This window comes from Heterodontus francisci, chromosome 16, assembly GCF_036365525.1.
Source record: "Heterodontus francisci isolate sHetFra1 chromosome 16, sHetFra1.hap1, whole genome shotgun sequence".
In the NCBI taxonomy this organism is placed as follows: Eukaryota; Metazoa; Chordata; class Chondrichthyes; order Heterodontiformes; family Heterodontidae; genus Heterodontus; species Heterodontus francisci.
Window position 1 is genome coordinate 62,614,338 of NC_090386.1, and position 243,706 is coordinate 62,858,043.

Genomic DNA, 243,706 nt, shown 5'->3' on the forward strand with positions numbered 1-243,706 from the left:
CACTGCCCGGATTGGAGGTGGAGGCAGAAACCCACCTCATTTAAAATGTACCTGGACCTACACCTGAAGTGCTGTAACCTGCAAGGCTACAGATCAGGTGCTGGAAGGTAGGATTAGATTGGGTGGCTAGTTTTTTCAGCTGGTGCAGACACGATGGGCTGAGTGGCCTCTTTCTGTTCCTTGACTTTTCTATGGTTCTATGGTAGCTGACAATGTTTCCTTACTCCTCCAGTGTTGAGACATTTCTTGTAGTCTTTTGACTATGCAAACACCACAGCCTTGAATTTCTTCAGAGCTTGTGATGGACTTCCATTGTATTTTAGGTGACCAAGGACAGGTGTGGGTGTAAAATGGTGTAAAATAAGATCAGGTCTGCACTTTGTTGAAACCGACACCAGGATTCTGTTCAGGGTGGCTGCAAGTGATCCTTTTGCCCACCTCTTGCAGCCTGACATAAAAAAATGGTGGAACTGGTGGGATGATATCATTTGCTGGAATTTCCAATCAATCTGCCTCCTATTTCCCAATGTACTGTACACTGCCATTCAAGCAGACAGTACATTTGTACAGCAGAGATGGAACACACTCGAGTGATTCAGGTAGAGTTCATGACTTGGAATACTCCAAGACTATACTTTCGGCCATGGTGAAATTTGTCCTCTTATAAAGGGGCTGATTTCAAAAGTTTGTTGCAGCTTATAGCAGCAGCTACCACAAGCACTTACAAGCAACTGATCAGTACCACATTTTGCTGATCCCCGCCCATCTGGAGGACAGACAAAATAAGCTGATACTTGCATGGGTATTCTCGGCAATTATGTTAATAATGGGAACCCCAACAATGTCAGGCTTTTGGATTGCCAGCAAGCCATATTCCTTCTCCATAGTGGCAACACAGGATCGTGTGTTTTTCATTTGAGGAATAAAATGGTCTCTAGACAGAACAACATGTGGATTTTCTTGTGCAAATGCATAGTGCAAGGGTGAGGGCTTGCCCCGGTACCCAAAAACGCCTCGAGAGTCAGAAGTCTCATACAAACAAGCGATCTTTATTTACGAGCATGCAAGGAGAAGTCTTACTCTCATGAATGATTGTAAGAGTTTTGCAAACAATGTTTGAGCATTCATTTTACACAGTTTACTGGAGGTTTATTTGATAAGCTGTTTCTTCAATTACCTCATCTCCCACCTACTGTCTTCCCTAATCTCATCCTGCCTTGGTTATATTATTCATCTCGTCAACCTTTTGATTAGGTTATTCATATGATTCGGGTGTCTCCTGTTACCTTCTTACCTCGTTACCTTCTGATTCAGTACTCATATAATTCGGGTGTGTCCCTCCTAGCCTTGTTACCTTCTGATTAGGTATTCATATAATTTGTGTGTCGAGCAGGAAAGCTTTTTCAAGTTACAGGGACCTAAGTTACGCCAAGTATCTCATGGTTCCCAATGCCAGTATCCCTTACAGACCACCTCTCCCCCCTTTTTGGCCCTTGGCCAGTGCCTGGCCCAAAGAAGCCATTACCCTAGAATCCTCTGCCCATTGAATAATCCGGGGATCCTACCGGTTTTGATGAGTTTAGCATCCTTCCCTAGCATCCTCTTATGACCTCACCGGTGTCCTAGTGACCAGGCTTAGTCTGGGATTGATACTTTGTATTATTTTACATAAATAACAGCAATTTTAGTCAAGCCTGCAGTACTCCCGGGATACACCACTTCAGTCCCCCCTTTTGGCCCTAGGCTACTAGCAAGATGGCCAACTAATGCTAAGTGCTCCTTGCTCCATCACTGTTGGCCAGACAGGTGCTTAGATTTGCACAGTTCCATTTTCTAAATTATGTCTAACATCTAGATGCCAGGGTACAACATTCAACCATAAGTCCGATAGCAATTAGCAACTGCACCGCCACCAGTACATGGGAAGCAATTCTAATCTAGTGCTGAATGTCCACCCTAATAACCCCAGTCCCAAACCGTCTCCCACCACAATGCATCCTCCAGTTCGGCTTCCACATCCTCTTCCAGTTGTTTGACCTCCTGTTGGATTCGGTTATACTGCTTCATTGCTGTCCGGGCCACTTCCCTCACCTTCAGTAGATGTTCCAGCAGTTTAGAGATTTGTTTCCCCTCAGGAAGCAGGTATCTCAACAAGTCCTCTGTTAGAGTGTCGGTTATGCTCACTCACTCCCTAAGGGGAGGCCAGATATGAGTTATCGCTGAATGTCCGATTGTCGTTGGGGGCCCGGCGGTGGAAGCAGAAACTCGAGTTGATCACTGGGCAGTGGATGTTATTGTACTGGTGTTGAGGTTCGCTGGTGCTCACGCAGTATTCCCCTTCAGCACGATGTGCCACCTATGTCAGTTCATGGCAGGCGCTGGAAATTTCAAGGGTATAGTTTAGGGTGATATTAAAACCAAGCGTGGCTCTCGTCCCTATCTCTATGGGATGTGGACAGACAACATTATTCCCTACACCCAGCCAGCGAGATCCCGCAAGGAGGGAATCTCTCTGGGTCGCGTATTTGGGTGTGAGGTAGTACTTTGGCCAATTGCTATCTTCCGTGCATTCTCTACCCCGAGAAGGATTTGGATGCCCCGGTTCTTTAGTGTTTTGTTAGCATGTTGTTTAAATTCAAATCTAACTTAAAATTCCATTTAAACATTGCTTTGTTCAATATGATTTCGAAGTCCAAGCTCATTTTAGCTAACAGTCGTAATTCATTAATAAATACTGACTGGCTCTACACAATTATTCTAGCAATTCAATTTTTTTAAATTAAGCGTAACAATTGAATCAGTAAATCTGGCTGTGCAGTTCAGCCACGAAGCTAGCCAATGTGTTCACGTACACTTAATGGAGTCTAACAACCTCTCTCGTTCAGGATACAAATAATGAACAGATTACCCAAAATGGGACCCTGCAGTCAACATTCACGTTGGTTAGACAATTTAATAACAAATATCTTGAATAGAATTTAATCCAACAGGTAACTGCATACAGATAGAATAGGGGTTATAAAGTTAGAACTACAGTGGATGATACTAACGCCAGATTTATGCATGACTGCTTTAAGTATAAAGGGAACCTTCATTGCCACACTTTACAACTTTGGGCTCTGCTGTTCCCCATTCCCCGTAGCCCTGAGCTACTCCTTAGGTATACTAGTTGGTTAACCGTGACATTTAATGTTCCACGCGCCCGATCGTAATTGGCATTGCTCGAGTTCTTACAGAACAGGCCATGTTGGGTCCCCCACTTGGTTCCTTCTGCGCTTGAGGTTGCCAGACATATCAGCAGTACTGCAGTTTTCCTGCTCCTGTAAAGAGAGAACATAGCGGGCGTAGTCGTCACCGTTTAGTCCTTATTATTCTTTGCATTTCAATACTCCTTGATCTGTGTCCAGTGTTTCCGGCCTTTCTCTTCCACATCCACACATACAAGTGTTGCTGGTCATTGGGACCTCGCAAGGTCCTTGCCAGCGAGATGCTAAGCCTGGTTTTGCAAGTAGGACCCTAACAATTACTTGATCCCCTCCTCCTGACAACTTTTCCCTGCTCTTTAGAAGAACTTCCATGTTCTCATGTTCCCTCCTTAACCACATTTGAATTGCGTCTTTTTTTAACTTGCTGCAAAAGCTTGAAAGGTTAAAACTGGGTTTCTGTCCGACTTTTACAAGGCTCCGGACTTTTTTTTTGAGAGATACAGCACTGAAACAGGCCCTTTGGCCCACCAAGTCTGTGCCGACCATCAACCACCCATTTATACTAATCCTACATTAATCCCATATTCCTACCACATTCCCACACCACCTACCTATACTAGGGGCAATTTATAACAGCCAATCTACCTATTAACCTGCAAGTCTTTGGCTGTGGGTGGAAACCGGAGCACCCAGCGAAAACCCACGCGGTCACAGGGAGAACTTGCAAACTCCGCACAGGCAGTACCCAGAATCGAACCCGGGTCGCTGGAGCTGTGAGGCTGCGGTGCTAACCACTGCGCCACTGTGCCATCCTTATATATTTGGAAAACAAACTGGAGTTTCATCCCCAGTTGCCAGTAGTTTGTGCCAGTATGTCTCAGTTTTAAAATCGCACTGAAAATCACAAATTCAAGCACACAAACATCATGCGCCCAAATAAAATAAATCCACACACACCCACTGATAGAAAAGAGTAGCACATACGTTTAAAGGAAGGGAAACAGAAATAGATCAATTTCTTCAAATATCTTGGTCCAACTATAATTAGAAACTAAAGAAAAAAGATAAACTCTCACAAAAAAGATAAACTCAGACAAAGTTCAAGAGGTGATGCAGCAGCCTTCCACAGTCATTCTTTGATGAGTATTTTGAACCAGCTGATATGCATCCCCTTTTCTGAGGCCCATAGCCCTAGCTACCCAAGTCTTCATTTCATTCCAGGTGCCTCTGGTAGGGCTGAGTAAATCCCTGAACTTAATGCATGGTCTATCCTGGTCTCGCACTCTGACTGCAAAACCCGGTAGGCAGCCTGAACATTGTCTCGCTCCAGCTCAGCTTCACTAGACCTCTGCTTCAACAATCTCTCATCTGCCTCCCTCTTTTCCCTTTCCCTTGATATATCTGCACAATATGCCTTCAGGAACTTCACTTTCCTGGCCCATCGAACTGTCTCTTCAAATGTCTGGGCCGTTCCTCCTCTTGTTTATCCCTTTCTTTCTGTAATTGACTCTTTGTCCTGTCAACTATGGCACACCTATCTTCCTTCTCTCTCCTTAATTTACTCAATTCTAAATCCGACTGTCTAATCCTCCTGCTTACACTTAGCCTGATCCACCAACAGCCAGACTGCTTTAATTTATCTGTCTTTACATGTGGACTCCGCATCTACTGTTCTGTCTCACCGACAGGGTGTTCCGAAATCTATACAACCCGGACCCACTACTTTCCAATAACTTAAACACTCACCTTTATTATAGCTTCTTCTTTTAACTTACACCAATTTAATACAACTTCACTCAGACGCTTCACACACATTCACATTTACCATTCAACAACTTCTGAACACACAGAGAGACCAAACACCAACAGAGACTCAGACACACAAGTTGTCCTTCTTTTGTCCTTTCAGCAGTATTCTAGACGACACTGGTATTTGCAATGTAATTTCTACCAATTGTTTCCTGAAACTTGTTTCTATCTTTGGACTTGTTTCTGGACTGGCTGTTAATTTGTTTCTGCCTTTTGGAATATTTGTGGACTCGCTGGCAGAGTCCATCTAAGAATTGATTATGATCATAATTGCCTTATTCTTCTGATCTTTCTTTTGGCCCTTCCACCATGCTCTTTGTGTTTCTAGCGGCGGGGGGTGGAGGGTCATTAGATTTCCACCCACCTCTTTTTAATTTTACTGGTCAAATTATCATCTGCTAGAAACCTGGTAAGGGACCCCCCCTACACCCAGTCCCCAATTTAGGCCTACTGCCCTATTGGTCATTCTGTCAGTGTGGTCTGCCCGAAGGGTATTGACCTATGGGAGACCTTTTAAATTCTCTGAGTGGTATTGACCTGCGGGATGCCCTTTAAATCCCTATTTGGTATAGGGACCTACAGGATACCTTTTAAATCCCCTGTGCAGCTCGACCTCTTGTAAAAGTCTGCTTTGCGGTCTCTCTCAGCACGGTCTCTCGCGCAGTAATGGCCTTCGGGATACCTCTAAATCCTGAGCGGCTTCACCAACTATGTGGCTCTACATTGCGGCTATCTCAGCGTGGCTCTCTGCCCGGTTCTCTCAATACGACACCGACCACCCTGGTGCGTGCTTTGATCGCTTGGCACTTGAGTCTCCAGGCGTTGGTTCTTTGATAACCACTTAAAGCACCAGTCCCACGACTGTGAGGTTGACCTTTCCTAAAAATGGGTGGTTAAAAGGTACTTTTTTTACCCCTTGATTGATCTCCTCACTGTCCCAGTTCCAATGTGATGTATCCTGCCAACTAGGCCAAACGTAAAAGTGAGGGCTTGCCCCGGTACCCAAAAAACGCCTCGAGAGTCAGATGTCTTGCACAAACGAGCGATCTTTATTTACAAGCATGCAAGGAGAAGTCCTACTCTCACGAATGATTGTAAGGGTTTTGCTGGAACAATGTTTGAGCCGTCATTTTATATAGTTTACTGGAGGTTTATTTGATAAGCTGTTTCTTCAATTATCTCATCTCCCACAGACTGTCTTCCCTAATCTCATCTTGCCTTGGTTATATTATTCACCTCGTCAACCTTTTGATTAGGTTATTCATATGATTCAGGTGTCTCCCTCCTAGCCTTGTTACCTTCTGATTAGGTATTCATATAATTCGTGTGTCTAGCAGGAAAGCTTTCTCAAGTTAAAGGGACCTAAATTATGTTAAGTATCCCATGGTTCCCTATGCCAGTCTCCCATACACATAGCCTGCAAGAAGTCATATTACTGTCTCATGCAATTAGATAATTGGGAAATAAAACAGCTATGAAAAACCTATAATGCCTGTCTTGTAAGAGATCCTATAATTGATATGTTGCAGGAATATTAGACAGGAAATAAGGAAATTAATATACAGATAATGTATGTTAGGAGATTCCATAGGCATAAGCAAAAGAAAACAACTGTTTTGAAAAGTTTCAAGTTGCACATTTGAATCTGCTGAAATAATTTTTATAAGATGTTGGTGTTAAAATTTTCGTATTACTGGTTCTAGTGCAAAACAAACAGAGCTCTGTAAAGTTTCATCAGGAAAAAATACCCATCTCATACATTCTTTTACATAGGAACACAGGAGCAGGAGTAGGCCATTCAGCCCATTGAGCCTGCCCCGCCATTCAATACGATCATGGCTGATCATCCACGTCAATGCCTTTTTCCCACATTACCCTCATATATCAGTGGTATTTAGAAATCTGTCAATCTCTGCTCTAAACATACTCAATGACTGAGCTTCTACAGCCCTCTGGGGTAGAGAATTCCAAAGATTCACAACCCTCTGAGTCAAGAAATTTCTCCTCATCTCTGTCCTAAGTGGCTTCCCCCTTATTTTGAAATTGTGTCTGTTGGTTCAAGACTCCCCAACCAGGGGAAACATCTTACTTGCATCTACCCTGTCTATCCCTTTAAGTGTTTTGTAGGTTTCAACGAGATCACCTCTCATTCTTCAAAACTCTGGAGAATATAGGCCCAGTTCCCCCAATCTCTCTTCATTGGTCAGTCCAGCCATTCTGGGAACAAGTTTGGTGAACCTCTATGCACTTCCTCTATAGCAATAATATCCTTCCTAAGGTAAGGGGACCAAAACTGCACACAGTACTCCAGGTGCGGTCTAACCAAGGTTCTATAGAATTGAAGCAAGACTTCACTACTTCTGTACTCAAATCCTTTTGCGATATAGGCTAACATACCATGAGACTTCTTAATTGCTTGCTGCACCTGCATGTTGGCTTTCAGTGACTTATTGACATGGACACCCAGGTCCCTTTGTACATCTACACTTTCTAATCTCTTTAATTTAAGAAGTACTCTGCACATTTATTCCTCCCACCAAAGTGGATAACCTCACGTTTTTCCTCATTATACTCCACCTGCTACATTCTTGCCCACTCACTAAGTCTGTTCAAATCCCCTTGAAGCCACTTTGCATCTTCCTCACAATACACATTCCCACCTAGTTTTGTGTCATCTGTGAACTTGGTCCCCGCATCCAAATCACTGATATAGATTGTGAACAGCTGGGGCCCAAGTACTGATCCTTGCAATACCCAACTAGTCACAGCCTGCCAATGCGAGAATGACCTGTTTATTTCTCCTCTCAGTTTTCTGCCTGTTAACCAATCCTTAATCCATACCATTATATTACCTCCTATCCCATGAGCTTTAATTTTGCGAACCAACTTCCTGTGGGGGACTTTATCAAAAGTCTTCTGAAAATCCAAGTCCTAAATTGGGGGAAGGTTAATTTCGATGGCATCAGACAGGAACTCTCAAAAGTTGAATGGGAGAGGCTGTTTACAGGTAAAGGGACGTCTGGCAAGTGGGAGGCTTTTAAAAGTGAGATAGGAAGAGTTCAGGGCTGGCATGTTCCTGTTAGATGGAAGGGCAAGGCTGGCAAGTTTAGGGAACCTTGGTTGACGAGGGATATTGAGGGTCTGGTCAGGACAAAGAAGGAGGCATATGTCAGGTATAGGCGAGTGAGTCCCTCCAGGAGCATAGGGGATATAGGACTACACTTAAGAATGAAATTAGGACGGCGAAAAGGGGCCATGAGATTTCCCTGGCAGATAAGATAAAGGAAAATCCTAAATGATTCTCTCAGTATATTAAGAGTAAAAGGGTAGCTAGGGAGAGAGTAGGTCCCCTTAAGGATCAGTGTGGCAATCTATGTGTGGAGCCACGGGAAATGGGCGAGGTCTTAAATGAATATTTCTCGTCCATATTTACCGTGGAGAAGGTCATGGAAGCTTGTGAGTTCAAGGGAGGGAACACCGATATCCTGGAGCATATCAACATTACAAAGGAGGAGGTTTTGGAGGTTTTCAAGTGCATTAAGGTGGATAAATCCCCAGGGCCTGACCAGGTGTATCCTAGGATGCTATGGGAAGCAAGGGAGGAGATTGCTGGGGCCCTGGCAGAGATTTTTGTACCATCGTTAGCCGCAGGTGAGGTACTGGAAGATTAGAGGACAGCTAATGTTGTGCCTTTATTTAAAAAGGGCAGCGGGGATAAGCCAGGGAACTACAGGTTAGTGAGCCTTACATCAGTGGTGGGAAAGTTATTGGAAGGGATTCTGAGAGACAGGATTTATATGCATCTGGAAAGGCATGGTCTGATTAAGGATAGTCAGCATAGCTTTGTGCGTGGGAAATCATGTCTCACGAATTTGATTGAGTTTTTTGAGGAGGTGACCAAGAGGATTGATGAGGGCAGGGCGATGGACGTTGTCTACATGGACTTTAGCAAGGCCTTTGACAAGGTCCCTCATGGCAGGCTGGTCCAGAAGGTTCGAACACATGGGATCCAGGGTGAGCTAGCAAATTGGATACAAAATTGGCTTGGTGATAGGAGGCAGAGGGTGGTAGTGGAGGGTTGTTTTTCAGATTGGAGGCCGGTGACCGGTGGTGTGCCGCAGGGATCGGTGCTGGGCCCTCTGTTGTTTGTCATATATATTATGACTTGGATGTGAATGTAGGGCACATAATTAGTAAGTTTGCAGATGACACCAAAATTGGTGGTATAGTGGACAGTGAAGAAGTTGTCTAAGGTTACAACAGGATATAGATCAACTGGGAAAGTGGGCAAGGGAGTGGCAAATGGAATTTAACGCAGACAAGTGTGAAGTGATGCATTTTGGGAAGTTAAACCAGGGCAGGACATATACAGTGAATGGCAGGGTCCTGGGGAGTGTTGTTGAGCAGAGAGACCTTGGGGTGCAAGTACATAGTTCCCTGAAAGTGGCAACACAGGTAGACAGGGTGGTGAAGAAGGCGTATGGCATGCCTGCCTTCATCGGCCAAGGCATTGAGTACAAGAGTTGGGACGTCATGTTTCAGTTGTACATAACTTTGGTTCGGCCGCATTTGGAATACTGCATGCAGTTCTGGTCGCCGCACTACAGGAAAGATGTGAGTAAGCTAGAGAAGGTGCAGAAAAGATTCACCAGGATACTGCCTGGTTTGGAGGGCTTGAGTTATAAAGAGAGATTGGATAGGCTGGGTCTGTTTTCCCCAGAGCGAAGGTGGCTGAGAGGGGACATGATAGAGGTATATAAAATTATGAGAGGCATAGATAGGGTAGATAGCCAGAGCCTGTTTCCCATGGTAGGGAAGACTAAAACTAGAGGGCATAGATTTACGGTGAGAGGGAGGAGGTTTAAAGGGGATCAAAAGGGTAAATTTTTCATACAAAGAATAGTGGGTATCTGGAATGAACTGCCTGAGGAGGTGGTGGAGACAGGAACAGTAGCAACATTTAAGAGGCATCTGGACAGGTACTTGAATGAGCAAGGCATAGAGGGATATGGAATTAATGCAGGCAAATGGGATTAGTATTGGTAGGCATTATGGTCGGCATGGACATGGTGGGCCGAAGGGTCTGTTTCTATGCTGTATGACTCGATGACTATGTCCACCAACTCCCCTTTATCAATTCTGTTCGTAACATCCTCAAAAAACTCCAACAGGTTCATCAAACATGATTTCCCATTCATAAATCCATGTTGACTATGCCCAATCAGATCATTATTACCTAAGTGTCCAATTATCACATCCTTTAGAATAGATTCTAGCATTTTTCCTCCTACTGATGTAAGGCTAACAGATCTGTAGTTGCCTGGTTTCTCTCTCCCTCCCTTCTTAAATAGTGGGGTGACATTTGCTCCCTTCCAATCTTCAGGAACTGTTCCAGAATCTATAGAATTTTTGAAGCTGATCACCAGTGCATCCATTGCTACCTCTTTCAACACTCTGGGATGTAGAATATCAGGTCCTGTGGACTTATCAACCTTCAGCCCCATTAATTTCTCCAATACAACCTTTTTACTAATACTAATTTCCTTTTTACTTTTCAATTTTATTTTAAAAAGCATACAGCTTCTCCAGTGGCTAAATGGCTAAATTAAATTTGTACATGACACTGAACCATACAAGCCAGGTAGATCTCAAGATTAATTTTGCTCTATTTTAATTCAGTTGGTTTAAGTCAGTATTATGTTGGGGTTCTTACATTTTTTCCCAGTATTCACAACTGAGAGGGGGAAAATTCATTCCTGATGTCAGTAAAATGCATGTGTGATTATTGGATGAAGACACTGGGGTTCTTCTTCTTAGAGCAAAGAAGGCTAAGGAAGATTTAATTGAGATGTTCAAAATTATGAGGGATTTTGATTGAGGTTCGAGGAGGGTCGATAACCATAGGACACAGACTTACGATAACTGGCAAAAGAACCAGAGAGGAGATGAGATTTCTTTCATGTTATCATCATCTGGAAAACACTGCCAGGAAGGGTGGTGGAATCAGATTCAATAGTAACTCACAAAAGGAACTGTCTACTTGAAAAGGAAAAGTTTGCAGGGTTATGGCGAAAAAGCTGGGGAGTGAGACCAATTGGATAGCTCTTTGTGCTGTAAATTTCTATTGTCACGCAGACCCCACCTGCCAAGAATGAGACATATTAATTTTGTCAAATAAACATTGATTTTAAACTGTGGCTGGAGTGAAGAAATGACTTGTTTGAAGATCACCAGACATGGGATGGAAGGACATTTACATACTAAGAGATGCTGTTTGTGGAGACAAAGGACTATTCCCTGCTCCAATTAACCCAAATGAATTTTGATAACCAGACATTGAAGGTGTAAGGAAGTGCATTCCAGGCCCTGCTAAGACGATACAATACACAGAGCCAGGACTGGTTAAACCAGCTGGGCACATGACTAACTGGCTGGTCCAAGTTTTTTGAACCAGCCACAAAACAGTTTCAATACAGAAGGCAGTCGAAACTGAAGCTAGAGCAAGGAAACCTCTCTCTCGCTTTCTCCCGTAGCCATCAGGACCCACGGAAGACACGTAAACCTCAAGAGAGAAAAGACTCCGACATCGGAACAAGCTGAAGCGTGAACTGGGCCCCAACGCATTGCAAGACTTACCGACACCAAAGTCTCCACATTGAACTTAAAGGACTGTAACTACCAGATATTACCTCAAACTTTTCCCCTTTATTCCTTCTACTTTTTCTGTCTCTATCTGCATGTGTGTCTATCGCGTATGCATGCAAGTGCTCCCATCACAATTTCGTAATTGTTAACAGGATTATTTATTTACAGATACAGCACTGAAACAGGCCCTTCGGCCCACCGAGTCTGTGCCGACCATCAACCACCGATTTATACTAATCCTACATTAATCCCATATTCCTAACACATCCCCCCCCTTCCCTCAATTTCCCTACCACCTACCTATACTAGGGGCAATTTATAATGGCCAATTTACCTATCAACCTGCAAGTCTTTGGTGGTGGGAGGAAACCGGAGCACCCGGCGAAAACCCACGCAGTCACAGGGAGAACTTGCAAACTCCGCACAGGCAGTACCCAGAATTAAACCCGGGTCACTGGAGCTGTGAGGCTGCGGTGCTAACCACTGCGCCACTGTGCTGCCCAAGAGTTTAAGATTAGAGATTAAGATTAATAAACTTCTACCTTTCCTGTTTAAATCTAAGGAAACCTGTTTAATTTCTTTACCTTACAATTGCCTCTCTAACACATCTGGAAAAATCACTCCTTGTGCATTTACATGGAAATCCAGATAGCTGTTGTTATCACTACCCGCTTGTATGGCTCAGAATCTTGAAACCTGTTCCCACAGTCCATCTAGGCTGACGGTATCAAAGACCTTTGTGAGGTTATTGAAAGAAAACATTAGGCCCATGTTCTGTTCCCTGCATTTTTCTTGGATTTGTATCAGTACAAAGACCATATCCGTGGTTCCTTTGCTTGGCCTAAATCCACACTGACTCTCAGTGAGAGTTTCCTCAACAATTGTTCGTACAAGTCTGTTTAGAAGTAATCTTGCTAAGGGGCGGCACAGTGGTGCAGTGGTTAGCACCGCAGCCTCACAGCTCCAGGGACCCGGGTTCGATTCTGGGTACTGCCTGTGCGGAGTTTGCAAGTTCTCCCTGTGTCTGCGTGGGTTTCCTCCGGGTGCTCCGGTTTCCTCCCACATGCCAAATACTTGCAGGTTGATAGGTTAATTGGCCATTATAAATTGCCCCTAGTATAGGTAGGTGGTAGGGAAATATATAGGGACAGGTGGGGATGTGGTAGGAATATGGGATTAGTGTAGGATTAGTATAAATGGGTGGTTGATGGTCGGCACAGACTCGGTGGGCCAAAGGGCCTGTTCCAGCGCTGTATCTCTAAACTAAACTTTGCCTGCAATGGAAAGCAAGGTAATCCCTCTGTATTTTGAGCAGTCTGACATTTCCGCCTTGTTTTTATAGAGGGTGGCAATCACTGCATCATAAAGGTTCTGTGGCACTGTGAGCCTGTTGAGAAGTGCACTATCTCCCTGCTTGTAGACCTCTGCTGGAATACCGGCGATACCCGGGGCTTTGCAGGATTTCGACAGTGCTGTAGCACACACGATCTCTCCGCGGGTTGGGCGTTCATCCAATTCGAACTTTGTTTCCTTTTGTGATATCCTTGCTATCGAAGCTTCTTGCACCATCCTTATGTCCTCAAAGAGGCTCTCAAAGGGCTCTAACCATCAAATCATGATGGCCTCCTTGTCAGTAAGCAGGGTTGTGCTGTCAGAAGATCGCAGTGGTGCCTACGCCAGGTGGGTCGGTCCATAAACATGCCTCAAGGACTCATTAAAAGATCTCACGTTGCCACTGTCTGTGTAATTCTCTGCCGGTGCTTGCCACCAGTCATTTTGAATGACTCGAGGCTTGGTTTGTAGGGTTCTGCAGGCTTCCCTATAAGCAATTTTTGCAGATTAGTCACCTGGTCTCGCAAGAAATTTCATCTTGCAGGTGAAAATCTTGGAAAAAAAGTGTGGTAACTCGAGAATGTGCAGACAGAAAGTGTGAGAAAATGTAAGATTTTCAGTAAGATGGGCGGCGCAGTGGTTAGCACCGCAACTCCAGGGACCCGGGTTCAATTTAGTTTAGTTTTAGTTTACAGATACAGCACTGAAACAGGCCCTTCGGCCCACCGAGTCTGTGCCGACCATCAACCACCCGTTTATACTAATCCTATACTAATTCCATATTCCTACCACATCCCCACCTGTCCCTATATTATCCCTACCACCTACCTATACTAGGGGCAATTTCTAATGGCCAATTTACCTATTAACCTGCAAGTCTTTGGCATGTGGGAGGAAACCGGAGCACCCGGAGGAAACCCACGCAGACACAGGGAGAACTTGCAAACTCCACACAGGCAGTACCCGGGTCGCTGGATCTGTGAGGCTGCGGTGCTAACCACTGCGCCACTGTGCTGCCCCTGCGGTACTGTCTGTGTGAAGTTTGCAAGTTCTCCCTGTGTCTGTGTGGGTTTCCTCCGGGTGCTCCAGTTTCCTCCCACTGCCAAAGACTTGCAGGTGATAGGTAAATTGGCTGTTATAAATTGCCCCTAGTGTAGGTATGTGGGAGGGCATATGGGATTACTGTGGGGTTAGTATAGATGGGTGGTTGTTGGTCGGCACAGACTGGGTGGGCCGAAGGGCCTGTTTCAGTGCCGTATCTCTAAATAAAATTTTAAAAAAGCCAGATGTGCGTAAAATGAAACAGATTATAAATCTCAAATAAGGATTGTACTTTTTAAGAAGTGAGGCACAAAGAATGTAACAAAAACAAGTGACGGTTGAATGATTCAATTGTGACAATATTTCTCATTGCGTGTTGAAAACTATTTACCTTCATTCTGAACTCAACCAATTTGACAGACAACCTTACTGAGGAACAAATGCACACGTGGCCGTATCGATTGACATAAACCCTGGAGAAGAGCAGGCCTCAGTTTCCATGACGCCACCCGTAGGGGCGGAGGTCAGGGGAGTCATGTGCGAACATGGCGGCGCCTGAGACTTAGGAGGAGGTTGTTGGCAGTCGCTGTCTCCGCGATTTCACCGCCATCGACAGCCGATAAAACATGCACGAGGGCAGCAAAACGAAGAACATGTTTCTGACTCGAGCGCTTGAGAAGATCCTAGCCGATAAGGACGTGAGGAAATCTCACCATTCCCAGCTCCGTAAAGCCTGTGAGGTGGCCCTGGGTGAGTTTCCTGGTTCAGCTGCGTGAGGGAAGGAGATATTTTGTGAATATTGAGACTCAGAATGTATTAATCTGTCCACTTATCGCATTCCTAGCTTATTAACGCACGGATTTGACTGACACTGACCTCAACAACGGGGCACCAGAGCAAGATCTAACTCCGCGAGAATAAGGCCTTCCCCTGCTTGTTGACAATTCCCCTTTTACTTGACTTCCGCTATTAAAACCGAGTTGCTGTGATGGTTCCAATTGAGACATCAGCTTGTCAGTGATCAGCGTTAGTGAGATGTGATACCTTGCAGCCGATTGCATTTAACCTGATTCTCTCTCTCTTGAAATTTTAAGACTGATCGGTTTATTTAGTCAGAGACCCCTTGGGTTTGGCCCTTTTACCTTTTGTGTTCAAGCTTTAAAACCATATTCATTAGTACTGGTTGAAAGTCAAAATGGGGTTTTCAGAGTTGTCGCTTAATGTCAAAATCTGGAGTACTGCCTGTGTAGAAAAAAAATCAAGTTTCTGTAGTTTGGTAGATGTGGGCTTTGAAAGTACAAGATTGGACAAGACTCTGGTGCAGCTGACGAGTCTAGAAAATGGATGCCCCACAATTACCTTTACGTTCACCCATTTATTTATGCATTACGACTGTCAAATTTTCCACACTAACTGCATGAGTTATCTTCCTTGGCAATCTGTTCAACGTGTTCATTTTCTGTACGTTTGGGTTATCACAGTGAGTGACACCTGTAAACTCCCTTTAAAAAATTTTTTTAAGAGTAAGATGAGAGATTGTTTATGAAGTAAATTTGTGTGTAATTTACCTAAGTCAAGCATCCATTCATCAAACTTGACAGATCTGAGCAATGTGAGCAGCAGAGCTGTTGTTTTGGGTTGCTTCAATACCTTTTTCTTGGCAAAAGTTAATCTCTAATTCCTGTAATGGTTTGAACTTCAGTGTAATGTGGAACCTCAGAATGAGTACAAATGATTTAGCCTTACGGTATCACAAGTCTATAAGGGACACTGAAGTAAATTAATTGTGATACAGCATGACAAATTTTGTTGCAGATAAATGTTAAAGTTCTAGACAGGATATTGAAAATATTAATTATACAGATGGTACTTGCAGGGCTCTGGTACATTTCAGTCAACAATGTTGTGATGTAATGATAGAACTTCAATTAATATAGTGTTGTCAATGATTACAGAATGCCCCAAAGTGCTTTACAGTACTTTTAAGATGTCACTGCTGTAATGTAGGGAAATGTGGAAGCCAGTTTGTGTAATCCGTGGTCCTACAAAGACCCATGACTTAATGACCAACAACACTTCTGTTTATGTAGGGCCTTTAACATAAAATGTCCCAAGGCACTTCATAGGGGCATTAATTAAAAAGCAAAACGTGAAGCTGAGCCACATGAGTTATTGGGGCAGATGACCAAAAGTTTGGTCAGAGAGATAGATTTTAAGCAGTGTCTTAAAGGTGGGAAGTGAGGCAGAAGAGTTAAAGGAGGGATGTCCAGAGCTTGGCCTAGGCAGTTGAAGGCATGGCCATGAATGATGGAGCGATTAAAATCAGGAATGCTCAAAGGCCAGAATTAAAGGAGCATAGATATATATGAGGGTTTTGGGGCTGGGCAGATTAGAGATGGGGAAGGGACGAGGTCATGGAAGGAGTTAAAACAAGGTTCAGTATTTTAAAATCGAGACATTACTTAAGTGGGAGCCAGTGTAGGTCAGCGAGCACAATAATGATGGATGAACAGGGTTTGGTGTGAGTTGGGACACAGGCAGCAGTGTTTTGGATGACAAAAGTTTAGAGGATAGAACATGGGAGGTTAGCCAGGAGTGTGTTATAATAGTCAGGCTTAGAAGGTTTCAGCAGTAGATAAACTGAGGTCGGGTAGAGTTGGGCAATGTTACGGAGGTGGCAGTAGCAGTCTTAGTCATGGCATGGACCAATTAACCCATTATACTACAAAAGCAAAATATTGCAGATGCTGGATATCTGAAAAAACAAACTGCTGGAAATACTTTGCAGGTCAGGTAGCATCCCTGGAGAGAGCAACAGTTAAAATTTCAGGTTGATGACTTTTCATCAAAACTGGAAAGGTTAGAGATATAGCAAATTTTAAGCAAGTACGAAGGCTACTTTAATGTTTTTGTTAAAGGATAAATATTGGATTAGGCACTGGAAGAACATACGAATTAAGAGCAGGAGTAGGCCACTCGGCCCCTCCTGCCTGCTCCGCCATTCAATAAGATCATGGCTAATCTGATTGTAACCTCGACTCCACATTTCCTGCCTACCCCCAATAACATTTCACCCCCCCCCCCCTCCCGCTGATCAAGAGCAGGAAAAGACCATATGCCCCATCGAGACAAGAATCTATCTACCTCTGCCTTAAAAATATTTAAATACTGCTTCCACTGCCTTTTGAGGAGGAAAGTTCCAAAGGCTCACGACCTTCAGAGAAAATATTTCTCATCTCTGTCTTAAATAGGCGACCCCTTATTTTTAAATAGTGACCTCTAGTTCTAGATTCTCCCACAAGGGGAAACATCCTTGCCACGTCAACCCTCAGGGTCTTGTATGTTTCAATCAAGTCGCCTCTTACTCTCGTAAACTCCAGCAGATACAAGTCTAGCCTGTCCAACATATCCTCATAGACAATCTGTCCATTCCAGATATTAAACTAATAAACCTTCTCTGATCTGCTTCCAATGCATATACATCCTTCCTTAAATAAGGAGACCAATACTGCATACAGTACTCCAAATACAGTCTCAGCAATGCCCTGTATAACTGAAGCATAACCTCCCTACTTTTGTAATCAATTCCCCTTGCAATAAATAACATTCTATTAGCTTTCCTGATTATTTGCTGTACCTGCATACTAACCTTTTGTGATTCATGCACTAGGATACCCAGATCCCTCTGCATTTTACAGCTCAGCAATTTCTCACCATTTTTTGCGCATTATGCTCCATTTGCCAGATCAGAACTCCCCTACTTTTCGAAATAACACCATGAGATCTTTAATATCCACCGGAGAGGGTGGACAGGAGGCAGTTTAATGTGCCATATGAAGGACGGTACCAGCAACTGTGCAGCATTCCCTCAGTACTGCACTGAAGTGGCAGCTGAGGTTATGTGCTTACATCTCTGAGCAGGACATGAACCAACAACTTTATGACTCAGACGAGAGATAAACCCGGCAATATATATATTTTGCTCAAGTCTTTTGAGGCTATCCTACTTCATGTACTCTGAGGGAGGAGAAAACTACAGTCCCCATCATGGTATTCAGACATTTGCTTTATGATTGCAGGTTTTTCATTTCCTTGACCCAGAGTCTACCCAAAGAAAATTAAATTATGCTATGAGTCCTGAATTTGCTTGTTTCCGATTACAGCTTGTGGCCCCTTGGCTTCCTCTTTAACAATGTATTTTGAAATAATATTCTAGATTTGCGCTTTCTGTGCCAATTATTATTTTGTGCACCTCTGCTCCCTTGCTTTCAAGACTGTTGTTCGTCCTTCGAGACGAAGATGACCATGCTCATCATCTGGGGTGTTTGGTAGGGTTCAGGTTCCAGTGAGTATGTAGGTGACTGCTAAGGCTGATCTGTGCCTGGAAGGTTCTGCTGCAAATAGGGCAGGATACTGCAGACGATTGTGTTTTGGGAAAGCTGCTGGATTGGGATTTCCTGTCTTTGTGTTTCCTCTATGCTTCTGATATGTGCTTGTTTTCGAAGGAGGCTGCACTTTTTTTTTTAATTGGTTGTGCCAGGTGCAACAATCCTGGGCGAGCTTCTCCCAGGATTCGGGGTCGATATCAGAACTCCAAAGCGAAGCCTTTAAAGTGTCCTTGTAGCTCTTCCTTTGATCACCATGAGACTGCACCCCAGACTCAAACTCTCCATCGAGGATTTGCTTTGGTAAGCGAGTGCCAGGCATACTGGCTACATGACCAGCCCAACTGAGTTGTGACTGTCTCAACATGGAGTGGATGCATGGTATGCCAGCTCGGATGAGCATCTTAGTGTCTCGTATTTTGTCCTGCCACCTGATCTTCAGAAGCTTCCGAAGGCAGCTCAAGTAGAAGTGGTTGAGCTTCATGGCATGACACTGATGCACAGTCCAGGTCTCGCATACATTGAGCAGAGTGAGCTGAACTATTGCTGTAGACTTTGAGTTTGGTTGGCAGACTTACTGCTCTTCGTTCCCAGACTGGTGTTTGAAATCTGCCGAAAGCTACACTTGCTTTGGCAGTTCTTGTATATGTCTAGTCAAGACTAAGTAGCCAAATAGCCCACGTTTGTCCAGTGTTTGCTCATAACACAGCCCTCTGTTTCCAGGGAGCAGTCCTGTTCTTCTTTGGTAGCAGGATTAAAATGTCTGCTTTGCAGCTTGGCGACCAGGGTCAGTATGACACACTGCAATTTAAGCATGATTTCCTCTAACCTGTACTCTCCTGTTTTAACTATATAGGTTAAGAATCCTATTGACCTTGTTTGTTGCAGCTCAGCAGTATTGGAACATGTCAAGTTAACTAATAATGCTAGTTGTCTTTAAGTTTCACCCTCATCATTTTGACACCATTCATGGAGTACTTATGCAAATTTTTACACCCATTACATTTCATCTGCCAGTATTCTGACCACTTAGGGCCCTGTCAAATGAATTAGATAAATCTGACGGCCTCCTTAGTTTCAACTCCTCCCAACTAGTTTGGTAAATTCTGTGAATATATTCAGTTTGCATTGACGTCTCGAACTCGTCAGCAATGTAAATTAGAAGGTAGGGCTACCATTGATTTCTGAAGGACCGTGTTCAGTATCCCACACACCCCACCCTTTCATTCCATTAACCTGCTGCTTACCTCAGTCAATTTCTTACCCATTCTTAGGTTTTCCCCTGAAACCTCGCCACTTCACACTGGAGTAGTGAGTGAAAGACTTGCATTTATAAAGCACCTTTCATGGCCATAGGAGGTCCCAGAACATCTTGCAGCCAGTGCAGTATTTTTGAAGTGTAGTTACTGTTGTAATGGAGTAAACATTGTAGCTGATTAGTGCACAGCAAACTCCCACAAACAGCAATGTGATGACCCGACAATCTGCTTTTAATTTTCAATTGAGGTATAAATATTGGCCAGGACATCGGGGAAAACTCCTCTACTCTTCGAAATGGTGTCATGAGATCTTTTGTGCCCACCTGAGAGAGCAGAAGGGGTCATCTGGAAGACACCATCTTCAACAGTGCAGCACTCGCTCACTAATGCACTTGAGTGTCAGCTTAGATTTTTGTGCTCAAGTCTCTAAAATGGGATTTGAATTCACAACCTTTTGACTTGGGCAAAAATGCTACTGACTGAGCCATGGCTGATACAAATGGCCTTTTATGTGGCTCTTTGTCAACTGTGCTTTAGAGTTCCAGATACATTGTATTGGTGAACACAGTCCTTAGAATCATAGAATGGTTACCTCATGGAAGGGGACCATTCGGCCCTTTGTATCTGTGCTGACCCACTGCAAGATCAACAGTTAGTCCCACTCCCCCACCTTTTCCCTGTAGCCCTGCAATTTTTTTCTCTTAGGATAATTATCCAATTATTTTTAGAAGGCCACATTTGAATCCGCCTCCACCACACTCTTGGGCAGTGCATTTCAGATCCTAACCACATGCTGCATAAAAAAGTTTTTCATCATGTTGCATTTGGTTCTTTGCCCATTCACCTTGAATCGATGCCCTCTGGTTCCTGACCCTTCTGCTAATGGGAACAGTTTTTCCCTGTTTGCTCTGTTCAGACCCCTCATGATTTTGAACACCTCCATCAAATCTCCTCTCAACCTTCTCTTCTCTTTTTGTGGAAACAGTCCCAGCTTCTCCTATTTATCTGCATATCTGAAGTCCCTCAAACCCTGGAACTATTCTCATAAATGTTTTCTGCACCCTCTCCAATGCCTTCACATCCTTCCTTCAGTAAGCTGTCCAGGATTGGACACAATACTGCAGTTGAGACCAAATCAGTGTTTTATGGAGGTTCACCATAACTTTCTTGCTTTTGTACTCTATGCCTCTATTTATAAAGCTCAGGATCCTGTATATCTTATTAACCACTTTCTCAATCTGCCCTGTCTGCTTCAACAATTTGTGCACATACATCCCCAGGGTCCTTCTGTTCACCTTGTGCTACTCAAAGCTAAGGAGGTTGGTGATTTATGAAGCTTTTTATGAGGTAAATTATATAAAAGCCCATTCATTCAGTTGTTGTTTGTGGGACCTTATTTGGTGCAAAGCAGCTGCTACTTTATAAGTGATTGCAATTCAAAAAGAATCCATTGTTTGTACAGCATTTTGGGACAAATTGAAGACATTTTAAGACTTGATTTTCATGCACATTCTTTTTCTTGCTGTTTATCCTGAAGATTATGCCTGATAGTCAATTCCATTTTAACTGCTATTGTTGCAGAATTATGAGGATTGTAGTTAGCTAAATCTGTTTTATCACCTTTTTTCAAAAAATGGGTTTTTGTGAAAAGGTCTTCCAGCTCATCTGAGTTATCCTTGCCCATTACAGTATCTGGCTGTTTCTTAAACAAAAAGGGTACCATGTTGGCTTGTTTCCAGTCCAGCAGGGCCTGCCAAGTGTTTGTTCACTTTTCTAATTATTATCAGCACCTTAAAAATTTCATGTCTTATCCTTCAATGCCTAAGGATAAAAATCACGCATCTATCTTTTCGGCCTATTTTAGGCTATAATGTTTTAGCCCTGTGAGCATTTTTATGGTTTTTGCCCATCTTAAAGTATTAATACTGAAATGATTGCAGTTGCAAAACTAAATAGTAAGCAGCTGTTTATGCTTACAGGTGCCTGTTTACCATTCTGACCTTTTATGCTCCTGATTTTATGGTGGTAATGACAGAGAAAATGTCAGCGTTCGCTGTCGTTGCTCCTCCTGGAATTGACAGCAACTGAGGAAGATCACAGTTAAATGTGGAAATCCAAAAGTTGCTGTCAGTAATTCCACACTTTGCTAGATGATGTGCTGTTGAGGTTACTACCCCAGAGTCTCGCTGTAAAAAGGCTTGAAAAGATAACACCTTGTTGAATGAGGTGTAACTGGATTTTTAACAGCGGACTGAGTTCATAATTACTGCTGAACAGCTTTACTGGCCCTGAAAGAATTTTCTATTGTGGTATGTTAAATCTCTCCATTATAATGAAAAATTCCAGTTTAAAAAAAAAGTTTGCTTGTAATTTAGCTTCTACCTTAATCCCATGTATATGTCCCAGTCATTTATTTTTAAACTTGTACAGACAGCAAAATAAAACCCAAGGGATTCAGTGTTTTTTACTTATTGGTTTGCTATATGTGAGAAATATTCAGTGTGATTGACTGCCTACTTTGGTTGATAACATCACTTTTGCTGGAGACAATCCCTTTGACTTGATGTCAGATTCAAACTGATGTCAGGAAAGGGAAGTCTGCATCAAAGAGATTGCTAGATTTTGGTGAGACCACACCTAGAGTACTGTGTACAGTTTTGGTCTCCTTTATTTAAAGAGGGATATACTTGTATTGGAAGCAGTTCAGAGAAGGTTCACTAGCTTGATTGCTGGGATGAAGGGGTTGTCTTATGAAGAAAGGTTAAGCCTATGCTCATTGGAGTTTAGAAGAATGAAAGGTGATCTTATTGATCTAAGATTCTGAGGGGGCTTGACAGGGTAGATGCTGAGAGAATGTTTTTCCTTGTGGGGGAATCTGGAACTAGGGGACATAGTTTCAGCAGAGGTCATCACCCATTTAAGATGGCGATGAGGAATTTTTTCTGAGTTTTGAATTTTTGGAATTCTCTACCCCAGAAAGCTATGGAGGCTAAGTCATTGAATATATTCAATGCTGAGATTTTTGAATAATTGGGGTGTTAAGGGTCATGAGGAACAGGCAGGAAAGTGAAGTTGAAGCCAAGATCCGATCAGCCATGATCTTATTGAATGGCAGAGCAGGCTAGAGAGGCTGAATGGCTTCCTCCTGCTCCTATTTGTATGTTCGAGGTCAATGGTGAGCGTTTTTGTTTTACCGCTGACTGTGAAATCCAGCCTATGATGTTGCTGAATTTCCTTTTGTTCATAAATCTTTTTCCTCATCTTTTTTTCCCAACTAAGAGTGAAGATATTTTTTAGTAAATATTTTCAATGATCTAAGAATATCCCTCATCTCCATACAAAATGCAGTGAAAAGCAAGAGGTGGTGGAGCTACCTGGAGAGTAGAGCAACATCTTTTGTATTATTAGCACTGATCATTTATTTTTTTGATTCGTTCATGGGATGTGGGCGTCGCTGGCTAGGCCAGCATTTATTGTCCATCCTTAATTGCCCTTGAGAAGGTGGTGGTGAGTTGCCTTCTTGAACCACTGCAGTCCTTTGGGTGTAGGTACACCCACAGTGCTGTTAGGAAGGGAGTTCCTGGATTTTGACCCAGTGACTGTGAAGGAACGGTGTTATAGTTCCAAATCACGATGGTGTGCGGCTTGGAGGGGAACTTGCAGGTGATGGTGTTTCCATGCATTTGCTGCTCTTATCCTTCGAGATGGTAGAGGTCGTGGGTTTGGATGGTGCAAAGGAGCTTTGGTGCAATGCTGCAGTGCATCTTGTAAATGGTACACACTGCTGTCACTGTGCGTCGTTGGTGGAGGGAGTAATGGCACCCTATCTGCAAACAATCAAGCGGGCTGCTTTGTCCTGGATGTTATCGAGTTTCTTGAGTGTTGTTGGAGCTGCATCCATCCAGACAAGTGGTGAGTATTCCATCACACTCCTGACTTGTTGGGTTAGCTGAATGTAGCAGACTGCAAGAGGAAAAAGCATGCTTTACAGGTCACCAATAGAATAAAATGTAGTTGTCTGATATCGCTGAACTAAAAGGAAACCCAAAGAGCAATGAGACTGAAGTAGGGTAAGAGTGATACTAACAGATTCTCACTAAGGAGCTGAACTACAGAGGAAGAGTAATGGTGACAAATGAATGCAATTGTAGGAAAAAGTGGGGAAAACTGACACAAGCAAACACACAGAATGGGAATAGAAGAACAAAGAACAGCACAGGAACAGGCCATTCGGCCCTCCAAGCCTGCGCCGATCTTGATGCCTGCCTAAACTAAAACCTTCTGCACTTCCGGGGTCCGTATCCTTCTATTCCCATCCTATTCATGTATTTGTCAAGATGCCTCTTAAACGTCTCTATGGTACCTGCTTCCACCACCACCCCCAGCAACAAGTTCCATGCACACACCACCCTCTGTGTAAAGAACTTGCCTCGCACATCACCTCTAAACTTTGCCCCTCTCACCTTAAACCTATGTCCCCTAGTAACTGACTCTTCCACCCTGGGAAAAAGCTTCTGACTATCCACTCTGTCCATGCCGCTTATAACTTTGTAAACCTCTATCATGTCACCCCTCCACCTCCGTCGTTCCAGTGAAAACAATCCGAGTTTATCCAACCTCTCCTCATAGCTAATGCTCTCCAGACCAGGCAACATCCTGGTAAACCTCCTCTACCCTTTCCAAAGCCTCCATGTCCTTCTGGTAGTGTGACGACCAGAATTGCACGCAATATTCTAAGTGTGGCCTAACTAAAGTTCTGTACAGCTGCAGCATGACTTGCCTATTTTTATACTCTATGCCCCGACCGATGAAGGCAAGCATGCCGTATGCCTTCTTGACTACCTTATCCACCTGCGTTGCCACTTTCAGTGATCTGTGGACCTGTACGCCCAGATCTCTCTGCCTGTCAGTACTCCTAAGAGTTCTGCCATTTACTGTATACTTCCCACCTGCATTAGACCTTCCAAAATGCATTACCTCACATTTGTCCGGATTAAACTCCATCTGCCATTTCTCCGCCCAAGACTCCAACCGATCTATATCCTGCTGTATCCTCTGACAATTCTCATCACTGTCCGCAACTCCACCAACCTTTGTGTCGTCCGCAAGCTTACTAATCAGACCAGCTACATTTTCCTCCAAATCATTTATATATACTACAACTGAAATGCAGAGAAAAAGTAAAAGCAACCAAGCCCAAATACTACAGAACTCTTCTAGGCAGTGCTCAAACCTCTTGATGTTTTCCCTCATACTAAATGTGTCTGAGAGGGGTGCAGAAACTGCAGTGATTGTGAAGACACCTCAACCCCAACTTGCAACTATTTGCTGCTTGGAAAATGATCAGCACTGCAGAAGCAGCATCAATCCATTCTGAGCTGTGCCAGTCTGAATCTATCCCTAGTTCTTGTCCCTACCCTGACAGATGAAGCCCACAGGAGACAACCAACTGCAGGACTTTGATCAGAAACAAAGTGTTGCCATCAGCTTGACAGTACATAGTGCAACACAGACAGAACACAATATTCCGTACTTAAGCTACTTCTGAGTAATGCTGCAGAAGATTTTTTTTTTAAGTTTGTAAGTGAACTTTTGTTTTTTTTTTCAAAAAATGCAGAGACTAACCAGTACTAAAATGAAACTTTGTTGATCCCACCAAAGGTTTTCCACATTCTTTTTAATGCTGTAATGGCCTGGATTTTGCAATCAGTGGTCAATCCTTTCAGCTTCCCACAGCCTTTTTACTGGCATTGCGCAGCAACATACGATTATCGGGAGTCCAGAAAAATGCAGTGACCTCTATGGGGATGTAGGACCTGTGTAAATTGAGTAAACAGCAGTGTCAAACAATCAGATTGAGGAATCTTAACTGAAGCATGCAGAGTCTAAACCAGTAAATGCAAGTTAGAATATTTAACTCAATGTGAAATTATGTACAGAAACAAAATAATGGAGAAAGAAAGATGGGATTCACAGAGATGAGAGACCAAGAAACAAAATTATTTAAATAATTAAAAATCTGACTGAATGAGATGCAAAGTAAATTTTCAGTGGCTAAGAAATTGTTTGGTAGTAATTATGGCTTATCACAATGTTAAAAATTTACTTTAAATTGGAATGGAAAAACCCTAACTTTTTTCTAGGTTTTTAGTGGGTATCTAGGGGTTAAGTACCACAACCTCATACCCTTCATGTGTTTGAATGCCAATTCTTGCAGCAAGGTACCAGTGTAGCAAAGCTTATGGAGCAGCAGGATGAATCAGCCAGCAGCTTACTGATTTCTCCGTTGTAACTGCACATGTGTGGATGCTGAAAGTGGTTATCCCACTGACTTTTTACTAATGGAGAGCACTGTTATTTCTACCGCTGAATCCAAGCCAAAATGTCTATCACTGTTGAGCTCCCACTTAGTGGAATTTGCTCAGTAAACTGACAGTTACCTTCAGTCCACAAAAATAAAAGCAGAAAGTTAATTGGTCAGAGTTTAAAATGCAGTCATAAGATCCTCAGAGGTGCACTGTATAAATATAATTAAATTTCAAAGCATTGAAAAGCCAAGGATCGACAGATTGGGGAAAATATTCAGAAGTAGTTTAGGGATGACAATGATTCCTGTTAGAGTTACTGCCAAGGTTGATGAGTTGGGCAAAAGGAATCACCAACGTATTTTCAGATCTGCAACGGGAGAACCTAGATGCTGTACTCAAAAAAAAAAAAAAAAAAAAAAAAAAAAAATAAAAAAGTCAAATATTTTGAACGTATGATTAAAACTACCCAAAACACACTTTTTTTTTAAAAAGATTGGGTGCCAGGAGATACTTATTTTCAGAGTTGTGAACTCAGTGAGTGCAAATTTGCTGCCAAGATTCAAAAGGGAGCTGGACAAATTCCTGAGTGTGATTCACATAGATTTTCTCAAATTGGCTCCACCCCCCGTGCTCTTTATTTGCCCCTCCCAAGCAATTGTGTGGCTGGTTGGTTGAGAGGGAAAATGGGGATCATGGCTCATTATGGCCATATTGAATAAGCTTGATTGACCAGCTGGTTTTTTCCTTTCCTTCATTTTCGTAAGCTTGTGTTCTAATAGAACCAACTCCACTGACTTTTGGCCCTGTCTGTTGGACAGAAAGTTGCTGTGCAAGTTCACAGCAGTGAATCTCCATGGTAAGATGTGGAATTGGTTGTAATAGAAAAAATACCAGATAGTAACAGTTACAAGGGTAGATATATTGAATGCAGTGCTTGGATTAATACTGGTGCTTCTCCTGTTTCTATTCTAAATAAATGACCTGGTGCTGAAAATGCAGTACAATTTGTAGATTATGCTAAGCTGTTGGAAGGGGAAAGAGGGAGGAAGGTTTAGATGAATGGTGAAACTGCTGAGGCATTGAAGGACCTAAGCAAAATTTGTAAATGAGTAGAGCTGTTATATCAGTACTGACATGAGCAAGGTATTAGAAATGTACAGTTATCAAGTGATAGTAAGCTAAACGCTTGTAACTTTGCCATGAGTATACATTGTATCAACAAAGTGAACAGAATGTTCAGCTATATTGCCCAACTTTTGAGGCTGTCATGCTTTGGTCAGGTTGCACCTTCAGCACAATTCCTTTTCGTGTAACCATGTGTTTCCAAGCAGTTCAATGAATTATTGCCTTGAATTATTAAATATTCAATTAATCAAGCAAGTGTTGAGCTTGAACCATGATCCCAAATCAGTGATTTTCAAATGGCTGTAGAATTATCAGTTTGATACATGAACTTCTATGTAAAAGTAATAAAATAGAATCTAGTGTGTTTCCATAAGACATTGTAGCCTTTATTTACATTGACTTTTGCAGTTGAAAAATATTCCCCATGGATTTTGAAATCCTAATTGCCAAATGGTGCATTACCACAGAGTTTTTGTTCACAACCCATGTTTCATAAACTAAAACAAAAGAGCTCTGATATATTGCAGGCAACTGCTTTTTGCGGTCTATTTGATCTATTGTCACTAGAGAAACTAATGAATTATTTCTTTCAGCTGTTCTGTATAATATTCCGTCAACGTGACAGATACCTGAAAGAATGCAATTTATATGGAGTACAAACCATGACTGAGCGTTGAGAATAAAGGAGTCAAAACATTCCAGAGAGCAGAGTTTTCAGGATTTTACAGGCTGCTTTGGCGTTCAACAGCCATCATTTCAAACATAAAATTAATAGTCACTTTTTCCCAGTTGCCCCATCCCGTTCTGTCATCAACCTTCCCACTCATTGTGCCTTCTGGGGAATAATCTTGGCAATCTCCTTCCTGTCTAATTCACCTCTCCCACAGCTGACCCGTTGTATTTTGCCAGCAGATCAGCTGTCACCACCCCTCTACGCATCTCCCTCCAGAATGTGTTTACTCATGTACAAGGCCCTTACCATCCATGAACTTATTATGGATGATTACATCGACCTCATGGCCTGACGGAAACCTGGCTGAGAGCTGACGGCACTATTTTTAATGAAGCCTCCCTGTCTGGTTATATCTTCCACCACTTGTCCTTTTCAAGACTCGTGGTGGCGATGTGGCATTTATCACCAGATCACACCTTGGTCTGACCCCCTACTCATCTGGCACCTCCCCCTCCTTTTGAGCATCTAATCTAGTTCCACCTCGCATTCAAAATCTCGTTCTCTGCTGCCCTCTCAAGTACAATAAAAATTTTCACACCGCAATATCTTCTTGCTCTCCTCCCTTAGCCTCTGCACTGAAGGACGACTCATCCTCAGTGATTTCAACCTCCATTTGAACTCATCATGTTCTCTCTCCTCTGAGCTCGCTGCCCTCTTATCCTCCCTAAATCTCTCCCTCCATGTAAACTCTGCAACCCATATTCAAGGCCACCCTCTTGACTTTGCCATTTCACGTGCTCCTGCTAATCTCATCATATCAATCACAGATGAAGCTATCTCTGATCACTTCCTTGTATCACTCTCCAGCCACATTCTCCTCCTTTTTCTGCCCACTGTGGGGGTAAAAAACTATCCCCCAATTCACTTACAACTGCACTTTTAAAATCCCAACTGCCTAGCCTTTGGCCCTCCGTTCAGCACAATGTTTCTGCAGCTACTGATTTGCTCAAACACAGTCTCAACTCCACCTTTGCCCTAGTCCCAGATAAAACCATTATTCTCTTGCACCCTGGCCACTCCCCTCATTTCCATTCCCTTAATTCCAAGAGATGCAGACTTGGAAGGATATGGTGGACGACTGGTTTAGCTGTCCACCATTGGACCTAGTTTGGCCACACAAAGCACATTTCTGTCCTGCTCTCGTCTGCTACAAGTGCTCACTATTCCATGATCATCCGGGAAGGCGAAGATAACCCCGGCTTCTTTTCTCTACTGCATACTTAAATACCTCTTCTCTGTCCCCTCCACCCTCACCTCCAACAATGTGCATGGAGCTCATATACTATTTTGTCACTAAGATCGAGACCATCCGATCAGCTGGCTCTGCTGCGTGCCTCTCTTCCACTAGCCCTCTGTTCCCCTCTGCCTTAGCCTGAACTCGCAAGCTTCTCCTTGTATCTCTCCTATCTCCCCTCATGCTCTCTCTGAGCTTATCTAGTCCATGAGACTCGCCTCCTGTTTCCTTAACCCTATTACCACTAAACTGCTGATCACCCAACTTCCCCTCCAGGTCCCTATGTTAGCTAATATTGTTAACGGTTCTCTCCCTATTGGTGTTTTTTCTCTGTCCTTTAGATCTGCTGTCATCACACTACTTCATTTAAATTTACACTTGACCCCACCTTACTTGCAAACTACCATTCCATCTTCAGCCTCCTTTTTTCTCTTCAAAATCCTTGACATGTTGTCATCTCTCAAATCTGTTCCCATTTTTCTCGGAACTCCATGTTTGAATCCCTCCTATCAGATGTCCACTCCTGCCACATTACTGAAATGACATCCTGTTTGACTGTGACATTCCTCCTCATCGTTCTTGACCTGTCTGCAGCCTTTGACACGGATGATCACACCATCCAACTCCAATGCCTCTCCACTGTTGTCTAGCTAGGTGGGACTGCTCTCATCTGGTTCCATTCTTATCTATCCATTTGTAGCCAGAGAATAGCCATCAATGATTTTTCTTTCCATTCTTGCACAGTTACCTCTGTTATCCCCCAGGGATCTATCCTTGGCCTCCTCTTGTTTCTCATCCATGTGCTGCCCCTCAGTGACATTATCCTACAACACAGTGTTAGTTTCCACGAGTATGGTGACGACACTCACCATCTCACCACCACTTCTCTCCACTAAATTATCAGACTGCTTATCTGACATCCAGTACTGGCTTTATTTTTATTTTTTATTTTATTTATTTAGAGATACAGCACTGAAACAGGCCCTTCGGCCCACCGAGTCTGTGCCGACGAAAACCACCCATTTATATTAATCTTACATTAATCCCATATTCCTTAATCTTGGTCTCATTTGACTCATGAGCTCTCAATTACATATTTGTGCCATCACCAAGACCACCTGTTTTCACCTCCCTAACATTGCCCAAAGTTGTCCCTGTCTCAGCTTGTCTGTTCGAAGCTTCATTTATGCCTTTTGTTGCCTCTAGATTAGCCTATTTTAATGCACTCCTGGCTGTCTTCCCACATTCTACTCTCTGTAAACTTGAATTCATCCAAAACTCTGCTGCCCTTGTCTTAACTCACACCAAGTCCTGTTCATCTATCCGCTCTGTGCTTACTGACCTACATTGGTTCCTGGTCAAGCAGTGTCTTGATTTTAAAATTCTTATCCTTGTTTTCAAATCCCTGCATGCCCTATCTCCTCCAGACCCACAACCCTCCTAGATATCTGCATTCATCTAATTCTAGTCTCTTGATCATCCCTAATTCTGACTGCTGCACCATTGGTGGCTGTGTCTTCAGTTGCCTAGGCTTTAAGCTCTGTGATTCCCTCCTTTCACTTCTCCATGTCTTGACCTCGCTTTCCTCCTTTAAGACGCTCCTTAAAACTTAACTCTTTGACTTAGCTTTCGGTCATTTGCTGTAATATCTCCTTATGTGGCTCGGTCTTTTTATTTATAATGCTCCTTTGAGACACCTTGGGATGGTTTATTACATTAAAGGTGCTATATAAATATAAGTTTCTTTTAATCCTGCATTTGCTGTGTTTGTTAATGTCTGTCAGATGAGTAATGAATGATACTTTGTGGTGCCATTCTGTGGCATTTTTGGCTCCCATAGTCATCACTTTACATGCCACCTATTTCCAATTAGCTGCTCCATAGACTATCTTGTAATACAGCGTATACAGTCACTGTCAACAACATGCACTCAAAGCTGCCACTGAGCGGGATTGTCACAATCACAAAACAAAACAACACGATTGTTAACAGAAAATAAACAATGAATCGCAAGGGGATGTGATGGAGGTATTCAAAATCGTGAGGGGTCTGGACAGAATCGATAGAGGGAAACTGTTCCCACTCATGAAAGGATCGAAAACGAGAGGGCACAGATTTAAAGTATTTGGTAAGAGAAGAACAAGTGACATGAGGAAAATATTTTTTACGTAACGAGTGGTTAAAGTCTGGAATATGCTGCCTGAGAAAGTGGTAGAGGTGGGTTCAATTGAAGCATTCAAAAGGGAATTAGACAGTTATATGAAAGGGGCGAAGGCAGTGGAATGGAACTGAGGTAATTGTTCTTTCAGAGAGCAAGTGTAGACATGATTGGCCAAATGGCCTCCTTCTGCACTGTAACAATTCTGAGATTCTCTGGTAATTGTAATGTTTAATTCTGGATTATCATAGCTGACGATCAGAACCAGCCTATGGGTTTCGATCAGCTTGTGTCTACATTATATTTGCACCTTCTGTTAAAGTTGCAGTGGTTGAATAGGGCAAACAACATATATTTCAGTTGAAAACTTTGACTAAAATTAGACAAATGCATTTATTTCTGACTGTTAATGAGATACGATTGATGGAAAATCTTGTACGTTGTGTTGCGACCACTCAGGACAGAGCCCCCAATCAAAAAATATGATTCTGATCGCAGTGGGAACAATGCACCGTCAATTCAGTTCTGTCGCTCCACAGGTTGCATCATCTTTCTCTAAGCTTTCCAAATCCGGGAAAAAAAAAGCCAAATTGAGCAATCTCGTAACCCCCAAATGAAGCGAACCAAACCAGGTATCTTTAGATCTCAACAAATTAACTATTTATATAAAAAAAACTAAAATCTTAAACACTACAAAGATAAACCAATATCTAAAAACTAGCTTATTTAAAAATCTATCTCCCGCATTTGCATACATATACTCAGTTTTAAATTAGCTGACCGGAAAAATAGAAAAAATTAGTCTTTGCAAATTATGTTCCTGATGAATGTTCTTCCAATACAACACCGTCAAAGTTCACTTGCAGTCTTCAAGGTCTGATGAAATCAAAAGGTCCTTCCAAAGATAGGGGTTCAGCAGTTTGGCTGTTGTAGTGTTAAACTCTCTTTTTCAGCAATGAACACAGCAGATATCAATAATTTGTTGTTAAAGAAAAAGCTTTTTCTTATTTATTTTTTATGGAATTAATTCGGCTTGAGGCTTTGTGGAATTTTGAGAGAAATAGCTTTTCTTCCTTCAGTTTAAATTGTCTCTCAGCTCTCAACTGACTGCTCAGCTAATTTTAAAAGTCAAAACTGCGGCATTGAATCTCCTCTTTGTGTGTCTCTGTCTGTTGCTTAGCAATCAGAATGTCCTCTGGCCCACTTTTGCCTTAAAGTTGCACTGATCGTTTTACAGTCTTAAAGGTGTACCACGATATTTCCCGAAGAGTAAAAGAAATAACACGAGACCGTGACAATTGTTTGAGCTTTATTTTTATTTTTATTATCTTATTTAGAGATACAGCACTGAAACAGGTCCTTCGGCCCACGGAGTCTGTGCCGACCATCAACCACCCATGTATACTAACCCTACATTAATCCCATATTCCTTAGCACATCCCCACCTTCCCTCAATTCTCCTACCACCTACCTATGCTAGGAGCAATTTACAATGGCCAATTTACCTATCAACCTACAAGTCTTTGGCTGTGGGAGGAAACCGGAGCACCCGGCGGAAACCCACGCGGTCACAGGGAGAACTTGCAAAGTCCACACAGGCAGTACCCAGAATTGAACCCGGGTCGCTGGAGCTGTGAAACTGCTTTGTAGCATTAACACAGATTTACACAAATATGTAGGTGGTGAAGAGCTTATTTCAGTGAGACAGCAACTCCCTTTACCTATTGCAGTATTTCTTCGGTAAAGACCAAACAATATTATTTGGATCAGTTCAAATATAAAGGACACTCTGTATTTAATGAGAAATTAAGTGAAAAATTAAACAAACTCAGGTGCAAACAACAATGAACCCAACACAATGGTGCACTCTTCCATTCCCATTCTGTGTTCCTACATCTCTATTCCCTAAATTATGTAAGTGTATCAGTGTCTGCCTCCAAGCACCACCATTAGCAGATTGAATATTTGATGACACAAGGCAGTAGACTGACTTGGGAAGTGTGTCATGCAGTTTCATGAACTATTTCAGTAGCTCAGGCTAGCTTGTCACTGGCAGTTCTTTGCTTTATTCAACGGTCTTTCCAGTTACAGCTGTGTTGCGCCTTGCTATATCCAGAAGTTGAGAGGTTATGAAGCAGCATTGAAAGTGAGTGAATGTGAAACAAGTGAATGGCCAAAAAGGGAGACTGTGAATTTGCCATTAGCTCGAGGGGCACAAGAGACTAATTTTTCTTTTGCTGGGATGCTATTCAAAAAAAGTTTGAATTTGTTTGATCACCAAAAATTATTAAATTCATTCTCATTAAGGGTGAGCACATTTTCCGATCAAGCTTGCTGAATATGATATTGAAAGGAAAAAAGGAAAGACTTGAATTTATATAGCACCTGTCATTACAGCCTTTGAAGTGTAGTCAATGTTGTAATGTAGGAAACACCTCAGCCAATTTTCAAACAGCAATGTGATAGCGACCAGATTATCTGTTGTTGTAATGTTGATTGAGCGGTAAATATTGGCCAAGACACTGGGGTAATGCAGGGATAACTCTCCTACGCTCAAAATAGGACCCTGGGATCTGTTCCATCCACCTGAGAGAGCAGATGGGGCCTTGGTTTCACATCTCATTCAAAAGAAGGCAACTCTGACAGTGCAGCACTCCCTGGAGTGTCAATCTAGATTTTTGTGCTCAGGTCTTTGGAGTAGGACTTGAACCCACAACCTTCTGACTCTGGTGAGAGTGCTACCGGCTGAGGCATGGCTGACACTATGTATAAGATGCAAAAAGAGAACATTTACTGTGTCAGGGTTTTGCTGCAGTGATATCCAATCTCCCTAATGCTGCAGACAAATGTAGCTGCCACATTTCAATCAGGATCCCTCCATTCTGGCACCTCTGACCTGCTGCCATCTAAAATCAGCCTCTTGAGCTGTTAGTTCTTCCCTGTCATTGCAGACTGCCATGCTGTGCTGTGATATCTCCATTGTGCCCCAGACCAGTCCCTGCGCTCCATTTTGAGTCTGATCATGTTTCTATCTGTGCTACTACTTAGGCTTGCTGATGTCGGACAGTACCCAGCCTTAGATTCTAAATATCAATGTCCAAAAAAAAGTTAAAACATCGCACTCATCAACTGTTAGGACTTTCCACTCAGTATCGTTGCTCCCTACCCCGCCACCCCCCCCCCCCCCCCTGCCAACCCCAACCACCTGCCCCCGCTTATGTCAGTACTTTGACATGCAAGTTTGTTTCCAGTGCACTTAGTCCAATGCATCGATATCCTAGGACACCCAATTCTACCCAATGTTCTTGACTGTTGCCAACGCCTCCCATCCATCTGAGTCTCTTGGTTTTCGCACCCGTCTGTAGTCTGCACTGCCCTGCCCTTCCCCAAGGTGCCAACCCATCTCTCTCTTTGTACACTTCCCTTGTCCTTCCTGGTGTCTCATTTCACCCTGCGTTTCTAGGCCCCAGATTGCAACCCTACCAAGTAGTTCCAGACTCCAGGGCACCTGCCCCCTGCCCTCCCCCTCCCCCAGCCATGCTCGCCCCCAGTTCCAGCTCTCCCTGTCTGACCACAGCCATTTACAGCCAGTCCAATTTCTTAAAAATGGATATTCTATGAGGAAAAGGTGGTGAGGGAACTGATCCTAAACCACACCTAGCTCTGATTTTATTTTGTGGCCAAGCATGCTAAATGTTGAAAAACATCCTTCTCACACTCTCCCACCAGCAACCCCCTTTCTCTGGCTTGCCTGTGTGCGTGCTCTCTTTCCCCACTCTGGGCTTCAGTTATTTTACATTCTATATCAGTGACTAACATGAGAGAACGGACTGTAATGTATCCAAGTTTGATGGTAACATAAAGTTAGGTGGGAAAGTAAGGTTTGAGGAGGACGTGAGGAAGCTGCAAAAGGGTTATAGACCAGTTAAGGGAATGGGAAAGATGTGGTAGATGGGAATATAATATGAAAAAATATGAAGCTATCCACTTGGATAGTGAACAAAGGAATTGAAAATATTGTTTAAATGATAGGCAAAATTATTGGGATGCAGAGGGATTTGGGTGTCCTTGTACATGAAAGTTAACATGCAGGTTTGGCAAGCAATTAGGAAAGCAAATGATATTTCAGCCTTTATTACAAAAGGATTGGAGTACAAGAGTAAGTAAGTCTTGGTGCAGTTATAGGGGCGTGGTGAGACCACACCTGGAGTACCATGTACAATTTTAATCTCCTTACCCAAGGCAGGAAATTTCTTGCTCCAGAGTGACTGCAACTGAGGTTCACTGGACCGATTCCTATGATGAGGGGATTGTCCTATGAGGAGAGATTGAGTAGATTGGGCCGAGATTCCCAAGGGTTTAGAAGAACGAGAGGTGATCACGTTGAAACATATAACATTCTGAAGGGGCTTGACAGTGTAAATGCTGGGAGGATGTTTCCCCTGGTTAGGGAGTCTGGAACAAGGGATCATAGACTCAGAATTAAGGTTAAGCCATTTAGGACTGAGATGAGAAATTTCTTTGCTCATAGGATTGTAAACCTTTGGAATTTTCTACCCCAGAGGGCTCTGGATACTCAGTCTTTGAGAATATTTAAGGTGGATGGATGGTTGGCATCCTTCATATATGAACGATGATGGACATGCAGCAAACAATCCTTTTAAGTGGGGTGTCCTCTCTTGGTGCACCTTTGTTGATAGCTGTGAAGGCCGATCCTTGAGAGGCAGGTTCTGCCACAAGTGCTGCATGTAAAGCTGCCAAGTGACACTGTGAGTTGTTTTTGACTTTGGCACCTGTTGCCAAGCTGCTGTAGCAACTGGGCATCGTGGTAGTGCTCACCAGTCCACGGGATGTATTGCCATTTCCCTCTTTCGCCAGCTAGTGACTCCCAAGTGCGATAGTCGACATTTAGGGCAGCCTTGTCACTCTTGCAGGCATCCTTGAAGCGGAGCTTTGGGCAACCGACTGGTCGTCTGGCCTTGGCTACCTTACTGTACAGGAGGCCCTTGGGTATGCGACTGTCTTCCATCCTCCAGACGTGTCTGATCCACCAGAGCCACCTCTGTTTGATTAGTGCCAACACGCTTGGGAGCTCTGCCTTTGAGAGGACTGCTGCATTTGAGATTTTGTCTTGCCAGGATATGCCCATAAGGCAGACGGATAGATTTGCGCATACTAAGGGAATTGAGGGATATAGGGATTGGCTGGGAGAATGACGTTGAGGTATAAGAAGCCCATGATCTTATTCAATGATGGAGCAGACGCAAAGGGCTGAGAGGCTTCTTGCTGCTCCAATTTCTTATGTTCCCTGCGCTCGCTCTCGCGCACGCTCCCTCGTGCTCTTCACTCTCGCTTTCTTGCGCGCATGCCTCCTCACCTGTGCCCCCTTAGAGGGAAGGTTGCAATAAGGGCCCCTTCACTTAGTCACTCTCTCTCTGCATCCCCTCGCACGCTTTGCCTTCTCTCTCTCTCTCCCACCACTACCGACCCCCCCCCCACCCACGTCATTGATTTGCCTTGAGCAGGGAAGTTATGCTACGCCTTCGTAAGCCATCAGTTAGGCTTCTGCTGGAGTGTTGTGTTCAATTCTTGGCATCACAGTTTCAGAGGGATCTCAAGGCTTTAGAGAGGCTGCAGTGGATATTTACCAGCATGAGAGATACCTGCTATGTGAGGAGACTTGGGAAGTTCGTTGGAACGGAGTAGGTCAATGGGAGATTTAATAGAGGTGTTGGTAATTCTGAAGCGTTCTTGTGGAGTAAATAAGGAGAAACTGTTTCCACTGGCTGGAGGATTGGTAATCAGAGCTCTCTGATTTAAGGTGATTAGCAAAAGAACGAGAGGGGAGATGTAGAAATTTCTTGACAGTTAGTTGTTGTGATCTGGAATACACTGCCTTGAAGAGTGGTGGAAACAGCTGATGCTTGCTGGGAAAATTTGCAGCATACACACTTTCAGGCCGCAGTATCTTGGGACTTGCAGGCACAGGTGTAGTTGGTAGCTCCCTCTGAACTAGCAATGGCATTTCTGGGAGGAAAATATCAACAGTAAGAGAGTATTTGAGAGATATACCAAGATTCCAACAAAATTGTGAAGGTATTCCGAGGCAATACATTTTCAATTGCATTTAATCAGACTACAGTGAAATTTGTATTTTTTGTGTTTTAAACCTTATTTTGAATTAAATTTGTGGGAAATGGCAAGACAAAATTTTATACATCTTCAGTGATTTTGATTGAATTTGTTTTTACTGGCAGATTTTTGCTGCTTTTCATTGTTAGTTGACCTCTTAGTATGAAATTTGAGACAAACAGCTTTGAAAGGTTTTGCCTACAAGGCAGTGAGACAAAAACATGCACTGATAATTTTATATTTTGTCATTTGTGGTCAGGGTTGAATTCATTGGTGTAATGTTGCTTTGGTGATCTGGAAATGGGGGATTGAGGAGAAATTTCACAGCTTGATCGTTTTAGGTTTTACTTGCAGAAATCAAGGATGTTCTAACAAACTCTCAAAAGGATTAGTTGCCCTCAGACTGTAGAAGGAGTAAATATCATGGCATATAGGTTTTTCCATCCTTTTTTTGTTTAACTTCTCAATGGACATGATGGGAGAACCATTCCAGTCTATACATAAAGCTACTGTTGTGATATGCCAAGATTGAAATTAAAATCAGTGAGTGTTCTATTGAAGCATGAGCATGCTGTCAAGTCTTTTGAGTTATCTGATCGAGAGTATGGTGTTGTTTGTAATTTCTACTTAAAGGAATTTCCTAGGCTGACCAGCCTTGCTCACCACAGTCCTGATGCAGCATATCTAAGATCAGAAGTCATTTGGGTGGGATTGGAATGAAGGGTGTGAACCTGCATCTCCAACCCTAAAGAGCAATCTATTAGACCAGTGCTGTACAATGTTCATTTACTTTCTTTTGATTGGTAAATGTGATTAAAAGAAGTTGAAGGAGACTCAGTGTGGGGGAAATCCGATGCAAGATTTCTTAATCATAGATGCGAAAATATTTAGTTTCTTTTTGTGTATGCATAAAACAGAATAATATACCGAATACCCAATCGTCGGCTTGCTTGTTCTTTGCGTGTCTTAACCCCTCGATGATTAAGACACTCAAGCTGAGTAATCTGATGTTAGAGGAATAAGGTGTCGATGCACACAGGACTGAGTAGCGTGGGCATGGAGCTGATTGCTGAAGCGTTGGCGTGCATGTGCCATACAGGTTATAGTTTGCAAATCCCTGCTTGAAGGCATAATATTCCACAGACCTTGGATTTTGTTCAATCATGTTCAGAAATCTTATTTTTGTGTTTGAGTCAAGTTTGGGCTTGATGGCCTGAAGTTCCACTTAGGCAAGTAGTAATATTTTACACAGCAGTGGTCCCGTGCACACATTTTAAGTTGATTTCCTCTTGGTGTGAAAGTGAGTTAATAGTTGAAATAATATTGCTTTGGAGTATTAGTCACGGAATGTGGTTAGAATATGGAATTCCCTGCCACAGTGTTGAAACAGAATCCATTGTTGTAAGGTAATGAGTTGCTTGAAAAACAAAAATATTGGCTAAGAGTTTTCGTATCAGGCGCAGTCGGCGATTGGGATGCAAATTGTGCTCAAAATTGCACTAGCTTTCACAAGTTTTTTTTGTTGCGCTCAAATTTCCGTTCACTCACTTGCATATATCATTGAATGTAAAATCTGCTATGAACCAGCACGATTGGACAGTATTTTATAATGTAATTTAAAGACAAAAATTGTATTAAAAATTCTTTGTTTTTAAGAGTGGTAACATAACTTCTATTAATACAGCTGAAAGTTTATCACAAAAAATAAGCATTTTTCCCCAGGGTGGAAAGGGCTATCACCAGGGGGCATAATTTTAAGGTGATTGGAGGAAGGTTTCGGGGAGATGTCAGAGGTAGGTTCTTTACACAGAGAGCGGTGGGTGCGTGGAATGCGCTGCCAGCGGTGGTGGTAGAAGCAGATACATTAGGGGCATTTAAGCGACTCTTGGATAGGTACATGGATGATAATAGAATGAAGGGTAGGTAGTTAGTTTGTAGGTTAAAGGTTCGGCACAACATCGTGGGCCGAAGGGCCTGTACTGTTCTATGTTCTTTGGTGTCTAGTCCACCACCTGTGTAACCCAATTTAAAGTAATTGAAAATGACTTCAAAAAAAGCTAAACAATCCCACTGAGTTATTTCATTGCACACTAGTCAGTTTGTGTAAATGGATATTTTTTAGTGTTTAAAAGCTTTTAAAAGGTGCCAATTGATATCCTTGTGCATGAAATAAAACCTTAATTTTGAACCTTCTCAAAGGTCTGCACATCAGCATAATTTGTGGAAGCTTGCCTGGGTGATTAACTCGATTTCAGTGCGTGGCCAGTTCTGAGGTTGCGCCTGACTTCCAGCGTGATGTCTTTTTAAACTAACGCATAAGATTGTTGAAACTCTTTGCGCTGGACGTAATTTGCACTTGAAACTCCTCCACTTTGTAATGGTTTGGTTGATTTCAGGTGAATTGTACTGAAAAGCCCAGTGTAATCTTGAAGAAACTCCAGGCCATTGAGTTGAAGTGCAAACAAATGAGTGGGATTTAATTTATTTGGAGAAAAGCATTGGTGCTGACTGGTCTGTTTTGCTGTTGTACCACTATATGACACAAGTTTAAGTGCTCATATTTCTCGTATCAATTGTTCATTTAAGTATTGTTATCTATGTTTCATTACCCAACTAACTACTGAAATAGCTGTCTCTGCTTTCAGTGAGTTTTGTCCAATGCAATCAGATGCCAACAATTCTAACCTGGTGTTAACACTGAATTTTACTCTTGTGCTGTTCAGGCATGGTGTTAATGCTATACTGTCCAGGTTTCTCTTGAACAAACCAATGTGCTCTTAGTGCTCTGCTGAACCCTTCAGAGGCATGCTGCTACTCCTCCTGTAAATTCTCTCAATTGTTTGGGTTTGTACTCCTTAAATATCCAAGCTATGAAATGATCCTTACACAGGTATGCATGAGAGTTTTAGTATTTGTTTTTATACAGTAGATGGAATTTGTCTGGATTTTTGAATATTTTCCCTAATTGCTTTTTGCTGATGTCCCACCCCCTGCCGTCTCAATGCCAACTGATGTGATTTTCCGCCCCCCCCCCCCCCCACCCCCAAAATCTTATTTTTTGTGTCTCAAGGTTGATACGGATTTTGTGTGCTGATTTTTGTTGCACATAAAAGTTGCAATTTATCTCTCAATTTCTCTAATATATCTTCCAATGGGAAGTGACCATAATTATTGAGGTTCTTGTTTCTGTCTCTCTCTGGCCAGCATGGTGTCTTTCTGCCACTTTCCCAGTTATTCTGTTAAAATGTTAGGTCTGCCCATGCTGTCTTTCCCTGCTGAAAGAATGTGTGTTTCTGTCAGACAGGACCTGACTTGGCTGTTTGTTTGCTGTGATTTGAACAGACTGCACAGTCACTGTCTGTACAGATAATAGCTATTTGGTCATGCTACTGGAGGGCGACTGGGCCTATGCACTCTACCCCCGCAAGGAGTTAGTGTCTTGAGGGAAGAGAATTGGCAAGCAGAAACCAATCTGCATTTAAAAATGGCTTGGTGAACCATCGATTTAAGATTTGTTGTGTATTTTTTGGTTCCATCACAATCATCATGATGACAATGGGGAGTTTCAGTTCTTTTCTTCATTGGTGATGACTGGAGAATGTACTTTTCAAGGATGATGTAGTTTAAATTTTCAGCCTGTGCATCGTAAGTCCATCTAAAGAATTGAGCTAAGGAAAAATCCTGCCTTGTGGGTGATGTTCTGAACAATACATCTCCTAGTATAACTTCCTTGGCTGCTTCCCTCAAGTTCGTTCTCAATGGGATTACTTCAATTTTAGATAGTGACAGCATACAAAACATTAGAGATGGGTGATTTTAATTTTACTTGTTTATTTCCACCATTTATATTTTTGGACCCAAAATTTGTTAATTGTGTTACTAATCTGAACCTAATCCAAACTAAAGTGAAATAATTGTTCCAAATGGTCAGTGTGGCAGTGATAACTGGTCCAACTGAATGTGACCTAAAGGTCTGATTCCTTTGAGGTTGTAACATTTAGATAGCCATTGTGTCATTCAGAAGAAATTTGATGCCCAGTTGGATTTTATTTGAAAAGATGCCCCAGTTGAACATAGCCATTCCGCTGGTCATACTTATAGGAAGCTTTTATAGTACTACCAATTTAAATTTGTTGGAAGAACTGTTATTGAACAATATCATGCAGCACTAACTAAAAATAGTAACTGATTTTTTTATTCAACAGAAGAAATAAAAGCTGAAATTGAAAAACAAAGGTAAGACATACTTTTTTTTAAAATTTCTTAATGTTGAAATGTATCTAGTTTACTGTGTCAGTTATATGACTTTATAGGGCAATAAATGGCACTCATCATTCTAAAAAAATGCATCATTCATTGCCCTTTTTGTATGATTTCACTAGGGATAGACAAACACTTGAAAATATATACTTGATTATCTTTTTACCTCCGTGCAGGTATAAATTACAATGAAGTCTTTGGTATGGTAATAGCTAATAAGGAGAACATGAAGATTCTTGTGTGTAATTATGAATTTTACTAAGAAATTAGTTTTTGCTTGACTGACCAATGCATATCAATTCCCATTTAATTTATTTTTACTGTTTTGTGAAGTTGCTGGAAAATGGATCTGTTTACAGGTATTCTTGCTATTTTGACTCATTTTAAAAATTGTACTCTTTTCTGTAGAATTGGAGACAAAAATGTCTCTGCCACACCAAATGCAAACTTTATTGAGGCTGATAAGTACTTTCTTCCATTTGAGTTGGCCTGTCAATCAAAATCACCTCGCATTATCAGCACATCTTTGGACTGCTTGCAGGTGTGTAAAATTGCATGACTAAGTGTACTCCTTAATGTTAATACATATAAAATGTTGAGTTATCAGTGTCCTATTTTAAAATCAGACTTCTTTGTTCGTTCCCTTCCCCATTACTACTACTTGTATGCCATTTTTAGGTTTCCCTCCCAAAAAAGACCCACTTTGTTCCCTGCTGAAGAGTTTAAGGTGTGTAATCAGTCCACAATGTTCTGGCAATGATTTCTTAAAGCAACCACATGGAAGTTGCATAGGAGTAGTGCGGTCCTATTTCTCCACTTTTTTTGCAGGACCTGGAATTGCAAGAATCCTTCTCGAGGGTAATTAGAGATGGGCAATAAATGCTGGCCGAGCCAGCGACGCCCACATCCCATGAATGAATGAATAAATATAAAAAAGTATAATAAATTAATATGCATCTATCAAAAAGTTCTTCAAGTTGAATTCAGCTGTAGGTTAATATCAGTAAGAGGATTTGTTAGAAAAGAAATGCATCTTTTCAACCCTGAATCCAGATGTTTAATCTTGTTCCATTTGTGATCCTTAGAAAAATGTTTGAATCAGACCGAGGAATAGACAGGAAACTTCCTTAGACTACATTTTATTCATAGTTTTCAGTTGCATAGACATTCCACCTGCTCCTTTTGCATTCAGCTGTTGGGGGCGGGGGGAAATGTATGTCTTCGTGCACATATTAAGGTTCAACATTTTTATTGAACTCTTGGAGTTTGTAAAAAGTCTGAAATTCAACTCTGTTACTCTCCTTAATGAATGAGTATCTGTGCTTCTGCCCATTCAATAACGTTTCTCAAAATTGTAGAACTACTGAAAATTGTTCCATAGTGCTTGCGTAGAAGGTAATAATCTCTCATTCTACTTTTTTCTCACTGTTATGGAGCTATAACATACCAAGTTGAATATGTTTGAAGTGGTGTGCTTTCAAATGAAATAGAGATTTAAAACTCACTTGATCTATGCATTCCATATTGATTCTAAGTGTGAACTCTGTAACCTAATTTATTTATGGAAAACTGAATGCGGTTGATGTCTTCTAACATTGACTCCAGCTCCCCAGTGTATTACTAAAATGTTGACACTGCCAGCATCAAAGAATCTCAGTAAGACAGCCATACTTTAATGATTTGGTCTGCAAGCAAAATCATAAGATCGTTTTGGATAATTTTGGAAAGCTGAACAATCTCTGTAATCTCTTCTAGCCTTCTATGAATCCCTCCTCTCTTTCTCTTACGATTGATGGGTGCTCCTTCAGCTGCCCAGGCTCTGGAATTTCTTCCCTAGGCCCTTTCACGTATGTTGTTCTCTTTCAAGACTTTTCTTAAAACCCATCTCTTGAATCAAGCTTTCATTCACCTCCCAATATCTCTGTCTTTGGCTTGCTCCCCATTTCTTGGATTACTTCTCTGTGAAGTGCCTCTGGATGTTTTCTGCTTTAAAGGTGCTATATAATTGCAAACTACTGTTCTCTTAATGTTTTTCACTGTCTACCTTATTCTCCCTCTGACTTTCTTTTGCTTCTCATGTTTTCATGCACCGCAGCCTCACAGCTCCAGCGACCCGGGTTCAATTCTGGGTACTGCCTGTGTGGAGTTTGCAAGTTCTCCCTGTGTCTGCGTGGGTTTCCTCCGGGTGCTCCGGTTTCCTCCCACATGCCAAAGACTTGCAGGTTGATAGGTAAATTGGCCATTATAAATTGCCCCTGGTATAGGTAGGTGGTAGGGAAATATAGGGACAGGTTGGGATGTGGTAGGAATATAGAATTAGTGTAGGATTAGTATAAATGGGTGGTTGATGGTCGGCACAGACTCGGTGGGCCGAAGGGCCTGTTTCAGTGCTGTATCTCTAAACTAAAAAACTAAACTAAATATTGTCAGGGCCCATAGCTTTTGCAGTATCCAGTGCCTTCAGTTGCGGAGTGAATCGAATTGGCTGAAGTCTGGCATCTGTGATGCTGGGGACTTCAGGAGGAGGCCGAGATGGATCATCAACTCGGCACTTCTGGCTGAGGATTGTTGCAAATGCTTCAGTCTTTTCTTTCGCACTGATGTGCTGGCCTCCCCCATCATTGAGGATGGGGATATTTGTGGAGCTACCTCCTCCAGTTAGTTGTTTAATTGTCCACCACCATTCACGGCTGGATGTGGCAGGACTACATAGCTTAGATCTGATCCGTTGGTTATGGGATCGCTTAGCTCTGTCTGTCGCATGCTGCTTACGCAGTTTGGCACACAGATAGTCCTGTCATGTAGCTTCACCAGTTGACACCTCATTTTGAGGTATGCCTGGTGCTGCTCCTGGCATGCCCTCCTGCACTCTTCTTTGAACCAGGGTTGGTCTCCTGGCTTGATGGTAATGGTAGAGTGGGGGATATGCCGAGCCATGAGGTTACAGATTGTGGTCGAGTACAATTCTGCTGCTGCTGATGGCCCACAGCGCCTCATGGATGCCCAGTTTTGCATTGCTGGATCTGTTCGAAATCTATCCCATTTAGCACGGTGATAGTGCCGCACAACACGAAGGACGGTATCCTCAATCTGAAGGTGGGACTTCGTCTCCACAAGGACTGTGCAGTGGCCACTCCTACCAATACGGTCATGGACAGAAACATCTGTGGCAGGCAGATTGGTGAGGACGAGGTCGAGTATGTTTTTCCCTCTTGTTGGTTCCCCCACCACCTGCCACAGACCCAGTCTAGCAGCTATGTCCTTTAGGACTCGGCCAGCCCGGTCAGTAGTGGTGCTACCGAGCCACTCGGTGATGGACATTGAAGTCCCCCACCCGGAGTACATTTTTGCCCTTGCCACCCTCAGTGCTTCCCCCAAGTGGCGTTCAACATGGAGGAGTACTGAGTCACCAGCTGAGGGAGGGCGGTAGGTGGTTTGACCTGATTCCATGAGACCTCATGGGGTCTGGAGTCGATGTTGAGGACTCCCAGGGCAACTCCCTTCCTACTGTATACCACTGTGCCACCACCTCTGGTGAGTCTGTCCTGCCGGTGGAACAGGACATACTCGGGGATAGTGATTGCAGTGTCTGGGATATTGTCTGTAAGGTATGATTCTGTGAGTGCGACTACGTCCGGCTGTTGCTTGACTCATCTGTGGGACAGCTCTCCCAACTTCGGCAAAAGCCCCCAGATGTTAGTAAGGAGGACTTTGCAGGGTCGACAGGGCTGGGTTTGCCATAGTTGTTTCCGGTGCCTAGGTCGATGCCGGGTGGGCCGTCCGGTTTCATTCCTTTTTATTGACTTCGTAGCGGTTAGGTCCAACTGAGTGGCTTGCTAGGCCATTTCAGAGGGCATGTAAGAGTTAACCACATTGCTGTGGGTCTGGAGTCACATGTAGGCCAGACCAGGTAAGGAGATTAGTGAACCAGATGGGTTTTTACAACAATCGACAATGGTTTCATGGTCATCTTTGGACAAGTTTTTAATTCCAGATTTATTGAATTCAAATTCCACCTTCTGCTGTGGTGGGATTCGAACCCATGTCCCCAGAGAAATACCCTGGGTCTCTGGGTTACTAGTCCAGTGATAATACCACTACGCCATCGCCTACCCTTAGAATCAGGTATCTTTAGACAACAACAAATTAAATCTTAAAAACTATTAAGATAAACCTATGTCTAAAGACCTTATAACTTCTTATTTTGACCTAACTCTCCCATTCTCACACATACACTCAAAAATCAATGGTTAACTTTCTTTAATTATGTTCTGAAAATTAGCTGTTTCTTAACAAATAAATAACTGGCATATAAGTCTTTGTGGGTTATGTTCCTGATGGGTGAGGTATTCTAATGTAAAAATAATTAAATGCCACTCGAAGTCTCATGCGGATTTGATGAAATAGTCTCTTAGTAGATAGGCATTCAAAACACTTCGCTGTAGCAGGCCTGAAAAAGTTCTTTAAACGATGAGCACAGCACTGGGCCTGCTTGAATTTTTAAACCGACCGTGTCTCAGTCAAACATTTACTGCGAATTCCAGAAAATACAGTCGAGAGAGTCAATCTTGAAGCAAAGACTCTTGGACTGAAAGTAAAGAAAAGGAATTTTGCTACCTCCAGCAATACAAATGGTCTCTTCAAAAGGTTTTATCCTCCTTAGGCAATTAACTTGGCCTGTAGCTCATTGTAGAATTTCTGCTGAGAGAAATAGACAGCTGTTTCCTCCAGTAAGCACGCTTCGCTGGTGTCGCTCAAAACTGTTTTTTTCTTGTTTTTCCACACCGTTAAGATGAAATATTATACCATGTGACCTCTCTCTCCTGCCTATGTAACAAGTGCAGCTGGCACACTGTGTCTCAGAAATCCAAAAGCTTCTCTCTCTGTCTTAAAGGCACACTGTTTCAAACAGGGGAGAAAATTAATACAATTGCTTGACACCATGTGTTGGTCATATTTGGAATCAGCAACTGTAAGGGAATCAGCAACTATCAGCAACTCCGACATATAAAGGCTTGGATTGATCTGTTGTACTGTTCGGGGGGAGAGTATCTAGGCTGAAGGCTCATAACAGTGCATTGGTTTATTAATTTTTCTTTCCCTTACCTACATCATGCACTTACCTTTTCAGTTTACCCCCAATCCTCATACAGTACTTGATAATTGGTTAATTGGTTTATTTTTATAGCTTGGGATGACTTTTCAAAATGTCTTTAATACTTCCTTGTAATGGGATCAAATTCCTAAATTCTCAACAGTGTTAACCTTTAGTAGCGCAATTGAAATTGGGATCTGGAATATCACAAGTACAAACTTACGATTTACCATGCTGGCATAGGTGCATGAATGTAAAACATAAGGTGATATAAAATGCCAGTGGCATTGCTATGTTTCTTATTAAAGTAGTCAGTTGCACAGAAGTACCATTGGAAGCCATTACAGTGAACACCACTATCCATACATCCGCTTGTATACCAAACAGAAATATAGGCATAACGGTTAGAGGCCCAAGAGGACTTCGTACTGATTTAAATTTTCTTAGCTTGTATCTCAGCTTAACAGTTCAGAAAGATGCATTAGCATTTCAGCTGAAAATGATGGGACTAAAGTTGTTCTGGCAGGTTCTGTATGCCATTTTGTTGCCCTCTTTTGTATCCACTGTGTTCGGATATGGTGGAGCACAGTTGATCTCTGTTTACTGAAATGTGCACTCTTGTGATATCTTTTCGTAGAAGCTGATAGCATATGGACATATCACGGGTAATGCCCCTGACAACTCAACTGGAAAGAGATTGATTGATAGGATTATAGAAACCATTTGTGGATGTTTTCAAGGAACTCAAACAGATGAAGGAGTTCAGCTTCAGATAATTAAGGTATGTTTGATATTTCCACTGATTCTCTCATTTGTACAACACTGCACTTACAGATCATTTGGTGCTCAGCTCTGAAAAATCTGACTCAATTACTCCATGGAGAACCAATGTGGACTTGATGGGTCAAATGGCCTCCTTCTGTGCTGTAATTGATGCTAAAGCTCTATAATGCTTATCTTGTGATATTCAAACTTTTCATGGCAAACTCCACCACCAAACAGTTATCATTGTGTCTTGGTGTAGGTCGATATTGGTATCTTTTGAGTTTGGTACACCAGGATCAGTTCAAATGGGTTGAAACTGGAGCCCATCCACCCTCAACATTTGACCTTTGTCAGAAGATTATGGTTCAGGTCCCACTTCAGGACCTGAGCATGAAATCAAAGATGATGCTTATACATAATCTATTCTACTGGTGAAATACCGAGATACGATGTTAAACCAGAGATGCTGCCTGTTCAAGTGTCCCTGGAAGATCTCAAGGCAGTATTAGTGGAAAAGCAGAGGGTTAGTATGCAGGTGCAGCACGTAATTAGGAATGCTAATAGAATGTTATCGTTTGTCGCGAGGGGAATTGAATACAATGGTAGGGAGGTTATGCTTCAGCTATTACAGGGCATTGGTGAGACCACATTTTGAGTACTGTGTACAGTACTGGTCTCCTTATTTAAGGAAGAATGTAAATGCATTGGAGGCAGTATAGAGAAGGTTTACTAGACTAATACCAGGAATGGGTGGGCTGTCTTACAAGGAAAGATTGGACAGGTTAGGCTTGTGTCCTCTGGAATTTAGAAGAGTAAGAGGCAACTAGATTGGAACTTATAAGATCCTGAGGGGTCTTGACAGGGTGGATGTGGAAAGAATGTTTCCCCTTGGAGAATCTAGAACTTGGGGTCACTGTTTAAAAATAAGGGGTCGCCCATTTAAGACAGAGATGAGGAGAAATTTTTCTGTCAGAGGGTCGTGAGTCTTTGGAATTCTCTTCCTCAAAAGGCGGTGGAAGCAGTATCTTTGAATAATTTTAAGGCAGAGGTATATAGATTCTTGATAAGCAAGGGGGTGGAAGTTTATCAGGGGTAGGTGGAAATGAGGAGTAATCAGTTGTGCCATGAACTTCTTGAATGGCGGAGCAGGCTCGAAGGGCTGAGTGGCCTACTCCTGCTCCTAATTCGTATGTTTTCCTAGCCAGCATTCTATCCTCAATCAGTACCACTATTAACTAGTCATTCTTCTCATGGTTGTTTTTGTGACCTTGCTTTGTACAACTGTCCATGCTCACAGTGTCTACACTTTAAAATTAATTGGTTATAAAGTATTTTACGATATCTTGGGGCATTATATAAAAGCAAGTTCTTTCTCTTCCTGTATTTTCCCTTTTTATTTGACCTTTTTGTATTTTTATAGTAGCAAAGACGATTTTAAAATTATAGGTAGGTGAAGCCTCATTCCATCTGCTATTCGTATTGGCTTAATGAAATAGGTTGTTGAAAGTCTCCAGGCTTGAAAAAAGCAGCCACTGGGCCATGCTGTATCATATTACAGGTATTGGTAGCAAAATATTGGGCCTGAATTTTCTAGAAACGTCTGCCATAGTAATGCTGCATTAATTAATATGTAAAAGTTCCAATAATTAAGTTATGCCACTATCTACATAATGCCATAATTTGCTCGAGCACGCCCAATAGCAGAGAAAATTTTGTTCTTCCCGTTAAGCCCGCTATTGCAGTCAATGGACATTGCCAAGTTGCTGGATTTACGCTATTTGTGACTCCGCCACTTAAACTGAAAAATAATGGTGTGAGTGACATGGTATTGATGCAATTTATGGCCCTCACTTTACTCCGCCTAGAAGGCTAACGGTGGGACCATTAAAGCTGGAGAGCCACACCCCAGCAGTCTGGAAAATGTTTTGAGTTTTCTTTGTTCACATTGTCCAGTTTTGTCAGTATTTTCTTGCCAATTGGAGTTAAGTTGTCAACACCGCCACCTTTTTCTACATGTTGGGAAGGTTAAAAATTATAATGGCCTGAGAATTGAGTACTCCCATGTTCATGATTCAGGTTTTTGAACAAGGGTAATCGCCCACCCCCATTCCCAACCCTCCAGGCAGAGGTGGTCTAACTTAATCATGTCCAGGCTGTCAAAGAGGAGCATTATCTTTTGGCGGATGGGTTTCAGATGTCACAAATACCTGAAATGCTCCTGCATCATCCTAATTGCACGTCCAAATCCTTGCTGTTGTGCTCCCAGTCATCCTTACGCTGGACAGGACACGACCTTGCCTTACTGGACTGAGGTGCAACTTGCCCCATCCCAATGCTCCCTCTACCCCAACCAGGCAGACTCCGACCATGGGCAGTGTCTCTCCCAACCGATCAGCCCTTTTCCCACCCTGCATCTAGAAGCAGAAAGAGTTTTTCCGAATCCAGTCCATCGAAGCCCATGCATAATTTTTTTTTAAAATCCTCTCTCATCCCTCTTCATAGTCTTATCCTGGTATATATTGCTGCCCAGGAGACACATCAAGAGGCTGTGAATCTCACCAGCACCACCAACCTCTGCCTGCCTAAATGGTCAGCACGAGGGTGCCCTTGCAGCTGCAGGGCCCTGCCCTCATGGTGATTGAGCTCTTTTAGGATAAGAATTCTGCTTTCACTCTGTACACCCTCCTCTGTTATGTGCCAAATTCCCTGTGGGGCGGAAACGGAGAATAGTGTGGTGTTTTGTGATGTAAAGGCCTGCTCAGGTCTGCAAAAAAAAAAAAAACCCGATCCAAGCCTGACAGAACCACATCCGACCCGAGCCCGACCTGGCCCGAGCCCTTTTTTTTTTTCCTGAGCTCGACCCGACCATAAGTTAACTTACTTTCTGTTTTTTACTTTCTTGCTGATCTGCACAAGCTTAAAATAACTGTAACTAAGCCACCTTTCTAGTCCAAACATTAAATTAACAGTGGAGAAACTTATCTGTGATACCGAATGCCGGACCTGGAAGTGTGACCCGACCCGAACCTGACACATGTTGTCGGGTCCAGTTGGGTTCGGGTCGGATAGCAGGCCTTTATTGTGATAGGTACAAGTGTGTATATATGACGGGCTTCTTTTCAGGCATTGTAATGCTTTCTTCAGAGAATGAAGCTGTCAAATTCAACATCCTACTCTGAAAGGCTCTCTCCCATAGCAAAAGACTTGTGAATTGCTTGTTGCTGGGTTTTGCCTTGAGCAAACAAATTGATCTCGTCTTGAAGGCACCTTGCCTTCTCTGACATAACAAATGCTGAACTAGAATAACAACTCCTTTCCAACTCAAACTATTCTTTAAACAACAATTAAAGAGATTAACAATTTTTGACATTTGTTCCCATTGTGAGTTGTGATTTGAATCCTGCGGAATGGTTACCTTGTCTGCTGTAGTCAGGTCATTGTTTTTCTATTTGCATTTGTCTCCTGATTATGGAACAACTAGCATGGTGCTCAGCATTCCAATGACCTTGCTCCACATCACCATGCTGCCTTTTCGGGGAGCACCCACCCATTGCTGTCTTCACCAGCCGTGCTCGGTGATGCTTCATCTCAGCCAGGAGCAGTTCCTCGCTTCCAAAAATTTTGCTTTTTTTTCTGCTTTAAATCTTCCTGTGACCTATTGTTGGAAAAAGAGATGTGCAGACACTGAAGTTTACTTGTAACAACCTTTCAAAAAAAAAATTAAACTGTTAACGTCTAAAGTTGATTTAAGGTGATTTAAGAAGTTGCAGCTCATTTACCTCCCAGTGCGCTTGTGTTATGGCAGTATTCACAGAATGTTAGTCTGCATGTTAAGCTATTAATTGTACCACACTCAAGGTCCCAGATTAGTCATTGACCTCCCTGCACCGTAGAGGAATCAATGTTTCTTGCAAATTGCAAAATAAGTGTAGTGCAGTATGAATGGAGGGGGCCAATGCCCAATTATTGGTGCACACTGACAAACATACTGTTCCCCATTCAATTTGAAACCTCTGAGAGGAGGAGTATTTACAAATATTCATACACTGCCAGGTGTTAGCCAATCAGATACCACGTCTTGTAGTTATTAATCAGAAGCTCTAAATCCAGCAAACCATGCAATATAAGCACACAATGCTATGGCAACCTCACATTTCAGGAGTTGCATGTTCGGGGAGCACAGCTGACCAATGTCTCTTTCTCATGGTTCTCCATCTGTCAAAGTTGTATCAAACGACTGCGCAAACATTGAATAAGAATAAAACTGGAGGGACCAAGGCACCGGAAACTACAAAAGCACTCCTTGCCCTATTGACCCTGCATAGTCCTCCTCATTAACATTTGGAGATTTGTGCCAAAATTGAGAAAGCTGTTCCGCAGGCTAGCTGTCAGTCATACTCGTGTCCTGTCAGTCATACTCATGAAATCATGCCTTACAGCCAATATCCCTGACTCCTGCATCATCATCACTGGGTATGTCATGTCCCACCAGCAGGATAGACCCACCAGAGGTGGCGACACAGTGGTATACAGTCAGGAGGGAGTGGCACTGGGAGTCCTGTACATCGACTCCAAACCCCACGAAGCCTCATGGCATCAGATGAAACATGGGAAGGGACCTTCCTGCTGATTACCACTTACCGCCTAACTCAGCTGATGAATCAGTACTCCTCCTTATTGAAGACCACTTGGAAGCAGCACTGAGGGTAGCAAGGGCACAGACTGTACTCTGGGGGACTTCAATGTCAATCACCATAGGTGGCTTGGTAGCACCACTACTGACCAAGCTGGCCGAGTCCTAAAGGACATAGCTGCTGGACTGGGCCTGCGGCAGATAGTAAGAGAACCAACAAGAGGGAAGAACCTATTTGACCTTGACCCCTCCAATCTACCTGTCACAGCTGCACCTGCCCATGATGGTATTTGTAGGAGTGACCACCATGCAGTCCTTGTGGAGACAAAGTCTCGTCTTTGCATTGAGGACACACTCCATCGCATTGCGTGGCAATACCACTGTGCTAAATGGGATAGATTCAGGACAGATCTTGTTATAGTGATCTGCCTAAGGGCAAATCCTCTGCTCATTTCTCCATTCTTGCGCTTTCCTCTTCAGTTGCTCCTAGGAGCCTCCCATTTTCAATTTCAAGTTGTCTAACATCATTCTGTTTTCTCCCTCTTGGTCTACATCCCTCTAATTTTCCTTCAGTCAACTCCTTCAAGTTTTCATGCCTTAGAATGTGGCCAATCCAACCTTGTTGCATTTTCTTGATATTCGCCAACGATCTATCTGAGAACAGATCCAGAGCTCAAACTGGACATCCATGCGGTGCTGTGTGCCGTCAGCAGCAGATTTGTATTGAACTACTTGGACGAGCATATGCCTCACTCTACCGTTACCATCAAGCCAGGAGACCAACCCTGGCTCAAGGAGGTGTGTAGAAGAACATGCCAGGAGCAGCACCATGCATACCTAAAAATTAGGTGCCAACCTGGTGAAGCTGCAGCACAGGACTACATGCATGCTTAATAGTGGAAACAGCTTGTTACAGACAGCGCTAACCAATCCCACAACCAACGGATCAGATCAAAGCGGTGCAGTCTTGCCACATCCAGTTGTGAATGGTGGTGGACAGTTGAAAAAGTAGCCAGAGGAGAAGGCTTCAAAAACATCCCCATCCTCCGTGATAGGGGAGCCGAGCACATCAGTGCAATAGACGAGGCTGAATCATTTGTGATCATCTGAAGCAAGAAGTGTTCAGTGGATGATCCATTTCAGCCTTCTCTTGAGCTCCCCACCATCATAGATGCCAGCCTTCAGCCAATCCGATTCACTCCATGTGATATCAAGAAACGGCTGAAGGGACTGGATACAGCAAAGGCCATGACATCCCAGCTGTGGTCTTGACATGCTCCAGAACTAGCCGTGCCCTTGGTCAAGCTGTTCCAGTACAGCTAAAACACTGGCATCTACCCGACAGTGTGGAAAATTGCCCAGCTATGTCCTGTCCACAAAAAGCAGGGCAAGTATAACTGGCCAATTTCCACCCCGTTAGTCTACCCTCCATTGTCAACCAAGTGATGGAATGTGCAGTTGACAGTGCTATCAATCAGCACTTACTCAACAACAACTTGCTTACTGATGCTCCGTTCACGTTCCACCAGAGCCACTCTGCTCCAGACCTCATTACAGCCTTGGTCCAAACATGGATAAAAGAGCTGAATTCCAGAGATGAAGTGAGAGTGACTGCCCTTGACATCAAGGCAGCATTTGATTGAGTGTGGCATCAAGGAGGCCTAGCAAAATTGGGAACTGGGGGGAAACGCTCCAATGGCTGGAATCATGCCTAGCGCAAAGGTTGTGGCTGTTGGAGGCCAATCCTCTCAGCCTCAGAACATTTGCTGCAGGAGTGTCCTAGGCCCAACCATCTTCAACAACTTCATCAATGTTGACCTTCCCTCCAATTTAAGGTCAGAAGTGGGGATATTCGCTGCTGATTGCAGAGTGTTCAGTCCCATTCACAATTCCTCAGATACTGAAGCAGTCCCTGTCTACTTGCAGGAAGACCTGGACAACAGCATTTAGGTTTCGGCTGATGTGTGGCACAAATGTTACTTGCCACTTAAGTGCCAGGCAATGACAATCTTCAACAAAAGAGAATCTAACCAGCTCTCTGTGATAATGGCAATACCATTGTTGAATCCCCTACCATCAAGGGCTTACCATTGACCAGAAACTTAACTGGACTAGCCATATAGATACTGTGGCTACAAGAGCAGGTCAGAGGTTGGGAATTCTGTGGCAACTAACTCACTACCTGGCTCCCCAAAGCCTGTCCACAAGGTACAAGTCAGGAGTGTAATGGAATAATTGCCTGGATGAGCGCAGCTCCAACAACACTCAAGAAGTTCAACACTATCAAGACAAAGCAGCCCGCTTGATCAGCACCCCATCCTCCACTTTTAAACATTAATTCCCTCCACGACTGGAGCACAGTGGCTGCAGTGTGTACCATTTACAATATGCATTCCACCAACTCGCCATTGCTCCTTTGACAGCACCTTCCAAACCCACAACCTTACTACCTACCAGAATAAGGGCTGCAGATGCATGGAAACACCACCATCTGCAACTTCCCCTCCAAGTCACATACCATCCTGACTTGGAACTATTAACGCAATTCCGTCACGGTCAGTGGGTCAAAATCCTGGAACTCACTCCCTACTAGCACTATGGGGATATTTACACCACATGGACTGCAGCAGTTGAAGAATGTGGCTCACCCCCACCTGTTCAAGGGCAATTAGGGAGAGACAATAAATGCCGGCTTTGCCAGTGATAGAAACATAAAAACATAGAAAATAGGAGCACAGGAACAGGCTATTTGGCCCTTTGAGCCTGCTCCGCCATTCATTATGATCGTGGCTGATCATCCAACTCATTAACCTGTTCCTGCTTTCGCCCCATATCCTTTGATCCCTTTAAACCCAAGAGCTATATCTAACTCTTTCTTGAATATATTTAATGTTTTGGCCTCAACTGCTTTCTGTGGTAGTGAATTCCACAGGTTCGCCACTCTCTTTGCATCCCAAGAACAAAGAAAAAAGGGTGGACCTTCTCGTTATACACCCTATCGTATCACTATTACATGAGCGCTTCAGATGCAATTCCCTGCTGTTTCCCTGATTTTTTCAGTTTTATTAATTTATTTTTGTCTAAGCAGATTGTGCCCTTTGCTCAATTAACTTTCTCGTGTTTTTTTGCAATTGGTATCTGAAAGTACCAATTACCTTTTATCTTCGCTCTGTTCCGCGCTCTGTCGCGCGCTCTCATTACTATTCCTCCTTGGGAGTTTTTCCCAGGTCTGTTTTCATTGTTGTATTTTCCAGTTATGGCTTTTCTCATCCTGTAATTTTTCAGTGAGCTCACTTCATATTCCAATCATTTTTAATCTACATTACAATACATCTTTCAATATTAATTTCCCCACTGTGTAGAATTAAAAAAAAAAAAGACTGACCTACTTGAACCTAGCTTCGGCACCCTTACCTCAAAGACTTTTTTTTAAGGTTCATTGTCTTCTGTTCCCATAGAATTCACTGTCTTATCCACTTTTCTTGTAGGTCCATCTGCTCAAACATTACATCATTGCTTAATAGTTGATAAATATTGTGCCTTATAAACTATATTGTCACTCATCTTGAATAATGAGTTGAAATTTCACACAGCTACAATAGGTTCAGTTACTTAATTATATAAAAAAAATTTAATATATTAGTACTCAGTGATTATATCACTAATCAAAAGAGCTGCAGGTTCTCTGCTGCTGCCCTGACTTAACCCTTTCCATTTTAGGCCTATTATAATTTAAAATCCATTACGGCGACTGCAATCCCCTCTCAGCTAGCCTAATTTTAAAAAAAAGTATTGTAATTGCTGTCAGACAGTGAATTGCACTGTCAACCAATAAAGAGTTGAAGGCGGGGCAGGAAATGCAGCAATCTATTTTGCAGCAAGAAGTCTGTTTACTCAGCATATTCCGTCATCTCCATTCAGGCTGGGATTTGTGGTGTCACCATATGCAGCTTTAAAAATAAATGTGCTGTTGCTTCAGAAAATATGATCTATTAGCATACAACGGAAGTACTGTTGTGCTCATAAGTCAATAGTTGAAGAAAGTTTCAGAGATGTAATGATCTTGGATCCACCTGCTAGAGTCTGTAGATCCCAGTTTTCAAACAAGTGGTCATATTCCTTGTTTTAAAGATTCTTTTGCTTTTTGTTACCCGTGTTAATTATTGTCTACATTTTCTGACATAATTGAGCTGAATGAGGTCATTGAGGATTTATTGTACTTACAACAACTTAGATTTATATAGCACCTTTAACATATTAAAGCATCCCAAGGCACTTCATAGGAGTGTAATTATGCAAAATTTGACACCGAACCACTTGAGATATTAGGACATGCAGAGCTTGATCTAAGAGCTTGGCTTTAAGGAGAGTTTTGAAGGATGAAAGAGAAGTAGAGAAATAAAAAGCTTAGGAAGGGAATTTGAGGGGTTTGAGGCTAACGTACTAATGGCATGGCCGCCAATGATGAAGCAAAGAAAATTGGGGACGTGCAGGAAGCCAGAATTGGAGGAGCATAGCGATCTCAAAGGGTAGTAGGGCTGGAGGACGTTCCAGAAATGGGGAGAGCAAGGCCTTGGAGGGATTTGAAAGCAAGGATGAGAATTGAAAATTGAAGTGATGCTGGATTGGGAGCAGGTGTAAGCAAGTACGGGAGTGTGATGGGTGAACAGAACTTGGTGCGAGTTAGGATGCGGGCACTGAAGTTTTGATGATTTCAATTTTATGGAGTTTACTCCTCGTTTTTGAAGTGTGGTAGGCTGTTGAATCCTTTTTCTGAGATTCTGGAACCATTTTTTACTTGTTTCAAGCTGGAGCATGTTGCTGATCTCACTTGATTTGTAGTTTAGTGAGAAACTGTTGCAATGAATTTACAAGTTCTGCAAATTAAACAGCTGTTGTTGCAAGTGTATCCTCTCATAAAGAAAGTTTTGCATTTATGTAGCACTTTAATGTTTCCCTTCGCAATGCTTAAAGGCGCCGTACAAAGATTGAATGACTTGGAAGTACTGTTGCTCTTTCAGCCATTGTGGTAACAGTAGTGTGCTGAGCAGGGATCACAATCATGTTATAAAAGCAAAATAGTGCAGATGCTGGAAATCTGAAATAAAACCAAAAAGTGCTTGAAATACTCAGCAGTTCTGGCAGCATCTGTGGAGAGAGAAGCAAAGTTAACGTTTCAGGTCAGTGACCTTTCATCAGAACTTTGAATATTTCTAGCACTTTTTGGTTTTATTTCAGAATTGTGTTTGTGGTTGATGGAGGAATGTCAGACAGGGCACTGGCAGGGCGTTTCCTTTTCAAATAGTGCTGTGAAACCTTCAACATTCATGTTAACAGACAGACAAGATGTTATTTAAAACTTTTTGGAGTATGGTGCCTACAGCAGCACAGCACACCCTCTGTATTACTCTGAAATATCACCTTACATTATTTGCTCAAGTCATGGAGTGGGGCTTCAACAAATAACCCACTCATGGACAGAATGAGCAATTCAACCAAACTGATAGTCTTAATTCAGCCTTCAGTGTTAAACTTGTATTGCCAGTGTGCTATGCCATAAAGTGCATGACTGCACCCACTATGTATTTCTGACTTAACCCTTGACACTCTGCCCTAGTAGATGTCACTGTGCTTGGTTCAAGAATGGCAAGGCAGTTACCTGAGAACAGGTTGTCTAGCCATTCTTGATCCAGAAATGGTAAAGATGGGTGAGAGAATTGAAAAGAAAAGCATATTTTCTCCCCTAAAAATGGATTTTTAATTGTGCAGTGCATTGTGAAGTATACAATAGTCTGAAAATGATGAGAAACTCAAGGAAATGAAATTTAAAAATTAACCTGTGTGCTATTTCCATGAAGTAGACTTTTCTGCACTGTTCATTTTTTTGTTGCTCATTATTTTAGGCACTGCTCACTGCTGTGACTTCATCTCATATTGAAATCCATGAAGGAACGATCTTGCAGACTGTCCGGACGTGCTACAATATCTACCTGGCTAGTAAAAATCTGATCAATCAGACTACAGCAAAGGCTACCCTCACACAGATGCTCAATGTTATATTTACAAAGATGGAAAACCAAGTGGTATGTATTTAAAATAAAAATTCAGTGAGGGATATGAATTTTCTAAGCCTGGCAGCTTTGTTGCTGAAGGCGGCAAATAACTCTACAGAGCCGAAGGCCCTAGGTTTGACTCATGGTCTGTATTGAATTAGCTGATCTCAATGGATTAGCTGCATTGGCCTCACTGCTCTCGGTTAGGGAGGGGAAAGAGATCAAGCAGAGTTTCCTCCTGGATCAATGTGCAGTATATATTTTCTAGAAAGCCAGGTGGTGAAGGATAGAACTGGAGCCAATCTTTACACACTTGATAAGCTTTTGCTTACAGAGATGCATATTACGAGCATGTGCCTCCTAACCCAACAACCACAGTTTTAGTCTGTTCTTATTTATAGGAACACAGATGAATCCCCAGTTAATGCTCACCATCTGCATACAATTAATGTACAATTAACAGATTCCTTCCCCTTTTTTTCAATAAAAATTAGAGTTTATATATACAACCAAAATGTCAAAACAAATTAAATCAAAGGCCTCCATATTCTGTACGAAGCATTACATTGTGTGGTGCCCCTCCTCCAGGACCCCTAACAATTTCTTTGTGCATGCATTTCTTTTTGCAAAAATTCTGACAGTTCATAATTTGCATCCTCCCATTTGAGATTAGAAATTTCTTTACTGTCCAGCATTTGTTTCAAGCCAGCAAGGTTAATCCATAACTTTTTTTTTCTCTTTTACACTTTTCTACATAACATAACATTCAATGGGTATACCATCTTCAGTATGTCCACTGTAGAGCATCTCATTTAAAATTTTTGGCACATAGTATCCCATATCCACTGCTTACACAAGAGCCAATGTTTAGGGAGCCAGTGTACTTTTAACAACCGTTTTTAATTTTCTTAGCTTCCCAAGCTAAAGATAACATTTCCCATTCTCACCCAGAAGAAATATGAAACCAGCTGCACTAGAATACCCATCAGGAAGATTAACATGTGAAGCATCACTAAAAATGACTAGCTTCATGTTCTTTGGGCTACTTAAGGATGGGAACTTAAGTACTCATTTATTCAGATTTAACTTGATTAGTGTTTTATTTGCCCTTAAACATTCTGTATTTAGGGTATTTCATTGTCATATTTACCCAACATATGAAAACTAGCATGTGGTCTTGTCTGAGTGTACAACCAGTTCAACTGATCAATCAAGCTTCTCAATTGCTCTGTTGATTGTTTAGATACAACATCATTTTTCTGTGAGGACCTAGTAAGATTTAACAGGATGGGAGTAATACCTTCTAAATAGTATTGTTGATTTAAAGTTATTCCAGATCGACTTTGTTGAATATTTAAACCAATATATTTAAAAGCCCCATGAGCCTGACTCCCATTTTTAAAATTCTATTTTAATATTTTCTCATTTCTCAATTTCTCAAATTCCACAGTACCACTCCATAAGAAAACAACATGCATCATGAAGATGCCTGAAAGTTTTCCTTTGTGATGCCAATAAAACATTGCAGGATCTGCTTTTAGTTGAACACAATCTATTTTCAGCAAAGGAGATCTCACTGAAAATTACTAAACCCTGGAACCCTTCAGGCCATAAAAGCATTTGTTTAGTTTCTATAGCTTTCCTTCTGCATCTGCTGTCTCTTTGGTTTCAGAAACTCTTCATCAATGTGGCCAAAAGAACTTTTAAAAAAAAAAAAATCAAGATCACTTTTCCAGCTGTGGAAGAGTCCATTCGAGCAGCTCGATCACCCAGTCACTCTTCAAATCCTCAGGCAACTAGCCTTACTTTAGCCTTAGGCGTCCTATCTACAAGTACTTTTTCAGTACAAGTCCACTTATGCAACAAAGATGTTTGACCCTTATCTGGTACTTCAGAATAAACCCCAAACACACTCCAACCATCTAATTCCCTTTGTTTTGCCTCTCATTAGTTTATCTTCAAGCTTGTTGGCAGCCACCGAAACTACATGGTTGTGACGATTTCTGCTTCTAGTTCTGTTACCAGGCTGTTCTGTGGCCTTTGTTTAATTGTCTAATCTATTCAAGCTACGCCTCTATGTGCACTTTTATGTATGTCAGGACTACTACTGCAAGATCTCCTTGCACTATCCAAGCTTATTTCTCCAGTATGTGGTACCTATACTGTGCTTTTTTTGTTTCTGCTTTTTCATCCCAGTCTTTCAGTGTATGGACCCCTCTCTTGGCCATCTCTTGAACATTCAAGCAGTCTTTAAACTTTCCTGTCACTTGTCCTGCATGTCCCACAATTGCCACATCCCTCGAGTTACTGGACCCCTTTGGAATATATGTCACCCAGGTACCCACTCTGGGCAGTTGACCAGTGGATGTGATAGATTTGTCATGTGTGTCATTGCCTCTATCCAGCCCTTGATCTACTGCATATTGTTCCTCAGAAGTTTCATCACAAAACTCATAAGCATTTAAGGTACAGGGTGCTTTATTTATTTCTATCAGCTACACCTGCATCTATTAGCAGGATTTATAACCTTTGACAAGTAGGGTGAACAAATTGTATATCCAACATTTAGACAATTTGTTTGTTTTCCTCTCTCTGATTCTTATCATCTGATGCCACTTATATTTGTTGAACGCTTTGAGAAACATGAGCTTTTATTAAGGGAACAGTAATGTCCTGACTAAGTAAACTGCAGTTCAACTGACTGTTCAAAAATAATTATCTTATCATGCTCCATGCCAGGTTTTATTTCTGCTTTATTCAGAGAAGGTTCACTCAGCAGCATAGGTATTTTACTAGAGACTACAACAGTATTGTTGAAGTGGCTTACTCCAGCTATTTTACATGGAATTACAACACACTCTATGGTGGCCTCAATGTGTCATTGTCATACCTAAAGCAGGTATTACTTTAATATTCCTTAACCTTCATCGCTCCTCACTACTTAGTGAATCAAGGTAACATTTCAACCAGTCTGTTCCACACTGTGAAAGTGCAAGCACTATCTAGAACTGCACCTAGCCCGGGGATCCGTCCTGCAATTTACGGGTCCCCGGGCTTTAACTGTCCCAAGGCGGGACTGCTACTCACTTGAAGGAGGAAGTCCCGCCTCATTGAGCTGCTGGCCAATCATCGGGTCACCAGTTCTTAGTCCCAGCAGCTTCACTAGGACAGGTGGCCACTGCTGGGACTGCAGCCCAGCTGACCGAGGAGGATGGCCATGGATGCACCAGGGTGATCGGACATGCCCTGGTGAGGCAAGGGTGTTGGTTTGGGAGAAGGGGGGCGGTGGGGGGTGCATCTTGGGTCCCAGGGGTAGGTTGGGAGGCTGGGGCTTGGGCACAGGGTGCCTGATTGTCAGGGCACCCCCTGTGGGGTGTGAAAAGGCCGGCAGCTCTCACTGGGTGGCCTTTCATGTCTCCCCCCCCCCCCCCCCCCCCCCCCAACGTTAAGTGGCCACTTAAGGGTCTTGATTGGCCCGGGACAGGCGGTCCGTTCCCCGACCCTCCCTGACCTCTGTGAAGTCAGCAGGAGCGGGTTGGGAAGGCCACTCGGAGCCTTCCGCTCAATTTTATGCCAGCGTCCAGCTCTCTAAGGTGGCGTAAAAGTCTGGCCCATGACTAACAAATCACAGCACTAAAACTGCTTGTGACCAGTATAACTTGTTCAAATTCTTCATTATTTTCATCTTTTTCCTCAGAATGCTCCTTGTCATGTGTCATTTTGAAGACCATGCCTGTTCATTTTGGGCATTTCACTGCATAATGATACTTTGAGTCACACCTGAAGCACCTACTAACTGTTCTTTGGACATTTCTGGGATTCATTTGCCCATTCTTGTTGTCCCAACTCTGCCTGTCTTTAATCCTTCTGTTGTATTAATGCCTGTGTCCAATATCTGGGCTACTTCAACCTCTGACAATCATTGATCTCCTATTCTTTGTGTCACCATGGGATGTCTCGTTCGTTCTCTGAAGGCTGAAGGAAGTGACTTTCCCCAGGAATTTTTGTGAAGTAGCAGACTTCTGATCCAATAGGCTATCATCTGAGAATAGAACATTTATTGCACCCGGTTGCCTGTCCATATGAGACACCTTAGCATGATCTAGTAATTTAAACTGATCCAGGGATCCTGAATTTGAATTTTGGCAATCTTTTATACAATCCGTTTAAAACCCGTGATATATTCTTTCATGGAATCACTGTTTTCTGAAATCTGTCAAATTTTGACTGTACCTCGTAGGCATTTAACAAATGATCTTTTTTTGTAGATTTTATCCAGTGACTGATTAAGAAGTACAAACATTCATCACAATCCAATTGACAGGCATCCATCTCACAAAATACTTCTGGTTTTACTTCTTGTCGGAAGCAACAACACTACTAATTACGTACCTTATTTTCTCTTTAGTAGGGTCAAACCCTGTCCACATATCCACTTCATTCTTCCATTGGTCGTATGGTTCAGACTCTTAAGAATATCAGAGGATAATCATACCTCATAATTAACAATAACTTTCTGCCATTTTTCCACAATGGCCACTAGGATTTTACTTTTATGTTATTTATGTATTTTCCAACTTTCATCTTTAGTCAACCATTCTCTGCTACCATGTTCTGGTTCATAAAGTCAGGTGGTGAAGATGGAACTGGAGTCAATTATATAAGCATTTATTTACAGAGATACACATTACAAACATGCACCTCCTAATCCAACAACCACACTTTCAATAAAAACAAGAAATGCTGAAAATACTCAGCAGGTCTGGCAGCATCAGTGGAGAGAGAGAGAGAAGCAGAGTTCACGTTTCAGGTCAGTGACCTGAAACGTTAACTCTGTTTCTCTCTCTCCACAGATGCTGCCAGACCTGCTGAGTTTTTCCAGCATTTCTTGTTTTTATTTCAGATTTCCAGCATCTGCAGTATTTTGCTTTTATTTAACCACACTTTCAATCTGTTCTTATTTGTACGAATGCAAGTGAATCCCCAGTTCATGTCCATTTGCATACAATTAAGTATAATTAATATACAGTTAACCATATATCCTACTGGGAAGTGTGTATGTTTAGAAATCATCTGTTGAGAGGATCAGGCTCAGCAATGACTTTTCCCCCATCCCGCTTTGGCCAAATAATTGAATATCTGACTGACACTGAAGATTAGGAATTGTATTCACCTCTGTTTCATAGAATTGCCAACTGCGGTACTATTTTCTGGCTTAGTAACTTTGACCAGTTTTCCTATTCAGGTTGTCTCCGCTGTTAACTTGTCATAGATAAGTTATGGCAGTGATTATAAACGCATCAAAATTGCAGACCATTCCACTGCTGTTACTGGAGAAGTGGTTTGAGTAGCAGAAGTGAAAACAAATTGTTTCATGCAATTTGTCACTTGGGATAAAAAGCAGCATCCTTTAAACATTCAGGGAATTACTTTCCCAAAAGACAAAAGCTGCTTTGTTATGTAAAACCCATTTTAAAAGTTTATTTCTTGTTCCAAGTCAGACTTTGTGCAAGTATTTTGTTAGAAATCAATTGTTGATCCTAAGGAACATTATTCCAGCAATTGTTTGTAGTAATTCTCCAGCTATTGCACAACAGATTTGTTTTTCCAGATGAGCAGTCAAACAACCTGTTCCATTGGCATTGTTTCTAGTTTTTTATTACTCAGAATTTTGTAGTGGTCTTGAGCTGCAACCTCATCACTGTGGAACAGTTTTCACAAGACTGTATGATTTATTGTTATTTGAACACCTAACTAATCCTGAACAGGAGTTGCACCAGATTCCAGTAGTAATTGTAATCTCAAAGTGCTTAGGTTTGATGCTGCATCCAATATTATTGCAACGTAGTGTCAATCCTAGTTTAAAGTGTTTTGAAGGGTCAGCTGAACCTCCTGAATGGTTTATTTAAACTTGGAGTTGAGAAAGTGTGTACGTAAATCCACCCAAGCTCTCAAAACTGCCAAATGTTAATGGCCATGAAAGGGACTTTGCAAGCTTGTCTCTTGGGCAGTTGGAGCCATGCAGTATAAACACAGTACTGCCTGTGTTACTAAAACTGCAGTTTGCTGTCTTGAACATAATTTGTAACCTATCCATTCTAAGTATGTAGGATTTTTAAATAAGGTCTTTAGCAAAGTCTTTTGAAGTTGCAGTTCAAGGATTAGGAACCAAGTGAGGTTTTTCTTTTAAATTCATGGCTATAACTCTTTACTCATTGGGGGCTATTTTTTAACTTTCATATCTTCGGCTAAAATTTGGGTCACAAAGTGAAACAGCAGCAGGTCAGGAAGCTGTGTCAGAAATTTGTTTAAATTTTGGGCTTCTAATATGGATAGTTGCTCAAAGTACTTCAAAACTTGCTGGTTCTTCAAAACAGCAATACGCCTTGATAATTTTGCCATGTCCGGCTTGGTAACTGATTTTCAGCCATCTGCTCTTGTATATAGAACTGATATTTAATAGAGAAAAACGATTTTGCTTTTAACTATGCTTTTATGACATACTTTTTTGACATATTGTTTGAGTATATAATCCAGTACACTTGAATCCACTACACAAAAGCGCTTATATCAACATTCCTTAGCACATCAGTGAAACATCCTATCGATGCTCTTCAGGACGACCAGAACTTGCTACCTTCACAAAAGAATGTAACCCCCTTTTTCATCGCACGCACCCCCCCCCCCCCCCCCACCCCAACCCTGAAGAAGATGAATTATTGTTCCAGAGACTCTTGTAGAGCTACCATTGTTAAGGCAATTTTTTTACGTTGGAAACTGGTTACCTACTGTTTTACAGGTACATGAGGCTAAAGACCTCGAGAATGGCAGGCAACAGCAGCACCAACATGAGCTCCAGCAGTCTCCTGGACCTCGCAGTATAATTGGATCTCCACAACTTGATCGACTAGAAGAACATTCTAGCAGACTGGTTTCAGCAGACAAGGAAGCCAATCAGATAAACACCATGCAGGAGAAAACCCAAGATGGAATCACAGAAATCGAAAATGGGACAATAGGAGACCATCTCGAAGATGATGTAGAATCTGATCAGTCTTTGCAAACTGCAGGTGTTCATATTTATTTGATAATCTTACCAAAAACCATTATTTAGGACCGTGTCAAAAATGTAAGATCTGCAAAGTAGTAAAACTGCAGTGCAGTCAAATCTAGTTACGGGAGAGCATCACTGATAAGAACCTATTGCGACTGAACACATTTTAAACTAGTGATGTATCATTTAAAATGAGATGCTTAGTACACTTGTGAAAATGGAACAATTGTGTAAGTAGCCTATGAAGTTTTACTTTGGGAGGAAGAGTTGCCATTTAAATGTAGTACTGGCACTTCAAGTCTGCTGCAGGAGTTGGGAATGAGAGCTGCCATTTAAAATATCAGCAAGCTGGAGGAGTGTAGTAGAGCTACAGTTGCTAGTGTGCTTCAATCTCTCACTGCAGTGTTAATTAAATTGCAAGACTCTCTTCCAGTTCCTGCCGTTGATCGTTGCAGTTGTGATTTTCAAACTCGTGTGTAATTCTCTGTGGTTAAACGTGCTTAAAAGCAACAATGGGCTGGTAGGCCACAGGTTCATCTTGGATATTCTGATGAGTTTACAACCAGCCTTGACCGCAGTCTAATGGAAGGGCTGTTAATGGAAGGGCTGTTAATGGAAGGGCTGTTAATGGAAGGGCTGTTAATGGAAGGGCTGTTAATGGAAGGGCTGTTAATGGAAGGGAAGTCATCATCGACTTCTCCCATCAGCTACACAGCAGCATTGACAGTGTTAGGAATAAGTAAATTGTACACCCAAAGTTCTGTATGGCAGAGAGGAACTGAAAAAAAAATCCTGATGCTATCACACTTGTTCAGTTCTGTGAATGTTTCTAAATTTATATTTAATGGGCAACTATTTCTAATTTGTGTGCCACTGCCAAATTCCAAACTTCATGTTCTTTCAGATATTAAAGTAAGAATTTAGCATACTTCAATGTTTTATTGGCTTACTTTCTGTCTTGATCAAAGTTTTCGGGTACTATTTCCCGTTCTAACCATTGTGTTTTAACTTAAGGGAATGTGGATGAAAGTCATGAGGAACATGTCAAAACGGAAGATATCGTGGGACAAATATTGGAGGAAGTGGTGGCCATTGTGATTGAAGGTAGTTCATGAGATCTTGATGAAATAGTTTTGTTTTGATTTCAGATAAATTGTTATTGAATGCATGGTAGCACATGACCATGGCATCATACAAGACTGGTTTGATTACCCACTGCCCAATTCTTTTTTAAATTTCTGAACTTATGCTGCCATGTGGTAGCTGGGTGTATCTTACAGGAAGGTAAATTTGGTGCGTGAGTTGTTGCCAGATCACTTCCACCAGCTTTAGAGCAGCCAGCTCAAGATTAGCATGAGAAATATCTCCTGGAAGTTAAAATAACTACCATTCATTTACAGCTGATTTGTGGTTTCGTTGAGCCAGAAGTATACTGATGTAAGGGGAGAAAAAGGGCCATAAATTCTCAGAAACCAATTATTTTTGAGTGGTACATGTATATGTTTTGATTAATTGTGCTTGCTGTTGGAATGTCAGATATGTTCTTAAAATGAGATATTCCAAAGAGACATGCTTTGGAACTGGCAAGAGAGTAAACTTGTATGCATTATATAAGCTTACTTTTAAAAAGGATACTTTGCATAATTCAGCAAATTCTTACTAATAGACGAAAGTCAATAAAAGGAAAGAAAACAATACCAACCTTTGGAAAAATACCAAAAACCCTATATTATCACACACTATGCTTTAATGTTTAGGTCAATTTTATAAGATAAGGTATTTTCCCTTAGCTATTGAATAAACTGTGCAGAAATGTTTTTTGATCCTGGATTTTATTTTTGCTTAAGAGACAGAAGCAAAAAACGGTGAAAATGGACCTATGGAAGCAGCTTTAGAAAACCAAGCTGCTGCTGAATACTCTGAAAACCTGCAAACCAATGGTATCCCTGAAGAATCACTACCGTTGCCTAATAGTACTTCATTAATTGATAGGCAATCTGTACAAAATAATGATCAGGTAAAGAACATATAATTATATCTTTTTGCTAGAATCCAGGCTTTACCTTTTCAAAGACTGTAGTACACATGCTATGATTTTTAAATGCTTATTTTGTGCTACCTACCTGGGAGGTGTAGTTCTACCTGAAATAATTATTGGAGACAACAATCCAAGCAAGCATGTATTTGAGTTGTATTTGTGGGTGCATATGCATGATTACCCTCGATTATCCTGAATCAAGGGCAAAATTGGTATGTGGTGTATTTTGGGGAAATAAAAGGGACAGATGGTTTTCTTTTTATAGGTCAGTACATTGGATCACTATCATTGCACACAGAGTTCTATTCTTATCCAGCCTGTTGGATCCTGCACTTTTTGCTGCTGTGCAATTCTCAAATCTTTGGACAATTTGAAATAGGCCTGTTTTCAATGCACTAATACTAATTTGGCACCAGTGAAGAGATGAAAGCTTTCTTGTGTGTCTTTTGTGTTGGAATGCTTAATTCCAAAGAAGCCTTGGAAGCAAAAGTGAGTTTTTAGAAGATTTTTTATTAAGTTAAGCAGTAGCAGTTTATACATATACTAGCACTACATCTAGTTTAGAATCCCCATCAGAAATTTTCCAAAAGCCCTTCCGAACTACTCGTGATCAGGTCTGTTGCTGCTGCTGTTCCTTACAGGCTTCACGTACTTCACTGTGTACTGTACATTTGTGCAGAAGTTACCATATCATTTCCTGGCAAGCTATGTTTGTTCCATTAGTCTCTTAAAATTGCTTTCTCTGTGATGTAGTTGATGGTTCATCTAACTTTTTTCACATGACTTTCAGGTTCCCCATGGAGTTGCCCTATCTTGCATGACATTCCTCCTTCGCACTCGCGACACCACTTCCCGCGCCCCCCCCCCCCCCCCCTCCTCCCACCAACACTCTTTCTTTCAACCCTGTCCACTCCCCACCGGCACCCCCCTCAGGTTTCAACGCCGTCTTCATGAACCTACTTCAGTTCACATGCCAGCTGTTTATAATCTTTATTATGGTCAAGCTGAATTACTACATATTAATTGCTTTTATGCCCTTCAGTGCGTTCATGAAAATTTTGCTTTTCTAAATTTTGTCAAAGGCAGTTTCTTCAGGTGAAACCAACAGTTACCATCTTTTATCTTTGGCTTAAAGCTCTTAGATTTGGAAACATTCTTGGCTTTAGTCTGTTCTTTGATCTTTGTCTCTTGTCTTGAGTGAGGATGCTCTCCATTGTATAGTGTGGCATTTTCGCCATTCTGAAAGAGCAGTCTAATGACACATCAAAACAAAAAAGAATTGGCCGTCAATGAGTGACTGTAGATAATCAGCAGCTGTATTGTATACCACTGCGACCTTTAATCTACTAGCACAGCACATCCCTCACTTCTCCATCAATCTGGGAAATAATTCAGTGCAGAGGAGCAGCACCACACTTGGCTTGAGGCTTAACTGCATGTTAAATGCCTAAGCAGCTGGATATAAATGGAGCTAAGCAGTCCAACAACCTATAAATTCGAGTAACGTTCTGTAACCTTGCAATGTTCGATCGAAAATGTTGGATAATGAGGTGACTAACGGAAGGAGGAGGCTCCATGAGTATACCTATTCTCAGTTATGGCAGAGCCTAGCATGTGAGTGCAAAAGACAAGGCTAATGAATTTGCAGCCATTTTTGACCAGAAATGCCAAGTGAACAATCATATCTGGCCTCTTCCTGAGGTTCCCACCATCATGGATGTCAGGGCGCAACCAATTTGGTTCACTCCATGTGACATTAAGCAGCTGAGAACACTGGACCCAACAAAGCCCATGAGGCTGATTAAAATTCTGGCTGTAGTGCTGAAGATCTGTTGTCTCGCCATGTCTCGCCCAAATCACCGTAGGGGCTGGAACCATACCTGACTTGAAGATGGTTGTAGTTATCTGAGGTCAATCGTCTCAGCCCCAGGACTTCTCTGCCAGAGTTTTTGGTGGCAGCGTCCTTTGTGCGACCATCTTCATCAGTGACCTTCCCTCGGTCATAAGGTCAGGAATGAGGTTGTTTGCTGACTGTTCTACGGTGCTTAATTCCATTCACAGCTCTTGTGATAATTGAGCAGATCATATTATTCTATAACCCTGGCTGCAGTGTGTACTGTCCACAGGATGCACTCCAACATACCAAGTTTACTTTGAAAGCACTTTGCAGACTCGAAACTTCAGTCACCAAGAAGGAAGAGCAGTAATGTCATGGAAACACCATCATCTGAAAATTCCCCTCCCACATCACACACAATCCTGGGGAAATATCTAGGAATTCCCCAACTAAAATCACCACAAGAGTTGCTTTGGTTCAGGGAGAAAGCATCTCGGCAGCTGTGGATGAACAAAAATGTTTCATTTTGTCAGCATCGTCCACTGTTAGGCCTGACATAAATAGCTTATAATCAACATTTTATATAAGCCTTTAATCTAATAAAATATCTTTTTATTCAGGTCTGAATACTAAATATAAGGGCAATTGGAAGGAGGATGAGGTCACTGTCAAAAATGTTGTTTTAAGAAGGCTGTTCAATATAGTGGTAAAGTGAAACAATGTAGGAGAATCTTGATAGTTGGTGATGGCTGAAGGTTCTGTCACTAATGGTAGTGTGGTGAAAATTGGTAAACTTGATTCTGAAGGTGACTAAAGCATGAATGGGGTTACCAGCAGGAATGGGTGTCATGGAGGTAGGTAATATTTCAGAGGAGGAGAACAGAAACAGTCATATTGATGGGTGACATTCAGGGTTTGAAATTTGGCTCAAAGTCCAGCAGTACATTGGAGTTTTTATGTTGCCGCAAGTTTGCTCTTGTACTCTATTTTCCCCTTCTTAATCAATCCCTTGGTCCTCCTTTGCTGAATTCTGTTGGGTTGAATATCCTTCCAGGCAAGGGAATGGTTTCAAACCTCTGGTATTTTGGTGGAAGTCAAATAAGATGCATTTGGCCTGGCTAATCTTCTGTAAGAAGGTCAGGTTCAAGCTTCTTTACAATTTAAAGTCAGGACAGTTGTGGAGTTGAGTGGTGGTGCAGATGTAAAGCCAGCTGACGTTTGCATATGAAAAAGTTACTCTGTGCTTTGAAATCGCATTTCCAAGGGATAATATACATATGAAGTATAGGAGAGGGCAGGAATAAAATATTGGGGTATATTAAAGATGACAGTGGACTCGAGACAGTGTCATTACAACTGCTGTGCTGGCTACACTGGGACAGGTGGACATAGAACTGAAGGGGAATTCTGCAGAAGCCAGCCACGGAGGAAAGACAGTGGAGGACGATAGTCAATCGTATTGAAAGCTGTCAAGAGGTAAAGGAAGCATGATGGAATGAATTGCACTAAAACATATTGCTCCTTACTCTCTACTGTCAAGTTTTCCTTTGTAATAGTGATACGGATTTTAGCATGCCACATTTTTGATTTTTGATTTAGAGATACAGCACTGAAACAGGCCCTTCGGCCCACCGAGTCTGTGCTGACTATCAACCACCCATTTATACTAATCCTACACTAATCCCATATTCCTACCACATCCTCACCTGTCTCTATATTCCCCTACCTATACTAAGGGCAATTTATAATGGCCAATTTACCTATCAACCAGCAAGTCTTTTGGTTGTGGGAGGAAACCAGAGCACCCGGAGGAAACCCATGCAGACACAGGGAGAACTTGCAAACTCCACACAGGCAGTACCCAGAATTAAACCCGGGTCGCTGGAGCTGTGAGGCTGCGGTGCTAACCACTGTGCCGCCCTTCTCTCCTGAAGGCGTTTACTGTTTGCTCAGGTATAGTTCCAGAAGTGCCGGTCACCAACTGATACTTGCCCAAGTAGTCATTATTCATGTTTAAAGAGTTTTGGCAAGTTTTTTTGACAATAGTACCAACCATAGGCAAGGTCTAACCTTTGTTTACCCAAGGTGTACGCGAATACACACACACACACACACACCACACACACATTCTTCAGGAGAGGTGACTGAATAACAATTAGGAGCACAAGTCCTGTCAGATTTTCTTTTTGCTGCAACTCTGGGCTCTGTGTCTATTGTAGCATCTGTACCACAGGGGTGGCTTAGCTCCGCTAAATCAGCAACTGGTACAGAGAATTACATAGGTCTGTTTCTGTGTTGTATATTCTATGTGCCCAACCAGTCCTTGTCAGCAGCTTTGCTCCCCTCGAACCTTTCTCTTTCTTATTCGTCCAGCTGTATCAATCCTCTACTCCCTTCACCCTTGTATAATTATCTAGCCTCTCCTTAAATACATCTATACTATTTGCCTCAACTACTCCCTGTGTTAGCGAGTTCCACATTCTCACTATTTTCTATGTGAAGAAGTTTCTTCTGCAGTCCCTATTGGATTTCTTGATGACTATCTTATATTGATAGCCTTTAGTTTTGCTCTTCTCCACAAGTGGCAACATTCTCACCTCTATCTACTGTATCAAAACTATTCCTTTTTTGCTTATCCTTTCTTGGAATGTGGGCATTGCTGGCAAGATCAGCATTTGTTGCCCATCCCTAATTGCCCTTGAACTGACTGACTTGCTCTGCCATTTCAGAGGGCAGTTAAGAGTCAACCACATTGCTGTGTGTCTGGAGTCACAGGTCGGCCAGACCAGGTAAGCATGGCAGATTTTCGTCCCTAAAGGACGTTAGTGAACCAGATGGGTTTTTATGACAATCGATAGTTTCATGCACCATTACTGAGACTAACTTTTGATTCCTGTTTCTTTATCAGCTAATTGAATTTAAATTCCACTGGCTGCCACGGTAGGATTTGAACACGTGCCCAGCACATTAGCCTTGGCCTCTGGATTACCAGTTCAATGACATTAGCACTAGGCCACCACCTCCCCCAAAGACCTCTTTTAGGTCACACCTGTTCGCTTTTCAAGAGAATAGAGCTCCAGCCTATTCCTTAGCTGATGGTTAGAACCTCACATTTCTGATATCATCCTTGTAAATCTTTCTTGCTCCCTTTCTGGGGCCTCTGTAACTCTTTTATAATACAAAGTGACTCCTGACAACGCAGCCAAGTGCCGTGTCGTCCGTGCGTTCCCACCTGCACACATACGCAGAACGGTTTCTTCCTGCCAGTATGCGCGCATGCACAGCCTATGTCAACACCCAGCTTGCCAGGACTAATTTGCTCATGCGTTCTAAAACGTCATCGTGTGCTGGAAAGGGGCCACTTGCTCCCGGCCTCGTCGCTCGCACCAGGCCTCGCTAATTGCTCCCCGCCACGCCACCCAAAGAAGCAGGTGTAGCGGTGAGGCCCAGAGCGAGCGGTCGGTGGTGGTGGTGAAGTGAGGTGTGAGTGGGCGAGGGGGGGAAGTGGCGAGGTCCAGAGCAAGTGGCTGAGAGAAAGCAGAGGCGGGGCGCGAGTGGTGAGCAGACTGGCGTAGAAGGGAGTGGTGAGGAGAAGTGCGATGGCAGGCGGGAGCAGGGTACTGTTGGGGGTGGGATGGAGGCTGCAATCACAGCCATTGAGGGGATTTGGACTTAATTTGTTTTTTGTGATAAATTGAGCAGCGCTATCTTTATTACTGGCAGCTGCCTTGACGTCGCAGACAGTGATGTTTCAGTGGATGAGGCTGCATTTGTGCATGTGCCAGTACTGCACCATCTAGTGGTTGTGTTGTCAGCAAATGCAGCCTTTATAATATGGCAGTCAGAACTGTACACTGTACTCCAAGTGTGGTCTAACTAAGGTTCAATACATGTTCAACATCACTTCTCTTCTAGAGGGATGGAATTTAAAAGTAATTGACGATTGGTTGATTTCCTTTTTTTTTTAGTTGTCTTATTAACCTGCATCACTACTGTTAGTGATTTGTGTATTTGTACTCCAGATCCCTCTGCTCCTTTACCCCATTTAGCTGCTTATTTTCCAACTAATTTGTGACCTCCTTAATTTTTCTTAGCAAAATATGATACTTCACAAGCAAGTGCTGAAATTCATTTGCCGATATGTGCTCATTCTACAAGTTATTTAATGTTGACTTGTAACTTGTTGCAGTTTTCCTCAATATTGACTATCCCCCACCCTGCAAATTGATGTCACGTGCAAATTTAGAAGTTATTTTTGATTCCAAAATCTGAATCATTATTGTAAATTGTGAACAACCATCTCAGCACTGATCCTTGTAGGACCCAAATTTCTACCTTTTGCCACTCTGAATAGCTACCCTGTACCCTTACTTTTGGTTTCTGTCTTGCAGCCAACTACCTATCCATTCTGCTACTTGTCCTCTGACTCCAGATGCTCTGCTCTTATCAGTCTGTTATGTGGCACCTTATTGAAGGCCCTTTGAATATCTAGATAAATTACATTTGATACGTTACCCTTGTCTCTTCTGTTTTTGCTCTTCTAAGAATTCAGTGTGATTGGTCACGTGAGTCTTCACTTTTTGAAATCTACGTGAGTCTTCACTTTTTGAAATCTATGCTGACGAATTATATTTCTGGTTTCTCGATAGCAACATAGGCTGAATGGCCTACTCCTGCTCCTATCGAGCCTGCTCTGCCATTCAATATGGTCATGACTGATCATCTACTTCAATGCCTCTTTGCCACACTATCCCCATATCCCTTTATGTCATTGGTATTTCGAAATCTGTCAATCTCTGCTTTAAACATACCCAATGACTGAGCTTCTACAGCCCTCTGGGGGTAGAGAATTCCAAAGATTCACAACCCTCTGAGTAAAGAAATTTCTCCCCATCTCTGTCTTAAGTGGCTTCCCCCTTATTTTGAAATTATGTCTGCTGGTTCTAGACTCCCCAACTAGGGGAAACATCTTACCTGCATCTAACATGTCTATCCCTTTAAGTGTTTTGTAGGTTTCAATGAGATCACCTCTCATTCTTTGAAACCCTAGAGAATACAGGCCCAGTTTCCCCAATCTCTCTTCAAATTCAGTGCCGGCATCCCAGGAACAAGTCTAGTGAACCTTCGTTGCACTCCCTCTATGGCAATAATATCCTTCCTAAGGTAAGGGGACCAAACTGCACACAGTACTCCAGGTGCAGTCTAACCAAGGTTCTGTAGAATTGAAGCAAGACTTCACTGCTCCTGTACTCAATTTTCTTGCGATAAAGGCTAACATACCATGAGACTTCTTAATTGCTTGCTGCATTTGCATGTTAGCTTTCAGTGACTTATTGACAAGGACACCCAGGTCCCTTTTGTACACCTACACTTTCTAATATCTCACCATTTAAGAAGTACTCTGTACATCTGTTCCTCCCACCAAAATGAATAAGCTCACATTTTTCCACACTATGTTCCGTCTGCCATCTTCTTGCCCGTTCACTAAGTGTCATGCAGGCCCCCATCTGCCAAGCATGAGGCGCATTAATTTTGCAACATGGACATTACATTTCAAACTGTTGTTGAAATGAAGAAAGGACTTGCTTTGGAAAAAAAAAAAAATTGCCAGATCTTGGCTGGAAAGACATTTGCATATTAACAGACAGTGTTTGGAAAGGACAAAGGACCATTCCCTGACGCTTTCAACCCACAATGATCTTTCGATCACCAGACTTTGAAGGTGGGGAGCTCGCATTCCAGATTGACTGCTAAGTTGGCCAAATACACAAACGGACATAGTCAAACCAGCTAATCACATGACTAACTTGCTGGGCAACCTGAGTTTTTTGAATTTGTACAAACAGTTTGGGCAGAAAGCAGAATGTTCCTGGACTGACAAGATCTCCTGGCTGGCTTGCCACAGCTTCTCCTGTCTGCTCCCATCTCTTTTTCACAAGCCTCTGATTCCACTGAAGACACATAAACCCCAAGAGCGAAAAGTCTCCTACAGCAAACAAGGTTTAAGAAGAATACTGGGCCCCAACGAAAAGCAAGATCTACCTACGATTAAGAACTCTACAGTGAACTCGAAGAACCGTAACAAAAAACTCTTCAGATATTGCCTCAAACATTTCCACTTTGTTTTTTTCTCTTTTCTGTCTATATTTGCATGTGTGTATCACGCATGCATGCTAGAGTGGGCACATCGTGTATCCGTAGGCGTTAACCGAATTAGAGTTTAAGTTCAAGTTTAATAAATTTCAACTTTTTTTCTTTAAACCTAAGAAAGCCTGTTTGTGCTGGTTTCTTTGCCTTATAATTAGAAAATGGTGAACAAGCATTCACCACGGGGGAGCTAAAAACACTGTGTTTAAAATTAAACCCTGTTAAAGTAAGACCAGGTGAAGGCTGAGAGGGACCCCTAGACACCTCTCATCTGGTCGTAACACTAAATCTATCCAAATCCCCTTGAAGCCACTTTGCATCTTCCTCACGACACACATTCCCATCTGATTTTGAGTCATCCTTGCAGTACCCCACAAGTCACACCCTGCCAACGTGAGAATAACCCGTTTATTGCTACTGTTTTCTGCCTGTTAACCAATCCTTAATCCATGCCAGTATATTACCTCCTATCCCATGTGCTTTAATTTTGTTAACCAACCTCCTGTGGGGAACTTTATCAAAAGCCTTCTGAAAATCCAAATATACCACGTCCACCGACACCACCCCCCCCCCCCCCCCCCTTATCAACTCTGTTCGTAGCATCCTCAAAAAAACTCCCAACAGGTTTGTCGAACATGACTTCCCATTCATAAATCCATGTTTACTATGCCTAATCAGATCATTATTATCCAAGTGTCCATTTATCACATCCTTTAGAATAGTAGAGAAAATGTTAGAATCTAATGTAAAGCTAACGGGTCTGTAGTTCCCTGTTTTCTCTCCCTCCCTTATTAAATAGTGGGGTGACATTTGCTAACTTCCAATTTGCAGGATGTTCTGTTATCTCCTTCAGTAGGGATTCTATTACCTTTCGTACCACCAGTGTTCAGCTAACTGGCCTATAGTTCCCTAAACATGTTCAACCTTCCTTCCTTAAATTTATGTATAATGTTTGCTATGTGCTAGCCTTTTATTTTTTTAAATTTTATTTTAGAGATACAGCTCACCGAGTCTGTGCCGACCAATAACCACCCATTTATACTAACCCTACAGTAATCCCATATTCCCTACCACCTACACTAGGGGCAATTTACAACGGCCAATTTACCTATCACCTGCAAGTCTTTGGCTGTGGGAGGAAACCGGAGCACCCGGCGAAAACCCACGCGGTGAACTTGCAAACTCCGCACAGGCAGTACCCAGAATTGAACCTGGGTCCCTGGAGCTGTGAGGCTGCGGTGCTAACCACTGTGCCACCTTCTGGCACTATACCTTTTTCTAACTAATTATTAAATACGTGTAATACGGCCTCTACTAGTTTTTCTCTAGATTCTTGTAAAATGCTTGGTTGCAATCCATCTGAACCAAGGACTTTTTTCCTATTTGAGTTTTATTAGATTATTTAGATCTCTCCTTTTTAATTTAAATGTGGTTATGTCATTTTTAATCTCGTCTTCTGATATCAAGTCCACCTGATTTGACTCCCTGACAAATATTGAAGAAAAGTAGTTGTTTAATATTTTTGCTATTTCACTATCGCTGTCTGTGATTTTTACTTGACCATCCCTTAGTAGCCTTATTTCCATCTGATTTTTCTTTTTTTTTAAATGTGTATGCAGATTACTTTTTTTTGTTTTATGTTCCTTGGTAATTTAACTTAGTAAGGAAGGCAAAGTGGAACTATTATTCTTTGACTTCTCTCCTATTCTCTTTGTATGTCAGATATCAAACTTGACACCTTCCTGCAGTTTATGGCTCAATTACTCACTGACTTAAGGAAGTTAAAAAATTTGTTTTGAATTATTTTGTCTGTTTATCCTTGTACATTATGATATACTATTTATGTGATGCTTTTTTAAAAAATAGGACTTCACTGAATCTGTAGCAAATGATGACTGTTCAGTAAGTATCTTCATATTTTCAGAATGAAAAGATTATCATTAATACAGCAATTGTTACTAAATGCAGTTGCATGTTTTTAGCTGAAATCTCCCCTGTAGTAAGTTCAATCTATTTTTCAACGTTTCTATGTAAAGTTATGGTTGCAATTTAAAGGCCTGCTTGGGTATACAGTTGAACCTCGACCTGATCCAACCCCCGGTAATTAATGACGCTTAGTCTTACTTCCCTTTCCCTCCCTGACCAAAAGGCAGCACTGCCACCGTGTCCGACCTGGTCTGACCTGACCCAAGCCCGAATGCTAGACCCGGAAGAGGAACCTGATCCGAACCCGACATGTGTCGTCAGATCCTGTTGGGCTTGGGTCGGGTAGCCATGCTCTACTACAGTTTATCCATGTCAGATACAATGATTCTGTAATTCTTAATGCCAATGCTTCCCATGTTGATGCCCTGTATTCCTCTTTATTTTTTGAGGTTTATTTACAACAGCAACTTAAAAGACAGCATATATCTCTGAACAATTTCACAGCAACTGTACCATTAGTGCTGAACATCTGTCAAGCTATAATTCAAACTGAAGCAATTTCCTTTCTTCGCATGCCTCCAAACAAACTAAATGATTTATAGCAGAATCATCATTAAGCCTCCTAAGTCACAGGCATGAGTACCAGCTGCAATATCCTACTGTCCTGTTTGTTTTATGCCCATTCTTCAGTACTTTAAATTGAAGAAGTTTTCCCCTCTTGGCCAAATAGATGGAGAAACCTGGAAAATTTAAATGAAACAGCTACAGTAATTGTTGCAGCTTTGACTTGATATCACATTTTGTTTTGGTACTAGGAGTCTGAAGCTGTGGTACCACCTCCAGTCAGTGCTAAATTCTCGCACATTTTGCAGAAAGATGCTTTTTTGGTATTCCGATCCCTTTGTAAGCTTTCCATGAAGCCATTAAGTGATGGACCTCCAGACCCAAAGTAAGTGAATGCCAAGATATGGAAAAAAATCTTGTTCATGAACTAGATAGTTTGCAATCTTTGTTCGTAGTTCACAAAAACAGATGTCACAATGCTGGCCCAGAAATTGTTGAAAAATAAATGGGAAATTAATGATGCCTGCCATGAACAGTTCACAAAATATGAAGAGAAAAAGAGCTACGCCATGAGTTCCGTTTCTCCACAAATTGCTGGACTATCTGTGCTGTTCTGTTAGCTGCGACAAAACTGAGAAAATTACAACCTCGTCAGGATCGTCCCCATTGAAATTAATTGCATGTCATGAAATTGCTCGATTTGGAAACTGGATGCAAATTAGCCATCCATTTAGGGCTAGTAATTCACTTTGTTAGGGCCCTGTTAATGACTTGATTTATGGTTGTGATGTGACACTCAACCTTGGATGCCCAGAGGGAACAAATGAAGCTTTGAAGTTTAATTCCAACAGGTACTGAATTGTTCCTTGTTTTTTTTCTTAAAGCTTTTTTAAAACTGTCATGACAGTATTCTTGTGCCAGTCTTGCTATCCATTTTCTTGTTGCTGTCAGAGGCCATAATTTTGAGGATGCAAAGCTGATTTGACACTTAAAGATGAAAATTAAATACATTTCTTGCAGAAAATCATTTTGGAATTCAGTATGAGAGTCAGAATGTTTAAGCATTTTAAATACTTCTCGAGAATTAGTACGACAATTCCCACTCACAGCTGGGTACACTGTTCTCTTTTTAAAAAAAAAAATTATTTCTTATCCTTTGTCTCTCTCAATCCACTCTTTCTTTTTCTCTATATAATTTGACTTTAATTTTGCTGTATTTCATTTTCCGTCATTTGCTCTGTTTCTTTCCCTATCCTTCAGTTTCACAAATTAAGGAGATAGATTGTTGGGCACGACATTTGTGGTCCCACATACCATGTTAATAATCATTGCACCATTACTAATTAGTATATCCCCCAATTTACAGCGATCTGAAGGGTAAGGTAAAAAGTCCAATTCACATTGCTTGACGTGAGATGCGCCATTCCAGCAATTTCTGGGTCACTTTCTGTTAGTGGTCTGCTGAGCCTTGCATGTTTTAAGGATAGTTTCTAAAACTGGGTCATCCTAAAATTGCACCATTTGGTACTGGTAAAATTCTGTCATTAATTAACAACTCCTTTTTACTACACAAAGTTTAGTAAGGCATCATTAAGCGTCTCAAAGTGTATGCTATTCAGTAGCCTGGTGAAATAAGAATTTAAACATATGGAGGCACTTTGAAACATGCCTTGGATATTCAAAAAAAAATCAACAAATGATTCTGCATGTGTTGTTAAGAACTATCCAAAAGTAGTGCAAAATAGCACATCAGAGGAAACTTCAAATCTAGTTTTGGTTTTATTCCCAGTTTTCCAGCACTGGCTACTGAACATAAAGAATTGTCAAATATTTTTGTTGGGTGATTCTTAAGTCTTTAAATAATGGCAAAAACTAAATGGCAAAACTTTGAATAACAGTTGCTCAGTTGCTTCTGGCATATCTGGTATATAGTGTGACTGTGTATATTAACTGATACTGTGCATAGTTTTTTTTTCATTTAAAGTACCATTATTTACCCCGAAACCATTTTTGTTTTCAAGGTCCCATGAACTGCGATCAAAGATAATTTCACTGCAACTTCTTTTGTCAGTCCTTCAAAATGCTGGCCCTGTCTTCAAAACTAATGAAATGTTTATCAATGCAATTAAACAGTACCTTTGTGTGGCATTATCCAAAAATGGTGTCTCCTGTGTGCCAGATGTGTTTGAACTTTCACTGGCTATTTTCCTTACTCTTCTCTCACACTTCAAGATTCATTTAAAAATGCAAATTGAGGTATGCCTTTAATATCTTTTAAGTAGTACATGAAGGATGAACACTTGCAGGCACGTTTGTGTGATGTTAAAGCATTGGCTGCAGTATCTGTGTGCTCTTCATTTACAATAACTTGTTTGTTTTTATAACGTAACATCAATTCCTGGAAAACCACTGTCGAGCTTTTTATAATTGACACTTTTGGTTCAATTCAATAGTGTCATACCCTGATTTTCAAAAGCTATGAATGGTTTTGTATACTGTGTTTAGTATACTGGTTCGAGTCTGTAATTTCTGAAGGCAGCTAATTGTTTATGTAGGCCAAGAGCTGACTGGAAATCAGGAATGCTGCTCTGGTGTGGAATTATTATATTCCCTGGGCTACTTGAATATATCTACTGAAGGCTGGCTATAGCTTTAGCGGAGCAGGTATAAATGCTGGAAATACTCAGCAGGTCAGGCAGCAGCTGTGAGAGAGAAGCATTTTAGGTCTATTTCTCTCTCTCCAGATGCTTTCTGACCTGCTGAGGATTTTCAGTTTTTACTTCAGATTTCCAGCATCAACAGTATTTTGCTTTTTTATTAGCAGAGCAGGTTATTTGCCATCTTCCCCCATTCCTCAATTTCAAAGAGAGAAATTGAATTTAAAATTTTAAAGCTAATAAAGGTCAGTCAGTTGAACAGACTCAAGGGTCTGAATGATCAACTCCCTGTTCCTGTGTTTGCAAATCAGTTGCATTGTTTGTGTGAAAAGTAATAAAAATCTGCAAGCTTGCATCCCGTCGCCATTTTGAAAGCTGCTGCATTGGTAAGAAAACAGTTGCACCCAAACCCAAATACAGCAGGCTGAACTGAGTCAAATCAATGAGTTGTCCATAACCCATATGCATCTAAAAAGAAAATCAGGTACCCAGGTGGCACAGTGAATTAGAATGCTGTCCTGTCATATCTTGGCCCTGGATTTGAATTGGCACCATCAATGGAATGTGTCTTTATTCTTGGACTGCAAAGATCTTTTTTTCATGTTCCTAATGGATGTGTATCTAACTGTATAATAACTATCTAAAGTTAGACACCTATTTGGAGGCTTGAAGCAATTGTGGCATATTAATGTAGCTGGGGATATGGCACATGGTTGGTTCCTGGGATCTGGATACTGGGAGCTTTACTCCTTTGCTTGGAGCCACTTGATGCTTTATACTGAGTGGCCACAGACCTTCATTTCAGAGGACTGACCTCTGTTACCTTTACCGCTTTGTTGAGGACAAAAATTCACACATTTAAAACTGGCGTAGGCACAAAACTGGCTTGCTACTGAAAGCCAGACCACAGAGAACGATGTCAAACTACCAATTAAGTGAGCAAATAAGCCAGGGATACTCCCCCTTCTCCGTTCCCCAATAAAGATTTTGAACATTATAAATCACAGAATGGTTGGTTGGGTGAAATTCTTATGAAAAAGAAACAAATCAGTGATTTCATGGGTAAAAATCTGATCCAAGTTGGCATTCACTAAAATGTTAAGTCTTAATCTCCTGACTTCAGGCAAAAACATTGGTGACCGATCATCTGGCACTGTACATCATTTGGAGTTTTACAAATACTTTTTTTTTTCATTAAAGCTGTGCTCATTCTGAGATGGAACATAAATATGTAGTTGCTGTTCAAGTGTTAGAAAATGCGGCTAGAACATGAATTCTTTTTTGGTTTTGTACAACTCCTGGTTCACAAAAAAAAAAAATTGTGTACCAACTAGAACGTCAGAGTAATTAAAGCTGAATAGTTTGGCTGCTATTTTTGCCATCAGGACAATCCATGGTGCTTTTCTGAAGATCTATCTATATCCTCCCCACACAGGCACCAATGGCTTGTTTCTCATTGCAGTACTGAATCCGCAGGTGCCCCAGGAATGTTTTATTTGTGTTTGCTGTTATGAGGCACTGATTTACTTTCATTCTTAACTGGCCATCTCCGTTGCCTCCTTCCCACATCTTTCATAACTCACTGAGTCCCTTGCCTGATTTCTATCCTGCAGCAAGTAGCTTGGTCAAGTCACCAATGGTATCTACTAAGTTTAGCAAACTTTATTTTGATGTAACTTTTCTAACTCAAAATTTCCTTGCTGAGAATGAGTTCCAGTGAAACATGTTGAAAACAAAAAATTCAACTTTTTTTTATGTGCTTGGAAAATCAGGCTTGAAATAAATGTGAAAAAATGTTCTATGTAACTATACATTATGTTTTGGGCCATTACAGGGGTAATTCTGATTTGATCAAGTCTACCTATATATTCTATTTGGAAAAATATGTTGATCTTTGTAAAGCTGATTTGTAGGAATTAGAAGTGTTAACTTTTACATCCCTACTTGAGCAGGTTTTCTTCAAAGAGATTTTCCTGAATATTTTGGAAACGTCCACAAGTACATTTGAGCATAAGTGGATGGTCATTCAGACTCTGACCAGGATTTGTGCAGGTGATATATTTTATGATGCTTTCTACCTTATCATTGTAGCTTGTGTTATGACTAATACTTCAAGATTCATTTCAGCACAGCTGAGGAATGTATTTTTCTGTGCATTAATTCCATTGTAGCATTTAAATATAAAAATATCAGACTTTTTTTCTCTCCTTTTAATCCTTTCAGAATAGAGTTACCATCTCTAAAATGTATCATCACTTGGGCTGGCACATAACCTATATGTAACAGGGTGTCCTGTTTCTTGTAATGGAAATTAATGTCAGCTTAAAGAAAAGCCACATGAAAAATCTTAATTCACTCTCTCAAAAATGAAGTGCATGTTTTAAAAACTGCTTGTAACAAATAATTGGTTTATAGCTTTTTAAACCCAGTCTCATTCGTATTTGAACTGTACACACAGAAGTAGTGTGCAAGTCCAAAGCCCTAGTTTATAAAAGCAAAAATAGATTAGCATTTGGTACTGGCCCAAGTAGAGCACATGAGTTTTGTGTTGTAGCATGAATGGTTCTTGAAAACGCCCAGCGTTTCCCAGAAGATGTGGGAAGGGAGGAGAAAACGATGCATCCAGTGAAAGGCATCTCTGTGTTTTTAGATAGTTTCGACCCGACATACGATAACCCAACTATGTTTTAAAAGGCTGTAGCCTTTGTTCAGTGTGACTTATTCGGAGTATGTTGGCTCTATTCCATTTGATAGTTTTGAAACTTTGAAGGAACCTTAAATATTTTATAATATGGAACTGGTGTACTTATTTGAACTAAAATTACATTTCTTGACAACTTAATATGCTGTATACACTGTTCCCTCTAAGCTTCGTGCGTGTGTGGCCGTGCATCAATCCAAAATGTACCGTGCAAGGAACAAGCAGACCGTGCACAACGTTTCCTTTAGATGCGCGCATTCACGGCCACGGGTCAGTTTTAAAGGATTGCACGGTGCAAGAGGCAGGCCATGCCCAGCAAACAGAAATTAGAGGGAACATTGACTTTATGGACTATCGAGTATCCATTTTGTTTAATTTTGAGTTTTGTTATAAATTGGTTATTCGCCTCATTAGTTTTAAAAAGAAATTGCACCCCAGGGTGGTGGGGTGGGGAACCAGGGAGGTAACTAATTATAATGTTAAATTCCTATCTTTGTATATTTCAGATGCTCAGTGTGTAGTCGATATCTACGTGAACTATGATTGTGATTTAAATGCTGCTAATATATTTGAACGCCTTGTGAATGACTTGTCAAAAATTGCTCAGGGACGAAGTGGTCAGGAGTTGGGGATGACGCCTCTGCAGGTAAACTGGGATTGTAAATCATCAGAAGAGTAGTGTAAAATTAGTGGTATTTTGTAATCCAGATCTTGCATTTCCAAGTGCTAGAGCTGTTTGACCCATGAGTCTTCGAAACTCACCAGCAACTTGTATTTATATAGCACCTTTAACATAATAAAACGTCCCAAAGCGCTTCACAGGAGTTATTCAAAACTCAGTTATTCAAAATAATCATGTTCGTTTAGGATAATTGCTCCATAGTGCTGTCCAGGAGAAATCACTGACTAGCTGAAGGTGTGGCTACAGTGAGACTGAATTAACCCTGCGCACTAATTTCAGTAGAAATTGCCTTGCATCCACTAATACAATACAGGTACTTCATGTGTTTATCTTTACTTAACAAACATGTGCCTCCGTTCAATAAGCAAGAAAATAAAGTATACACAGTGACCAAAAACACACACACACTCTGTTTCCATCTTAGCATTTTACCAATAAACGCACAAAAAAGGTTGATGCTCACGTCCGTATGCGATGTAAATGAGTATTAAGATCACATGCCTAATTGTCTATTACTCATTTTTGTATTTACTAATAAATGTAATCAGCCACATCTGGTTTCCCAATTAGCCTCATGTGGCTAATGGCTAACATATTGGGCAACACTGAGATAGTAGAAGATTATATCCATCAGGTAGTCTTTATAGAAGTAGCTGAATTTATGAAAGTCCAATCTGCTTCTGTTTAGAAATATATGGAAATGAGATGTTAGGTGGAAATAAAGCAAGGGATATATAGAAATTGATATTGTTTGGATGTTTGTAATCTTGATCATTTCAGTTCTTGAAGCACTGAATTGGCACTTGGGTTATAAATATTTTATGCTTTGCCTTCCCTTATCCGATGTTCTTTTAAAAGCATTCACAAGTCACTTTTGTGAGCCATATGAAGCTTTGCATCACTGAATTAATTTCTTTTCCCATCTTCTTAAGACTTTGTAAGTTATTTCTCCGTCCCATTAGATTCTCTTGTGCTACTCAGTGGTCCCTGAATGAGAAGGTAAGCAGGCAGCCTGCTCTCTGGCCAGTGGGACAATTCCACTGTGTTGTGTACAAAAATGGTCAGATAGACTTGCATAGGAACAGCAGTCCATTCAGCCCCTTGACCCTGTTCTATTAGAACATGGTTGACCTAGATCTCAACTCCATTTACCCAACTTTTCTTAAATCTTGATATCCCTACCTAACAAAAATCTATTGATCTCAAATCTTGCAAATTTCAGTTGACTCAGTATCCACAGACTTTTGGGGAGAAAATTCTAGATTTGCAGTACACTGTGTTGGTAAAAGTGCTTTCTGGCTTCAATCTTAACTAGCCTAGCCTGAATTTTAAGATGTTGCTCACTTGTTCTGCACTCCCCCACTTGAGAAAATTATTTCTGTGTCGATTCGATCAAATCCCCTCACCACCTTTAGCATCTTGATTAGATCAGCCCTCAACCTACTAAATTCTAGTGAGTACAAGCCAAGTTTATGCAACTTGTGTTATAATTTAACTGTTTTAAGCCCTGGTATCATTTTGGTGAACCTCAAATGCCAATATGTCTTTCTTGAGGTTTGAAACTCAAAAGTGAACACCGTATTCCAGATGGGCTCTGACCAAAGCTCTGTACAACTAAAGCATCACTTGCTCACTTCTGTATTCCAGCCACAACACCAGGAGAATTCCCCAGCTGTTCTTCAAATAGTTAAGTGAGATCTGTTACTTCCATCTGAGAGGGCAGATGGGTACTTGTGTTGAGACCTCATGCAAAGGACAGCACTCCCTCAGTGCTGCATTCAAGTGTCATCTTAGGTTACGTGCTTAGTCTCTAAGTGGGGCTTGAACTAATAAGCTTGTGACTCAAGCGAAATAGTATCAAGCCACAGCTGATACCCTTTCTGAAACTCTTGTACTGTTTTGGAGCTTCGGGATACATGGGTATGGTAGCATAGTAATTGTTACTGGATTAATAATCCAGCAGCCTAGATTAATGATTCAGAGACATGAGTTCAAATCCTACCAAGGCACCTAGGGATTTAAAATTTAGTTAATTAAATAAACCTGGAATACAGATCTAGTATTTATAATGGTGATCATGAAACTATCTTTCATCTGAATTCACAAATTCCATCTGAACCCATTTGGTTCGCTATTGTATTTCAGGGAACAAAATCTGCTCTCTTTACCCAGTCTGGCCCATATGTGACTACAGACCCACAGCAATGTGGTTGAATTTTAACTGCCCTCTGAAAAGGCTGAGCAAACCACTCAGTTGTATCAAACTGCTCCAAAAAAAATCGAAGAAAAAAAAGGATGGACTTTCAGATTTTCTAGATGTTGTCTTCACTTGCTTTTTTCCAGTGTGTAGTTCAGAGGGGCTTGGAAATTTTTATTCAAGGCTATAGCAATTGTTCTGCTACTCCTGAGCATGCTCATCTTTGAACTTTTCACTGGAAAACTTATCTATGACTGAAACATAAATACTGTCTTCAGAGGCAAAACTATTGCAGCAATGGAGAAATTGTTCATTTATGATTTTTTTTTTTGGAAAAGCCATGCACTGAAGGAAAATTGTTTTCATACAACCCACTGAAATTGTAACTATTAAGAGGAGTGTTCCACTTTGAAATAAAAAAAAAATGCAAAACACTTTTTTCATTTTAAAACCATAGACACAAAAAGCAAAGACATTGAATGGAGTTTATGGTGGTTTTTCCAGTTTGTATATATCTTAAATATATAACGTATCCAACTAGGAAATGCTATTTATCTACCTTCCAGGAGCTGAGTCTTCGAAAGAAAGGACTGGAATGTTTGGTTTCCATCCTAAAATGCATGGTTGAATGGAGTAAAGATTTATATATAAATCCAAACCTTCAGACTAATCTTGGTGAGTTAGAAAAGCATTTATGAATATTTAACTACTATCTGCTTTGTAAAGACAAATAATACCACAAAACCCCAAAAGTTATGTTTGCTTCTAGCATTTATCATTGTGATATTCATTAAGACTTAATCATGTTTACAAGTCATGAACAATTTCTAAACTGAAGCTGGAGTTATCAAGTTATGCAGCTGAAATGTCCCCTTCTCATTAAATGAATGTGCAGGTCAAGAGAAGCCATCCGAACAAGATAACAGTGAAGGCAAACATACAGAAGCTACACGCAGACGAGGGAGTACAAATTCCTTTGACTCCACGGTGTCATCAGGTGTTGGGAGTATTAGTGCTCAGACATCTGCAGCAGATGATCCTGAGCAATTTGAAGTCCTGAAACAACAGAAGGATATTATAGAACAAGGAATAGATTTGTGAGTTCTGAAATATAATGTGCCGATTTGAATATTTGTCATGCTTTAAGTCTTGCCCTTTGGTTTTGCAGAGCTTTATCAAATTAATGTATTTATTACCCATTGCCCTTTCTGCTGCCAGGGACTGCAAATTAAGCTTCTGAGCAAGTTGCTATAAACTTTGAGCATTGGAAAATAAATGAGAATGTGAAATGGTCATTTAATCCATGAAGCCTGCTCCATTCACATTCTGTGCATGATTATTTTATCACAGCTTCTCTGTCACATCACAGCCTAGAATTTCCTGAAATGGTATAATGGGCATGCACTAATCTTCCTGGAGTTGAATTGTGCTGAAATTTACTGAGAATTACATTAAAGAGTGGAATTTATTGTAACAATTGGAGCCTGAGGAAAATGCCTAACTGATGCTATATTCCTCTTTGTGTTCAATGTGGGAAAGTGAGGTAATCCACTTTGGTAGGAAGAATAAAAAGGCAGATTATTGTTTAGATACAAAATACTGCAGTACAGAGGGATCTGGGTGTTCTTGTGCATGAAACACAAAAGATTAGCATGCAGGTGCAGCAAGTAATTAGGAAGGCAAATAGAATTTTGGCCTTTATTGCTAGGGGGTTAGAGTTTAGAAATAGGGAAGTCTTGTTACAACTGTACAGGGTGTTGGTGAGGCCACACCTGTAGTACTGCGTACAGTTTTGGTCCCTGTATTTAAAGAAGGATATACTAACATTGGAGGCAGTTCAGAAAAGGTTCACTAGGCTGATTCCTGGGATGAAGGGGCTGTCTTATCAAGAATGGCTAAACAGGTTAGGCCTTTATTCATTTAGAAGAATGAGTGATCTTATTGAAACATATAAGATTTTAAGGGGGCTTGACAGGGTAATGTTGAGAATATGTTTCCACTGATGGGGGAATCTCGAACTAGGGGACATAGTTACAGAATAAGGGCGCACACATTTAAAACTGAGATGCGAAGGAATTTCCTCTCTCAGGGTGGTGAATCTCTGGAATTCTCTGCCTCAGTATTGTGGAGGCTAGGTCACTAAATGTATTTAAGGAGGAGGTAGATAGATTTTTGAAATCTCGGGGAGTCGAGGGTTAAGCGGAGCAGGCCTGAAAGAGGAGTTGAGGCCTGAAACAGATCAGCCATGATCTTATTGAATGGCGGGGCTGAATGGCCTACTCCTGCTCCTATTTCTTATGTTCTTTCAAGTCCCCCTTTTTGTATCGAAATTAAGATTTGAAGGCATCAAACCATTATTTATGTACAATTAGGGCCAGACAACAGAAGTTTCTGCTAGGTTTTGCTGAGTTTTTCAATGCAGTTCAGTGCAAAGTCAGCCAAACCAACACAAATGATCGAGGAATTTCCAGCCCCAATTCGAATTAATCACCATTGCGAATTTTCATTAATTGAGGCTGTTTGCAGGCCAAGGAGTAGGCTTTTAAAATGGTGTTTTTTTTTAGTTGCAAGGATGTTAATAAACATTTTAAAAGCGCTTTTTTATTTAGTAAGAAAATGTACACCATTTGTAACGACTGAATAGCTCTATGATTTTTAATGTCTTCCAGTTATTTAGAATCTGTTTACTCACAGGTGGCGGACTAGACACGAACTAAAATACTTTTTTTTGTATAAACCCATTTTCAGCTTTAATAAAACTGCACCAGGTTACTACTCAAATATATAAAAGAACATATATCATGCTTTTAACATCTAACATTCCAAGGCACTTCATAGGAGCACTATAAAACAAAATATGACATCAAGCCACGTAAGGAGATATTACAGCAGATGACAAAAAGCTTGGGGCCTAGGCAACTGAAAGCGCGGCCACCAGTGGTGGAGCAATTAAAATTGGGTGCCAAAGGCCAGAATTTGAGGAATGAAGAGTCATAGGGCTGGAGGAGATTACAGGGATGGGAAGGGGCAACGTCTTGAAGGGATTTGAAAACGAGGATGAGAATTTTAAATTCAAAATGTTGCTTGACCGGAAGCCAATGTATGTCAGTGAGCACAGGGGAATGGGACATGGTGCGAGTTCAGACATGAACAGCAGAGTTTTGGGTGACCTCAAGTTTAGAGTAGAATGTGGGAGACCAGCCAGGAGTGCATTGGAATAGTCAAGTCTGGAGGTAACAAAGGCATGAATGAAGTTTCAGCAGCAGGTGAGCTAAGACGGGTGAAGTCGGGTGACGTTACAAAGGCATGAATGTGAGGTCAAAAGCTCATGTTGGGGTCAAATAAGACATCAAGGTTGCAAACAGACTGAACAAAGAAAATTACAGCACAGGAACAGGCCCTTCGGCCCTCCAAGCCTGCGCCGATCCAGATCCTCTATCTAAACATGTCGCCTATTTTCTAAGGGTCTGTATCTCTTTGCTTCCTGCCCATTCACGTATCTGTCTAGATACATCTTAAAAGACGCTATCGTGCCCGCGTCTACCACCTCTGCTGGCAACGCGTTCCAGGCACCCACCACCCTCTGCGTAAAGAACTTTCCACGCATATCCCCCCTAAACTTTTCCCCCCTCATTTTGAACTCGTGACCCCTAGTAATTGAATCCCCCACTCTGGGGAAAAAACTTCTTGCTATCCACCCTGTCTATACCTCTCATGATTTTGTACACCTCAATCAGGTCCCCCCTCAACCTCCGTCTTTCTAATGAAAATAATCCTAATCTACTCAACCTCTCTTCATAGCTAGCGCCATCCATACCAGGCAACATCCTGGTGAACCTCCTCTGCACCCTCTCCAAAGCATCTACATCCTTTTGGTAATGTGGCGACCAGAACTGCACGCAGTATTCCAAATGTGGCTGAACCAAAGTCTTATACAACTGTAACATGACCTGCCAACCCTTGTACTCAATACCCCGTCCAATGAAGGAAAGCATGCCGTATGCCGCCTTGACCACTCTATTGACCTGCGTTGCCACCTTCAGGGAACAATGGACCTGAACACCCAAATCTCTCTGTACATCAATTTTCCCCAGGACTTTTCCATTTACTGTATAATTCACTCTTGAATTGGATCTTCCAAAATGCATCACCTCGCATTTGCCCTGATTGAACTCCATCTGCCATTTCTCTGCCCAACTCCAATCTATTTATAGTCTGCTGTATTCTCTGACAGTCCCCTTCACTATCTGCTACTCCACCAATCTTAGTGTCATCTGCAAACTTGCTAATCAGTCCACCTATACTTTCCTCCAAATCATTTATGGCTTAATCTCAGACTGTTGCCAGGGGGAGGGATGGAGTTAGTAGCTAGGGAATGGAATTTGGAGCAGGGACTGAAAACAATCACTCAGTCTTCCCAATATTTAATTGGAGGAAATTTCTGCTCATCCAGTACTGGATGTCGGATAAGCAATTTGATAATTTTGCAACAGTGGAGGAGTCAAGAGAGGTGGTGGTGAGGTTGGGCTGAGTGTCGTCAGTGTACAGGTGAAACCTAACACTGGTTTTGGATGATGTTGCCGAGGGCAGCATGTAGATCAGAAATAGGAGAGGGCCAAGGATCGATCCTTGGAGGACACCAGAGGTAACGGTGTGGGAGCAGGAAGAGAAGCCATTACAAGTGATTCTCTGGCTACGATTAGATAGATAAGAATGGAGACAGGTAAGAGCAGTCCCACCCAGCTGGATGACAGCGGAAAGGCGTTGGAGGAGGATGGTGCGGTCAAATGTGTCAAAGGTTGCAGACAGGTTGAGAAGGACAAGAATGGAAAGTTTACCTTTGTCACAGTTCCAGAGGATATTATTTGTGACTTTGGTAAAAGCTGCTTCGGTACTGTGGCAAGGGCGGAAACTTGATTGGAGGGATTCAAACATGGAGTTCTGGGGAAGATGGGAATGGATTTGGAAGGCAACAACATGTTTGAGGAATGGCAGCATCTGAAAGTGGAACTCTTTCTCTCTACAGATGCTGCCAAATCCGCTGAGTATTTCTAGCATTTTCTGTTAATTTTTTTTGCAGATTTTCAGCATCCACAGTATTTTGCTTTTAATTAACATGTTCAAGGACTTTGGAGAGCAAAGGGAGGTTGGAGATGGGATGGTAGTTTGCAAGGGCATTGGGATCAAGGATTTGTGTTTTGAGGAGAGGTGTGATAGCAGATTTAAAGGAGAGAGGGGGGTCCCTGAAGAGAGAACTGATTACGATATCAGGTAACACGGGGACCAAGAGGGGAAGTTGGGTGATCAGTTTAGTGGGAATAGGATCAAGGGAACAAGAGGTGGGTCTCATGGACAAGATGAGCTCAGAGAGGGTATGAAGGGAGGTAAGAGAGAAACTAGAGGACGATGTGACTTCAGGGCTAGGGCATGGGGGAGTACTTTAGAGGAAGTTTGGCCAGGTGGGCTAGTTGAAGGCAAGGATGTGGCAGAGGCAGCTGATTGGATGGTCTTGATCTTAGTGGTATTGAAGTCCATGAGCTGCTCACAGATTGCTGGAGGGGAGAGGGGTTTAAGAAAATGGTTCGCAGCAATTATACATACGAATATTTTTGAATGCGAATGTTTATTAAAAAAAAAAAAAAATTGCATTCCAGTTATGCTGGTTTTTGGAAGGTTTTATTTTGGCAATGAGCAAATCTATTTCAGCAGATACTTGAGCAAAAAAAACCTTCAGAAAATTGGCACAATTTCTACCCAGTTTGTCAATTGCACCTAAAGCGAAAGCCTTCAATATTTAAAATAGAATGCAAAATGTGCAAGATTTTCAATATTTAATGCCAATCATTCTAGTGCCATAAAGATGCATTCAAAGCTAGAGAAAATGAATTTTAGGTCTGTGAGGAAAAAAAAAAAAATGGCCAACCACTGGAAATACAACTTTAGATCCTATTGCACTTAAAATTTGAGGCATTAATTTATAGCACCTTAACAACTGGCATAAATTCAGGAAATTTATGTCAGCCACGCTTTTGCATGGGAGGAAAGCTATGCTCATGAGCGGCAGAGGATTTTAGAGGAGGTTTTGCAGAATCAGCGTACAATAATGAGGAAATTTGGGCATATTGTAATAAGTTATGTGCACCCACATTTTCTCCATGTTTTCCACCTAAAACTCTCCTTATGCTGTCTGTATGTATGGATTGATGGATGGAGCATTTCTGACATCCTGCCCCATGATGTTCGTTTTCTTGAGGCTGATGGTTAGGCCAAATTCATTGCAGGCAGACGCAAACCTGTCGATGAGACTCTGCAGGCATTCTTCAGTGTGAGATGTTAAAGCAGCATCGTCAGCAAAGAGGAGTTCTCTGATGAGGACTTTCCGTACTTTGGACTTCGCTCTTAGACGGGCAAGGTTGAACAACCTGCCCCCTGATCTTGTGTGGAGGAAAATTCCTTCTTCATAGGCTCAACTATCACCAGTAACCTGTCTCTAGATGCAGAAATCAACAAGCGCATGGGTAAGGCTTCCACTGCTATGTTCAGACTGGCCAAGAGAGTGTGGGAAAATGGCGCACTGACACGGAACACAAAAGTCCGAGTGTATCAGGCCTGTGTCCTCAGTACCTTGCTCTACGGCAGCGAGGCCTGGACAACGTATGCCAGCCAAGAGCGACGTCTCAATTCATTCCATCTTCGCTGCCTTCGGAGAATACTTGGCATCAGGTGGCAGGACTATATCTCCAACACAGAGGTCCTTGAAGCGGCCAACACCCCCAGCTTATACACACTACTGAGTCAGCGGCGCTTGAGATGGCTTGGCCATGTGAGCCGCATGGAAGATGGCAGGATCCCCAAAGACACATTGTACAGCGAGCTCGCCACTGGTATCAGACCCACCGGCCGTCCATGTCTCCGTTATAAAGACGTCTGCAAACGCGACATGAAATCGTGTGACATTGATCACAAGTCGTGGGAGTCAGTTGCCAGCATTCGCCAGAGCTGGCGGGCAGCCATAAAGACAGGGCTAAATTGTGGCGAGTCGAAGAGACTTAGTAGTTGGCAGGAAAAAAGACAGAGGCGCAAGGGGAGAGCCAACTGTGCAACAGCCCCAACAAACAAATTTCTCTGCAGCACCTGTGGAAGAGCCTGTCACTCCAGAATTGGCCTGTATAGCCACTCCAGGCGCTGCTTCACAAACCACTGACCACCTCCAGGCGCGTATCCATTGTCTCTCGAGATAAGGAGGCCCAAAAGAAGAAGAAAAAAAGATGTATGGATATAATAGGCCGTTATTTCGACCCAAGTTTTCGTATCTTCACACTGTTCCCCTCGAAATAATAGTGTGAAATAGTAGAAGGACTTGCAGGCTGATTAACAGTCTGACAGGCAAAATGTGCATGTAATTATCCTCATATGAGCTGATAGGGTGATTTGCTCAATAGAATGGGGTGGTTTTATCAGTTCCTACAACATATTCAATGAGGGCAGGCCACTGGATGTCGAGCCAGAGCTCCACTTGCTGGGACTGTCTAAAACAGGATATGAGCCTTGAATCTTTTGAATTGGAGGTGGAATATTGGCACTAAGCCAACTGTTTGCTGTGATTCATGTTGGTCCCCTATTATAGGATAACATTTTTTTTCCCCAACCGTTCCTTCCTAAAAAAAAAAAATCAAGCTGTTTTAATATCTCAGTAACCCTCAATCCTGTTTCTCAACAGATATTCTTAAAGGTGCTAGTTGACCCGTAATTGATGACCTGTTCAGGGAAAGAAAATGTAAACTTTGAACAGCTATGATTCAGTCTTGGGGTGTGCGGATGGACTCACTTTGGAGCATCCGCGATGCTGAGGAGGTCGTGGATAGCACGTTTAGTGAATTGGTCACGCCGCAGATTAGGATTGCTGAGGGAGAAAGGGAATGGGTGACCAAAAGGCAGAGAAAGAGCAGGAAGGCAGCGCAGGTGTCCCCTGTGGTCATCTCCCTCCAAAACAGGTATACCGTTTTGGATACTGTTGAGGGAGATGGCTCACCAGGGGAAGGCAGCAGTAGCCAGGTTCATGGCACCGTGGCTGGCTCTGCTGTTCGGAAGGGCGGGAAAAAGAGTGGAAGGGCTATAGTCATAGGGGATTTGATTGTAAGGGGAGTAGATAGGCGGTTCTGTGGTCGAAAACGAGACTCCCGAATGGTATGTTGCCTCCCAGGTGCACGGGTCAGGGATGTCTCAGATCGGCTGCAGAACATTCTGAAAGGGGAGGGTGAACAGCCAGTTGTCGTTGTGCACATAGGCACCAATGATATAGGTAAAAAACGGGATGAGGTCCTACAAGCAGAATTTAGGGAGTTAGGAGCCAAGTTAAAAAGTAGGACCTCAGAGGTAGTAATCTCAGGATTGCTACCAGTGCCACGTGATGGTCAGAGTAGAAATGAAAGAATAGTCAGGATGAATGCGTGGCTTGAGAGATGGTGCAGGAGGGAGGGGTTCAGATTTTTGGGGCATTGGGACCGGTTCTGGGGGAGGTGGGACTATTACAAATTGGACGGTTTAAACTAATGTGGCAGGGGGATGGGAACCAAATGAGGAGGTCAGTGGACAGTAAGGAGGTAGTAACTAAAGCCTGTAAGGAACTAGATAATGAAGTCAGCGTGACTAAGGGAAAGAGTAGACAGGGAGCAGATGATGAACGCAAAGGGACTGGTGGTCTGAGGTGCATTTGTTTTAATGCAAGAAGTGTAGTAGGTGAGGCAGATGAACTTAGGGCTTGGATTAGTACCTGGGAGTATGATATTGCTATTACTGAGACTTGGTTGAGGGAAGGGCATGATTGGCAACTAAATATCCCAGGATATCGATGCTTCAGGCAGGATAGAGAGGGAGGTAAAAGGGGTGGAGGAGTTGCATTACTGGTCAAAGAGGATATCACAGCTCTGCTGAAGGAGGGCACAATGGAGGACTCGAGCAGTGAGGCAATATAGGCAGAACTCAGAAATAGGAAGGGTGCGGTAACAATGTTGGGGCTGTACTACAGGCCTCCCATCAGCGAGCGTGAGATAGAAGTACAAATATGTAAACATTATGGAAAGATGTAGGAGCAACAGGGTGGTGGTGATAGGAGATTTTAATTTTCCCAACATTGACTGGGATTCACTTAGTGTTAGAGGTCTAGATGGAGCAGAATTTGTAAGGAGCATCCAGGAGGGTTTTCTAGAGCAGTTTGTAAATTGTCCAACTGGGGAATGAGCCCGGCCAGGTGGTTGAAGTTTCAGTAGGGGACTACTTTGGGAATAGTGATCACAATTCCTTAAGTTTTAGAATACTCATGGACAAAGACGAGAGTGGTCCAAAAGGGAGAGTGCTAAATTGGGGGAAGGCCAACTATACCAAAATTCGGCAGGAGCTGGGGAATGTAGATTGGGAGCAGCTGTTTGAAGGTAAATCCACATTTGATATGTGGGAGGCTTTTAAAGAGAGGTTGATTAGCGTGCAGGAGAGACATGTTCCTGTGAAAATGAGGGATAGAAATGGCAAGATTAGGGAACCATGGATGACAGGTGAAATTGTGAGACTAGCTGAGAGGAAAAAGGAAGCATACATAAGGTCTAGGATGCTGAAGAAAGACGAAGCTTTGAAAGAATATCGGGAATGTAGGACCAATCTGAAATGAGGAATTAAGAGGGCTAAAAGGGGTCATGAAATATCTTTAGCAAACAGGGTTAAGGAAAATCCCAAAGCCTTTTATTCATATATAAGGAGCAAGAGGGTAACTAGAGAAAGGATTGTCCCACTCAAGGATAAAGGAGGAAAGTTATGCATGGAGTCAGAGAAAATGGGTGAGATTCTAAACGAGTACTTTGCATCGGTATTCACCGAGGAGAGGGACATGGCGGATGTTGAGGTTAGGGTCAGATGTTTGATTACTCTAGGTCAAGTCGGCATAAGGAGGGAGGAAGTGTTGGGTATTCTAAAAGGCATTAAGGTGGACAAGTCCCCAGGTCCGGATGGAATCTATCCCAGGTTACTGAGGGAAGCGAGAGAGGAAATAGCTGGGGCCTTAACAGATATCTTTGCAGCATCCTTAAACACGGGTGAGGTCCCGGAGGACTGGAGAATTGCTAATGTTGTCCCCTTGTTTAAGAAGGGTAGCAGGGATAATCCAGGTAATTATAGACCGGTGAGCCTGACGTCAGTGGTAGGGAAGCTGCTGGAGAAGATACTGAGGGATAGGATCTATTCCCATTTGGAAGAAAATGAGCTTATCAGTGATAGGCAACATGGTTTTGTGCAGGGAAGGTCATGTCTTACCAACTTAATAGAATTCTTTGAGGAAGTGACAAAGTTGATTGATGAGGGAAGGGCTGTAGATGTCATATACATGGACTTCAGTAAGGCGTTTGATAAGGTTCCCCATGATGGAGAAAGTGAAGTCGCATGGGGTCCAGGGTGTACTAGCTAGATGGATAAAGAACTGGCTGGGCAACAGGAGACAGAGTAGCAGTGGAAGGGAGTCTCTCAAAATGGAGACGTGTGACCAGTGGTGTTCCACAGGGATCTGTGCTGGGACCACTGTTTGTGATATACATAAATGATTTGGAGGAAAGTATAGATGGTCTGATTAGCAAGTTTGCAGACGACTTGGTGGAGTAGCAGATAGTGAAGGGGACTGTCAGAGAATACAGCAGAATATAGATAGATTGGAGAGTTGGGCAAAGAAATGGCAGATGGAGTTCAATCAGGGCAAATGCGAGGTGATGCATTTTGGAAGATCCAATTCAAGAGTGAACTATACAGTAAATGGAAAAGTCCTGGGGAAAATTGATGTCCAGAGAGATTTGGGTGTTCAGGTCCATTGTTCCCTGAAGGTGGCAACGCAGGTCAATAGAGTGGTCAAGAAGGCATATGGCAAGCTTTCCTTCATTGGACGGGGTATTGAGTACAAGGGTTGGCAGGTCATGTTACAGTTGTATAGGACTTTGGTTCGGCCACATTTGGAATACTGCGTGCAGTTCTGGTCGCCACATTACTAAAAGGATGTGGATGCTTTGGAGAGGGTGCAGAGGAGGTTCACCAGGATGTTGCCTGGTATGGAGGGCGCTAGCTATGAAGAGAGGTTGAGTAGATTAGGATTATTTTCATTAGAAAGACGGAGGTTGAGGGTGGACCTGATTGAGGTGTACAAAATCATGAGAGGTATAGACAGGGTGGATAGCAAGAAGTTTTTTCCCCAGAGTGGGGGATTCAATTACTAGGGGTCACGAGTTCAAAGTGAAGGGGGAAAAGTTTAGGGGGGATATGCGTGGAAAGTTCTTTACGCAGAGGGTGGTGGGTGCCTGGAACGCGTTGCCAGCAGAGGTGGTAGACGCGGGCACGATAGCGTCTTTTAAGATGTATCTAGACAGATACATGAATGGGCAGGAAGTAAAGAGATACAGACCCTTAGAAAATAGGCGACCTGTTTAGATAGAGGATCTGGATCGGCGCAGGCTTGGAGGGCCGAAGGGCCTGTTCCTGTGCTGTAATTTTAGAACAAACGGTGCAAGATTTTTTTCACCGGTAGACAAATAGCTGGAGTGGCATAAATTAAGGATTGCCACTAGATGAATGAAGGGGTTCATTAAAGTATTAAAATACAAATAGCTATTGAGGCTAAGGCTATAACATCATTTAAAAAGGAATTGGCGAAGTATTTGAAAAGCACGAATATAAAATGATGCAGGGAAATGGGATGAGAGTAGATAGTTCTTGTAGTAGAGTTAGCATCAGTGCACACACAATAAGCCAGACAGCTGCTTGTGGTACAGTTGCTGTGATTTAGAATGAGACACGAACATTTGCGCCTGACTTCTTTTGATTCAATGTATAGTCATTGGTTACTGACTAAAATTTTGTCAGAATAGTTTCAGCTTTCAGCATGTTCTGACTGCTGCACTGGCATCATATGTACAGTAAGCCGACATGCAGTTTCTACTTCAAAGCATCAAGTTCATGTCATTGTTTGTTTTCGTCTCCAAATTAGAAAACTTGGGAAATCCTTGTTTTTATAGGTAAAATATATTCTATACATCTGCATTTCACAGTAACTCTTGTAGAATTTTAGTGATGGCAATTATTCTATATGTTTTGTCTTTAGGTTCAATAGAAAATCCAAGCGAGGTATACAGTACTTGCAAGAACAAGGAATGTTGGGCACAACAGCTGAAGATATCGCACAGTTTCTTCAACAGGAAGAAAGATTAGATTCGGTAAGGTTTATGTTGATTAGTGAGATGTGCATCCATGTTCTCTTAGTTTCTGCAGAGCAATAATGCTTTTTTCCATTTCTAGTTACTTCCGAATGCGGATTTTGCCGAAAACATAATCAAGGGTATCCTAAAATGTAAAATAGGGCAAATAAAAGAATGCAAGAAGTCTTCCTTCTCATTGATTTGAGATGTATGCATATTATTCTCAAGCATAACAGTTTTGATCTTTTGTAGACCAATGTAGGGTTAGCATTAAGTTTGCTTTCCCAAACAAAGTTGAGACTGTTACAAAACTCCACCTTCCATTATGTGCAGGGGGCCGGACAGGTAAATTGAGACAGTCATATTTTTAGATAAATAGTTGAGATATCCCAATCTCAGGCCTATGCATTCTTACAAAATGTAATAAAGTATGCAACCTATCAAGGAGACGTCACTTGGTCTGTCATATGATCATCATGGTGCTCACAGTTAACTGCATGATTACAGATGCATGCTTATTAAGCTGTAGGTCTGCATTTGAGTTTGGTCCCATTAAGTTGTGTTTGGGTGGAAAAGTTGTTTGGTTTGTGATGATGATGTGACATAATTTTGTATACCTCAATCATGTCCCCCCTCAGCCTTCTCTGCTCTAAGGAAAACAACCCTAGCCTTTCCAGTCTCTCTTCATAGCTGAAATGCTCCAGCCCAGGCAACATCCTGGTAAATCTCCTCTGCACCCTCTCCAGTGCAGTCACATCCTTCCTATGGTGTGGTGACCAGAACTGTACACAGTACTCCAGCTATGTCCTAACTAGCATTTTATACAGCTCCATCATAATCTCCTTGCTCTTGTCTTTATTAGCCAAGGCATAGAATATAAGTATCCCATATGCCTTCCTAACCACCTTATCTACCTGTGCTGCTGCCTTCAGTGATCTATGGACAAGTACACCAAGGTCCCTCTGACCCTCTGTACATCCTAGGGTCCTACCATCCATTGTATATTCCCTTGCCTTGTTAGTCCTCCCAAAATGCAACACCTCACACTTCTCAGGATTAAATTCCATTTGCCACTGCTCAGTCCATCTTACCAGCCCATCTATATCGTCCTGTAATCTAAGGCTTTCCTCCTCACTATTTTCATGTCATCTGCGAACTTACTGATCATACCTCCTATATTCACGTCTAAATCATTAATGTACACTGCAAACAGCAAGGGTCCCAGCACCGATCCCTGTGGTACTCCACTGGTCACAGGCTTCCACTCTCAAAAACAACCCTCGACCATCGCCTCCTACCACTAAGCCAATTTTGGATCCAGTTTGCCAAATTGCCCTCGGTCCCATGGGCTCTGGGACCTTATCAAAAGCCTTATTGAAGTCCATGTAGACTACATCAACTGCTTTACCCTCATCTACACATCTAGTCATCTCCTCGAAAAATGCAATTGAGCTTGTTAGACACGATCTCTCCCTGACAAAGCCATGCTGACTATCCCTGAATAATTTCTGCCTCTCCAAGTGGAGATTAATCCTGTCCCTCAATGTTTTCCAATAGTTTCCCCACCACTGAAGTTAGACTCACCGACCTGTAATTACCTGGTTTATTCCTGCTACCCTTCTTGAATAATTATACCACATTTGTTGTCCTCCAGTCCTCTGGTACCTCTCCTGTGGCCAGAGAGGATTTGAAAATTTGTGTCAGAGCCCCTGCTATCTCCTCCCTTGCCTCACATAACAGCCTGGGATGCGTCTCATCTGGGCCTGGGGATTTAGCCACTTTTAAGCCACTAAAACAGCTAATACTTCCTCCTTTTCAATGCTAATTTATTCAAGTATATCACAGTCCCCCTCCCCAATCTCTACTTTTCATCTGCCTTCACTGTGGAGAAGGACGACGTACATGTAATCATTTAAAACCTCACCTCGGTCCTCTGGCTCCACATACAGATTGCCACTTTGGTCCCTAATGGGCCCTACTGTTTCTTTGGTCATCCTCTTAATTATTTATTTAGCGATACAGCACTGAAACAGGCCCTTTGGCCCACCGAGTCTGTGCCGACCAAGAATCACCCATTTATACTAACCCTACAATAATCCCATATTCCCTACCACCTACCTACACTAGGGGCAATTTACAATGGCCAATTTACCTATCACCTGCAAGTCTTTGGCGGTGGGAGGAAATCGGAGCACCCGGCGAAAACCCAGGGAGAACTTGCAAACTCCGCACAGACAGTACCCAGAATTGAACCTGGGTCCCTGGAGCTGTGAGGCTGTAGTGCTTACCACTATGCCACTGTGCCGCCCTTAATATACTTATAAAACACCTTGGGATTTTCCTTTATCTTATCTGCCAGAGTTTTTTCATGTCCCCTCTTCGCTCTCCTAATTACTTTTTTTAAGTACCCCCCCACACTTTCTATACTCCTCAAGGGCCTCCGCTGTTTTCAGTGCTCTGAATCTGCCATTAGCTTTTTTTTTCCTGATCCAATCCTCTGTATCCCTTAACATCCAGGGTTCCCTTGACTTGTTAGCCCTACCCTTCACCTTTATGGGAGCATGTTGGCCCTGAACTCTCACTATTTCCTTTTTGAATGACTCCCACTGGTCTAATGTAGACTTTCCTACAAGTAGCTGCTCCCAGTCTACTTTGGCCAGATCCTGTTTTATCATATTGAAATAAGCCTTCCCCCAATTCAGTACATGAGGTGGTTTCCCTTGTCCTCGTTCCAAAGGATCTCCGCCTGTAAACAGCCATTGTCGCTTGAGGTTCTAGCTCTTCGTCATCACTACTGAAAATTCGTTGGTTCCCATGTTGGCCATGGCTTGCTGAGCATGGGACCTTTACCTGAGCCTGGGACGACTCATCAGCCCCTGTGGTCTCAAATGACCCTGCTATCCTGGAGTATTTTAATTATTTCAATGTTAGCATATCTTTATGTTCAGTGTGAACTGGAAGAATAATCCTCCTCAATTTTTGTATTGTACTTTTAGGATGAATGTTTAACCTGATGTACCAAAACCTGAACTTAATAGTCTAACTGAATGTCCTTGCAAACTTTCACAGAGCCAAGTGGGTGAGTTCCTAGGGGAGAACAGCAAGTTCAACAAAGAGGTGATGTATGCTTATGTTGACCAACTGGATTTCTGTGAGAAGGATTTTGTGTCAGCACTACGTATATATCTTGAAGGATTTCGTCTGCCTGGGGAAGCACAGAAAATTGACCGACTCATGGAAAAATTTGCAGCTAGATATTTGGAGTGCAATCAAGGGTAATTCAAGGAGTAAACTGTTCATATATATTTTAGAATAAGAACTGGGTATTGTTTTAAAAAAATTTGTACTTGGAAATTTTAAGCATTTATTTCATTAAGTATTGCACTTTTTACTCCCCCACCCCCACCCAGACAGACACTGTTTGCAAGTGCTGATACGGCATATGTTTTGGCCTACTCCATCATAATGCTGACAACGGATCTGCATAGCCCTCAGGTAACATACTTCAGGAAAAAATGTCCTGTGAGCTGAAGATTTGATTTTGTGTTGTAAATGCTGATTTTTCCTGAGCTCCACAAATACGAGGGATTAGCATTCAGATTAATTTGGGTTTTGAATTCAGTCTCCATCTCTCTCCTACCCACCACTGCTCCCCTCCCCAAAGATAAATATTCCCCATGCAGCACAACCGTGAAATGCATGTTTTCATTCTCCTTCCCTCTCATCAGATTGCTGTACAATTGGGCATTATTCAATTTTCTTGGGACTTCTATGAAAGCAAAAGGGTGGTCATGTTACTTCACAAAATAAAATCATCTTTTCTACTATTGCGAAGAATGGGTGGTACTTTCAACTTCAGCAGGGTTACAATGGACAGCTGATCTGGTACCACCCATTATACGTCACCAGGTCAAGTTGAAAGTTTGTCCCAGTACCTTTAGCAATTAATATTAGGCGAGTTATTTGTTGCAACTAAAACCACAGGAAAAATATCAAAATATAGGAAAAAAACAAACGTCATTTATATAGCTGCTTCAGGACCTCCCAAAGCAGAGCAATTGAGAAAAATCACCATATCATCTGTTTCAGTGATGTTGGTTGTCTGAAGCACCAGAAGAACTTGGCTGCCTTTGTTTGACTCATGCCGTGGGACCTTTTAAATCCACCTGACAGGGCAGATGGGACATTAGTTTAACGTCTCATCCAAATGAAAACATTGCTGACAATGCAGCATTCCCTTAGTACTGCTTGAAGTGTAAGCCTTGATTATGTGTTCAAGCTTCTGGACTTGTGCATGAGCTCACAACCTTCTGACTTTGGGATGAAGGCTGATGTATGAAGTAGTATTAGTACTGATGGCTTTTAAGGTTGTATTGAGAAATTTGATTCAAGGATCAGATAAGATATCAATATCTTGAAGTGCTATTGCAAGGCTTACATTACCTAATGTATTGAACAGGTAAAGAACAAAATGACCAAAGAACAGTACATTAAAATGAATCGTGGGATCCATGACAGCAAAGATCTGCCAGAAGAATACCTGTCTTCCATTTATGATGAGATTGCAGGGAAGAAAATTGCCATGAAAGAGACAAAAGAATTTTCAATCACACCAAAGACGACTAAACCAAGTAAGTCAGACATGTTTAACTGCAGCAGTTTCAATATACTAGGCACTAAATATGGCACACAGTGCATTTGTATTTTTGTGATCCTCCCAAAAAGAAGGGTTTAATGTATATCATAGTCATTTGATAGATCTTAGAAATATTGTCTATGGATCTGAACTGCTGATGTAAATTACTCTGTATATAGATCTGCATTCAGAAAAGCATCTTTTGTTTTTCTGCGTGCTGTATTAAAGCAGCATTAGTGACTAATAGTCCTCTTAATTTGCAATCACAATTTTCTGGAGGGACTGAAGACCTGAAGTTATATTGGTATTAATTGAAAACAAGATATATTGGAAATATGTGCAGGCACAACACAAAGAGTAGAGACAAATACACTGCTAAGAATTACCAGTGTCTGAGCTATGCAAGTATTGAACAATAAATACCACTGACCACTGTGTACAAATGGAATAATTAGGAAATGTCCAATTTAGTGACACCGTAAATAAGTTCTAAATCACATGCCACTGCATTTTCTTTAGATATTGAGTGTCAACACTGAAAACAGCTAACAATTTAATGCAAAAATGGGTTCCATTTTATCATAAATAATAAATAAGTTTGTGAAGGTGGTAATTCAATTCAGGAATTTAGATAGCTTGAGTTTTATACTTGTGGCTAACATTATTTGAACCCTTAACTGGATTCATGTCTCATGATTTACTGAGACACTTTTACCTAAAGTTACTTGACATTAAGATTTAAAAAAATGGAAAAGTACTGATTTATGTCACCTTGGTTTGTAGGTGTAGCTACTGAGAAGCAGAGAAGGCTACTGTATAATCTTGAGATGGAGCAAATGGCAAAAACTGCCAAGGTCCTGATGGAGGCAGTGAGTCATGCACAGGCACCATTTACCAGTGCTACACATCTTGAGCATGTCAGACCAATGTTTAAAGTAAGTAGGTTGCCAAATCTCAAATCATTTTTCCCCAGTGATATAACGATGGAAATTAACATAGAGTGGCACTATTGAAAGCATTATTGGCTATGACTATTGGAGGTTGAAAGCAACCCAGGAAAGCTCATGACTGACTGGGAATGTTGAATGCATGTTGTACTTGCCATGTTCTTAATTGTGGAGTAGTTAAATGATTATTTGAATTAAAGTTCCTCACTTAATAACAATTTGTTTATGACTGTGCTCAGACTATTTGCTTCGCCAGTAGAACAGTGAAAAATTCAAGGCTGAGTCACAGTAGTCTGAGCAAGTAGTTCAAATACAACACCAGTTGAAGCCTGGAAGCAGATCACCTACCTTCATTGGCAACTGTGGTGAAATCTTCAAAGAAAACACAGCATTTCTCTTTGCAAGGGCAGAAAACTGACTTGATTCAGAAGACGCATATGATACCAGAGTGCAGATTTTAGAGGAAAATGTGTTTAATTTAATGGTGCAAATATTTCAATATATATTTCATATTTTGTATTATTACATGACTATCTTTTTTGGTTTCCAACCTTTTATTTTGGAAAACACAGAATGGACACTTAATTTTGATATAATTGTTTGGATCCTGTTGCTCTCTCTGAAGATGCTTTCAATTTTGAGGTGATGTTGTCCACATTGTGAAAGACAGAAAATACCACTCAATAGATGTATATTTTTTTTGCAGCTGGCATGGACACCACTATTAGCAGCATTCAGTGTTGGCTTGCAAGACTGTGATGATCCTGATGTGGCCTTTCTTTGTCTGGAAGGCATCCGATGTGCAATTAGGATAGCCTGCATTTTTGGCATGCAAGTATGTATTTAAATGTCCTCAACTTGAATGCTGTTAATTTAGATTTGTAGGCTTTATTTTCAAATCTCCATCTAAGTTTTGCACACAACGGGTGGAATGTTGTCCTCTTAGAAATGGCCCTGACTCACGGTCGTATCCTGAGTCCCAACGCCACTCTTGCTGTCAGAGCGCCAGCCTAGGAGATCTTGCCAGAGGAGGCCAATTAAGAGGCCAAGTAAGGACAACGGCAGATTCCTGAGGTGGGTGGCGCAATCAGAGGCCTTGTAGCTTTGCAATGATGGAAGCCCCACTGCCAGAGGTGGGTGTTGCTGCTGCTTCAAGATGGGGAGTGTGAGGGCACCTCCATCTTGAGGTGCCCTCTGAAGAGGTATTTACTTGAAAAAATAAACAGTGGCCACAGCTGCAAGGCCATCCCTGTGGAGGGGAAATCCACTGCCATGGCCCACCGATGGCTGCGGCTGCAGCAGTGGGGTGAGTGTAGGAGGCCTCGCGGGCCCCGAGGCCAGCCACCAGCAAGCCGCCTGTAGGTACCTTCTGGGCTTGCCCCTCATTATGGAGGGGGGAGCTGTGCTGGTGCTGACCCGCCTCCAGGAAGATCACCCGGAAGTGGAGACTTGTCAGCCTGCTGACCCGACACTAACATTTCTGATTTTCCTCCTGGTCCCGCCTTCAAGACCACCCCCATGGGACCAGAAAGATTCCGCTAAATGTTTACAGAATGTAGACTAAGATCGTTGGGCTAACAAATTTGTAATTCCTACAGGGAAGTAATTTATTTGCTTTTTATCTTTCCCTATTTCTAGGACTACTGGTGTCACGTATTAATCCGAACCAACACTCTCTGCACAAGCAATGCTTGGATGTAGAGCAGACTATTAGCTCTTTTTAAGATATCTAGATAAACATTTGAAGCAGATGATGATTCAGGGAGCGAGCAGGGCAGTTGGATTAGCTTTGGATTGCACAACCATAATGGATTGAATGGCTTTTCTCTGTGCTGTAAAGTTCTGTCATTTTAAGACATGTAAAGGAATGACTTGAAAACTCAGCTTTGCAGTATTTTTATTTGCGGTCCAGAATCGAAAATTGCTCTGTTGAGAAAAAGTTAAACATTCCATGATTTTTGACTTCCTGCTCGTAATCTTTTTTTTCCTCAAAATACACAAGAACCTTTTCACTTAAATTGATTGATTTTATGTTCTTGACTGGATATGTTCAGGTTGAATGTTATCATTTGCTCCTTGGCACCATTTATTACTTTGTGCCAGGGTGAAGTGATTGTGTACCAGTATTGCATTCAAAATGAAATTGTAAGTCAATTAATTACCTAATCCCTGTAGAATGAAAACAGACGTTCGCTTTTAATGTAGGAAAATGCTTCACAGCATAATTAGACAAAAAAATGACACCGAGCTGAAGAAGGAGCTATTAGATCGAGTGACTGAAAGCTTGGTTAAAGAGGGAAGTTTTAAGGGTGATCTTAAAGGAGTGGGGAGGCTGAGATGTTTAGTGAGGAAAATCCAGAGCTTAGAGCACACACATTTGAAGTCGCCGCTGCCAATGAAAGTGTGTAAGAAATCAGGAATGCACAATAGGCCACCAATGATGGTGCAAAGGGAATGTGTAAGTTGGAGGAAAGCAGAGTTCTCAGTGGGTTATGGAGCTGGATGAGGCCATGAGATTCAAACACCAAGCTGATCATTTTAAATTTGAAATATTGGTGGCCAATGTAGGTCAGCAAGCACAGGGATGATGGAGAGCATTGGAATAGTCAAATCTGGAGCTAACAGAAGCATGCAAGGAGGTTTCAGCAGCAGATGGTTTAAGGTGTATTGGAGGTGTATGTTAAGGTGGTGTTTTTGTGATGGAAAAAATGGGGTTGGAAGCTCAGCTCCAAGTCAAATAGGACACCGAGGTTGCAATCACTCCTGTTTCGATATCAGACTGTGGCCAGGGAAGAGGATGGACTCTGTGATGAGGAAAGGAATTTGTAGTGAGGACTGAGGTTATGGCTTTGTTTTTCCCATTATTTAATTGGTGGCAATTGGGGCTTGTCCAGGACTGGATGTTGGAAAAACAGCCTTTTAGCCTTGTATGGACATAGAAAAATAGATCCAAACTAGAAAAAACTCCTGTGGAAGTTTGATTTTTTTCCATAACGCACAGCAGGAAAGTTTGTGAAATGTAAATGTAATTTAGTTATTTTGGTATTGCTAACCTTACATTTGAAGTAAAGTAAAATATGCTACTAATGTATTGTTTTATGTAGATTGAACGAGATGCCTATGTTCAAGCTCTGGCCCGTTTTACACTATTGACAGCAAGTTCTGGCATCACAGAAATGAAGCAGAAGAACATAGATACTATTAAGACACTTATTACTGTGGCCCACACCGATGGTAACTACCTTGGAAATTCCTGGCATGAGGTAAATAGTCTGAGAGATTCTATTTCTTTGCTGAAATTCCTTTGGAGTATTTGTTGTATTGGTCAGTGAATAGAGATAAACGTGCACAAAGAGTGATTCCTTATACAGTGCATGGTTTATGCACTTCAAATTCATAAAATCAGCTCCAAACTGAACTACTCTGATTTCCCTCCTGTAAACCCATAGTCCTTAATATTATTGACTTTAAGTCATAAAGGAAAAGTAGCTGAGAAGCAAAATGTATGTGCAGACTATGGGGCCTGTGCTGAAATTTTCTTCACAATTGCTAATTGCCTTGTCCAGCTAGATGCCTGTTCAGTTAATGACAATCACTTCTTGGATTTTACAGTGACCAAATCCCCAGATCATATCAACAAAGTTAATAAAGGTCCTGTTGGCATGACTATTATTTGCCACATGTGAAAAGAGCCTTTCTTAAAGTACTATGAAGCAGGAGGATTGGCCTCCTCCATGCCAGATTTCCCCCTTTCTAACATTAACTCATAATGCTGGCATGTTGATCTGTAAGAGATTATAACTGGAACAGTGTTACAGGGGTTGGTTTTAATTCAGTATTCTCTATTGTTACGACCAGGTGAGAAAGGGTCTAGGGGTTGCCTTTCAGCCTTTGCCTGGTTTAACCGTAGCAGGGTTTAACTTTAAAACACTGTTTTTAGCTTCCCCTCAGTGAATCCTTGTTCACTGCTCCAATTGTAAGGCAAAGAAATCAGACCGGTTTCCTTAGATTTAAAGAAGAAAGATAGAAGTTTATTAATCTTAAACTCTAATCGGTTAACGACTACAAACATGTGACGCGACCACATTTATGCAATAAACATACACGCAGATAGAGACAGAAAAAGTAGAAGGAATAAAGGGGAAAAATTTGAGGCAATATCTGGTAGTTACAGTTCTTTAAGCTCAATGTGGAGTCTTTGGTTGCCGATAAGTCTTGGAATTCGTTGTCGCTTCAGTGTCGGAATCTTTTCTTTCTTGAGGTTTATGTATCTTCCGTGCATCTGGTGGCTTGGAAGAAAGGGAGAGAGAGAGAGGCTTCCTTGTTCCAGCCTCAGTTGCACACTGCCTTCTGAATTCAAACTGTCCTGTGGCTCGTTTTAAAAAAAAAAAAAAAAACCTGAACCAGCCAGTTAGTCATGTGACCAGCTAGTTTAGCCAGTTCTGGCTCTGTGGATTGTATCATCTTAGCAGGGCCTGGAATGCACTTCCTTACACCTTCAATGTCTGGTGATCAAAATCCATTTGGGTTAATTGGAGCAGTCCTTGGTCTCCACAAGCAGTGTCTCTTAGTATGCAAATGTCCTTCCAACCCAGTATCTGGTGATCTTCAAATAAGTCTTTTCTTCAGTCCAGCATCAGTTTAAAATCAATGCTCACATGACAAAATTAATGTCTCATTCTTGGCAGGTGGGGGTCTGCATGACACTCCGTGTGAAACATCTGGAGAAAGTGTACACAATATAACTTGACACTGTTTCTATGGGTCTTATAGCCTTTTCCTCTGTGAAAATTTCTGATATTTTCTTTTTCAAGCATTTACCTCATTCTTGCATGTTGTGATTGCTGCTTCAGAAGTCACTTCTGGTAGTATGTTCTACATTCTGATAATTCTTTGCCTGAAATACTTCCAACTTTCCACCTTCTTTGATTTTTTGCTTAAAGGTAGGATAAATTCTAAGACCTATCATTGAAAGCAGAATTTCTGGTGGGAAAAGCTTTAAAAGAGAAAACGGGGATTCTGGATTTTATGTATGGTTTAATTGAATACAATGGCCACAGTTGTGTATTGTATGGTTTTGGGCACTCCATTTATAGAAAAGGTGTTGGAGCCATGGGAAAGGTGCAACGTGGATTTAATAGGATGTCAGAATGAGAGGATGTAACTATGATAGATTGGACAAGCTGGGACTGTATTCAGAGAAGGTTAAAATAGATCGCTAATAGAATTGTGAAATTATGAAAATGCTTGAGAGCAAATAGTGGAACATTATTTCCATTGTTTGGTGCAATGATAACAAAGGGGCAAAATTTAGCATTAGTACCAGAAGCATAAACTAATTGGTTTGAAGAACTGTTTCAATGTTTAGGGTTATTACAATGAAATAGCTACATAGTTGAGACCAAATGTAGTCTTCTGGTGAAGGGGAGTTAGAAGGCAGGAGGAAATTAGACCAGTGCATATAAATTGAATTCAGTACCCATTTGGAAGCTATGCATTTTGTCCATCTTTTTATTTTGCCATTATAAATTTCTGTGTTCACATTAATAATAGAACCTGCCAATTATAAACTTGTGTGTTGTAATTACACCTTCTCACCAGTAGTGGGTGGGAATCTAATTGGAGCATGTCTAGTTACCAGTCGCAGTTAACTTTCTAAATATGGACATTGCAGTTGATAAAGGAGTTGATGGTGCATAAAGATGCAAGAATTTTTAATTAATGGAATGCATTATCTCACACAGTCTCTGAAGCTGAATCAGTCACACCATTATATAAAATATATGCAGAAAATTATTAAATGTTATGGGAAAACAGCCAGGAAATGGAATCAGAACAGATATCACTGACATGAACCTAGCAACAGGGGTCAAGTAACTTTTTTCTCTATTGAAATTTCTGATATTTTCTTTTACAAGAATTTCTCATTTTCGTATTTTGTGATTGACACTGCTCTAATAGTCACTTCTGGTAGTACATTCTACACACCTAATAACTCTTTGTTTCAAATACTTTCAACTTTCCATCTTTTTTTTTGCTTAAAGGTGGGCTAATTCCAAAGGAATTTAAAAGCCATTTGCAGTCAGCTTCATGTTCTCAGCCTAACTGAGGACCAATGCTGCAAAGCTCCATTTGGTTATCACCAGGCAATTTTGCTCGAGGGTAGAGCCAAGCTCTATAATTCAAATATATTATGATAGTTTCAGTTATCTGCATGACACACAGCTCCTTTTTGAATGGAGTTTTTTAAATCTAACTAGCCCTGCAGCTGTTAGAAATGTATTCAAGTTATTTGAATTGTTCAATTCATTGAGTTGGTTTAGAATCTTCAGAGAGCTTGATAAAGCTTATTATCTCCTGGAGTAAAAGAAGACAATAATTGTAATATAAAGGTCAAGCACAAAACAATAGCCACTTTAGAAGCAAGTTCCTTCAGAGGAATAGGATGAATCCAGTAGCTAAGTGAATTTCCAGAATGGCTCTTTGTTGGTGATCCTCAACTCCATATAAAAACTTACCTTTGTTAATCAGTTCAGTAAAGATACTCTCGGTATTCTGAAGCTAAGGTTCAACTTGGAGTAATCTACTATACTGGAGTCAAAATATCAAGAATAAGAGCAGAAAAATCCATCTTTTTATTTCAGTTAATACAGCCCTTATTTTTATGTTTCGTTATGCCTATATCCTTTCATCCCATAAACTTATGCATATTTTTCATGGATCTAATTCAACTTTCTGCTTTATTGATATTCAAAGTGCATTATTTATCTTTTAAAGCATGCTTCATCCATAAATTTAGGTTGTTGCTCCTTAAGAGTCAACCAAATTGTGGATTTTGATGGGCCTTTGGTTGTTTATCCTGCTCTGAAGAAAAGTCACTTTTGACAGTTAGCTCCCTCTGCCTTTGAAACTTAAGGTTGGATTTTTCGCCGGGCGAATGGTGGCGAGCCCACTTCTGCCAAGCCCAGGGAACCGTCCTGCATTTTACAGGTCCCCAGGCTTTAATTGGTCCGAGGCGAGACTTCCACCCGCTTGAGGGAGGAAGTCCCGCCTCATTGAGCTGCCGGCCAATCATCGGGCTGACAGCTCTTAGTCCCAGCAGCGCCACTGGGAGCGATGGCCAGTGCTTGGACTGCAGCCCAGTTGAGGACATGGAGCTTGGAGTGCAGGTGAGTTTAGTTTGCCTCGCCAGGGAAATCGATTGCGCCCCGGCGAGGCAAGAGTGGTCGTTTGGGGGGAAGGGGGCGTCTCAGGTCCTGGAGGTGGTTGGGCAAGTGGGGGTGGCCCTCAATTGGGCACCCTGTGCTCGTTTGTCAGGGCCCGCCCCTGGGTTGCTGAGAGGCTGTTAGCTTTCACTGGGCGGCCTTTCATGTCTCCTGGACGCCTGCTTGCCACGGGTAAAATCCCCGTGGAGGCAAGTGAAAGCCCTTATGTGGGTGTTAAGTGGCCACTTAAGAGCTTGATTGGCCTGCGGCAGGAGGCCTGTTCTCCCCACCCCCAGCTCATGTCAAGTGGGGCAGAGGTGGGAGCGGGTCGGGAAGGCCTCCGGAGCCTTCCGCTTCTCTCACCATCCAGCTCACTGGGGTGGCATAAAATTCTGGCTATTGAATGTGAAACTAACTACCAGTAAGCACCTTATTCCACAGCTATATTTTTGCGTATTAACATTTGTGACCTTTACCTGAAGATTTCATCTGTTTCACCAAAATATCTTTATATCACGCAAGTCTGCTTCAGGTTTTAAATAGCAACATGACTGAACATATTGGCACAAGCAAAATGCAAATATTCTAATTATTTTGGAGGTAACAGGAATGCAAAAAATCCAAGTAACCTTCCCTTTTTAAAAAAAAAATAACTTTTTGGATTTCTAATGTTGCTGTTTCTAGATCCTGAAGTGCATTAGCCAGCTGGAGTTGGCACAGTTGATCGGTACAGGGGTCAAGACTAAATATATTTCTGGTTCTCTGCGAGCTAAAGATGGTTTCACTGGAAGTTCTGGAACTGGAGGGGAAGAATTCTTAGGACTAGGTAAAATGAACAACCTTATCATGGATAAGCTATTGTGTAGATAGATCAAATACGAACCTAGCTTTGAGATATTCCGCTGTATTTGGATGCAAATGCAGATTATTAACTTAAATGTGAATTTGTACATTGTGAATGAATGCATTTTCATTTTTTGATTTTTAGTTATCATACAGCAGTAATGGAAGTCAAAGAACTAAGTTGACCTATGTCTTTAATTTGGTGTACCTTATCTATTTAATCAGATAAATGAAGCAGTAGCGACTAACTTATTTAGAGTAGCTTTGTTTTCTTAACATAATGACCACAATAAGTAGTAGTTTAAGTGCTAACATATTGCTCGGCAAAATTGTTGAGTTAGCCCTTTGTTGTGCTTTTTTGTCGGTGGGGTACTCTATTTAGTTGCATCTTGCCTTTTATGCTCATACTATACATGAAAAAAAATTGTAGTGTGAAAGAGAATATCCTTAATTTTTGTTGGATTTTAAGATTCAAGATCTGCGAGTGAATAACACCTTATGATTTTCAATATTATACTTGACGTTTATACAGGTGGATGCATCTGGCCTTGTCTAGTTGTACTGTTGCATTGAAGAAATTAGGCTGGTTGAGTATCACTTATAAACAGGAAATTGTCTTTTAAATTTAGACCCAAGTTCTAGGAAATGAGAGAGACCGTGTGCTGTGCTTCAGTTGTCTATTTGACCATCAGCAAGGTATACATTTTAGAACTGCCTATTCAGATACTTGATTCAGTTATTGAATAAAGGCAGTAGCTTGTTTCAAGACTGTATTACTGTTTGCCCATTGTATAACAGAATTCATCATAGTTGTATATTTAATAAACATTATGGGATTAGTCAAGTCTAGTGGTAACAAAGGCATGGCTGAGGGTTTCAGCAGCAAATGAGTTGAGGTGGGGTGAAGGCTAGTGATGTTATGGAGGTAGAAATAGGAAGTTTTCGTGATGGTTAGAAGCTTATTTCAGAATCAAATATGACACCAATGTTGTAAACAGTCTGATTCAGCTTCAGATGTTTGCCAAGGGGAAATATGGAATCACTGGCTGGGGAATGGAGGTTTGTGGCAGGAACCAAAGACAATGGTGTTCGTCCTCCCAATATCCAATTGGAGAAAATTTCTCCTCAACTAGCGATGGATGTTGGACAAGCAGAATAACAATTTAGTGATAGTGAAGGGATTGAGCGAGGTGAGTGTTATCAGTGTGCATGCAAAACCTGCCTCTATGTTCGGATGATGTTGCTAAGGACAGCATGTAAATGAGAAATAGGAGGGGGCCCAAGCAAAGATCCTTTGGGGACTTCAGAGGTAACAGTATGGGAGCAGGAAGAGCCATTGCAGTTGATTCTCTGGCTACAACTGAATAGGTAAGAATGAAATGAAGCAAGTGCATTCCCACCCAGCTGGCAACGATGGGGAGACATTGGAGGAGGATGGTGTTGTCAACCATGTCTAAGGCTGTAGACAGGTCATGAAGGATGAGGAGGGATAGTTTACCATAGTCACAATCACACTGGATGTAATTTGTGACGTTGGTAAGAGCCATATCAGTACTGTGGCAGGGATGGAAACCTGATTGGAAGGATTCAAACGTGGAGGTCTGGAAAATATGGACACAAATTTGGGAGGCAACAGCATGTTTGAGGACTTTGACCAGGAAAGAAAGCTTGGAGATGTGGTGGTAATTTGCAAGGAGTGGGGGGGGGTTAAGATTTTTTTAAGGAGAAAGGGGACAATACCTGAGGATAGAAAACCGTTAACAATCTCAACATGGAAGGAAAATCGGCTGGACAGCAATTTAGCGGAAATAGGGTGGAGGGAGCAAGAAGTGGGTCTCATGGACAAGATGAGCTCAGAGAGGGCATATGGGAAGATAGGAGAGAAACTAGAGAAAGGTGAAAGTTCAGGTCTAGGGCAGGGAGTAACCATAGAAGTTTGGCCCGGTGGGCTAGTGAAAGGGAGGGAAGCGGCAGAGGCGGCTTCATGATGGTCTCAATCATAGTGACAAAGGTATTCATGAACTTCTTGCCCTTGTTGGGGTTGATGGTAAAGGAGACAGACTAGGAGTTTAAGAAGATGGCTTGTAGTAGAGAAAAGAAGCCGGGGGTAAACTTTGCACACCAAGATGATCCTGGAATAGTGAGCAACTTTCGCAGACAAGAGCAGGACCCAGTAGTGCTTTAAGTATTCCAGGCAGATATGGTGGTGAATGGCTAAACTAGTTGGCCAACATGACTCCTGATGTTTCTATCCCTTGGACTTAAGGACTCGGGGATGAGGATCGTACCGGGGGACAGTCAGTGTGATAGAGCATAAGGATTTTGATGGGGACGTGGGCATCGGAGGTGGTGATGATGTGGTTGAGCACATGGGTAGTTGCAGAAATCTTGTGGTGAAAAACATATTGGATTAACAATAACTCCCATTGCTAGCGACAAACAAAAACATCCTGCAGTGCTTGGCAGAGGTGCAAGGGAAATAAATAATAAATCTGGAATTAAAAGCTAGTCTAACGATGGCCATGAAACCATTGTCGATTGTTGTAAAAACCCATCTGATTCACTAATGTCCTTTAGGGAAGGAATTCTGCTGTCCTTACCTGGTCTGGCCTACATGTGACTCCAGACCCACAGCGATGTGGTTGACTCTTACATGCCCTCTGAAATGGCCTTGCAAGCCACTGAGTTGTATCTAACCACGACGAAGTCAATAAAAAAGAATGAAACCAGACGGACCACCCCCAGCATCAACCTAGACACTGGAAACGACAACGACAAATCCAGCCCTTTCGACATTGTCCTATCAACTAGAAGGATAAGGGCAGCAAATGCATGGGAACACCACCACCTGCAAGTTCCCCTCCAGGTCACACACCATCCTGACTTGGAATTGTATCGCTGTTCCTTCACTGTCGCTGGGTCAAAATCCTGGAACTCCCTTCAGCACTGTGGGTGTACCTAACTCACATGGACTGCAGCGATTCACGAAGGTAGCTCACCACCACCTTCTCGAGGGCAGTTAGGGATGGGCAATAAATGCTGGCCTAGCCAGTGACACCTACATCCCATGAATTAAAAAAAAAAATGCCAAGCCGGAGGAGAAGACATTAGGAGTTGGGTGCCTATCTCTGAAGTGTGCATAATTTTGATTTTGTGTCTTTGTTTTAATTACAGGTACCTTTGGTGGCACTGTGGATAAAAAACAAATAGCCAGTATTCAGGAATCTGTGGGAGAGACCAGCTCACAAAGTGTAGTTGTTGCAGTGGACAGGTAAAAGAACCTCTAATAAATTTTGGACGTTTTGTGTCTCAATTGTAATATCTTGCTAAACTGTTGTCAGTTGTATTTTAAATTATTTTTGATGCTGAGTTGGCATAAGATCAAAGAAAGTGTTATTCAGAATTATTTAAGATGCCGGGAAGTGTCAGTACTGTCTACATGGGGCTCCTGTGGAGGAACTCTGGGTGCTGGTTGGCAGAGCGAACTGTCATTCACATGGGTAGTGTGATTTGGTAGGGGGGCAGGTCCAGTGTTGGGGTGGGTAATGGAAGGTCAGGTAGGGTGGGGATGATGACAGGAAGAGTTGGGGTCAGAGTAGGCATCTCGATGGGAATGGGTGTCGGCATAGAGGGAAGAGATGGCATGTCAAGGTCAATTGTTACTGGGATCAGTTGAATGGGGTGAGGCTCAAGGGTTATGGGGGAAAGGTCATGGTAATGCTGGGTGAGTCAAGGGTGATGGGGACAAGAGTAAAGGTGACAGGAGGAGGTTGAAACGTGCAGGCTGTGGCCTGGAACTTTACAAGCACCATTTTGCAAATAGAGATGGAAACGCATGTGGGCATGCCATGAGTGCAGCTCAAATTGGGAGGAGGCCTATGTTCGGTGGATGGACATGACCTGAGAAACTTAGCTGCTCATAAGTACAATAGATGAAGGTCATAGACAAATATGTTCTCAGATCACTGTCTGTCTTAGTCTGGTATCGCTGCAATAACATGGGTATCATTCACCGAATCTGCTTACAACCTCGGGGACAAGAGGAGTGCAACAGCGGAGGCTGCTATACCAGCAGCAGGCAGCACAAGAGGGGGAGGCTGTACAGAATGGAACCATCTATGGAAGGCTTCCTGGAAGGTGGGCACTGGTGTGTAAACACTTTCTCAGGACAAGGACGAACAATCTTTCGATGTCACAGAGGTTATATCAGAAAAGACTGAGGATTCCATGGGAAATGGTCATTGAGATATGTGGGGTCATTGAACAAGACCTGCTGCCACATAGATTTGGTGGGATCCCTATGCCAGCGGACCTTCAAGTGACAGCGGCAATCACTTTTTTTAAATCCAGCGATACATTCCAGGACTCATGAACAACACATGTGGCATAGCACAGGCTGCCACACAGGTGCACAAAGGAGGTGACCAATGCCCTCTTCCATCATGCCAATGACTTCATTCATTTCTCCACAGATGAGGGCAGCCAGGCGGTGAGGTCATTGGCCATCGGGGCCATCAGTCGTTTTTGTAGACTGCAATCATGTGGCCATCAGAGTTTCCTGCGACCAGGCTGCTGCATTTGGGAATTGCAAAAGCTTTCACTTTTTGAATGTGAAACTGGTCTGTGACCACAGGTGAAGAATTGTGCAGGTCTGTGCTCGTTTCCCAGGGAACTGTCTCAAGGCATACATTTGGCACAACTCACAGCATCCACATATTTTTGAGGCCCCAGCCCAGGGTGACGGCTGAATCCTGGGTGACAAGCGCTTTCCTCTGCGGACATAGTTGATGACACCAATGAGGCAGCCCCAGAGCTCAGCAGAAGAATGGAACCGATGCAGCTTATGGCTCCACCAGAGCCATCATCAATCACACCATTGTCGTGCTGAAAATGCAATTCAATTGCCTTGACAGTTCTGGAGGGGCTCTGCAGGGTACATTACAGAGGGTGTCACGAATGGTCATCATCCGCTGTGTGCTGCACAACCTGGCCTTGGAAGGTGGAGATCTGTTGCAACAGGACAAGAGGGAGGAGCAGCTGAGGATCATTTGGATGTGTGGGAGGAGGAGGCCACAAATGTGAATGACCCTTCACTGGGTGTCAGGCCATGGAGGGATGTGCGTGGGATACCAGGGAGCACCCTACAAACGTTGCCACCCGTCGCCTGAACTCCATTTCCTTCCTGGGATGCAGACCTACCCATGCCAGCCTCCCTTGCAGTGCAAGCTCATAAACTGCGTCCTCTGCCATCTACACTTGCACAGGGAGCGGAGCCTTGTTAAACATACTCGCTAGTCAGTCTGCTTATGGAGGAAATCTGTGCCACTCTTAGACACATGTCCACCATCCTACTATGAGCACAAGTTCAGATCCAGTTGCATCTTCATAGTGCTTTGTGTACACCAGCAACATTGCTGTTATCCTAATTGAATATGCATGGCCAATCCCCTGAAAAATGCATAGAAGGGATGGCCAGCTGAGTCGGCATGCTAAGCCATGACCCACAGACTCTACAGATTAAAACTGCAAACTCACAATAACTTTCAGTGAGGAGCAAACACAAAGACAAAACAGCTTCCACAATGAAGGCAATGTCTGTTATTCCTCTGTAACCATCAAAGGATGCCGACTATGAGGCAACTCATTACATTTAGCTCTCTGACTAAGCTACTCCCAGGAAATGATGATTATCTACAAGTAAAGCAAAATCATTATATTGTACTAAATTTTTATCATCTTCTTTGGCCTCCTTGTCTCGAGAGACAATGGGTAAGCGCCTGGAGATGGTCAGTGGTTTGTGCAGCAGCGCCTGGAGTGGCTATAAAGGCCAATTCTAGAGTGATAGACTCTTCCACAGGTGCTGCAGATAAAATTGGTTGTCGGGGCTGTTGCACAGTTGGCTCTCTCCTTGCGCTTCTGTCTTTTTTCCTGCCAACTGCTAAGTCTCTTCGACTCGCCACGCTTTAGCCCCGCCTTTATGGTTGCCCGCCAGCTCTGGCAATCGCTGGCAACTGACTCCCACGACTTGTGATCAATGTCACAGGACTTCATGTCGCGTTTGCAGACGTCTTTAAAGCGGAGCCATGGACGGCCGGCGGGTCTGGTACCAGTGACAAGCTCGCTGTACAATGTGTCCTTGGGGATCCTGCCATCTTCCATGCGGCTCACATGGCCAAGCCATCTCAGGCGCCGCTGGCTTAGTAGGGTGTATATGCTGGGGATGTTGGCCGCCTCGAGGACTTCTGTGTTGGAGATACAGTCCTGCCACCTGATGCCAAGGATTTTCCGGAGGCAGCGAAGATGGAATGAATTGAGACATCGCTCTTGGCTGACATACGTTGTCCAGGCCTCGCTGCCATAGAGCAAGGTACTGAGGACACAGGCTTGATACACTTGGACTTTTGTGTTTTGTCAGTGCACCATTTTCCCACACTCTCTTGGCTAGTCTGGACATAGCAGAGGAAGCCTTTCCCATGCGCTTGTTTAATTCTGCATCAAGAGACAGGTTACTGGTGATAGTTGAGCCCAGGTAGGTGAACTCTTGAACCACTTCCAGAGTGTGGTCGCCGATATTGATAGATGGGGCATTTCTGACGTCCTGTCCCATTATGATCGTTTTCTTGAGGCTGATGGTTAAGCCAAATTCATTGCAGGCAAACCTGTCGATGAGTCTCTGCAGACACTCTTCAGTGTGAGATGTTAATGCAGCATCGTCAGCAAAGAGGAGTTCCCTGATGAGGACTTTCCGTACTTTGATCTTCGCTTTTAGATGGGCAAGGTTGAACAACCTGCCCCCGATCTTTTGTGGAGGAAAATTCCTTCTTAGAACTTGAATGCATGTGAGAGCAGCAGGGAGAAGATGATCCCAAACAGTGTAGGTGCGAGAACACAGCCCTGTTTCACGCCACTCAGGATTGGAAAGGGGTCTGATGAGGTGCCGCTATGCTGAATTGTGCCTTTCATATTGTCATGGAATGAGGTGATGATACTTAGTAGCTTTGGTGGGCATCCAATCTTTTCTAGTAGTCTGAAGAGACCACTCCTGCTGATGAGGTCAAAGGCTTTGGTGAGATCAATGAAAGCAACGTAGAGGGACATCTGTTCACGGCATTTCTCCTGTAGCTGGCGAAGGGAGAACAGCATGTCAATGGTGGATCTCTCTCTGCTCGAAAGCCACACTGTGCCTCAGGGTAGACACGCTCAGCCAGCTTCTGGAGCCTGTTTAAAGCGACACGAGTGAAGACTTTCCCCACTATGCTGAGCAGGGAGATTCCACGGTAGTTGTTGCAGTCACCGCGGTCACCATTGTTCTTATGGAGGATGATGATATTGGCATCGCGCATGTCCTGTGGTACTGCTTTCTCATCCCAGCACAGGCAAAGCAGTTCGTGCAGAGCTGAAAGTATAGCAGGTTTGGCACTCTTGATGATTTCAGGGGTAATGCCGTCCTTCCCAGGGGCTTTTCCGCTGGCTAGAGAGTCAGTGGCATCACTGAGTTCCGATTTTGGCTGTACGTCCAGCTCATCCATGACTGGCAGAGACAGGGTTGCATTGAGGGCGGTCTCAATGACGACATTTTCCCTGGAGTACAGTTCTAGGTAGTGTTCCACCCAGCGGTCTATTTGCTTGCGTTGGTCAGTGATTGTGTCCCCTGATTTAGATTTGAGATAAATTTTTATCTACATGCAAATAAAGCAAAGTTATATTGTACATTATTTGTAAATTATGATATTTTTTGGTGAAACACCCATGTCCCCTTACTGCTCAGAATTCCTTAATTTTCCACTTCCAACCAGAATGTCTTGGTGCTACCCTGACATCAGCAGTTGAGGTGGAGGCAGTCTGCTCAGTGTGGTGTGCCTTGGATGACTGTGGCGGGTGTCCTCTGTAGGTATGGGGCCTTGAGGGCTCCATTCTGCTGGGGATCTCCGGCAGTGGTTCAGCAATATCCCCCTTGGCCTTGCCTTTTGGAGGTGTAGTGGGTGGTGGGGTTGGTGGAGGTCAGTGTCATGGGGGATGAGGAGATGCAGCTCAGCCTGCAGGTGTCCTGAGAAGGCAGCCCCGGGACAGTTGGCACACACTCCTCCTCCATCAGGGTGCGCAATGGCAGCTGCCTGTCTCCCTGAGGGGCAGGAGCACCTGGAAGAAGGTCCTGGTGCCTCATCTTCCTATCGTCTAACCACTGTTGCACAGAGACCATGGCTAAAGTGGTGGAATGCAGATCAGAGCGCATAAAGGTTGACTGCCCAATTACTACAAAACCCTGCCATCTGCAGGAAAGAAGGCCTCCTGACTTTCTCTGGCCTGGAGGAGAACCTGTAGGGAGGCATCACTGTACCATGGGGCTGATCTCTGCCTGCTAGCAGACATGGTGGTGTTGGTGATGAATGAAATAAAATAATTACAAAGGGAGGTGGTGATGGGTGTTGGAGAGGTGAGAGAATGGGTGAGGGTAAAAGAAAAAGTTGAATAATTTCCTCAAAGACAAACAGTCGTGCTGAAGATAAAAACAAGAAATGCTGGAATCACTCAGCAGGTCTGGCAGCATCTGTGGAAAGAGAAGCAGAGTTAACGTTTCGGGTCAGTGACCCTTCATCCAGTTCCGATGAAGGGTCACTGACCCAGAACGTTAACTCTGCTTCTCTTTCCACAGATGCTGCCAGACCTGCTGAGTGATTCCAGCATTTCTTGTTTTTATTTCAGATTTCCAGCATCCACAGTATTTTGCTTTTATATATAGTCGTGCTGAAGAGTCTCTCTGTGCTGAAGACTAATTTATAACCTGACTGGTACATGATGCTTCTCACTTCTGCTTCTGCGATAGAGATGAAGAAAAAGTGTGCTTATGATTGATGTCAGGTATATAATACAATGGAGAACCAGGCTGAATATAGAAGGTTCAGAGGGGAAGTGAAAATGCAAATAAGAGATGCAAAGAGCAAGTGTGAAAGGAGACTGGTAGCTAACATAAAAGGAATCCCAAAGTATTCTATAGGCATATAAATAGTAAAAGGTGGGCTACGACCAATTCGGGACCAAAAGAGGGATTTACGCATGGAGGCGGGGGAATAGCTGTGGTATTGAATGAATACTTTGCATCTGTCTTTGCCAAGGAATAAGATGTTACCCAAGTCCCATGAAAGAGGAGGTAATGAATGCATTAGAAGGATTTGAAATTGATAAGTAGGAAGTATTAGGCTGTCTATACTTAAAGTTGATAAAGCATCAGGGTTGGATGAGATACATCCAAGGATACTGAGGAAAGTAGAGTGGTAATTGTGGAGGCACTGGCCATAATTTTCCAGTCTTTGACTCGCGTGGTGCCAGAGTACTGGAGAATTGCAAATGTTACCCTTGTTCAAAAAAGGATGCAAAGATAAGCCCAACAACTACAGGCCAGTTAGTTTAACTTCAATGGTGGGGAAACTTTTAGAAGCAATAATTCAGGACCAAATTAATCATCACTTGGACAAATGCAGGTTTATTAATGAAAGCCAGCCTGGATTAATTAAGGGAAAATCATGTTTAACTAACTTGCTGGACTTGTTTGAAGAGATGAGAGAGGGTTGATGTGCTGTTGATGTGGTGTACATGGACTTTCAAAAGGCATTTGATACACTACCATGCACAGACTTGTGAGCAAAGTTGAAGCTTATGGAATAAAAGGGACAGTAGCAACATTGGTACAAAATTGGCTGAGTGACAGGGAATGGAGAATAGTGGTCAATGGATGTGTTTTGGGCTGAAGGAATGTTTGTATTGGAGCTCCCCAGGGGTCAGTGTTGGGACCCTTGCTCTTCCTGGTATATATTAGTGATCTAGACCTTGGTGCACAGAGCACAATTTCAAAATTTGCAGATGACATGAAACTTGGAACAATTGTGTGAGGAGGATAGTATAAAATGTCCAAAGGACATAGACAAGTTGGCGTAATGGGCAGACAAGTAACAGATGAAGTTCAATGCGGACAAATGTGAAGTGATTTGTTTTGGTAGGAAGAACATGGAGAGACCATATAAGATGAAGGGTATGACTCTAACCTGGGGGTATATGTGCATAAGTCATTGATGGTAGCAGGACAAGTTGAGAGAGTGGTTAATACAGCATGCGGTATCGTAGGCTTTATTAGTAAGGGCATAGTGTACAAGAGCAAGGAAGTATGTTGAACTTGTATAAGACAGTAGTTTGGTCTCAACTGAAGTATTGCATCCAATTCCGGGCACCACACCTTAGGAAAGATGTGAAGGCATTGGAGAGAGTACAGAATTTCCAGGGATGAGGAACATCAGGTATGAAGATGGATTGGAGAAGTTGAGACTGTTTTCCTTGGAGAAGGCTGAGAGGAGATTTGATAGAGGTATTCAAAATCATTAGGGGATAGGGAAAAACTGTTGACACTCATGAAAGGATCGAGGATGAGAGGGCACAGATTTAAAGTGATTGGCAAAAGGAGCAAAAGTGACATGAGAAAAAAAAATTTCACACAGCGAGTGGTTAAGGTCTGGAATGTATTGCCTGAGAGTGTGGTGGAGGTAGGTTCAGTCGAGATTTTCAAAAGGGCATTAGATTGTTATCTGACCAGGAAGAATGTGCAGGGTTACAGGGAGAAGGTGGGGAAATGACATTGGGTGAATTGCTCATTGGGAGAGCCAGTACAGACACAATGGGCCAAATGGCCTCCTTCTGCGCTGTAACAGTTCTGTGTGATTCTTTGTGACTGATGCTGGGTTACGCCAATGAAAAGCGTTCCCTGCTGCGTCATTGCACTTGTCTTCCAAGCCTGCCGCCGGGGCTTTGAATTTCAATTGTAATCATGTGGGAACCGGTAAAAAGGGAGGGAACAGATGTACCGTTCACTTCCGGTTCCAGTGTCAGAAACGGCGTGACGTGGATTAAACCTTGCCCACAGTGTCAGGATGAAGCACTCCCAGGTTAAGTATTGTAAAGCCTCTCCTCTGCATTAATAATTACAAAAGAGCGATTCATGCAATGCAGTATGAAATTATGGCATTGTGCAATTGAGCAATCCTGTATGCTCTCTAAATAAAATAACCAAAGCAGTGCCAATTGGTTATTTTTTATTTGTTTGTGGGATGTGAGTGTTCCAGGCAAGGCCAGCATTTATTGCACATTTCTAATTGTCCTTGAGATGTTTGTGAGCCACCTTGAACTGCTACAGTCCTTGTGGTGTAGGTACACCCACAGTGCTGTCACGGAGAGCGTTCTAGGATTTTAGACTGGCGACATTGAGGGAGTGGTGATATAGTTCCACGTCAGGATGGTATGTGACCAGGTGGTGTTCCCATGCATCTTCTGCCCTTGTCCTTCTAGCTGGTAGAGGTCACTGGTTTGGAAGGGAGCCTTGGCGAGTTGCTGCATTCCATCTTGTTGATGGTGCACACTGCTGCCACTGTGTACCGGCAGTGAAGGGAATGACTATTTGATTTGGTAGGTCGGGTGCCGATCAAGCAGGCTACTTTGTCCTGGATGGTGTCAAGCCTCTTGAGTGTTGTTGGAGCTGCACTCATCCAGACAAGTGGAGAGTATTCCATCCAACTCCTGACTTCTACCTTGTAGATGGTAGAAAAGTATGGGGAGTCAGGAGGTGAGTTACTTGCTGCAGAATTTCCAACCTCTGACCTGCTCTTGTAGCTGTAGTATGTACATGGCTAATCCAGTGCAGTGTCTGGTCAGTGGTAACTTGCGAGATGTTGATGGTGGGGGATTCAGTGATGGTAATGCCATTGAATGTCTAAGGGAGATGGTTTGGTCCTCTCTTGTTGGAGATGGCTGGTACTTTTGTGGTGTGAATGTTACTTGCCACTTATCAGCCCAAGCCTGAATGTTGTTCAGGTCTTGCTGCATGCAAACATGGACTCCGTATCTGAGGAGTTGTGAATGGTCCAACTGAATGCTGTGCAGCCATGAGCGAGCATCACTATTTCTGACCTTATGTTGGAGGAAAGGTCATTGATGAAGCAGTTGAATATGGTTCAGCCTAAAACACTACTTCTGAGGAACTCCTGCAGAGATGTCCTGGGGTGAGATAATTGGCCTCTCCACAACCATCTTCCTTTGTGCTAAATATAACTGCAACCACCGGAGAGTTTTCCCCCAATTCCCATTGACTTCAATTTTGCTAGGGCTGTTTGATGTCAAGGGCAGTCACACTCATTTCACCTCTGAAATTCGGCTCTTTTGTCCATGTATGGACCAAGGCTGTAATGAGCTCTGGAGCTGAATGACCTGAGCGAAACCCAAGCTGAGCATCTGTGAGCAGCTTATTGCATGTTTGTTCTCTCACCACCTGCTGGAAGACCAGTTTGGTAGGTAGGTCCTTCAGGATTCTGCCAGCACAGTGGTGCTACCGAGCCACTCAGTGATGGACATTGATGTCCCCCATCCAAAGTACATTCTGTGTCCTTTCCACCCTCAGTGCTTCTTCCAAGTGGTGTTGAGCCTATGTCAACTTGGAACTGCTGAATCTCCCCAAATTCTTTTATTCTTATAGCCAACCATCAGACTGGTATTTGAACCCTAGTATCTGAAGTGAGAGTGTATACTCATTGCAGCATCCACCTATGTACAATATATTTTAATATGGAGGCATGGTAAAGACAGATACAGTTGTGGAACTTTTGGTTATGTCTGCTTTCTACTGATGTGTGTTCATTTTTAAAGGTACAACTCCAGAGTGTCAATGTGAGGTCTTGTCCCCCACTTTGGGAATCTCTGGTTTAAGGCAGAAGTTGGCAATCTTTTTTAAGCAATTTGCCTAAAATACAAACAGTTCAGAGGCATAACACAAAAAGATTAAAATTTGCAGCACAGCAATTTTCTACTCAGAATAAAACATCATAAATTTACTCATAAAAATGAACTTTTTAGTTGTCTTGTTTTTGTAATGGACTTCGTAATAAATTAAATTATGCTTTTTATATTTTAACTTTGTCAGTAAAGTCATCTCTAAAATAGGATTTTTGCTTAAAATGTTCAGAAAAATGATAATTTCCAGGCCATATATTCTCAGGGTACAAAAATAGCTAACTAGCATGTTCAGAATAATTTGTTTACAGCTATATCAGAAACTGTAATGTCGCAACCATAAAACCTGATCCTCGAACCAAGGATTTGGGATAACCATTTTGTAGATATATGACCCAAGCAGGTTTATTTCAAGTACAATACTGTTTTTCATTAAGGAAATCACTTGAAACTGTGAAATTTATCATCGTTAACCTTTGATTCCCACAATAACAACAATGCTCTTATTTGTTCAACAAATGAAAACAATCGCCTACAGCTATATTTCCCATAATATTGTTTGTTAGTGATTTCTAGTATTAGTTGGGAATACTATATTTTTCAACCAATTATGGATTAAATAATGGGATAAACTGTCAACGACCGGAAGCTTGTATTGTAAAGGCATTCCAAACATTGATTTTTTTTTTTAAAGATGACAATTATCACATAGTTTCCAAAAAAACTCAAGATGCTATTTTTAAGCCCAACAGCATAAAATCTAAACTTTTTATTGATAAAATAACTCAATAGGAAAGTTCTTCTAGTTCTTTGAGTTATATTCTCTCGACTTAATATTTCTAGTTTTTTTTAATGAAAATGAGAACCGACTGATAAAAGTTGGGAGCTGCAAATGAAATGTTAAGGAGCCGCATGCAGCTGTGGAGCTGCGGGTTGCTGACCCCTGGTTTAAGGGAACAAATTTTGCAAAGTAGTCAGTCATGTTTTCTTTGTTGTTTTCATTTCAGGATATTCACTGGATCAACAAGACTAGATGGAAATGCTATTGGTATGTTCCTGAATGCTATTCATAATTATATTACTTTGTGTATGTACTGAGTAATTTGTCACAAGGTTAACTCAATAACCAGAATTCACATGATTAGATGTGAAATGAATCATGGAATTCGACAGGTAATTGGTTCAACACTAATTTTCATCATTTGAACATGGACGTGGGTTCAAATCCAAACCCTAACTGATGAGATAAATGTCTCCTTTTGTTTGCTGACTCTGAGGATCCAATTTTATGAGTTTGTGTGGTATCTAATCAGTTCCTTGTAGGAATTGGTCAACAACACAGAACAATCTTTAATTTGATAGTTGGCAATCTGAAAGTAAAAATGAGACGAGTGCAGGCACTCCTGGCGTTGGGACTGAGGCATATTGTTGGGACAGAGTAGAGGAAGCTTTATTCTGCACCTGGAAAAACTGCACTGTAGTTTATCTAGAAATGCTTAATGCTGTAAACATGGCAAATTTCCATTCCCCAGCACTAACTTATTCATAAAATAAAAAGTAAATGAATCAAAAACTATTCCGTTCACTTAGCAGATAGTGAGTACAAGTTACTGTTTAGGGATAAGTAACTAGAGGAAAACTGAGGAATCGAGTTGTTCAGTTTATTTTCCTATGCCATTACTGCTGAACCAGCAAGCACCACAAATCTAACCAAATAAGTTGCTTACTTGTTTCCCTCCTTTTCCAGCTGTTTGTCCAACTCACTATATTGTATTCATCTAACATTTATTAACACAATTCTTCAACAAAAAAAAAACTACATTTACCCCTAAACTTCGTTCCAGAAATTTTCTTCCCTCTTCCACAAAACCACCATGTATACACCAGGGCTTATAGCATCTCTGAACTCCAGGTACATACACTGTCACAATGTGGACAGTTTATTTTCCATGTTCCTGATGAAAAGTTTAAAAACTGTGCATAACCAGGAATCATTCTGCCATGTGATAGATGACAAGACCTTGGAGGCACAATAAGATCAGTGCTTCTGCAGATGCACAGAGGCATGTGCTACTTTCCTGTTGGGTTTCTGTTAGTGTGCCACTTATTGCGCTCTCTTTCTATTATCAGAAGTAGTAGGTTCAAATCCTACTTCAGAACTTGGGCATGTAATCTAGGCTGATGCTCTCTACTCCTTTATTGAGGGATTGGCAGAGATGGTGTCTTTTGGCTAAGAAGTTAAGCCAAGGTGATGCCAAAGGTATCATGACTCTTTTTGCAGAAGAGCAGGAAATTCTCAGTGTTCTGGCTGGTATTCGTCCCTTAACCAACCAACACCAGCCAAAACAGCATAGCTTGTCGTTCATTTCCTTTGTGTTTTTGGAATCTTAGTGTACGCAAATTGACTACCACCTAAGCGTCTGTTACAGTGACTGATGTTTGAAATGCAATCAATTAAATCACTTTGTCTTGTTTCCAGAAATATGATCAGGTGCTATATAAAAGCAAATCTTAGTTTTTTTTTTCTCATTGCTACATGAACCCAAGTGTTGTCATGGACATGCCTGCAGTGAAGCCTAATCCTCATCCCTAATGCTGCCAGACCACCTCCACCTGAAGTTTTCCCAGGTGCCAGGTTGTAGTTCTTTCCACCCCCTAGTCCCAAACATTCCTAGATCCCACACTCCTCCTTTTATCTAGGCCCATAGCCTTATCTTGTCAGTTTCTCTCTTGTATCTTACACCAACTTCTGCTAAACTTTCCCCAAGCAATAGCAGTATCCATCTATAGATTTCCTACAACATTGCTGTGTATCATGAACTTTGATAAGGCATAGAAATTGAGTCCATTAGTAAACGAATATGTGGAAGAGCCAGAGATATTGGGAGAAGAGAAAAAAGACAGTAATGGAGACTTACGGAAACAATAATGTGGAATGGGTATGAAAAAAATCAGTCACAAACCCGATACATTGTGATTCAAAGTATGCAAAAGAGAAAGCAACAAGAAGAATTAGAGTGGGAAAGACACACAGTTACAGGGGGAAAAAACAATATTTTGTCCACATGCAAAATAAGGGTTTTCTTTAAAAAGCATTATGGAAAAACTTAACATGTTTTCTTCAATTCACCAGTTGATTTTGTACATTGGCTGTGTGCTGTGTCTATGGACGAATTGGGTTCACCTCACCATCCACGCATGTTCAGTCTTCAAAAGATTGTGGAAATTTCATACTATAACATGGGTCGAATCAGGCTTCAGTGGTCAAGAATTTGGGAAGTGATTGGAGACCATTTTAATAAGGTACAGTTGTGTTGAATTTGCCTTTGTGAGTAGGTTTCTCATTTTGGCTAGGGTGCAAAGTTCATATAAGCATTTGAATCATTTATATGGACAATAAACACTTTGCAGGTCTTTTTGAAGAAGCCATTAAATTCATGAAGAAATTGTTGGACACGCTGCTTGTATTTTCCCGAAAGCTAAAACTTTTATTATGCATGAGTAACACAATATATTTGTATTCTGATACAGGTTGGATGCAATCCAAATGAGGATGTTGCTATCTTTGCTGTTGACTCTCTGAGACAACTTTCAATGAAGTTTTTGGAGAAAGGAGAGTTGGCAAACTTTAGGTTCCAAAAGGACTTCTTGAGACCTTTTGAGCACATTATGAAAAGGAACAGGTATGAATGTATTACTTGGTCACTGAAGAAAAATAACCCAGTTAGAAGTAGCTGGGCATCTTACAAACAACTTAGCTTCTGTGTGTTTCCTTGTCATTTCTCAACACTACGATATTCACATATTACTAATCTCCAGTGGACCAATGTTTAACACCTGCATAGCTGTGGTACTGGTAATTCTTAGCAGTGTCTTCATTAAAGATACTATATAAATGCAGGTTATTGATTTTGTTAGTTGTAAATAAAGTCCACTATAATCTTAACAACGAAAGTATGAGAGGGGAAAATTAGCCATGGTGGATTGGGAAACCACGTTAAGAGATATGATGGTAGACAGGCAATGGCTAACGTTTAAAGAACTAATACATAGTTTACAACAAAAATAAATTCCTTCAATGCACAAAAACCCTGCAAGGAAAGTGTTCCAACTGTGGCTAATGAAAGAAATCAAGGATTATTTTCGAGCAAAAGAAGAGGCGTATAAAGTTGCCCAAAAAAGCGTTAAGCCTGAGGATTGGGAGCATGTCCAGAATTCTGCGAAGGAGGACCAAGAAAAAGTTTGAGAAAGGGAAAATAGAATGAGAGTAAACTAGCGAGAAACATAAAAATGGACTGTAAAAGCTTTGATAGGTACCTAAAAAGGAAAAGATTAGCCAAGACAAATGTGGTCCATTACAAGCGGAGTCAGGAGAATTTATAGTGGGGAATAGGGAAACGGCAGAGTAACTAAACAAATACCTCATGTCTGTCTTCACAGAGGAAAATACTAAAAACCTCTCAGAAATAATGGAGAATCAAGGGACTAGTGTAAACGAGGAACTGAAAGATATTAATATTTAAAAAAAAAAGTACTAGATAATTCCCCTGGACCTGATGATCTACATCCCAGCATGTTGAAAGAGGTGACTGTAGAGATGATAGATGCATTGGTGGTCATCTTTCAGAATTCTATAGATCTTGGAATGGTTCCTGTGGATTGTAAGATGGCAAATGTAACCCCACTATTTAAGAAAGGAGGGAGAGAGAAAATGGCGAACTATAGACCTGTTAGCCTAACATCAGTCGTAGGGAAAATGCTGGAATCTATAACCGAGGATGTGGTAACAGGATATGTAGAAAATACTGGTAGGATTGGGCAGAGTCAACATGGATTTAGGAAAGGGAAATCATGTTTAACAGAACTGTTGGAGTTTTTTGAGGATGTAACTAGCAGAGTAGATAAGGGGAAACGGAGAGATGTGGTATATTTAGATTTTCAGAAAGCTTTTGATAAGGTCCCACGCAAGAGGTTAGTAAACAAAATTTAGAGCATGTGGGATTGGGGGGAATGGTAATAACTGGCATGGATTGAGAACTGGTTAATGGACAGAAAACAGCAGAAGGGTTAATTGGGTCATTTTCGGACTGACCGGCTGTGACTAGTGAGGTACCGCAAGGATCAGTGCTTGGGGTCCAGCTATTCACAATCTATATCTATGATTTGGATGTGGGGATTAAATGTAATATTTCCAAGTTTGCAGATGACACAAAACTAGGTGGAAGTGTGAGTTGTTAAAAGGATGCAAAGACGCTGCAGGTAAATTTGGAGAGACTAAGCCAGTGGGCAAAAATTTGGCAGATGGAATACAATGTGGAGAAATGTGAGGTTATCCACTTTGGCAGGAAAACCAGAATACAGAGTATGTCTTAAATGTTGAATTTCAAAGGGACTTGGGTGTCCTTGTTCATGAGTTACTGAAAGCTAACATGCAGGTACAACAAGCAACTAAGAAGGCAAATGGTATGTTGGAAATAAAGACAAGAAATACTCAGCAGGTCTGGCAGCATCTGTGGAGAGAGAAGCAGAGTTAACGTTTCGAGTCAATGACCCTTCAGAACGGGCAAATAATAGAAATTTGAAAACTTTTAAGCAAGTAAAGCGGGGTGGGGTGGTGGGGCAAGAGATAATGGCATGTTTGTCTTTATTAGAAGAGGATTTGAGTATAGGAGTAAAGATGTCTTACTCCAATTATGTAGAGCCTTGGTGAGACCACACCTGCAGAATTGTCTGTAGTTTTGGTCTCCTTACCTAAGGTAAGATATACACTTGCCATAGAGGGAGTGCAACGAAGGTTCACCAAACTAATTCCTGGGATGGAGGGATTGTCCTGTGATGAAAGATGATATAGATTGGGCCTTTATTCTTGGAGTTTAGAAGAATGAGAGGTGATCTCATTCAAACTCTTACAGGGCTTGACAGGGTAGATGCAGGAAGGATGTTTCCCCTGGCTGGGGAGTCCAGAAATAGGGGGCACAGTTGCAGAATAAGGGGCAGGCCATTTAGGAATCAGATGAGGAGGAATTTCTTCACTCAGTGATGAATCTTTGGAATTCTCGGTCCCAGAGGGCTTTAGAGGCTCAGTGGCTGAATATATTCAAGACTGAGATCGATAGATTTCTACGTACTAAAAACGTCAAGGGTTATGGGGATAGTGCAGGAAAATGGTGTTGAAGTAGAAGGTCAGCCATAATCTCATTGAATGGCAGAGTGGGCTCAAAGGCCTGACTGGCCTACTCCTCCTATTTCTTGTGTTCTTTCGACTGTACTAAGGATCTGTGCATGGGTTATTGTTGCTCCAACAGCACTTTGCACTTGTGTTGAACCTGCCACTATGCAATGTTCCCTCAGCACTACACCAGTCAGTCTTAATTATGGTTCAGTGTTGGAGTCAAAGCTGTGCTCAAACAAATTGGGCACTGCAGTTGAGCCTCTTCAAGAACCTAAGGGAATGGAGTTTTCACCTGATACATGAAGTTCCTTGTAGGTTCCAGCTCATCTCTAAAGCAGTCAGCTAGTATGGCAGCAGTCTTGAACTAGAAGGTAATGGAAAACGATGAAGTCAGATAACATCAGCTTACATGTCGAAGTTGTCTCCATTTTTACGTTTATTGTAGAATTGCAGCATGTGAATGAAGAAAATGATGGGCCCAGGATAGAATTTTGGAGCATCCCAAAGCTGAATGGAAGAGAAGCACTGACAAATTAGGACAAGGAGGAATGTAATGAAAATTAGGATAATGTCATGGAGAGTTAATGAGGCGAGTGGGGGAGGGTAGGCTGGCGATGGAGCAAATTGGTTATGCTGAAAGCTGTGGACAGGTCAGGAAAGACGAGAAGGAATAGCACACCAGTGCCGATTACATAGATCATAAAGCCTGTATTTGAAAAGAGGTTAAAATGTTGTTGTTTCCCGGAATATAAGTTCTATTTGAGCAGGATAAAGGAGTTTTTAAAGTTCACTCTCCCATTTTATTGATTTTGTTTCCTTTCCCTGGTTTGTTTCATATTTGATCCTCAGTACCAACAGTCAAAGATGGGGGTGATGCAGCTAAAAAATTTCAGTGTTTGAATAATCCTTTGTTCACAGATATGGAGACGAGTATTTGTGAAAATCCCAAACAGGATATATTAATTTTAACCAAGTCTGACTGAAACAAAGCTGTAAGTTCCCGTCAGATCATTACAATTCATTGTAATAACCTTGGTTTAATATATCCACCTTTTTGTGTGAAGTTTGTTTATATAATTCTGGTCTTTTTGAATCTGTATTGAGAGGTCCCCTTTCCTGATTTGTAATAATAGTATTGTTTTGCAATTTATTTTCTGATCCTCCGAATTGTAATTTTTACACATTTCAATAAGAATAACTGTAATGGATAGAGTATAATCATTCATTGCAATATTTAGTGTACAATTATTTTCAGCATAATTAACCAGAAATGTTTCAAAGAACCTTAGCATTTGAACTTAAATTATAACACAAAGGCATATGTGTTTGCTCCACATGTACTCACAGGTCACCAACAATAAAGGACATGGTCATTCGGTGCATTGCACAGATGGTAAATTCACAGGCTGCAAATATTCGTTCAGGATGGAAGAACATTTTCTCTGTGTTCCACCAAGCTGCTTCAGACCACGATGAACCAATTGTGGAGTTGGCTTTCCAGACTACTGGGCACATTATCTGTAAATGTTCTCTCTATTAAATGTTATAGTACAAGTTTCAATACAACTCCTTTTCTAGTAAATACCTTTATTTTAATTAAGCTTCCTCACAGATAAATATACATTTTTATATGCAAGTCATGTATAATACATTAAAAGACCTATATAAGCATATGGCACAATTTAATTGAATATGTGGAAGTACTTTTATAATAGACAAAAACAGATTGAACTGAAAATTGCCAACTGATTCTGGTACTGTTTATGTTTGAAGTCTCCAGACAGCTATAGTGTTGTAAATGAAACAGGGAATCAGTGATCAATTATTTTTCTACTGATGGATGTTTGTCTTTTAGTGGATGTTTTCAAGAAGCACTTTCCAGCAGCCATCGACTCATTCCAGGATGCTGTGAAATGTTTAGCTGAGTTTGCTTGTAATGCTGCATTTCCTGATACCAGTATGGAGGCTATTAGACTTATTCGACATTGTGCAACATACGTATCTGAGAGACCACAAGTGAGTTAATACAAATAAAAGCGAAAGATGTCCATTTGTGTAGCACATTTGACAATCAAAGGATATCCCAATGTGTTCCACAGCCAATTAAGTACTTTTAAAGTATAGTCGCTGTTGTAAGGTAGGCATCCCAGTAGCCAATTTGTGTATAGCAAGATCCCAAAATTAGCAATGTGAAAATGACCAGATAATCTGTTCTAGTGATGTTGAGCAATGATAGTTGGCCAGGGCACCAGGGAGAACTGAGCTAATCTTGGTGGAAAGATTACTGTGTAATTGTTTGCATCCACCTGAGTGGGCAAACTGGTTTAATGTCCCATCCAAAAGACTGCACCTCTGACAGTGCAACACTCCCTCAGTACGGCACTGGAGTAATGGCCTGGAAGTTGGGCCTAGGGACTTGAACTCTCAGCTTCTGATTCAGAATTGAATGGTAGCTAAGACTAAGATATCACTAGCTTGTGCTAATCCATTCTGATGCTAGTTTGCTAAACTGCTGTTATCAATCGCTCATTTAATACTGGGATAATGCTTAAAAGAAAGTTATCTGCTACATTGATGTTGAGCAATATTGTATTGAAAATGCCACATGCAGATGTGTGCTATCGTCCAAATAATGAGCAGCAAAACAGTAATTATGGTGTGTCCATGAGTTCTTTTAAATGTGGTATACTAAAACTGAGTGATGGTCTGTATACGGGGTAATTCTAATGTAAGGCTTTCCCAAATTTTTTTTAAATCAATTTGATTGAAGAAGTTCAACCAATAATAACTTGCATTTATATAGCTTCTTGAATGTAGTTTAACATCCCAAGGGCTTCACAGGAGTGCTATCAAGCAAACTTTGACACCAAGCCACGTAAGGCGATATTAGGACAGGTGACCAAAAGCTTAGTCAAAGAGGTCAGTTTTAAGCAGCATCTTCAAGGAGAATAGAGGGGTAGAAAGATTTAGGAAGGGAACTAAGTAGTGGATGGCAACTCTCAGAATGAACTACTGATTTGCTGTAACCAGTCTATGGAGAAAACTCTGTGTTGCTCTATATAAGTAATCTATGCATCAAGATTCACAAAATGTAGCTTAAAGCTATCTCCCTTCTAATCACATGGGGTGGGAAAGGTAGCCTTCAGTGTAGCTGTAAAATTTATTTCCAAACTGGCCAGTCACAAAACCTGCCAGGACTTGGTGTTTGAGTCTTCTGCTCCCCTCCCCCACCATCTGTCTAGTGATGGAAAGAACTATTAGCACTGAAAGTGACAAATATTTTGTATGTGTATATTGTGATTTAAGTAAAATTTAATTGTCTCTAAATTATAATCAGTGCATTTTAATTACATAGGTTTTCTGTTAACTGATCAAATTTTAAAATTATTTTATTAGGCACTGAAGGAATACACCAGCGATGACATGAATGTAGCTCCTGGAGATAGAGTTTGGGTACGAGGATGGTTTCCTGTTTTGTTTGAGCTTTCCTGTATTATTAATCGTTGCAAATTAGATGTCCGTACAAGGTAAGAAACAGTTCAATTGTTTGGCCTTCATTTAAACTGTAGACCAGACATGTTCCAATGATGATTTGTAATTAACATCTATGAAATCTGTCTTGCAGAGGGCTTACTGTGATGTTTGAAATCATAAAAAGCTATGGCCAAACTTTTGAGAAACACTGGTGGCAAGATCTGTTTAGGATTATCTTTCGGATATTTGATAACATGAAACTTCCTGAACAGCAGACTGAAGTAAGGCAAAAGTGGACTTTGTACAAATTTTAATTTGGTTCTTTTGTGTCACAGGACCTAAATTAGCCAAAAATGGTTGTTATTTTGACAGGCTAATTTTGACGTTAACATACTTACTAACATACTATCATTTCCAGATAATTTGAATGATGAAAGAAAATGTGCGCAGCAAGTTGTTAAGATCGGGAATGCACTACTGAAAGGGTGGTGGATGCAGATTCAATAACTTTAAAAGGGAATTGGATAAACAAAAGGGAAAATTTTTCAGGACTATCGGGAAAAGGCAGAGCAGTGGTACCAAATTTGGTAGCTCTTAGGCACAAATTGGGCCAAATGGCCACCTTTTGTGTTATATCATGATTCTAAGATGATAACTTTGTCTGTTTGAATCCTTCATTTCCAAGCTATTTGAGGTTAAGTGTCAGGCTGTGGGTTTTACCATGTACTTCAGACCTATAGAAATTTCTGATCGAATAATAGATTTTTCCCGAAAATTGTTGCACTGATTCACCTGAACACTGGCTGTATTCACCAGTACCACTGAGACGTATTTTGTTTTAATCTGCTGTAATTAATTAGCTAATTTAATTAATAAAGATTAAGATAGCTCGCACATTGACCATGTGGGCAAAGAAATCGTGTGGTGTGGTGCAGTGCTGACCCACAGCCCAAAAGTCGCAGGTTCAGTCCCTGATCTGGTTTGACGTGATGAACCTGACAAAATATTTTTGAATTACTGTTGCATTTTTACAAAAAAATGCTAATTGTACATTTAAGTTCTATGTCTGATCATCTTCACAGAAGTCTGAATGGATGACAACTACATGTAACCATGCACTTTATGCTATTTGTGATGTTTTCACACAATTCTATGAAGTTTTAAATCATGTATTATTGGATGACATATTTTCTCAACTACATTGGTGTGTACAACAAGGTAACCCTATTATCTTTATTCTGAAGTGTTGTAACCAGAAGAATTCCAAACTATATTAAGATGTCATTTAAATGAAATTTTAGCTCTCGGTGCCCAATGGTAATACCTTTCTATGTTTTTCTTAAACAAGTGGTCTAGATAGATGATTTTTTTTTCCTTCTAGGCTAAATTACACTTGGCACAGTGTGGCAGCACAGTGGCGCAGTGATTAGCACCGCAGCCTCACAGCTCCAGTGACTCGAGTTCAGTCTGGGTACTGCCTGTGCGGAGTTTGCAAGTTCTCCCTGTGACCGCGTGGATTTCCGCCAGGTGCTCCGGTTTCCTCCCACAGTCAAAGACTTGCAAGTTGATAGGTAAATTGGCCATTGTAAATTGCCCCTAGTGCAGGTAGGAGAATGGTGGGGATGTGATGGGGAATATGGGATTAATGTAGGATTAGTATAAATGGGTGGTTGTTGGTCGGCACAGACTCGGTGGGCTGAAGGGCTTGTTTCAGTGCTGTATCTATGACTCTAAATGTAAGTTTTGGTTATGCTAACTGCAGAATTTTGTTTGCTGGTAAGGATAAATGTGTTTGGTTAATTGATACCTTGAAACTTAGCTTGATTTGACTGGCTGATGAAATGCATTTAATTGCTCCTTGCAGTTTTCATGTGACCATGTTTTCTCCTTGACATTTTTTATTCTTTTCATAGATAATGAACAACTTGCCCGATCAGGAACAAATTGTTTAGAAAATGTGGTCATACTAACTGGTCAAAAATTCAGTCCTTCAGTCTGGGATAAAACGTGTGGTTGCATGCTGAACATCTTCAAAACTACTATTCCCCATGTGTGAGTTCAAGTTACCAAATATTGACATGACTGTAAAAGTTTTTTGTGTGTTTTTCTCAGCATTGGAAGTTCAGCTGAGAAATAGAGCTGCTGTAGCAATAACATAAACACTTTTAAATATTCATTAAATTATGATATCTTTATAGATTGATCGTAAATATGTTACCTTGTGTTTACAGTCTTTTAACTTGGCGACCCACAGGGATGGAAGAGGAGTCTTCAGAGAAGGGTTCAGTGAGTGTAATTTGCAGTAGATACAATTAAAAGGGCTCTGTGCCTCAATGCATCATCTTTATAAAAAAAAAATTGTGATAGTTTATCTGTTGCAACTGATATATTTCATGTTTTCATAGGACCTGGAGGTTGACCGACAATCAGTCTGCAGCACAGAGCGAAACCCTTCAGAAAAAGGTCAAAGTCAGGTATCTAACACCAGTGATGAAACTTGGAAAAATAAACCACATGCAAGTAAGTCTTGTTTGCTATTTACTGTAAAGATCCAGGCAGGTGTTACCTGAATAGTATTTGTCTTAAAATGTTCATGCATGAATAAGCTTCAAATCGCAAAAGTTTTCCCAGCAAGTGCCATGAAAAGAATAAATTCTAGTTACAGTTTCAGAGCATCTTCTTAAAATACTACAATATGAATCTTTCAAAAAAACACAAGTGATCTTCGTGTCCCCTCTGCTAAGGATGGAGAAAAATAAGTTAACAAACACCCAGCTGCTGGTAGCTGTCCAGTGACTCAAGCTGGCAACTGTACATGGATGTCATTGTGTATTTTTTACCAGGCACTATATCTAATTTTGGGGTCTATAATCTCATTTGTAAATTTCAAAATATGGCCAATCTCGCTATACCAAAAATATTTTTTGTAAATTTCTAAAATTCAGTATACTGATATTGACTGCGAATGCCCAATACACCGAATCTTGAATAACGTTCTATATTTCATCCACAAAAGGAAAAACATTTTTATTCATTAACCTGGCTGTGGAGTAACTGAACTGACTACTTAGAAGAGTGCTCTTAGGTTCTGATTTAACCCATCTAAGCTTGTGCAAGATACAATTACATCAATACTTGAAGCACTCATACAAATCCTGTTAATAACTGACCTGTCCTCACTTCTATCCCAAATAAGATGTCAGCGAACTTGTCGTTAAGCTGTTTTATCAGATTGATCAGACAGCTTCATTGTCAGCTTCCTGCTGACATACTGTAGCTGTATGAAAAAGCAAGAGAGACAAATATCCCTTGCATAAAGCTCACCTGACAGCAGAGAACAGCAAATGCATTATAAATTCTTTGACAGTACTTTCCAAACCCGTGAACTCTAACGCTGAGAAGGACAAATGCAGCAGGTGCATGGGAACACCACCACCTGCAAATTCCTCTTCAAGTCCTGATTTGGTAGTATTGTGCCATTCCTTCATTGCTGGGTCAAAATCCTGGAACTCCCCCACATAACTGCACAGTGCATGTATTTACACCATATGGATTGCAGTGGTTCAAGAAGGCTGCCTACCACCACCTACTCAAGGACACTTGGGAATGGTAATAAATGCTGGCTTTGCCAGCGAGGCTCACATCCCATGAGCGAATGGAAAAAAAAATAGTTATGTAACAAATCAGCGCTCAACACTGAGTGCATTGGATAGCTTCCAAACTCCATGTTAAGTAATCGTTGTACAGCAATAACATCCTTGCCACCTTGTGCTTAAGCAACAAGCCACAGAGAATGGCCAGAATGTGAAATGAATGCCCCAATTGTTTAATGCCTGTATTAATGAATGAATGCTGCTACAGTCCTCCATTGATTTAATCATTTTGTTCATCATTTTTCTAGGAATATCTGATCAGAAACTCTTTGCTGCCCTCCTCATCAAATGTGTTGTGCAGCTTGAATTAATCCAAACAATAGACAACATTGTGTTCTTTCCAGCAACAAGCAAAAAGGAGGATGCTGAAACTATGGCAGCTGTACAGGTAAAATGAAACCTATTTGCCTGACAAAACTTGCCTGGAATAATGAATGTTGCCAATAATTATAATAAAGGAAGATGGTTGTGGTTGTTTGAGGTCAATCATCTCAGTCCCAGGACATTACCCTGAGGAACTCCTGCAGTAAAGGCCTGCTCAGATCGGGGGGAAAAAAACCCCGACGTGAACCCAACAGAACCACATCGGACCCGATCTCCGGAGACCCGAGCCGAGCCCGAAAGCGGGACCTGGAAGAGTGACCTGACCCGACCACGACATCTCATCGGGTCCCATCAGGTTCGGGTTGGGTAGCAGGCCTTTACCTCAGGGTAGTGTCCTAGGCCCAGCCTTCTTCAGCTGCTTCATCAATGACCTTCCCTCCATCATAAGTTCAGAAGTGGGGATGTTCGCTGATGATTGCACAATGTTCAGTACCATTCGTGACTCCTCAGATACTGAAGCAATCAGTGTCCATAAGCAGCAAGACCTGGGCGACATCCAGACTTGTGCTGATAAGTGGCAAGTCACATGTGTGCCATACAAATGCCATGCAATGACCATCTCAAACAAGAGAGAATCTAACCATCTCCCCATGACGTTCAATGGCATTACTGTCACTAAATCCCACGCTATCAACATCCTGGGGGTCACCATTGACCAGAAACTGAACTGGACCAGCCATAAATGCTGTGGCTACAAGAGCAGGTCAGACGCTTGGAACTCTGTGGCAAATAACTCGCCTCCTTACTCCCAATGCCTGTCTACCCTCTACAATGCACAAGTCGGGAGTGTGATGGAATACTGTCCATTTGCCTGGATGGTGCAGCTCCAACAGCACTCAAGAAGCTTGACACCCTCCGGGGCACAGCAACCCGCTTGGCTGGCACCCCATCCACCACCTTCAACATTCACTTCCTCCACCACCGACACAATGGCAGCAGTGTGTACCATCTACAAGTTGCACTGCAGCAACTCACCAAGGCTCCTTAGACAGCACCTTCCAAACCGTCGATCTGTACCACCCAGAAGGACAAGGGCAGCAGATGCATGGGCGCACCACCATCTGCAAGTTCCCTTTCAAGCCACACATCACCCTGACTTGGAACTATATCGCCATTCCTTCACTGTTGCTGGGTCAAAACCTGGAACTACCTTCCTAACAGCACTATTGGTCTGCCTACACCCCCAAGGACTGCAGCAGTTCAAGAAGGCAGCTCACCCCCTTCTCAACTGCAGTTAGGGATGGCCAATAAATGCTGACATAGCCACATCCCCCGAACGAATAAAAAAAAAAGCCGGCAATCAAATTCTAGCTGCTCCCCATAGTACAAGAGTTCTGGTGCTAACTTGAAATTGATTTAATTTTGAAGGTAATTTGGAAAAATAAATAGCCCAGTAACAAGTTAGCTAAAGAGAGTTGTGGTGAACTCTCCTCTGAACTGTACTGAACTTGTACATTGCCCACAGGTCATGTTGAATGTCACTGCTCAAATGCAAACGTATTGTTTGTTGGGGTGGGGTACTCATTCAGAATATTGCAAGATAAAAGCACAGACCGTTATCTTAACTGCAGTATTATTCATGAACAGATGTAAAACTTCTAAATAAAATTGCTTTTATCAGGGTCAAGTTATGTATGTTTTTTTGGTACCTTCCATCTCTATTGAGCAGAGAGACCTTGGGGTGCAAGTACATAGTTCCCTGAAAGTGACAACACAGGTAGACAGGGTGATGAAGAAAGCATATGACAAACTTGCCTTCATCGGCCGAGGCATTGAGGACAAGAGTTGGGAAGTCATGTTACAGTTACACATAACGTTGGTTAGGCCGCATTTGGAGTACTGTGTGCAGTTCTGGTTGCCGCATACAGGAAAGATGTGATTAAGCTAGAGAGGGTGCGGAAAAGGTTCACCAGGATGTTGCCTGGTTTGGAGGGCTTGAGTTATGAAGAGAGATTGGATAGGCTGGGTCTGTTTTCCCTGGAGCGAAGGAGGCTGAGAGGGGACATGATGGAGGTATATAAAATTATGAGAGGCATAGATAGGGTAGATAGCCAGAGTCTGTTTCCCATGGTAGGGGTGACTAAAACTACAGGGCATAGATTTAAGGTGAGAGGGAGGAGCTTTAAAGGGGATCAAAGGGGTAAATTTTTCTCACAAAGAATAGTGGGTATCTGGAATGAGCTGCCAGAGGACGTGGTGGAGGTAGGAACAGTAGCAACATTTAAGAGGCATATGGACAGGTACTTGAATGAGCAAGGCATAGAGGGATATGGAATTAATGCAGGCAGGTGGGATTAGTATAGATTGGCATTCTGGTCGGCATGGACACGGTGGGCCGAAGGGTTTGTTTCTATGCTGTATGACTATTCTGAAGCTATTCTTTTGAGAGCTTTCTTTGCTCAAATGGATCAGACCAATTTAAGGAGTATACCTCAAGGAAGTTCCCAGCATTTGATAAATGCCCTTGTAATTCCATATGCTTATTGCAACTCAAATCCCAGAAATGAAGAGTCTGGCTGTAAACTGGACAACTGAGTGTCTTAAGATTCCACGGCACCATTTCTGGAATTCATGAACTGCAAACCTATCTCTATGATTTAAATAGAGATCTGTATATCATTTGAATTTTATAGAAATATTTGAAACGGAGGCAAACACTGCTAAAGCTAGAAAGTGAGATTAGGTTTAGATTGCTGTAACAAAGATAAAAGTGGTCAATGGTCCCTCTGCTATAAAATCCTATTCTAATGATGCAATGAAAAACTTGTTTCTTTTAATTATTCAAAGACAGCTTTCTCCTGTCTCTCAAGTTTCATCAATGGCCATCACCTTTTCTAAAATAAAAGCTAAATACTGCGGATGCTGGAAATCTGAAATAAAAACAAGAAATGCTGGAACCACTCAGCAGGTCTGGCAGCATCTGTGAAAAGAGAAGCAGAGTTAACGTTTCGGGTCAGTGACCCTTCTTTGGAACGAACAAATATTAGAAATGTCACAGATTATAGGCAAGTGAGGTGGGGCAAGAGATAACAAAGGAGAAGGTGTAGATTGGACAAGGCCACATAGCTGACCAAAACGTCATGGAGCAAAGGCAAACAATATGTTAATGATGTGTTGAAAGACAAAGCATTAGTACAGATAAGGTGTTAACGGACTGAATATTGAACAGCTGCAAGTGTAAACATGAAAAAAAACAGTGGATAAGCTGAACAAACTAAGATGAAATGAAATAAATGCCAAAAACAAGATTGTAAAAAATAAAAAAATAACTAAAAATGAAAGTAAAATGGGGGGCTGTCATGCTCTGACATTATTGAACTCAATGTTCAGTCTGGCAGGCTGTAGTGTGCCTAATCGGTAGATGAGATGCTGTTCCTTGAGCTTGCGTTGATGTTCACTGGAACACTGCAGCAATCCCAGGACAGAGATGTGAGCATGAGAGCAGGGGGGAAGTGTTGAAATGGCAAGCAACCGGAAGCTCAGGGTCATGCTTGCGGACTGAGCGGAGGTGTTCTGCAAAGCGGTCACCCAGTCTGCGCTTGGTCTCCCCAATGTAGAGGAGACCACATTGTGAGCAGCGAATACAGTATACTACATTGAAAGAAGTACAAGTAAATCGCTGCTTCACCTGAAAGGAGTGTTTGGGGCCAGGGATAGTGAGGAGAGAGGAGGTAAATGGGCAGGTATTACACCTCCTGCGATTGCAGGGGAAGGTGCCATGGGACGGGGACGAGGTGGTGGGGGTAATGGAGGAGTGGACCAGGGTGTTGCGGAGGGAACGATCCCTTCGGAATGCTGACGGGGGAAGGGAGTGGAAGATGCGTTTGGTAGTGGCATCACGCTGGAAATGGCGGAGGATGATCCTTTGGATATGAAGACTGATGGGGTGGAAAGTGAGGACAAGGGGAACCCTGTCACGGTTCTGGGAGGGAGGGGAAGGGTTGATGGCAGAGGTGCCATCACCTTTTCCCTTGAGCTCTATTGCTGCTGATATGGGATCAGCAGGGGAGCAATTGCTTTTCAGTATTGGTTGTCCCCAATCTTGAGGACTTAATTTGTCTTGCCTAACTTGTGGGACTCTCTTAAAATTGCAAATCCGCTTAATAGAATGCTCTATTTTCATTTCTAATGTTTATATATAACCTTGAGTTCACCTGTCTGAATTGGTAGTTTGATCTTAGCGTTGTGCTATCATTGCTAGATTCAGGATTTATACGCTGAAAGGAGCAGTGCTCAGAACATTCCCCTCAGCTGGAGCTCCTTCCAAAAGCTTGCTTTCACCTGCCCTACTAAACTCTTCATCCCATCCCTGAGGACAACTGTACACAAAGCCCAAGTCCATTTAGGACTTTGCAGCTCTTAGAGGAGGCTCTTGTAGAATGGAAAGGTTATCTGTGGGGAGGACACAGTGTGGCTGCAAAGAGATATAGACGGATTAACTGAGCGGTCAACAAGATGGAAGATGGAGTATAATGTGGGGAAGTGTGAAGTTATTCACTTTGGTCGTAAGAATAGAAAAGCAGAATATTTTTTGAAAGTTTTGAAACTTTTAAATGTTGATATTCAGAGAGACTTGGGTGCACTCATATGAGGAACGCACAAAGTTAGCATGCGGGTATGGCAAGCAATTAGGAGGACAAATGGCATGTTGACCTTTATTGCAAGGGGATTGGAATACAGGAATGAAGAAGTCTTGCTACAGTTGTACAGGGCTTTGGTGAGACCACATTTGGAATACAGTGTGCAGTTTTGGTCTCCATATTTAATGAAGGATATACTTGCATTGGAGGCATTATAGAGAAAGTGCACTAGATTGTCCCTGGGATGAGGAGGTTGTCCGACGATAACCTGAATAAATTGGGCCTCTATTCTCCGGAGTTTAGAAGAATCAGAGGCGATCTCATTGAAACATACAAAATTCTGACGGGCTGGATGGGGTAGACTGAGAGTTTGTTTCCGCTGGTTGGGGAATCTAAAACATGGGGGCGCAGTCTCAGGATAAGGGGCTGATCATTTAAGACTGTGATAAAAAGATTACTTCACTCAAAGGATTGTGACTCTTTGGAATGCTCTACCCCTGAGGGTTGCGGATGCCCCATCATTTAAGGCTGAGATAGACATATTTTTGGTCTCTTAGGGAATTAAGGAATATGGGGAGTGGGTGGGAAAGTGGAGTTGAAGCCCAAGATCGTAATCAATGGCAGAGCAGGCTCGATGGGCCATATAGTCTACTTCCACTCCTATTTCTTATCATCTTGTGATCTCTCTTTTTGTGGAGTGAGTAGAAGACCTATTCTCTGATGGCCAGTTCCTTTCTCACCTGTACCCTTTTTGGGGAAAAAAAAAATTCACTTGGGGAATGTGAGCGTCACTGGCTACGCCAGCATTTATTGCCCATCCCTAATTGCCCTTGAGGAGGTGGTGGTGAGCTGCCTTCTTGAACCGCTGCAGTCCTTGGGGTGTAGGTACACCACACTGCTGTTAGGAGGGGAGTTCCAGGATTTTGACCCACCAAGTCAGGATGGTGTGTAGCTTGGAGGAGAAATTGCAGGTGATGGCATTCGCATGCATCTGCTGTCCTTGTCCTTCTAGGTGGCAGAGGTCGTGGGTTTGAAAGGTGCTGTCGAAGGAGCCTTGATGAGTTACTGCAGTGCATCTCGTAGATGGTACACACTGCTGCCATTGTGTGTCAGTGGTGGAGGGAGTGAACGTTGAAGGTGGTGGGTGGGTTGCCAATCAAGCGGGCTGCTTTGTCCTGGATGGTGTCGAGCTTCTTGAGTGTTGCTGGAGCTGCAGTCATCCAGGCAAGTGGAGACTATTCCATTATGCTCCTGACTTGTGCCTTGTAGATGGTGAATAGGCTGTGGGGGAGACGGGAGGTGAGTTGCTCACCGCAGAATTCCCAGCCTCTTTGTCACAGTAATTATGTGGCTGGTCCAGTTCAGTTTCTGGTCAATGGTGACCCTCAGGGTGTTGATAATGGGGGATTCTGCGATGGTAATGCCATTGCATGTCAAGGGGAGATGGTTAGATTCTCTCTTGTTTGAGATGGTCATTTCTGGGCACTAGTGTGGCACGAATGTTAATTGTCGCTTATCAGCCCAAGCCTGGATTTTGTCCAGGTCTTGCTGCATATGGACACTGGCTGCTTCAGTATCTGAGGAGTCATGAATGGTGCTGGAACATTGTGCAATCATCAGCGAGCGTCCCCACTTCTGACTTTGATTGAAGGAAGGTCATTGATGAAGCAGCTGAAGATGGTTTGGCCTAGGACACTACCCTGAGGAACTCTTGTAGTGATGTCCTGGGACTGAGATGATTGACCTCCAGCAACCACAAACATCTTCCTTTGTGCTCTGTCCGACTCCAACCAGTGGAGAATTTTCCCCCTGATTCCCATTGACTCCAGTTTTGCTAGGACTCCTTGATGTCATACTCAGTCAAATGCTGCCTTGATGTCAAGAGCGATCATTCTCACCTCACCTCTTGAGTTCAGCTCTTTTGTCCATGCTTGGACAAAGGCTGTAATGTGGTCAGGAGCTGAGTGACCATGATGGACCTCAAACTGAGCGTCAGAGAGCAGGTTATTGCTGAGAAAATGCCGCTTGATAGCACTGTCGACAATCTCTTCCATCACTTTGCTGATGATCGGGAGTAGACTGATAGGGCAGTAATTGGGTGGGTTGGATTTCTCCTGCTTTTTGTGGACAGGAAATACCTGAGCAATTTTCCACATTGCCTGGTAGATGCCAGTGTCGTAGCAGTACTGAACCAGCTTGGCTAGGGGCGCAGCCAATTCTGGAGCACAGTTCTTCAGTGCTATTGCCAGAATGTTGTCAGGCCCCATACCCTTTACAGTATCCTGTGCCTTCAGCCATTTCTTGATCATGTGGAGTTAATTGGATTGGCTGAAGACTGGCATCTGTGATGCTGGGGACCTCAGGAGGAGGTATCCGTTGCACTGTTTGCTTTTGTGTTTTTATTGAAACTGGTACTGTTGGTGTTTCTTGAACTTTATTACCCTCATTCTAAACTCCTAAAGTGCCAACCTTCCATCATCCACCTTGCACCTCCACACCTTGCCCAATATTTCAAGTGTTGAAACTCCTAACCTTCCTCAGTCTTGGGTCCCTGGAAGCTTAAGGCTTTTAATGCCCAAATTTGAGATTACCTAATCACTATGTTGATTTACTTTGTCGTCTTCCCTTTTTCAAGCTTGTATTATCCTGTCCTTGCTCTTCATTTTCCTTTCTTGATGATACAAAAAAAATTCCCAGATTTGTCTGCAGAAACATAGGAACAGGAGTAGGCCATTTAGCTGTTCGAGCCTGCTCCGCCATTATAGATCATGGTTGATCCTCTACTTCAATGTCATATTCCTGCACTATCCCTGTATCCCTTGATATCATTAGCAAGTAGAAATCTATCGATGTCTGTCTTGAACTTACTTAGTGACTGAGCTTCCACCACCCTTTGGGACAGAGAATTCCAAAGATTCACCACCCTCTGAGTAAAGAAGTTCCTTCTCATCTCAGTCCTAAATTTCTTGCCCTTTATTCTGAGATTGTGTCCCCTGGTTCTAGACCCCACAGCTAGGGGAAACATCCTTTCTGCATTTACCCTGTCTATCCCTTTAAGAATTTTGTAAGTTTCTATGAGATCGCCCCTCATTCTCCAAAACTCCAGAAAATACAGGCCCAGTCTTCTCAATCTCTCCTCATGGGACAATCCCACCCTCTCAGGAATCAATCTGGTGAACCTCTGCTGCACTCCCTCTATGGCAAGTATATCCTTCCTCAGGCAAGGGGACCAGAACTGCAAACAATATTCCAGGTGCGGCCTCACCAATGCTCTATGCAACTGAAGCAAGACTTCTTTGCTCCTTGTACTTGAATGCTCTTGCAGTAAAGGCTAACATACCGTTTGCCTTCCTAATTGCTTGCTGCACCTGTATGCTAGCTTTCATTGACTTGGGAACAAGGACACTTCGGACCCTTTGAACATCAACACTTTCCAATCTCTCACCATTTAAGAAATACTCTGCACCTCTGTTCCTCCTACCAAAGTGAATAACCTCACACTTATCCACATTATATTCCATCTGCCATGTTCTTTATTTTTTTTATTTTACTGTGATATGTGTGTCACTAGCAAAGCCAGCATTTATTGCCCATCCCTAGTTGCCATTGAGAAGATGGTGGTGAGAGCTGCTGTAGTTCATGTGATGATGGTACTAACAGCGATGTTTGGTATGCAGTTCCAGGATTTTGATTTTGGGAGGTGCTGTCGAAGAAGCCTTAGCCAGTTGCTGCTAACTGGTAGATATTACACACTGCAGCCATAGTGTGCTGACGGTGAAGAGAATAAACGTTTGAGTTGGTGGGTGGGTTGCTACTCAAGCAGACTGCTGGATGGTGTTGAGCTTTGAGTTATGCAGTTGCAGTCATCCAGGCCAGTGGAGAGTATTCTATCACAGATTCTGACATGTGCTTTCCATATGGTGGAGAGGCTTTGGGTGTCGAAAAGTGAGGCACTTGCTGCAGAATACCCAGCTTCTCACCGTCTCTAATAGCCATGCCACTTATGTGGCTAGTGCAGTTGAAATTCTGGTCAAAGGTGACCCCTACCCCCTTCCCCCAACCCCACATGTTGATCATGGAGGATTCAGTGATGATGCCACTGAATGTCATGGGGAGATGGTTGCACACTCGTTTTGGAGATGGTTGTTGCCTGGCACTTGTGTGGCACAAATGTTACTTGCCAATCATCAGCCCAAACTTCAATGTTATCCAGGACATGCTGTATGTAGTGTTGCGACCGACTGCTCCAGTCAAAGCCCCCAATCAAAATATACGATTCTGATTGTGGTGGGAAAAACGCACTGTTAATTCAATCCCATCGCTCCACAGATCGCCTAACGTATCATTTAAAACTTTCCAAATTGAAGAAAGACCCAGCCAAATTGTACCATCTATTAATCCCCGAATGAGGCTAACCAAACCAGATGTCTTTAAATCAACAAATTAACTCTTTAATTAGAAGAACTAAATTTTTAAACACTATGAAGATATAAACAACATTTAAAGTAGAAAAAATGAGAATCCTTGCAAATTTACAATCCAATGTTGCTTGAAGTCCTCACAGCTGTCCGATGTGGAAAAAAAGGTTCTTCCACAGTAGAATAGTCCGTAGTCTAACTCCAACAGTAGGTGATGCTTTCCTTCTCCAGCAAATTTCAAAAATTAACGACTTGCAAACACTTTCAATAGGATCAATCTGATTTTTGTGTTTTTGAGGGATAACTTCCCTTCCTTCAGTTTAAATTACTAGAGAGCTCTGTTTTGGCTTGAATTTTATTAGAATTTTGAGAGATAATTAAACAGACAAAAAATCCTATTCCTTCAGTTTAAATGGTTGAGTGCTTTTTTTTTCAGGTGCTAAACACCAGAGCTGTCTGTCTGTGTGTCCTCTGTGTCTGTGTTCTATTAGAACAAACTGTCTTCAACTAAAAAGCCAGTTCAAAATTGAATTGTAACAAATGTATCGCTTGATACTGACTCCCAGTGGCTGTACCTATGGTAACGAGAATGCACCCTTTGAATCGCAGTCTCCAAATGGTTGTATCCAATGGCAACCAAAAATGCACATTTCTATAACTCCTGAGGCATGCTGGTTCTTAAAGCAACACAGATCTTTTGCAAACCTTAAAGGCAAACTGCATATTCCCGGAAAAAAAACTACAGGACCATGACAGTAGGTATAGACTGCTTGACGTTTTGAGGAATTGCAAATGCAACTGAATACTGCAATCACCAGCCATCACCCCCACTTCTGACCTTTATAATGGAGGGAGATTCATTGATGGAGCAGCTGAAGATAGTTTGGCCTAGGACGCTGCCCTGAGAAACTCCTGCAGCAATGATCTGAGATGGAAATGATTGGCCTCCAACAGCCACAACCATCTTCCTTCGTGCTTGGTACGACTCCAACCAGTGGAGAGTTTTTACTGAGGCTGTGTTTGCTGACTACAACCACTAGGTGGTGCAGTACTTCCATATGCACAAATGCAGACTCATGCACTGAAACTTCACTGTCTGTGATGCTTTTGGCAGCTGCCAGTAGTAAAGATGGCGCTGCTCAATTTATCACAAAAACAAATGAAACTCAAGTCCCCAGTGGCTGTGAACGCTGCCTCCATCCCACCCCAAACAGTACCCCGATCCTTTTCACCGCTGCTGCCCGTGCCCATCTGCTTGCTCCCCACCTCGCCACTTCCTCCCCTCTGCTCTGCTCCCTGTACCCTCCCACTTCTGCTCCCCGCTCCCTCCCGCTCGCAGTCTCCCTCCCCTCCCCTGCCTGTCTTGTCATACTCTCTCCCCTGCTTCCTCAGTGCGGGGAAGAGAGACGGCGATTGTGGGAGGGAGCGGGGGGCAGAGCTGAGGGGAGAGAACTGGCCCACAGGTAGGTGGGGGGGATGAAGCGTGCAGCGAGCAGCTGAGGGGGGAGAAGCGAGTGGCCGACAGGTGGTTGGGGGTGTGGGAAAGAGATGAAGCGGGGAGCAAGTGGCTGACAGGTGCTGGAGAAGGGGAAGCGGGGAGCGACCGGCCGAGGGGGAGAAATGGTGAGCTGAGGAGCGAGTGACAAGCAGACATTGTAGTACGGGGTGATGTTTTTGCGCACATGTGCGAATTAGTCCTGGCAAGCCAGGTGCTGACATAGGCTGCATATTTGCAGAACCAGACTGACAGCAAGAGCCCATTCTGTGCATGTGCGAAGCTGGGAGTACTCTGATGACGCTGGCACTGGGCTGCATTGTCAGGAGTCACTTTGTTTTCCTGATTTCCATTGACTTCAGTTTTAATATGGCTCCTTGGTGCCACACTCAGTCAAATTTTCCCTTGATGTCCAGGACAGTCAGTCTCCCCCTCACCTCTGGAATTCAGCTCCTTTGTCCATATTTGGACCAAGACTGTACTGGGGTTGGAGTAGAGTGGGCTTGATGAAACCCAAACTGAGCATCAGTCGGCAGGAGACAATAAGCAAAGACTAGATGTTTCCCTACTTCCGACCAAGGGAATCTGAAATATAAATCAGCCAACACATTACTAGCGGATTCTTCATGGCATTAGTGGCGGTTTACTCTTTTTGTCAGACTGGCAAGACAAACTAGCCAAATTGTCAAATGTAGAAAGTTCAGGGGGTAAATGAAAAAACAAATGAAAAGCAAAGAGGGAGTATGAGAAGAGATTGGTAGCCAACATAAAAAAAATTTAAAAGCCTTCTATAGGCATATAAAGTGTAAAAAGGTGGTGAAAGGAGGAGTGGGCCCGATTAGGGACCTAAAAGGAGATTTACACATGGAGGCGGAGCCATGACTGATGTAATAAATTAGTACTTTGAATCTGTCTTTACCAAGAAAGAAGATAGTGCCCAAGTCATAGTGAAAGAGGAGGTAGTTGAAACACTTGGGATTAGAAGAACTACAGGAGTGTGAAAAAAAACTATAATTTTTTTTTATGTACAGAGGGATTCGATCGATGCTGAGGTCCATATTGATACTGAAGACCAAGGAATGTATCGATACATGACTTCACAGCAGCTTTTCAAACTCCTGGATTGTCTGTTGGAGTCACACTCGTTTGCAAAGGCTTTCAACTCAAATAATGAACAGAGGACAACGCTGTGGAGAGCGGGTAAGTCCTATACACGTGGTTAATTAAGAGTGAAACTTGACAGCTTAAGTTTAAATAAGCTGCACTATTCTATATTTCCCTAGTATTTTACATTTGAACAGTGACACTGCATTTCACTCTCATTTGTGAATAAAATGGATGTATTTCAGTGAACGTGCCTAATTGTATGAAAAAGCAATGGAACTATTCAGATGGACCCAACTTGGTACATTCTGCAAGATCTGAAGTAGTCAGTAAAAGGGTTTATATGCTGAGTGTATTCTATTGGCCATGAATTAGTGGGAAAGATATAGAGGAACAAATTTGTGAGGAAATTACAGGGAGGTGCAAGAATTATAGAGTAGTTATAATGGGGGACTTCAGTTATCCTAATACAGACTGGGATTGTATCGTGTAAAGAGCAAGAGTTTTTAGAGTGTGCTCAGGAGAATTTTCTACATTAGTATGTTTCCAGTCCAGTGAGGAAGGAAGCATTGCTGGGTCTGGTTCTGGGGAATGAAGCATGTCAAGTGGACCAAGTGTCAGTAGGGGAATAGTTAGGGGACAGTGATCATAGTATCATAAGGTTTAGGTTGGTTATGGAAAAGGACAAGGAATAATCTAGAGTAAGAATAATTAATTGGAGGAGAACTAACTTCAATGGGGTGAGAACGGATCTGGCCCAGATAAGCTGGAATCGAAGATTGGCAGGCAAAAGTGTAACAGAGCAATGGGCTGCCTTTAAAGAAGAGAGAGATTGGGTTCAGTCCCATAAGGGGGAAAGGCAGGGCAAACAAATCCAGAGCTTCCTGCATGACGAAAGAAATAGAGTTAAAGTGAAGCAGAAAAAGGGTGCTTCTGGCAGATGTCAGGTGGATAATACAATGGAGAACCAGACAAATATAGAAGGTTCAGAGGTGAAGTGAAAAAACAAATGAGGAGCAAAGAGGGAGTCTGAGAAGAGACTGGTAGCTAACATAAAAAGGAATCTAAAAGTCTTCTATAGGCATATAAATAGTAAAAGGGTGGTAAAAGGACGAGTGGGCCTGATTTAGGGACCTAAAAGGGGATTTAGGCATGGAGGCAGAGGCATGACTGATGTAATAAATTAGTGCTTTGAATCTGTTTTTACCAAGGAAGAAGGTAGTGCCCAAGTCATAGTGAAAGAGGAGGTAGTTGAAACACTTGGGCTAAAAATTGATAGAGGAGATATTAGATAGGCTCGCTGTACTTATATAAAAAAAAAAATTAGTAAGTCACCAGGACTGGATGAGATGCATCCAAAGATACTGAGGGATAAAAGAGTGGACATTATGGAGGCACTGGTCATAATTTTCCAATCCTCCTTAGATACAGGTGTGGTGCCAGAGGACTGAAGAATTGTAAATGTTACACCCTTGTTCAATAGTGGGTGTAAGGATAAACCCAGCAACTACAGACCAGTCAGTTTAACCTCGGTGGTGGGGAGGCTATTAGAAATGATAATTTGGGCACAATTAACAATCATTTGGGGAAGTACGGATTAAAGAAAGCCAGCATGGATTTGTTAAGGGCAAATTGTGTTTAACTTGCTTGCGTTTTCTGATGTCATAGTCAGAGTTATACAACACACAAACATCCTATCGTGTCCGTGCCGGCCATCAAGCACCTAATTATTCTAATCCCATTTTCCAGCACTCGGCCCGTAGCCTTGTATACTCTGGCGTTTCAAGTGCTCATCTAAATACTTCTTAAATGTTGAGGGTTCCTGCCTCTACCACCCCTTCAGGCAGTGCATTCCAGATTCCAACCGCCCTCTGGGTGAAAAAAATTTTCCTCAAATCCCCTCTAAACCTCCTGCCCCTTACCTTAAATCTATGCCCCCTGGTTATTGACCCCTCCGCCATGGGAAAAAGTTTCTTATCTAACCTATCAATGCCCCTCATAATTTTGTATACCTCAATCATGTCCCCCCTCAGCCTCCTCTGCTCTAAGGAAAACAACACTAGCCTTTTCAGTCTCTCGTCATAGCTGAAATGCTCCAGCCCAGGCAACATCCTGGTGAATCTCCTCTGCACCCTCTCTAATGCAATCACGTCCTTCCTATAGTGTGGTACCCCAGAACTACACAGTACTCCAATTGTGGCCTAACTAGTATTTTATACAGCCCCATTCTAACCTCCTTGCTCTTATATTCTATGCAACAGCTGATAAAGGCAAGTATCTCATATGCCTTCCTAACCACCTTATCTACCTGTGCTGCTGCCTTCAATGATCTATGGACAAGTACACCAAGATCCCTCTGACCTTCTGTACATCCTAGGGTCCTACCATCCATTGTATATTCCCTTGCCTTGTTAGTCCTCCCAAAATGCATCACCTCACACTTCTCAGGATTAAATTCCATTTGCCACTGCTCCGCCCATCTTACCAGCCCATCTATATCGTCCTGTAATCTAAGGCTTTCCTCCTCACTATTTACGATACCATCAATTTTCGTGTCATCTGCAAACTTACTGGTCATACCTCCCATATTCACGTCTAAATCATTAATGTACACTACAAACAGCAAGGGTCCCAGCACAGATTTCTGTGGTACACCACTGGTCACAGGCGTCCACTCGCAAAAACAACCCTTGACCATCACCCTCTGCGTCCTGCCACTTTGCCAAATTGCCCTGGATCCCATGGGCTCTTACCTTCTAAACCAACCTCCCATGCGGGACCTTATCAAAAGCCTTACTGAAGTCCATGTAGACGACATCAACTGCTTTACCCTCATCTGCACATTTAGTCACCGTCTCGAAAAATTCAATCAAGTTAGTTGGACAATCTCCCCCTGACAAAGCCATGCTGACTCTCCCTGATTAATCCCTGCCTCTCCAAGTGGAGATTAATCCTGTCCCTCAGAATTTTTTCCAATATTTTCCCAACCACTGATGTTAGATGCACCGGCCTGTAATTACCTGGTTTATCCCTGCTACCCTTCTTAAATAATGGTACCACATTCGCTGTCCTTCAGTCCTCTGGTACCTCTCCTGTGGCCAGAGAGGATTTGAAAATTTGTGTCAGAGCCCCCTGCTATCTCCTCCCTTGCCTCACATAACAGCCTGGGATACATCTCATCTGGGCCTGGGGATTTATCCACTTTTGAGCCTGCTAAAACAGCTAATATTTCCTCCCTTTCAATGCTGATATGTTCATGTATATCACAATCCCCCTCCCTGATCTCTACACCTACATCGTCTTTCTCCATAGTGAACACAGATGAAAAGTAATCATTTAAAACCTCACCTATGTCCTCCAGCTCCACACACAGATTGCCACTTTGGTCCCTAATGAGCCCCATTCTTTCCCTGGTTATCCTCTTGTCCTTAATATACTTATAAAACTCCTTAGGATTTTCCTTTATCTTGCCCACCTGTGTTTTTTCATGTCACCTCTTCGTGCTCCTAATTACATTTTTTAGTACCCCCTACACTTTCTATACTTCCCTAGTTTTCAGCGCTCTGAATTTGCCATAAGCCTCTTTTTTTTTTCCTGATCCAATCCTCTATGTCCCTTGACATCCAGGGTTCCTTAGATTTTGTTGGTCCTACACTTCACCTTAATGGGTACATGTTGGCTCTGAACCCCCAATATTTCCTCTTTGAATGACCCCCACTGGTCTGATGTAGACTTTCCTACAAGTAGCTGCTCCCAGTCCACTTTGGCCAGATCCTGTTTTATCATATTGAAATCAGCCTTCCCCCCCCCCCAATTCAGTACCTTTATTTCCGGCCTGTCTTTGTTCTTTTCCATAACTACCTTAAATCTTAGAGTTCTGGTCAGTATCCCTGAAATGCTCCCCCACTGACACTTCTACCACTTGTCCAGGCTTCATTCCCTCGGATTAGGTCCAGTATCGTCCCTTCTCTTGTAGGACTTTCTACGTACTGGCTCAAAAAGCTCTCCTGTATGCACTGTAAGAATTCCGTCCCCTTTAAGCCTTTTACACTAAGACTATCCCAGTTAACATTAGGTAAGTTGAAATCCCCTACTATGATTACCCTATTATTTTTACACCTCTCTGTGATTTGCCTACATAAGTAATGAGTTAACAGAGAGGATGGATGAAGGTAACGTGGTTGATGTGTACATGGAACTCCAAAAGGCATTTAATTAAATGCCACTTAACAGGTTTGTAAACAAAATTAGAGCTCATGGAATAAATGGGACAGTAGCAGTATGGATATGAAATTTTCTGAGTGACTGGAAGCAGAGTGTAATGCTGAACAGTTGTTTTTTGAAATGGAGGAAGGTTTATAGTGGGGTTCCCCAGGGATTTGTGTTAAGACCACTGCTTTTCTTGATGTATAGTGATGACCTCGACTTGGGTGTACAGGGCTGAATTTCAAAATTTGTGGATGGCACAAAACTTGGAAGCATTATGAACTCTGAGGAGGATAGTGATAAACTTCAAAAGGACATAGACTGATGGAATGGGTGGGCAAGTGGCAGATTAAATTTATTGCAGAGAAGTGTAAAGTGATGCATTTTGGTAGGAAGAACAAGGAGAGGCAACATAAAAAGAAAAATTCTAAAGGGGGTGCAGGTGAAAAGGGACCTGGGCATATATGTGCACAAATCATTGAAGGTAGCAGGGCAGGTTGAGAGAGTGGTTTATAAAGCATATGGGATCCTGGGCTTTATAAATGAGCATAGAATACAAAAGCAAGAAAGTTATGATAAACCAGTGGCGCAGTGGTTAGCACCGCAGCCTCACAGCTCCAGCGACCCAGGTTCAATTCTGGGTACTGCCTGTGTGGAGTTTGCAAGTTCTCCCTGTGTCTGCGTGGGTTTCCTCCGGGTGCTCCGGTTTCCTCCCACATGCCAAAGACTTGCAGGTTGGTAGGTAAATTGGCCATTATAAATTGCCCCTAGTATAGGTAGGTGGTAGGGAAATGTAGGGACAGGTGGGGATGTGGTAGGAATATGGGATTAGTGTAGGATTAGTATAAAAAATGGGTGGTTGATGGTCGGCACAGACTCGGTGGGCCGAAGGGCCTGTTTCAGTGCTGTATCTCTAAATAAAAAAAATAAATAAAAACACTGGTTCAACCTCAACATAGGAACAGGAGTAGGCCATTCAGCCCATCGAGCCTGCCCCGCTATTCAATATGATCATGGCTGGCAATCCACTTCAATGCCTTTTTCCCACACTATCCTCATATCGCCTTATGTCATTTGTATTTAGAAATCTGTCAATCTCTGTTTTAAACATACTCGATGACTGAGCTTCCACAGCCCTCTGGGGTAGAGAATTCCAAGGATTCACAACCCTCTGAGTAAAGAAATTTCTCCTCATCTCTGTCCTATGTGGCTTCCCCCTTGTTTTGAAATTGTATCCCCTTGTTCTGGACTCCCCAACCAGGGGAAACATCTTCATAGGAAAGTCCCGCCATCCCGGGAGCTAGTCTGGTGAACCTTTGTTGCACTCCCTCTCTGGCAATAATATCTTTCCTAAGGTAAGGGGACCAAAACTGCACACAGTGCTGCAGGTGCGGTCTAACCAAGGTTCTATACAATTGAAGCAAGACTTCACTACTCCTGTATTCAACTGGAGTATTGTGTCCAGTTCTGGGCACCACACTTAAGGAAGGATGTGAAGGCATTAGAGAGAGTGCAGAAAATCTTCACGACTGTGGTTCCAGGGATGAGGAACTTCAGTTACATGGATAAGTTGGAGAAGCTGGGGCTGTTCTTGGAGAAGGTTGAGGAGAGTTTTGATAGAGGTGTTCAAAATCATAAGTGGTCGGGACAGAGTAGATAGAGAAACTGGTTCCATTGATGGAAGGATAGAGAACCAAAGGACTCCGATTTAAGATGATTGGCAAAAGAAGCAATGGCGCGTGAGACAAACTGTTTTTACACAGCAAGCGGTTAGGATGTGGAATGCACTGCCAGAGTGTGTGGTGGAGGTAGAAACAATTGTGGCTTTCAGAAGAGAACTGGCTAATTATCTGAAGAGAAAACATTTGCAGGGCTACTGGGAAAAGACGGGTGTGTGGGACGAGGTGAGTTGAAATTGCAGAGAGCCGGCACAGACATGATGAGCTGAATGGCCTCCTTCTGTGCTGTAACCATTCTATGATGTTCAATGTGTATTACAATTTCTTGGAATAAATGAAAATTATCTACAGCTCTGGTGTGAAGAGCATTTTTGTCACACTGTTCGTACTACTTTGTTGAAAATGTAGAACTGAATCCATTTTTTAAAACTATTGCTGTTTCATTAAAAGCCATTTTTCCCTCCCCTGTACAGTTTCTCAGTTCAGAGGGATGCCAAATGACCTCAAAGTTTGTCATCCAACTGCCTTTTTCAATTATTTCTCAACCAAAATTCTGAACAGTTGCCCAAGTTGACCGAGAAATGGAATTTCTCACCTTTTCTGCAGGGAGGCATTTGTAGATATTGAATGTTCCATTCCCCCATCCACCCATTCATGGAATGCACCACTTTTCCCAGTTTGAAGTTGTTTTCTCCCTATCATAAAACCAATTCAAGACTGGCCAATTTAGTGAAACCTTCTAAGTGTTTCAATTGAAATTGATTTCCTAAATGGCGAAGTGCAGACCCTGTGTTGACAGCATACAAATGATTATTTAGTGTCAGATTGTACTAATTACTTACTTTGATGTGCTTCACTTCTTACTGTAGGGTTTAAGGGCAAATCCAAGCCTAATCTCTTAAAGCAAGAAACCTGCAGTCTTGCCTGTTGTCTTCGTATACTCTTCCGCATGTATACAGATGAGAATCGCCAGGATTCTTGGAACAACATACAGAAACGACTACTGAAGTATGATGATTTATTTTTAGTGTATTTTTTGTTAACACTGTATACTGTATCTGTCATGAAAGCTGAGCAAGCAGCAGGGCCCTCTGCTGTGAATCCTGTGTCATTACATACATGACCTTCAATTGTGTGTACATGATTCTCAACGTTGGGCTACTAAAGCTTTTTCAGTATTTTATATATTTAGCAGTACTGAGAAGGTTATTTTGTACACAGACAATGCACCGTGCTTTATTCTGTTATTTTCTGAACATGTGAAAATGCTTAATTTTTGTCTACGATGGCTTATTTATTAGATCCTTTCTTGCTAGTCACAACACTCAAGTTGAAAATTAGCTACTCTTCGCTGTTTCTGCAAGCTGCATAGAATAAATACCCAAGACTGGCTGATAAATGCACACCTCATATTGAGGCAAAATGTAGTTTAGTTCAAGAAGGCCTTGATGTACAAAGATTAATTGTTGTAGTTACCTTTGAATCACAAGTTAGAGATGACCGGTGGGGGCATTTACTTCATCTTCATCTATTAGCAGATTCCAGTACTCCATTGCAGCATCCAGTGGTTTGTTAAGTGATTATAGGGTTTCACCTCTGCTACTTTATCTGGGAATCCACTCCATGTTTTGAATAGTCTTTGTGTTGAAGAAATTCTTGATGTTTACCCTAAATTTACCTTTTATTAGCTGGAACCTGTGTCCCTCTGTCCTACTTTTAATTTAAAGCAATATTCTGGATTTACCTTTTCCAAATCTTTAACTATCTTGTGTATATGTAAGATCACCTCTTAGATGCTGCCTTCGAAGACTCAAGAGCACGTTTCTCCAATTTTTTTTTTCCTCAAACCTTTAACACTGGGGATCAGTCTTGAGGCTGTTCTTTGCTGCCTCTAGCACTTGAAAAGCAACCTCAACCAGATATAGTACCAAGGTACGCCCTGATTAGAGCACTATACACTTGGATCACAACCTCCTCTTACTCGTGTTCTACTGTTTGGCTTTGTAATTGAACATTCCATTGACTTCTGTTGATTGTGGCTCTGCATTGGTTGGACAAGTTCATCATTGAGTCTACAAAGACTGCTAGGTCGTCTTCACCCTCAGCCTTTGCTATTTTAACCCTGTGCATGTGGTATTTATTTTTTCATGTATGCAATGCGCTGCATTAACTTTTGATCTCAATGTAATTTCTGAGCTGTTTCCTCCCACTTGAACTAGCACTTCCAGTTTGTTACCATCAGTAAATTTGACCACTTTGCATTGTATTTGAGTCCAGGTAGTGGGCACCCACTCAGTAACCCCCCTGATTCTGGCATAGATCTTTTGGCACCACCTTAGTCTGCAACTTCCTCATGATGGTTGTCAGTGCCTCATAAATTGCATCCTAGTCCATCTTAGTACACTGGAAGAAGTAAGATCTATCCTATGCGAGTTATTTGTTTTGAGATCTTTTACCTGTTTTCATCTTGCCATCAAAAAGGATAAAACAGATACAGGTAACCTCAGACCCCTCATTCCCATTGTGTTGATTATCAAGAATAAACTTTGAGTACCTCCACAATAATAACCTGGTAAACAGTAGCCAACAGGTGTTTGAGTCTGTCTGACCAACCTTTAACTACTATTGAGGAAGTAATATCCCAAATGGGCTCTGGAAAGCCCTAGAGCGTAATGTACCCAGACTTTCAAAATGTATTTGGCAAAGATCCAAAAGAAAGACCATGAGTTAAACTCAAAGTTGGTGCTATCTAAGTCATTAATTTTACCTTAATCTTTTTTTCTAAAATCATAGAATGGTTACAGCCCAGAAGGCAGCCATTTGGCCCATCGTATCTGTGCCAGCCCTCTGCAAGAGCAACTCGCCTAAACCCATTCCACTGCCTTTTTGCCCATAGCCCTGCAAATATTTTTTCTTCAGATAATTATCCATCAGATAATTTTCTTTTGAAGGCTTTGCTTTAAATCTGCTTCCACTACACACTGTGCATTCCTGATCCTTATTACTCACTCAGTTTAAAAAGTTTTTCCTCATGTCTCTGTTGCTCCTTTTGCCAATCACCTTAAATTGGTGCCCTCTGGTTCTGGATTCTTCTGCCAATGAGAACAGTTTCTCCCTATTTACTCTGTCCAGACCCCTCATGATTTTGAAAACCTCTATCAAATCTCCTCTCAACCTTCGCTTCTCCAAGGCGAACAGCCCCAGCTTCTCCAGCCTATCCACATATCTGAAGTTCCTTATCCCTGAAACCATTCTCGTGAATCTTTTCTGCACCCTCCCTCTAATGCCTTAACATCCTTGCGAAAGTGTGGTGGGTGCCCAGAACTGAAAACACCACTCCAGTTGAGGCTGAACCAGTGTTTCATACATGTTTATCATAACTTGCTCTTGTATTCCATGCCCCAATTTTCAAGTCCAGGATCCTGTATGCTTTATTAACCACTTTCTCAACCTGTCCTGCCACCTTGAATGATTTATGCACGTATATCCCCAGGTCTCTCTGCACCCCCTTTAATATCGTACCCTTTGACTTATATTGCCTCTCCTTGTCCTTCCTACCTGAATGATTCACTTCACGCTTTCATGCATTAAATTTCATCTGCCGCTTTTCCACCCATTCCACCGGCCTGTTTGTGTCCTCTTGAAGTTTAAAACTATCCTTCTCATTGTTCACAATACTTACAAGTTTAGTGTCATCTGCAAATTAAGCCTTGTACACCCAAGTCTAGGTTATTATATATATCAAGAAAAGCAAAGGTCCTAACACTGACCCCTGGGGAACTCCATTATAAAACTTCTCCAGTCCAAAAAATAACTCTTCACCATTGCTCTCTCTTTCCCGTAATTCAGCCAATTTCATATCCATTCTGCTACTGTCCCTTTTATTCCATGGGTTCTAAATTTGCTGAGAAGTCTGTAATGTGGCACTTTATCAAACACCTTTTGGAAGTTCATGTACACCACATCAACCGTCTGTTACCTAATCAAAAAAAATGATTCTGTGATTCAATTTTTTTTACATTTATTCACGGCATGCACTGGCAAGACCTGCATTTGTTGCACATATGAGTTCTCTGGAGAAGGCGGTGGTGGGCTGCCGCTTTAAACCACTGTAGAGCAGTTTAGGCCATTTCAAAGGGCAGTTAAGCGTCAATCATATTGGTATGGGATTGGAGTCACATATGATGGGCGGCACTGTGGCGCAGTGGTTACCACCGCAGCCTCACAGCTCCAGCGACCAGGGTTCAATTCTGGGTACTGCCTGTGCTGAGTTTGCAAGTTCTCCCTGTGACCGCGTGGGTTTCCGCCGGGTGCTCCGGTTTCCTTCCGCAGCCAAAGACTTGCAGGTTGATAGGTAAATTGGACATTGTAAATTGCTCCTAGTGTAGGTAGATGGTAGGAGAATGATGGGGATGTGGTAGGGAATATGGGATTAATGTAGGATTAGTATAAATGGGTTGTTTTTGGTCAGCACAGACTCGGTGGGCCAAAGGGCTTGTTTCAGTGCTGTATCTCTCTATGAATCTGAGTCAGACCAGGTAAAGACAGCAGCTTTCTTTTCCTAAAGAACATTAAGGAACCAGTTGGGTTTTTTTTATAGCAATTCAACAACTTCACGGTCAATAGACTGATAGCAGCTTTTTACTTAGTTTTTAAAAAAAATTGAATTCCAATACTTTTGCGAGGGCATATTTCTCCAGTTTTCCCTCGTGTATTAATCATTCATATTTACTGTCTTGTGTGTATCCTTATTTTCAATGCCATTCATGTCTTTTAAGGCATTTGTCAAAGTTAACTCTTAATGTTAAATAGTGCAATGATTTTTTTTTTCCCAATTTGTGTTTAGCCTCTACTGTTTTTTTCTAGCTTGCTCTTTATCCCTCTGATTATCCATTCCTCCCAGTGAACTGAAGTGTTGTTGAACAACATCTGCCAGTCGACTAGCTTTGTTCCTTCATTGTTTTGAATTTCACCCTTTTAAAGTTATATATCTGGCTCCGGGCCTTGGGTACTACTGACTTCCTGATCATGTGAACTTTATTTTTCTATGGTGGTGTCCCTCAGGAGTGCTGCAATTTGCATTTACTGTATATTATTTGGATTGTTTACGAATATATCAAAATAAATTCTATTTACCAACCCTGATTCTAAATTACTTTGGTTTTCTCAGTTTCTATTTCTTTGATTTGAAATCTCATTAAAACAACTTTCCTGTTCTCATATACCCTTCTAATCTCTTCATGCAGCAATTTTTCTGAGTAATTCTCATTCAGAATATTTACTTCCAAGTATTCGCAGGAAAAGACAGGAGTCCTAAACCGATGTAGCCAAAGAAATAAACAAGATGCCAGCCTTGTCACTATGAAAACTTTGATTCTCTTGAGTCAGAAAGTTCTTAGTTAAAACCCATCTTTAGGCAGGTGAGCTTATAGTCGAGATCGACACTTGAGTGCAGTACTGAAGAAGGACTCATGCATTGTCCATAGTACCATCTTTTGGAAGAGATGTTAAGCTAAGGTCCCATCTGTCTCCTCTTATGGTTCCATGACACTATTTGAAGAGCAGTAGGGAGGTTTTCCCATCGTCCTAGCCAATGTTTATGCCTTAAAAGAATACCGCAAAAATAGATAAGTTGATTTTGTATCTTTGTTTGTGGAACCTTGCTGTACGCAAATTAAACGCTATGTTTGCCATCACTACCAGAATGATTGCATTTCAAAAATACTTTATTGGTTGTGAAGCGCCATTGGATGTTTTCTGTGAACATTCTTCATGTTACTTCTGTCTATGGTCCTGTTTAAAAATTATCGTGCCTATTTGAAAGTTTATTTTTGAAATTCTAAATTTATTTTTCATTGACTATATATAGAATTTAGAATGCCTGTGCTGATTTAAGTGCTCCCAGGAGACCAAAATTACAAACCTCTTTTTAAGCAAGGTATGCATGAAGATTAGCCTTTTCCTTTTGAGGCCATCAATATATAATGGATAATTGTCAAGTGAGAAGATACTGTTGGTTTATTGCTGGATTATTAAAATGATCCAAGCCTAATCCTGTGGTGTGCAGCGGATAGCACTGTTTGAAGATTGAGAAATATCTTACTAAGATGGGTTATTTTTTTTCCCTCCTATCTTATCCATACCACAGGATTAAATCCAGGTGAGTAGTGAATAAAGTTGTGGGGAATTACACAAGTTAGAAAAGATCACCCTAGGTAGGTCATATTCCTGTTTGTCAGTTTTACAATTGGCAGTTCATTGAAAACTTATGTTTTTCATTAGTGTTTGCAGTGAAGCCCTTGCCTACTTCATAACACTGACCTCTGAAAGTCACCGTGAAGCTTGGACAAACCTGCTACTGCTTTTCCTCACAAAGACACTCAAAACTAGTGATGAAAAGGTATGGATGAACCTTCTTTTAATATATGTTTATCTTAACAATTCAGATCATTAAATCACATGTAAAATAATATGGAAGCTTACCTCTCTGCAGTGCAAAAAATCATATTTGAGAAATCTGGAGCAGCCACAAAGTAAAGTCTCATTGTATATGGGAGTTGGGCTTTGAAGGCTCGTACTACCTCTGTCAAGAACCAACAGGGTTAGGTCTTATCTGTGCTGTTTGAATTGTATCATAATTGGCTGCTGACACAGACTGTGGCATGATTTAAAAGAGAATTGGGTGAGTTTATAAAAAGAACAAATATAAAAAGATAGTGGCGGAGGTGGGGAGCAGGAAATGGAATTCGATTGCATTGCTTTGGTTGAAGGGCTAATGCCAGCAGAAGTAGGATGGGCCAAATGGCCTCTTGTGCTGTTATTTTTCTGATTCTAAAATTGTTGGATTGCAGTGAGACATTCCATTTTGCGAAGAGCAAACTTTTATCAAGATCTGTTCAAACTGATTTTCTGTCATTTTTTTCCCTCCATTTTTCCATGGGATTTTACATCCCCATTCCTCGTGTTCAGTAATTCAATTTTGGGGTAAGATCCCCTTGCTTGGCAGCTTGCTAAGCAGCTGGTCTTTATTCTTGAAAGTGATAGTGTCAGCAGAGATTTGTCCCATAGAAAAATTACAGCACAGAAGGAGGCCATTCAGCCCATTGTGTCCATACCGGCTGAACAAACTAGCCGCCCAAACAATCTAGCCACCCAATCTATTTCTACCTTCCAGCACCTTGTCCGTAGCCTTGTAGGTTAGAGCACTTCTGGTGCATGTCCAGGTACCTTTTAAAAGAATTGAGGGTTTCTGCCTCCACCACCATTCCTGGCAGTGAATTCCAGACACCCACCACCCTCTGGGTGAAAAAGATTTTCATCATGTCCCCTCTAATCCTTCGACCAATCACCTTAAATCTGTGCCCCCGGTAATCGGCCTCTCCGCTAGGGGAAACAGGCCCTTCCTGTCTACTCTATCTAGGCCCCTCATAATTTTGTACAGCTCAATTAAGACACCCCTCAGCCTCCTCTGTTCTAAGGAAAACAACCCTAGCCTGTCCAATCTTTCTTCATAGCTGCAACTTTCAAGCCCTGGCAACATTCTTGTAAATCTTCTCTGTGCTCTCTCCAGAGCAATTATGTCCTTCCTGTAATGTGGTGACCAGAACTGTACGCAATACGCCAGCTGTGGCCTAACCAGCGTTTTATACAGTTCCAGCATTACATCCAGTTCCAGCATTACATCCCTGCTTTTGTATTCTATACCTTGGCCAATAAAGGAAAGCATTCCATATGCCTTCTTCATCACTATCTACCTGCCCTGCCAGCTTTAGGGACCTGTGGACATGCTCTCCAAGGTGTCTCACTTCTTCTATCCCTCTCAATATCCTCTGTTTGGCCCGTCCCATGTGTGCATCCGAACAAAGTCTGAATCTATTATCCTCATTAGGTAAACACATTTGCAATTGGAGTTGCTGGATAGCAGTTATAACCACCCTGCCGCACGCCGCCCCCTCCGTCCCCCCAACCATCTCAGATTATTTTTTTCATTTCCATCACTATTGCAGCTGGCTTAAACTAAATTTAGCATACATTGATTCTAATCTGATTTTACTGGTCTACGTGTTTCAGTGTAATGTCAATACGCTACAATTGTCCTTCAAGCTATGGTGCAAGCTGGAGAAATCTTATTGAGAATAAGAAGTTCACATGTAGCTACAGATGGTGACTCCTGCAGATAAACAATTATACTAGAGAGGAACTGGAGGATAAAACTAATGGAAGCCAAAAATTAGTAAAAACATTGGCAAAAATGCCCTTGGGTGTTTTTCATGTTTTGATTATGATACTGATGCAGATCTGTAAATTTTACAGTCAGTTACTTTATAAGTGTCTAATACTGAATGACTGTTGGAGTGAGGTGCTGGAATACTTTATCCTAAACTGGAAAGTTTGCCTCTTCACACTTAACTTTTTTAAAATAATGTTTACAGTCCATACCTCTGATATTTGATCTTGTTTTTCTTGAAGTTTAAGATCCATGCGTCAGCATACTATCCATACTTGTGTGAAATTGTGCAGTTTGACCTGATCCCTGAACTGAGAGCAGTTTTACGCAAGTTCTTTCTACGCATTGGCTTTGTGTTTCAAATCTGCCATCTGGAGGAACAGCCACAAGAAGATACTACATAACAAAAAGTCCGCACACTTTTCTACTTTCAGCCTATGAATGGATCCCTGGATATTACCTGTTGTAGTTTGGAGCTTATTTTGAACATTTATATTAGACAAATCCCAAATAAGTGCTGTGTATCCTGTATGTTGAAGGGTATTTCATGAGGCACTTATCCTGAATTTCTGTGTATTCTATAGTTGGCATTTTTATTTTTGTTCGTCTTCGAGAAATTTCTGCACTGTTTCTTCTCCTTGTTAATTTAATGTTGTTTAAATACTCAGTTAAACCATTTCAGGGACTTTGAATTGTTATGTATGTCAACATTATGGGACATTACTGTCTTAAACAGTAAATATTTGAGGTAAATATATGGTTTGATGCACACTGCACAGTGTAAAATGAAGTCATTACCGTTATGAATAAGTTACTTGTTATGGTTTCAATGCTTTTAACTTAGTAACTTGAGCCAGTAGATGTATAATTTTGAATTACATTTGTGATATGCCTGGAAACACAATAACATGAACTGCTTATTGTGGGAATGATGGTAATTGAAAGTTGCAGAGAATTCAGCTATCCATAAGATGAGACAAAAATAGCAAGATTTCACTTCAGTACTTCCTCTATGCACAATTCAATTTTGTGTTGGGTGGATGTGATGAACCAGTGAGGTTTTTGATTTTGTTTCTTGCAGAGTTACAATGGAGTTTGCATACTTAAATTTCCCCTTAAATTATGACCACAATAGGTCATAGAGAAGCACAATTACCAACTTGCAGTAAGAAAACAATATTTTGAGAATGAAACTGGATTTCAACTTGGCTATTTTAGAACAGACAGAAGTACCTTTCAGTGCAAAAAAATATACAGATTATACAGAAACTGTAGTAGGAGATGGATTGATGACCTTGATGTCCCACATAGCAAAGTCTCTGAACTGTGTTGCTGGAGAATGGCCAGGGTAACAAATTTCTCACTTTTTATTTTATCTCTCAGCTAAGGCTTCTTGAATTCTGTAGCACCTCAAGGCCAAATCCTGCGGCATAAGAATGTACGTTCTCTGCTAAATTTGTGTAGGATTTGGCAACATCTCGAACTCAATATAATTATTTTTAAAATTATGTATAAAAACAGTGCTTACTTCTGTTTCAGGAAATTGTACATTTTAAACTAATGAAGAACAGCTACTTGTGCTTAGCCTCTACTCCCTTATAACATTTGCTGCTTAAGACATAGTCTGACTTTGCACCAAGATATTAACTAGTGGTTAGGTATTAAGGAGTACATTAAAAATACCTGGCAGACAATATCTCAGGTTCTAAGTTGGAATGTTGCTCATTGACACTAATCTTCTTAGGCCAATGATGGGTAGTTTGTTAATCCCCTTGAATTTCACATCATGTACGTTTACCTGTTGAACTGCAGTGAACTGACAATGCTAAAGCTCCACTGATGCCAGCCAGTATACAAGCAGTATAGAAGATGGGTTTATGTGCTTCCAAGACATTCTATACTTGCTACAAATAATCTGTATGTGAATTGTGCAGGGTGTAAAAAGCATAGCTATTAAGCAGTTTCACATGAATGATTAGAAGATAAGTTTTCATGGCTAGAAGATAAATGTCATCTGATTTCATTTCAAATCAGAACGCTCGGTAATGGTAGATCAGGTATGGGTTCCAGTACAATTAGGTTAGGGAAAACTGAGGAAGGAGAACTCTGAAGTGTGGAGCTTCACGAGCTTTTCTCTTGGCTCTGTTAAAGGCAGCATTGGGACGTGTCTGGTATCCGCTCCCTTGGATGTCAAATCGTAGAAAGAGTTGGGGAAAGAAACTGTACAAAGGTAAATTAATAACTTAAGATGATTCCCTGAAAGGATCATAAAGTTTTCCTTTTGACTATTATGCAATAATTGTGTATTTAATTTATGTACTTGAAGGGAGAGAAAGTAATCTCGCATTTATACACTGGATACACTAAGATGACTTTTGACTTTTTGAATTGTTTGAATTAATGTAACCTGGGACAAGCCTAACAGATTTTTTCACCCAATCCTTTCCTGCCTAAAAATCCTAATTCATACTGAAGTACAGTTGCACAAGCACAGGTTGCACTTTGATCAAAGGGCCATTCTGAATGTGTGAGCCTGGCCAGTGGGTGTCAGCAGGTTATCTGACCATGGCAAGCATATAACCACACTAGATACTGTGCTATCACTGCTCTGGCTGAGAGCACACTCCACACAGACTGAAGATTCTATCTGGCATTTCCCAGTTTTCATGACTAGTTGATCCTGACCAATGCATTTACTGCAGAACTTTTGAGACAGCTGTGGTGTGAGCAGCTTTAAGTTAGCATGTTGCAATAATGATACACCAGGAATAACTCTAGAGTGACAACCAAACTAATATTGCAGAGGAGGGACGGAATAGTTCAAATAATGTTTGCCATAAGACTCAAGTCTGGGCAGTTCATAACTCGCTTTTAGACCTCCGGATGAGCTTGCAATCTTGAAATCACTCCAAGTTGTGTATTTACAGTTCATACAGTGAGGTTGATTGAGAAGAGAGTACGTCTGGGACTGTATTTTTGCTGACAGTGAGTGTGCTCTCTGAGTGATGACTACCACAAAAATTTAAGATTGTGATGTAATGAAAAGGTTTATTAAGTCATTGCTTACTATATCAAGAAAATTATGACAATGTCTTAAATTATATGGAATGGATATTTTTAATCGCTTCACTAGTCACATTACACAAGCAATGGTCTCTGCCATCAATGCAAATTCTTCTAAATAGCTCTTTCCTCAAACACCTTGTCAAAAATAGTGCTTTAAATTGTCAAAGCAAAAACAAGAATATAGAAGATTGAGTTGTATCCTTAACTCTGGCAACAAATGAGCAGGAACATTAATTTGCACCTGCCTGTAGTATACATGGATACTATCAACAATATCAAAGTTAGGTGTAGAATTTTTGGTTAGCGGGAATCTTGCTACCTTTTTTTTTCTGGTTTGATTTTGTTTTAATGGTGTGGGTAGTGGTCATATGTTTAATAAGGTTTTTTTTTTAAATTTGTGTTAATGCAGGTATGAATATAATGAATGAAAATGGCAGCAGCAAATTCATTAATTTATTAAAATTTATACTTACAAGGTATGTCCACTGATTGCAATTGCAGTTATAACCAATGGAAAGGCCTTGACCACATAGATGCACAAAGTACTTTATTTGAAGGCAGTTTATTTGCTCAAAGTTCAAGACAACTCATTTGCTGCCTAATTCTGTAACCCTTGTTTCATATCTGTTCCTGTAATTGGTTTACCAAGGAAACTTATGAAATTTTGTGTAAGCACTACAATAACTTGCTAATTTGTGTCATCTTGCGAAAGTGCAGGTAGTGCTGCTTGTCTCTGTTGTGAGACTGCCCTAGGCCGCCTCATTTGCATTGTTCACCACCAGCAACATAACTGTTATGAGTGTGAAGACCATCTCTCACTTGAAATGATTAACAATAATGCTGCCGGGTGCGTGCTCATTCTGTGTGCACCGATTTGTTTGATCAGCTTTTCTTAATCAGTAAAACTGTTAGCAGAACTTACTGGCCAGTAAGAGGAGCTCTTGCCATGTGTTGCAGAACATTGAGATTTGTTGCTGCCTCAACTCTACAGCAATGCTGGTGAATAGTGGTGCCATAGCTCTTCATTTGCATTGCTGTTCAGAGGCTATTGATAATGCAATTGGAAAGGCAGTGCTAACTTCAGCAAGTGCACCAAGCTAACTTGATTATTAGATAAAACCCATCGGAGCACTCTTTTTGGTTGGCTTGAATGTAAATAATTAGACTTTTTTTAATGACCCGACTATGTCTTCTGGTGCTAATGCTATCATTATACCCAACTAAAAATAACACATTGGCTATATTTTCTTGTAATTTGTTTTTAATGAGAGTCCAAGTGTTCCACTCAACAAAAGTAGGGTAAAAATGGTTAAGATGTGATAGTTGCAATTAAAGTGAATGCATTCTTAAAATAGCATGGGTTGTTGCCATGGTTACTTTGGGTAATCTTGTCAGCAAACAGCATTTTGTGTATTGACAGAGCATCATAATTGTATTGCAGTTCTTGCTAATCATTGCTCCTAAAGGCATAATGCATGCCTCTGGTGTCTCACCAAAGTAAGTAATGTGTGATAAATGAGCGTTGGGAGCTATTCCAATCCTTATCCAATGTGTGTACACATGGATTTTCCAGGAGGGATCACTGGACAGTGATCCAGAGAAGAGATCACTGGATAGTGATGGAGACCAAGATATTTCTGCCTTTTCGTAGCCAAGAACCATTATAAACCCTTTACTGTCTCCAGGCTGTGATCACCTAGCAAAAATAGAACCTTGCTATTCTGTATGATTTAATACCACACCAGGCAATCTCTTCTCAATGAGTCATCAGGGGAGACTAATCTCAGGTTATTTTATTGGAGATTCCCATTTGAAGAAAAAGATAGCTGATCCCTGACCTAAGTTGTCAAAACAAATCTTTGCCACGCTACTTTAGCTTTAAAAAAAGTTTCTTGGCTAGGATTATCTATCTCAAATTTGTAACTGCTGCCATGAAGTATGTTCTAGCAATATAATTTTAATCAGGTAATTTGCTGGTGCCACTGAAAATACAAAAATAGTGTTTTGCTTGTCTCACCAGAAATTCAGTTAATGGAAACAATATGTCCTTAGTGCAAATTAAGAACAATCTAACTGAATCCTGAAAAATTGAACTGATTGGATACGGTAATCACATTGTAGCTCCATTTCAATGTAATATTTGGACTGTGCGCGCAGAATGTTAAGTTTACATATTTAAATTCTATGACATTATGGAGACAATGTAAAAGTTAATTATAGGTTTTATGAATGAGATATATATATATATAACTGTGAAGTGCATTTAAGAATACTCATAATTTAAAAGCATTCCTTGCCACTGTGGATGTATAAATATTTTGGAGGAACAGATCAAATATATAATATGAAATAACTATGTAAAGTTTTCTATGTCAATATTCTGTATAATACTGCTGATTGGAATAGGATAATCAGTTAATAAATCAGTGAGGTTTTACACCTAAGTTGCTCACTACAGTTGATGATTAATGCTCAATTATTTGCACGAGTGTGCTTTTTAAAGTGTATGTAACAACAGATGATTTATTTGACATTATAAAGTTATTGCTGCTTCTATCTGTGTTTGAGAAATTACTTGAGTTTTGGATTTCCACAATTTGTAACATCATGGCCTGGCATATACCTCACTATCATTACCAACAAGCCTGTGGACCAACACTGGTTCAATGAGGAGTGCATGCCAGGAGCAGCACTAGGCATACCTAAAAGTGAGATGCCAACCTGGTGAAACTGCAACACAGAACTGCATCCATGCTAAACAGCAGAAGCAGCATGCTCTAGACAGAACTAAGCAATCAATAGATCAGATCAGAAATTCAATTACTTTGTTTCCAATTGAAAAGTGGTCAGTGGTAGTACAATCCAGTATCTCGGGATGCTGATAGTGACATATTGTGCTATAGAATGGATGTTTGGATCTAAATTTGTGTAAACAGTTCTTCATGTGAAAGTCCAAAACCTAGTTAGGCCTTCGGTGAAATGTAGATAAGGAGGAGTTTGAAGAACTGTGGATCGGTAATTAACAGCTGGTTGCAAAGAGGCATTAACACATTGCACATTCTCAGCTGTATTTTTGTCTTAATGAGTGATGGGGAGGGTGGGGATCAATTCATGAATTAAAAAAGGAATTGACTCATGCTATGGAAGAGGCAACAGTGAAGAAATTACAGTATCTGTAAAATCATGAGCCAATTATTCAGCCTAGTTTCCATGATGATTCCTATAAATTTATGTTCTTGCCAGAAGATAAAAGCAATATAAAAGCCATATGTTTATCAGACCCGTCATAAGTGGTGAAAATTTTTCCCCATTTACATGAAGTGTGTCAGTGATTTCTAGATGTGGGCAATATCCCAGAAACTACAGCACATAAGTGAAAAGGCTCTGTTACCGTAGTAGATTAGTTTCTCTGGAGGCACATTTTTCATTAGCTCTTGTATTGGTGCTGGTGCACCTTTTGTTTAATTGGAATTCTTGTTTATGAGGTTATAAGATAAATTAACATCTGATAAGGCAGTTTTCACTTATGAAGCTATGCTATGTGAAAGTGGAATAGATACTTATTACATGGAGTAGGGTGGCCAATTGCTGTCTCACGAGCTGAATGAGGCTCTTTTCCTCAAGTGGAGTGATTTCCCTTACATTCACATTGAAGTGTGGCTCCTCCTCTTTGACTGAGTAATGTTAGCATGACTTGCTGTAGGCTCTTCCTGATTACAAGGCTACAGGTGTTCTGTACACAGCAGCATTAGAAATATCAGTGGGTTATGTAACAACTCTGGCTACTTCCCAATCCTCCTTATTGTGCTCTCTGTTCAAGTTAATTTAATGGGTATACTTGTGCTTCCTTTGAACTGAAACCTGATGTGCACAAAATATCTCACAATGGGGTGCAAGATGGACAACAACACTGAGCATGTTAATCTGACCCCCTAATTCAAGAGTCCATTACTTGCTGACTTCCCATGAAGTTTCTTACAAAAAATAACCTAGCTTCTTGCAGAATGGTTTTCCAGTATTGTTGACATTGCATTAATCCTCATACAACATTGAACTTGAATTCCTCTCTGATTGCAGCTTTCCTTGTAATCCATATCACCAGAGTAACCAACTGTCAGAGAGAGCCAGTCTTCATGCTGGCAGGAAAAGTGGCAATTTTATTCCCTTTAATTTTTTTTAACACTGACCAACGCAAACAAATGGACCGCTGGGTTGAGCACTACCTGGAACTGTACTCCAGGGAGAATGTTGTCACTGAGACTGCCCTCAATGCAGCCCAGCCTGTACCAGTCATGGATGAGCTGGAGATACAGCCAACAAAATCAGAACTCAGTGATGCCATTGATTCTCTAGCCAGCGGAAAAGCCCCTGGGAAGGACAGCATTACCCCTGAAATCAAGAGTGCCAAGCCTGCTATCCTCTCAGCACTACATGAACTGCTATGCCTCTGCTGGGATGAGGGAGCAGTACCTCAGGACATGCGCGATGCCAATATCATCACCCTCTATAAAATAAAGGTGACTGCGGTGACTGCAACAACTACCATGGAATCTCCCTGCTCAGCATAGTGGGGAAAGTCTTTGCTCGAGTCGCTCTAAACAGGCTCCAGAAGCTGGCCGAGCGTGTCTACCCAGCCTCAAGAAAACGAACATCATGGGACAGGATGTCAGAAATGCTCCATCCATCAATATTGGCAACCATGCTCTGGAAGTGGTTCAAGAGTTCACCTACCGAGGCTCAACTATCACCAGTAACCTGTCTCTAGATGCAGAAATCAACAAACGCATGGGAAAGGCGTCTGCTGCTATGTCCAGACTGGCCAAGAGAGTGTGGGAAAATGGCGCACTGACACGGAACACAAAAGTCCGTGTGTATTAAGCCTGAGTCCTCAGTACCTTGCTCTATGGCAGCGAGGCCTGGACAACGTATGTCAGCCAAGAGCGACGTCTCAATTCATTCCATCTTCGCTGCCTCTGGAGAATACTTGGCATCAGGTGGCAGGCCCGTATCTCCAACCCAGAAGTCCTCGAGGCAGCCAACATCCCCAGCTTCTACACACTACTGAGTCAGCGGCGCATGAGATGGCTTGGCCATGTGAGCCGCATGGAAGATGGCAGGATCCCCAAAGACACATTGTACAGCGAGCTCGCCACTGGTATCAGACCCACCAGCCGTCCATGTCTCCACTTTAAAGACGTCTGCAAACGCGACATGAAGTCCTGTGACATTGATCACAAGTCGTGGGAGTCAGTTGCCAGCGTTTGCCAGAGCTGGCGGGCAGCCATAAAGGCGGAGCTAAAGTGTGGCGAGTCGAAGAGACGTTGTTTTTGTCTTTTTTCCTGCTAAATGTGTAACAGCCCTGACAAACAAATTTTTCTGCAGCACCTGTGGAAGAGCCTGTCAGTCTAGAATTGGTCTTTATAGCTACTCCAGGTGCTGCTCCACACACCAGTGACCACCTCCAGGCGCTTACCCATTGTCTCTTGAGATAAGGAGGCCAAAGAAATCATTTTTTTTAATAAACCAAGATTGAAGGAAAGCGAGGCCGAAAGAAAAGAAGACTTGCATTTATATAAGAGTCTTTCACGGCCACTGGCCATGCCAAAGCACAATAAAGTACTTTTTTTTTTTGAAGTGTGTCACTTGCAATGTAGGGTATGTTAGAAGATTAGAAACATAAACGCATCACTGATCACGTTTGTTGAACATTTATTTTAACTATACTTAGGCTGAGACTTTAATAAGTGTACAAAGTGTTTTGTAAACATTGTAGGTCAGTAGTGCAATTTTTTGCCAGTGCAACAGCTGCTGCACTCAGTGAAGTACTTGGGCAAATTGCACCCAGAACTATCAAGTTCAGATAGTCCTTGACCTGTTTTTTTAAATTTCCAAAATATACTTTATTCCTAAAAATCTGTAAAAAATTACATTCCCAAATAGTTTAAAACAGCATCAAGTCAAAAAATACAAACCGTGCAAAGGTGATCAGTTTTCTTCAATACAATCATGAGTTGCCTTACAATCTTTCCATTTCAGTGTCATGCCATATACATTTTTACATTTATAGCATATAAAATTTCTCCGATACAGTTCGAGGAGGTTCCCATGGATCCAGCCCCTCAGTTCAGCGTGGTGAACTTTACCCATTGAGCCTTTGTTGCGGCTGTCCTAAGCTTTAGTGCGTCCCTCAACACGTAGTCCTGGACCTTGGCATATGCCAGTCTGCAACATTTGGTCGTGGACAACTCTTTGCGCTGGAAGACCAAAGGGTGTCTTTCACCGAATTGATAGTCTTCCAGCAGCAGTTGATGTTTGTCTCGGTGTGCGTCCCTGGGAACAGCCCATAGAGCACAGACTCCTGTGTTACAGAGCTGCTTGGGATGAACCTCGACAAAAACCACTGCATCTCTTTCCACGCCTGCTTTGCAAAGACACATTCCAGGAGGAGGTGGGCAACCGTCTCTTCCCTACCACCGCGGGGGCATTGCACGGAGAGGGCGAGACTTCGGGCGTGTATGAAGGATCTGACGGGGAGGGCCCTTCTCACCACCAGCCAAGCTACATCTTGGTGCTTGTTTGAAAGTTCTGGTGATGAGGCATTCCGCCAAATGACTTTGATGGTCTGCTCGGGGAACCATCCCTAACCTGTTAAATTACCATTTATTAATAATGAGTGCAGCAGTCATATATCATGTTCATTTCAGAAAATTTGTTGCACCTGACTCCTACACCTAATCCTATAACTGCCCTTGCAATAACTTGCATTGCATTGCAGCTAGCCCACAGTAAAATGTCATAGAAGCATTATTGAACACAATGTGACTGACCCACATTAGGCATGTTTGGAACTGGTGAAAGTGGTAGGTTTTAAGGAGCATGTTTAAGGATGGAATTCTGGAACTTGGGGGCCCAGAAAGCTGAAGCTGTAACGGCCAGTAGTGCATTGGTGGTCAGAAGCCAAAATGTGAAGGCCACCCACAGCTCGGAGGGTTGAAGGAGGTAACAGAGATCGGAAACGATAAGCCCATGAAGGGATTTAAAAAGTAGGTTGCGATTTTTTTAAATTGAGCCATCGCTATTCCAGAAGCCAATGTGGGTCAGTGATGGCTGAACGGGGTGGTGTGAGTTGGGATACGTATTAAGTCGCTCGCTGAGTTGGCTTTGTTAGATGTATTGCATTTACTAATAAAACAACAGCAGTAACATTATGGCTCAGAGATCCTTGAATTAGATATGGTATCCACTAGACACCAGTACACTGCGTACCCATTCTTTGCAGAGTGAGACTCCATGAACACGTGGGTAATCTGTCACGTGCTTGGAAAGGCATGCGTGAGGTCGGCAGGGCTCGGCGCATGCGTGCGGCGCAGGGTTCGTCCCGCTGGAGGGCGCATGCGTGCGGCGCAGGGTTCGTCCCGCTGGAGGGCGCATGCGTGCGGCGCAGGGTTCGTCCCGCTGGAGGGCGCATGCGTGCGGCGCAGGGTTCGTCCCGCTGGAGGGCGCATGCGTGCGGCGCAGGGTTCGTCCCGCTGGAGGGCGCATGCGTGCGGCGCAGGGTTCGTCCCGCTGGAGGGCGCATGCGTGCGGCGCAGGGTTCGTCCCGCTGGAGGGCGCATGCGTGCGTTGGGCAGCGCGCCATTTTCCTTCTGTTTGAACGAGATTGAACTGGGAGGAGCGCTTGTGGCTCTGAAATCGCTTTAATTTACAAGAGAAGGTAGGGGAGACCAGGTTGGAAACGCCGGCCTAGTCAGTGGTGGCAGGTTTTTAAAATTTCCGTGGGCCTATGATGAGTGGCCTGAAGTCCCAATTGTTGGTGTTTCAGGAGTCGGGCCGCACTTTTCCATTTGTTTTCAGTCTGAAGGGGCAGATAATCCGGCTGTTGCTGCAGCTCCGACTGTCATAGTGTAGCTGCCCTGGACCCAGCAGCTGACGATCTTTGTGTACTGGTAGTGTGCGGAGGAAATCGGTGGCTCTGGTGGAAGCGGTGGCCTCACTGGCTGCTTGCGTTCGGACTCGAGGCCCTACCCTCGGCCCAGTGTGAAAGGCTTCGCTTCAACCAAACCTGCCTGCCTGTTTCCCTGCTCAGCGATGATTGGTAATCGCTCAGGCATCGTCAGCACTGCTACTCTGCCGACTGGTTGGTCTGATTGTCAATCACAAAACTTCATTCAACATGTTCGGTTGTGACCTTGATATTCCAGGCCTTTCTGAGAATTGAAGCCACGCTCCTTCCAGAGAGTAATGTGCTACTCACTTTCGCTGCCTTCTTTAGACAAGTCTAGAGAAATACAGGCTGCCCTTATAAAGCTTCTTATTATAAAACACGTGGTAGGTTTAAATGTACAGAAGGAGACCAAGTAACCAAATTGCAGTCTTACACCGACTGCTAAGCGGTGGCGACTCCAGGCAGCATCCATTGAGAAATTGTAGTCAACTGGTGTTTTAAGGACGAACCCTTCAGAAATTAAAGCGAAACTGTATATTTGACACAGATGCACACAGCCGTCTGAAATTTTTGCGGATGTCTTGGAAGGTCATCTTTTTTCCCTTGCCAGGTTTTCCTCGTCCGTTTCTATATTTGTAGTACATAGCCTGTTTTTTTTTCGATTATAAATTTCTGTGTTCACGTTCATAATGGGAATTGCCAATGTAAATTTGTCATACTGTACTTACTGTAGAGGCACTGCAACGTAATCACTGGTGGGAGGTTTAATCACAGCCAATTTACATAGTGCCATAAAAATGTGGACATAATTTATAATTGAAATATTTAAGAAAATGGCAATATATGAAGTAAAAATATTGACTAAAATAAGTCTCGGCGTCCTTTCCAGTAATTCCCTGGCCTTTAAGTCTACTTCACATGAGGGTTAGGTTTATTTTTTGACTTCCATTGTGCAATGCCACATGAGGTAAACTTAAGTTCTCCTAAACTATTGACTTCTTTATGGGCAAATTTGTGTGCAAGCATACAAATTTGTGTGCAAGACCATTGATTCCATAGTGCTATTAACAGAAGTTTGTTGGATTTTGCTATACAAAATGACTCCGGTTTACTTAATGCAGAAGACATTTCAAAAACAAAAATTCTACTGGCCAATTCAGTGCTTTGGGGGTGTTTCTGAGAGGCATTTTAACCTTATGCAAATGCATATATTTTTGTTGGCTAATACATGAACATCCATGTTTTGTAATGTCGGTGTACAATGTAGTGAGATGAGGTTGGGTACCAGTCACTCAATGGTTTGCATGAATTGTGTAATTTGATCCAGTCATTGGCAGTTAGGCTGAAGGCAGGTGGTGCTGCCTCAAACACAGTTTGATGATACGGAAATAGTTCTGAACGTATACTGGCACTGCACAGGTAACTCCCTAGAATTCATTTCATAGTTGAGATTGTGCATAGTAGTGTTACCCTCCCAGAGTTTAGACAATGCATAGTGATAACACTCCCCACTGTTTTTGTTAGCATAGCTCTGTTAGGGTCCCTATTTAATGCAGTCTCAGATTTATTTTTCCATCAGTATGGGAACAGTCTTGTTAACTACTATTGTATTTGTTTATCCTTTTACTGAAGTTGTATGTATTAAGTCTTAGCAAAAACCGACAACATAAGCATGATCCTATATTTCACCTTCTGATGAAGTAACCTTGATGATATCAATCATTTCTGTTACTAAAATTAACTTGTGTTTATAGTTCTCAAGTAGTAGCTTAGAATATTCCCATGATAAACATACAGCAAGTCTGTTGGCAGCTATAAAATGAAATTAATACTTTGAAGGGTCCACACCTAAAATATTAATATAAAAGCAAAATACTGCAGATGCTAGAAAACTGAAATAAAAACAGCAAGTGCTGTAAATACTGAGCAGGTCTGGCAGGATCTGTGGAGAGAGAAACAGAGTTAATGAAAGGTCCCAGGCCTGAAACGTTAAGTCTGTTTCTCTCTCCACAGAGGCTACCAGACCTGCTGAGTATTTCCAGTACTTTGTTTTTATCCCAATATATTAATGTTTTGCTGCATATTTCATTTGGAGCTGCAACTTTATAGTTGTCTGTATCTGTAACTTTCCTCCACCAGCATCTGACTTTATCTTTCAACCAGTCCTAAGTATTCTTGATGAGCATTCATGGTCCTGTAAATATGTAATTTTTTTAAGATTGCATTGCAATCCCTTAAAATTGTGATGACATTAGAAATATTAGTCTTTAAACTTATTAAAAATTAAGTTGCATGTTGCCATAGAGAATTAAGATCTTGGTTTTTAATGTTTCTCCAAAATATAAAGTTTTTATGGATCAATTGAGACATCAGAACTGAATCTTCAAAGGGAAGCATATGATAAATTTGCAGTTACCAATACTAAAAAATAATTGAGGATAATAGAAAATATACGAGTGGTGAAAAGGCAGTTTAGAAGACCTGAAAGAGTATATCCATAAAGAGTAACATAGCATTAAACAAAATAAAAAGGGCTTCTTTAAGCATACAAAAAATAAAGGAACAGCTAGAGCAAGTTTATCGTTGCCCAAGGGTGAAAGAGTGGTCTAAATGTGATGAATGGAGGTATTTTTACAAATAGTGTACTTGAGGATTTGGAATAATAGCTGTAGAAAATGAATTGGTTTTGAAAAAAACTACCAGAGGTCAATGTGAAGTCACTGGACCCTGATAACATACACCCTAGTCTGTTTAAAAAGTCAGAGAGGAGAAAGAGGAGGCTGTGGCTGCAATTTTTCAACTTAAGTATGCAAATTATGCAGTAGAATCTGAGAGTAATCAATCCAGCACCCTTGTTCAGGCAGTAAAGGATAAACTGGGTGATGATGGATCAGTTATTCCAAAATTAGCTATGGGCCAACTTTTAAAATCTATAATTCAAGATAAAATAAATGAACATTTAGAAATGCATTTCTGACGAGGACAACGAGCTTGTATTTGCTGAGGGAAGTTGTCTTCAAATTTAAGGCAGTAGAATTAGTGACTTTGAGTACAAAAGTAAAGCAGTTATGAAAAATTTAAGAAAATTAGTCCTTGAATGCAGTTTTGGGCAACCTGTTATAGAAAGGACATTAAAACCATAAACAGTGTAGAGCGTAGATTCACCAAGCGATACTGGGATGGAAAACTATACTAACGAGAGATTTGAGATACTTGGGCTATTCCAACTAGAGCAAAGAAGTTTAAAAAGTGACTTTAAGAGGTTATTAAAGTTATGAAAAGTTTTGATAGAGTAAATAGGCACAGCTATTTCCTTTGTTGAGCCAATCATGAGAGATCATCAATTTAAGATTGAGGAGGGAGGTTAGGAGAAATTTCTTTACACCGTGGGTTGTTGTAGCATTGGTTGCTTTGCGACATGGAGTGGTTGTTGCAGAACCTCTTTTAAGAAAAATAATCATAGAATCAAGAATGGTTACAGTTTGTCATGTCTGTGCCAGCTGTCTGCAAGAGCAACTCACCTAGTCTCACTCCCCTGCCTTATCCCCATAGCTTTGCAAATTTCATCTCTTCAGATAATTATCCAGTTCTCTTGAAGATTGAATCTGCCTCCACCACATACTCAGGCAGTGTATTTCAGATTCTAACACACAAAAAAGTTTTTCCTCCTGTCACTTGCTTTTTTTGCGAGCCATCTTAAGTCGGTGCCCTCCTGGTTCTGGATCCTTCCACCAACGGGAACAGTTTCTCCCTATCTACTCTGTCTGGATCCCTCATGATTTTGAACACCTCTATTAAATCTCCTCTTCTCAAAGGAGCACAGGCCCAGCTTTGCTAATCTATCCACATAACTGAAGTTCCTCATCCATGGAACCATTCTCATGAATCTTTTCTGCACCCTCTCTAAAGCCTTCGCATCCTTTCGAAAGTATAGTGCCCAGAATTGGACACAATACTCCAGTTGAGGCCGAACCAGTGTATTATACAGGTTTGGCATAACTTCCTTGCTATTGTACTCTATGTCCTTATCTATAAAGCCCAAGTATGGTTGTATGCTTTATTAATCGCTTTCTTAACATGCCTAGCGGCCTTTAATTTATATTGCTTCTCCTTGTTCTTCCTACCCAAATGAATCACTTCACACTTTCCTACATTAAATTTCATCTGTCACTTGTCCATCCATTCTACAAGTCTATCTGTGTCCTCTATTACTATCCTCACAGTTCGCAATACTTCCATGGTTTGTGGCATCTGCAAAATTTGAAGTTGTGCCCTGTACACCCAAGTCTAGGTCAATATATATCAAGAAAATAGGGGACCCAACACAAACCCCTGGGGAACTGCACTGTATACCTTCCTCCAGTCTGAAAAACAACCTTTCACAACCAGTCTCTCTTTCCTGTCACTCAGCCAATTTTGTATCCATGCTGCGACTGTTCCATTTATTCCATGAGCTCTAACTTTGCTGACAAGCCTGCTATGTGGCACCTTATCAAATGCCTTTTGGAAGTCTATGTACACAGCATTACCCTCATCAAAAAAACTCAAGTCCCAAATTATCGTTTCTAAAAGCTTTCCCACCACCGATGTTAAACTGACTGGCCTGCAGCTGCTGGGCTTGTCCTTACACCCTTTTTTGAACAAGGGTGTAACATTTGCAATTCTTCAGTCCTCTGGCACTACCCCTCTATCTAAAGAGGTTTGGAAGATTCTGGCCAGTGCCTCTGCAATTTCTACCCTTACTTCCCTCAGTATATTTGGATACATCTTATCTGGTCCTGGTGACTTATCCACTTTAAGTACAGCCAGCCGATCTGATACCTCCTCTATCAATTTTTAGCCCATCCAGTGTCTCAACTACCTCCTCTTTCACCAATACTTGGGCAGGATCATCTTCCTTGGTAAAGTCAGATGCAAGTACTCATTTAGTACCTCAGCCATGCCCCCTGCCTCCATGCGTAAATCCCCTTTTAGGTCCCTAATCGGCCCCACCCCTTTTCACCACCCTTTTACTATTATGTGCCTATAGAAATGGATCAGTCTTTGAAGCAGCAGTAGATTCAAAGCCTTGGTGAGAGAGTAGGGCAGTGGGATTAGTTCTGGATTGCTCTGGTGAAGAGGTAACATGGAGATGGTATATTGTATACTCTATATTGTAACTTCTATAGTTCAATGATCAGTTTCGCACCTGCCTTTCCAAGGAAGGGAACACATGGAAGCTACATCATTTCCTCGTTGGAGTTAAAATTAGTACATTTGTCATCAGAAATAGAGTACCGTATCAGCTGATCTTCTTTCTGTCCGGGAGTTGAGATACTTGCATTTGGGAGAAAATAAATGAGCAGGCAATTTTATAAATATTAATCTCATGCCTTGGTCATTTTCCATTTAGGATTTGTAATTATGGACCTCAGTGATGCCAACTTACAATCCCTGTCTGAATACCTGAAGAAGACTCTTGACCCTGATCCTACAGTTAGGAGACCAGGTAACATTTTTTGAAACAAAAGTGTGTAGTATTTATCCCTACCTTTTTGGCATGCTGGCAATCATTCTTTCAAAACCACCCTTGGTACAAAAAGATATCTGGACTTTCATTAATTTGTGGTATCTTACTGTGTGCACATTTGTTGACCTGTTTGCCTCTGCACTGTGACTGCATTTTAAACAAGTAATCAAAAAGCGTCAGCCTTGGCTCAGTGGAAACACTCTTGCATCTGAGTCAGAAGCCTCTTCAGATGTCTTGAGCACATAATCTAACCTGCCACATCAGTGCAGTACTGAGAAAGTGCTGCACTGTCAGTCATCTTTTGATTGAGTATTTAAACCGAGGCCTGTTTCTGGGATGGAACAGCAAGATGTTAATCAGCGCAACAAGCACTGTTCAATTAATCTGAAAGTGACTATCCTGCCTCTTCTCTCAATATTTTCTCTCAAAGCGTCATTGAACCAATTTATGCTATGCTTCACTTGCTTACCCTGGTAACTTATTGCACAAATCTATCTTCATTAACAAATCACAAATCAATTTGTAACTCCTCTTTCTCTCCACCACCACTATCACTCCCCTCACCCGATTTACTCCTAAAGTATTAGTTTTGAATTTGTACTCTACCATTTCAAACTTTTATCATTGTGAGCAATTTGCTGGACAACTTCTATCAATCCCCTTCATATTCTCGAAAACTTCAGAACTTAAATTTCACTATGAGAAGATCCTACATTGCAATTCAAGTTGAAAAAGATTTATTCCTGACATGAACCTTATCTTTTATCAAATAGAACAGGTAGGAGTCTCTTCCGAAGAAATGTGTCCTTTTTTTAACCTCCCTAATTTGGATTTTTAATACTTCTGTGGGGCAATAATATCTTTGCAATTAGGTGACTAAGAATTGCAGTTTGTTGAGAAATATTTTTCGTAATCTCTCATACTCTTAAATATAGAAGCTATACATTTCTGTACAAGACAACAAATTAGTTGGCAAAACCAGTGAAAGACAGGAACATAGCTTCTCACGTAAAAAATGCAGACTTTGAAGAAATCACTGAACAGACTCTTTATGATGTTGCAGTGTTCAAGCTGGTGTGTGTCTCTGACATTGTCCTCTTCTGAAATCGAAAGTTACCAGAATACAAATTTCAAGCTATATTCCACAACATAAGTTTTATGTTGAACTTAATATTTATTGGGCTATTTGAATTTGCATTTCTTGCTACGACTTGATAAGTAAACTGACTTTGATGAAGATTGAAATGTCAATTAAAATGGTGGTATTTTGCATTTTTTTTGTTTTCAAAATATTAACTTTTTTAAAGGAGGCTCTGTGGAGCAAAACTGTCGGCATAGACCAGTTGGGCCAAATGGCCTGTTTATTTGCTGTAAACTTGATGTAATAATGACTGCCAAAGCATCATTTTTTTCCTATTATTTTCCTATTATATACTTTCAAAGTTTGTTATTTTGAAATTTGTGGAAAACTGCTTTAGTCAGCATTTTCCTGTCAAATTGTTTGATTTCCACACTTGTTTCCAGGCTGAGGTACTGCAGAGCATATTTTGACATTTATGACATATTTTCTTGTATTTTGCCGCAACAGAAGCTGAGTCTTTGTCATGGGCGGGAACAGTTAATATAAAGAGCGTACTTGTAATACAGTCCCCACCACTTAGAACATTCACGTTTTAATACAGGCAGTTAATTGTATCATCCAAAAAGCGATGCCCATTGACATCAATTTCAAAGTTATGGGTTATCGTGCCTTAAGTGCTCCATTTATTTCAGGCTGGAACAATGTAGTAAGAATCTTTGACAATCGATCGGAAGGCAAAAACTGAGATAGTGAGAAAAGAATAGTCAATTTTAGTAAATCTCTGATGCTTTCCTTTCTGAAGACACCTAAGCAAGCTCAAGAAGACAATTCTGCCTTGGTTTCAATGTTAGTTTCAACATCAAGCCCCCTTATGGAAATTATTAGGGAGTCAGATGGATTCATCAGCCATCCTATATGCCTCAGTGCACTTAGAAAATGAACTGCACACACCCAGGAAAGACCGTTGATATCCATAGGTCACAGACGCTTTAGTTGCTGTTTCAGTGAATTGGCTGGAAAAAAGCAATGCAGCATATTTCATTGAGTGTAGTACAGTACTTTCCTACTACATTCAGAATCACCATTTCCCGTTATTTATTGCAAGTTTTTTGTTTCTAACCAGACAGACTTGCCACAGCTCCCTACAATATAACCATAACCCAAAATTAATGCTGCCATATTATTCCAGCCATTATGTTTGCCAGCCAACTTATTCGCACAAGTGTGCCTGCTATAAGCAGTAGGGACTGTATTAGTACATTGAAAGCAGGAGGAGTTTATTTTATTCTTGGGATGTAGGTAATGTTGCCCATCCTTTTTGTCCTTGACAGCAATAAAAATCAACCACATAGTGCAGAACTGGAGTCATATGTAGGGCAGATTGGGTAGGGTGGCATCTAACTTCCCTGAGGGACAGTTATGACCCAGTTGGGCTTATGACAATCTAACAGCTTTTATGTTGCTTTTATCTGGTGCTACAAGTTACTAAACTTAGTGAGTTCTATTTACTGTGCTGGGGTTTGAACTTCAGGTCTCTGGGATGCAATTCCAGTATTTATAAACACTAGGTTACTGCATTTTTGCATTTGATAGCCCTGACATGGACGAGATATTTTACTAAGTCTTTTTCAACTCCAGTTGTAACATAGAAGTGAGTTGACTTAATTTTCTTAATGTATGAGATGGAAAATCCTGAAGGAGTGATACAATGGCCTGTACTTTGGCTTAACAGGAATTGTAGCTAGCATTTTATGATTTTTTTTTTTTAGGCAGTTGGAAACCTAATAAGCAGAAGGCAGTCATAATCTTTTCACATTGATTAGTCAGCATCTGTCCCATGAATAGAAATCACTCACATTTTGAGAATAGTAGATTTGTGAGCTTGTGCAGCTCTAGTTTCATAGGGCCACATGTCAGTTAGAGTTTATTTTGCCAAATGCAAGTGATTGCATACCTTGTCCGAAAGGAGATGGTGAGAGAGGGCATTTTTCTATGCAAATTGAAGAATTAATGTGCATTCTAGTAAATAGATTTGCGGGAACTTTCTTTCAAGGTATATATTTAAATCACAGCTCTTGCTTTCTAGCTGAAAAGTTCCTTGAGTCAGTGGAGAGAAGCCAGAATTACCCATTGCTGCTGCTAACTCTCATTGAAAAGTCTCAAGACAATGTCATGAAAGTGTGTTCAAGTGTGACTTTCAAGAACTACATCAAAAGAAACTGGCGAATCGTAAGTAACCTGTGAGAGCAATGTGGCGCCTTAATCTTACAGATTAGATTAGATTAGATTAGATTAGAGATACAGCACTGAAACAGGCCCTTCGGCCCACCAAGTCTGTGCCGAACATCAACCACCCATCCATACTAATCCTACACTAATCCCATATTCCCAACAAACATCCACACCTGTCCCTATATTTCCCTACCACCTACCTATACTGGTGACAATTTATAATGGCCAATTTACCTGTCAACCTGCAAGTCTTTTGGCTTGTGGGAGGAAACCGGAGCACCCGGAGAAAACCCACGCAGACACAGGGAGAACTTGCAAACTCCACACAGGCAGTACCCGGAATCGAACCCAGGTCCCTGGAGCTGTGAGGCTGCGGTGCTAACACTGCGCCACTGTGCCGCTGTATAGAAGTTAAAGCCATCCCTCCAATGCTAGAAATTGATGCAGTAAAGGTAAAATGCACTTCCTTTTGGGCAACTTAAAGGATTTATAAATTTCCAAATTTAAAATTTTGTAATTAATATATGAATATGTTACAACTGAGATTAATGAACATGCTGTGTTATTAACCGTCATTTGCATAACCTGATGAGTTTAGGAATGCTTTGTGAATGCGTTTATGTACACATTTTCTATCATTCACCTTTTCCTAAACGACACAGCAATTGGCCAGGTGGATATGAGATGTGCACCTGGGCATCTTTTAATGCTACTCTAGAGGTGGTAATTAGGAAATGCACAAAAGTAGCCAGTGTCTTGTCGACTTATTTTTTGGGATTTTCAGCACAGGTATGTCCTCGCCACAAAATGGGAGAAACAAACTTTACCAATTACCATTCCATCAGCCCCCTGCCATTCATTGGAATGAATCATCCATGCCGCTGTTACTTCAAGACTTTACTATTCCAATGCACTTCTGGTCAGCCTCCCACGTTCTATCCTTCGGAAAGTTGAGGTCATCCAAGATTCTGCAGCCCCTGTCCTAACTGAACAAGTCCTGTTCACCCATCTCCCCAATGTTCATTGACCTACATTGACTTCCAGTCAAGCAATACCTTGATTTTAAAATTCTCATCCTTGGTTTAAATCCCAGCATGCCCTCGCCCTCCCTATCTCTGTAATCTCCTCCATCCCTACAACCCTTTAAGGTATGTGTTGTTGCAACTCTGGCCTCTTGAGCATCTCCGATTTTAATTGCTCCACCACTGGCAGCTGTGCCTTTAGCTGCTTAGGCTTTGGAATTCACTCCCTAAACCTTTCTGCCTCCCTACCTCCCTTTCCTCTTTAAGCTGCTCCTTAAAACCTACCTTTTTGAGCAACCTTTTGTTCATCTGTGGCTTGGTTTCAAATTTTATTTGATGATGCTCCTGTGAAGTGCCTTGAGATGTTTTACTTTGTTAAAGGTGCTATGTAAAGATTATTGTAATGGGAAGAGTCATAAGTGGTGCCTATTCACCAATAACCTGTTTACGGATGCTTAGTTCTGATTCTGTCAGAAATGTTCAACTCAAGATCTCATTGCAGACATGGATGCTCAAGCTGAATGCCTGGGCGGAGGTAAGAGCAGCTGCCATTGACATCAAGGCAAGATTTTCCCAATTGTACCCAAGAACCCCAGTGGAATTAAAGTCATGCTGCAAAGTTGGAGCAGGGTGGGAGTGATGGTGTAGTTTAAGGGCAATTGGAGCATGGTTATGCTTTTTTGAGCCCACATGTTGGACCCTTGGGATGCTGCTGCAGGTGATCCTCTGTTCAGCCTTGGATCAGTTACCTTCAGCTGCTTCATCAATTCCTTCTGTCAGAAGGTGAAAAGTAGGTCTTCCTGATAATTCAGAAAGTTCAGTTCCATTCAATGCCCTCCAATAGTTAAGCAGCCCACATTAGCCTACAGCAGGCTCTGGAAAACATCCATGCTTGAACTGACATGATGAGCACCATTTATGCTTGGTGTCTAGTACCAAGTGCTAGGCAATGACCATCACCAATGACTAGGTCCAAACGTCTCCCCTGATAATGCATCATCCTTAGTAAGTCCCTCACTACTGTTTCTTGAGGCTACAATTGATCAGCTGATTAATTGAATGAGACATTCCACTAACTTGGCTATAAGGGTAGGATAGAAGCTGGGTATTCTGCAATGAGAGGCTCAGCTCTTGACCCCTGAAAGCCTCTTCACCATATTGTATGACTTAATTCAGGAGTGTGATGGAACACTCACCTTGGTTAGCTACAGCTGCAGAAAACTTGATGCTCAACACTGTCTCTGATTGTTCAATCAGCACACTTACCACTGTATTCAATATCTACTCTTTCCATCACTGGCATACTGTAGCTGCACCGTATCCAGTCTACAGCATACACCACAGCAATTCACTGAACTTCCTTCAACAGCACTTCCCAGACTTGTGACTGTTACCATCAAGAAGGACAGGAGAAACAATGTCTTGGGAATGTCATCAACTCCCAGTTACACGCGATCCTGACTTGGATTTATATCACTATGTCTTCATATTTTCTAAGCAATAGTTGTGGAATTCCCTAAGTCAGATCATCATGGGAACATCAGCATCACAAGGACTAAAACAGTTCAAGAAGTAAGGTCACTGCCACCTTCTTAGGGCATCTAGGATGGGAAGTAAAAGTGATGTTGCCAGCATTGCCCAGAACAATGGTGATGTCATTTATGATGAGTAGATGACAAGTAGGAATAATAATTAAAAAGGTAATCCAGTATAGATCTTTATTGCCCTGGTAAAATTAATAGTTAAATCCAAAAATCAAAAGTTACTGGTAGCTATCTCAGTCTGTTGTTAACACATTCATTTTTGTCCTTCAGGTTGAAGATGAGCCAAACAAAATCTGCGAAGCAGACAGGGTTGCTATTAAAGCCAATATTGTGAATTTGATGCTGAGTAGTCCTGAGCAGATTCAGAAACAGGTACCTGATTACATCTGCTTGTACAAAAGGTTGATGAGAGTTGTCTATTCTGGTTTCTTAACATCACCACATTCTCTTGCAGTTGAGCGATGCTATCAGTATAATTGGGCGTGAAGATTTTCCTCAGAAATGGCCGCATCTTCTAACAGAAATGATTAACCGTTTTCAGAGTGGAGATTTTCATGTCATTAATGGAGTACTTCGAACAGCACACTCCTTATTTAAAAGGTATTTGCTTTTTCCTGGGGTCTAGGGGCAAGATTTCAACCCATGTAGACTGCTGTGATTGCAAATTTTTACTGTTTGGTAATTTTTAAATCCTGCTTTCGATCACTTAGGCTATAATCAAAGTTGTGGTTTATTGGTTAATTAAGTTTTCTATTTTCTTTGACTAAAATTTCACCAATATGCTGGAGAGGTGTCTCTATAAAGAATCAGTTCATTTATGTGGAATAGCAAGTAGGCATCTGTTGTAAGCTTGAACTAACATTGGAATATAATCGATGAGGTTCTGTAGCTTATGGGGATTTTTCTAACTAGAAAAATAAGTTGGAAGTATGTTCTGTGCCATTGGCCTGGATTTCGCAGTCAGTGGTGAAGCAGCAGCGCCCGACAGTGAACTCAAAGCTGCCCACAAAGATTGAGCAATCTCTGTGGCATGGATTTTCCCTTTCTTGACGTCACTTTGAATCTGGTGCCAAGTCATGGAGTTCTCCAAGCATCCAGTAACAGTAATGTCATTAAGCAGCCAATCACTTTGAAGTATTCTAACAGGCAGAAAACCGGGAAGTAAAATCCATTGGATCCCTTCAATTTGAATTTTGAATTTTACAGACTGCGAAATAAATGATTGGGACATACACACGGGATGAAGGTAGAAACTATAAAGAAACTCAAAGACTTCATGAAGAAATTTGTCATTTAACAAATATAAAATTAGTCTTTCAGGGTCTGCGAGGCTGTTTAGCTGTAATTATGAACTTAGTATGCCGTTAAAACTCATTATTCAACAAGTTTTAAATTTTTCAAGCGTTTTTACAGTGACACAAAGCATAAAAGTGAATGTTCTCACCAGTTTGATTATTTCCATTGATTGTATTCTCGGGGGCCTCTGGAGAAACGTAGAATCACTGATAACTTACGGATTTCTGTATTTAATGGCACATGTGCGGACTCCAAAAGTTACTTTTGGTTTCAGGGGAGTAATGAAGGCCAAGGCTGACAGTTTTGCAGTTATTACCACTGCAAAATTAAGGCCATTGTTTTGATTGAAGAAATATTGGCAAGTTCCCTGGTGTGTTGCAGTCAGGGCCATTGTTTTGATTGAAGAAATTTTGAAGTTCCCTGGTGTGTTGCAGTACAGGCTGAGTGTGGAGTTGAACAGCTTGATCAACTAGTTGGAGGCCAGTGTTTTGTGACTCACTATTATCTTCTCCAGGCACTGCTGCACAAACCACTGACCACCTCCAGGCGCTTACCCATTGTCTCTCGAGACAAGGAGGCCAAAGAAGAAGATTATCTTCTTATCAGGTCATTGCCCCAGAGCTGTAGAAGTGTAGCTGCCATGTGCAGATCAACTGTCTGTACTCTATATTTAAGAGTGACACTGATAAGAGGAATATAGCCTGAAATGAGGCACAAAGAGAAAAATATCCACATTGTGTTAATTTAGCTGATTTGACTTTGGTGAATGATAGAGATACTATAATTAATCTCAGTACTTTGGGCCAGTGAGTGGAAAAATCTGCTCCTGATTGTTATTCAGTGATCCCTATTGCAAGAGTGTGTGTGAGAGCAATGAGGACAGGATCAGACTCTTGCATAGTCTGCGATCCCATGCCATTCCCCTCTGCCCTCCACCCAACATTTAAATAACCTCAGTCACCTCAGAGGAAGGTATCCAAAGGGCGGGGATCTGAATTGAAAACTGTAAATGCTGGAAATACACATGGTCAATCTGCACCAGTCTTTCTTTATACAGATGTTAATTTCTCTACTGTGTATTTTCAGTATTTTTGTTCGAATTGATCTGCTGTAGACTCAGGGATTGCCACCTGGGTGAGACTTGTGTTTGGGGAAGGATATTATAGCTTTCCATTTGAAAAAGAAGTCACTTGGGTATGAACTTCATACCTCTCTCAGCCTGTTTCAGTTGGAACAGGGGTGCATTGTTGAGACGCTGTCTTTCACATGAGTCATATGGATGTATAAAATTCAAAGACGCTATTTGAAGAACAATGTGGGAGTTCTCTAGGTGTTTTTTATTTCTCAAGCGTTCCTGCCAAAACAGATTAACTGATCATTTATTTGTTGGCACTTTTGCTGCCATGTTTTTCTACACAGCGATAGTGGCTACACTTAGTTGATTGTGAAAGATGCTATGTAAATACACGTTTGTTCATTTATTTTTCCTTTTTAGGTGTCAGCCGTGTCTCAGTTGGTAGCACTCTCCCCACTGAGTCATCGGATCATAGGAAATAGATGCAGGAGTGGACCATTCGGCCCATCAAGCCTGCTCTGCCATTCAAACAGATCATGGCTGATCATCTACCTCAATGCCATTTTTCTCTACTATCCCCATATCCCTTGATGTCATTAGTATCCAGAAATCTATCGATTTCTGTCTTGAACATGCTCAATGATTGAGATTCCACAGATTCACCACCCTCTGAGTAAAGAAATTCCTCCTCCTCAGTCTTAAATGGCCCACCCCTTATTCTGTGACTTGTATCCCCTGGTTCTAGACTCACCAGCCAGAGGAAACATCCTATCCACATCTACCCTGTCATGCCCTGTAAGAATTTTGTAAGTTTCAATGAGATCACCTCTCATTCCTTGAAACTCTAGAGAATGTAGGCTTAGTTTCTGCAACCTCTCCTCAATCCCGCCATCCCAGGGATTAGTCTGGTGAACCTCTGTTGCACTCCCTGTATGGCAAATATATCCTTCCTTAGATAAGGAGACCAGAACTGTACACAACGCTCCAGGTGTGGTCTCACCAAGGCTCTATACAGTTGCAACAAGCCACCTTTACTCCTGTACTTGTCATGAGAGCTTTTTTTAAACTAAGAGGTCCGTGTGCCTTTAAGACTGAGAAAAAGGACTTCCTGTTGAGACTTGGTGTTTGAAGTGCAGGCTGTTAAGACTTTGTATCCAAACAACCAGAAATATTTTCAGCATGACGTTGAGCTCTTCTTCCGTCGCCTTCGCCTCCATGCTCACTTCTTGGACCAGGATTCCTCCCCCTGACCAGCAGACCTATTCACCTGCCTCCAGCATTCCTCCTCTACCTGGACCCCTCCCTCTGGCTTCTTACCCGCTCTTGATCTTTTCATTGAAAACTGTCGGCGAGGCATCGGCCGTCTCAATTTCTCTGCCCCCCTCACTCTAACCTGCCTCCCTCTGAGCTTGCCACACCCCGTTTTCTCAGGTCTAACCCCGACATTGTCATCAAACCTGCAGATAAAGTTGGTGCTGTTTTTGTCTGGCGTACCGATCTCTACCTTGCAGAGGCTCAGCGCCAACTCTCAGGCACTTCTTCCTACTTCACCCGGACCATGACCCCACCACTGAACATCAAGCTACTGTCCACAGAACTGTCACTGATCTCATCACCTCTGGAGATCTTCCCTTGACAGCTCCCAGCCTCATAGTCCCGCAACCCTGGACAGCCCGCTTCTACCTCCTTCCCAAAATCCACAAACAGGACTGTCCCGGCAGACCCATTGTTTCAGCCTGTTCCTGCCCCACTGAACTTATTTCTACCTATCTTGACTCTATCTTTTCTCCGCTGGTCCAGTCTCTTCCCACCTACATCCGTGACTCTTCTGACACCCTACGTCATTTTGACAATTTCCAGTTTCCTGGTCCTAACCGTCTCCTCTTCACTATGGACGTCCAATCTCTCTATACCTCCATCCCCCACCAGGATAGTTTGAGGGCTCTCCGCTTCTTCCTTGAACAGAGGCCCAACCAGTTCCCATCCACCACTACCCTCCTCCACCTGGCTAAACTTGTTCTCACATTGAACAACTTCTCCTTCAACTCCACTCATTTCCTTCAAGTAAAAGGTGTTGCTGTGGGGACCCGCATGGGTCCTAGTTATGCCTGTCTTTTTGTGGAATATGTCAAACATTCCTTATTCCAGTCCTACTCAACTCTTTTTCCGGTACATTGATGACTGTATGGGTGCCGTTTCCTGCTCCTGCCCGGAACTAGAAAACTTTGTCAACTTTGCTTCGAATTTCCACCCTTCTCTCACCTTCACATGGTCCATCTCCGACACTACCCTTCCTTTCCTCAACTTCTCTGTCTCCATCTCCAGGGATAGGCTGTCTGCTAATATTCATTATAAGCCCACCGACTCCCACAGCTACCTCGTCTACACTTCTTCATGCCCTGCCTCCTATAAGGACTCCATTCCGTTGCCTCAGTTTCTCCGTCTCTGACACATCTGCTCTGATGATGCTACCATCCATGACAGTGCTTCTGATATGTCTTTTTCCTCAACCGAGATTCACCCCCCCCCCCCCCCCCCCCCCCCCCCCCACAACACTGTGGTTGACAGGGCCCTCAACTGTGTCCGGCCCACTTCCCACACCTCTACCCTCACCCCTTCCCCTCCCTCCCAGAACTGTGACAGGGTTCCCTTGTCCTCATTTGCCACCCCACCAGCCTCCAGATCCAAAGGATCATCCTCTGCCACTTATGCCACATCAACCATGATGCCACTACCAAAGGCATCTTCCACTCCTCCATTACCCCCATCACCTTGTCCCCTTCCCACGGGACCTTCCCCTGCAATGGCAGGAGATGTAATACCTCTCCTCTCCTCACTATGCAAGGCCCCAAACACTCCTTTCAGGTGAAGCAGCGATTTACTTGTCCTTCTTTCAATTTAGTATACTGTATTTATTGCTCACAATGTGGTCTCCTCTACATTGGGGAGACCAAACGCAGATGGGGTGACCGCTTTGCGGAACTCCTCCGCTCAGTCCGTAAGCATGACCCCGAGCTTCCGGTTGTTGGCCATTTCAACACACGCCCCCACAGCTTTCATGCTCACAGCTCTGTCCTGGAATTGCTGCATTGTTCCAGTGAACATCAATGCAAGCTCGAGGAACAGCATCTCCATTACTGATTAGGCATGCTACAGCCTGCCGGACTGAACATCGAGTTCAATAATTTCAGAGCATGACAGGCCCCACCCCCTTTGTATGTTTAGTTATTTTTTCTTTTTTATCTGGTTATTTTATTTTTGTTTGTTTCTACTGTCTCCCTACTGTTTCTGTTTTTTTTAATATTTGTGCTTGGAGTGCTTTGTGCTTTACAGTCAATTCACACCCTCTCTGTACTAATGCTTTGTCTTTCAGCACACCATTAACATACCGTTTGCCTTTATTTCATGACCTTCTGGTCAGTTATTCTCTGTGACCTCGTTCTATCAACACTTCTTTTGTTATCTCTTGCCCCACCCCCCGCTTTACTTACTTAAAACCTTTTATATTTCTAATATTTGTCAGTTCTGATGAAGGGTCACTGACCTGAAACGTTAACTCTGCTTCTCTCTCCACAGATGCTGCCGGACCTGTTGAGTATTTCCAGCATTTCTTGTTTTTATTTCAGAAATATCTATGACTGTCTTGTGACTAGGTTGTTAAAAGTTTAGTTTCAGTTTTGGGTTGAAAAGCCAGTTGCAATTGGAGACCTGGGTTTGCAGACCATAAAAAGAACTTTCCCCGAAGGGAAGACTTGTTTCTCTTGTTTAAAAAAAAAAGCAAACTTACATTTGAGTTGGGGCTCTGTTCTCCCTGGAGAAAGAAAAAGACCCCTGGAGAGGAAATAAATCCAGGAAAAGAGGAGTTGCTGCAATCTGTGGAGGGACACAGCTTTGAAAAAAGGAAGCCTTGTGTTTCGGGTGTGGCAGATTGCTGTTGCCTCCAGTTTCTGGAAAGTCTCTGCCTCAAGAGTGAGTCCTGATGCCTTTTGTGTTTTGGGGAGATCCTGAAATGTCAAGTAAGTTATAATGTTAGAGTGCTATTTTAAAATTTAAGTAGACCTGTTGCTACAATCCTTTGCTGAAAGATCTGTGTGTAACGCCTGCTACAGACGAATTGCCTTGAACACCTACCCATCTCAGACTGTTCATTAATTTCACCTGGAAAGACTTTGTGTGGCATCCAACTATTCAACTCTGGGACACCTCACTGATCCGGAAATATCCTACCAGACGCTACCCAGTTATTTTATTATTCCTAAGAAGCAGTTCTAATTTAAAACCTCATTTTAAAACTGGTTATCAGATTTTTGAATTATGTGTGTGCATGAGGGTTAGGAAGAATAAGGAGTTATAAAATCTTTTCATACATACAGATTTATCTCATTATTGTTCAATACTTGGTTTATTAATAAATAGTTAATTTTGTTGTTTAAAGAAACCTGGTTTGGTGTGTTTTGCTCTCGGGGATAACTAAGGTGTTTCATTTGGCTAATTTCCAGTAGATGGGAGACTTTACTAATATGCTGTGACCTGTAGAGTAGTGGGACTGAATTAACAGTACATTAATCCTGCCTTGCTTGTAACATACTCAAATCCCCTTGCAATGAAGGCTAACATACCATTTGCCGTCTTAATTGCTTGCCGCACCTGCATACCAGCTTTTAGTGACTCATGAACAAGGACACAGAGGTCTCTTTGGACATCAACACTTCCCAACCCCTCTCCATTTAAGAAATAATCTGCCTTTCTGTTTTTTTCTACCAAAGTGGATTACTGCTCACTGATTCACATTATATTCCATCTGCCATGTTCTTGTTCATTCATTTAGCCTGTCCAAATCCCCTTGAAGCCTCCTTGTATCCTCCTCACAACTTAAATTTCCACCTAGTTTGTGTCATCAGCAAATTTGGAAATATTAAGTCAGAAGATAGTGGCAAGTCCCACTCCAGAGACTTGAGCACAAAAATCCAGGTTGACACTCTAGTGCAATACTAAGGGAGTACTGCACTGTTGGAGGTGCCGTCTTTCAAATGAGATGTTAAACCAAGGCTCTGTAAGGTGGATGTAAAAGACTCCATGGCATTATTTCAAAGAACAGCCGGGGAGTTATCCCTGGTGTCCTGGCCAATATTTATCTCTCAATCAACATCTCACAAACATTATCTGGTCATTATCATATTACTGTTGTGGGAGCTTGTTGGATTTCATACATTAAACTAAGAGGAGTTAATGACTGTAAGTTGCTTTGTGACATCCTGGAATTGTGAAAGGTGCTATATAAATGCAAGTCTTGTTTTTTTCGAATAAAACTTGCATTCCATTTTTCATCCCATTAGGTATCGACATGAATTCAAATCAAATGAATTGTGGACTGAGATTAAACTGGTGTTGGACACATTTGCAGAGCCCCTCACTGCACTCTTTAAGGTGAATGTTACTGACAACTTCATACATTTTTTGGCTAAGTTTTGAAATTTCTGAATGCCTCACTGATTATTTCAGTCTTGAGAGAATATAGGTTTTGAATTGAAGGTTGAAAATTATACCAGTGTAGTAGTTTTCTATCATAATTTTAAGTATATAACTTTTGCAGACTACTATTGAGCTGTGCCATACACATGCCAAGGATGTCAGCGTGTTGAAGGTTCTCTTCTCTTCCCTCGTTTTGATTGCCAAGCTATTCTATAGCTTAAATTTTCAAGTAAGTCTTCAATTATTTAGAGTACACTTTATGATGTGCCTTTAAGTAGATGTGCATTTAATATTTTAATTTTGTATTCTGCAGGATTTACCAGAATTTTTTGAAGATAACATGGGAACATGGATGATGAACTTCCATAGTTTGCTCACTTTGGACAATAAGTTACTGCAAACTAATGTAAGTGGCAGGTCTGTAGAAGGATTTTCTGTTGTTTGCAATGTTTATGTATAAATTCCACTCCTGACACTGTAAGAAGTTGTGTCAGAAGAGTTTTGGTGGGGGTGCAGGGATCATCTCTTTTGTTCCCCAGATAAGGGAACACAGAAGTAGACTTTCCCTGGATTTGTCTTGCATCCAAAAAATATTATCTGTTGTCTTTACCATTTCGTAAAATGCTGCAGTGCAGTTGTACTTTTCACTGTGTCAATTGAATTGTCCTTTGACTGACTCACTGCTTCTCTCTCATTGTCCATGAGAGTTCAGGAGTTGTCCCACATTGAAATGGAAATTGTAGTAAAACTACTACACAACTTGAAAGAATGAATTATAGAAAAAAACTGTATCTACTAAATCTTTGACAGTTTACATTTATGATATATAGTTCCTATGAATAGAGTTTCAGTTAAAAGCTAAGCCCTTTCTTGAAGCAGCATTCTTTTCTGGGTTTAACAGATGTAGGAATAGTTAATAAGTGCTTGAATTTTGCTACCTTCTCTTTATAATGGCTTTTTTAATTTCCAAAATATACTTTATTCATAAAAATCTGTAAAAAAAAAAAATACATGACAACCGTTCTAAACAGCACCAAGTCAAAAATTGCAAACAGTGCAAAGGAGGTCAGTTTCCTTCAATGCAGGAGTGAGTTGCCTCACAACCCTTCCATTTCATTTTTCATGCCATATACATTTTACAGGAAATGAAAATTTTCCCGATACAGTTCGAGGGGTTTCCCATGGATCCAGCCCCTCCGTTCAGCTTGGTGGGGGGGACCTTACACAGTGGTCTTTCCCCATTGAGCCTTTGCTGCGGCTGCCCCAAGCTTTAGTGCGTCCCTCAGCACGTAGTCCTGGACCTTGGAATGTGCCAGTCTGCAACATTCAGTCGTGGACAACTCTTTGCACTGGAAGACCAGCAAGTTTCGGGCAGCCAAAGGGCGTCTTTCACCGAATTGATAGTCCTCCAGCAACAGTTGATGTTTATCTCAATGTGCGTCCCTGGGAACAGCCCATAGAGCACAGACTCCTGTGTTACAGAGCTGCAAAAACCTCTGCATCTCTTTCCACACCTGTTTTGCAAAGACACATTCCAGAAGGAGGTGGGCAACCATCTCTTCCCCACCACAGCCACCTCGAGGGCATTGTGCGGAGGGGATGAGACTTTGGGCGTGCAGGAAAGATCTGACGGGGAGGGCTCTTCTCACCACCAGTCAAGCTACATCCTGGTGCTTGTTTGAAAGTTCTGGTGATGAGGCATTCCGCCAAATGACTTTGGCGGTCTGCTTGGGGAACCATCCGACAGGATCCACCATCTCCTTTTCCCGTAGGGCCTTAAGGACATTCCGTGCAGACCACTGCCTGATGGATCGGTGGTCAAAGGAAATTTTCCGCAGAAACTGTTCCACGAAGGATAGGTGGTACGGCACAGTCCAACTGGATGGAGCGTTCCGCGGCAATGTGACCAGGCCCATCCTTCGCAACACCGGGGACAGATAGAACCTCAGCACGTAGTGACACTTGGAGTTTGCGTACTGGAGGTCTACACACAGCTTGATACAGCCGCACACGAAGGTAGTCATCAGGATGAGGGTGACGTTGGGTACGTTTTTTCCGCCCTTATTCTGAGGTTTGAACATCGTGTCCCTCCGGACCTGGTCCATTTTGGATCCCCAGATGAAGCGGAAAATGGCTCGGGTGACCTCCACAGCGCAGGAGTGGGTTATGGGTCAGACCTGCGCCACGACAAGCAACACTGAGCGCCTCGCATCTGACGACCAGGTTCTTACCCACAATGGAGAGAGATCGCTGCTCCCACATGCTCCGCTTATGTTGTACCCCGGCTACTCACTCCTCCCAGATTTTGGTGCACGCCCCGGCCCTTCCGAACCATATCCCCAGCACTTTCAGGTAGTCTGACCTGATGGTGAAGGGGACAAAGGATCGGTCAGCCCAGTTCCCAAAGAACATGGTCTCGCTCTTGCTGTGGTTAACTTTGGCTCCCGAGGCCAGTTTGAACTGGTCGCAGATGCTCATCAGTCTGCGCACAGACAGCAGATCCGAGCAGAAGACGACGATGTCATCCATGTACAGGGAGGTTTCAACCTGAGTGCCTCCACTGCCTGGGATTGTCACCCCTCTTATGCTCGCATGCTTCCTAATGGACTCAGCAAAGGGTTCAATACAGCAAACAAACAAGACAGGGGAGAGAGGACAGCCCTGTCTGACTCCAGATTGGATCGGGAAACTTTCTGATTCCCACCCATTGATTGAGACTGCGCTACTGATGTTTGTGTAGAGCAGTTTGATCCAATTGCAGATTCCCTCCCCAAACCCCATTTTGGAAAGCACGTCCAGCATGTAGGTGTGCGATATACTGTCAAGCCTTCTCCTGGTCCAGGCTGATGAGGCAGGTGTCCACCCTCCTGTCCAGTACATCGGCGATCGTATCCCTGAGTAGCGCAAGACTATCGGAGATCTTCCTGCCGGGTGCAATACAGGTCTGATCAGGGTGGATCATCAACTCCAGAGCAGACTTGACTCGACTGGCTTTGACTTTGGACAGAATCTTGTAGTCAACATTAAGCAGTGAGATGGGCCTCCAATTTCTGATTTCTGCCCTCTCCCCCTTCCGCTTGTAGATGAGGGCGATGATGCCTTTCCTCATGGATTCTGACATGCTGCCGGCCAGGAGCATACTCTCGTATACTTCCAGCAGGTCCGGGCCGACCCAGTCCCACAGGGCCGAATACAACTCAACCGGTAAGCCATCGCTTCTGGGAGTTTTACTCGTCTCGAAGGACATGACGGCCTTTGTCAGTTAGTCCAGAGTTAGCAGCTTGTCCAGTCTCTCCCTCCTGCTGTCATCTAAGACCTCTGTGATAGATGACAGGAAGGACTGGGAGGCTCTGCTGTCTGTGGGTGTCACATCATACAGCCCAGCATATAATGGCAATAGTCACCATGTCTTCGTGGCAAAAATGGTGATATTGTATTGAGCATTAAATGTTCATCCAAGCTTCTGTTCTCCCACTTTACCATGTTAGTGAGCAAGGCCTGATGTTTTAGGAATAATATCTTATTCGGTACACAAAAACTAATAGTTGCTGTTCAAATCATGTTTTTGGTCAGTAATGTTCAAGACTTGCTCTGAAGTATTAACAGGCTTTTCTCCTGTAATACTGATTACAGGTATTCTATGGTCTGGGGCAGAATTGGAATGTTTAGCTATTCATAATCTGGCTCTTTATGCCCACTGCTTAGGAATGCTTTAAGAAAGTGGCTGAAACAAAAGTTAAGGATCATTTATTTTCAATTTATTGTTGTAATTCTAATGTCTTTTTCATTTCTTGCAGGATGAAGAGGAAGCTGGTTTACTGGAGCTGCTGAAGTCTCAAATATGTGACAATGCTGCTCTATACGCTCAGAAATATGATGAAGAGTTCCAGCCCTACCTACCTCAGTTTGTCACTGCTATTTGGAATTTACTGGTTACAACCAAACAGGAGGTTAAATATGACTTGGTAAGTTTTGTAACCATGAAATGTGATATAAGCAATTTGTTCGAAATTGATTGCTTTATTTGGGCAATTTTTCAGAAGTCGAATTCTTTATATACTTGCCGCACTATGCATTTTTTTGTGGTTTGCTCATTTTCAGAATTAACCTTTGACTATATCCTGGTCGGGTGCAGATTCTTTCTCTTCAGTTTATGCTTAGTGAGCTCCTGATTCCAGCTATGTGATTCTCCTACAGAAGGAGACAGACAATCTTCAGTGTACCTGGATTGTTCTCTTGCATCTTCTAGAGACTGGCTGTAAAACAGTTGTGTTAAAGGCTTACAAACAAATTGTCTAAACATCCTTCTGGTTGAGGTTTAGAATGTGATAACGTGGGTGTGGGTGGGTGGTGGAGGTGATTGAACCAAACTCTTCTACAAGTAACCAAAATCCCTGCTGCAACTTCTGAGTTTGCATGGTAGAAGTCAGTTGTCTTCAAGTATTGTGAAATCTAGAGAAAAGCTCAACTCTATCATTACTTACGACTATTATTTATGACTATAACACCAGCTGGTACAAGTTTGCGCACTGACATTGGGTCTACTGTTGGAGCCAATTTGTTTCCAAGTTGCAAGGAAGTATATATTGACCTTGGAGGGAGTGCAACATGGATTTACCAGAATGATACCTACTCCAAAGTTTAAATTATGAGGAGAGATTTCACAAACTGGAATTTAAAAAGGTTAAGGGGTGATTTGATCAAAGTTTCCAAAATATTAAGAGGAACAGATAGGGTAGATAGAGAGAAAGTGAAACTATTTCTTCTGGTTGGGAAGTCTAAAACTAGGGGGCAAAGCCTAAAAATTGAAGTCAGACCATAAAGGAGTGAAATTAGCAAACGTGGTAGAAGTTGAGAACGTGCTTTCATAAATGGCAATTGATGCTGGATCAATTTTAAATCTGATCTTGATAAACTTTTATTAACCAAAGATATTAAAGGGATATGGGGCAAAGGCAGACATGGGGAATTAGGTCGTAGATCAGCCATGATTTCATTGAATGGTGTAACTGGCTCATGGGGCTAAATAGTGAATTCATGTTCCTAAGCAACATTTGAACCTCCTTCATCATGCTCTTTTATTACTGTCTGTTTGTGCACTGTAAGCAACATTATTTTTAGGTCTCTTTTCCTTGTTCAATAGGTTACAACATAAGAAGTAGGAGCAGGGAGGGTCATACGGCTCTTCGAGCCTCCTCCTCCATTCAGTAAGATCTTGGCTGATCATCTACCTCATCTTCCAGCACCGTTCCCATGCCCGTTGATTCCCTTAATATCCAAAAATCTATTCTATGTCTGGATATACTCAACTTAGCCAAGGAGACCAAAACTGTACACAGTACTTCCAGGTGTGGTCTCACCAAGGCCCTACATAATTGTAATAAGACTTCTTTTCTCTTATACTCTAATCCCTTCGTAATAAAAGCTAACATGCCATTTGCTTTCCCAACTGCTTGCTGCATCTTCATGTTGGAAGCGACACCAATGGTTAGAGTAATTGTATATTTTGGAAAGTGAAAACAAAGATCAGTGCATGTAAAATATCCAAACAGTGACGAACAAAGCAAAGCAAGAAATTATATTAGCCTGTCTGAATTGGATAGGGCACATAACTTATGAATGTTGCTTATCCTTAGCCTGGTGATTGCCGCTATATTAAGACAAGTCCAAAATTCCCTATATTGCATCCTAAAGAACAGAACTGTGACAAAATACATAGAATCAGGTGTTTTCACTACTTGTCTTATCCCTCTTTTAGCCTCAGCACAAAGTTTCTCTGTTCATGCAGATGGTGTATATGCTGGGGAAACAGTTATAGTTTGATGTTGAGATTAATAATCCATTCAGTGGCTTCAGCTAATGCAATGTGAATGATTGTGATTCCACCAGGAATAGATCTGTCAGGGCAAGAGTTCACTTTGTGGGCGATGGTCTGAAGTGCATGGCCACGGTCATAATTTGAGCTGGCCTTCATGTTCCAGTTGTGGAGCAAGTGGCCACATCTTCCCTGGCCTGTCCTCAAGCGGTTGAGGGTTGTCCAGATTTTCCATGGGAAGTTGAAATCTGGGACTTCATTATTCGGGTCAGTTACCAGGTTGAGGTTGGTGATGTTAGCAGTCGACCAGCACCATCGAGAGGTGGGGCTGTCGTCGGTTTGTAGGGTGTGGAGTATATTCCAGTAGGGGCTACGAGATTTCAGACAAGTGCGCGGAGGTTTTTTTGAGGTTTTGTATCAATGTGAGTGCTTCGTTAGCTATCAACCAGTGGTTGTGTTTGAGGAGAATGTTTTCCCTGTGGACATCAGAAGGTTCAATGTGTGCCGGCACAGGAAGGCACTTGAGCTGTGTTGGTCTCAACGTTCCAGAAATGATACTCAGGATTACCTGGAGGTGGATATCTACCTTGTTTGTGTGGTGGCTCATTGGCCATGTTGAACAGCAGTACTCTGCTGTTGGGTAGACCAGAGCAAGTGAAGCAGCGGGTGGTGTGTTGGCTGTGCTGCCCCAGGTGGTACCCACCAGTTTCCTTATTAGATTCACTCTTGTCTTGACCTTGGCTCTGGTGTTCTGGAGGTGTTTTCAGTAGGTCAGTTTATGGTCAAGAGTGACGCCAAGCTATTTTGGCGTTGGGTTGCGGGTGAGTGGTCAGCCGCAGAATTGGACGTGAAGTGCTTCCCTGGCCTTTGAGTTGTTCAAGTGGAAGACTGAAATGGCAGTCTTGGCGGCATTTGGTCAGAGTCTCCAATTTGTGAAGTAGGCTTCCAGAGAAAATAGACCTTCAGTGAGTTTCCTGAAGTTATTCAGCCTGGAGGGCCAGGGCCAAGTCGTCAGCATATAGGAAGAGCCATGATTTTCTGGAAGGGATATTATTTCAAAAGGAAATTGGATGGGTACTTGAAGTAAATAAACTTGCAGGAGTATGGGGATCAAGTGGGGAGTAGGACTAACTAGATTGCTCTGCAGAGAGCTATCATGGACTCGATGGGATGAATGGCCTCCTATGCCATAATGACTTGGATAAAGGGACTGAAGGTATGGTTGCTAAATTTGCTGATGACACAAAGATAGGTAGGAAAGTAAGTTCTGAAGAGGATCTAAGGAGGTTACAAAGGGATGTAGATAGGTTAAGTGAGTGGGCAAAGATCTGGCAAATGGAGTATAATGGGAAGATATGAAATTGTCCATTTTGGCAGGAAGAAGGAAAAATAAGCATATTATCTAAATGGTGAGAGATTGCAGAATTCTGAGATGCAGAGGGATCTGCATGTCCTAGTGCATGAATCGCAAAAGGTTAGTATGCAGGTTTAGCAAGTAATTAGGAAAGCTAATAGAATGTTATTGTTTATTGCGCGGGGAATTGAATACAAAAGTAGGGAGGTTATGCTTCAGCTGTACAGGGCATTGGTGAGACCACATCTGGAGTACTGTGTACAGTATTGGTCTCCTTATTTAAGGAAGGATGGAAATGTGTTGGAAGCAGTTCAGAGAAGGTTTACTCGACTAATGCCTGGAAGAAGGTTAGACAGGCTTGGCTTGTATCCGCTGGAGCTTAGAAGAGTAAGAGGTGACTTGATTGAAACATACCATCCTGAGGGGTCTTGACAGGGTGGATATAGAACAGATGTTTCCCCTTGTGGGAGAATCTAGAACTAGGGGTCCCTGTGTTTAAAAAAAATAAGGGGTCGCTTATTTAAGGCAGAGATGAAGAGAAATTTTTTCTCTGAGGTCGTGAGTCATTGGAACTCTTCAAAAGGCAGTGGAAGCAGAGTCTTTAAATATTTTTAAAGCAGAGGTAGATTCTTGATAAGTAAGGGGTGAAAGGCTGTCTAGGCTAGGTGGGAATGTGGAGTTGAGGTTGCAATCAGATCAACATGATCTTATTGAATGGCGGAACAGGCTCGAGGGGCCGAGTAGCCTACTGCTCGTAATTCGTATATTTGTAAATGACTGTGACTCCATTGAAGAGGGCTGGTGCGAGAATTGATCCCTGTGGGAGCCCGTTGGTTTTGCGTGGGCGGCTGATTTGATCTTTGAGTTGCACATGGTGTCGGTTGCTGTTCATGGAGTTGATTAGTTGTAGGGTTTCACACAGTAGATGATCTTGGAGAGTTTCAGCAGCATGCCTGCACGCCACACTGTGTCATAGATGCAGGATAAGTCAACAAAGGTGGTTCTGAAAACCGGCCTCAATATGCGAGGTCAGAGAAAGGACCTGTTCAGAGCACCTGCAGCCTTTGCGAAAACTCGCCTGTTGTGTGGGTGGGCATCGCTGTTTCCAGGTTGGGACTCAGTTTGTTTAGCAGGGGTATTCCAGGGCCTTTTATGTTATTGAGAGCAGGGCGATGGAGCGGTAGCTGTGTAGGTCGTCGAGTGGTTTCCCTGGCTTGGCAGTGACCACTATCTTAGATTGGCGCCAGATGTTTGGAATGGTACCTGTGCTGTGGATGTTGGTAAACAGCTTTGCTAGCCACTTCCTTCCCTGTGATCTGATGTTCTTCAGGAATTCTAGGTAAATCCCATAGACTCCTACTGCTTTGCCTGGCTTGGTAGCCGACAGGGTGCTGTCCATTTCCTCTTGTGTAAGGGCTTGAGAAGTCTGTCTGCCCAGCAACAGTCTTGAGAGACTGTATCAGGGCTGCTTTTACCATCTGCTTATCTTTCCTGCTGACCGGTATCTTTGAGTTTATTAGGAGTTGTGAAGCAACAGCATCAGCGTTGACTCTGGGGTGCTGGCGTGGTTGTGGCTTGGCTGCTCCCAGGTGGCGCAGGCGTTTCCACACCTTTCAGCTTGAGTACGTGAAGTCAATGTTCTCAGATGTTTCCCGCCACCTTATGAGGTGTCTTTCATCAAGGGACTTGAGTGCTGTTGTCACATAGAGGCCCTCATTTTCCTTGTATTCTTCCAGAAGCCCTTCACTTTCCAGATTCCAACAAGGGATGTAGGTATTTCTGAAGCGCTGGCGAATAAATTTGGTGGAGAAGTCAAGTGAAGCGGTTGTAGTTTTCAGGGAAGGGTGGGATCCGGGTAATAGTGGTTTCTGTATATCTGATGTAGGCATCCCAGTTGCCCTTCCGCAGGTTCCACTGTGGTTTTGGCTTTGAATTTATGGATGGTAGTTTGAGGCTGGTGTGGATGCGGCTTGAGCAATGTTGGGAGTGGTGGAAAATGGGTAGCACTTGGGAGCACATCAGCAGTCGGCCGTTGTTGTCATGGGTCATGAGGCAAAGATAAGGTGAGTAGTCCTCCTTCCACCTGGCAGAATGGAATGTACCAGGCTGCTTTGCATTGTACACAAGTCATGCGTGGAAGCCCAGTATGACAGCTGATCTAAAAACAAGAAATGCTGGAAATACTCAGGTCTGGCAGCATCTGTGGAGAGAGAAGCAGAGTTAATGTTTCAGGTCAGTGACCCTTCAGAACTGGCAAATATTAGAAATGTGAAAGGTTATAAACAAGTACAGTGGGGGTGGGGCAAGAGATAACAAAGGTGTAGATAGGACAAGGTTACAGAATAGCTGACCAGCTCATAGAGCAAGGGCAAACAGTATGTTAATGGTGTGTTGAAAGACAAAGCATTAGTACAGATAGGGTGTTAACGGACTGAAAATTGAACAGCTGCAAGTACAAACATGAAAAAAAGTGGGTAAGCAAACTGAACAAACTGAGATGAAATAAAATAAAACACTAAAAAAAAGAAAAAAATAACTAAAACGTAAAAGTAAAATGGGGGGCTCGTCATGCTCTGAAATTATTGAACTCAATGTTCAGTCCGGCAGGCTGTAGTGTGCCTAATCGGTAAATGAGATGCTGTTCCTCAAGCTTGTGTTGATGTTCACTGGAACACTGCGGCAATCCCAGGACAGAGTCGTGAGCGTGAGAGCAAGGGGAGTGTTGAAATGGCAAGCAACCGGAAGCTCGGGGTCCTGCTTACGGACTGAGTGGAGGTGTTCCGCAAAGTGGTCACCCAGTCTGCGTTTGGTCTCCCCAGTGTAGAGGAGACCACATTGTGAGCAGTGAATACAGTATACTACATTGAAAGAAGTACAAGTAAATCGCTGCTTCACCTGAAAGGAGTGTTTGGGGTTTGGGATTCTTTCAACACACCATTAACATATTGTTTGCCCTTGCTCCATGACCTTCTGGTCAGCTATTCTGTGACCTTGTCCTATCTACACCTTCTCCTTTGTTATCTCTCGCCCCACCCCCGCTTTACTTGCTTATAACCTTTCACATTTCTAATATTTGCCAGTTCTGAAGAAGGGTCACTGACCTGAAATGTTACCTCTGCTTCTCTCTCCACAGATGCTGCTGAGTATTTCCAGCATTTCTTGTTTTTATTTCAGATTTCCAGCATCCGCAGTATTTTGCTTTTATTATTATGACAGCTGTTCTGCAGTGTTGTTCTTGAGATATACCCACATGTGATGTTAGCTGTTGAAGTAACCAGTGTAGATGGTTGGGTGTGCTGCAGGCTGTATTATGATGTTGGGCCAAAGGTCATTTAGTGGCTTGTAGACATTTGTGGTGATCAGCTTATCTGCTTTGGAGATGGGGTAGGGGTCGTCTGATTTTAGGTTTTCTGTGTCTTTGGTGAGGCTTTCCTTGATGTAGGTGGCTGGGCTGTATGCCTTGTTAACCCTGCTTGCAATGAGTTGGTACCCTGGAATGTGGGTTCGACGATTAGAGTGATCCGTGAGGTAAGTTTCTTGCAGGGTGACTATGTCCACATTCCTGTCAGAGGTCTTTTGCGAGTAGCTCATGTTTTGCCCAGGATAGGCCTTCAACGTTGAGCTGGTATATTCTTGTTGCTGGTCCTATTTCTCGACTTTGTTGTCCCTGAGAGGACCCATTTTCTTGTGGGTTTTTACTGTTTGGACCGAGAGCCCGGTGAACAGGGTTCAATTGCATTCTTGACAGCATTAGTTCGCAGGTTTTCAAGTTAGAAAACTTACTTTAACAGGAGGACCACGTAAAGGTTGCTGTCTCCCTCCCACGCGGCTGCTAACTCACTGCACAAACCTTGAAGATAACAACTGTAATTGTAAGAAGCTTCTGTCTCAACAATATCTTTAAAATAAAGTTATACATAAGCAAAACTTAATACTAAACTTCAATCTAGCAAAGCTTAATACGGAAAGTAATAGATTATGTTCTAGTAGCACCTCCTAGATCAGCACCCCTCTACAGCTTTGCCTTCTGTTTTAGGAAAGAGAGCTGTTCCAAGATGCATGCAAGCTGCTCTAGTAAACCACATCATTGGAGTGCTATGGGCTTTGAGTATAGACCTGAAATGGGGTAACTTCTCATAAGTTGAATACTGTTTTTTGTTTTTGAATGAAATTAACATGGGAGTACTTGACACTGGAAGTACCTCCTGCCGTCACCCCAAGCTCTCCCTCTCTTTTAATTTGCATCAAGTAAAAAGCTAATCATCTTTTTTCCTTATCATTTTAGCTGGTAAGCAATGCTATTCAATTCCTGGCGTCTGTTTGTGAAAGACCGCACTACAAACACCTATTTGAAGATCAGAATATATTAACCAGTATCTGTGAAAAAGTTATTGTTCCGAACATGGAATTCAGAGGTAAATGACTCCAAAGGAATTTATATTGTCAAATACAGAGCATTAATGTCTGTAATGGTTCAGTGCAACTGTTGAAAATGCACATTGGTGAGTTGTTCTTCTATGGATGCCATTCATTGTTGAATAGCTTGGTGATGTTCGTCATTTAGACATTACGTGAAGGCTGGCTGTTAATAGTTGTAGAATAATAATTAAGCATGAACTGGGGCATTTAGGAGTGCAGGAAAGAAAGCATGCATGTTTATAATGACTTTGGGAGCAACATATTATGTTGTTTTCAAGATTTTGTAGTTATTTACAAAATGGCCAGAATTCTAACTTATGAGTAAAATCTTGAATTGCATAGAGTGTAATGTTTTGAAATGTGATTGCATGAGTAGCTTGGTATGGTTAAACCTCAAATGAATTGTTTACCGAATTGATAGGTATGTCAAAAAACAAAACCTCTTCATCTTTACCAGCAGCAAAATATTTGTTTTTATTTTTAGCTGCTGATGAAGAAGCATTTGAAGATAACTCTGAAGAGTACATTAGGAGAGATTTGGAGGGATCAGGTAATTTAGTGAATCTTGTCCATAATGAATGGATGTTTGTTTCATCTGTATCACTTTGCTAATCACATTATATAGATAAATGTTCAAACTATCCAATATATTTTGAAGTTCTTTGTTTCTCAGCGGCTGTGGCTTCCAGCCAGAAGCTTAATGTTTGCTTTCACTTTTACCTGTTTTCCTTCTTTCCTGACATACCCAAAAATGTAATACACTTCCCAGCTGTGTCCTATCCACAAAATGTAGGACAAATCTAACCCAAACTATTATCATCCTAGCAGCCTCCTACCAATCATCTGTAAAATTATAGGAGTCACTGATAGTGCTATCAAGCAACACCTACTTGCCAACACTCAGTTTGGGTTCTGCCAAAAATGTTCAGCTCCAGACCTCATCACAAACTTGATCCAGACATGGACACAAGCTAAATGCCGGAGAATGCGCTTTGCAACTAAGTGACATTTGACCGAGTAAGGCACCAAGGAGATATAGCAAACCTAAGGCTTAACAAGAGGATCATGCAGTGGCTTAATACACAAGAAAATAGCTTTGGTTGTTGGATGTCAGTCATTGTTGTCCCAGGATCATTGCTGCAGGAAAGCTTCAGGGTATTCTTGGCGCAACCATCTTCAGCTGCTTCATCAATGACCTCTCTCCATCATAAACTCAGAACTGAAGCTATTTGCTTATGATTTCAGCATCAAATTTCATTCCTACAAAATGAAGTAGCCACGCTTGACGACAGCATGACCTAGCTAAATTGCAGGCTTGTGATCATAAGTGCTGCATAATTCTGTGCTAGGCAGTAGCCATCTCCTACAACAAAAGTGCGAATCACTACCACCTGACCTTCAGTGGCAACAGGATCACATTCTATGAGTCACCATTAACCAAAAGCTTAACTGACCCAGCCATGTTCAACATCATGGCTACAAGAGCAGAGTTGAGGCTGGATGCTCTTGATAAGTGGGTCATCTCCTGACCCCTTAAAACCTCATCACCATCAGAAGCATTAAGTCAGAAGTATGATGGAATGGTCACCACGCAATTGAATAGATGCAAAGGTAAGCAATACTCGAAGATTGACACCATCTAGGACAGAGCAGCTCCAATAGATCAGCGCCTGGCCATTGCACTTAAATTGCCCTCTGTCCCCTATAATCCACCAGCATGCTGGGCCATGCTATGTACGATTTTCAGGAGGCATATAGCAACTCACTAAGCTTAGTTCAGCACACATTGCAGCTCTGTGACCTTTACCACCAAGAGGGAGACAGCAGCATGATTTATCGAATTCCACTACTTCCAAGTTGCACTGTACTGACTTGGGCAGATTCCACCATTCCTGCAACGTTGGTGATTTAAAATCCTGGAATTCCCTGCCAAACTCTATTGTGGATGCACCATCAGCGTAAGGGCTGTAATTGTTCAAGAAGGCCCACCATCATCATTTTAGGGCAACCCAGGAAAGACAATCAATGCAGCCTTGCTGTCATTATCCATTAGCTGAGAACAATATTTTTTTAAAACTCCAATGTAACTTTGGTGAAATTATGTCAGATACATGAGTTGATGATTGCTTCCTGGAAGTTAACATCCTGGTAGTAATGCTCCCAATACCATGTTTCTGCTGATATTGCTGCAACTGGATTCGCTGCCAAAATTTACTGTGCAGACAGAATTCAGTTTGCTACAGAAATAATTTGCTGACTGAAGATCTGCTGGGTCAGATGAACAAAGTAAGTTACAATGTAGAAAACTATTACTTGAAGGAGCTGCAGTTTACAGGAAAAACAACAATTCTATTTTAGCTTGGTGACACTCAACATCTAGACTTTTTTTTTTGATCTATTTGAAGTTGTGACCTTTATCCCACCCATGCATGCCCAAAAGCAATCTCATTCTCTAAGGTTTATTAATTTATAATTGTTTTGCAGACATCGACACCAGGCGAAGGGCAGCTTGTGATTTGGTGCGGGGTCTTTGCAAATACTTTGAAGGGCCTGTAACAGCAATATTTTCTGGCTATGTCAATTCTATGTTGCAACAATATGCCAAAAATCCCTCCATTAATTGGAAACACAAAGATGCTGCAATTTATCTCGTGACCTCACTTGCCTCCAAAGCTCAAACTCAAAAGGTACTGTTTCTCTGTCCCACTCGAACATTTTATATTTTCTTGTGTCTTGCTTTAAATATTAAATAGTGTTTTTTTTTTCCATTTTCAGCATGGAATAACTCAAGCAAATGAGTTAGTAAATTTAACAGACTTCTTTGTTAATCACATACTGTCTGATTTGAAGTCACCAAATGGTGAGTTGAAATATTCCACCAGTAATTGTGTTACAGTGCTAGAAACTGTGCGCAGTTTTAAACTGTGTATATGAAGTGTAATTGGCTTTATTGATAAAACACATGAATGGAGAGGAAGTGATTACTTGAACCTCTGCAAAAGTGACTGAATAATGTCAAAGCTCAAGTTCAGTCGATGTATCAATTCCTGGTTCTTTGACTTTTTGCAGTTACACAGTATGTGTTGGAATGTATTTGGGAATGTATTTACATTGTTTTCTGGCACAGAGATTATAGGCTTGCTTTGGCACTTGACATCAATGATAATGTGCTTGACTTGTGCGCTTTTATTTTCTTTTACAGTGAATGAGTTTCCTGTGCTGAAAGCAGACGGTATTAAATACGTTATGATTTTCAGGAATCAGGCAAGGGCACTTCCTATTTGCACTTGATATATTTTCAAGTTATCTATGGTTACTGTAAAAAAAATTTAATCGAAGAAAAATGTCAGTAATTGTAAAATATCACTACATATCCGTTAACAGTTTGTATGAAAGGCAATGTACTAAGTTAAACTTCAGTTCATAAATAGAGAGGTATATCTTGGCCTTTTAGTTAAATTTCTTTTGCTGTGTTTAAATATTTTCATTGTCACAATCGTTTTTGCCACTGGAAGTAACATGTCCTTGTTAATTTAACACTTGCTTTGCAGCTTCCAAAGGAACAGCTTTTGATGTCCCTCCCACTGCTAATTAATCACTTACAAGCAGAAAACATTGTTGTTCATACATATGCTGCTCATGCTCTTGAAAGGATATTCACTATGAGAGGTCCCAACAATACCACTTTGTAAGTAACTCTTGCCACAGCAGTTGAAATCCGCTTCTATAGTTTGCTAGGGTGGTAACCTATGGCTGTCTTTCGGTTGTGTGTTTTGATTTAATAACTTACTATTGTTTTATTAAAAATATGTCAGGTGCTGAAAGGTATCAATTGCTTTAAGAAAAAAAAACTGTTATGTTACGTTTTTCTATTTTCAGGATATCTGCTGTGGAGCTAGCCCCTATGGTTGAACAGCTGTTAACAAACCTTTTCAAAGCCCTAACTTTGCCTGGATCGTCTGAAAATGAGTATGTCATGAAAGGTGAGAATGATTTAGCAATGAGTTGTTGCTTAACTCGCTTTAGATTTCTTCATTCAATGACAGTAAGACGATATATTTGCAAGCAAAGTTTTGCTTATTCAACATTTAATCCAATCAGGTGAAGTACTTACAAATCAAATAGACCTGATGTGAGGAAATGAGGTCTATTGAATATTTTTTGAGGTCAAATCCAAATTACTGTTAGAATTCACCACCTTTTTATAACTTTCCAAGTTAAAAGATCACAAATCTAAGTGTCCTTTCTAAGGCATGCAACCAGACCTCTAAACTACAACATCTATGCATTCGAACAGTGGGTAAAGGTACAGGACTACTTACTTGATATGGGTGGGATGACTTTATCTTCATGCTGTTTTCCTTTATTTGCCCATACATTTTATTTTTCTTCTTCAAGGTTGTGGACCCATTTCATTCCAGTGTCACGCAGTACCATCTATGGGTTCCTTCATACCAAGCAAGATAAGCATGCAGCTTATCTTGTAGGGCCTAGCTTTAGCATTCTGGTAGAGAAGGCATGGGATTCTGTGTTCAGCCTCTCCTTTGCTTTCAAAATACATATAAACCCTTCTCTTCTCATGATTTATCACAAGTTTATACATCTACTATGTTTGAAATGCACATTTTTTCTCCTGTAACATTAGTAGAGATCAATATAATATGTGTCTCTGCTGATTTGTGTATCCCTAGTACTGCATGTTACAGTTCAATTTACTGACATAAAAACAAAGTACCCATCTAACATCATTTATAATGACACTGCCTATTCTTTCATTATAGAGAAGCTGAGGAAGTAAATATCCGAGTCCATAACCTAGATGCAGTTCCTTCAGTGCTGAAGAAAATAGTTTGGTAGTGAGAGAGAAGTTCTTTTAAGGAAGGAAATTACATTTGTGGTATAGTACAAGGTTGTTTTGGAAAATGAGAATATGAAATGTTTTATAAACTACACTTGCTTTTCATGAGAGCATTAGGTATCAAATTAAAGGTAGCATTTCTGCATTCTATAATTAGCATAATGAAATGAAACTCTTCCCTCTTTCGCCCCCTTGTGCCACATACCATTCTGTACCTGAGAGTGCACAGGGGAGGTGTATTGCTCCAAAGCTATCCAGGCATTTGAGACACAAGAAAGTTACGATGATTAATGTTGCATTCCACCTCCCACTGTAGTGGGCAAGTCACTGTTTGGCTATCAATTTTCCTAGCAACTCGTTCAAGTAGAAGTGTTGGGTCAGGATGCCTGCTGACCCATTTCACAAGGATGGATGCATAGCCTGTGAAAAGAACATCTAATTATGGTCTCTTTCTATTGACAGCCATTATGCGAAGCTTCTCCCTTCTCCAGGAAGCAATTGTTCCTTATGTTCCCACACTGATTTCCCAGCTAACACAGAAGCTGTTACTAGTTAGCAAGGTGAAGTATCCAGTTTGTGATTCCAATTTGGTTTCTTTCATTTAAGATGGATTTTGAGTGTATTTGATCCTTTCTTCCATTTGTTAAACTCTTCAGAAATTATGTGCTCTGAAGAAAAGATCCAAAGACCAATCTTTCAATGCAGTATTGTCATTCCTATTTGCTCTTGCATAGATGTAATACTTTAAGAGCCATTCACTGATGAAGGTACTGTATCATTGTTGCTGTTTTGGTCAGTTGGTAGCACTCTCCTCTGAATCAGTGTTTTGGATTTAAGCCTTAATATGGACTTGATATTTTGCGGTAGTACTGAGCGAGTGCTACAATGTTAGATGTTCAGTCTTTTGGATGAGATAGTAAACTGAGGCCATGTCGGATTGCTCAGGTGAGCATTTAACATTCCATGGCGCTATTTTGAAGGAGAGCAGGGCGTTCTCTGCCTTCTAGTCCATATTTCCATTCAACTAACGCAATCAAAAACAGATGATCTGTTCAGTTGCTCATTGGTTTGACTTTAAAATGTATTCCTTCTTTGTTTACATATCTGTTCGTCAACATTGACTTGAATTTTATCTTGTCCTAGAATCCAAGCAAGCCACACTTCAACCATTACCTGTTTGAGTCTCTTTGCCTGTCTGTGCGTATAACATGCAAGGCAAACCCTGTCGCTGTGAGAAGTTTTGAAGAGGCTCTCTTCCCAGTGTTCACAGAGATCTTGCAGAATGATGTGCAAGGTGAGTATTGTTTCAAATAATTCCAGTTATTACACAATGAATTTACTTTTGGATTACAGTGCTTTTTTGACTGACATTGCATTAAAATGGAAAGAAAAGCAGGAGCGATGAGAATCTGAGAGAAATTGTTGTTCGCATACCAGCTAAGATCAGCTAACTAAGTACAGGCTGGAGATCAAATCTGGGACTTTCTTGGTCTGTATGCCTCAAGTCACTCATTGCAGAAGCTCACTGAGCCATTACGAGAGCAGTAGAGAGATGATGCGAGTCCCTTGCTGGTTGATATCGGTGGTGTGCCCACCCAACACAGCAGTTGGGAGGTGCTCATTAACTTTTGTTTTACGCGCTGTAAGTGCCAATAAGATGTTCTGCTGCAGCTACTGGTCTTTGAGCAAATGTAGCTGGCTGGCAGGTTAGGCCTGTGGGGCAGGTGGAAAATGAGGTGGATGTTGGGGCTGGCGAAAATAGGCTGGCTGCAGGCTTGTTGATTTTGTTGGACAAGTGTACTGTTTCTGCAACTCGTGGCCGCAAAAAATCTTTTTTCAATAATGAACCACCTATTCGGTCTTTCCACACATGGAGAAAGTTGAGCTGGCATGTACCCGTACACTTCATCCATTTCTCGTTAAAGGTTTCAGTTGGAGTCCTAAAACAGAGGCAGGACCCTTCTTTACATAGCTAAACAGTATCCTTCCTATGTTGGGTGACAGTACTGAGCACCCATTTAAAAGCCTGCCTGAAAGTTGATTCAGGCAGGCAAATGGGTGCACAAGGTCCTCATCAGATTTTGTGTTTCTCAGATAAGAAACAGGTGGCTGGTAGTTGAAAGTTTTCTCTGATGGCTTCGACGAACTTGAAATTTCAGATCATTGCACACCTTAACGCTGATTTTTTTTTTCTTTCTCTGTTCTTTTTAGAATTCCTTCCTTATGTGTTTCAAGTGATGTCGCTGCTCCTGGAAATATATAGTGCTGATATCTCTCCATGCTACATGGCTCTCTTCCCTCACTTGTTGCAGCCAGTGCTCTGGGAGCGTGTAGGGAACATCCCACCTCTTGTCAGACTACTTCAGGCTTTCCTGGAGAAAGGAGCAAATTCTATTTCTACAACTGCAGCTGATAAAATTGTATGTTTAATTATTTTAACTCTTTAAAACATTTTTCAATATCAGCATTATTTGATCAAGTTTTATCTGGTTTAGAACAATTTTAGTACTGAGTAGAATCAGAAAAGGTCACATTTAAATGTGAAAAATGTACAGTAGTGTTAAAAGTTTTAAGAATCCATAACAATTAGCTATAGCCAGTGAGGGATATGTAGTGTAACTTTCAACTTAGGCAGACACGTAAAATTGCAGTGGAAATGAAAATCAGACGAGGGGCATAATGCCCAGCTAATTCAATGCCACATGTTTCACTTGCCTGCCAGAGTTAAAAGTTACCTCCATCCATTTAAGTTTTGATAACCAGCTGCAAGAAGTCAGAGTCTGGATGCTACTGCTACCTGAAGATGCTCTATTGTAATCAACTTTGCTTTTTAACTTTTCTCCCCTATACAAGCACTGCAAATGCTGCTTCACCTATAAATGAAAATGCTTCTATAATTGAACACATGTACTTTTTCCTTTCAGTTTGATGTTTAGTATTTGGTATAGTCTGCTATAAACTTGCAGAATATCTATTCCAATCTTGCCCTGTGCCATGATTGCACAGTGGTGTCATGTCCAAAATATCTTGTTTGTATGTTGTTAATAGAAGTGAATAGCTGTACGCTGAGACATTTACGGGATAGTTTATAAATTCAATTGTAGTCACATATTTTCAAGGAGTCTCGATTTACCAATTCTTCCTTGTCACAGGATTTAAATTCCATTTTTGTGTTTTCTAGAAAAATGGTCTTGTGATCAAAGTTAGATTTATTATTTTTCCATTTGGCTATGACTTCATTTATATTTGCAATTTTGTCAGAAACTTTGAAGAAAGCATAAACATAACTTGCTAAGGATTTGGGTAAGTATATTCTGTTCAGCTGTTTGTTCAAGATTGAGAAGCTTCTGGCATCCAAGTTGACTTCCACATGGAAGTTTGGCATCAAAGCCACTGTTTTCCATGTTTTGGGCTTCCCTTCCCTTCTCTCTCCTTGCTCCACACCACACACGTGCAGATTTTTGTTTTCTTTCTACTCCCTTTGTCAACTCAAGGGCCTCTTCCCACCTCCTTTTTATCAGCTTCATGTTTTTGCAGGATTAAGCACGTACTTATAACTTGCGTAAAGAACATAAGGAATAGAGGCAGAAGTGGACATTTTAGCCCTTCAAGCCTGCTCCACCATTCAATAAGATCATGCTGATCTGCCTCAAATCCACCTTCCTACACTGTTCCCATATCCCTTGATTTACTCAGTATCCAAAATGTTGTTGCTTTCTGTGTTGAATAAACTCAACAGTTCAGCATCCAAAGGTCTGGGGTGGTGAATTCCAAAAGTTCACAATTCTTGAGTGAAGAAATTTCTCCTAATCTCAGTCCTAAATAGCTGACCACTCAGTCTGAGACTGTGAGCCCTAGTTCTGAAGCCCAGCCAGGGAAATGTCTCTCCTAGACCTATATAATTGACTCTTATACTCCAATCCCTTTGTAACAAAATCTAACATACTATTTGCTTTCCTAATTGCTTGTTGTATCTGTATGTTAACTTGTTGCTTCGCGTGCAAGGGTACTCAAATCCCATTTCCCAGTTTCTTACCAGTTAAACAATATTTTGTTTTTCTGTTTTCCCTACCAAATTGGAAATTTCACATTTCTCTACATTATATTCGATTTGCCAAGTTCTTGCCCTGTCACTTAACCTGTCCATATCACTTTGCAGCCTCTTTGCATCCTATTTACAGTTTACTTTCCCACCGAACTTTGTATCATCAGCGAACTTGGATACATTGCACTCGGTCCCCTCATCTGAGTCATTGATATAGATTGTAAATATCTGAGGCCCAAGCACTGATCCTTGTGGTACCCCACTAGTTACAGCCTGCCACCTGAAAATGATATTTGATTAATCATGAAATACACAAGTTGGGTTTAATTCAATTATTAATCTAAATGGGGCATTTGTTTCTAGATATTAAAGATATCAAGGGATATGGGGATAGTGTGGGAAAATGGCGTTGAGGTAGAAGATCAACCATGATCTAGTTGAATGGCGGAGCAAACTCGAGGGGCCAAATGGCCTACTCTTGCTCCTATTTCTTATGTTCATCAATAACAGATTTTGTGACCAAAATTTATTTTGATCTTTGTGGACATAAGAGATGCAAGGAGAGCAGCATGTGGCTTGCAAAAGAAAACTTGTGTTAATTTAGTACATACCTGTCTCATCCTCTTCTCTTACCTTTTTACTTGTACCTTGCCAATTTTACCAAGTTCAGTTTTCCTATGGTATAACTGGTAATGTTTTTTATTTTTTAAAACAAAAACAAAGCACTGAACTGTAATAAAGAATAGGTAGAAAATATTGACATAAGTTGGACACTGCTTTTTCAATGTAATGACTATCTTCATAATAGCATTTTTGTTTTGCAGTAGCCATCTGCTGCATATATTCTTTTATATTTGAGCTGTGACACCTGAAGGGAAAGGTAGTGTTCTGGAGAGTCTGCATCACGTTATAATAGGGAGAAAGTCAGTTTATTTTACCTGGGAGTGTTTAGGAAGTTGGGTGGTGATTGATGTTAAACGAGTCACATTTTGGGTTGGGTATAAAAGAATATATCATAATTTGCGGAGTGGAATTTTGAGTGTAATAGGAAATCTGTTTGTTTAATGTCGGAGTCTCAGTTGGACCACTTTATAACAGTCAACTGCTTTTAACTATTTTAAACTGGTTTCTTGGGATAGCAGAGTTGCATTTCAACATGAAAGTTAAAAGTTATGTAGAGCACTGCTAAAGCCAGTTAGTTCATTAATTGTCAGTAAAAGAGACAAACCCTAAAGAGTGACTGACCATCCCTTTTAATAACATTCACTGATATCCAAACCATGTTGCAGGATTCATATGCGTGCACCAAATGCAAGCTCATTGTAACACTTGGGATAAAAATCACAAAGCATTTGTATCAGTTGGCTATTTTACAAGACATGAAGAATTGCAAGCACTTCATAAATTTGTGACCCCACCTGAGAAAGATAAAAAGGTAGTGTCAGAGGTGTTGCAGGACAAGCTGACAGTCAGAGGAAGGGACAAATGCTGAGTGGTCACAAGAAGAGTGAAGAGGTGAAACTAATTATTGCATCAGGATAGATACATATCCTTGCCCAATATTGATATCTGGTGGTAAGCAGGGAATTGAACAAGTGCTTACAAGAAAAATGCAGGTATAGACTGGATTTTTTCCTGACTTGTTCTTGTTTTTTTTTGTATTCATAGCCAGGATTGCTAGGAGTCTTCCAGAAGCTAATTGCATCCAAAGCAAATGACCATCAGGGCTTCTACCTGCTTAACAGTATAATTGAGCACATGCCGCCGTAAGTATAGGATGATTTTCTACAGCTTTTTGAGCATTAACAATTGAATAAACTGTGTTCATGAATTGTTCTTGTACTTTCCATCTGTCAGTGATGCCATGCACCAATACCGGAAGCAGATCTTCATTTTGCTTTTCCAGCGCCTTCAAAATTCAAAAACAACAAAGTTTGTTAAAAGTAAGTTTTTCCTTTCTAAATAAGGCCTTCATTACAAAATGTTTTTTCTCCTCCCTTTGGCAAAGTTGCAAGTCTGTGTTTATTACCTCCCACTCAGTGCTTCCATGGTTGAAACCAGCAAATTCCCATATGGGAAACTGAGAGACTGAACCTGTAATTCACCACTGACACGCTATACTGGTGCTCGAGGGTGATACACTTTTATTAGAGGAGGGATCTTCTCAGTTTATTGAATTCCTGATTTTTTTGTTTTGTTTTGCACTTTAGGTTTCTTGGTGTTTGTTAACCTTTACGCAGTGAAATATGGAGCAATAGCGTTGCAGGAAATCTTCGACAGTATACAGCCAAAGTAGGTACAATGCTGCTGAAATGGGAAAAGTAAAATAAACTTTATATAGTTTTTCTTTTTTGTTGCAGCTTTCTTACTGGTGCCAGAAGTGTGCAAAACAGCTGCTGGCACCCATTGAAGGCTTCTTTTGTCCACTACCTAGCCTGTTCTTCTTTGTTTCATAGCTGCTGCATTACCAAGTCCTCTTTTTACACTTAAAACTGACATGGTGTGTAACCTTTCACATTCTACTTATTGAAAACAAGAAATGGCCCCAACAGCTTTTCTTGGTCAGAAGAAATTCAGCTGAATCTGTCCCCAGTGAGAAAAAAGTGAAAATGAAAAAAAAACTTTCAGTCCATCAATTTTTGACTCCCCCAAACACCTATGGTTGGTTCCCACTTAGCACTTCATTCATTTAATCTCCAGAGAAATTTTTACAAACATTATTGCCCACTACCCCAAGAATTAAGTTTCAACTGGTTTTGGATCAGTTCCCTGTGTATTCAATTTTAATCATAGAAGCAGGTCATCTAGCCCATCAAATCTGAGCTAGTGTTCTCTATTGCTTGCTCCCAATGCCATCTCGTTCTCTGCCAGAACTTTTTTACTGAATTTTGGAAATTCATATTTACCCTAGTTTCTGTATCCAGACATTTCCAGTTTCCATTTAAAATACATCGAAGTCAAAGATGTCAACACCTATAGCATGCAAAACTTTAATCTCAAAAATAATTTAGAATTATGAGAGTCAGTTTGGATTCAATATTGACAGACATCTTGTCTGCTGCCTTTATCTTACACCTGCAAATGTTTTAGCAGGTATGCCTACGCATGCAAAGAAAACAGAGGTCTGTGCACACATACCCAGATTCTTTTTTTTTGGGGGGGGTGGGGGGCGGGGAGAGACAAATCCATATCTATTTGCATGCATTTTAAGCTGTTGACACGGACAGATCTTCATGTATTGATTTAGGGTTTCTCGACCAACGAAGTAACAGTGCGAAATACAGTCCTTTCCAAATCTACAAACTTATAAATAATTCGAATTATACTGATAAATGACTAAAAATTACAAAGTGCTAGGTCTGTATTGTTATACCCATGAAGCACATGAACCACAGTTAATTCCCTGTTTTGTGCGAACCCAACATTGATTTTCCTTTTCTGGGTTTCTTTTCTACAAATCCACTACTCCTGTGCGAGACAAATTTATGTAATATAAGCACCTATTCAGACATCGATACTGCACAAAGATTTGTATATGGCCTTGTGCATGAATTAGTTTCAGCTCACTACTTGAGACTTTAATTTTGTACTTGTTTTCATTTGTATGTTCACGAGTGTCAATCTTTCAAAGACATCCTTTCTATGATACAAAACCAGTTCAATTCTGTAAATTGCTGTCCATAACATATAACAGGGAATTAACTGTGGTTCATGTGCTTCATGGGTATAACAACACAGACCTAGCACTTTGTAATTTTTAGTCATTTATCAGTATAATTCGAATGTTTTTTATAAGTTTGTAGATTTGGAAAGGACTGTATTTCGCACTGTTACTTCGTTGGTCGAGAAACCCTAAATCAATACATGAAGATCTGTCCGTGTCAACAGCTTAAAATGCATGCAAATAGATATGGATTTGTCTCCCCGCCCCCCCCCCCCCCCGCCCCCCCCACCCCCCAAAAAAAAAAAGATCTGGGTATGCGTGCACAGACCTCTAACTGACCCTCATAATTCATTCTAAATTATTTTTGTGATTGAAGTTTGGCATGCTATAGGTGTTGACATCTTTGACTTCGATGTATTTTAATTCGGTGGCATCAATCTTACACACTTTCCGGAAGAAGTTTATGATCTGGGAAGATGAGCAAGAGAAATAAAATCAATGTACCTCGTTTATAGTTATCAGAGGTGAATCCTAGTTTTCAAGTTCGTAAATGGGGCCAGGATTCCTTTCGGAGGCTGTATGAATGCAAAATGGCTCTTTTTCTCAGTCAATATTAAAAAGTTCAACAGTTTCTTTTCTACTTAATAAAATCATCCAGGTAGCTCATTAGCAAATGAGCTGTTTAAAATTAGTGAATAGCTAAATACATAGACACTCTGGAACTATTACTATGACTTTTCATCCAGAAGTGCCAAGTGAATAATTCATCTTGGCTTACTTCTGAGGTCTCCACCATCACAGATGCCAGTCTTCAGCCATTTCGATTCACTCCACATGATATCAGGAAATGCCTGAGCGCACTCAATAGAACCAAGATTTTAGGCTTCATTAACATGACAACATTCTAGCTGTAGTGCTGATGACTTGTGCTCGAGAACTAACTCTGCCTCTAGCCAAGCTGCTCCAGGACAGCTACAACAGTGGTATCTATCCAAAACAGTGGAAAATTGTCTGAAAACATTCCATCCACTAAAAGCAAGGCAAATCCAATTTAGCCAATTACCCACCCCATCAGCCTACAGTTATAGTTTTCAGTTCCATTTGCAACTCCTCAGATAATTAAGCAGTCCATGCTCATGTGCAGCAAGACCTGGACAGAATTCAGGTTTGAACTGGTAAATGGCAAGTAATTTGGCACCACACAATGACCATCTCCAACAAGAGAGAATCTAACCATCTTCCCTTGACATTCAATGGCATTATCATCGTCAAATTCCCCACCATCAACATCTTTGGGTTCATCATTGACGAGGAACTTAACTGGACCCTCCACACACATACTGTGGCTACAGGAGCATGTCAGAGGCTGGGTATTGTTCAGCAAGTGACACCTCCTAACTCCCCAAAGCTTTTCCATCATCTACAAGGCACAAGTCAGGAGTGTGACGGAATCCTCCCACTTGCCTGGATGAGTGCAGCTCCAACAAGACTCGAAGTTTGACACCATCAGGCCAAAGCAGCTTGTTTGGCACCCATCCACCACCTTAAACTTTCACTCCTTCCACCACTGGCACTCAGCGGCTGCACTGTGCCAAGGCTGCTTCGTCAGCACCTCCTAAACCTGTGATCTCTACCATCTAGAAGGACAAGGGAAACAGGCACATGGGGATACCATTACTTCCACGTCACACACCATCTTGACTTCAAAATATACCGCTGTTCCTTCATCATTGCTGGATCAAAATCATGGAACTCAGTACCTAGGAGTACCTTCCCCACACAGACTGCAGCAGTTCAAGATCGCCAGCTCACCACCATTTTCTCAGAGGCAGTTAGGGATGGGCAATAAAAGCTGGCCTTGCCAGCTGAATCCCCTGAATGAATAAAAAAATTGTATGACTTAAATGTTTAAGCAATTACAATTTTTGCATACAACTTTTAAAAATTAATAGCTTGCTCAGTAAATACCATTGTTTCTTAGTTTAATCGTTACTTTCTACTTGTCAAGTCCTTTTCTAAAGTGGCTATCGTTTTGTTGCAGGATGTTTGGCATGGTTTTGGAAAAAATTGTTGTTCCAGAGGTACAGAAGGTGTCTGGACAGATCGAGAAAAAGATTTGTGCAGTGGGAATTACAAAGATCCTAACAGAATGCCCTTCTATGATGGACACCGACTATACTAAGCTATGGTGAGTTGCTTGTATGTGTTTTGGAATGAGTAACCATGTTTGGAATCTGTTAAATTGACAGCCAACCTCCCAAATGTACCTGATCTTAAATTATTATTAAGACTAAAATTGTTTGGATGCTAAGAGGCAGTTAGACCTCGGCTGCTGCACAGCTGGCAAGGTCTTAAGGGCACTCCAATTTCAGGAATGTCACCGACATGAGGAAAGAACGAAGTTAATGTCCTGTGCGTTTGTTATTGGGGAAGTAGTTACATGGGCAAGAGAGATGATAATTCAAGAAGTTTTTAATTAGTTTACTAACGAGAAGTCGCATCAGTTAAATTTAAATGTTATCATTTTTCTTAGATTTTTCCTTTTCACATACATAAATAATGTAGTTGATGGTTGTTTAACTCATAATGATGTTAGTTATTAGTAGTTACTTAACCAAGAGTTAAATGCATTGATTCTTCCTACCTATTCTCTTTAAACAGGACTCCTTTACTCCAGGCTCTTATTGGGTTATTTGAACTGCCTGAAGATGACAGCATTCCTGATGATGAACACTTCATTGATATTGAAGATGCACCAGGCTATCAGACAGCTTTCTCTCAGCTGGCATTTGCAGGAAAGAAAGAACATGATCCCATTGGTGCAGCAGTGAGCAATCCAAGAGTTCATCTTGCCCAGTCTCTGCACAAGCTCTCCACAGCATGTCCAGGCAGGGTAGGTGTTAGAATCGGTTAAAACCAATTTAGAGATGATGAAACTTGCCCAGATTGTAAAAGAATATCATTCTGTGGCAGCAGGGCCGGAGGCTTCTGAACATGAGATTCAGTTTCTGATTTGCATAAGTGCTTTATTCTCTTTCTCAGTTTTTTTTACTGTCCTCTTCTGACAGTGTTGGTTTCTTGTTGGGACATAATTCCATAGATATTAGATATCTCGTGGACCTCACTGTTGAATTTTTTTTTTGTTTTAACCATGGGGAACATCGCAATCAAACCTAATCCCAGATGAGTAACACAGAATTGATGAGGTCACTTGTAATACCATGGTCACTAACCCGGGCCAATTCATTACCGACCAGGAAGTGAACCTGATCTGCGCACTAGATAAACTCAATGAACCATCAGGAACTGTAGTATTTATGTAAGAAAGTTATATTTGTAAAATAGTTAGTCTTCTGGGTTCACTATTTTGTCTAATGAACTTTTAAAAAAAATTAGCGGGATAATATGCAATACTTTTGAGTGGGTATATGGCTGTATCATGTTGACAGAGCTGTGGCTAAATTGTATATTTTAATTGTTGTATCCTGATCATTCCATTTCTGGAAGTGGAGCAAATAGTTTTGATCCCTGCAGTTATGATCTGACTTGCATTCATTGGCCTCGTGCCATTTATCAGATGGACAGTCCGTCTCAAATGCAGTATGTTGTAGCTTGCCTTCGTGAACCAATGCACATGTGAATCATAGAATCATAGAACATTGACAGCACAGAAAGAGGTCACTTGGCCTATCGTGTCTGTGCCAGTCAAAACATGAGCCACCCAGTCTGATCCCACCTTCCAGCGTTTGGTCCGTAGCCCTGCAGGTTACAGCACTTGAGGTACATATCCAGACACCTTTTAAATGAGTTGAGGGGTTCTACCTCTACTATCCTTTCAGGCAGTGAATTCCAGACCCCACCACTCTTTGGATGAAAACATTTTTCCTCCTCCCCCCTCTAAAGTTTCTACCAATAACTTTAAATCTATGCCCCTTAATCACTGACCTGTCTGCTAATGTAAATAAGCCCTTCACCTCCACTCTATCCAGGCCCCTCACATTTTTGTACATTTTAATCAGATCTCCCCCCAGCTTTCTCTGTTCCAAGGAGAACAACACCAGCCTATACAATCTTTCCTCATAGCTGCATTTTTCCAGTCCCAGCAACATCCTTGGAAAGCTCCTCTGTACCCTCTCAAGTGCAATTACATCCATTATGTAATGAGAAGACCAGAATTGCACACACTACTCAAGTTGTGGCCTAACCAATGAGTTATACAGTTCCAGCATAACCTCCCTGTTCTTGTATTCTGTACCTCGGCTAATAAAGGAAAGGATTCCATCTGCCATCTTAATCACCTTATTGACCTGCCCTGCTACCTTCAGGGATCTGTGCACATTCACTGCAAGGTCCCTCATTTCCTCTACATCTCTGTGTTCTCCCCTTAATAATGTATTTCTTTGCCTTGTTTGACTTTCCCAAATGCACCACCTCACACTTCTCCAGGTTGAATTCCATTTGCCACTTTTCTGTCCGCCTAACCAGTCCCATCGATACCTTCCTGCAGCCTACAGTTATCCTCCTCACTATCTGCCACACGGCCAATCTTTGTGTCATCTGCAAACTTCTTGATCATTCCCCCTTCATTTATGTCCAAATGTATACCACAAAAAGCATGTGACCCAGTACTGAGCCCTGCGGCCCGCCACTGGAAACAGCTCTCCAGTTGCAAAAACACCCGTTAACAATTACCCTTTGTTTCCTGTCACTGAGCCAGTTTTGTATCCATCTTGTGACATTTCCCTGGATCCCATGGGCTCTTTTTTTTTTTAGCCGGTCTGTCATTTGGGATCTTGTAAAAAGCCTTGCTAAAATCCATGTAGACCACATCAACTGCACTACCCTCATCAATCTTCCTCATTACTTCTTCAAAGAATTCAATTAAGTTGGTCAGACAAGATCTTCCCTTAACAAATCAATGCTATCCTTGATTAATCTGTGCCCTTCGAAGTGACAGTTTATCCTGTCTCTCAGAATTGATTCCAATAATTTGCCCACTACTGAGGTTAGACTGACTGGCCTGTAATTATTGGGTCTATCCCTCACTCCCTTTTTAAACAGAGGTACAACGTTAGCAGTCCTTCAATCCTCCGACACCACACCTGTATCCAGTGAAGACTGGAAAATGATGGTCAGACCTTGCACTGTTTCCTCTCTTGCTTCTTTTAACAGCCTGGGGTACATTTCATCTGGCCCTGGTGATTTATCAACTTTCAAGGATGCAAATCCCATTAATACTTCCTTTCTCCCTATGTTTATCACATCAAATACTTTACACCCCTCTTCCTTTACTGCAATATCTGTATCATCCCTCTCTTTTGTGAAGACAGACGCAATGTATTCATTAAGAACAATATCAGCATCTTCCGCCCCTACACATAGGTTGCCTTTTTGGTCTTTTATAGGCCCGACTCTTTCCTTAGTTATCCTCTTATTCGTAATGCATTGATGAAACACCTTTGGGTTCACCTTGATTTTGCTTGCCAATATTCTTTCATGTCCTCTCTTAGCTTTCCTAATTTCCTTTTTGATTTCATTCCTCCATTTCCTATACCCCTCTTGGCTTTTTAGTATTGAGTTCTCAGTGTCAGACATAAGCTTTCCTTTTCTGCCTTATCTTGCCCTGTAAGCTCCTTGATATCCATGGGGCTCTAAATTTGGCCATCCCACCCTTTTTCTTTGTGGGAGCATGTTTACTCTGAATCCCTTGAATCTCCCCTTTGAATGCCTCCCATTGCTCTGACACTGATTTACCTTCAAGTAGATGTTTCCAGTCCACTTTCGCTAAATCACTACTCAGCTTAGTAAAATTGGCCTTGACCCAATTGAGAACTTTAACTCCTGTTCTATCCTTGTCCTTTTCCATAATTATGTTAAAATTAACTGAATTATGATCACTACCACCAAAATGCTCTCCAACTGCCACACCTTCCATCTGCCCATTTTCATTTCCTATAAACTAAGTGCCGTCTCTTGGACTTGCTACATACTGGCCAAAGAAGTTCTCCTGAATGCACCTCAAGAATTCCGATCCCTCATTTCCATTCACACTAAAACTGTCCCAGTTAATATTGGGGTAGTTAAAATCCCCTATTATTACTGCCCTATTGTTTTTGCACTTCTCAGATTTGCCTACATATCTGCTCTTCTATCTCCTTCTGACTGTTTGGGGGTCTACAGTACACTCCCAGCAGTTATTTTGTTCCTTAGCTCGATCCATATGGCCTCATTTGATGAACCTTCCAACATATCATCCCTCCTCGCAGCTATAAATTGCCACTCTCCCTCCTTTCATATCCCCCTCCCTATTGCGTCTGAAAACCCTGTAACCAGGAACATTGAGCTGCCATTCTTGTCCCTCCTTAAGCCATGTTTCTGTAATAGCTATGATATCATACTGCCACATGTCTATCTGTGCCCTCAGTTCATCTGCTTTATTTGCTATACTCCTTGCAGTGACGTAGATACCCTTGAGCACTGCCAAACTTTTTTTTTTATTTTCTAATCTTTGTTTCTTCTGCCTTCCAGACTCGTGCATTAATTTTCTGCATTCCATTTTTGTTTCTGATTTTGTCCCAACTAAATCTACCCTCAAGTCCCCATCCCCCTGCTAAAGTAGTTTAAACCCTCCCCAACAGCACGAGCAAAACGTCCCTCAAGGAGCTCAGTCCCGCTCTATTTAGGTGCAACTCCTCCGGCCTGTAAAGGTCCTATCTCCTCCAGAGCCAGTCCCCAATGTCCCAAGAATCTAAAGCCCTCCCTCCTGCACCAGCATTCAAGACACGCATTCATCTGACATCCTTCTGTTTCTGTATTCGCGCATGGCACTAGGAGTAATCCGGAGATGACTACTTTTAAGGTCCTGCTTGCTAATTTCTGAGGGAGCTCAGTAAACTCTTTCTACAGGACCACATCTGTCCTTCTGCCCATGTCATTGGTACCAATGTGAACCACAACTGTTGGCAGTTCACCATCCTGAATTCACATCTGCGGCCACAGAAATGCCTGTGTTCCCTTGATTATTGAATCTCCTATCACTATTGCTCTTTCAGTCTTCCTTGTGCCCCCCTGAGTAGCTGAGCCGCCCACGTTGCAGAGCCTTGGCTCTGGCTGCACTCCCCAGATGAACTATCACCTTCCTCAGTATTCAGAATTGAATACCTGTTGGAGAGTGAGTGCAGTTAGGTGTCTCCTACACTACCTTCCTGTTTCTTGTGGTCCGGTGGTCACCCATTCTCGAGGCCTGCTCAGGTCAGGAAAAAGAACCCGACTCGAACCACAGCGGACCCAAGCCTGACCCGGCCAGAGTCCCTCCAATTTTGCCCCGAGCCTGACCTGACCCGACCCGACCCTCCTGACACGGAAGCTGCAGCGCATGCGTGATGATGTCATAGTGACATCACTCGCTCACTGTGCAGACTCAGTTTCTTCCCGGACTCCCAGCTCAGGTATGTTTTATCATTTCAATACTTAACAGCAGAGCACTTACCATGTGTGCCTGGCCCGACCTGGACTTGGCCCGAGCTGAGCCCGACACGTCATTGGGTCCCATCGGGTTCGGGTTGGGTAGCAGGTCTTTAACCCATAACCTGTCTCCCTGCATACTCTTAAGCTGTCGGGTGACTATATCTATTAACGTGCTATCCAAGAAGCTCTCATCCTTGCGAATGGACCACAATATCGCCAGCTGCTGCTCAAGTTCCGAAACCTGGAGTTCAGGCTGCTGCAACTGATGCCACTTCCTGCACATATGGTTGTCCAGGATACGAAAAGCATCCTGGAGTTGCCACATAGCTCAGGACATGTGCTGTAGAGGTTGGAGCAGCCCTGCCATTCCTTTATTTATTAGTTAATAACCTTGCTACTGTTAATAAGCCTTTACTAATATTAATAAACCTTCTTAATACGTAATAAACATTACCATAAAAAAAGCTAGGACACACCAGTTTACTACTTCGTTTAGAGAACTCGGAAATACTCACCAGCCAATCACCTATCTCTTTCCCTAGAGTCATAGTTATACAGCACAGAAACGGGCCTTTCGGCCCATCGTGTCTGTGCTGGCCATCAAGCACCTATCTATTCTAATTCCATTCTCCAACATTTGGCCCATAGCCTTGTGTGCTATGGTGTTTCAAGTGCTCGTCTGAATACTACTTAAATGTTGTGAGGGTTCCTGCCTCTACCACCCCTTCAGGTAGTGTGTTCCAGATTCCAACCACCCTCTGGGTGAAAAAACTTTTCCTCAAATTCCCTCTAAACCTCCTGCTCAAATCTATGCCCCCTGGTTATTGACCGCTCTGCTAAGGAAAACTTTCTTCCCATCTAACCTATCAATGACCCTCATAATTTTGTATCCCTTAATCAAGTCCCCCCTCAGCCTTCTCCGCTCTAAGGAAAACAACCCGAGCCTATCTAGTCTCTCTTCATAGCTGAAATCTGCTATGATGTCACACCTCAACTTTTCTTTCCAAACGCCGGCAGAGAGGCGGCAGCAGCAGCTAGCTCCGCTCTCGCTGTTTCCCGCTCTCTGAGTGAAGTCGCGCTCGCTCGTGCTCTCTCTCTCTCCCCCTGGGCTCTTTATGCTCCGCTTTCAGTGTTTCCCGCTGTCTGAGTGAACTCCCTCCCTCTCTCCCTCTCTCTTCACGGCTCCTTATGCTCAGACTCACCAAATGCACAAAATCTCATTTAAATTGTTTGACTCCTAGCAATGAGACTCAACTTAATGTTATTGTTACGACTCGGTGAGGTCGGGGTCTAGGCTCCCCTCTCAGCATTTGCCTGGTTTGGTCGTAACAAGGTTTAATTTTCAAACCACCGTGTTTTAAGCTTCCCCTCAGTCAATCCTTGTTCACCGCTCTCTAATTGTAATGGCAAAGAAATCAACCAAACAGATATTCTTACATTTAAACAAGAAAGGTGTAAGTTTATTAACCTTAAAACACTAATTCGGTTAAAACTACTGGAAATACGAAACCATGCTAGCATGCATATGCGATAAACGCACACATGCAAACGGAGACAAAGGAAGAGAAAGAAGGGGAAACGTTTAAACTAATAGCTGGAGTTCAGTTACTGGTTTTTGGGTTTGATTAGTCTTTGATTGCAGTTGTTTTGCAGTTCTCGTTGGGGCCCAGTGCACACTTACAAACTTGGTTAGCTGCAGGAGTCATCTTCTCTTGAGGTTTGAATGGCTTCAGTGAATCCCCTGGAACTTCATGAGAGAAAGAGAAGGAGAGACCTTCCTTCTCTGTTGTTTTCAAATTGCAATCTCTTTTCCAACTGTTCTGCGCACAATTCAAAACTCCAAGTTAACCAGCAGGTTAGTCATGTGACTAACCCCTTATTTGGAACAACTGCTCTTGCAGTTTGTGGATTTCAAAGCTCCCAGTGGGTGAGTGTGTTGTGCTGTCTCTTACACATGTGCTGTCTCTTACACAGCCAAGATGTGGATCACTGTTGCCCAGACCAATCTCTGTTAATTGAATAGATGAGCAGTTCCCATTGTCTTTTTTTTTCACTGTTTTTTAGAATGCAGAATGTGCAGTTATGTTTCAGTGGTCTTTTCAACCAAGCTATTTTTTCAGTCCAGTAGCAGTTTAAAATTAATGTTCGATATGACGAAATTAATGTCTCATTTTGGCAGGTGTGGTTTTTGTGACATCATCCACAAGAGACCATAGGGCAGTTCTTGTTTTGATGACAACTCAAAGGAGCAATGTTTAGAGTTTAAGGAAATTTGGGCCAAAGTAGAGGACTCAAAGAAATTTGAGCATTATGTCCAGATACCAATGGTCAACCCAGCATTGGCTCAATAAATCTACCAGTGAATGGCGGATTCAAGACCAGGAAGGTTCTAGGTTGAATTCCCTGTCTGTGCTGGGTTAGCTATTGCTTCGTTGGGGTACTGATCAGGTGTTGTAATTGTCATATGATATCAAGTTATAAAAGAAATTCATTGAGCTCAATTTAAGGAATGATTTCCCAATTCATTGCTGTGTTGTTTAGAAAAGTGTGTCTTGGTTGAACATCCAGAAGTTAATTGAATTGGTTCATGAGAAGAGAAATATATATTTTAGCAAAGAGAAAGATGAGAATTGGGTCCTATGTACAATAAAGCATATGAGCTTATCATAATGTGCATCAACTTACATTCACTGATTTAATGTACCATAATCAGATAATTAATGTGATACATTTCTCCTATAGGTGCCATCGATGATCAGCACAAGTTTGAATGCAGAAGCTTTACAGTATTTGCAAAGTTATCTTCAGACTGCAAGCGTGCAGCTTGTGTGAACCTGTTGTGGTTGACTAAAGACATTCTTTAAAGGCTTTTTGCCATGTGTGCTTACACAGTGAACATCATTTGATTGCATATGCAGTAGGAATAAACCTGGGGGAATTTTACTGGCTAGCAATGATTATGATGATTTCTGTCCAAATGCATTTCGGTCCTGTGTAGGCTTAATGCTTGTGATCTCTTTCAATCAACCTTTCTGTGTTTATTTATGTTTTCTTAATAATCTGACTGCAAAAATCTAAAACAATAAAGCACCTACAGATGCAGTGCTGTGTACAGTTACTCTGGTGTAAAATAAAAATGGAAAATGATAAAAACTTAAGGTTTGCTTCTATAATTTTACCTCTTTCAGATTTCTTAGAGTAGTTTTCCCAGTTTTGAGGCGCAAGTTGATGACTGAGGCCCAGACAGTACAAGGTGCCACAGAATGAAAGGATGCAGACTTGTGTCCACAATCCCTCATATGGTGACTTTCTGTTACAGGTCCATGCTTTGGTGCTGGAGGCTGGGAGCTTCCCCATTCAGGGAGGATCAGAAAGCATTCTTCCACCTCTTTGTGACCTGACCAGTATCATGAACTTACAAACCTACACCCTACCATTCTGTGGTGTATTATCTTGAAGTACTGATGTATCTTCTCATTCTTAAGGATCTGATCGGGATAGAGGGATCGGAATATGAGGAGCGCTTGTGTAAAGTTGGGTATGTTCTCACTGGAGAAGAGAAGGTTGGGAGGTGATATGATTGCTGCTTTTAGGGTTCTAAAGGAAATAGATTACATTGTGTAGACCATGACACGGTATTTCACCTTATCCAGAATAGTGGAACCAAAGGACACTGAACCCGAAAGGGGTAAGTTCAAAACTGATCTGAAGGAAACTACATTTTATTCAGCAAACGGTCAATCTCTGATGCAGGTTCGGCTCCATGATTATTGATCCATTCAAATATCAATTCAATTTCTTTCCAAAAATAACACGAGTAATTTGAGATTTAACTTGGTAAGTGTAGTAGTACCCTTGGGAGGAAACAGATGAGTTTGGACTTACGGTTCCCGAAGTTGTCCACCACTGGAGTTTTCCTCATGTCATGTCTGGGTCTGTTGTAGAGTAATTGATAGAGATTAATTGCTATGAGTAGTCCACAACTCTAATTTTCAACTGTGCAACTTCTAAGGTGATAGATGGCAAACTAAATGGACTTCAGTTTTTTTGTGTTGCACAATACCTATGTTACTATGATAAAATGTCTTCAAGTAGCTTCATAAATGGGAAATCATGCCGATCAGAATTGAAATAGTTCTCCTTTGTTTAATGGCCAAGCAAAAATAGGATAGAAATCAGGTGACGAGGCAATTGACACACAAGGACGAGTATTTGTGATCTTCCATCTCTTCATTGTACATATTGCCGCCTTCTGTGTTACATTCTTGGTTATTTTAATTAACTGCAGTGTTCTTTGTGCCAATACATTCTAAAATGTTTTCCAGTTGCTGGTCTATTCACTGGGGAAAAAAAGTTTATTCGTTCATGGGATGTGGGCGTCGCTGGCTAAGCCAGCATTTATTGCCCATCCCTCATTTCCCTTGAGAAGGCGGTGATGACCCAGCGACAGTGAAGGAACAGTGACATAGTTCTAAGTGAGGATGGTGTGCAACTTGGAGGGAAATTTGCAGGTGGTGGTGTTTCTTTGCATCTGCTGCCCTTGTCTTTCTAGGTGGTAGAGGTTGCAGGTTTGCAAGGTGTTGTCGAAGGAGCCTTGGTGAATTGCTGCAGTGCATCTTGTAAATGGTACGTACTGCTGCCACTGTGCATCGGTGGTGGAAGGTGTGAATGTTGAAGGTGATGGAAGGGGTGCCAATCAAGTGGGCTGCTTTGTCCTGGATGGTGTTGAACTTCTTGAGTGTTGTTGGAGCTGCACCCATCCAGGCAAATGGAGTGTATTCCATCACACTCCTGGCTTTTGCCTTTTAGATGGTGGACAGGCAATGGGGAGTCAGGAGGTGAGTTACTCATTGCAGAATTCCCAGCCTCTGACCTGCTGTTCCAGCCACAGTATTTGTGTGGCTGGTCCATTTCATTTTCTGGTAAATAGTAAGCCCCAGGATGATCATGGGGCTTGCAGCAACGGTAATGCCATTCAACATTAAGGGGAGATAGTTAGATTCTCTCTTGTTTGAGATGGTCATTGTGTGGCACAAATGTCACTTGCCACTTATCAGCCCAAGCCTGAATGTTGTCCAGGTCTTGTTGCAGCTGGACATTGACTGCTTCATTATCTGAGGAGTTGCAAATGGTGCTGAACATTGTGCAAACATCAGCAAACATCCCACTTCTGAAATTATGATTGAGGGAAGGGCATTGAAGCAGCTAAAGATTGTTGGGCCTAGGACACTACCCTGAGGAACTCCTGCAGTGATGTCCTGGGACTGAGATGATTGACCTCCAACAACCACAACCATCTCCCTTTATGCTTGGTATGGCACCAACCAGTGGAGAGTTTCCCCACTGATTCCCATTTACTCCTGTTTTTTCTAGGGCTCCTTTTTATTTCTTTTTTTGTGCTACGTATCTAGCCCCATGCTGTACCTTCCCTGGGAGTGTTTAATGGGATAGTGTAGAGGGAACTTTACTCTATTCAACCCTGTTTTTTTTTTTTGCTAGGGCTCCTTGATACCATATTCGGTCAAATGCTGCCTTGATGTCGAGGGCAGTCACTCTCGCCTCACCTCTTGAATTCAGCTCTTTTGTCCATGTTTGGGCAAAGGCTGTAGTGCGGTCAGGAGCCGAGTGGTCTGACGGAACTCAAACTGAGCGTCGGTGAGCAGGTTATTGCTGAGCAAGTGCCACTTGATGGCACTGTCGACAGCCCCTTCCATCACTTTGCTGATCAAGATTGGGCGGGTTGGATTTGTGCTGCTTTTTGTGTGCAGGACAAAGTTGGGCAATTTTCCACATTATCAGGTAGATGCCAGTGTTGTAGTTGTACTGGAACAGCTTGGCTAGGGGCACAGCTGGTTCTGGAGCACAAGGCTTCAGTACTATTGCTGGAAGGTTGTCAGGGCCCATAGCCTGTACAGTATCCAGTGCATTCAGCCGTTTCTTGATATAGCACAGAGTGAATTGAACTGGTCAAAGACTGGCATCTGTGATGCTGGGGACCTCAGGAGGAGGCCGAGATGGATCATCGACTCTGCACTTCTGGCTGAAGATGGATGGAAATGCTTCAGCCTTATCTTTTGAACGGATGTGCTGGAGTCCCCCCATCATTGAGGGTGGGATATTTGTGGAGCCTCCTCCTCCAGTTCATTGTTTAATTGTTCACCACCATTCATGTAGATGCAATTCAGTCGTAAAGAGTACTTCAGATAGCTCTGAGTGTTAAAAACTGCATAGACTTTCATTGAGTCATTTTAGTCATTGACTTTGCTTTTTGGGCTTTGGTACTGATCCATTTCTCCACTTGTCCTTGGTCTTTGATTCATAAAATTTGTGTTCTAACTCTGCATATCAAGCTCTAAAAATGTCACTTGCCATGGACCACTAGGACAGATGTTAACTCAGAAATGGAGAGAGTCCCAGGACTTAGTCTATCTTGGCCTATTTAATCATTCTGATGATCTATTCTTACCAGGCAGACAGTTTTAAAAGACTACAGTTCATCCAGATCATCACTTTTTTCTGACCTTTCCATCTCAAAGTAAGGTACATCCTATTGCAGAACACATTCTGGTGTAAGAACTAGGCTCAATTATCTTCGATTGTTGAAACCTCCTGATCGTGGGGCTGAACAATACTGTCAAGTCTACATGACAGCCATTTCCATTTTTGGTTCAGTGGATGGTTAACTTCCATGATTTCCTGGTTAATGAAAGTTTGGCATATCAAGCCAACCCCATCATCCAATCAAAAATTGTTAGCTCAGCTTGCTAATGTAACATTCTGAAGAAATTCATATACCCTCCTTTCAAACTTTTACTTCACTGATGAAGTAATTTCTCACAGCTGCAGATTTAAATATTGTTTAAAACAAGCTCAGTGATGAGAGATGCTGAATATGTCTGTAAGCTCATGTACTTTGACAGTTGTCAAGAGATGGAAACCATTTCCTCTGTTTGGAACCTATAAATAAGACACCCATTTGTGTTTCAAAGGATTAGTAACTAGTCTGTGAGAGTTGCCATTAGGTAAAGTGCATTTTAAATTTGCACAATATTGACCCATCAAAAACTTATTGGGATGGAAGGGGAAGACATTTTATTTGAAGCAGGGATGCTCTTCTGTTACAAGATTTCCATCAATAGAGTACTAGTTGCTGCATGGACCAACTTAGCTGGGTAGGTTTTTGAGAGGTTTGAAGTTCTGTACAATTTGAGTAACTTTTTATTTATTCATTTATGGGATATGGGCGCCACTGGCAAGACCAGCATTTATTGTCCATTCTGAATTGCCCTTCTTGAACCACTGCAGTCCATCTGCCGTAGGTACATCCATCGTGCTGTTAAGGAGTTCGAGGATTTTAACCCAGTGACAGTAAAGGAACAATGATATAGTTCCAAGTCAGGATGGGATGTGGCTTGGAGGGGAACTTGCCGGTGGTGGTGTTCCCATGTGTCTGCTGGCTTTGTCCTTTTAGGTGGTAGAGGTCACAGGTTTCGAAGTTGTTATTGAAAGAGGCTTGGTAATTTGCTGTAGTGCATCTTATACAGGAAACACACTGCTGCCATTGTGCACTGGTGGTGGAGGGAGAGAAATTTTAAGGTGGTGGATGTGGTGCTGATCAAGCCAGCTGCTTTCTCCTGGATGGTGTCGTGCTTTGTGAGTGTTGTTGCAGCTGCACTCATTCAGGAAAGTAGAGTGTATTCAGTCACACTGTTGACTTGTGCCTTGTAGATGGTGGACAGGCTTTGGTGAGTCAGGAGGTGAGTTACTCACTGCAGAATGCAGTGTGAGTTACTCCCAGCCTCTGACCTGCTCTTGTAATCGCAGTATTTGTATGGCTGGTCCAGTGAAGTTTCTGGTCAATGGTAACCCCCAGGGTGTTGATGGTGGGGGACTCAGCAATGGTAATGCCATTGAATGTCATGGGGAGATGGTTAGATTCTCTCTTGTTGGAGATGGTCATTGCCTGCCATTTGTGTGGCGCGAATGTGACTTGCCACTTATCAGCCCTGACCTGAATGTTGTCTAGCTCATTCTGCAGCTGGACAAAGACTACTTCAGTATCTCAGCAAACATCTCCACTTCTGACCTTATGATGAAGGGACAGTCATTGATGAAGCAGCTAAAGATTGTTGGGCCGAGGATACTATCCTGAGAAACTGCTGCAGTGCTATCCTGGGGCTTAAATGATTGGCCTCCAACAGCCACAACCATCTTGCTCAGTTTGACCTGCCAAGGAGAATGATGAAGTGTATACAGTTCCTTTGCGTATTTGATGAGTTGCGCATACATTAAAAAAACCTGCAGGTAATAGCGTGATGTCTTTTTAACTGTAAGTTGTACTGTGAAGCAGATGGCAGGTACAGCACAGAGGCAATGTTTTCTGATTAGTTTCCATAGGTTGGGTGACCTGGCATAATTGATGTACAGTGGAATGAAGTAGAAGTTAGAACTGAAAATAATGATTTGTCAGTTTCTACTTCATTAACAAGTTAGCAGTGCCATTTTCTAAAATAACCAACTTACCTTAAATCGCATGTTGTGTAAACATATATAAAACATGATTTTGTCCTCCAGTCATTATTCACTTGAGCCTTGACAATGACTGTTGGCAGATTATCTGACTTAAGGATATCGAAGGAAAATTTAATGCTGCCCATGCTGGGCCTCCATAGAGTCATCTATTTGTACCGCAGGGATCGGTGCTGGGACCCTTGCTGTTTGTAGCGTACATTAATAATTTAGATGTAAATATAGGAGGTATGATCAGTAAGTTTGCAGATGACACAAAAATTGGTGGTGGTGTATATAGTGAGGAGGAAAGCCTTAGATTACAGGACAATATAGATGGGCTGGTAAGATGGGCAGAGCAGTGGCAAATGGAATTTAATCCTGAGAAGTGTGAGGTAATGCATTTTGGGAGGACTAACAAGGCAAGCCACTCTGAGGCACAGTGGGCTTTTGAGCAGAGATCAACCATTGACATGCTGTTCTCCCTTCGTCAGCTACAGGAGAAATGCCGTGAACAACAGATGCCCCTCTATGTTGCTTTCATTGATCTCACCAAAGCCTTTGACCTCGTCAGCAGACGTGGTCTCTTCAGACTACTAGCAAAGATCAGATGTCCACCAAAGCTACTAAGCTTCATCACCTCATTCCATGACAATATGAAAGGCACAATTCAGCATAGCGGCACCTCATCAGACCCCTTTCCTATCCTGAGTGGCGTGAAACAGGGCTGTGTTCTCGCACCTATACTGTTTGGGATCATCTTCTCCCTGCTGCTCTCACATGCGTTCAGGTCTTCAGTAGAAGGAATTTTCCTCCACACAAGATCGAGTGGCAGGTTGTTCAACCTTGCCCATCTAAGAGCGAAGACCAAAGTACGGAAAGTCCTCATCAGGGAACTCCTCTTTGCTGACGATGCTGCATTAACGTCTCACACAGAAGAGTGTCTGCAAAGACTCATCGACAAGATTGCAGCTGCCTGCAACGAATTTGGCCTAACCATCAGCCTCAAGAAAACGAACATCATGGGGCAGGATGTCAGAAATGCTCCATCCATCAATATTGGCGACCACGCTCTGGAAGTGGTTCAAGAGTTCACCTACCTAGGCTCAACTATCACCAGTAACCTGTCTCTAGATGCAGAAATCAACAAGCGCATGGGTAAGGCTTCCACTGCTATGTCCAGACTGGCCAAGAGAGTGTGGGAAAATGGCGCACTGACACGGAACACAAAAGTCCGAGTGTATCAGGCCTGTGTCCTCAGTACCTTGCTCTACGGCAGCGAGGCCTGGACAACGTATGCCAGCCAAGAGCGACGTCTCAATTCATTCCATCTTCGCTGCCTTCGGAGAATACTTGGCATCAGGTGGCAGGACTATATCTCCAACACAGAAGTCCTTGAAGCGGCCAACACCCCCAGCTTATACACACTACTGAGTCAGCGGCGCTTGAGATGGCTTGGCCATGTGAGCCGCATGGAAGATGGCAGGATCCCCAAAGACACATTGTACAGCGAGCTCGCCACTGGTATCAGACCCACCGGCCGTCCATGTCTCCGTTATAAAGACGTCTGCAAACGCGACATGAAATCGTGTGACATTGATCACAAGTCGTGGGAGTCAGTTGCCAGCATTCGCCAGAGCTGGCGGGCAGCCATAAAGACAGGGCTAAATTGTGGCGAGTCGAAGAGACTTAGTAGTTGGCAGGAAAAAAGACAGAGGCGCAAGGGGAGAGCCAACTGTGCAACAGCCCCAACAAACAAATTTCTCTGCAGCACCTGTGGAAGAGCCTGTCACTCCAGAATTGGCCTTTATAGCCACTCCAGGCGCTGCTTCACAAACCACTGACCACCTCCAGGCGCGTATCCATTGTCTCTCGAGATAAGGAGGCCCAAAAGAAAAAAGAATTTTTGACAGGAGTCATGATAGCAACTAGGAGTAGGTACCTTTATCCCCTCCCTAAATCAGAAGTCCTGGAGTCAATTGTGGCATTCATGCTGTTGCTTTGGCAGTTGTCAGCTAGCTCAACACTGACAGAGGAATCAAACCTGGGATCCTCCTGGTCTGCATGGATCAGAAATAGGCTTTCATTCAGAACTATTGGGACAGCTACATCCTTTTATATAGGAGGGCATACAGCTACCAAATCCTCTTAGAAATTGTGCTGGAAAAAATTTCTTTCGTCAGCTGGCTGTCTGATGTGCAGATACCCAACACCATGTTTAAGACTCTCTAAAATAACACAGGTATAGTATCTGTTTCCTGATTCTAAGTGCAAACTGTCACCCTGTGCTAACAAAACCCACTTACCTTCTCTTAAATGTCGGTAGATAGAGCCAAGGTTAGATGTGCAGAGCACTGCTGGAGTTTGACCAGCTAAAACTATCAAGTTTAACAGGACAGCTTGCTGTTACTTGTTCAGATATTACAACCCTACCTATTAGATATTTTCTTACAGGATTATCTGGAGTTGTGTTAAATCCCAGCTCCTAGTAACTCATCGTTCCTCTCCAGGCTGACTGATCAATCATTGATAGTGCCCTGGGATGGTGCAGATCTGTCTAACTCAAGTATAGGACTGCACAGGCTCCCATAGACAATTGACTTGGTTTTCAACCTCCATTGTCAGGTGTGTCACCTTGACACTACATCAACTCTAAACAGACCCCGTGCCTACATTTCCAAAGAAAGATTGTTAGTAGTTTGTCATTGGACAGCTGACAATAGATTTGAGCCCTGGCTACACAGACAGGATGTGCCATGTATTCTTAGTGAGCAGCACGTTGACCAGCACAACTTAGCATGAAATGTCTGAATGCATTGCCATCATCCTCCTAACAGCATAAACATTCCTCATATTGAATGGTGATTCCACTGTTGGCGACACAGTCCTTCAGTGGCGGTTGATTGCTTCTCTTCAACCTAAGTGACAACTCCTTTATATAAAAAAGGTTTTCATATTTGACCTCCACATAATGCCTTCAGTAGCTATCATCCCAAGTTTTGGAGTTTTCTCCGGCTATGTAATAGATATCAGCCTTCAATATGGTGACAGGATCCATACAAGGCAACTTTGTTTTTGAGCCACCTTGGTGTTCTCAATGTCCACGTCCAAAGACACCTATCAGTGTTGGCCAACACGAGCTATTTCATCGAGGGTTGCCATATGAAGGGTTTTAGTAAAGAGATGTACACACTGTGATGCTGACTTCTCTCCAAGGTACTCTTTGATAAAAGCCTCCTTGCAACCATTTCACTTTTTGCTTGTTCCTAGATCTCTCACATGGGCTGTAAAAACAAAAAAAAATCCCCTTCCATTGCATGCTTTACTTTGAAAAACTGTTAAGGAAAATTTTTGGCTATCTTACACAGTACAAGGTTAACATGCATTGGGATTTTACTGTTGCTGAATAAAGACCCAAATGTTCCTCTCATTATCCCAGTGGTTTCCCAAAAGATTGTATTCAAGTTAAAACTGGCATTCATCAAAAGGACAAAAGATCACCGTATTTTCCAGCAACCTAGGATGCATCCCAATTGCAATGATCCTATTTTATTTGGGCGGGAGAAACAAACAGGTGAACAATGAATTTTCCTCCAGCTGACCAGTGATTGGTTGGTATTTGAAGCAGTCATGGCAACATGTAACATATTATTGTGCAAAGATGGGAGGCAGGTCAGAAAATTGGACAGAATATAAAAAACAGCAAAGAATGACTAAAAGATTGATTAGGAAGGTGAAATTAGAGTACGCGAGAAAGCTAGCTAGAAATATAAAGACAGATAGTAAGAGTTTCTATAGATATTTAAAAAAGAAAGGAGTTAACAAAGTGAGCATTGGTCCTATAGAAAGTAAGTCTGAGGAATTCATAACGGATAAGAAGGAGATGGCGGATGAATTGATCAGGTATTTTGCATCGATCTTCACGATTGAGGATACAAGTAACTTCCCAGTATTAGTTGTAAGTCAGGAAATGGAAGGAAAGGAGGAACTCGGACTGACAAGTCCCTGGGTCCTGATGGACTTCATCCTAGGGTGTTAAAAGAAGTGGCGAGTGAGATAGTTGATGCGTTAGTTTTAATTTTCCAAAATTCCTTAGATTTGGGGAAGGTTCTGTTAGATTAGAAAATAGCAAATTTAACTCCTTTATTCAAAAAGGGAGGGAAACAGAAAGTAGGAAAATATAGACCAGTTAGCTTAACATCTGTCTTAGGGAAAATATTAGAAGCTATTATTAAAGACGTTATAGCAGGGCATTTGGAAAATTCAAGGTAATCATGCAGAGTCAACATAGATTTGTGAAAGGGAAATCCTGTTTAACCAACTTATTCAAGTTCTTTGATGGAGTTACATGTGCTGTGGATAAAGGGGAACCGGTGGATGTATTGCACCTAGATTTCCAGAAGGCATTTGATAAGGTGCCACATCAAAGGTTATTGTGGAAAATAAAAGCTCATGATGTTGTGGGTAACATATTGGCATGGATAGAAGATTGGCTAACAAACAGGAAACAGTAGGCATAAATGGGTCATTTTCTGGTTGGCAAAATGTAACGAGTGGTGTGCCACAGGGATCTGTGCTGGGGACTCAATTTTTTACAATTTATATAAATGACTTAGATGAAGGGACTGAAGGTATGGTTGCTAAATTTGCTGATGACACAAAGATAGGTAGGAAAGTCGGTTGCGAAGAGGATATAAGGGGACTAGAAAGGGATATAGATAGGTTAAGTGAGTGGGCAAAGATCTGGCAAGTGTAGTATATTGTGGGACAGTGTAAAATTGTCCACTTTGGCAGGAAGAATAAAAAAGAAGCATATTACCTAAATGGTGAGAGATTGCAGAGCTCTGAGATGCAGAGGGATCTGGGTGTCCTAGTGCATGAATCGCAAAAGGTTAGTATGCAGGTACAGCACGTAATTAGGAAAATTAATAGAATGTTATCGTTTATCGCGAGGGGAATTGAATACAAAAGTAGGGAGGTTATGCTTCAGCTATACAGGGCATTGGTGAGACCACATCTGGAGTACTGTGTACAGTATTGGTCTCCTTATTTAAGGAAGGATGTAAATGCGTTGGAGGCAGTACAGAGAAGGTTTACTAGACGAATACCTGGAATAGGCGGGCTGCCTTCCAAGGAAAGATTGGACAGGCTAGGCTTGTATCCGCTGGAATTTAGAAGAGTAAGAGGTGACTTGAGGGGTCTTGACAGGGAGGATGTGGAAAGAATGTTTCCCCTCGCGGGAGAATCTAGAACTAGGGTCCACTGTTTAAAAATAAGGGGTCGCCCATTTAAGACAGAGATGAGGAGAAATTTTTTCTCTGAGGGTCGTGAGTCTTTGGAATTCTGTTCCTCAAAAGGCGGTATTTTTAAGGCAGAGGTAGATAGATTCTTGATGGGCAAAGGGGTGGAAGGTTATCGGGGTAGGTAGAAATGTGGAGTAATCAGTTGTGCCATGAACTTACTGAATGGCGGAGCAGGCTCGAAGGGCCGAGTGGCCTACTCCTGCTCCTAATTCGTATGTTCGTATGTCCAATTCCCTCATGCCTTGTTGTGATGATAATTACCTAGTAACCAGATCAGAAATGGTCGTCGTTTGTGCCGTACTAATTTTTAGCATATTATCCAAATTTATGTCTATGGAATTATGGGCAGCACAGTGGCGCAGTGGTTAGCACCGCAGCCTCACAGCTCCAGGGACCCAGGTTCAATTCTGGGTACTGCCTGTGCGGAGTTTGCAAGTTCTCCCTGTGACTGCATGGGTTTTTGCCGTGTGCTCCGGTTTCCTCCCACAGCCAAAGACTTACAGGTTGATAGGTAAATTGGCCATTATAAATTGCCCCTAGTATAGGTAGGTGGTAGGGGAATTGAGGGAAGGTGGGGTTGTGGTAGGAATATGGGGTTAATGTAGGATTAGTATAAATGGGTGGTTGATGGTCGGCACAGACTCGGTGGGCCGAAGGGCCTGTTTCAGTGCCGTATCTCTAAATAAAATAAATAAAAAAATAAATAAATTACTCTGATATTTAAACCAAAGAAGACCATGAATGACAATTCATATAATAGTGATCATAAGCAGTGAGTAAATGAGGTGGAATTACATGGACCATACTTAGGCAAAACTTACATGGGAATTTTGCCAGTTCCTATATCGATCTTGCCAAATGCAATTTATCCTCAAATTTCCTGCAAGTCTCAAAAACCTATTCTGAAATGTAAAAACTGGTGTAAAACAAGCACAAATGGAGCATTGTGAATATGACAAAAATATCAGCCTTCTGCCATGGTGCCTCACTCACTCTCTGCGCCTTTGCAGCTCCTCTCCCATTATTATGTTAATTAATTATTATTAATGGGTGTGCCCATTGGGAAGGCTATTGCAGCTTTTTAATTTTCAAAGCACTTGGTGGGATCGGCAGCGTTTGGAGGTCAGAACAATTTTGTGGGCATGTGACTGACAGCACTTCAGTTAAGTATAGTGCCGGATTTGGTAAGAAATTTCATTTTAAAATCCTCAAAAAAATTGCTACCAAACTCCAGGACCTCAATTGTGATGATATTAGGTGGCTTTCAGGCAGTGTTATGCCTAAGTGTTTTGACATAAATCAACACCAGCACGTTATTTGCGTAAATCCAGGAAATGTGCACCAGCTGGTCTTGGATGGAGGTGGGGCTATGTAAATGAGCACCTGAGGGACTTGGTAGGTGCAAATAAACTGAAGAAATTTGTGCAAAGTGAAGTTTTGGCGTAAAACCAGCCTTAATCAAGTACAGGCGCATTTGCTTAGAAAACAATAGTTCAACTGCTTTTACGCCATTGTTACTCCAAAACTTTCCAGGACATGGAGGGCTATATTTAGTATATTGAACATAGGAAATAGGAGCAGGACTCGACCATTCGGCCCATCGAGCCTGCTCCATCATTCAATAAGATCATGGCTGATCTGATTGTGGCCTTGACGTCAATTTTCCTGCCTGCCATCCACTCCCGCAACCCCCATAACCATTGACTCCCCTTTAGATCAAAAATCTGTCTAATTCAGCCTTGAATATATTCAATGACCCAGCCTCCACTGCTCTCTGGGGAAGAGAATTTCAAAGATTAATGACACTCAAAGAAATTCCTCCCCATATCTGTCTTAAATGGGAGACCCCTTATTTTTAAACTGTTCCCCCGGTTCTAGATTCCCCCACGAGGGGAAACATCATCGCAGCACCTACCCTGTCAAGCCCCCTCAGAATCTTATACATTTCAATAAGATCACCTCTCATTCTTCTAAACTCCCATGAGTATAGGCTCAACCTTTCCTCATAAGACAACCCCGTCATCCCAGGAATCAGTCCAGTGAACCTTCCCTGAACTGCTTCTGACGCAAGTATATCCCTCCTGAAGTGACCAAAAATACACAGTGCTTTAGGTCTCACCAATGACCTATACAGTTGTAGCGAGACTTCCCTACTTTTATACTCCATCCCCCTTGCAATAAATGCTAACATTCCATTTGCCTTCCTATTTACTTGCTGTACCTGTATGCTAACTTATTATGATTCATGCACAAGGACATCCAGATCCCTTTGTATGGCAGCATTCTGCAGTCTCTCTCCATGTAAATAATAATCTGCTTTTCAATTCTTCCGACCAAAGTGGACAACGTCACATTTTCCCACATTATACTCCATTTGTCAAATTTTAGCCCATTTACCTAATATATCTGTATCTCTTTGCAGATGCTTTGTGTCCTCCTCACAACTTGCTTTCCTTCCTATCTTTGTATCATCAAATTTGGCTACAATACACTCAGTCCCTTCATCCATGTCAATAACATCGACCATAAATAGTTGACACCCAGTACTGATCCCTGTGGTACCGCACTAGTTAGTTTGCTGAGCTGAAAATGCCCTATTTATCCCAACTCTCTGTTTCCCGTTAGTTAGCTAATCTGTTAAGAATGCTAATATATTTACCCCCAACACCATGAGTTCTTATTTTGTGCAGTAACCTTTTATGTGGCACCTTATTGAATGCCTTTTGGAAATCCAAATACACTACATCTACTAGTTCCCCTTTACCCACCCTGCTTGTTATATCCTTAAAGAACTCAAATACATTTGTCAAACACAATTTCCCTCTCATAAAACCATGTTGACTCTACGTGATGCAAAATGATTTTCTAAATATCCTGCTACTACTTCCTTAGAAATGGATTGCAGAATTTTTTCCAATGACATGTTCGGCTAACTGGCCTATAGTTTCCTGCTTTCTGTCGCCCTGCCACTACCCACCTCCACCACCCCCCCAAACCCCTTTCTTGAAAAGAAGTGCTACATTTGTGGTTTTCCAATCGCTGGGACCTTTCCAGAATCTAGGGAATTTTGAAAAATTACAACCAATACAATTACTATCTCTACAGCCACTTCTTTTAAGACCATAGGATGCAGTCCATCAGGTTCTTGGGACTTCTAAGTCTTTGGTCCTATTAATTTTCCCAGTACTTTTTCTCTAGAAATAGTGATTGTTTTAAGTCTTCCCTCACTCTTGCCTCTTGATTTTCTGCTATTCTTGGGATGTTTTTTGTGTTTTCTACTGTGAAGACAGATACAAAATACTTCTTCAAAGTCTCAGCCATTTCCTTATTTCCCATTAATAATTCCCCAGTCTCATCCTCTAAGGGAACAACACTTACTTCAGCTACTCTCTTCCTTTTTATGTATCTGTAGAAGCTGTCTTTTTAATATTTCTTACCAGTTTACTTTCATATTCCAATTTTTTTAGTCATCTTCTGTTTTCTACAGTTTTTCCAATCTTCTGGCCTACTACTACTATTTGCAGCATTGTATGTCTATTCTTTAAATTTGACACCATCCTTAACTTCCTCAGTTAGCCACGGATATCGCATCCTTCTCATGGAGTCTTTCTTTCACAAAAAATATATCTTTGCTAAGCGTTATGAAATATCTCCTTAAAAGTCTGTCACCGCTTCTGTATTTTTTTCCTTTTGTTTTCCCAGTCTGCTTTAGCCACCTCTATTTTCAGGCTCTTGTAATTGCCTTTATTTAAATTTAAGACACACTTTCAGACCCAACCGTCTCTCCCTCAAACTGAATGTGAAATTTTTATCGTTCTGATCACTCTTGCCTAGAGGAGTTTCTGGTTTCAAATACCATTACCATCTTAGAGCACACAATGCAGTCTGTCCACGTCAATGTAGTAGTGAGGGAATGCTGCATTGTTGGAGGTGCTATCAGTTAGGTTAGATATTAAACCAACACCTAACGGCTCAGCTAAAAGCTCACATGGCACTGCTTTAAGAAGGGGTCTTGGCCTACATACATATTTCCTTTAACCAAAAAC

The 243,706-nt window shown here is 41.9% G+C and overlaps 2 protein-coding genes across 5 annotated transcripts; both read left to right on the forward strand.

Annotated features, from left to right (window-relative positions):
* Positions 1–14,537: 14,537 nt before the first annotated feature.
* On the forward strand, positions 14,538–169,607 carry LOC137378141 (brefeldin A-inhibited guanine nucleotide-exchange protein 2-like). Of its 3 annotated transcripts, XM_068048260.1 has the most exons (40): positions 14,538–14,783; positions 41,573–41,603; positions 42,036–42,168; positions 47,360–47,503; positions 58,024–58,203; positions 64,973–65,243; positions 66,242–66,331; positions 67,075–67,244; positions 77,116–77,151; positions 77,991–78,124; positions 79,761–79,995; positions 82,349–82,448; positions 83,604–83,743; positions 86,543–86,651; positions 86,872–87,073; positions 98,104–98,215; positions 101,267–101,472; positions 101,608–101,692; positions 102,657–102,828; positions 103,617–103,768; positions 104,487–104,615; positions 106,885–107,043; positions 111,670–111,811; positions 115,003–115,099; positions 125,601–125,641; positions 127,727–127,896; positions 128,125–128,276; positions 132,113–132,285; positions 132,621–132,781; positions 134,162–134,292; positions 134,391–134,520; positions 135,322–135,457; positions 136,153–136,291; positions 136,471–136,525; positions 136,645–136,759; positions 138,141–138,280; positions 149,801–149,969; positions 156,628–156,766; positions 162,041–162,158; positions 164,228–169,607. In XM_068048260.1, exons 1-40 carry the CDS (start codon positions 14,660–14,662, stop codon positions 164,387–164,389), a joined length of 5,484 nt encoding a protein of 1,827 aa, XP_067904361.1. In that variant the 5' UTR covers positions 14,538–14,659; the 3' UTR covers positions 164,390–169,607. The 3 variants fall into 3 exon arrangements, with proteins under 3 accessions (XP_067904361.1, XP_067904362.1, XP_067904363.1); XM_068048261.1 differs by lacking the exon at positions 77,116–77,151; XM_068048262.1 differs by lacking the exons at positions 14,538–14,783; positions 41,573–41,603; positions 42,036–42,168; ... (3 more) ...; positions 66,242–66,331; positions 67,075–67,244 and adding an exon at positions 71,862–71,891.
* A 5,049-nt stretch (positions 169,608–174,656) lies between these two features.
* cse1l (CSE1 chromosome segregation 1-like (yeast)) lies at positions 174,657–228,991 on the forward strand. Of its 2 annotated transcripts, none has more exons than XM_068048263.1 (25): positions 174,657–174,765; positions 180,389–180,484; positions 183,673–183,815; positions 186,655–186,756; positions 186,839–186,984; positions 194,092–194,182; positions 194,349–194,456; positions 194,541–194,633; positions 198,025–198,192; positions 205,682–205,811; positions 206,300–206,365; positions 208,300–208,502; positions 208,591–208,675; positions 209,018–209,079; positions 209,367–209,503; positions 209,695–209,798; positions 211,136–211,233; positions 211,817–211,967; positions 212,885–213,093; positions 216,387–216,484; positions 216,576–216,661; positions 216,929–217,010; positions 220,424–220,570; positions 221,044–221,275; positions 228,592–228,991. In XM_068048263.1, the coding sequence occupies exons 2-25, from the start codon at positions 180,400–180,402 to the stop codon at positions 228,679–228,681; spliced, it is 2,916 nt and encodes a 971-aa protein (XP_067904364.1). In that variant the 5' UTR covers positions 174,657–174,765; positions 180,389–180,399; the 3' UTR covers positions 228,682–228,991. The 2 variants fall into 2 exon arrangements, with proteins under 2 accessions (XP_067904364.1, XP_067904365.1); XM_068048264.1 differs by lacking the exon at positions 174,657–174,765 and adding an exon at positions 175,250–175,379.
* The last annotated feature ends 14,715 nt before the right edge of the window (positions 228,992–243,706 follow it).

Excerpts from the sequence above, each read along its gene's own strand:
- LOC137378141 (XM_068048260.1), top strand. The coding sequence starts at position 14,660 with ATGCACGAGGGCAGCAAAACGAAGAACATGTTTCTGACTCGAGCGCTT. Across the intron at positions 111,812-115,002 it reads GGAAGAATTCTTAGGACTAG|GTACCTTTGGTGGCACTGTG; the intron begins GTAAAATGAACA and ends TTTTAATTACAG. Across the intron at positions 136,526-136,644 it reads AGTCTTCAGAGAAGGGTTCA|GACCTGGAGGTTGACCGACA; the intron begins GTGAGTGTAATT and ends ATGTTTTCATAG.
- cse1l (XM_068048263.1), top strand. The coding sequence starts at position 180,400 with ATGGACCTCAGTGATGCCAACTTACAATCCCTGTCTGAATACCTGAAG. Across the intron at positions 213,094-216,386 it reads CAACTGCAGCTGATAAAATT|CCAGGATTGCTAGGAGTCTT; the intron begins GTATGTTTAATT and ends TTGTATTCATAG. Across the intron at positions 216,485-216,575 it reads ATAATTGAGCACATGCCGCC|TGATGCCATGCACCAATACC; the intron begins GTAAGTATAGGA and ends TCCATCTGTCAG.